Source organism: Rousettus aegyptiacus, unplaced genomic scaffold, assembly GCF_014176215.1.
Source record: "Rousettus aegyptiacus isolate mRouAeg1 unplaced genomic scaffold, mRouAeg1.p scaffold_m13_p_4, whole genome shotgun sequence".
Lineage (NCBI taxonomy): Eukaryota > Metazoa > Chordata > Mammalia > Chiroptera > Pteropodidae > Rousettus > Rousettus aegyptiacus.
Genome location: NW_023416307.1, coordinates 3,921,481 through 4,196,763, shown reverse-complemented (window position 1 = coordinate 4,196,763; position 275,283 = coordinate 3,921,481). Strand labels below are relative to the sequence as shown.

Here is a 275,283-nt window from a genome sequence, read left to right as displayed (position 1 = left end):
TACCCCCACGTCAGGGGGCACACCGACCCCGGGGGACAAGCCCACTCCACCCCGCGCTAGGTGTGTAATGTTTCTTCACCTCTTTATTGGGAAAGTAGGGTAACTGTGAGCCTTACATAAAACACTGCACATGACGGCCCAGTCCTGCTAATAGTCAGTAACTGTTATTGTCTGACGTTTCAATGGGGTCCCGTTGTATAACAAACATGTGCGCTTACGCGACATGATACACCTGCTGATACCCCCCACACACAGCTGTCCTGAATGTTAATTGACAGGCATGAAAACGCTGTGAAAAGTGTAACTCTGGAACCAAGATCTAAAGAGTACTAATTAGTGAACACTCCATATAAAAACCATACTGAGAGGGAAGCCGATAGCCTAAAATGTTTTTATAATTTTAAAACAAAGAAGAAAGGCAAAGACTCGTAATTCAAAATGGCCAACTGAACACAAAAATGTTTCTCCTAACCCTCCCAGAACCCCTACTAAAATGATAGAAAGGCAGCAAAATAAGAGTTCAACCCCCACCACAAAAATGGGCAGTAAGGGAACTGCCTGACAAGAGTCAAACACATTCTGGAAATGAACAAGGGAGGCCTGAGGAGGCAGCCCCCGCCACCCCCCCCAACCCCCCCCCCCCCCCCCCCCCCCCCCCCCCCCCCCCCCGCCTCCTGCACTGAAAGAAGACGAATTAACTTTCCATTCACAAAAAATCACAGTCAGTGCTGGGCGGCTCCACAGATTATCTAATTCCTTGGTTCGCCGAGGGGGAGGGATGCCATCACCTGGGGACCCTGCCCAGCACAGGCGCCAGCTGGGTTGGGGGACGGCGCAGGGCTGGAGCACAGGGGGAGGAACACAGGGGGACCACCATTCCATTAGATGGCAAATCAAGGATGGAAAACTGGAAGTGATTTGCTCCGGCTCCATGGCTGGGGTTGAGGCCTGGCTGGCACCCAGGATGGCTGAGCACTCTCCCAGTCTCCCCGTTCGCGTTCAAAAGCCACCCACCGCCACGGGGCCCCTGAGCACCCGTATCAGAGTGAAACAGAAGACTGCTTCTTGCCCTGGTCCAGCTACTGACTCAGAGAAAGTAGCTGGACTCCCAGAGAGAGACCACACACGGAGCCCGCACTAGCTCCTCGCCAGGGCTCAGTACTCTCCTCGGACTCTGCCTCAGGGCTGTAACTTATTTTGAGAGCATCAGAAGTGTCACGAGGACGGCACATCTGTCTTCACTTCAGCTCCGGGGCCCCAAGAACCTGCTCCGCCCCCAGCAGACCCCCTTCCAGCTCCTAGGAGCAGCCACCACTCCACCCCACAAACCAAAAGAAGAAAAAGGAATAGAGTTAAATATATAACTGTTTAATAGAAACCAGCCATTGACTGTAAACGATTCCATATAAAATCAACCTTAGTTTTAAAACGTTCAGGAAGTCACACCCGCCACAGGAGGTGATCGAATAGGCTTCGCGGAAGCTACGTGCAGGCCGTTTGCAAGCTGTTCAGGGTCTCGGCAGATGCCTGGAGAATCTTCAGCTCTTCTGTCCACAGTGTTTCAACCAAACTCAGCTGGCTGACCAGAGCCCCTTCTGTATCTTTCATATAAGAAACCTGCAAGTTATTTTGAAAAATTTTTGTATTGCACTAAAATACACATAAATTAAAATTTACCATTTTGACCGCTTTTAAATGTACAATTCTGTGGCATTAAGTACATGCCATGTAACCATAGTCACTATTCAACTCCAGAACTGTTTCATCATCCCAAACAGAAACTACCTATTAAACAATAACTACCCACTTCACCCCCCACTGAGCCCCTGGTAACCTCTCTGTCTCCATGAACTTGCCTAGATAGTTCATACATGTAGAATCACAATTTTTGTCTTTTTACATCCTGGTTTATTTAACTTAGCATAATGTCTTCGAGGTTCATTAAAAATTTTTAATCCCAGTAATGTTTTCATTCAAATGAGCTGATTTTTCATTTAATTAAAACATTTACTGAATAAAAATAAAGGGGAAAGAGTACCTAATCTATTAGCAAGGATTCACGCACTAATTTTACCTATTAAAAGACTCAGACACAAGGTTAACAGTAAAAAAGAGATAACACTGACATTCATTTATTTAAGGCAGTAATTAAAAAACAATGCCCTAAGAAGGTATAACATCCCCACCCAACATGTACAGAACAAGTAACTTCTTTAAGAGAAATATGCAAAATTCTAGAAACATACCTTTTGGAGCACAGCGTTAGTCTCCTCTATGAAATATTGACATATTTTCTGGGCTATGTCCAAACTTGTTTTTTCATTTGTATCTGAAATTATTTCCCCGAGAAGTACTTTTTTCCAGCATGTACTAGAATCAAAACGTTCATTAAAATCACTTAGGCAGGCTCTCAAAAATTAAAGAAGGGTATTACAGCTCAACGCAACACAAAAACTCCTATTTTTCCAGAAGCATAACAAAACTCACTCCGTAAGCAGATTCCCTACCCTCTCACCACATGCAGCTCCTGTATTAAAGCAGACAAGGTTTATAAGAAGGAACCACAGAGACTAAGTGAGGTGACAGACACTCTTATCATCACACAAGACTGTGTCTGGCACATAAGTAAGTAGAGTCACGTCCACCAGCCACAGGAATAGAGCAGGAGACAGGAACAGGAAGATGAGGCCACAGCCGAAAGGACTAAGGAGCAAAAGAGGACAAGTTTTCCTTCTGAGTGGAAGTCCTTCCTAAAAAAAAGGCAAACTGAATGGAACACATTCCACAAAGACGGAAGGAAGAACCTACAGTGAAGTCTTCTTCCGCATGCACGTCATTCCCGTCTGCACTGCAAAGACCAACAGGAAAATGAGGTTCAGCGGGCAGGTAGGGCCAACTCTTCAGGCTGACAGTGCAGGTGTTTCAGGGTGGACAAGGAGCCGCAGCAGGATGCTGAGCCGGAAGGTGGCAGAGCCACCGCTGTGCGCTAGGGAGAAGCGCTGACCAGGGAGGAGAGGGTGGAGGTGGCCGAGAAGGGGACAAGCAAAGTGACTGCAGCATCTGAGCGGAAGTACACAGAAGGCACCTAGAAATCTGGAACAGCTGACGAGCCATGCCGGAAACAACGTTTTAGACAAAGTTGACAGCTAAAACCTCAGGAAAGGAAGAAAGGAAATTACTCTGTGCCAGGCAGTGTTTCATACATGACCATTATCTGATTTAATCTTTACAATAACCCAACAAAGACAGCATCATCCCCACGTCAGACACTAAGAAACTGAGAATCGGGAACGGTAAAGAACTCACCCTAAGTGACAAAGCTACTGAGGCGGAAATAGCATGCAAACACACATCAGGCAGAACCCCACACACGGGCTTTACCTGCCGCACCCCTCCAGATGGTTAAAATAGCACAACGGGAAGAATCGAGGCCTCGGCATGGCCTCTGGAAAACATCCCGTTATTTAACTTGAGGCTGATATAACTGAAAAGAATGCCTACCTTTTCCCCAGAGGGTTTAAAGAACGTTACATGGGTACACATGAGATAAAATGTGCAGTAAATGGACAAGGAAAACAAGACGAAAGACAGATGAGAGGAGGGAAGTCAAGACACAGCCCGGATAAAGGCACGCCCTGAAATCCTGCACGTTCGCGAGGCCCACGTCTGCCTCCGAGTTCTTAGTGAACGATGAAAAGAGGGAAACATAACAAACACAGAATTCACAGTGTCTGTAAGAGAAAAATGCACTGTCTGCTGAGCACACACACCTATTCCTGGTGTGGAGACCAAGCAGTCATCTTTCTGCATCCCTACAGGGAAAAAAGAGGCAATACCATAACAGCGTAACATGCATCACCGAATGAGCACCAACTACTTCCAGACTCTGCTAAGGGCGATCTCTAGGCATTACCTCACTTAATCCTCCCAACTGCTCGAGAACGGGCTTCGCCATCTTCAGGAAGTCCTCCCTACACCTGCACAGTGGCCATTCGTCCCCGACTCCCCGACAAGAACCCTGGCTGCAAGCGCGTGGGGCTGGGCAGCACACAGCTGTGTGAGCGGACTGTCCTTTCCACGTGGGGGTCAGGGCCGAGAGACTCAAGGAGACATTCAGGAGCTTTGCCAGGGGCTCCTCGGGCGGCCTCCCCCGTGGAAAGACCCAGGCCTCTCCTTGATTGGAGGGCAGGATGGGGGGCGGGTAGTGAGGAGCTCTGCTGCTCCTCAGAAACACCTACCTACTCTGACTTCCCTGTGGACCGCACCAACGCTCACACTTTGGACGTGTTTACCCTGAACAATGAGCTGCCGGTCATCAGGGGGAAATATCAGAGTAGAGGCTACGACGTTCTTGGGACCATGGACTCTGATTTTGACGTTAAAACCAGAATTCCAGAAATGGGGAAAACTTGGAAGTGAGACACTCACCACATGGGCAAGTTACATAGAGAATAAGCAACGCTAATATACAGGCTAGCATTCCAGATTCTAACTACCGCTCGTGACCAGCACACGTGGAACTTACAATTCTTCAGCTTCCAGACATAACAGCTTAAGAGCTGTGAGCAGCCTCCAAGACGGTCCATCCCATCCAAATGTCAAATTTCTAAAATAAAAAAAACAAGGACAAATCCTTAATTTCAGTACTTCATGATACCAAGGCAAATGGCTAAGATGTCAAATGTTTGTTTAAAGGCGCCACTAAACATGTAACCTGAGATCCTGTCACAATAACAAAGAGAAAAATAAGTCAAATTACTTAAGCATAAAGCCTGAGTAAGAGAAAATGCTTTGTGTTTCAGCCACTAAACTTGGGCGAGAGGGCCCCAGCAGGAAGGCACATGCCCCAGGTCACACTGAGACAAACGATGAAGAATTTGGATTACCCTGGAGATCAAACAAATGGCAACCACCAGCTAGACTTCCCTCACACTGAGGCTGGATTACTTAAAACATAGTTTTAACTAAAGAAAAAACTTGAGAGGGAGAGAGCCCTGAACCCTGTTTATCCCATCTGGCACAGAATCACCTGGCCACCCTCACCCGCGCCCCCAGAGCCTACGCTATGCTGTTGGGTGGTTGAGGGTCATTCCACCTTACCACATGTTAGAGACAGACCTACACTGGGCCACCAATCAATACACACAAGGCTCTCTTCTGGTACAATAAGTTGATATTTCAAGCTGGTATCTCATGTCCCCAAAAAAACTTTCTTGGAAAGTATCTTGCACATCCTATGTACCCCACAACATCAACCAAAATTTCCTGTACATAGTAAGTGCTTGATAAATGCCCACCTGTCAACCAGTGCAGGCCAGGTGGTATCTCATGCCTACAGAAATGCTAACCCTCCATTTTTCCATCAGAATTTCCCAAAGAAACAATTTTGAAAGAGACACTTACTCTATAAAGTCATGATCCTTTAAAATGGAAATCTTTTTGTTCATCTGTTTATCTGTTGATGGAAGAAATTTAACAAGTATATCTATATAAAAAAAAAAAATCAGAGATTTAGGGTATAAATCAGACAAAAGCATAGACCCTTCCTTCTCAGCTTGCTTTCCTTCCCACTGGCAATCGAGACATATGTAAAGTTTTATCTAAGTCATACCAAAAAACCTATTCTTCAAGTCCATCTCAATGAGATAGATCGCTATTAATTCCAGGGGAGGAGACCAAACGTCCAGCACCTCAGCTCGTGCTGCCAACAAAATCAGGTCATTAAGATGTTAGCAGGACTGCTAGGAGTTACACGCACCAAAAGTGCACTCTCTGTACAAACAGGAGAAAATGTTTACAGTATCAAGTTTTCAAAAGCTGGAATTCAAAACTGTCTGGATACCAGTGATTACAATCATAAACAACTGAAAGTGAATACACAAAAATTAACAAAATTATTTGGGGTAGTAGAGAAATGAAGGATTTTCCTATTTCTAACTTTTTTTTGTATCTGTTTTTAGTTTTTAAATGTAAAATGACTGATACGTAAAGTTTGTTCACAGATCAGTATTTTGTGACCATCAATATTAAAGTTATTCTGGTAACATGAGGCTAACCTCAATGCTAGTTTTCTACACGATCCAGCAAGGCCCCGTTTTTGCTTTTCTATTTTATTTTGATAAACAACACTGTCATTCTGCCTAGAGGGTGGATTAGTACCACCTCGATGGAGTTTCCATTTCCACTGGAACTTGTGTTAAAAACACCTCAAATTACACACTTAGTAAATCTCTGGCCATTTCCTCACGGCCTAGAAAACTGTCTCTGGTCCTTTAGAAGAAGGAAAAGAAGTTGGCCTTCTATGTACCATTTTTCATACTATATTTGGAATTGTCACTGCACAAACTTAATAGCTCAAACACTGCTATTAAAATGACAATACCGATGACAGTGGCTGGTTAGGAGACCACAACAGAACACAAATCGGTATTTCATCCTGGCATTAAACCACCAAAACAAGGACTGCGGGGTACATGTAGCTCTGTGATTAGCACAGCGCCTTTCTGCTCTCTAATCCTATCCTATCTTCCATGACAATGACACAGTCTCACTACCAAAGGTCCCTTTCTTTCTATCCACTACTGTTACATTTCTTAGTAGTTCTCCTGTTCTTCCATTCTACTGTCTGACCGGATTCAACAAAACTTTTCAGTTCTTATCCTCGGTATCGCTCAAAGCTTTGTTTTCACCTCAGTATTGAGATTATATGGTGGATAAAAGTAAGACCATCCCTACCAGGGGAAAATGAATGACATACGTTTTAAGATCTGCCGTTTTTATTAAAACATAACCACATTCCTCGATGGGAAAACATATTTAGCTCATCCTCGTGATAAGAACCAAAAGCAATCCCAACCTTGCGAGACGTACACGCACGCGTGAGGGTTGCGGGCGGCCACGAAGCCATACTCCAGCAGCAGCCGCTGGTTGTCGTGGGGGCCGTAGCAGATGAAAACCTCTTCGTGCCGCCTGCAGCTCGAGCTCGTTCTAATTTCATAGCAGCGAGTTTCCTCATTAAATGCTGCTTTTACCTAGAAAGGAAAATCGTTAAAGATTTTTTAAAGCAAAGCATAAACTAAAAAGATTAAGTTACTGTATTAATTTAGTCCAGATGTAGCTTTCAAACACCCATCGCTGACTTTAACCACACGTGGAAAAAACGCCACATCTGCACTTGGGTCTCCTGTCCACCTGGGCGTCACCCCACTGGTGAGGGAGGGAGTCTAGCCCAGGGCTCTACCGATGGCCAAATCAGACCAGCAGCAGTTTATTCGTCACATATGCAGCCACGCAGGGCCACGCAGGGCCACGCAGGGCTGTGCTCAGCGCAGAGTGTCCTGCAAGGGCCACGGGGAAGGGAGAAGGGAGTGGGGGAGGGGCGGGCTGCCGGCCAAGACCGTCCAGGCAACAAAGCACGGGTCCGGTGGGCCTGGAGAGCAGTGGGAAAACAGGGCAAAGGAAAAGGATGCCCAGGGGGAAAATGGGGTCTGGAAGAAAGACAGGAGCAGACCTGACAGCAGGCAGGTTTACCTAAAGCCAACGACACCTTTACCTGTGGTTTCACTCATATTCAAAACCACAGGTTCTACACGTCGAAGTCCTTCCTGTGAAAACAGAACATGTGTCCCCGTCGACTTCTCACCTGGACCCCTGGGCTGTGGTTCAGCAGATCCAGGTACGGGGCGAGGGCGCAGGTGTCTGGCTCTGCGGAGAAGCACTGCCTCCGCCGGCGCGCCACATACACAGCCCTGGTGTTGACGGTGCACCACGCCCACAGGAGGGCGCTGTAGCTGAAGACGCGCTCGACGGCCTCGGAAAAAAGAGGCTGCAGCGAACAGCAGAAGTCTCTGGAGGAAGCAAAGAACTCCTGCACGCGGATTCTCTGCTCTCTGGCCTTTGCTCTCAAAGGTTTGGGAAGAAGACTCACCACTTCTGGCTCCAAACAAACGGGGCAGGTATAGGTCTTCGGTAAAATCTCCAGGTAAGGCTTCCAGGGAGACCGGTCCCCTGCATGCTTTTCTGCAACTAAAAAGGTGCACAGAGCCAGCAGCGGAGACAGAGGAGGCCGCCACCTTGTAAAATGAAAAGCCAGAATAAAGGAATTACTTTTATTCAAAATATGGAGTAAGTAAAAGATACAGGCATCCTGGTGGTTGCTGTACTCCTAGAGGACAGCACACACCCAGGACAGGGCCTGCCTTCCTCAAGGCTTCCCTCTCGGGGGCAGAACCCAGACACGTGTTCTGAACAAGTCACACTGATGCAAGAACTGCCTTACTAACCTAGCTTTGTCTGCAGGAGACTCTTTTTTTTTTTTTTTTTTTTTTTTTTGGCAAAACACCTCTTTGCTACGAACTTAGTTCTCCGGTGTTAAAGCTTTGAGAAGGCCCCCCGTTTCACCTGGGTAATAATACAAAACCTGGGGTGGGGGAAAAACTGGTGGCGAGAACCCAGACATGCCCCACCTGCTGAGTACATGGAGCTACTTCAATTTTTCAGGAATTATATAGTATCGAAAATTCAACTCCTCAGTCACACAAGCCACATTTGAAGTGTTCGAGAGCCATCTGTGGTTAATGCTGCCAAACTGGACAACGCAGAGTGAAGTGCCTGTCACTGCATGAAGTTCTACTGTACAATACTAACCTAGACGGAAAAGTGAACCTGATCGTTATATACCTGTTAGTTCTGAAGCTTTTGTTCCTAAACTTACCCAATCTACTGCAAATTATACACTGTAGTATTTTTATTTGTTGCCAATAAAAAGATCTCATGTCACATGAATGTATTTAGAAAAGTTTACATTAATCCTTCAAAGTCCAGATTCTTATGCCATACGTTCTACTCAAAATTTCAGAATGATACAGAAAATATTAACGGTAAGAGCATCCTTGCTTATACTCAGGCCAATGAAGATGTATCAGCCCTCTTACAAAAGCATGCCAAGGGAGAAAAGTCCAGAACTTACCCTGGGTTAAGAAATAATATAATCTTTTAATCATCATTATTTAGAAACCCCTTCTGCTGAGGCTCTCATTCACTGTCTTCAGAAAGCCCCCAAAACAAAGGCCCCCTACAACATGAGACAGAAAATAGTTCTTGATTCCCACCACCAGCCTCCTCTCTTCTATGCTAAATAGTACTAACACTTTCATGACATCAACAGCTCTTGATAGTTGAAAGAGAATTCAAGCAAGTACAATAAGAGTAAAAACAGGAGAGACTAACTGACATTTGTCAAGCTCTAGGTGATGGAGAAGAACAGGCTATTATGAATCAACGCACTCAGCTGCGATTTGCTTCTATCATCCCATTTAATCTTCATTTTCTAGGGATAGATCAGAATTAAAATCTACATCCCAGGCAGCCTATTAAAAACCTTTTGAAAAAAAAAGTTTACAATGAATTAGGAACAAACTTCAGGAGTCAAATACATGGTGACAAAAGAACTCTAAATTATGGGCCGTGAATGCACAATGCAACACAAGTATGAGTTACTGTTGAATTGTACACTTGAAACTTAATGGATTTTGCAAACCAATGTCACCATAATAAGAATTACTTAATTAAAAAAAAGAACAAACCGCATAGAACGTCGTTTCAGATATCCACTAGCTATGCACAGGGGCTGGGTGGGCCCTAACGAACTATGTCTTAGGTGACATATTTGCTAACATCAGACTTTAAAGGAGAAGCATCTGCATCAGATGAGCATGGTCACTTACTTGGCAACGTACGCCCCTAAGTAGCTCCTGATCACTGTGTCGGTGGTGAGCAGGCAACTTTCAGGCAACGAAATGATCACCTGTCCCTCCTTACCAAAAAAGAAAGTAAAGTTTAGTGCTTTGGGAAGGACCACGAGTATGCGTCCTTCAAAATCCTTGATTCCCCCATCATCTACTAAGAACCCGGGACAACCCAGCCACAGACCACCCAGGAGCCCACCAGCAGACTGACTCCCAAGCCCTTGAGTCAGCAGATGCAGGCAAGGCTGCTCCAGCCCAGGCTAGCCCCGCCCCCCCCCAACAAGAATTAGAGGCTAGTTATTAGACTGATGCCCACCGCCAGTCGACCTTTCACCACAACAAAGGAAGTGGTGACACTCTGACACCTCAAGCCATATTGTTCCTTCACCTTCTTACACCAGGAAATTGTGCCACCTATGAGACACAGGCAGAAACCACCCGAAAAACTCTGCCCAGTGCAGTCCACGAGTCCAGTGACTGCTCCGCCTGTGCCAGCTGGCTGAACAAAGGGCAGCCCGCCCAGCACAAGGGCCCCCTTTAACCACCTGCGAAGGTATAGTTCTCAGTTCCTCTCACTAAAATAGAAACATGGAAGAATGAAGAAGATGTCAAGTAATAGACACCAGAAATAAATAAGGCACAAATAGGCCAGATGTAAGATCCTGCTTTTACAGCTGCATCTGGGCTGCTTAGAAATCTCAGCCAAAATCATCTGGGTGCGACTTCCTGTGTCCACATCTAAAAACTGAAATTAAGCTAGGTGATCACTGCCACCCCTCCCTGCCCTGACATCCGTGACTTTTTCATTTTAAGAAAAGTCACCTGGTACAATGTTCTTCATCTTGGTTGGAGTAAGTAAAAACTCATCACACTGGAAACTTAAAATCTTTGCCTTCATATATAAAATGTGTCTCTATTTTCAAAGAATTTAACAAAAAAGTCATTTAAAAGTACGTGTATAAAGTGCACAGCTGAAAATTATTGGATTTCGTTAACCAAGGCACCATAAAATAAATTGTAAAAAGAATAAAAGTACACGTAAAGCAACTGCCAATCATCATTTCATGATCTAAACAAACACCTGTAATTGCTGCTGTATACATGAAAGCTTTCTCTCTCCTTCCCAAATTCTGCTATAGAATGAAGCCAGTTATACCTCTATTCAAAAAATAAAGACTGCACAACAATGTGAATAATTTAATACTACTCAAAATGGCTAAGATAGTAAATTTTATGTTTTTACCATAATGAAAATTTTAAAACAACATAAAAATAACATAACAGAATTACAATATTAAAAGCTACCATTTTTTAGGTTAAACATACGTACATAGCTGGGTTTTATAGGAATTAAATTAAAAAATTAAACACAAACTTAAATCATTTTTAAATAATTCAAAATCAATTAAGGAATCAGTTTGTAGCTTTACAGGAAAGTGTGTGCTAGGTGTCCTTTAAATAGCATAGAAAGAACTAAAACAGACCTTGGAGGTCTCCTATGCCATTCACCTCCTCATTTTCCAGGTGGGGAAACGCAAGTCGAGAGGGCTAGGGGCCTTGCTCCCTCCAGGCACCACGGCTAGCGAAGGCCACACCAGAACAGGCTCTGAGGCCACCCCAAGACAGGCTCCAACGCCACCCCGGGACAGGCTCCCAGGCCACCCCTCTGCTTGCTCGGGGTCACCAAATGCCTCACACAGCCTCTCAGCTGAGAGCTGCTCCCTCCCTGGCACGTGTAAAACGTGATCTGACTTAGAGAAGGTGCTGTGGCGGAGACTATAGGTGCCCACCCCGGCACGCCTCCGCCCCTCCTCCCTACCAGTCCCATCAGACGGGCACAGGGCCGGGGGAGGGCCGAACGTCTCCCCTTCCTCACAGCCGGCCGGGGTCGTGTCCCTGGAATTTCTTTGACGGGAGAAGTCTGCTTTCCTTGCCCCCTTGCTTGGTCCTGCTGCTCAAGCTCCAGGAGCTTCCCCCGGACCTGAGGGTGAAGGGCTCCCTCCAAGGACGTGGAGACAGGGCTGAAAGGGATCTGGGCCTCTGATGGCCATGCGACCACCACAGTGGCCCAGGTCTGCCGATCCACGCTGGGTTACGTGACGGTAAAATGAACTGCCCAGTTTAAGCATTTTACCTTGGGTTTGTCTCATATGCAGGAAACTTAATTCTGACAGAATTGAATTCAAACACACCCATTAGGTAAAAAAAAAAAAAAAAAAATGCTTATACATCTGAAATATCTTTAATTCACTTGATTTCAATCAGAAAAACAAAGCAGCAAAATCTATACTGGGTTCCAAGGAGAAGAAAGAGATTCTCACCCGCAGGGATGTTCTGCTCATCAGCCCTCTTCCTGTACCTGGAAAAGCAGACAAAAAGGTAAATCCTACCATACCTCCCAGGCCCCAGAGAAAAGACAGGAGTGAACTTCAGAATTACAAAGCTAAAGCTGGGTGGGTGTCTCACATCCTTTGCCTCCGAAGGGCAGGGGATCAAGAAGCTACTATGGAAAGTGTCCTAACCTCTGTTTGGCCTTGGAATGATTGAACAGCAGAACAAGCTTCAGAGTCACAACCTAAGGATCCTGGACTTCCACAGATCTGCGGCTAGGTCTCTTAGCGGGAAATTTACGCTGGGCTCTCTCCCCTGGGGCCTACCAGCAGGTGTGGACGGCCCACCCCAGAGACGTGCCCCTTAACGGGGCGAGGTCAGTGGGACAGACCCAGGGCAGCTGCCCCCTGCGAGCCAAGGCTGGGGCTAGAGCACAGCCATAATGACAGTACCTTTGCCAGCTGCCCTGCCAACCCCACTGAGATCCAGACGCCCGCCCCTCTGGGCCCGAGGTAATCCCTCGCAAATCAGACTCCAGCTTTCTGGCCGACACGGGTCCAACATAACCCGTGATTATTACATCCGCCTGCCTCTTCAAATCGTAGTTCTTGACCTTTTTCCTCTCAGCTAAGCAGGGGGCGGGAGGGCTTAATTCACCAAAGGTCGGTCAGTCACTGCAGGACTGGAAGCTCCTGGTTCACGCTGGGGATTCCTGCCTCGCACCCGGACTCGGGGACTCGGCGTCTGGCAAGTCTGCCTTGACGAGTCCTAACTCATCTCCCCACTGAGACGCACGCTGCCTGACCAGACACGACTTTGGTTTTAAGAGCTTACTTAATTTCTTCCATGTGTCCCACGGTACACTTTATCATCCCATGGGACAGAAGCCTTCTTGGAATCAATTGCTAACAAAAGGATTTTTTTTCTCTATAGGGCTAGCCTTTAAAAGCCTCCTGTGCTAATTTAATTGGAAATTTCTCTCCAAACACATATATGAACCTAACATGGAATATGGAATAAACCTAGAAAATATTTTACCTGTACTTCTACAAGAGAGTGTTCAACAGCAGGAAACAGACCACAGCAACCTGCACTAGCAAGGTAGGTAGTGGCCATTAGGATCTTATAAGAGCAAAGCTTATCACAGACCTCTCGCCGCCTTAAAATTTCTGCTATCATAAATCCAGATAGGCGGCTCAAGTATGGCCAGTGCTTTAATGGCAAGAGGAAATAGTTCCCAAAGTATAAATCAGGTTAACGTAGGGAGGAGGCAGGAGAATTAAAAATGTTAATCAAGCTACACTCAGAGACTGCAATGTGCTGATCAGCCCTGCGGCCAGGCCAGGAGAACAAAGGGAGATTTCTGCGGGGATGCTAACGGCCCGTTTCCCACACGGTGAAGGGGAAACAAGGAACAACAGAGTCCTTCAGTGGCACCGTACACAAAATAAAATCGGTCATTCCCTGTGGCTCACGCCACTGGGCACCAGCAGGCCTGTCACGCTACCTGTTCTTACCTTTTCAGCTACCTGCTCTTCCGCTTGTGGTATCAAAAGAAATGGTTAACAAAGTCTTTTCAACTATAACTCACAGGAACTAGAATGTAAGCTCAATTCCCTACACTCAGGGTCCCTCTCGTTGTCTTTGTCTCGATACTCTCTCTTGGTCCCCTCACTGTCCCCCTCACCCTGCCTCTGAGAGGGGACCACGCTCTCTCTGTGGAGTGCTAATCCCTTTTCTAACAAATTTTCCTTCTGCCTCTAACTTTGGCGTGTGTGTTGAAGCCTTCTTCTCTCGGTGCAGGGTGTGGTCTCCCTGACACCGCCCGCTCGGGCGACTCTGCCCTGTCCTGCGTCAAGGTGAGAGTCTCAAGACTGAATCCTGCTTGTGACTTAGGAGCTTGCCTTGCCCTCCCACAAACTAAGATTAAGTCCCCGGCATTCTGTACATTTTGACAGACACCCATCAACGCTCCCACCATAAGCTGGCTGTGAGATAAAGATGTAGGAAGGACTTGGGAAGGTGCCGTGGACCGAATGTTTGTGTTCCTCCATATTCACACGTGGAAGTCCTAACCCAGCAACGGGATGGCATCAGGAGGTGGGGCCTTTGGCAAGTGATTAGGTCGTAAGGGTGACGCCCTCGAGAATGGGGTTTAGTGCCCTCAGAAAAGGCACAAGAGCTTGTTCCAGCTCCCTACACCCCGCTGTGTGAGGATGCGAGAAGATGGCAATTAGCCAGCCAGGACTCAGACACTGAACCTGCCCGCACCATGACCTTGGACTTCCCAGCCTCCAGAACTGAGAAATAAAGGTTCAGCCACCACTCGGTGGCAGTCACAGCAGCCCGAGCTGACTAGGACGGAGGCTCCCGGCACCAGAGCTGCAGTAGCGGGCTCTGGTCACCGCCAAACCGTTGTGCTCCAGCTGCTGCATGGCCGCAACCCTGGAGGTGGGCCCAGAGAGCCGTCCTGCTTCTGAAACCAGTAACGCTTCACTGCTCCAAATTATGTACAGATGACTTATTTTCAGACATTCCCCTGAAACCACGTATGCCGATTCCTGCTTGATTTGAAGCCGATCCTTCTTAAGGCAAAGCGACACTGAGGGGCGGGCAGGCCCTAGGCGCAGTGAGTCCACCCGATCATCTCGTGAAGAAGTCTATCTATTGCAATCTAACGGTACGGCTTTTAGTGCCCATTTCTTGACACGCAGAAACAGGAAGTTACCCATTCTGTTAGAGGCTGACGAATATGGTTCACCACTGTTAAGTAGAGGCAGCCCTACTAGAAAATGGCTCAAATCAAATGTTCCAGCCCATAGTCATCATGTGTAACTGGGAACAACTTTATGCACATTGTCGCCTCACTGGACATGAGGCACGCGTGGTCAATCACTTATCTTGAGTGACGTATAAGGAAATGAACCTGCTCAAGGCTAAGTTCCCGAATGGACACTTGAACGACGACTGCTGGCCGGCAGGAGCGCCCACCGGCCCGTGGCCCAGCTTTCTATCAGGTGGACTGTCTGCACCTGCGCTGTGCTGCCGACCTGCGAGGCCCCGAGCCCACGCTGTCTCTGCTGCCGCAGACCCAAAACCCTTCCGAAGAGCACCCCGGTCCTCCCCATGGTTACCACGAGCCAACTTGTGGACAGAGCTGGCTGGCCTTGCATGGAGGCACATGCCCACAGCAAGCTGCCCCACTCCTGGAGGAAACAGTCCCAAAGGGGGCATGCTAGTGCAACCTCCACGCCGATCTCCTTGACTGCCAGAGAGAATGTGAATCCACTCTGCTCGGGGGCTGTCAAAGCTCCGGCCACACAGAGGGCTCCTCTTCCAACCCCTGTGGAGCCCAGCCACAGGCCCAGCCGCAGGCCAGCGGATGGAGCAACATTTGCTGGGGCCTCCCGGGGACTCCTCAAGCCACACACCAGAGGACACACTCATTCCTGGCTGTTTGGAAGCCTCCACCCCAAGAAAACTATTTCACACTTAGGGCCTAAAACTCAGGACCTGAGCTATGGGATAATCTTGCTGGCCTATAAGGTTTGAAAACTCCCATGAAACCACCCTAGTGTGCTGATGAGGTCACCAGCCACCACATCACACAGATGTCTTCCTGGTGAGCACCCAGTGAAGACATTTCCCTCAGGTCTAAGATCCAGGAATACCTGCACTTCCGCTGAGTAAACAACTTAGTCCTGCTTACAGTAACTAATTACATAAATTTCCTGGCCTGCTGGAAAGATGCTTCAGATTGTGGCTCAGCTCGAGAGGTGTACGAGGTTTTAGAATCATGGCTTTTAGGTACTGGCCTTATCCCTACCTTCACCTTACTCTTCTATTCTTATTTCCCTTTTTTAATTTTCTTTCATCATTTTGGAATTTCTCCCCACAAGCCCATTCAATTCATTTTTGGAACAAGGAAAAGTACGATAATCCGCTTTCACAAATATAGCTAGAGGGCAGGAAGCCTGCCACACAACACAAGGTGTGCCCCCCAAGAGAATACAGCCCCCCGGCAAGGATCACCCCTGCTTTCCTGTCACCTATACCCACGTCTCATCTGAGAAAGGTCATGAGAGTCAAATATCAGACCTTACCTGGAAAACTAGCAGGTATTAAGTTCGTATCTTCAAATTTCCTATCTTTAAGCCACTTCCTAAGCTCTATAAATTCAGGCTTGTAGCTCTCATTCACTAATAGAAAGAAAGAAAAATTACTAATTAAAATCACTATTTAATAACATTCCATTTAAAAGGAAAATCTCTGATGAACAGTCTCAGTCGGTGTTATGAAAAAGAATAAATTTTAAAATGCATAATGTGAACTAACAAAGAAATACCACATTATCATCTCAGAGGCAAGAAAACCAACTGATAAAATCTAACATTAATTCCTCGTAAATACTCTCAGCAAACGAGGATAGCAGCGAACTTCCTCTGCTAAAGAAAACAGAAAACCTGTAGCTGAGCGACTGAGTGCTTTCCCTCAAAGAGCGAGGATGAGGGTGGCTGTTCTCCCCGCTTCTATTCAGCGTCATACTGGCTGGCCTTAGCCAGTGCAATAAGGGAAGAAAAATAAATGAAAGAATCTTTTATGGGGTGAATTGTAAACCCCAAAATTCATATGAAGTCCTAACCCCCAGCACCTCAAAATATGACCTTATTTAAAGACAGGGTCTTATGATAAGAGAAAGAGCTATGCGGAGCTGCTGCCCAGGCATTTTTCAGTGTGACACTCTGCTCACACCCACGGTCTGCACTTTTAGATAAGGACCCGAGCTTAGGATTCCCACCACAGGCTCCCACTCTGCTTTTCCTGAGGCACCTTTTAAAATAACCACCTAGAGTTGAGTCCAAGAAAAGGCAGGGACTGCCCACTACCTTGTAAGTATAGTGGATGCCTGCTACCCTGATCCCTAACTCCTGCTCACTCCTGACAGGCGGCAGAGGACTGCCCTTCCCCTGGCTCACTGCATCCATTTCTGGGATCTGTAACAAACCCTGTGACTTTACATCTTGTGTGTAAATGTATTGAAACCGCACTTTCAATCAAAATCGGCCCAGGGTTTTCACTTCCCCGAAGTGGAAGCTCAGATGCTGAGGTGCCACCCGCCAACCCCGTGTGGGTGGCTAGAGCCTCCTCACTGAGCAGGTTATATAACCTGCACGTTCCTCCCACACTGCTCTGGTCCTCCAACACATCTTTACAGGAATAATCAAGTTAAAATGTGGTCATGGGGTGGGCCCTAACCCAATATGACTGGCATCCTTACAAAAATGACATTTTAGACCCAGATGTGCGTAGAGGGAAGATGACTGAAGAGACAGAGAGAGGACAGCCCTCTACAAGGCGAGCAGGAAGGCCTGGAACAGATCCTTCCCTCACAGGTTTCAGAAGGAACCAATCTTGCTGACACCTCGATTTTGAATGTCTAGCCTCCAGAACTGAGACAGGGAACTTTACAGCAGTAAATGCCTACACGAACAAAGAAGACCCAATTAAAAGGCAGGGAAAGGATTTGGATAGATATTTCTCCAAAGGCGACATAAAAATAGTGAATGAGCACATAAAAAAATGTTCAATATCACTAATCATTAGGGAAACACGAATCGAAACGACAGTGGATATCACCTCATACCCATCAGGATGGCTGCTATCAAAAAAAAATGAAAATAAAAAGTACTGGCGAGGGTGTAGAAACACCGAAACTCCTGTGCACCATGTGGGGGGTGCAAAATGGTACAGCTGCTGTGGAAAACTGCATGCCAGTTCCTCAAAACATTCAAAACAGAATTATCATGTGATCCGGCCATTCCAGATTAGAAAGCAGGGAATCAAAGAGATATTTGCCTCCCATGTTCATAACAGCATTATTCATAATAGCCAAAACGTAGAAGTAATTTAAATATCCATCAACGAATGAATGGATAAAGAAAATGGGGGAGGGTGTGTGTGTGTGTGTGTGTGTGTGTGTGTGTGTGTGTGTGTGTGTGTGTGTCTGTGTGCATGTGTATATATACACATGTATATGACACATGCTATGACATGGGTGAATCCTAAGGACATTATGCTGACTGAAATAAGGCAGTCACAAAAAGACAAGTACTGCATGATTCCACTTACAGGAGATATCTAGAATAGTCGGTTCCTGAAAACAGAAAGCGAATGGTGGTTACCACGGTCTCGGGGAAAAGTGGAGTAGGGAGTTGTTATTTAATGGGTGTAGAGTTCCAGTTTTACGAGATGAAAGGAGTTCTGAAAATTGATAAATTTTATGTTATATGCATTTTACAACAGTTAAAAATAAAAAAAAATTTTAAAGGTCTCAAATCAATAACCTAATAGAGAAATGTACCTTACTTATGGGTCAGAAGTTTCAATATCGTTAAGACATCAAATTCTCTCCAAACTAACCTATAGATTCAACACAATCCCAATGAAAATTTAAACAGGCTTTTCTGTAGAAATAGACAAGGTGATCTAAAATTCATATGGAAATGCAAAGGAACTAGAATAGCCAAAACCACTCTGAAATACTGATTTCAAACCTTATAAAGCTACAGTAACAGACTGTGTGATACTGTCAGGATCAGTAGAAAAGAGTAAGAAGTCCAAAAACAGACTCACGCACATAAGGACAACTTATTTTTTGCAAAGGTGCAAAGGCAATTCAACAGAGAAGATAGTTATGAGTTTGTTTGTTTGTTTTTTTCCCAATAAATCTTGTTGCAACAACTGGATCTCCATAAGCAAAAGAAATGAACTATCCACATTTGGACCCTATATAAAATTAACTCAAACTGAATCGTAGAGTTAAATATAAAAATTAAAGCTATAAAACTTCTAGAAAAGAGGAGAAATTTTTGCAACCTTGGATTAGGCAAATTTCTTCCATAAAGCAACAAACTGATAAATCGGACTTTATCAAATTTTTAATATCCACTCTGCAAAAGACACTGTCAAGAGAATCAAAAGAAAAGCCACAGAACAATTGACAATATTTAAAAATGACATATCTGATAAAGAGCTTGTATCCAGAATATCTTAAAGAACCCTCAATAATAAAAAAAAAAAAAAATTAATAAAAACATTGGCAAAACATGAGTTGACCCAAGACTGTCTATAAAAACAACAAATAGGCACACTAGTCATTAGGAAAATACAAATCAAAACCATGATAAGATAGCACTTCACACCTATTAGAATGGCTATAAACAAAAAGACAAGACGATAACAAGTGTCGACAAGAATGTAAAGTAAATGGAACTCTCATAAACTGCTGGTGGAAACAGGAAATTATACAACCACCTTGAAAAACAGTTTGATAGTTTCTTTAAAAGCTAAACATACGCCTACCATATGATCCAGTCATTCTACTGCTAGGTATTTGCCCAAAAGAAATCACGTGTCCATGCAAAGACTTGTACACAAATGTTCATAACAGCTTTACAATAAGCAAAAAATGAAAACAAGCCAAAAGTCCATCGACAGGATAAACAAATCATGGAATACAGTCAGCAATAAAAAATGAACTACATATACACAACAAAAAAATCTCGAAACAACTGTGCTGAGTAAAAGAAGCTGGTGATAAAGAATGCATTCTATAAGATCATATAAAACTATAAAATACAAATAAATCCAGAGTGACAGAAAGCACACCAGCAGCTCCTTGAGGATAGTGGAAGGGAGGGTACAAAGAAGGGCAAAATGAAAGGATGGCAAAGGGAAACAAGGAAACTTCCTGAGTGATGGATGCGTTCGTTATCTTGGTTGTGGTTATCATTTCCTGTGTGTATACATATGCCAAACTATCAAATTATCCACTTTATATATGTGACATTCATTGCATGTCAATTATACCTCGATAAAACTGGATTTTTTAAAATATGTGATCTAAGATATAAGGTTCCCAAAATATGTTATCACAATGTAGAGAACAGATTTTATCATAAGAGCATCTAATAAATGGGTATTTAATGAGCAAATACTACACACACGGCACAACACTGACCGCTGTGGGAAATGTTCAACGTGTTCTTCACCCTCAAAATGCTGATGTCTTAGTTGGGAAACAAGACTTCCATGAGAAACAACTGGAAAACCAGTAGGTCCTTAAGAATAATACTCAATAAGCACAATAACAAAGGGTGACGTTAGTGAGAATTGGAAATGGCATTACCAAAAATGAGATCTCAGCTCAGTCTTGAAGGTTAGAGAGAAAATGAACAAGCAAGGAGAAGGAAAACGAATGCCCTGGGATGCTGAAGAAGTATTTTGAGGAATGGCAGAGGTACAAGTGTGTAGAGTGTGCTCAGGGAACGATGAATAGAGAACATTTCAAATGCACAGAATGGCAGGGTGGAGCCACTTGTGCAGGGAGTTGATGTTAGTACAGGTATCATTAAAAAAGGAAAGAGCATCCCTGAAGGCTCCTGAACAAAAGAAATGACATGGAAACAGTCCCCTGGAAAAATTAGCCTGACAGCAACAAATGGAACAACCAGCTGGGAAGCAAAATAAGGTTGTAGGTAAATCAGCAAAGAGCCAGGTGAAATCACCTATGGGTAGGACAGACAGGGCGATGTCAACCTAAGAATGGCCAGGCAAGATTTAGTAGGATACTGGCTTCAGAGGGCAAAGAGGACAATAGTCACAAAGATTACCCCAGGTGGCGCTGACATGCATGGGGTCAACTACAAGAAGTGTTATTAATTTTTATCAAAAATAACAATTGTATTCATGTAGGCCTTTCCAGTTGGCCAAGCACTTTCACATACAGTATGTGGTTCAAACTGGGCTACACCAAACTTGAACTAATGAATTTCTAACCAACCGTTGTTATCTTACAGGTAATTAGAGGTCAGGAGAGAGGTCAGGACCAAAAACAGAAACCTGGGAGTCATCTCCAGAGAAGACATAATTAAAGCGTTGAGAAATACGTTCGCATATTCCCACAAGGATTAAAAAGAAAATAACGGCACTACTAAAAAAATGTATTAAGAAATATCCTCCTGAACACCGTCCATGTGCCTATGAGAAAAGCTATGTGCCTCTGTTAATACTAAGCAACGTAAGATTGCTTTTTTCATCACTGGCATCAGAAAAATCAAAACTGTACCTCCTCTAAATTGAAAACTTTTGGAGAGCTTTCGTCTTCTGATCCGGCTTGTTCTTCCTCTTCCCTTCTTCATACTAAAATTGCAGTTTCTGTTTAGCTGCCCAATCTACAACATAAGGCATTTCCTTCGCCTTTCTCCCCAGTCATATGATAATCACTGTTCTTTGTACCTGTCAGGCTTTAAATATATAAAAGTATATTGTTAGACAAACCATTTCTCTAAAGTGTTTTTGTATACAAAACGTTTACACTGTGAACTAAATCGTGATCCCCCTGCACAGTAATGAAATGCCTATTAGTCCCTCCAAATTTTATCTTGAGGTCCTACTAAATGATAATTAATCATGGAAATCCTCATAATCGACGTGATAATCATGTGCTTTGGTGACTTAAATCACCTCAATTGTAAATCATCATTTACTAAGTACCCACTTAATATTTTTGAATAATATTTTTGACTTTAATATTTTTGACTTTAGAAAGTCAGAGGGGGGGAAATCCTCTTTCAGCATGAAGTAAGTGTGTTCTTAGAACCAGGGGCCTGAAATAATTAAATGGGGTTTGCAACAAATTAGAGAGGATGATGGCCAAGGAAACAAAACAGAGAAATGATGATAGACTCTAAAATGACTACTAGAGTTTCTACATGTTACTTCCTTGGAAGCATAAAAATGAAATCCATTGAAAACGGCATGGTACAGATAATGGAGTATTATCACGCAGCCATTAACAAGAAGAAAATATGTGCTAAGATGGAAAAATGCCCAAGATATATTATGTGAAAAAATGAAGTTGCAGAACATTACCCAATGGTCCCTTTTAGGTTTGCTTTTGAGCACACTATATGTTTATAAAACAAGAGGATTTAAGGAAAGATATTCCAAAATGTACCAGGGGCAGGGGCTTTTACTATTACTTTGTTATCCTATTCTGTGATTTACATATGCATGAGTACACGAGGGGGCATACTATGACTATTACTCATGTGCATAACTGGGCATTTTAACCATACAACTGATTTTTAAATCTAGTACTAAAAAATACCGGACAGAAATGAATCAAGATGAGAGCTCCGGGAACTATTAACATCGCCCAAGGCCGCGGAAGGGTCCCCGCAGGGGCCGAGAGCTGCGCCCGCACTCGGGACGAGAGGCCCCACAACGCACCCGAGGCCCAGCGAGCGAGCCTCACACATGGAGCCGGGGTGACTGCACGGCTAGCCACACGGTGCCGCCACCAGCCTCCGGACGCGGCCCGCGCCCGCCGCCCTCGGACCGCATGGGCCTCACGCGCGCGGCTCACAAAGCCCCGGCCTCCGGCCCCTCCGCATCTCCCAGCGCCTCAACAGCGGCTTCTTGTTGACACTTGCTAAATGAACGTCCGCCTAATGCGACGTTACTGTCCGCGCAGTTTAACGCCGGGCCTGGCCGAGGTACGCGTACCGACCTCGTACCACTTTCAACACCGACTAAGACGTAAGCAGAGGCTCACAGCGCGCCGGCTCCCGTTACCTGCGCAACGGGAAGCGACCCCGCCTCACAACCCCTTCCGGCTCACAACTCCTTCCGGATCACAACTCCTTCCGGCTCACAACTCCTTCCGGCTCACCCCCGCGCCGGCAGAGCCGCCAAGATGGCGGCCCCCACGGAGCCCAGGGCACGTGGGGACCCGAGGCGGCACCCTAGGTGACCTCGATTCGAAGAACGGGCCACAGAGGAAGAGACGGAGCGTCGTCGGGCCCGCCTAAGTCTTCACTAACCCAAAGCAACTCTCCGGCCGCCAGGCGGAGCCCTCTCTCCGCAGCAGGCCCACGCCTCGCTCATGCGCAGTGTGTCCCGGGTGCGCTGAGGCTGGCTGAACAAGCTGTGGTCTAGGACCGCGGACCCCCAACCAGGCGCAAGAAAACCTGGTGTGCCGCAGGACTTAGGGGAACGTGCGCTCTGTATAAGGTGGAGCTCAGTTTCTGCCCCACCCTGATTATGGGCTTTGCTTAGTGACTTGATTCCAAAGTACAGTTCAGTGTAGAAAGGGGGGAAAGTAACTTTAAAGTGCAGAAATGTGACCAGCACTGCCTTGGCCGGGTGAAGAGGATTAATTTAACATCATCAGTGAAGAGTTATGTTGATGATATGGTGGCTAAAAAATGACTGCTAGAAATTTATTACTTGCAGGAAATTACTATCACCATAGGAACATAGGCTTTTAATTACAGGAACATAACATTCTAATAACAAGCTTTCTGCTTCTGTACTCCTGCTTGCAGACCCAACCTGTGGGTCGACAGGTAATGAATAGAAGAAAAATAGACCTTTGTGTTCAAACAAAATGAGGAATGGAATTTGGGGCTTAAAAACCCTATACCTCTACATTTCACTGCTGCTTATTTTGGGGTCTGCATACCCCTGGCAGACTCAGCTGGCTGAATAAAGAGTGTGTCTCCTATAACTCACTGAGTTCTGGTGGTCCCTGTGTCTTTCGGGGGCTGGTGGCTACAACAATAGCATGCCTGGGATGTAGGAAGGGTACTTCACCTATGTGGTAGTCCTCCCCAGAACCCCAGTTCTTTCTTGAGAGAAACATCAAACAAACCCCAAAACTCCTGATCAGTACTCCTAAAATCTGTCAAAGGTCATTAAAAACAAACTCAGAATCTCATAAATCAGAGGAAATTAACGAGACATGACAGTGAATGTAATGGGATACTCCGAAGGGAATCCTGGAATAGGAAAGGGATATTAGGGGAAAACTAGTAACATCCAAATCAAGGGTGGAGCTTAATTACTACTACTGTTCCAATGTTAGTTTCTTAATTGTGACAAATGTAGCATCACAGTAAGATGTAATAATCGGGAAGTTCGATGAGGGATATACCTGAATCTCTGAATGACATATGCAAATATCCTAAAATTCGTTCTAAAATTAAGCTGGGAGAGGAAAAGAGGCGCTGGAAATAGATGGTTTCAGATTTGGACCCATGATTCAGTCATGTCGTCAAAGCTCAAAATTAATTTTCCACAATACCATCATTAGGGAGTTGACTATTCAGCTTTATGTTTCTTCGTGGTCTCATGATTGTGGTAGTTCAGTCATCACGTTCTCACACAAATACATTCAAGACAGGAAGAAAAGGGGCAGATGAAACGAGTGTTTTCCTTTTATGAGGAAGAAAGGTAATGTACACTCCCATGTTCTAGATAGGAATTGACAAAGCTTCTCTCCTTGATCAAACTCTAGCCTGGCTCTTCTGAGCCTTTGCCTCAGTGAGGCCTCAACCCCCTACCTGTACAATCTACAGATTTAGCGTAAATGATTTCCTCCACTCCACACTGACACATTAAAAGAACTAAACATTAACATAGTTTCTAACAGCTCAAGGCCACATTCCTAGAGTGAACCTAGCCCTCCTTAAGGAGTTCAAAGCTACCAACAGAATTTACTGTTTGCCTTAGCCTGCATTTGATGGCAGGCCCTTTACTACCCTTTCTTAGAGCATTTACTAAAATGTAAATGTATTTAATTTTTACTAAAAAGTAAATTTGAGAATTGTATAATTCATATACAATTTGAGAATCCTTCCTCTTGTGCATTTGAGATATTATGTATCTCCTTTGAAATGTAATCATCAGAAAGGATAGGGCCTCTGTCCCTTAGTCTCTGTGTAGCCAGCAGAGCTGGCCTAATTAGCATTTACACTGACCAGCCCTTGGGAATTTTTCGCTGTCCTGACTCTATTCAAGCACCTCTGTTTCCCCTCCCTACTCTGTAAGATGCCTAGTCACCACTGTATAAATCCTTTTTGACTTCAGTTCATGTTGGACCTCCATCCCTATTGCAGTAATATATTATTGATTAAAATCTGTAATTACTACTTTAGCATTTGGCTTTATCTCTGACAGAATTAAGCAATTGTTTAAAGTGTGCTAACTGGAAAACTACTGTTTAGCTATCACCCATGGAAACATGACCTTCTCCGCTTGCACAATCGACCTGTGGGTTGACAGAAAATAAAAGAAAAATAGACTTTTGTGTTCAGAATGAAGAATGGGGTTTCGGGCTTTAAAACCCTGTACCTCTCTACATTTCGAGGCTGCTTAATTTGGGGTCTGGGTAACCCTGGCAGACCTAGCTGGCTGAATAGTGTGTTTCCTATAACTCTCTGATTTCTGGTGGTCCATGTGTCTATCGGGGACTGACGGCTACAGCAGAAGTTACCAAATACTAAGCAGCTCAGCCACAATTTGATTCTCTGACTCAAAGTCTGTGCTCTACCCCTAAAGGAAGACTTATTGAACACCCTAAGCAAGCATAAAGTGTAAGAAGAAAAGTCAGCTGTCAAGTAGATTTCTGTGAGAGTAAATAATCGTGGGCAAGGGAAGACCCTGAGAGCCTAATAACTTATAATTTAACAATATTTTTTCCAACATCTTTTATTTTAAAGACCGACCCCAGGAAACTATGCTTCAGACAAATAACTGCTTCAAACCAGTGGGTAGTAAAGATGTGAGTTTATTCCACAAGTTAATAGATGTGATAAAATTCTTTCTCCATACAGCAGCCAGGATGATCTCAGATTCGACTCTCCCAACTTAAGGAGGACCATCCAAGTCAGCCATTAGGAGTAATAACAGAGATCTGGGCCCTTCACCTTTGCTCTGTCCGCCCCCCCCCCCCCTGCAAATCACCCTTCAACCCCTTCAACCTCGTCTCACCAGGATCAACCCCAAAATTTGACAGAGGAAAAAAATACAGAATCATCCAAGTAGAATTTAATTCACCAGCTTTAAATTAGCATGCTTTTCAAAAAGGTCCCCATCGTCAAATCTGTCAGTCCTTCCCTTCGCGAGTCTTCCCTGTTCCTATGCTTACGACGTCATTTTGCCATACTAAAAAATATAAATTTTACTTATATTTTTTATACTCATCGTATGGTTCTACCTATAAAACCATACATTTAAAAGTGAGGAAGCACTTTTTTCTCTCTTTAGAAATTAACTGGCATGCATTATCTCTTTTTTCTTTCCAATCATTACTCCCTTTTCCCAGTACCGTTTTTGAATAATTCCTTCTTTCCCCCTTTTATTGTCAATGCCACTTATTTCATGTGCCAAATTCTTATTGCTACATGATCTTTTATATGCGTATATATTTTCTGGAACATCCTATCTCATTGACCTATCAATTCTTGTGTTGATACCAGTACCAAAATGAGAAATTAGATTGAAAATCATGATTCATGGCCATCTTAGAATTCGCCTTTTGAAACAGCAGGCCCTCCCTATGCCCAGAGTTCCCCCGACCCCTCGCACTATAACCCAGTGTCCCTGCTAGTGAATTTAATGTATCCTACTATCTCCTCACACGGGCTCTCCAGCTACAGAAGTAGGTAGCAGTGTGGAGAAAGGCTAGCAAGTGACAGATGAAGCATATATTGGATAAGAGAGAAAATCCAAAATAAGCCTCCAAAATTATTCGCAATGGAAAACAAAATTCTAAAAGGTTACATACTGTAAGACTACATCTATGTCATATTTTGAAACAGTAAAATTTTTAGAAATGAACAGATTAGTGGTTGCCAGGAGACAGGGTTCCAGGGAGGGGGAGGGCAAGAGAGACATGTTTGGTTACAAAAGAGCAGCAGGAAAGAAACTCATGCTGATGGACATGTTTTAGATCTCGACTATAGTGGTGGATATACAAATACACACAGGGTACGAGCAAAACTGAAGGAATCTGAATACGATTGGAGGATGGATTGTCAATATCCAGATTGTGGTATTGTACTACGGTTTTGCAAAATGTCACCATTAAGAAAAACTGGGTGAAGTATAAGGAATCTCTACTACTTCTTACTACCTAATGAATCTACAAGTATCTCAATAAAAGCTTTAGTCAAACAAAGCAAAGTTCTTCTCTGATTGTCAGTTCTGTTTTTTTTTTTTGCAACTGATCAGAAACTCACCTTGAAATTACAACATGATTGGGTACCACCTAAAACATGCTTTTCAATTGAGCTGTCTACCTTGATGGAAATATCGCATATCTGCACTGTCCAATACACGTGTGACTACTGAGCACTGAAAATGTGGCCAGTGCACCTAAAGAACTGAATTTTAAATCATATTATTCTCATTAAGTTGATATTTAAATGGCCACTCGTGGCCAGCATCTGCCATAAGAAACAGCACAGAAATGAAATGACCTTATAGTCCCCTGTTCCTCTGTTGTAAGTACTAAATAGTTTAAGGAAGAAAATTCATTTCTAGTCACTGAACTAATTGATGAACTTTCTGTGAATCCATTTCCTTGCTTTAAAATAGGGATAAGATACATCCTGAAAGCTTACTTTGAGTGTGAGAAAGGACTGCAAACCCCCTTGCACCTGTACTGTGGAGAACCTGGTTACAGGTAACTTCCTGACCTCGCAAGTATCCAGGGAGGTGGCCCTGTGAAGGACAAGCCACCAACTTTGCTTTCACATACTTAAGGGACAACTCAACACATACTTGATGCCTTGCCACGTTCTCCCAGCTTATTCCACAACGCCCGGTCCAAAGATTTCAATTCGAGCTATATTTTTTCAAAACACCAGGGTGGGGCAGGTAGTAGATCTGTACAAAGGCCTCATTTCTTCTAGCGCAACTGTGAACGCTTGATTAGGGGAATACGAGGAAAAACCCTTGGAGAACCAAGGACAGGGTTCAGATTAAGTATAGTCAAGGGGCTCGGCAGTCCTTTCTCACACAGAAATTCCCTTGTCAGGATGCATCTCTTCCCCATTTTAAAGTGAGGAAATGGATTCACAGGACCAATCAGAATGATTCTCCGCCGACCAGCGGACAGTCGCCAGGAGCCAAGAGCCTTAGTCTTTGGCTTGCCTGCTTCACAGCCCTGGGGCGGCGTCCACCTTTGCATTCTCCACGCCCCGGGAAGCCAAGCCCCAAAGAGCGGGGACTGCGCCTGCGCGCTCAGCAATAGGCCCCGGGCGGGGCTCGTTCCTGTGCTCAGACTGTGTGCGCTGCAGCCCCGCGCGCGGTGCAACTACCCGGCGCGTCTGCCACCCGGTCATGGCGTCCGGCCGCCGCGTAGCGCTGGTGACCGGCGCCAACAAGGGCATCGGCCTCTCCATTGTGCGCCACCTGTGCCGGCAGTTCTCGGGGGACGTGGTGCTCACGGCGCGCGACGCAGCGCGGGGCGAGGCGGCTGTGCAGCAGCTGCAGGGAGAGGGCCTGAGCCCGCGTTTCCACCAGCTGGACATCGTCGACCTGCAGAGCATCCGCGCGCTGCGCGACTTTCTGCTCACGGAGTACGGGGGCCTGGACGTGCTGGTCAACAACGCCGGCATCGCCTTCAAGAGTAAGGGGGTGGGTGGTCGCAGGGGAGGAGTAGTCTGGAACACTTCCAGCCAGGGTGGGCCGGTTCTGTCGGGGATTCACTGCAGTGGGGCTCCTCGCTTCTGGAATGCTGGATGCCTCCCTACGGAGGTAGGAGAGATCGAAGTATAAGAGAAATGGAGTTGCTTTTCACCCAAATGGACTTTTGTGTTTCCTTGGCTTGGACTTCTGGGGTTCTTTAACAGGTGGGCGCAGTTGCTCTCGGTTTGAACTTCAGGGCAGTTGGGTTAATTCTGTAAGGAAATTGCTCAGACTGGTTCATGGAGGTCGCATTGCACCTCCTTCACCCAGCCTCCCCCAGTGACACCATCTTACATATAGAGCATCATCAAAAGAGGAAATTGTTCTTGGCACAATACTGTTAACTAAAGCCGCTTTTACACAAAATTCACCGGATTTCACATGGGCTATTTTTTATATCATTCTATGGAATTTTACCACTAGTGACCACTATTTATTAACTCTTAACTCTCCTTCTCCCCTAAAAGATAAGGATCCCACACCGTTTCATATACAAGCAGAAGTGACGATGAAAACAAACTTTTTTGGTACCCTAGATGTCTCCAGGGAACTACTGCCTCTCGTGAAACCCCAAGGTGAGTCTGAGGAGCCCATGCTGTCGTGTTTCTGGCACGGTCTGTCCCTGCCTGCTTCTGGTCACCCCTTCAGACCCCTGCTACCTCTCCCTGCTCAGCTACACTGGCCTTATCGCATCAGGGCCAAGTGCCTGCCCTTCAGCCTAAGGACTCTGCACACTCCGTCATCGGTGCTCTTCGTCCTGCTGATCTTTGCACAACTGGCTCTCGTCCTTCCTTCACAAGTCTCCTCAGAACAGTAATTGCTCCTTTCCCTCACACGTTGGCCTTCCCGGAGGGTTCCATGCCCGACCCTCCCTCCTATCTCTCCCTCTCTGAATGATCGCACTCAGGCTAGTGGAGCCTTCGCTACCACCAAGTCACGAGGCACCCCTAAAATCTTTTTCTATTTCTGATCATGTGCTAGTGATACAGTGTATTACAATAATTGGTTTCTCGATGCTAAACCAACCAACCGTACGTATCTGGTCTTTACGAGTCTGGGAGGTCCTCAAAACCACCCTCAGGCTCAGTAATCACTAGAAGGACTCTGAACTCAGCAAAGCCATTCTACTCAAAGTTACAGTGTATTACAGGAAATGGAGACTGATTCAAATCAATAGTGGGGAATGTCTCCTAGGACAGGGTCCAGGAAAGACCAGGCATGGAGTCTCCTGTTGTCCTCTCCCAGTGGAGTCCTGCAGACAGCATGTATGTACGGCCAACCAGGGAAGCTCACCTAAGCCATGATGTTTGGTGTTTTTGTTGGGGGTTGGTTATACAGTCATGGTTCATTGTGCTCTTGGCTGACCTTGTTCTCCTGCCCCTCCAGAGATCCAGCTGATACCAGATAGCCTCATCATAATCACATTGCTAACTTAGATTATGTAGCCTGTCCCTACCCACTCCACCCCCAGTAAATAAGAATAGTCTTATTAGACAGCCCATTCCAAGAGTTTAAAGATTAACTCCTGGCATCCCTGGGTGGCAAAGGGCCAAACCTTCCTTTGGCCAAGCTTAATCCTCTGTTTTTTTACAGGACTTGGACCTTTGGCAAGGCTTTCTTCCAGAAAAAGGATCATTAGCATGTAAATTTAGTATAGAATTTATGTAGCAGGCATAGCTAAAGTACCAGAAATACGCCTAATAGTTGGGGGAGTCAGCATGGGGGTAAGGATAGATTTAAAGAAACAGGTAATTCATCCTATCAAGCTGCTACATAAATTTTCCTGTCTTGGTACTAATTTGACTCTCCTTTTGATCGACTACTGTTTATACTTTATTGAGCATAGAACTATTTGTGCAGAACGATTTAATATTCTTAAGAAATAAAATAAGGCATATCCAAAAATTATGAGTTTATTTGAGAAAAAAATCGATTTGAATCAGGATGTGCCAAGCTGGACGTGATTAGGAATGCTTCACCAGCAGGTGCTTGGGAAGAGACTATTAAAGAGAAAAGGCAAAAGCAAAGTAAGGAAATTATTGATTGGCTACAGCTTCAAGCCTCGTTGGCTGTTTAGGATTGGTGGTCCTTAGGTTTCAGTTTTGTAACCTTGAGACATTTACAGGCTTAGATTTCGTTTTGTTTACATAGACACCATGATATTAGAGCCACCACAGTCCAATGGCTTCCTTATTTCCTTAATTTAATAATACAGAAAATAGCCAATGGCTTGCTAAATCCAATTCTTCATCAGGCTGATCATTTTCCATCAGTATTACATCCTGAGGAGACTTTGACTCAATCTTCCAATACATTTGATTGTCAATGTCAGTAGCATCATGTAACTCATTTTACATCTGGTAATTGAACATTACCAACAAGGCTAGTGTTACGCCATATCACAGTACAGTTGTTCATGGAACCCAAATGATAAAAATCAAGATGGTGGCATATTCCTAGAGTGCCACTGAGTCATTAACAATGGTGCAGTTCATCACCATTTCATACGGCCAGATCTCCCAGAGCCATGCCACTTGGGTTCGAAGGCTCCACCCGATTTTATCAGGTCCCCAAAGGAGGCAGGAGTGCTGTTGGTGACACGTGGCTTTACCCTTTGAAGCACCCGGTATCGTCTAGCTCAGCGACGATGCCATCTCTTGCTCTAAGCCTTGGGAGGCAGCAATGGAATATTGGATTTCTCTTGTTGCATAACCCATTTATTCATTCCTTTACCTTCAGCGACCATTCCTACTTCTCCCCACACTTTTTCATCTTTTGGAGGGATGTCAAGTTCAGCCACTGTGCGGATCCTAATTGCCGGCAGGAACTCTAGTCTAACGAGTGCCTTCCCTTCAGTCCCCTCCCATCCCTACAGGACAGGGTTGCTTAGGTCCAGAACTGGTGGACGAGCTCAAGGCGGCAGCATGGCTGCATTCGCTGCCACTCCAGTCTGGCCAGATGGGGTGAAGGCACAAACTACTCCATAGGCCCTTAGGAATTCTGACTTAAAGGTGTAAAACTATAGTTACAGCTTCCTGCTTAGGGGTTATAGCTGCTTCCCATGTCCATGGCTGCAGCCCTGGTCCTGGGAACCACTGTATTGAGTATTAAAAAAGAAAATTGAGGTGACGTGGGAAAGAATCATATAGTCACCCAAGCATCTTCCCGAGCCCCTCTTTCCCTAATCCCCCAAGATGCAGAGGAATCTGCCCAGTGGAGAGTCTCCCTTGGACCCCTCATGTTGAGTGTGAGCACGTGCTCACGAACGTGTGGGAGCCAGCCCTTCATACCTTGATCTCATATTTGAGACGACCAGTGTTTTAATTGCCCGTTCTGTTCTCCATTGAACCGCTACTCTGAGGATGAAGGTGTGTGGACTCGTCAGTCCACATCGGTGTCTTCTTATGCAATCTCGCTGTACTACTTGAACAGTGGCACTGACCTCAGCGTGTGTGCCACCTGGTCCAGAGACTGTCTCATCTCCAGGGCTACTGCCTTCAACCCAGCTTGCCAGCCTTGCGCGGGGCCTCCCCGCCGGGGCGTCTCCCGTAGCCATCTGCAGTCTCTGTCTCTCGTCCTGGCAAACAGAAAGGGCCTTGGTATTTTGCGCCCCAGAGGGCACAAGGGTCATACGTCAGCAGTTGTCCTACCTCTGCATCTCTTCAGCTCTCAGGGACCCAGGTGGCTGCTTCAGACAAGCGCACGCCGGCGTACCCACTCACTGGTTCCAGTCCCCTGCGGTGGTTCTTCTGACGGGCTTTCACATGTCCTGCGATGACTCGCTCCCTAAACTGCCATGTGACGTCCGGAGGCCATGCCTCGTGTGGACATCCCTTTAACAGTCCATTTTCCACTGCTCCACTCCACAATCGTGTTGTCAGGTTGATCAAGTTGATAAAAACCCAAATACAGAGGAAACAGCAGGCAGTTCAGCCCACTGAACTGGGTGGTTTATATCTTCCTCAGTCAAACCAGTGCTCTGTATTTACCTTGGAACTGCCGTGCACCCTGACTGTAAGATCCTCAGGTGTAAAGGCCTTAGGGGCAAAGAAGCTGTCTACTCCTGAATGCGATGAGAACCTACTTTCATCTCCCTTACCGTGTTCCTGTATAAACCATTTTCATTTTCTTATGGAACTTCTGGGTCCCTTCCTCCCTATTCAGACATTTTTCTGACATTATCATTGAGGCACACTTACGGGTCTGACAGGTTTCAGGCTTGTTTCATGTCCTTCACCCAAGAGGCGATCTTCATTAATGCTCGCAACAAACTGGTAATTGTTTCTCAGATGGAAATTTCCTAATCCAGAATCCAGTAAATTTGGCTTTCGTCATTCTGGTGTGTGCCTTTCTGAGTAACCATTGCTGTTGTGTTTTAGGCAGAGTGGTGAATGTGTCTAGCTTTACAAGCCTCACTGCTCTCAAGAACTGCAGCCCAGAGCTGCAGCAGAAGTTTAGAAGCGAGACCATCAGCGAGGAGGAGCTGGTGGGCCTCATGAACAAGTTCGTGGAAGATACGAAGAACGGCATTCACCAGAAGGCGGGCTGGCCGAGTACCGCCTATGGAGTGACGAAAATCGGTGTCACGGTCCTGTCCAGAATCCATGCCAGGAACCTGAGCGCGCAGAGGAAAGGGGACAAGATCCTCCTGAATGCCTGCTGTCCAGGGTGGGTGAGAACTGACATGGCAGGACCCAACGCACCCAAAAGCGCGGAGGAAGGCGCAGAAACCCCCGTATACTTGGCCCTTTTGCCCTCGGATGCTACAGAGCCTCATGGGCAGTTTGTTTCGGAGAAACAAGTTAAACAGTGGTGAGCGCGACCCAGAGCTCCATCCGTAGGCCCCATGTTGTACCCGTCCTGATTAGCTCAAAAGTGTGTTTAACTCAGTCGAAACTATCCCTACCAAGGGTTCACTTTGAATTATCTACCAATTCTATGGAGGCTTTTCTAATATGTGATGTTTCTGTAGTTCTCTGTGTTATTCTGTACGGAGAACACACGTGTTAGTGCTGATGATAATGAATTAAAATCAATAGATGAATAAATAGTCCTTTTGTTTTCTGTAGATTGAAAATACGTGTAGGTATAGTTTTGGGCATCCTGCTTGGTGTCCTGTAGCTTCCAGGGTCTGTACTCTGGTGTCTGACATTCATTTGGGGAAATTTTCAGCCATCGTTGTTTCAAATATTTCTTTTCTTTTCCTTCTGATATTACCAGTATGTGTATTTTACATTAATGTTGCTCCACCGTTCTTGGATATTCTAGGGTGTTTTCATTTCAGTCTTTTTTTTCTCTTTGCCTTTCAGTTGTGTAGGTTTCTATTGAGATCATCTCAAGCTCAGCAACTCTTGATTTCCTCATCTGTGTCTAGTCTGCTAATGAACCCATCAAACGCAGTCTTCATTTCTGATTCAGCGTTTCATCTCTAGCATTTCTTTTCAGCTCTTAGAATTTCCGTCTCTCCGCTTACATTGACCATCTGTTCTTGCATGCTGTCTATGTTGTTCATTAAAGCCTTTAACATATTAATCATAGTCTTAAATTTCCAGTCTGGCAAATCTAACATTTATGCCATGTCTGAGTCTGGTTCTGATGTTTGCTCTGTCTCTTCCAACTTTGTTTTGTCTTGTAGAACATCTTTTAATTTTCTCTTGATAGCCAGGCATGATGTCCTGGGTAAAAGCAATGGTTGTAAATAATGTTAGTGATGTGGTGAGGTGCGGGAGATGGGCATGTTCTGTCGTGCTGTGGTCTCAGTCTGTGGACTATGCGTTTCACACGTGCTTCTCCGTCCTACCTCCCCACCAGATGGGACAGGATGGCTAGAGTGGGCTGGAGCTGCGTATCTCGCTTCCCTCTGGTTGGTTAGCCTCTGATAAAACCCCAACAGGTTAGGCTCTGGTTCATTTCTCCTGATTTCAGAACATATCGTTTTCTGTTCCATCTGCCAGAAGCACAAGGGAATTTTCCCACTGATATTCACTCTGAGAATCTGGTAGAGCTCAAGGAAGTAGAACCCACAAGGGGCATGAAAGGGCCCCCTGATGGCGGGGTCCCCCTGGAGTTGCTGTGTCTCAGACTTGTCCACACTGGGCCTCCGGCAATTCCTCACTTACAGTTCAGATATCTCCACCCTTGCACTGGTTCCCTTGGAGGTTTCAATTCGTAGAGCTCAGCTCCAGGAAGCTGATTCCTCTGTATTAGCTGGTCAGTCTCTCCAATTTGTGAAGCAGTTTTCACTGTGACTTCACTTCTGTTACAGATCTAAGAAGAATTTTTGATTTTATCCTTTTTTTTTTTTTATCAGCCTTTTTACTTGTTAAGATCATGTGTCCACTTTCACGCTTCTTACATGCCAGACCAGAAACCGGAAGTCCTTCAGCCAGGCTGTGTGAGAGACAGAATGTCTGTACAAATAAGGAATGGCCAGACCGTATGAATGTTTCTGACCATCTTTTTCTAGCGTATCATTCCCATTATGGGAGTGCTGCTCTGATTGACCACAAAAACGATGAGTAAAAATACTTCCCCCGGGTAGAATGCCCAAATAATCACATCTGAGTTGGAATTTCTATCCTCGGTGATTTACAGATTGGGGTCTCTGCAGACAAGCCTCAGAATACTGTTTCTAATGTGCATGGGGTGTTAGCCTGGGGCAAATAGGACAAGATATCCTGGCTACAAAGGAAGTAGTATCTGGTGGGGGAACACGGAGAAGCAGGGGAAAGGTGTTTACTACACAAGGTCAGAACCAGGCCCCTCATTAGCTGGGTTAATTGAATCTCTTTAATCCAAATACAGGGAGGGTGAAGAGATATCTACAATCTGTGGAGGTCATTGATCTCAAATTTGGACTTATCTAGGGTCTGGTCACTAAACCGTAATAATTGTCCCTTTTTCTGGGAGAGAGGGACGGTAGCAAGGTCACAGGTTCTTTAAAGTCTTTTGTCCATGTAGGCGTAAAGAGGAAAAAAAAACCACTGGTCGTAATTCAGTGTGGTCCCGTTTGCCGTGACTGGGGTTGCCCAGTGGTTTGCCGTGAATGCCATGCGCAGCAGTCGGTAAGAGCAAGGGTGGTGGCCATGTGGGGTGATCTAAGAACGGAATTACAATGACTACGTTCTGGGCTGACAATTAGAACAAGGAGGGAAGAAAAGAGAAAAAGAGCATTTCACATAGATGACGACCAAGGGCCTCTAGAAAGGGATAATGATTGTAGGTAAACAGATTTTTTTAAAAAATTAAAGACGACAGTCTCTCACTGAGGACTTTGGCAACCCATAAAGGAGTGTAATCTCAGAAAAATTTGGTGCCCATTGATGGAATATCAGCTCAACTGAGAAATCCACTCAATAGCCATTTTGTGAGGTGCTCAGGATAAATTTGGATAGTATTAATCAAAGGAGAGTATTTTTCTGTTTTTAGATAGCTCATATCATATATAATAAACTGTGTGGTAGCGAAATTATGACTTTCTTTGAAACTTTCTCCCTTTTCTGTTTAGTATAATGTCATATAGCATCAATATAAGAGATACAGCAATTGCATCAGTATAAAAATTAACATTTGGAGGAGACAGTGTGAGCTAAAAATACATTTGAAAATAAACAATCCATCCGTTATAGCCATTACACACATTTTTATATTTTTGTACTAATTTGACTACTCATTTTTTTCTCCCCAATTTATCAACCATTGTTTGTACCTTATGATAAACTTGTGCAGAATTATTTAGTATAGAACTCAGCTAATGGTTAGTACAATCTAGTTCTTCCTTAGGCCAGTCATTTTCCATTGGTATCAATCCTGAGAAGGCTTTAACCTACTTTCCCAATACATGTGATCGTCAATATCAGAATTATCATAACTTGTTTTCATAAGGCGATTGAATCTTCTCAACAATACCAATGTTAAAACACATCACAGTTCAATTCCATTATGGAACAAATAAGTAAGGATTCTAAAGGTACTTGTGATACCTTCCCAACAGAATCGATCTTGCCTATATACTAGAGATCTCTGCAGACAGGCATCATTTCAACTGGCCATGGTTTGGTTATTTCTGGGTTCCAAGTCAGTTAGGAACAAAGCTGATCACCCCGTCTCAGTTCACAGGCTTGTACTGAGACTGGTTTTCCTTGATATTGCTGGAGAGCAGGGCTCGCCCCCCTCCTAGAGGACATGGATGGTCTTCTGTACAGTTTCTATTGCTAACTGTACTGCAAGATGTGTCCTTTCATGATCTGTGCTCAGGGCAAGGGAAGTCATATTTCATTGATGTGCATTACAAGTGCCCCCATAGAACCAGAAATTTGTAAGTTCATAAGATTCCCAAAGGTATACTTTTTGAGCCTCCTTCAGCAGATAGGCAAAATCCATAGCCAATGGTCACTTTGGCCTCCGTCTGCATTAAGATAGTCAAGAGACCCTGTTGGGTCATGGTACAAGCCCATTCCCAATGCTGCATTCTCAAATTATCCAGTATTGTTTGGTCAGACTGACCCTCTTCACTAAAGGCTCATCAGCTTTCCAGGCTGACACCCATACCTTGCCTTCCTTCTGGAAGAGAACGCCTTCTAATTTACTTATCTCTGCAGAAGCCAGGAAACATCTATAGAAGACTGTCTTTTCCAATAGTGGAGCTTCCCATGACATATATGGGAGACACATTAGGTTTTTGACAATGTTATATCAGTATAAACGCTGTCAGATTGGACAGAAAAAAACAAAGACAGGACAAAGTTAAAAAGAAGGCTACCAGACTAGAGTCGTGAAACAGGCTAATAAAACTACTCAGCTGCAAACATATGCTGCTCTTTAGGGACGAGAAAGGATGACTCTGAGGGCAGAGCCTTGGGCCTAGAGGCTGAAACCACAGGCATGGAGGTGAGAGCTATCTACATGGTGTAAGAGCAGAGGACAGAGCGGTGTCACTAGAAGCAGTGGCCTAAGAAGGCAGAATCTCAAGCCGCAGGGGATTACTCTCATGGGCCTTAAAATTTAATGGAAGGTTTCCTGTTGGATTTCAGAATTGCTCGGGACCAGTGACTCCCCCCTATCTTCCATAGTCTCCCTTCTAGAATCGAAATGTTGGTAACCGTTATCCTTCGCTGTCCCACCGTCGCACGTTGGAAACAGATAACTTGCTTTCTACTTTCACGGGTCCACAAATGCAGAAAAGTTTTGTTGCAGAATGAATCCTACCCAGAGCTTTACTCATACCTGACTTAGATGATAAGTTTGGTGTTGCGGAGACAGCTAGGAGTTGGGAGTCTGGAAATGCACTAACTAGCATGGATAAGGGAGAGGGGAGGAAGGGCAATGCTAGCTTCCTCCACCCCGGTCTCCATGGCCTTTTATTCTCTCTCTCACAAAGCTGGCTTTGTTATTATTATTAGTTACAATCAGATTAGTAATCACAGATTACAGCCAACTCCCAAATTCAGCCTCGAGGCCACCGCTGTGTTATTAGCTACTCCCTCTTCTTATCCTTGTGCCCAGAGCAAGAAGTCCCAGAATATAGGTAAGGCGTGTGCGCCCTCCCTGTAGTGTGACCTTGATGCTCCAAGCACCAGGCATCCTGCCAGGACTGCAGGCGTCTCTCACAACATTTTGAAACTTTTGTGTTTTCTGTTGAAATGACCATTATAAAGATAGCAACATACTCAATAACAGAATCGTTATGCCCGACTCGTATCACCATGAACCACCAAGAAGCCGACACCGATGCAAGAGCAAGAGGGAGTTTATTTCAGACTCGAGTCCAGACCGCAGTCCGCACACCAACACAGCAGTGAGTAGGAGGCGGCCCCAAACATGGGACTTCAGGGGTATTTGAAGGGAAAAATCGTAAGCATGGGGAGCGATGTCTTGGCGTTACAGGATTAGTACAACGAGCTTGTTGCTTAGCAGGATTGGCTGGGTGATGGCGCCAAGGAACAAGGCGGGGAATTTGGAGAGTTACTCTCCATAGTTGCTCTGATTGGCTGAGTCTAGGGTGGGGTGATCATCTTGCTATCTGCAGCTTTTCCGGGAACTAGCCTGTGCTTAAGATGGAGTCTTATATCTAAGACGAAGTCACTTTGGTTGTTCAGAATGACTTTGAGATGAAAGAAATTCTCTGGCTTAAACATCATACCAAGTAGATGGCTCTTACTGAAATCGTGGTTCTTACGGTTTCTCAAAGCCAAATATCAGGAATGGCTCAACGAAGACAACAGAGCAAATGTCAGGAAGTGGCTCTGAAAAGGAGCCACTCAGGAAAGATCTGGATGAAGATAGCTAGAGAAAGACTTCCAGTGCCAGAAGACCTCACAATGAACCCCGGGAGACCTTTACCAGAACTTGGCTATTGTCCTTGATCAGAGTTGATGGGGAATCTTTACTAAATCTTTACTAAGGGATGTTTCTGGTGCATGCTCACCCTCAACTCTTACTGACAGAACACAGGACACGGACAAAAGCCCAGGCTTGAGCACCCCGTGGAGCATTCCCAAATTATGCCTTTGATAGACTGTGGATACATTCTGGTCACATTTTGTTTATTCTTGAGATTACTAGAGTGTTTTCCTGGCATAAGCTACAGCTCGTACGAGAGCTAAAAGACAGCTTCATGTCCTGTTTCCCACTTGGGGAATCCCAGCCCACCTCTGCACTAATAGGAAAATCCATATCGCTGGAACTGTCGTTAAAGAACTCTGCAAAGCCTTTGCCACTCGAAAATGTATGGTTTAGACCATCTTCAATCCCGAGGAAAAGTCAAGAGGATAAATTGTAGTTTACTGTTAAAGAGAGGAAAAATCTGAAAGACCCTTGAACTTCTATAACAAATGGTTGCCAATGACTGTAATTACCATGAGATCAACTGCTTCTTGGGTTCATCAACTCATTCTTCATGTGTCTGAGAATATCACCCAACATCCCAGACTACATCCTCTTACAGGCAATTACAGCTGAAAGAGAATAATGTGACGTATTTAGTCTTATCAACAAATACTGGCAGCCTTTCCCCAGGATTTTCCCAATCATTGCCAATGACCTCAAATCTGGAAACCTAGTCCTCTAGAAGGGACAACAGAGAAAGAGAGCTCCCAAACCTGATGCAAGGGACTCTTCTCAGGTTCTACTGACCACCTCACTGTGATCAGATCACAAAGGACTGACCTTCGATTCGCATTGCCCAGCCAAGAAGACACAAAGCTACTTTACACCAATGAAAAGCCATTTGTACCGAAGGTCTCAAACCAAGGATTCTTATAAATGCCTCAGAAACTGACAGCCTTAGGATGGGGACTGCTGATCTATGACTTCATGTCAATGAAAAGGAGACCACTTCCACCCAAGATGCTAGAACTAGATCCCAAGTGCCTGGAACACTGATTGACGTACGTGTCTTCACGTTTGGTTATTTCTTTGCCTAGCTCTTCTTTCTCTCTCTGCTGGTTTAAGGTTCCGGATAGGAAATAGCTGTTTTCTACCTCCTAATGATGGTACCCATTTGGACCCCTCTTCTCAGCACTGTTTTTTGCACCCCTGGTCACTCCATGGCTCAAATATACAATTCAGCCAACCATTGGGTTTGTCACCACATTCCTTTGAATGACACTCAGTCTCCTTTAGTGAATCCATTGATTTTGGGGTAAGAGAACTTAACTCCTGTGTGATTTTTAAATATGGTGATTGTTATAACAAGACAGATAGCCAAAAACCCAAGACCTTCCCTCAAGTCACACACAAAAACATGTGGATTTTCTCTCTCCATTAAAATGATACCCGGGTATCTTTCATACAAATTAGTACTTCAACGAGACTTGCAAGTAGGGCTTGGTACAAAAACCAGGTACTCTTAATGCTGTGACCAGTGTGACGTTCTCCATAGGGTATAATAGTCACTCAGTAGACCTAGGTTTTCCTGAGGAGCTATAATATTTAGCTAAAAACCAAAATCAAACACACAAAGAATAGAGCTTGGTAAGAGATTAAGTGGTGAGAGACTAATTTGCAAGCGGAGGATTCCTCTCTTACCAGATCCTACAAAAAAAGCCTCCCTGACTATGGAGCTACCTGCTGATCACTACTGCGGATTTCACTGTTTGGCGCTCTGCTACGCTTGTGTCAAAGCTGTAGGACACTAGACCTCATGGAGGTATTTTTGCCAACAATGGGTCATTGGTCCATAATGGTCAATATTGGGTTCGTTCTACAAAAACAAAAACAAACAAACAAAAAGCCTATTAGCTACAGCCTACAAACTGGACAAGCATTTACCATCCAAAGAAACTAATGCTACCTCTCAGGAAATCCCGCGACATGACTCTGAATTTATTTGGCCTGTTGATTTCTCTTCGAAGAAAAGCAGTCTTCTAGACCTCTTAATTCAAGAAGGAAAGGTAAGCCTCGATTTAAAACCCCAAATCTTAACCTTTGAAGAACAATTCTGGGCTACCTTGTCCCGTCCCCAGGCATACATATTTCACACTTTATGGAAGGTCCCAAAAAGGCTACATGCTTTGGTTCAGAGACCGACGGGAGAGCAGTGCCACAAGGGCGAAGATCTCCTTGCCAGAGAAATTCACAAGCTGCCCGAGCAGCAGGGGAAAGCAGCATCATCCGAGACGCGTCATTGCCTCAGGGCAGAGCACAGCCATCTGAGAAGACGGAGGTTGCACTTCATCCCTATGGTCTTTTCCGAGATCTTCAATGTTAATTAAAGAGAAAACAAAGACATAAGAAAATTTGGTAATCGGGATGACACCCCCATATCTGGTTGAACAGGCCCTTCACGTTGGGAGTGGGATCTGTTTCCTCGGCTTAAAGTAGACACACTTGGCTCCTGGCTTAGAAGTGCGCTTCCAGCTCCGCATCTGCCTGTGGGCAAGGAACAAGCGTGTGCCACGCAGCCACTGTTTTATCAGATGATCTTGTTAACAGAGGCAAGAAGATCTCACATCAACCAAAGCTCAGGCGACCTCTGTCAGGACCACATAGCTAACTCAGTGGTGTCACTCTAGGCTTGTTACCCATGTGGTCAAATATGTGGTCTGTCCCACAGACGTCCTTGAAGTATGATCCAAAAATTGTGACTAAGAAATGGAAAGGTGAAGCAATTACGGAAGCCATAAACATAAAATACAGAAAGACTTCAAGCTCAAACGTCTCGAGCAACGTTTTTCTTGGAGGGTTCATGTGTTTAAGAACGATAAGATTAGAGATAAACTGTTCAAATACAAACCATTTCTGCACCTCTCCTAGTTAACAAATGCTGACCAGCCCCAGTTGAGATCTCAATATCTGATTGCTGCCTTGTGACTTATAATTCAAACAAAACCTCGTGAAACCGAATAGCTCAAGACCCTATCGAATAAATTTCATTCAATGAGTAGCTCTTTTGTCTGGCAAGTTTCTGATATATTTAAGCTTTCATTATTTTTTTAATAACCACTAATGGTCTTAAATAACCCCTAATGGTCTCATTGGGTAATATTCAGGAAAAAGGAAATAAGCTTTTTATTCCCTTGAAATTGCTTTCCTCCGTTGTATTTATAGCCAATGCTTCTGAGGTGGGGCGTATAGAAATGAGGAAGTGGTTTTCTCGAGTTGCGTATTCCCTTACGTTACTTTGCCCAGGCTCTAACAGGGTCATGGCATGCAACTCAAAACCGAGACGCGCAGCTGCAGGACGCTGCTGCCAACGAGGGGGGCCACGCTCCATCTCCCCGCAGTGCGAGAGGAAAGCTAAGCATCGAAACCACCGCCTTGTAAATCACCAGTGCGAGGCCACGTGAGTAGGAGATACGACCATAAGTTAATATAACCAATTTTCTAAAACTGCGCCTTCTAGGAGTACCTCTCCGAGTCACCGATTCCATCTCTCTTTCCCATGTGATATTACCCGCTTCCTGGGTGTGTGAGAATTTGTGTGCGCACGCATGTGTGTGCGTGTGTGTGCGTGTTTGGGGGTCGGGGAGAGACGCAAGGGAAATGCATAGGAAAGAAGTCCCGGAGGGGCACTGGGGTGGGGCGAAGGCCACAGAGCAGTGTGGGGCCGGGAACCCCATCAGCGTGCACAGCACTGGTGCTGGTTCCCACCCCAACCCCACGACCACACTCAGTGCCCCCCAAAGCGCTGCTGCACTCCAAGCGCGTACACTCCTAGTGGAAAGCCTGGGCCCAACTCGGGGGTCGGCCAGCGGTCATGCCCTCTCGGTTAATTCCTCCAACGGAAAGCCGTGAGACTTCTTCACCGCTTGGAATCTGTACATTAACCTGCGTCTCCAAGACGAGAAGGATGACCAAGCACGGGGAAACCAACTTGGTGTTCACGTTTCCAACAGAAGACACAAAGCCAGGAGGCAACTGCAGGGACACCAATACCGTGGGATGCATGGTGCCAATTTGGGAGAACACGGTTCTGAACCAGCTCGTGGAGTCACCGAGGGACGTGGACCCGCATTGGCTACAAGGTGCAGAAAACCCGACAAGGGCAATTACAGAACTCTCGATGCTTTTGACCAGTATGAACTGAAGTTTCAAAACAATGCTCTAGGGTCCAAAGGAGTCCCGATCCAGCCTGTTGCCATTTTGGTCCCAAAAAAGTCGTGGTTCTGGCACTGCAGTTGGGAAAGAGTAACCGCATCCTCTGGATCAGAGGCCTCCGCCCACCGCTCTCGTCTTCTTTGCTCCCACCCAAGGTCTTCCGTGTGGGCAACTCAGCAGCAGAATCTGGGTGGTCGGTCTGAATCCCGAGAGTCACTTCACGTCGGTGCTGTCAAGACCAGCATCGGTCTCATCCTCTCAAGTGATCGTCCCTCCCCAGAAGCTCCACACCCAGCGACTTGCTAGGTGGAGCTCATCACCTGCCAGCCTTGGCTGGAGCAAGGAGTCTTAGATATCCCAGCGTGGGGCATCTCACCACAGGACGAAGTTTGCTGCTGCTTGGGGCCAGCTCCTCGTCTCCGTCAAGATTTGCAGGCTGACCTGAGCATGAACACGACTCTTCCGAGAGCTGCTTCGCCACTGACCAGAGGCACTGAGGGGTCTTTCTGCCCAGGCCCCCACGCCAACCAGCCTCACGTTTTCAAAACTCGCCGGAGATCAGGGTCTGCAGTGCCCAGGAGATTCTAGACATAAAATCCAGAAGTAAAATCTGGGTCCTAACTTGCCGGCCTTCGTGAAGGGTCCCTCGGGCCACCCCACTCACTCACGGGCACAGTCAGAATCTCCAAGCCCACGACCAGCAGCAGGGGCCTCTGCCCACCACACAGCTCCAGCCTCATTTGCACCAGACCGTCACCATCCCAGGCACGGTGGCCTTCGGCAGTCAGAGGCAGCCCCTTTCACCTCTCCTCGGATTCCTCCCACGTCACATTTCTTCAAGCTCTTTGTGCCGCTGGCTGGGACTCTGTGTTCTGACGGCCCAAGGACTTGGCCGCCCACCAGGGCTTTGCTCCCGCACCCCACTGGGAGCAGGACCAGAACCATTTTCACAGCTTCTCCAATATCGCTTTGTGTTCTGGCTCCCGGGAGCCCGGAAGCCCAGCCTCCCCTCCCCATGAGGGGGGCGGGTAAGCCGAGTCCTCCTGGGCACAGCCTCAGAGACTTGTGTGCCTCTAACAATAGTGACACCCTATGTCCGCACCAGAGCCAGCCCCAGAAGAGCCACGACCCTCTCTTGATGCAGATTGCGCTGACCCAGCTGTCAAGACAGACCTGTAGTTCAGTTTTGCTCCTTAGCTTATTTGTATATGGAGTAGCTTTAAGATTTTTTTTTTCTTTTTTGAGTCTCGCAAACTCTTTGCCTCAGATTTGATGCAAGAGAGTCTAAGACTTTTGTGCATATGCAAAAATTCTCCCTAGATCATGAAAATATCCATTTTTCGGAAGCTCTATTTAAAAGTTGTCAATAGAGACGATTGTGGTCAGCCTCAGGGAAAGGGCTGATTTTTGTTGTTGTTGTTGTTGTTGTTGTTGTTGGGAGTTCTGTTTTTCACCATTGAAATTTTTTTTTTCCCCTCTGGCTACTACTGTAGGGGATTATGGAAGAGAATACACATGAAGATGTGTCCAGAAGGAGCTCATGTCACCAGCTCAGGGAGCCTCAAAATGCATCGCGGGAATGAACAGCCTCCGTCCTCCGTTCAATGGGGAGATGCTGAAAGCCACATAAGATCCAAGAATCAGGCTTGTGGTTTTCCCTGTCTTTGGGGCCAATGTGAATAGAGAAGTTCAATCTTCTCGCTTCTTTTCTTTTTGGGGGGGGGGGGTGGGGGTTAGTGAGGTCGGGGGGCAGGGGAGGGTTGTTTAAGGCAATCTCAGGCTTGGCCTCAGCATCCCCCAGTGGCGCAGCATGTGCCCAGGGGCCTTGCCCCTTTTCTCCCCATCTCACGGACAGACATCTGGATTTTCCCCCAGGGACTGTCCTTGGCCTGGGGCAAGGCTCTGCATTTGCTGTGTTGAGAAGCCATCCCGGTCTGCCTGTGAACGCAGGTGTGTTGTTATTTGTCACTCTTTTTTGCACAATTCCAAATACCTCAGCGGACCCGAGCCTTCGCCCCACCATGGTGTAAGAAGGCCTCACTGGTGGTCAGCTCGCCAGGCTGCGAGACCCTTAGGCAGCTTGCCAACTGGCACCAGACCTCGGCTGGCCCAGCAGGAAAAGCCCATTCACTTTTTCTAAGTACGAAAGGGATTTATCAAGCCAGGGACGGGGGAAGGAGAAGAACTGGGAGTTTCCCTCTCCTCCGGGCTCTTCCTCACTCATAACCTCTGAAACATTCGAAGAGTGACCACCTCTGTTCTAAGATGCTCAGGAAACTGTGGGTGACTAGATAGTCTTCGGAGAGCTGGTGGCCATGGGCCTGCTGGGACCCAGAGGCTCTGAGACCCAGCCAACCACCAGAGATAGCAATGGGCAGATGCTGGTTTGGGAAGGTTGATTCTTGAAGACAAAGTAAAAACCTACCCTGATCTTTTGAGGCTAAGCTAGCTACTGGATTTATTTTCTAATGCTGGAGACAGAGGATGTGACTCCGAGAGCATTTCTGTTTGGTCTGGTTAGCAAGCCTGATAGGCTTTAAAATGTCCCTCCCCAGGTACATTTACTTCCTAAATCCCAGAATCCATATTTCCTTCTATGGCAAAAGAGTGACTATCACCTTATAGGACTAAAGAAGTGATTAAGCTAAGGATCTCGAAGGGAGGGACTTATCCTGGATTATCTGAGAGTCTCCAAATGCCATCACAGGCGTCCTAATGAAGAGAGGCAGAGTGAATCTTCGTAGGCACACAGAGGAGAAGGTGATATAAAGACAGACAGAGAACGGAGTGGCGCAGCCACGCCTAACTTCAAGGGCAGCTGAAAAAGGCGGTTTAGAGCTGGGCATCCATGTGCCCATCCATAAAGTCAGATGGTTCAAAAAAAAAAAATTTCAAATCAAATCAAATCACTCACCACTCCTCAAGGAAGACCAACAGAAGTCCCAGCCAATTACTGGACCCAATGTCAGGAAGTAGTGTTGTAGCCACCAGCCCCCAAAAGACACACGGACCACCAGGAATCAGTGAGTTATAGAAAACACTCTTTATTCAGCCAGCCGGGTCTGCCAGGGGTATGCAGAACCCAAATTAAGCAGCCCTGAAATGTAGAGGTACAGGGTTTTAAAGCCCAAAATCCCATTCTTCATTCTGTCTAAACACAAAGGTCTGTCTTTTTCTACTCACTTCCTGTCAACTCATAGGTCAGGTGCGTAAGCAGGGGCACAGAAGCAGAAAGCTCATTGTTAGAACGTTGTGTTCCTATGGGTGACAGCCTGTGTCCCCATGGACATAGCTAAGCAGTAATTTTCCATCCAGCACGGTAGCTCCTTGTGACTCAGATGCGTCAGCGAATAAACAAGTTATATCTCCCACTCCACGTACTCACCCAGTATACAATCACGGGATCTGAACAGGAAAGCCGTGATAAAAATGCCCAATCGGAAAGGGCAAGAAAGGGAAATTCGAGAAGCCAGCACGCAGTCCATAATGACAGGAAAAAAAAAAAAAATCTTCTGGGCAGAAATTGTGAGGCGTCCAGCCTTGGCGGGGAGGCAAACGTCTCGATTCAACTCTGATTCTGTGCTCCAACTTCTTGATTGTCCTCTCCCCTTCTTGGCTGCATCCGAAGTGACGAGGGCTTTCCCTTGTGGGTACTTTAGGAACAGACCACCACAGCCTTTCGTAAGCTGGGTTTCTGACGTTCTTCAGAAGACAGCTCCATCCAAACCGTAGTGGCTTCCAGAGCACAGGTGTGCCACCCACCAACATCCCGCACCTGTCCCTGAAGATCGCACAAGCAGCGCCAAAGCACGAACCAGACGCCTGCTTCCCACGCTGCCGATGCGGACACGAGGCCTCGCACATCGTATATCTGATTCTAACCCCAGTCGACTTCCCCGAATCCCACCCAAACACAACACAAAGCCTTCCTGTGAGTAAAAGCAGCCGCCTGAGGTTATGAGATGCTTAACGCGCCCTTCGGGACCGCGCGGCTCTTAGAGTCCCTTCCCCCGGAAGGCTCTCTCTCTCTCTCTCTCTCTCGCTCTGCTTCCTTATCCTCGGTTTTAGCCTCTTCTCAGCTTTTCGGAGACTTACCATAAAACACGAGGCAAAAACAGGGCTTTCTACGGAAAGTACTGCAGAGATGCTTTGAGGACAAGCGCTGGGTCGCAGAGAGTGGCTGACGGCGAGGAAGATGCTGCTATGATATATCCATGCTGACTAATTGTGCCTGTAATAAAGGAAACCAGAGACGACCAAGGGCAGAAGCCAGCTACCTCCGGACTGGAAAATTCTATAGGACCGATAGCACGTTTCTTTTTTGTCTTTTTTGAAATCGGGGCTATGTAACAGGACAACCACAGGTTAAAGAGACTCGAGACACATCTAGTGTAATATGATTATTATGACCTTGGATTAAATCCTGGTTTGAACAATACAACTCTAAAATGATTAACGCAATCAAGGAAACTCAAGCACTGACTGAATAATCAACACAGAAAAATTATTAACTTTGGGCGTGGTCACTATATTTTAAGAAGAGACCGATCTTGGAGGGGGTGTTAACATGGGAAAGGGATTAAGAAGTACAAATTGGTGGTTACAGTAGTCACGTGGATGTAAAGTACAGCATAGGGAATATAGTCAATGATATTCTAACAACTAATGGTGTAGCCACCGGCCCCCGAAAGACACACGGACCACCAGAACTCTGTGAGTTATAGGGAGCACACTCTTTATTCAGCCAGCTGGGTCTGCCAGGGGTACGCAGAACCCAAATTAAGCAGCCCTGAAATGTAGAGGTACAAGGTTTTAAAGCCCAAAATCCTATTCTTCATTCTATCTAAACACAAAGGTCTATTTTTCTTCTATTCATTACCTGTCGACCCTTAGGTCGGGTGTGCAAGCGGGCGTACAGAAGCAGAAAGCTTATTGTTAGAATGTTATGTTCCCATGGCGATAGCCAAGCAATAATTTCCCAGCCAGCACACTTATGTATGGTCTCAGGTGGGTACTAGATCTATCAGGGTAATTGCTTCGTAAGTTATGTAAATGTCCAACCACTATGTTGTACACCTGAAACTAATATAATATTGTATACCAACTGTACCTGAAAAATTGAAAAATTCTTTTAAAAAAGACCTTATCTTTTAGAGGTACGTATTGAATATGAAGAAAATAAGATGTCTTATTTGAAATTGAATCTGTGGGATGAAGGAGGAAGGGATGGAAAGAAATATTTATGAAACAAGATTGACAAATGTGTTGATAATTACTGAAGCCAGGATGATAGGGGGTGGGGTTCCTTATATAACAGGAAAAAGAATAAACTTAGTTTTCCATTTCCTTAGTAACATCGCCATAAAGGAATCATTAACTGGAGAACTTCGCACTAATTAGCCAATTAGGCTAGAGAAAATGCTTCTATTAAATTCATCTAAGTAAGATAAATAATAATTAGACTAGTTCTCAAATGATGGATCTTAAGTCAAGATAAGATAGGAGGGGAAAAGGTTTAATACATGGCCTTCCCTTTCCTACAGATAATGAGGGAGGTAGGATGGGAGGGTCCAACTGTGTCCACTGACTAGAAATTGCCTAGAGCCTTGATCGAAGACAGTTGCCTTCAAGCCTGCCTGTTGTGGAGTCACCTGACTTGCAAGAATTCAAGATCCCAGGTTAAAAAAAGAGAAGAGTAGAAAAATCTTCAGGTGTTGTGCTTCTAAAAATTTCAGGCAGACATTTAGAAAGACTATTGGCAAGTGACAAAAGGACATCTACCTAGCAGGACTGCGAAAACGGAAAGTGAGGCTAGGAACCTACAAAGCAAAAGATGTGTCCGGTGCACACACATGCCAGCAATCCCCAGGCACCGAGGAAGCCACTTGAACAATAGAGGATACAGACGGAATGCTTGGGGCAAACAGCGCTTCATGAGGAGTTAATATCCTAGACAATATAAAAAGCTTCCACAAATTAGTAGGGAAAGGGGGACAGTGGTGGACATGGCAGACGAGCGCTCAGAACTCATTGCCACCTGCTTCTGCGTGCTGAAGGGCAGCAGAGCTGGCCACCCCAAAATATGCCTCCTTGGGATATTGATTACTTTAAGCTGGTTATTTTTAAGACGTAAAAGACTCAGGAAGAGTCTCTGATCTTCCCCCTAACAGCCTAAAAGGATTCAGCTAGAGAGCCTGCTCCATCCAGGAAGCGATCACGAACGTCACAAACATCACAAACGTCACAAACAAACATGACTCTAGTGTAATACGAACCAGGTATGATAGACGCAGAGGAACCAAGCAAGGCCCCTTTGATCAAAGTCCTTTCTAGGACCCATTGTTAAAGATGGCCCAGCAAAGATTCCTTTACCAAACATCTTTTCCATCTATGCGTGGATTGTCCCTCTCCCCCTTTGAAGTCCCTAACCACACCCTGCCCCGCTTTCTCTTTCACCCAAGGTGGACTATAAACAAACCATAACGACCCCTTCTAGGGCCCCCAGTCTTATGAAACCCCTGTATGTACCTATGTCATTGAATCTGATGATTTTCTTCTGTTAATTTTTCTAATGTCATTTTAATTATTCAACCAGAAAGAATTTAGAGGGGAAAGGGAAAATTTTCACCTACCCCAAAATACTTTTCTGTAGCGACAGAGGCCGGAGAAGTAAAAGTCACTCTATAAGTCAGCGATCGTTATACAACAAACCGCCCTAAAGCCCAGTGGCTGAAACCAGCACCCATTCAGCATCTTTCCCCTTATGTAGCTGGGCTACAACTTGGCTAAGAGACTGTACTAATTTTGATAAACTTCCAAAAGCCCTGACTTGCCAAATAAGTTTGAAGAATAAAACGGATCGTGCTGTTATCTTGTTTAACCTTCACAATGCTGTATCACATAATAAAGTCTCCATGGACTTGGATTAAAATACTTCTGCAGATGTTAAAGAAAACTTCAGTTGTGGAAGTTTAATTTCTTTTTTTCTTAAAATATTTTATTTTTCAAATAAAATACTTTTTTTTTTAATGAGACAGTTGTAGGAATTTAAATACTGGCTAGATATTTGATTAGCAATTGTTAATTTTTTTTATGGTTACATCGTGGTATTGTGGTGATGCTTTACCCAGAGTTACCTTTTACAGAATAAAACACACACAACTCTCACTGAGACCTTCAGCAGACATTTTGTGATCACGCAAGGAGAAAGTGGGGATGTACCTACGAAGAAACGATAGAAGCTTTTCCCAGGAAAGAAGTTTCATATTTAGCTGGATTCTGTGCCAAGTAAGTTGGATGATCAAAAGGGTGATAGAATGTCCTTGAATAAGAATCAATGAGAAGTAAGGCCCAAACTGACAAAAGTCCCATAGAATAGGGTAGGGTAGCATTTTTTTGAGTACCTCTGTAAAGCACATAGTAGCCACATTTGAGAAAACATCTTTTTAATGTGGTACTAGCTTGAGTTTCATCAAAAATGAGTCAACTAATCCCCACTAATTGTGTCATGATGCTTATGGCATTCACTTTGAGGTCTGTTCACAAGAGCAATATATTTCTGCTATACCTGAACTTTATTTGCTCTTCAACTTGATTTTGTAGAGGCGGTCCTGTGTGGAGAAATTGAAGTGTAGGTCTAGATTTAAGTATTGCCTGTGAAACTTAGTGCCCAGGGTACAGTTCTTTCTTATCAGAAATAAATCTTTGAGGCCTCTGAAGACTGCTAAACTGAAACACAATTAGGAGAGTTAGTGAGGAAACTCACTAATGGAGGTGGGGGGTGCTATTATATCAATAGCCACCATTTATCCAGTGCATAGTTGGTATGCCTTTTTAAGGATGTTTAGGCAGATCCTTGTGTAGTTCTCAATACTTCCATGAGCTGGTACTATTATTATCCTCATTCGACAGAGGAGAAAACAGCCTTCAAAAGTAATGGGATTGTAAGGAAATGAGAGACTGAAAGCAACTTGAAGAATTTAAGGTGAATGAATGAATACACAGGCAAGGTGAGAACCCTATGACCAGGCCACACCTAGAGGAGAAGGACGCCATCTAGTGGCCATCCTGGTGGTTGGAAGCAGTTGAATTTTTTTTTTTTTTTTTATGGTGACATTGGTTAACGAAATCCAGTAAGTTTCGGGTCTACGATTAAACAGTAAGGCATATATAATATATATATATAATACATATATTATATATAAAATATATATTGCATTGTGTGTTCATCCTTCATAGTTATATTTCTTTCTGTCACCCCATTTTTTACCCCTTTTACCCCATCTACCCCCCTCTCCCTTCTCCCCCCTCCCCTCTGGTAACGACTAGTCTATTATCCATGTCCATGAGTCTCCATTTTTCTGTCCTGTTCATCTGTTGCTTTTGGATTTCTATCCCACATACATGTGGTTTTCAGGTCATTAATCCATTTTGAGTTAATTTGGGTGTGTGGTGATAGACAAGTCTAGTTTCATTCTTTTGCAGATGGCTTTCCAATTTTCCCAGCATCATTTATTAAAGAGGCTTTCCTTTCTCCACGGTATGTTTTTGGCTCTTTTGTCAAAAATTATTTGCCCTTATAAGCATGGGTTCACTTCTAAACCCTTGATTCTGTTCCACTGGTCTGTATGTCTGTTTTTCTGCCAATACCGTGTCATGTTGATTATTGACATTTTGTAGTATAAATTTAAGTCGGGCAGAGTGATGCCTAAAGCCTTGTTCTTTTTTCTCAGGATGGCTTTGGCGATTCGGGGTCTTTTGTGCTTCCATACAAATCTGATGAATTTTTGTTCTATTTCTTTAAAAAACACCCATAGGATTTTGATGGGGATTGCATTAAATCTGTATAATGCTTTAGGTAATATGTTATGCCCCGACTCGTATCTCCACGAACCACCAAGAAGCCGACACCGATGCAAGAGCAAGAGGGAGTTTATTTCAGACTCGAGTCCGGACCGCAGTCCGCGCACCGACACAGCAGTGAGTAGGAGGTCGTCCCGAACATGGGGCTTCAGGGGATTTGAAGGGAAAAATCGTAAGCATGGGGAGCGATGTCTTGGTGTTACAGGATCGGTACAACGAGCTTGTCACTTAGCAGGATTGGCTGGGTGATGGCGCCAAGGAACAAGGCGGGAATTTGGAGAGTTACTTTCCATAGTTGCTCTGATTGGCTGAGTCTAGGGTGGGGTGATCATCTTGCTATCTGCGGCTTTTCCGGGAACTGGCTTGTGCCTAAGATGGAGTCACTTTGGTTGTTCATTATGGTCTTTCTTTCTCCACCAGCCTGCTCATGCGGTTCTGACCCGCGGTAGCTCTTACGTGCAGATCCCATGCTCAGACGTGCGTGTGTGCAGGTTGGGTGTTTTTTGTTGAGTTTTAGATGCTCAGCTTAGTGTTGTTTCAAGAAGAGAGATCTGGGGATGTCTCTCACTCTGCCATGTTTCTGACATCACTCGGATTTTTTTTTGATTAGTATTATTGAAAAGACAAACAATGCAACACTGTTGAACCACCACAGAGCTTAAGGGTTTTAATGTTTTTCTTTACTTATGTTAAATAAATATATGCACACTGATTAAACATCAAAATGAACGAAGGCTATATACAGTGAAAAGTCAGCCTCCTGATCCCCAGCTACCCAGAAGCAGGTGTTGTTATCAGTTTCTTAAGCACCATCCAGAGACAGTCTGTTTAAATAATTTTGTACAAAAGGTAGCAAGGTACTAATAGGCAGAATAATGCCACTCCCTAAGAGATCCAGGCCCTAATCTCTGTGACACAGGACAGAGCACATTTCCCCAAGCGGGGAGAGACCAGGCCCTGCATCAAAAGAAGAGGGTCCTTTGGCAGAAAGTGTAGAAAGAATTCAACACACACACACCAAAGTCAGTCAAAAGGAAAGTTTATTAGAAAAGGGATAACACTCCACACACAGAGCGTGATCTCCTCTCAGAGGCAGAGTGAGAGGGACCCCGAGTGTTCAGGGATTTCAGTTTATATGTCATTCGTGAGTTCCCGTGAGTTACAGTTTAAAGATTTTGTTATCCCATTTCCTTTGACATGGACACACACTGAAGAAGGGGAAGAGCATGGAGCACGAAAAAGTAAGAACAGGTAGCTCGAAAGGCCCACCAGCAGCTCCCCGCCTGTAATCCATAGGTTCCCCCATGGTTTTAGCCACAGGGGATGAATGATTTTATTTTGCTTAGGGAGCCACTGAGAGGCTCTCTTGTTCCTGTTTCCCCTTCACCGTGTGGGAAATGCATTGTTAGCAGCCGCTGCAGAAATCTCCCTTTGTCCTCCTGGCCTGGCTGCAGGGCTGATCAGCACAGTGCAGTCTCTGAATGTGGCTTGATTAACATTTTAATTCTCCTGCCTCCTCCCTACATTACCTGGAGCCTGTATGTTACCTCACATGACAAAAGGGGTTTGGCAGATGGGGAGATTATCCTGGACTATCTTCAGGGACTGAAGATCATCCTACTAAATCCTTTAGCGCTCAGAACCTTTCTGAGCTGCAGTCATGAAACGTGCCTTGGGAAGGTCAGAGATGCAACCTTGCTGGCTTTGAAGATGGAAGAAGCCAAGGAATGCAGGTGGCCCCTAGAAGCTAGAAAGGGAAAAAAGAAAAACAAACAAGCAAAACAACTCACAATTCTTCTTAGAACCTCCAAAAAAGGAATGCAGCCTCAGCTTACACCTTGATTTTGGCCCAAGTGAGACCTGCATCAGACTTCTAGGTACTGTAAGAACTATAAGATAATAAATGTGTGTTGTGTTAAGCCACTATATTTGTGATAATTTGCTGCAGCAGCAATAGAAAACTAACATACGCACTATACAGTACTAGGTTTTTCTCATTTAAATTTTTTCAAAGCCTCCTCCCTTTCACTACGTTCAGAGCTGCCTCATTCCTTTTAGTGGCTACATAGCATGTTAAGGGTAGAAAATTTTCAAACGGCCAGCTTCTGCTGCTGTAATCTGCTTGTTTAATGTTAACCAGGGCGTGGTTCTAGGAGATGTCTTGTGCAAAGATATGCTAATGCTTCTGTAAACCTGCTTGCTTGTTTGATGTGGTTTTCGGCTTTAAGCCGCCTCCTCTAGGACTGATCTCCTCTAACCCTGCCTGGTAGAGAGTCGGTTGCTGGCCAGCTAATAAAGGCTCACAATTCATCTCAATTGGCTCCGTGGGTCTTAGACTTGAGCAAACCACAACAAGCATCCCATCATATGGGCATGTAACCATTTCGGTAAGGGTGATCATTAGACTGTTTGTCTTGTACAAATGATCATAAAGAAGTCTAATATAGTCCTTCCCAATTTTTCTCATCAGACAGTGCACACGGATATGTGAATCGTGCAGCTCACTGAAGCGAATTGGAGGCACTGAGGCCATGTACACTGTTTTGGCAAAAAAGGTTACTATACTTTCTATTACCTAATTGGAAGATAAATACAAAGCATTGGAGAAGAATTTGTATAAAACTTCTACTGTCTTTTCAATGTTTTAAGTGAGAAACAGGGTTTTTTGTTTTTCGGTTTTTTTTTTTTTCCTATTTTTAACAACAAACCGTGTGCTTGAAATAGAGTTGATTCTCATTATTCACAGTAGTTCTGTCCTGTCAAGTCAGTGCAAACACCGCCTTAGTGAACGCTGAACTACTGCTTCTTGGGGTGAGGTTCCTGCCAGCCTCTGGTCAGAACATTTTCAACTGAAATGCCGTTTCCATTATATAAGTTTTTTTTTTTTTTTTTAACAATGTCCTGAAACTGAGGGTCCTCATCATTATGATTTGGTTTAAAATGCAGTTAGAAAACAATCAGTTTTTCCTTTCTTTCTCTCAGCGAACTTCGCTGGCCTGGCCTTAGTCTCTCACCTTGACCCATGAGGCAGCAGGAGACAAAAGCCCAATTCTGACTAACGGTCCCCAGGGCTGAGCCCCTGCGAGGCTAAAGACAATGTCTTTATCTCTGTTACAGCTCCCGAGCCCTAAGGCTGGTCAATTCCCTCGACTACCTCTCCTTGACTAAGTGGCCACCCCAAAATACCACTGTAGGCGTTCAGGACGTGCCACCCCAAAATATGCCGCTTTGGCGTATTGATTATTTGGAGCCGAAGGCCCTCAGAAAATGGCAACTGCAGGGAGGTTTACACTGGACGCCCTCCGTCTGTCTAAAGACAGATTCTCAAAAAGGAACTCGATTGTCATAAATCCCTTCCCCCAGGAGTGTCATCAAGTGGGGGACATTGGATCTTATCATAGGAGAGGAAACCACACAGAGACAAACTTTGTCACAACTGTAGTACCTCCCATCTATTCTTCTAAGGGCCCTTTTATCTTTCCTAAAACTCATTTACTTGCCCCTAAATTGCCTTCACCCCCGCATGTCTGCTATACATGCATAAGGTCCTGGGTTGGCACCCCAGCAGAGCCATGGTCCATGGTCTACGGCCATGCCACCCTGAACATGCCCGATCCCGTCTGATCTTGGAAGCTAAGCAGGGCTGGGCCTGGTTAGTACTTGGATGGGAGACCACCTAGGAAGACCAGGTGCAGTAGGCATAAATAATAATTTTTTAAAAAAATAAAAAGATGGTATTTAACCTTGAATTCTAAGGCACCTCAGAGTTATTCATCTTCCCTTGGTATGTCTCATGTGCACATGAGATAGACATGTTAATAAACTTCCATTGTCTCTTGTTGATCTGTCTTTTATTACGGGGGTCTCTAAAGGGTAGAGGGAACATGATTTTTCCTCCCCTACAAACTCATGCCTGAAGGACGCTTATCTAACACACATATTTTCTCCACAAGGCACATCGCAGCCTTCTTAGGCTTAAGAAAACCAGACAGCATTTCGCCACTATGCTTGGGCCATTTCAAACAGCAAAATTACCAATGAAAAGCAGAAAAATGCAACAACAACAACAAAAACACTAAACCACGAAAAGGATGCTTGTTTACAATATAAGAGAAGAAACAAGAAGGCAAAATGTCACCTTTTGACTTCAACCGGGTACCTGCACATTCAAAATTTATTGCCACAAATGTAGTTGCTTAAGACATCACAAATTTATCATCTTATGTAGATCTGAAGGTCAGAAGTCCCAAAGTCAAGAAAGACACAGCAGAGCTGCATTCCTTCTGGAGGCTCTGGGGAGAACCCACTTGGTCACTTGTTCCAACTCCTAGAGGCTGCTTGCCTTCCTGGCCCCCCTTCCATCTTCAAACCGGGCAGTGTAGCGTCTTCAAAACCCTCTCTTTCCTCTGCTTTTGTCTTACATCTCCTCCTCTGACTCTGAACTTCCTGCTTCCCTCTAAACAGGAAACGTGTGATTACCCTGGGCCCACCAAGATTATGCAGGTTGACCTTCCCATCTCAAGATCCTCAATTTAATCACATCTGCGAAGCCCCTTTTGCCATGTAAAGTAACATTCACAGGTTCTGGAGATGAGGACAGGGACATCTGGGCAGGGGAGTCATTGTTCTACCACAATAACCTGTCGTTTCCAAACTCTTTCTCCTTTTTTCTCTTTTAACTACCCCGACTGTTTCGAAGATAGTGTTGCTTTTAACCAATTAACCCTCCTTATTACTATAACCCAACGGCTTTCAACCTTTGCTGCACAGGAATTACCAGGAGAGTTTTTAAAACTCCCAGTGCTCAGGTCACACCCCAGACACATTCTGCAACATCTGCAGGTGGAGCCAGGAATCAGGACTTTCTTTTAACATCCCTGGGGATTATAACATGAAAAACTTGGGCCGGGCAGGACTGCCGCTGTCAGTGACAGACTTTCCCCAAACTCGCCTACACGCTCCTTCAATGATGAGTGTGAGGACCTGCTGCATAATTTGTGGGGCCCAGTGCAAAATGCAGGTGGTTAAACAATCGAGAATTTCAGGAGGGTAACTGCAGAGGGCACACACCTTGAGGCCAGCATATGGCTCAATATCTTCTGCCCTCTGGGCCTGTCCTCAGCTCCGATGAGTTCAGTAGCCAGGTGCAGGGCCCATCCAGTATCTGGGCTCCCCAGTGCCTTGACCTTCGCATCAACAAGATTCACCTGTCCCCTTCACACGGTTCATCCGCACAGCCTCTGAGACCTCATTCTCTAAGCATCCTGTACTGACCCCCAGGACCCAGCTTCTTCCAGGGGTGCTCTGCCCTGCCCTGCAGGAACTCCAGTCCATCCACTCTCCTGTTTCTACCTTGTTATAAATCTCCAACGTCCCCGTATCCTTTCTTCCATCCTTACAGGCCACGGCCCCACACTACAATCCTCTCCTTACTGACACCCTTCGCTCTGACCTGTGAGCCTGGCAAAACACCAACCCTCCAACCGCCCCGGCCCCAGCCCGCACTAGCAGCTGGAGATGTTGGCAAGAAACTGCAGGAGGCTGACAGCTCTCTTGACATTTAGACCACAGATGGCAAATGCGCTCCCAGCTCTGCTAGTCTAGGCCTAGTTTGGTACACATTCTCTTTCCCACTCTGCGACTCGAGTATTCTTGCCTCAGATCTCTCAAACTGATCCCACGTGCTAATGACCTCAAATCGCCCATCTGTCCAAGAGAAAATAATGCCCTCAAGGAGAGCCACTCAACATGCCTGGAACTAGACCCACACACTCTGCCTCCCCTCCTGGCACAAGAGGTGCCTGCCGCCAAGGCCAAGCCTCCACCTGAGCCCCGCCTCCCATCTGCACTCACCTCCCCACATATTTTGTTCTTGACTTATCCCACCTCCCCTTCACCACCTTTACCTCTCCTTGAGATTATGACCATTGTGTAAAAGTATGCCTTTTAAAACTCTTCAAAAAGAATTCAAGTCATAGAAAGTATGTTCTCTGACTACAATGGAATTGGGAAATCAAGGACAGCAAGACAGCTGGAAAATCCCAAAACAGTTCAAAGATAATACATATAATTCTAAATACCCATGGTCAAAGCATATGACAAAAACGTAAATCAGAAAGTATTTTAAACAGATTGAAATGGAAAACAGAACATATCGATGTTCACGGAGTGGCACTAACTTAGCACTTAAAGAGAAATGAATAGCCCTTAATGCCTAGATTAGAAAAGAAAGATCTCAAGTCAATTACCTCATCTTTCGCAGTAAGAAACTAGAAAGAGTCCAAATAAAACTCAAAGTGAATTTTTTAAAAAAGGAAATACAGATTAGAACAGAAACATAACTTAACCAGAAAGAGAAAAATATCAATAAAACCAAAAAAAAAAAAAAAAAAAGCTGCTTCCTCGACAAAAATCAATAAAATTGATAAACCTCTAGTGAGACAGAGCCCGGGAAAAAATATGAAACACACTTACCGATATGAGGAACGAGAGAGGAGGCATCACTACCAATATCTAAGGGATTAACAAGGGCGTATTCTGAACGACTGCATAGCAACAGAGTCAACAACTTGGACGAAATATACTAATTTTCTGAAACTATGAATTAAGCTCACTCAAGACAAAACGGAAAACCTGAATAGTGCTATATATTCAAAATAGAGTTCCAAATAATGAAGGTGAGGAAAGAAATGTTGGTCGAGGCACTGGAGGGGGCCACACACAGGCAGATGCCCACCTTCCTGACTCACCTGTTGACAGAGAAGGTGGAGTCAAGGTAGCACAGCCGCGGAGCCAGTTCTGCTTCGGAAAAGCTGAGTCATGGAAAGATGGAAGCTCTCCGCAAATCTACAAATCACCAAACACCTTCAGGTCAACCACGCTCGGATTATACTCAGGAAGGTAGTAGGTGCGGGAGTTCCAATCTCCCACTCACGCCTTGGCGCACCTTTTGGAATTCGTTTTCAGCTGAACTTTGTGGGTGCACAGATTTCACTGGGAGAGAAAAAAAATAAATGTATTGCCTTGGACAAGGCTAGAATGCAGACACTTAGCATCCCCAGGAGTTACGCAAGGATCAAATAAAAACATTCGGGTAAGAGGCTGGGTACACGGTCAGAGCTTCAGAAACATTCCTTCCCGCTTGGGGGCGCACTGGGAATCACACAAACCGCGGTACCCTGCGCGCACCTGTAAATCTACCCATAGGACCGTTTTTGCTCTAATTCTCCCTCGAGTTTCTCTCTTAAGAGAGAAAGGGGATCTATGTCCTCAGCAGCAGTTACCGTGTCTAAATAATTTCATTTCATTTTAAGGAAAAAGCAAACATTCTCGTTCTACAGGGGATGATGGGCTCACGAAAATTACTCAGCCCTTGATTTTCTCCTTTGGGGTTCTCCTAAAATAGTTTCTTCAATCCAACTGCCATGAATCTCTAGACCAGATCGATCCATCACCGTCCAGTTTGGCTTTGGGAGAACGGCTGGCTACACACAGCGGACCCCGGCTTTTGGCTCAGAGAAGGATCTGAAGAGGATGCGGCGCCGGGATGGGGCGGACCCGGGAGTGGGGCGTTACTAAACCTTCGGGAGCTGAAGGCCCCTCCTTGGAGGGAGGGACCAAGGCCGGGAGCCTTTCTCTTAATTCGCAGTCCTGGACCCCAGGACGCTGGGCGGCTTCTCTGATCTTGGCCGGCTCTCTGAAGCGGGCGCCCCGCGTGGTCCCTCCGCTCTCCGCTCAAGTGCCCTGCGCGCCCCCCGCAGCCATGTCGTCCTGCAGCCGCGTGGCGCTGGTGACAGGAGCCAACAAGGGCCTCGGCTTTAGCATCGCGCGGGAGCTGTGCCGGCAGTTCTCGGGGGACGTGGTGCTCACGGCGCGCGACGCGGCGCGGGGCCAGGCGGCCGTGCAGCAGCTGCAGGCAGAGGGCCTGAGCCCGCGTTTCCACCAGCTGGACATCGCCGACCTGCAGAGCATCCGCGCGCTGCGCGACTTTCTGCGCAGGGAGTACGGGGGGCTCAACGTGCTGGTCAACAACGCCGGCATCGCCTTCAAGAGTAGGTGCGGGAGTGGGAGGTGGCTGGACGCTCCCCCCGGTGCGGGGCGGCGAGCGCGTTCGCCCCACCCCCGCATCCACTCGAGTGATCGGGAAGGGCAGCGCGCGCCCCTCCGGATGCCCTCGGCCCCCGCTTCCTGCGGCGGTCCCCGCGGAGTCACTGCAGCTGTTCGCTCAGCGCCAGGCGGTCCCGGGAGCCCCGCGCAGCGCGCCCCGCCCGCCTGCGCCCCCGCCTGCGCGCCAGCCTGCGCGGGCCTGTGTGCGGCCCCGCGCCCTCCCGGACGGGTCAGCCTCTGCGGTCGGCGAGTGAACCGGCCCCCTGGGAGGGGGCCGCGCCCTGCCCAGCTCATCAGCTTTCTGTCTAAGGCGAGAAACATTTTCTCTGCGAAGGGTCTCCAAGCTCACTTTGGGCTTTCGCTTTCCTTGAAAGGGCGCATTGAGAGATGCCAGGAGGCATCTGTCCTGGACAGGAAATGAATTGCTGAGACGCGATGAGCGCGCACTCGCACATCAGCGGACTCCAGACTCTGTTTAATGGAGAGCTTTGATAGGCTCCAGTAAAAAGGAAGAGAGCCTTTTCCCTCCCCCTGGGAACTTATGTTTATTATCGAACATAGAAGTGTGGTTTTAAGTGGCATCCCTGCTACTTGAGGGGCGAGGGCAGGACGGGAATCAAGATTATTTATTCTATTACTCAATTAGGAAAGTTATCAAGCTGCCATGTGCTGCTGGTAGAAAGAAAGAAACAGGCTAGCGTCACTTACGACGTAGTGGGGAAGAGAAACCCAGAGGCAGAACGGAGTCAAATGAACCACTGTGAAATAAATCTTCACGCCCTTGGCCTTGGGTACTCACCGTCGCGGTGCGCCCGCACCTGCAACTCAGTCTGCGGGCTTTTGGGGAAGGCAGGTGGGAGATGGCTGACATCCCCTAGGGCCAATGGCTGAGAAATTGGTGGGTGAATAGCCCGCTTTCTGGACTGCGGGTGGGGGAACCCTGCCGTGCGCTGGAAGCCTTGCGGCTCGGCGTGCGGGCTTTGGACCAGCGGCGCGCGCGCCCCGGGCCCTGGCGGGAATCACGGAACTTCAGGCCTCGCCCCACAGCTGCTCAATGAGAATCTACATTTAACGGAATCCCCAGGTGTCCCCTGTGTCCGTCCAAGTTTGAGAAGCAGTGATCAAAGCCAGGAGGTCTCCAAGTATGGCTCCCAGACTGGCAGACCAGGAGCTGTAGCCCCACCCCGAACCGGCTCTCGCCAAATTCTGTGGGTGCCACCCAGAAAGCCCTGTTTTAACAGGTCTCGCAGGTGATTCAGATACACGGGAACCACCAATCAGTGGTTTAAAAATTGTAAAGTTAGCTTGTTTTTTAAGATCCCATTGTCCTGAATTTCAAGGGGAAACGCCTGACTGTCTTTGTTTTCTTTTCTTTTTGAAAGTTGATGATCCAACGCCCTTTGACATTCAAGCTGAGATGACACTGAAGACAAACTTTTTTGGCACGAGAAATGTTTGCACCGAGTTACTGCCCATAATAAAACCTCATGGTGAGTTCAGTGTGTACTTCTGTCAACAAGGAGAGAGCGGTGGGACTGTCTCGCAGAGATCAGGGATGCTATTTCTCCATAAGGGGAAAAAATAGAAACTACATTATTTATTTTCTCATAGTATTATATCTGGCTCCTCGCCCGAACATTTTAGCTTTAAAAGATATGTGTGACGTATGGCAGGCAGTGTTCTTGGGCCCCGCGTCATGAACTCAATCCCAGAACAACAGGGTGTTGCAAATCACAAATGGCATCTTGCCTTTTGCCACCTCAGTGAGTCCCCCAGCTCTCCAAGGTGGTAGGGCCACACCCAGCTCACCTGGGGGTCTGGACATAGTGTCTGTTCTAAACTTTCCCTGTATTCCTTTCCTCGTGTACCAAACTTTGTAAAGCTGATTGAGAACACCCCAAAGAAAATTTTCTTTATTAGGAAATATTTTGCCCACACTCCCAAGGATTCAACAAATACCTTTAATTACTCTTTCATGCCTACCGTAACCTAGGTAATAGTCTGGGTGTACAATGGACAGGGTTCAGTAAACAGACACCGTCATCGACAAAGAATCCTAAGTAAATTACAACTATTCTGGGAAGGGGGAGAGCAGCCTTGCTTCCCTGAGGCTTCTCTTTCCTGAGAAGTCAACTGCGATTCTTAGGAAGAAAAGCTCTGTGGTTCTTATTGGCAACGTGCTTTTTTTTAACTTAACATTTCGAGTAAAGATGATCTCTAGAGCAAAAATCTCAAATATCTAAAAAGATGCGTGGTGAGATTCGTACCTGTACTCCTGCTACTCCCCACGCAACTTGCCCAGTTCCTACCTCCATCCTCCATAGGTGATTCTCAGTATTGGTTTCCTAGTGAAAAACTCAAAGGTAGAGTTTCAGGTACTGGGTCTAGGTTCATACAATTGGTGAGTGCCCAGAGCCAACAGACAGACCTGTAAACGCAAATTTAAGTAGAACTAAACGCATAGTTTTTACTCCTTTTTTTTTTTTCCTCCGCAAAAGGGGACATAAAGTATGATGTTTGCCACCTTGTTTTCTTCATTTACTCTATCTGGAACTCTTTCCAAATCAGGACAGAAAACTTTCTTATTCTTTTTAACAGCTGCATAGGATTTCATTGTAGGGTTGTCCCTTTACTAGGTGCCAGGAAGTCTTCTCCCTGTGGATTTTAGAATCATAGAATTTGAAAGCTGCAAGGTATTGAAGAAACCTTACATTTCTACACCTTCACTTTACAGAAAAGGACATTGAGGCCCAGAGAAGTGAACAAAGCCAGGTAGTAATGGAACTGGAAGCAGTAGCCAGATTTCCTGACTTCACCCCTTGACCAAGCATTTGGAAAGATAAAAGAAGGCTCTGGGGGGTGGGGCTCAGCATTCAACCCGAACAGCTGAATCACTGTCTTTAATTCATCCTGTAACCGTGTTTCCCAAAGCAGGAATCTCTGCTTTACAACACATCGAGAATATTTGCGACTTTTCCATAAACCTCGCATTTACCTGGAGGATGAAACACCGAGCATCATTGCACCTTGATTTGTAGGGAATCAGTTTTGCTCTAATTTAAAAGCCACTCTTTATTTAGGTTTACAATATCACTTTAAAGAAAGTTATTAAGCTTGTTTCTTTGATTCTGAGTAAATAGGTTAATCGGCTGTCTCACCACTAGGAGGTGCTGCTTGCCCACTCTTTCTAAGGGGTGGGGTTAGGGGCGGTCTTTCCGGACCAGTGAGGTCACACCACCTCAAAGAGGTCACTTCTTCCTTTCAGGAAGTCTTTTATTTCCATCGAAGATGTAGGGTAACTCCTGTAATTTTTATTTTTCTATATTCCTTCCCGTTTTAAATTCCTTATAGCAACCAAGAGATTGAAAACAAAACTGTTTAGAAAGTAACAAAGAACACAACGTTGTGGGTGTGGTATCCCCAAAATGTTTAAGTGGATCTAAATCATGAGAAAACCAGGCCGAACCAAGTTGGGGAAAAATACTTCAAAATAATGGCACACAGTCTTCAAAAAGGTCATCTACTCTAGCTTAGAACAGGCTAAAGAGATATGACTAAATGCAATCCCATGATCCCACATTCGACCTTGTATGAAAACAAACACAACCTATAAAAGATTTTTGAGACAACTGGGGACATTTGAACATGGATTATCCTTTAGGTAATAATGTTGTATATACCATGACAAATGTCTTTTGAGTATGATTACTGTGGTTAAATAAGGGAATGCTTACACACACGTACACACACACACACGCATGCACGCATTTAGGGTGAAGGCTTAGAGACAAAGAAAGCAAATGTGGCAAAAGGTTAAGAATTGGTGCACTTAGGTGAAAGATATAGGAATGCTTATTGACCTATTCTTGCAACTTCTCTGTAGGTTTCGAATAAAAGTTAAAATTGGGAAGGATATATGTATTATCAGAGAGAGAGAAGGAAGGAAGGAAAGAAGATACTGAAGAGTCTTGAGTACTTGGGGGTTCAGTGAGGTGTTCTTGTGCAGGGACAGTGAGGAGACCTCACACAGGGCCCATAGGATGTGCAGGAGAATGTGAAACCCCCTCCCCCAAATGTGTACCTGTGGTGAGTGCCACTCAGAAAAGGAAATAAAATCCAGTTATCCTATTGGATGCAAAGGGTGTGGATTCAAAATAATATGCAAGAAAAGAATCCTCCTAAATTGATGTTTTTCTGATGTTGAATGAAACGTGTAAATTCATGTGCTTACTGATTTTTGGATTTCCACCAACATTCAGATCGTTTTACGGTTTCGGCCTGCACGTTTGTGTTTATTAGTAGCTGACTCGTTAGTAGATGTGTGTCTCTTTAGTAGCCGTGAATTGTTGTTAGTATGACTACTAACTCATTAAATAATTAGTATTAATTAAATGAGTTTCTTGCTTAAAAAGTAAGAAAAATCAAAACTGGGGTGGAGAATCGACCCACTCCAGGTGTGAAAGTATCCGTCAACTTCCTGGTGATTCCATTACAGACCTCCTCACCTAAAATGTCAAACCCCACGGGTACCTTCTAGAGTCATGTTCTTCAATCAGTGATTAAATATGCACCATGACTCAATCATGTTGGTATAGTCAGTCGACAACTTTATTCGTGACATGCTTCCATAGTTTTTATTATTCTGTTTCAGGCAGAGTGGTGAACGTCAGCAGTCTACTAAGTTCAAAAGCTCTCGAAAACTGCAGTGAGGATCTGCAGGAGAAATTCCGAAATGAGACACTCACGGAGGAGGACCTGGTGGACCTCATGAAAAAGTTTGTGGAGGACACAAAAAATGAAGTGCACGAGAGGGAAGGCTGGCCCAGCTCGGCTTATGGGGTGTCCAAATTGGGGGTCACGGTCTTATCGAGAATTCTGGCCCGACGTCTGGATGAGAAGAGAAAAGCCGACAGGATTCTACTAAATGCATGCTGCCCAGGGTGGGTGAAGACGGACCTGGCTGGGGATTATGGCTCCAGGACTGTGGAGGAAGGGGCTGAGACCCCTGTCTACTTGGCTCTCCTGCCCCCAGATGCCACCGAGCCTCAGGGCCAGCTAGTCCGTGACAAAGTCGTTCAGAACTGGTGAAGGCTTTCTCTGGTGCTTAATGACAAATAAATGTTAGTGGAAGGAATGAACGAATTCTGGTGTTGTAGTCTGATCTGTTTCTTGCCCTTCGGGAGAAACAATTAGGATCTCCCAGTGAGAAGCTGTCTAGTTCTGGAACCGGGCTGAGTGGTTTTGCTATGCCCAGACTCTTCAGCCTGAGGGAGAACACAGTGCTGCCTTCAAAGGTTAGAGGGCATCAGCGCCACCTGGCGGGCATGTTAGGCCATTGCCCAGAGTTGGGGCCCAGGAATGTGCATTTCTAACAACTTCCCGGGTGCTGACGGGCGCAGCGAGAGGTCTCAGGGCTATGCAGTGGTCCCAGCCATTTTCCAGCTGTCCTTTGCTGTTTCTAGCTCGTCAACTCTGTAAGGATAATGATTTAGCCTCTGGTTCCTTAGCTTTGCAACCCTGCTTTGTATCTCACACTATTTTATTATGTTTGAGTACGTTTTAATTGGTTCTTATACCTATGACATAATATATGTGGCTCAAAGGGCCTGGGAGGAATGTCTCTTTGCTGGGATGTGACTTCTTCCATAATGGTTTTCCTTTTCGGTTTTGCATTCTGTATTCTTCCCGGATCGTTTGCAAGGTTGCCTTGCCACTTTTTTCATCTTGTTCACACCTGGGCAACTGTGTCTAGACTATCTTTTTGCTACGATATACGCAGATGTAGACAAAAGACTGGAGACTGAAGGATCTCGCGCAAGAGAAGAAATGTGCTTGTGAAGAAAGTTTGCAATGCAGTCCAGACCTCAGCCAGGACCACTAGTCAGATACACAACAGGTGCACAACAGACAACAGCCAGAGGAAAGAAAGCACACAATTACCAGGTTTATGATGGGCCGTTCACTCGATTACGACCCAAGGTCACATCTCCTGACAACGGCATTGCGTACATGAGGAATAATGCTTTTTCCCGTTTGGGAATCCGTATAGAAATGCTCCGGGTTTCATCTACTTGGGGGACGTGACTACACAGGTGACTGTCATTTCTGGTCTTTCACACGGTGCAAGGTATTTATTTTTCTTGTCTCTTCGATTCACAACGGCAGCGTGGGGGAAATGCCAGCTTAGCTCTCTCAAACCTCGCCTCGAGTTTCCATTCCCTTTGGGTGGAGGGAAGTCCGAATCCCAACCACCAGGCATTTATTTCACTTCCTTCCGCCATCTCTACGTTGCCTGAGTAAATCTGGCACACTCTTAGAGTCGTCTCTGACCATAGCTTCTAAGACATTTCAGTGACTTCCTGTCCGGCTTTAAAACCATTTTAATGGTTTTAGACAAATTTTCTGAATCCCTGTGCAGCCAGCCTTCAGAGTCCTGCCAGCAATGGGCGGTAACACGGGACCGTGGAGCAAGCACTTGCAGGCTCTGCCAGATGGATCACAGACAGGAAATGCGCAAGTAAACAGGCCAATCCCCTTTCTTCTCCCTCTTTTGTTTCTAGCGAAATCTTACTTGGCATTTCTGGATCAGCATGTAGCCTGCTTAGAAGACCCTTAATTATAAACTGCTCATCTGAATGGCATTTCTCATTTGTAAGGAAAGGCTCTAGGGGCCCTCATTGGATGGTCTGCCCATTCAATTCTCTTCTCAAGAATCATGTCCTGGCCCCTTCCCTCTCCCCACTGCTTCTTCCCCACATTCTCTGCTGCAGTAGCCACAAGGTGACTTTGCCCTGCTAGCCTCAGTTGACTGCTCCAGCTCTAGGCCTTTCCTCTAAAACCCAGGAGCAGCTGGACTGGAGCAGGGAAAGCTCAGAGCTGTTAGTGTGCGCGGCCCCGCCCCATCCTGTGTGGTCTAAGCAGCAAAGGGAGCCAGGCACAGCCAGAGAAGGAAGCCACGGAGTCTCAAAAGAAGCAGGTACAGAGCAGCCCAAAGAGACAACCCCCTTACCAGGGTGGCATCCCTTCCCTGGCCCCAGACCATTCCTGAGATCCCTGGTTCTAAAAGATGCTCTGAGGTACCTCTGTATCCTTAGAAGATTTTTCTTAAGCTAGTTTGAACTGGGTTGTTGTTTCTTGTAACCAAAAGAAGTCTAATAAAAGTGCACTAAAATGTTTTATGGCATGCGGTAGTGAGAGAGAAAAAAAATTAGTTTTGGAAGCAGAAGGAAAAAAGGAAAAAAAATATCATGAATTGAGAACCCATGGCATATCAGGCCAAATGTCACGCTTAATACTTTCTCAACCTTGTTTTACATAATTCTCACATCAGTCCTTTGAGATAGGTATCGATGACATTTTTCAAATGGCATTTGGAGAGGTGGATTGACTTGGGGGACAGGACTACACATCATACAGCTAAGAGCCAAGAGCCAGGGTTGTATCCAGGACTGCCTGACCACAGAGTTCCTTGGCTTTTCTTGGCACCGAGTGTTTGTCACATCCAGCTTCACTATTACAAGTCTAGACACCACGGGCAACCCCCTTGGAGTAAAAATTAAGGGAGATGATACTTTGAATCTAGGTGATTTGTAAGCCATGTGGTTATTAAATGCCCAAATTAGCCCGTATGAACTTTTTCATAAAGTAAATGAAATATGATTTAAAATTGGCATATTTAAATGGATTTTCTCACACGGCGTGTCTTTTAGGCAACAGATGGAGCCAGGGGCCCCGTCCACATCAGCTTCTCTGTGGTACACTTTTCTGGGTTGACAGATGAGGGGTAAACCCAAACACAGTACCATCTTTAGACCCGGCCTGGACTTCTCCCTCACCTACCGAACTGCAGTGGGGATTGGGACACACCAAGAAGCTGAAGAGTGACGAAGTGCGCAGATAAAACCGGTGATCAGGACGATCTTGTTTACCTGGCAGTAACTGGTACGTTTACCTGTCACTGTAAGTCAACTGCAAGTGGGCGCAGCACCGAATACAGAACTATGCAGGATATCGATCTGTGTGGGTGGAGCAGAATCCAGTTTACAGAAGAGACAGGCTTAGAAGGTCACCAATAGCTACATAGAGAAACTCAGAATGTGTTTACCTGGACAATCTCTCGAATAGGTGGGCCAGCGAAAGTAGTCACCTCTGATGTATAATGCCTTCTTTATGATCAGAAGAATTACAGTTCTGATTTACAGTAAATGCCCTGATGAGTTTGAGTATTATTATGCAAGAAACCTTTATTTACATGTCTTAAACAGATGAACATAGCTAAGAAGACTTTAAGTATAATGAGACATGACCCAAGAAAACAGATTTAAAACAGGAATAAACTTTAAGTATAATGAGACATGACCCAAGAAAACAGATTTAAAACAGGAATAAACTTTCAAATCTTAATGCTGTACATTCAGTGGCAATCTTGATTATAATGGAGTTGTTCTTTTAAGAGTTTACAAAACAGTTGACCCTTCAACAACATGGGGGTTGGAGCACAAACCTCCTGTAGTCAAAAATCCGAATATAACTATGACTTGAATTTGTGAGTTAAATTAACCTTCCGCATACCTGAAGTTCTTTAGAGATAGGTAACATAAATACAAAGCATGTATATTATTTTATATAAATGTCTCAAGGTAAAGTCGTACCTGGTGGTTTTGACAAAAATAGACTGGTTTTCTATGTTTTTCAGTGGTGAGTATAAGCAGTTCTTTCATCTCTCATTAGTTCATTGCCATGTGGAGTATAGCTAGGATTTGAGACACCTAAAAAAAAACTCATCATTTGTCAACTCTTTTTGTAAAAAGAGTTTATCATATCTTCATTAGGAAATCAATTTTTCATGAAATTAATCTTTTTTCTTGCTAAGTGCTCAATTTTTTAGTTTTCTTCTGCTTCTACTTTAGGACCATTCCCCAAACTGACCATTCGAGGATTTCTATCTGGGGCACATGGTATATACCAAATAGAAATGGATATGGCTGGGCCACAGATCCAGCATCCCAAACTATTAAAATATTCTCCGCGATCTGGGGAAGGTGACAGATCCCCTTGGGAATCGGACACGAGCTATATATCCTTTCTCCAGAAACATACACAAAATGTTCTGCACAGTTTTAAAGTGTTTATGGATCTGCCACACCTACCCCACCCCAAAACTCTTTCACGACCACCTTGACTCAGGAGCCTCAGACTAAACTTGATAATTCTTAAGAGACCTTCAGCGGTTAAATGGTTAGAGGCCACTACAGAAATTACCACATCAATCAACAGGTGGCACTGCTTTGGTTGGCTGGGAGCCTCAGCTGCTGCAGTCAGGATGCGCAGGTGAATTCCGCCTGACTCCCGTCATTCAAGGCGCCTCTCACCTCCGCAGCCATCGATCCAGCTTCGGTAGGACTGAATTGTCCAGGCCTGAAGGCTCATGAAGAGGAAGTAATTAGAGTTTTTCTGTAAATATGAATGCTTTTTATAATTGGAGTGAGGTCTCCTTTCTGAGCCAGAGTGTACTTAACGAAGTTCATTTCAGGCATTAATTCCCTCATTCCTTCTGATGCCGATGGTTTAAAAGGTGTGTCTGGTGGACGAGGCACCTTATCCCGGGTCCCCGAGCCTCTTGCGGCCCGCCTCCTCCCCGAGGGTTTGGATGTGGTCCGGATGCAAAGGACTGAGTGAGCCAGGTGCGCTGGGCCCCATCTTTCTTGAGCTCCACGGTTGTCCTGTTTGTAACTCCAAAGCCCCTCTTCAGGGAGATTGATTCACTGACCGATGTCCCCCTTCTTCGGGTGTGTCGTGGGGAGCTCCAGGAGAAGGACAGGCCACCACGCCCACCTGTGCGAGGCCTTCTGGGAGCAGTACCATGGCAAGGTAGGGAGCTAGTTGTCGCGCCTAAGAGCGACGCCCACCGAGGGCCCGGAAGATGTGGGAGACTTGGGGTGGGAGTCTAGCGCTCCACAGCTGGCGCGCAAGAACCGCCAGGTCACGCCGAGAACCCACCTTCTGGCCCCTTCCATAACCGGGGTAATGCCTTAGGCCCCGCCCCAAGCGTGAAGGATACGCCCTCGGTTCTGCCCCATGCACCGAGGACCCTCCCTTGCCTCCTACCCCCGCACACCGAGGACCCGCCTCCCGGCCCCGCTCCGCCCCGCCCGCCGAGAAGCAATTCCCTTTGCCGGGTCCCACGCACCGAGGACCTCTGCCTGTCCCCGCCCCCGCGCGCCAACGGCCCGCCTCCAGACCCCGCCCGCCGAAACTGGCTCCGCCCCTAAGCGCGGAGCCCCCGCCCCTGCCCCGCCCATCGAAAGCCGGCCTTTGGCCCCGCCCCACGCACCGAGGCCCCGCCTGGCTCCGCCCCCGAGCGCCGAGGCCCGCCTCCCGGCCCCGCCCCTCCTCCTGAAACCGCGGCCGCTGGGGCGCGGCGCTTCCTCCGCAGTCCGGCTCTCGGCTGCTCGCAGCAGACGCTCGCCCTCCCCGCCGCAGCCCGGCCGGCGCCGCACGTGGGCGCGCCCCCGAGAAAGGTCGCCGCCGCCGCGGGTAAGTCGGCCCCGCGCCCCTGGCTGCCGGGCTAGCCGGAGGGGCCGGGCCGTCGCCCGCGGGCCCGCGGGCTTCGCGGCGGCGCGGGTGTCCTCGCCCTGCGGCGCAGGGCTCCGGCGGCGCCGTGGGGGCGGTCCCGGGGTGGAGGCGGCTCCTCGGAGGGCGCCCCCGGCCCGCGCTGCTGCAGTGCGGGGGCGGCTTAGCGAGGCCGCGCGTGGGCTCCGGCCTGGGACCCCCGAGGGGCAGCCCAGGAGGCTGGGCGCGGTCGGTTCCCAGTTCCCCCAGTGCCGGGCGGCGGGGCAAGTGCGGCCACGCCCTCGCCGGCCGGGCGCGGCCTCCGGCCCGGCAGGTGGAGGTCAAGTGGGTCACGGCCCATCATCAGTCCCTCACCTCGGCAGGCTGACGGCGGTGAAGCTGTGCCTTTGTTTGCTTGTGCGGTCCTGGTCGGGGAGGAGGGCTAGGGACCGAGTCCCTTTACAAAATGAGGGGTTTTTTGTTGTTGTTAAGGGAAGACCCCCAAAGTCTCCCAGACTGTCCCCAGGAGAAAGGATCGAACCGTAGTGCGCGCGCTCTGCTGGCCTGGCCTTGGCGCCTTCAAGGAATGCCGGCTGCCGCCGGCGTGGATGGCCCCTTAACAGCTCCTGGTGTAGCTGCTTATGGACACTGTACCCTGCCCAGGTGTTTCCCTAACCCGGGACAGCAGCCCTACGCTGGGAAAACCTTCGTAGGGTTTTTTGTTGTTGTTGTTTTGGTTTGGTTGTTTTTGGTAAGGAGATGGAGGGCCCCCACTCCCCCGCCAAAGCCTGCTCCCATTAGTGTCTTTAAATTTTCCACAATTTCATTACTACTCTGAAAGACCAAATTGCAAAATAATACGACTTAGAGTTGACTAAACCAATTAACCAATTGCACGGGAGTGTTTCCCTTTTGTAGACTAAGGGTCATTATCATTGGTAAGTGTTCTTGCTCCTGGGAGGGTGGCTGTTTCATTTTTCACTCCTTTCATCTAACTCAGAAGTGTTTCTTCATCTAAACATCTTTACAATTAACTTCTTTCAGATCTGGCAGTTGATTTTTCACTTGAACTTGTTTTTCTAAGAAATTAAGAATGGATAAGGTGAGAGATTTCCTGCTGCCATTTTTGATGTGGGGGCACATACCTCTGGTCAGATACACTTGTTTAAGTGACTATCTAATTTTTAGTAGGCTATAGAACTTACCAGTTTTACTAAGCTATTGAGGCTCTCACAGAAAACGTATTCAGGATAGACTGCAAGATCATTGTCAAAAGAGCTATTTAAGGGCTGAACTATTTGTTTTGCTTGTAGCATAATGTAGCAAAGGCTCTGTGGCATTGTGCTGGCCTGAGCCGGAATCCTGATTCTGCCACTCGCTTGCTGCGTGACCCTGGCAGTTCTCTGGAGGACCTAGTTTACAGTGTCCTCCCCTGGAGGCCGGTGATACCCATCTCACAGGACTCGTGTTACATGAGATAAATGCATGCACAAATGATGGATTTACCAAGCCCACCCCAAAGACCTTTTTTCTTAGTAGGATAGTATCGAATGCTCCCTATTTTGAAAGATAAGCGCTTGTTCGAATGACTATTTCCAAACTTCTCACCTGTGCTGTTAGTTACACCAAGTAGTACTTTCTTCATATAGCCAAGCATGACACTGAACTCCAGTTACCAGCTCTCACATGGCATCAGCAGCCGTGGCCTCATCACCGCCCACCTCCTAAACAGACGTTGTCGCTGGCAAGGCTTTCCTCCTGCTGACAAGCCGACGCCACCTCTGGGCCACGAGGACGCCTCCGCCGGTGGTCGCGCTTCCTCTGTCCCTTCCTCTTGCCAGCGTCGCTGCCTTGCTCCAGCCCACCCTCCCTCGCGGTGTGCCGCATGAGGTTGACATCATGTGTTTAGGGGTTCCTCTTTCACTAGGCTGTGGCCTATGAGAATGTCATGTTTCTTTCTTCAGTCCCGAGACAATGTAGTGAGCACACTATGCATGGAGTAGCACAGTGGTTCGGAGATCCTGGATTTCAGACCTGGAACTTACCTGGGGAAAAAGAAGTTACAGACCATTTGGATTTACTAACTTCTTGGCAAAATAAACAAACCGCTACCTCTCGTTGCCATCCTTAATAGTTTCAGAAAGTGCGAAGGCTATTTCAGAAAAAGGATCAGGCCTTCCCGAGAACGAGTGGGCAATCTTGTGGCATGGGCGTACATATTCTTGCAGTGGCCCAGCACGTGCAAAGGCTGTGTGGTAGGATGAATCAGTTTTAGGACAAAAAGGAAAGTGGGTGGAGCCTTTTAGGCCCCAGAGCGAGTGGGAGAGGGACTTGGATTTATTGCAGGAGTAATGGGAAGAGTTTAAACATGGTGGGGATGTCTTTTAACGCATGTAAAGGGGATTCTGAGAGCCCTGTGTGGAAGGACATGGGAGCCAGGCGGGAGCGAAGGAGAACCATTAGGAAGGCTCCCGAAAGCTTGGGGCGGGGGGAGTGGTTGGCACAGCTGTGCAGTGAAGATGGAGAGCAGCTGAGGCCACAGGTGTTTTGGAAGAAGAGCCAGCACGACTTGAGTGTGGCAGGTAAAGAGAAAAAAGAGTCCAGAATGATGTCAGAGGCCCCGTGGATGCTGAGGCCACATTCCGAGGATGGGAAGACTGGATAAGGAGCATGTTGAGCCAACGGAATCATGAGGAAAGGGTTTTTTTTTAAACAGCCGTGTCGTTATAATTTACATACCATAACATCCATTCAAGTATATAATTCAGCGATTCTTAGTAAGTTTGCAGAGTTGTGCAGCCATCGTCATAATCCAATTTTAGCACATTTCCATTTCCCTAAAAAGATTCTTTGTGCTTATTTGCAGTTACTCCCTGTTTTTACTCCCCGCCCTGGGCAACAACCAATTTACTTGCCATCTCTATGGATTCACCTATCCGGGCCTTTAATGCAAATGGAATATACTATACGTGACCGTTTGTGTCTGGCTTTTTCCACTATTTATATTTTCCAGGTTCACCCTTACTATAATACATATCAGTACATTGTTCTTTCTCATTGCCTAATAAGAGATATGTTTCTTCACCATTGCCAATAAATGAATGTGGCTAGATTACATTTTGTTGATGGACACTCGAGAGTCTAGTTTGGGATATACTGAGTTTCAGGCACCTGTGCCGCATTCAGGTGGAGGGGTCAAATAGACATTTGCATGAATCTGGTCCTCAGGGAGTGGTTTGGGTGGGCATTAAAAATTCACAAGTCATTAGCATGAAATGGTATTTGTAAGTTATAGGAATGGGGAGATCGCTGAGGATAAAGAGAGAAAGAGGACTCAAAGCTTGGTGCCAGGGAATGCCATCATATCCATGCCTCCTAGAGTATTTTTTCAGAGTTGTAACTTGTTTGAATAGACTGATGGGTTGACTTTCAGATTTTTTTTTTAATGAAGGAATAAAAACAACTTGACATAAGCTAAGCATGGGTGTGTATTGTATACATTGTAATATAAACGATGGATGTTTTCACAAAGTCAGATCAGTGCAGCATTCCATATTCTTTGTTTCCTTTTGTCACATTGAGAATAAAAATAAAGCGAAATGGTTGCTCTTAAAGTTGGGATTAGACCATCTATGTCTCAGGCTTTGCAGTAGCTGCAGTGCTTCATGTATAATGAATACATCTAGCCACGAGGGGCGGGGGGAATAAAAGTATTCATCAAAGCATATACAAGGGCAGAAGGAGGCAGGGCAGCACCTGGCGGGCCCGGTGGGCGACGACCTTGGGAGTGAACAGGCGCACAGTGGATTTCTGACAGTGCTGCTGTCAGACGCTGCACTCCTACATCCTTAACGTTTTTCAACGTTTTTTTTTTTTTTCCCCCACCAGATTTTCTTCTAGAATATTTCCAATCCTCTATTCTAGTCTAGTAAAGGATTGGATTGCCGAATAGGTTAAGAGTTCTGGTTAAGAGTATCAATCCGCCCTCCCTTAGGTTTTATAAATACTCTATTAATGGGGGGCGGGGGGGAGGCGTGGGCATCTGCATTCAGAAGGACCAGTTGGCAAGGATATGTACTTAGCTGTTTTGTGAGTTTCACTCCTAGAATAAATTTTGCCAGTGAAGTGGAACACTAGCATTTTTGCTTCTTCCTGCTCTGTACATTTGTCTCGCTCAGAATCCAGGAGGGCCGGAACTGTTTATCTTTTATCTACCATAGTGCCTGGCCCAGGAGCCTTGCTAAATATTTGCATTGGATCGCCAAGTGACTTTGTGCACAGCAGTGTTTGCGGATGCGTGTCCTCTGTAGCTCTGGGCTCAGAACGATTTGTGTCCTTGAAGAGCTGCCCCATTTGTTTATTTCTGATTTACTTTTAGATACTTTGCTGCAAGAATGTAAGATGGATCCGGAAGAGCAGGAGCTATTAAGTGATTACAGATACAGAAATTACTCTTCAGTGATCGAAAAGGCTTTAAGAAATTTTGAGTCCTCGAGTGAATGGGCCGATCTCATATCTTCACTGGGCAAACTCAACAAGGTATGTGGAGCATAGAATATTTGGGGTGCGCAGAGGTACAAACATAGCTGTTTTTTTTATTATTATTTTAAAGGATTGTCTTATTATGACACTGATTTTAACAATTAGAAAATGCAGATAAGAAAACCACCCATAATTCAGTCATTCAGTTACCTACTTTTAACCTATCAGTGTGCATACCTCCTTCCAGCTTTTTTCTTTTTTTTTCTGAACATAGGATTATAGTGTGGATATAGTTGAACAGCCTTTTCCTCAATAATACTTAGATCTAAACAAGATCAACTTTAAAATTGTCCAATCAGTTATTCAAAGATGAATCATTCGTCATGTACTACTTAGAATTTTTATGGCTTTTTCTTCTTTGGTCTACTTTTTTGACCATTTTATTGCTAATTGGTAACTCCTAGAAGAATAAAGAATGAAAGAAATATTGACTTCTGTCCAGAAATTGTGTGTGTGTTCGGACGAGAAGGGGTCAGGTCCGGGAAGACCAAAACTGACCGGACGCAGGTGGGCTTGACCTTGTGTCCTGTAGATGAGACCATTGTATTTTCCCATCCTGCCCAGAAGGAGGATGACACAAGCGCTCAGATGACCACTGTGACCCGCAGGTAGAAGATATCTGGGCTCGAAGTGGTTGTGCCCAGCTCTGCTGCTGTCTGGCCAGGGCTCCTAGCCGGGACACTTGACTTCAGACCCCAAATACCATGGAGGAGTTGGGAAGGGCCCTGTCCTATCTGGTCCAGGTCACAGACACTGCAGGGCTCTAACAAACCTCAATGAAGAGAAAGAATATTTCCATTTACCTCTTCAGGGAACGGGGGGGTGGTGGTGGTGGTGAAGGCCAGCAGTCCGACCACGGGCGTGATGCCTGGGCAGCACTTCAGCGTTGGCTGCCAGGAAACAGCTGTCAGCGCCCGCAGATGGCGGTCAGGATCAGCAGAGACGGGCGGTTATTGCAGGTAGTGGCTGGGAAGCTGCACGGTGTCTTGCAAGGTGTATTTCAACATGTGAGCGTCATGGCCGGGAGCCAGCTGGGATGGGCAAGTGCAAAAAGAGAACGAACACGAGCTGGAGCGTTCTTTGGGTTGAGAACTCTAACTGAGGAACTCTCGAGCTGAAGACGGCACACCGTCTCGCCTGAAGGTGGGCTTCTGTTTTAGGGGCGAGGGAGAAGGAAGTGTCAGAATGGGATCTAGGCATATTCAACTTCTCGAAGTTTCACAATTTTAGTACTTGATTCTCCTGGAATCTAAAAATAGCATACTTATTTGGGGACGAGGTATGTTTTTTTTTTTTGTTGCTCAGGCAAAATTCACTTAACATGACATTTACCGTTTAACCATTTTAGAGTATGCAGTTAGGTGGCTTTCAGTACGTTCGCAATGTTGCAAGTCACCGCTGAGCCGGAACATTTGGGCCACCCCTGAAGGAGGCCCTTCTCACCCTTCCCCCTCTGCAGCCCCTGGCAGCCACTGATCTGTTTTCTGTGTCTGTGGACATTTCGTGTGAATGGAATCATACAATATGAGGCCTTTTGCATCTGGCTTCTTTCATTTAGCCTGTTTCACAGTTCATGTTGTAGTATGTGTCAGTACTTAACTCCTTTTTCATGGCTGAATAAATATTCCATTTTAAGGACTGACCGCATCTTGTTAATTCATCACTTGATGACTTGAGGTTCTACCTTTCGGCTATTATGAAAAATACTGTCATGAACATTTGTGTACAGGTTTTTGTTCGAACACTTCACTTCTTTTTTTGGGGGGTGTATGTATATATATGTATACACACACACACATACATACACCTAGGAGTGGATTTAAAATGCAGATTATTGAGTACAATTGTGACCCTTTAAGGAGCTTTTAGAGCATTGACCATTCATCCACTATCCATCTGAGTGCTGACAACCTGCCATTGTGTCCCAGGTACCAGGGTACAGCAGAGAACAGAACCAGCACGACCCCCACATTGTGGTGGGGATCAGGAGGAAGCTGGATGGTAAACAAAATATATGGCATTGTCGACACGGACAAGTGCTGTGGGGACAGTAAGGAAGGGGGGCGAAGGTGAGTGTTGAGGGATGGTGCGATGTTAAATGGGATCGTCAAGGAAGACCTTGCTGAGAAGGTGCCATATGACCAAGTACAGGGCCTCTGGTGTGTCGAGGCTGGTGAGGTCGTCACAAAGCAGACGAGGGGGCGGGAGAGCGTGGGAGACAGGGCTGCAGAGCCTAGGGCGGGGAAGGGCGTCCGATCTTGCAGTGTCTTTGAAGTGTGAGCGGCCACTGACTTAGCCAGGAGCCCTGCAGCGGGCAAGAGGGATTGAGCAGAGGCACGAGGCCTGGCTTCTCTGTTAGCTGCTGGGACACAGAACAGGCTGGGTCAGGGAGGCCGGGGTGGGAGACAGTTCTGGAGCTGTTGCTGGGCTGGCGGTGGGCCGGTGGGCGGGGTTTGGATTTTGAATGTGTGTGAAGGTGGAGCTAACACCACTTGCCCGTGGATCGGATGTGGGCTATAGGAGAAAAGGGGGGCGGTCAAGGACGACTCGCAGGTTTTCCCCAGCTTTTCAGCCGGAGACTCAGGACGGGATGGGGAGGCCGAAGGAGCGGGCGCTTTGGTTAGTGTGAGTGAGGCACCGGTCGGTGTCCATAGGCAGTTGGTTATGAGTCGTATCGGAGAAAAGTTTAAAAAGACAAGTCTTTGTTACAGTTGATAGCCAGTTAAAGGTGATCCCACCACAGTAACCCCTCCGCTTGAGCTTCCTGTCCTGCTGCTGTGATTAGGCAATGAGGGAGAACAGCCCCTTTGAAATTTTGCAAGATGGTGCTGGGATGAGTGTAACATTGTCCTTACCTAGCCCTGCCTATGACAGGTGACATTCATAGAGAGCACGCTGTGCGCTAAGGACCGGACATGCATTACTATAGAGTACTTACAAACTATCTTGAGATTGGTCTCAGCTGAAGCAAATTGAGCAAGACCACAGCCCCTGAGTGGCAGAGGGAGGGCTCACACCCCGGCTGCCCGGCTTCACAGTGCGGCTTTTGAGCTTTTTTCATGTCATTTTCTGTGTGACTCACATAAGGGGACAGGGTACACCTCTTTGCTCTGGGGCATTGTCTTCATTTTCCAAATGTGGTAGGTGCCACTATTACCCCATTTTACCGATGAAGGTTAACTAACTTGCCCGGCCTCATACGGCTGTGATTTTTAGGAGTTGAATTCTATCCTCTAAAGACGATATATCGAGCCCTGACCCCCCAGCCCCTCAGAATGTGACCTTATTTGGAGAGCGGGTCTTAAGGAGCGGACCAAGTTAAATGAAGTCATCCGGGGTGGCTCCTGATCCAGTAGGACTGGTGTCCTCATAAAAAGGGGAAATTTGGACACAGACGGACATGCACATGGGAAGATGCCATGTGAGGATGGCTACAGAGACCGGGGTGCAATTGTAGACCAAGGAATGCCAGAGATTGCCAGCAGAGCGCCAGAAGCTAGACAGCAGCCTGGAACAGATTCTCCCTCGTGGCCTCAGGCGGAGCCAGCCCTGCCAACACCTCGATCTTGGACTCCAGTCTCCAGACTGTGAGACAGTCCATTTCTGTGCATAAGCCGCCTGCTGTGTGGTGCTCTGTTACAGCAGGCCGAGAAAACTGATAGTGGTAGAACCAGGACATGTTGAACCCCTAGGTGCTGGGGACACAGCATTTAATGCCAGTTCCTGCTCTCAAGGAATGTAAGGCTTTGGTGGCAGGAGACAGACAACAAATAAATACGCGCCGTTGGGTCCTGACTGCTCAGGAGACGGATCAACCAGGGAAGTGGGGTGGCGAGGAAGGAGCACGGGTGCTACCTGAGACAGAGATGGCTCTCTGGTAACGTGACATTTGGGACATTAGCAGAAGCACCGATGCAGCGAGCAAGCTGGCAGGGAGGCCATCTGGGGCGTGGGCTTGTGTCCAAGGAACTGTAGCGGGAGGGTGTGGCTGGGGCGGAAGGGTGGCAGGAGATAAGGGGGAAGCAGCCAGGGCAGATGGCGGGGTGTTGTTCTGTGAGGCGGGGGAAGCGGGCAGCTTCCCAGAAGGCTTTGAGCAAGGTAACCGCTGCCTTACCTGTTAGGCGAGGGGAGTCAGCCCGTGCGTGGGAGCCTGCCAGGGTTGGCAGTGGGCAGCTTTAGCACCCAGGTCAGTGTTCCTGGCACTGGAGAGAGCAAGCCTCCATCATTAGCGATTGCTTCTGCATTCAGGAGTTGATGGAATAAAGAATTTTCTTAAGGCTTTAGTGAAGGTTAGATTTCTTGGATTCATGCATGTATACAAATTCAGTCGCTATGTTAGTGATGAATGAGTAAAACGTCTTTATAATGCAAAGAGAAGCAATACTGCAGTATACAAAGGTCAGGCCAGGATGCCTTCTACTTAACGTGGATGATTGCAGGTTCTAAAACAAACCACAGACAGAACAGAAGGCTCATCCAGCTCAACGCTTGACAGATGAGAAAACTAAGCCCCGAAAGGTCTCGATTTGTCAGACTATATACAAGGTCTAATTGTATCCTTTTTAAAATTTGTTAAACTTTCAGTATCATTAGAATTTTTCTGTATTAGAGAAAAGTTTATCTTTTATAGTTTTTAGGCAAATCAACATGAATTAAGGTAATTTTTACTTGTTTATCTGAGACTTCAAGCCATCATCTTGCACTGGTTAGTTTTAGATAAATTTTAGTCACCAAGCGTATTTTGAGCCCTATGAACCCAACCACTGTACCAAGCCTGGATTTTAAGTGTGGAAATGAAAGATAGTAGAAGTTAATAAACTGTACCTTTAGAAAGTTGTCACTAATGGTCCTGAATGAGCGTCTTTTTTTTTTTTTGCTGCTTTTATTCGGGACGCTGCTTTTTCACGAAATGGCCAGAACGCCAGTGATACGAGCAGCAAGGGACATAAGAGGGTGTGGTTACAGGTCTCCGCTTCCGAAATCTCATTGCTCGACTACGGACGCCCCCTTTATAAAGCACAGCCTGCTCGTTGTGGCGTTTCAGACGAGCACTGTGGCGTCGTGGGACGAACGTGGGCCGGAGCTCGGAGACCAGGCGAACGGTTCTGGCCCTCTACGGATCAGCTCCAAGGCCTCTTCCACCTGAGAACTCGATGGGTCTGAACTGGGTGCTGATGGATTAGGGCCCACCCCAAGGACCTCATCTTGATTACGTCTTTAAAAGCCCTGTCTTCACATACAGTCGCAGTCCGAGGTGATGGCGGTTAGGGTTTCAGCATGAATTTGGGGGGCCGTAGCAAGGTCTGGCAATAAAGTGCAGTTGTCTGTCTCTCCACGTACAAAGTATTTTAAAACCCAGTTCTGACGGGAGCCCGCATGGTTTTTCATCGCGCGCCTTACGGAAGAGTAGAATGTTCTTTATTTAATGTATCTTTCCTGCCTGGGAACACCGTGCAGAGCGTCGGTTTCCCTGTGCAGCGACACCACGTGTACCCGGAACGTGCTGGTCACTCCGGACAGGCGGTGCCATTGTCTCGGTCCGCTCAGGGCGCCGCACCTCACAAGCTCTGCACCAGCTTCTCTGTGGGTGTCTTTGCAGGGGTGGGGGGTTTATCCCTGCAAGGGCGGGCTTTCCCATGGGTCACCTTGCAAGGACCCTTTCCGTCCTCTTCCCCAACCTCTTCCTCTTCCCCCCGAGATGCCATTTAAATCATTGCTCCTGATCCCCACCTGACCAGACTGAGTAGCAAGTGACCTGGAGTAGGGCCGTGAGTGCCTCTCAGCCTCCATAATGCTTGGTCATCTTGTCACCTCACTTTTAGGACCCCATCTGTTAGAATATCATACTTCGCTTTGGGGCAATTATTTTAGTCATTTCCCAGCAACTTTTTGCCGCCATCTGGGACAGTGACCTTGAGGTAGAAGTTGTCAGATGAGTAGGGTGTTAGGGACATTGTGGAGAGACGTGGGCCTCAATGCCTCCTGCCTGAGTAGAGACGTTATGCCTTCTTAATGCCTCCGAAAGGATGTTGTTGGAAATTACTGACTCTCCACTTTTGAGTAAAGAAACCCAGGCGGTTGTCAGGAGAGAGCGCGGAGCGCGAGGCCCATTTGTTCCTGGCCGTGTTCTCATTTCTCGGCACTGGAATTTAGAAAATGCAGCCACTAGAGCGTCACCTAGAACTCCCATTCCTCTGCCACCGTCCTGTTGTTCTTCTCTCGCTCGGTGACGTGTTGTGGCTCAGATGGTGCCATCGCTTCGTGCCCGGCCCCAGGCTGTCCAGGAGCTGGAATCGCAAGGGCGCCGGTGGCTCGGGGCCATCAGAGCTGCCTTGCCGCGAGCTGCTCAGCAGGCGCTTTGGGAAAGGCCACTTCCCTTCGCTGAAGACAGTCTGGTCACTTGCTGTGGCATATAGCTGGGATAGCCCACTTTCTGTGTGGGCAGAGGATATTTTTGCCATTCTTCCTTTTGGATCTGTCGGAGGGATAGAAATAATCCGGATTTGGACAGATGGGTTATTTCCCCAGTAATCCGATGATAGAACTTGTCCAGCAGAACTGAGTTTATGGGTAAGGGAAAGGGCTTTGTGGTCTGCTGACATTTTATAAATGTTGTCAAGAAAGTTCTGAAGCGCCCCAGTCAGTGGTACCGTTACTGCAGCCCAAGCAGATTGGTACTAGTAAATTAAATTTGGCTGTTTTCAAAAAGGACAGCTGATTGAACATGAGTACCAATATTTAAGCTTGTATTTGAGCCAAATGTAGACATTTCCATTTATTTTTGAAATGAACGGCCTTTTTTTTTTTTTTTTTTAACAGCTCTGTTGACATACAGTAAATTCTACACCCATTTTAAGGGTATATAATTTGATGAGTTTTGACGGGGAAAGCCCTGTGAAGGCATCACCACATGAAAGTAGTGGACATGTATCTGTCAGCCCTGGAAATTTTCGTGTGCCTTTTTGTGGTCCCTCCTCCCTCCTCCCTCCTCCCCTCCGTCCCCACCCCCACGCAACTACTGATCAGCTTCCTATCACTATAGATTAGTTTGCATTTTCAAAAATTTTATACAAACAGAATCATACAGCGTGTACTATTTTTCCCCCCCCCTCTTATCTGCAAATTTGGCTTCTCAGCAAAACTCTGGGAGTTGGCCAAGTTGATGTATGTCTTGATAGTCCGTTCCTTTTTACTGCCGAGCAGGAGCCTGTGGACGTTCACCATTTATCTGTTTCTCTGTTAATGGACATTCAGGTTGCTTCCAGGAGATGTATACTTAACTTTTTAAAAAACTGCCAAACTTTTCCACCTCGCCAGCAGTATACAAGAACTGCGGTTCTCCCACACCCTCGCCGGCACGTGGGGTGGGCAGTCTTTTTATTTCAGCCAGTGGAAGCGAAGTAACAGCTCCAATGGCTTTTGTTTTTCCCAAAAGACTAAAGATTAGAGAGGTAGCATGTGATTACCGTAAATGTAAATCACTGTAAATTTTCATCCTCTAGAAATACAACACAAAGATAACTGTAAAGAGCTTCATCATTTTATGGTATGTAACAGCAAAAGCATCAGCAGCGACCCCCCTCCATAGGGAGGTGGCAGTGGAGCAGGTCTTACATACCTAATACAACAGTGCAGTGACGTACACAGTCATCCAAATGATGGTGCGAGCATGAAAATGCTCCTGACAGAAAGTGTGAACAGTGCATAGATAGCTCCCTCAGTCGTGTGTGTGGCCGGGGGATGAGGGGAGGGTGTAGAACTGGACAAGAGCTTGTAAACCTTTTGCCGTTTGACCGGTTTACGTCCAGCTTTTAGTAATTCTAAACGAAGCTCTCATGATGTCTCTCTGCACGTGGCTGTGTTGCCAGAGGTGGAGTTTCTGTGTCGTTCGGTCAGAAAGTTAAACCTTTGGACACGTGAGTCTGTGTGTGGACTTTACTTTGATCCACTCATCTGGCCGGGCCGGTGCCAGCGCCACGGCGTGTGAACTGCCGTGCTTCACAGCCTGTGTCTGCGCCGGCCCGGCCTGGCTGCTCTTTTTCAGAAATTCTGTGCCGTTCCCAGGTCGTGTTCTTCCAGGTGGCTGTTAGAATCACTCATAAAGTTAAAAGCTCTTTTGGAGGTCGATTGGCATTAGGTGACAAATATAGACTATTTTGGGAAGAAGTGGCATCTTTACACACGTAGAAATGTGGTAGTTTTCTTCATTGATTAAAAAGTATTTGCTTATGTCCCTAAGAATTTAATCGGCCTTTTCATGTAAGTTCTCCCTGTTTCTTAAATGTGTTAGATATTTTATATATACATGTATTCGTGCTATTTTTGAATGGGATTATTTTTCACTATGTGTTTTAACTGGTTGTTGGCATGTAGGAAACTATCAACTTCCAGAATTTGGAAACTGACCATCTTTATAAATTTATTTTTAAGTTTTTTCAGCTGATTTTTAAGTTAATGAACAGCTGATTGTTTTTTCTTCAGGTAGACAGGCATACCGTCAGCCGACACCGAGTTTGTGTTTTCTCCTAATATTTTTTTGGACTAGTGTTCAGTCACGGCGATGCCGTCAGTGTGTTGGTTGCAGTGGTGGTAGCGGCTGCGAGGAGCCCAGGCGTGCAGCGCCACCGGTAAGGTGGTCTGTTTCCCGCCCACGTGTCGGTCCCTCCCGCGTGGTGGCCCACAGACTCGGGCCGGGGACTCCGCCTGCCGTCTGCAGCACGCGGCTTTCCGGGCTGCTCCGTTCGCCGCCCTTCTGTCCCGGGGTGGGGGGGGGGGGCGTGTGTGCAGTTGAGCGGCGCACGGTACTTGCACTCGTATCTTCAGAGGACCGTCCCCCTGCCATCGGATTCGGGGACAGCGCCCGTCCCTGCCCCACCCACCCGCCGGGCACTGACTTCAGCGGGAGCGCCGCCAGTGTTTCCCCATCGGGTTGCTTGTCTCATCGGGAATCAGTTTATTCCTTACTCACTGACCTCGGTAACGTCTTACCCTCGTGTGGCACGAAGCGTGCGTCATTCAGTTCCTTGCCTGCCGGTCTGTAAAGTGCCGAGTCGCTTTTTCCTAAGCGGCGCAGATCTGCCTCGCGTTTAACTCCCGTGCTTTTGGTGATGACTGTACGTGAGCCAGATTCTCCCACTGCCCGGGGTGCGCCTCGGAAGTGGTAAGCACGGTTGCAGGCGGGCCGATTCGGGCATGGGCTGAAGGCACGCGGCACTTGGAAGCAGAGCGCCTGGGCTCACGCTCGGCCTCACCACTCAGTGTGGGGCAGACATGCTGGTTGCCCCGCCGACAGCCGCTCACCCTCTTCTTTCTTGTCAGAAGAACCCAGTTACGTCGAGGGGTCAGGTGACGATGTGCTGCGGGATGGGAGCCCCCATGTCCCTGCCCGAATGGCCGATGTTGTTGTTCAGGACTCAGTTCTTTTCATTCTGTTTTCCTGGGCAGGGATTAATTTAGACATGGGCACGTGACCTTCCCTAACCCATGCGGTGTGGCCGGCTGGCTTCTGGAAAAGATTCCCTCTAATCCAGAGAGACAGGAGAGGAACAAACGCTGGACTTTTTTTTTTTTTTTTTTTTTTTTTTTTTTTTTTTTTTTTTTTTTTTTTGCTTCTCTCTGTAGTTGGTGAGAATTTAATGCCTGAATGTGTGGCAGACATCAGAGGCCACGAGAGGAAAACCTAAGGATGAGTCAAATCACTGCTGGGAGCAAATAAGCTCGAGAAAGCTGGGTCCTTTCAGGATGCCGTTTGCTCTTGAACTGGGCAAACCTGTGCTCCCCCGTGGCGGGGTCCCTCCGAGGTGGGGTCCCTCGGCCTCTGCACGGCTGGCGTCCGCGATGCTGCTGTCCCGTGCACTGTGGGATGTCTGTCGCATCCTGGCCAATGTCCACTAACTGCTAGCAGAACCCCCTCCCCATTGTAACACCAGAAACGTCTCCACACGCAGCCAGGTGTCCCTGGGGGGCAAACTTTCCCCGGTTTGAGAACCACTGCTGTCGTTCCGGGTGTGGGGTGATGCGTCTCTTCGTCTAGCCTTGTATGGTGGCATAGCCTGTTCCGCCCATAACCCATCAGAGCCAGTCCTCCCAGGGCTGATGCATCCACGCTTGCTTCTTGACAGTAAAGTTGTCTGTAAAAGATGCAGAATGCCCTGTGCCGATCCGCACCCTTGCCATCTGCATTGGCGTGCTTCTGGCTGGTATCGGGTTTTCACAGAGAGACTGCGGAGGATTTTCTGCCTCCCCATCTGCACAGGTCTTATCCTAAGTTCAGGACCCCGTTGCATTTCTCCGGAGGTCACGTTCTGCCAGCCACGTGCTCTGCCTCTCGGTTCTCGGCGTCTCTGGGTGTTTTATAGCTGCTGAGTTTGGGAGACAAGAGCCAGCTTTCGGCTTGGACCAATCTGGGAGAGCCAGGCTTTCATGCCTTTGTCACAGTTCCCGTGTGCATTGTTAGCGGCCCCTTCCCTCCCCATCACCGATAGCTTATTCTTTACCTGTCACCTGCTTCTGTGCAGATAGCATGTCTTGGGGACAGGGGAGCAGAGGTAGAGCATAGAGGAGGACGACCACGGTCAGACCCTGAGCAGACTGAGCGGGCGGTGCCCTGCTGGGAGGTGTGTGCCCGCCTCCCGACAGAGACCGAAGTCCACTGCACTCTGAATTACTGGTGCCTCAAGTGGGTGCCGCACCCCCGTGCCCCAGGCGCTTGTGGGCCAGTGAACTGAGCGCTCTGGGAGGACATGTCCCACATCCTGAGCTCTGACCAGCCCCTCTCAACCTGTGCAAGTATGCTCAGGACCTCTCTAGAGAAGGCCGCTCGGTGCAGGAAGGGGCGACAGTCTCATTTGAGCAGGCCAATTCTGTTCTAGGTGTGAGTTTTGAGGAATATTGCGTTCTCCAGGAGGAATTTTTGGGACGGAAGCCTGTATGGGATTTGCGATGGGATTTTTGTCCCCAAGGTGCTCTTCTCTTCCTGCTCTGACTTCCTTCCATGTAATAGGCTTTTGGTTGGTCGGTTTGTTGTCTATATCATTTGTACGTAGGTTAAAATTTGTTTAAGCAAAGCAGAAAGAACATATTTCCATAGGCCACGTTTAAAGTATCTTCATGGTGTGATTGCTTTTGTTATGTGTTCTGGTTTGTGATCATAAATTCTTGAGTATTTCAGTATCTCTGCATCACGTGTGTTTCAGAGTTTGGAATATGTTCTGTAGGGTGTGTTTACCCCACACATTAGTTTCCATGTGTTTTACTGTAGAATTCAGTTGCTTTGACCACCCACCATTTTCCATCACTTCTGAGCCAGCTGGCCCCTCACCCACCCAAATGGACCGATTCCCTTCGGTGAGCCCGTTGCATGCTTGTCACCAATTTTTCAGATCTGTGATCCTCCAAAGTCTGTGCCGTTTAACCCCTTTTACTGATGAAGACACGCTCAGACTTACCGGACGCCTCCAGTACTTCGGTTCCGCCAGGGCCAGTGCCAAGCCCACGTGGGGCGCCAGAGTGCGGGGTGGGAATGTCGCAGTGCTGAGCTAGTGCACGGAGTGCTGAGCTAGTGCACCGCCGTTGGAGAAGAATAAAACGTAGGTCTGGAGACACATAGAGTTTCTATGTGGAAAGACAGGGAAAATAGGTGTCAGTGTTGAGAGTGGCTTTTGGAACCTAAATGTTATGATAAATCTGGAAGGGAAAAGGATAAAGAGTGGTACTTGAACATGTGTGCTGTAGCTTGTCCTCTGTGACCTCGAATGTCAGTTCCCGGGTCATCTTAACGAGGAGATCGAGGGGCCCTGGTGCTCTTGCCGCGCGTGTGCTCGCGCGTGTGTGCATGCGTGTGCGCGTGTGCGCGCTCATTCTTGACCCTGCCGCTGGGGAAGTGGAAATGGCATGAGACCCTGAATGAGTCAGCTCCTTGAGTCTAACCCACACGACCAGCCAGTGAGTAGGTGACGGCACATTTTCTGTGTGAGAAGACGGCGTGTCAGCCCGGTCAGGCAGCTCGTGACAAGACTGGGCAACCACGAAAGGTGGCACCCGCCTCAGACCCAGGTCCGGCGGGCGCAGGGCCTGCGCCCCCGTCGTGTTCCCCTGAGCTGCCTGCCTGTGCCTCCTCACAGCTGAGCCCAGCAGAGCCAGCCGGTGGCACTGCCGAAAATGAGTGCGTGAGAGGCCGGGCCCAGCGCTTGAGCAGGCTGCACTGCCCGCCGTCGCCGAGGCAGTCCCGCGGCGGGCCGGCCCTGCGCACCTGCGCCCTCGGCTCTGCGGCTGCGCGCGGCCAGCCCGGCAGGTGTGTGTGCGCGGCGTGGTGTTTGCCCAGAGAGTGTAGGTTAATATTTATTCACTGCAATAGTCAAAAGAAATAAAATAACTTAAATAAATGTATAGAAGAAGAAAACGTATTCCAAAACCTCCGTAACTGGTGCGGAAGGTTGCGGTAAGCCGCGCGCCCTGCTGGGAGCTTCCCTGCAGGCTGGAGTCGCGGGACGTGGATGCTGTCGCCGTGTCGGGCTGGCTGGTGGTGCAGGTTGCCGCTAGTGTTCAGCAGTCCTGTCTAAATGCAACGCAGAGATATTTCGGTCGGTGATCTTTTTGAGAAGGAAGTGCCTCGTTTACAGAGGCGTGGAGTGGGTGACAATCCTCCAGTTAAACAAAAGCTGACCTCCCTTGCTACCCGTGAAATCCCAACCTCCTGCAGTGGCTCTGGGGGCCTTGAAATTTGCCTGTTTCTTCAGCCGTCTCTTGCCATCTCTCCGCCCCCGCCTTCCCAAGCTGTCCAGGTGGCGAGGTTACTGCCTGTCAGGTAAGGGGTGACACTCGCCAGCAGTACTCGGCCTCCTTTAATGTGGGAAGTCCTGGCCAGTCTCGTTATTACTCAATGTCTGCTCCGTTTTCATCCTTTCCGGAAGGGCACTGTTGCTGTCCTTTAGCAGATACTTGATGAGTGTTCAGGCTTGTGCCACCTGGCCAGCCTTTCTACTATACAACTTGGTGTTTTGTGGCAGGAAATGAACATCCTTGTAAAGCTGACCGACTTCCAGAAGGAAGATATGCCGGTGTTTTACCACGTGCTTTTAAGTTGGCGAGCTTGTGTTTCTTTGGAGACGCATCTGGCATTCCTAAGTCAGCATTCTCCTGTGTAAGGGCAGGTGCGGGCTGTCTCTTCTAGGAACTTTTAAAAGAAACATTTAAAATTTTATTTTACAAGCTAAAACATTTTTAATCAACTATAACTCTCCCCACCCATATTGTGAGAGAATACACATAACATAAAATCTATCACCTTAACCACTTTATGTAATACGTACATAACAAAATTTATCAAATCAGCTTTTGAACCATTTTAGTTGTATAAAATTACTTTTAAGTCCGTGGTCTACCCTTTTTACATTTTTCATCGTGTTTCTTACATAGAACTATTCTAAACCATGCTGAGAGCCCTAGAGGATACCAGACTGTCAGATTGTATGATGTCAGAGTGAAACACAGACATTTTCTTGCGTGGAGCAAAGTGAGACACTTCCTGGTCTCTGTTAACGAAGCTCAGATGTGGTGCAGACCTTTTTTTTCAAACTTAATATTTTGTGTTTTATTGTTTTGTTTTAAGGTCAACCTGTTGGGCCCATAAATGCAACGAAGTTAAAAATACTGTAATTATGTCATAATTTTAGCTCAAGGATAGTATATTGTCTGAGTGAAATAAATAAGGAAGTTTACTTTCCTGTCTCATAAATTTTCCTTTCTGTTTAGCCCATTAAAAAGTGATTTTGAAAACATGGCCCATTTTCTCTTCCAATTCATCTGTTTTCCTGAGATAATTTATTCAATAGTTGTAGAAAAACATTTCTTATTTCTTTTTAGTGTACATTGTTTTTATTCATTGTCTAAACTATGTATATTATGATCACTGGCCAGTCATGTTGAGTTTCTGGTTTCCTGAAAAATACAACCCAAACAATGAAACGTCCCTGGAAATAGTCACTGAGTTTTTCTCGTGGGAGAAGCGTCTTCCCTGAGCCAAACGCTGGGTTAGAGGCTGGAAAGCGAAGGGCAGTGTCCAGGTGGTGCTCCCTGAGTCCCTTCAGAATCCGTTAAAAAGAGTCCCCTTTTCTCTGGTCAGGAAGGAGTTTGTAGTACAGTCCAGCTGCAGACATCACTCATGGTTCGTGTAGATTAGCTGACAGGAACAGTTGCATGTAACACAGTGTGTTCATTTCTTTTTTCTTTTTCTTTTTTGGCGGCAGTAAAATACTCATAAAATTTACCATTCTAACTATTTTTGAGCGGACAGTTCAGTGGCATCCGTAGTGTTCATGCCGTGCGGCCACCAACACCGCCCATCCCCAGAACTTTTGCGCATCTCAAACAGAAACTCTGTGCCATTCAGCAGCAACTCCCTCCCCGTCCCCAGCCCCTGGCACCACCATTCTGCTCTCTGTCTCGATGAATCTGACCACCGTAGGGACCCGATGGGAGCAGAATCATACAGCGTTTGTCCTTTTGTGGCCGGCTTGCCCCACCCGGAATACCGTCTTCAAGGTTCATCCGTGTTGTAGCACGCATTTGAGTTTTGAGGCTGGCTGATGTCCATTGTGTGTATGTACATACCACCTCTTGTGTAAACAGTCACCCAGCCATGGGCCCTCGGGTGGTTCCTGCCTTTTTGGCTGTTGTGAATAATGTGGTGAACATGGTTGTGCAAATAATCTGGGTGCCTCCCTGCTTTCAGTGCTTTGGGATGTGCACCCAGCAGTGGAGTTGCCGATCGTAGGGTAGTCTGGTAAATAAGTCAAATGTTTAAATTCCGAGGAGCCGACATGCTGTCTCTTTGCAGCCCACTGGCGGTGCGGTGCACTGCAGTGTTTTGAAACCTCTGAGCCAGGGCCGCTCTGAGTGGAGCAGGTTCTTTTTCGAAAGCAGCGGCAGTGTGGGTGTCAGGCTTGATCTCGCCTCTCGGGGGAAAGGCAGCAGGACCCCTCAAGTTTCCCACCAAGAAGTGTCATCGAGAGCCTCGCAGTGGGCCGGCCCGTGGGCCAGGTGCTTGGCTGCCGCCCAAGGCGCGCGAGTCGACAGCTCACGGGTAGAGGGGCCACGGGCTGAGCCACCACGCTGGGTGGGCTCTGAGGGAGGTGTGCACCTCGTGGCCGTGTGTTAGCCCTCAGTCGGGCTGAAGGAAACGTCTCACAAAAGTGGACTTTCAGGGAGCCAGAGTGGGGGACTTCGTGGTGCGCCTTACGCTGGCCAGAGGCGACCGGCTCTTCCTACCGTCCCCGCCCGCGAGCTGCTAAGAGCCCGTGGGCGATGGCGGAGAGCAGGCTTTCCTTAATGCAGCAGGAGGTGCTCAGGTGCTCAGGTGCTCAGGTGCCCCTTCAGGCAGCTTCCCCTTCAAGACGCTGCTTAGTACTACTCAAGCAAAAGGAGTTTTTAAATAGGGCCCACGACCCCGCTTCCTGCGTGCTCGTCACTCTGGGGGAAGGATCTTCACCTGGAGATTCTAATCTCGTCTTCCAGCTCACAAAACGTTCTAGGAAATTTTCGTGGAATAGCATTTAAGAAATAATACTTTCCCCCTTTAATCATAAATATCAATTACTATTTATCTTGTCCTCTGTCGACTTAAAAAGACATTTGAGGTTCTCCAACTCCACCTGTTATCATATGCAGATTTCCTCCGACTTCTGTGTCTCGGATTTCTCACCAGATTTGCGGTTTACAGTTGATTTACCTCCAGGTACTACAGTTTGAGCCTTTCCTTTCCAATACCATTTCTGTCTTTCTCCTTAGCACATCTAACTAGTGTCTTTGTTTGCTTTTCTGTCAGTGAAGAGCGTTATTAGTATAACGACTGGGTTTCAAAGAGTTCTTTAAAAAATGCAATGTATTTCTCTCCACTAAATCTTGTGCTTGGTTTTCAGTTCGTCCTTAGGACAAGACAATGTTTGTTGATGGCTAACTCCATTCCAGGCACTGTGCTAAATTCTTCATGTGTGGTCACTCGTTTTATTTTATTTTATTTATTTTTTATTTTCTTATTTTTTACTTTTGTAGCAGAGGAACTTTCGTATTCATCTAACGTCAGAGGAACTCTAAGTATCCCAGGCATGGAGGGACATGAGGAGGAAGCAGCTAGCAAAACCTCGTGTTACGAGTTTTGTTTTGTCTGGTTTCGCTTTGCTTTCCATTGATCATATGGGTATGAAAGCAGAACTTCTTTGTCACTTTGCTGTAAGATGTCTAGATAGTAACAGAGTGTATCATACATAAATCAATTCTTCCAGGAGCACCGCTCACAACCAAAGTCAATATCATGGTATAAAGCCTGGGGAGACATTGTCGGAGTGAGGGTTGAGGGGAGACTTGCTCTGGACAGAAACGCCTATGGTATCCATTGTTCCCTGTTGAGCCCTCGTGGTCACCCATTTTAGCTTGCAGTTGACAAACGGTAGAACCAAAATCAGCAGCTCTGGCCCTAAAACTTACACACTAAAACCAGGCATTCTGATAGCCTCAGGCTTGTTTAGCCTCAGTTTTGACACATATTAAGTGTCAGGCTCTGTGGGAAGTGTGTTAACACAATCACTATGACCTACGTCCTATTTTAGCCCCATTTTTAATGATAAAACGGTGCAGAGGGATTCAATGTCATAACCACCCCCACAGCAGGTTTACGAGTTCTGTCTGGCCAAATCCTGACTCTTGGTTTGATGAACTTGACCCATGATCTCTGGGTGGCTGTGCTCTGCACCTGAACCTGTGCGCTTTGATCTAACTTGCCAATCTGATGTGTGAAAAAAAAAAAGGCATTTCCTGGTAGTTTTAGTCTGCATTTTTCTTATCGGGAAGGGTGAGTATCTTTTCACTTTTCTAACTACTGTCTGTCTGTATTCTCTGCTCTTGCCGCGTTTTCAAATCAGACAGCTTCCTTCATCGCTGGGTGCCTTTTCCTCAGGAGGCAGAGTCCTTGTCTCAGACAGGCCGTGTCCTTGTCCATTCCCCTGGGCAGCATACAGAGCAGAAGTCATGCCGTGCTGCTGGTCACGGCCTCATTTCTTGGTGGTCGATTCTTTTTCTTTTTCAAATTAAACTAAGTGGCATAACAAATTTAAACGAGAAAGAAATAGCAGCCAGCTCATTCATTTGAAACAAATGGTTGTGGTTCATTGTAATCACATTTAAAGGGGAAGAGGTGTGCGTATCAGTCAGGATAGGAAGGGTTAAGTCCTGGTAACAAGTAGTCCCCAGTCTCTGATTTTTATGCCAGGGTTGAGTTCTACGTTACTGGGTCAGCAAGTATTGTTTGCTCTAATTTCTCAGGGAGCCAGGTTGGAACAGGCTCCATCTCAACCCACATCTGCATGAGCTGAGAGGTGGGGAAAGAGAACCCGACGAGGTCTGCACTGTCTTCTAAAGCCTGTGCCACAAGTGACATGTGTCATGCCACTCATTTCCCTGGCCTTTCCCTGGCCGGAGCGAGTCTACCTGCCACATCTAGGAGGGAGAGAAGCCAAGCACTTGTGAATCCCAGATGACTCACCGCAGGGGGTGCGTCACATAGTTTGCACCTCAAATAGCAGATGTCCTTAGAAGACACTGAGTAGTCTACGGCCATGCCACCCTGAACGTGCCCGGTCTTGTCTGATCTCAGAAGCTAAGCAGGGTCGGGCCTGGTTAGTACTTGGATGGGAGACCACCTAGGAAGACCAGGTGCTGTAGACGTTAAAAAAAAAAAAAGTACACTGAGCAAAAGTGAGAGTGGGTAGTGATTTCAAAAGCAAAAGCTCTTGCTTTTGTTGACAAAAATAACAGTTTCACTCTCCTACTCTGGAATCACGGAGAAAGCCCACGGCCACATTGGTGAAAACCGAGTCACAGACATGGTTTCTAAGAGCCATGTCTTCGGGACTGGCCAGGAGCTGGTGCTTGCTGAAGCTGTTGTGTTGCTATTGTAGGTGCTTTCGATGTGTTTGAAAATGTGCATGATAAATGTGCCGTCTCCTGTGCATCTCCCACATGCGTTTCCGTTCTGCTGCAGCCATCTGTCCGTCCGTTCTGGTCCTCCGTCACAGCATATGTTTTGGGTCACCTCCTCGGTTGTTTGTTTGTTTTTACATAACCACATTTAAATATTTTCTTGGCTTTCCTTTTGTTTAAAGATATCAGACTCATAATGTTTTAAGATATTTCTTGATGACCTTTGGTTGTATCTGTTTTGTTTTTTATTTTGTTTTTAAGGTGTAATTTTATCTAATTTGAGAGTTCTTTTAGACCACAGGCTTCTGGTAAAACAAAACATTCTTTTCCTTCTCTTCCCTTTATCTTCTCCATAACCTCAGTGTTTTTTTGGGGGGCGGGGTGGGTGTGGGAGTGGGATCATATTGTTTGTTTGTAAAAATAAAGCTCTCATGGCCCTAAGACCAGATGGTCCAGGGCCCAGCGGTCTGACGCGTGGACAGAGTGCAGTGGGCATTGCCCGTGTCTGTGCCATTCTCCAGATGGCTTGCTTTGTTGTAGGCACTGTGCAGAGTGCAAAGAAAAAAAAGCAGGGAGAAGGAGGCAGACCTACCCTCGAGTTCCCCACCGCCCAAGTCAGACCCTCAGGCAGGTAATCATGAGAGCAGCGCTGGAAGTCAGTGACAGGTGTGCACGTGGACCCCGGTGGAGGAGGGCTAAGTGTGAGGACCATCCTGCCTGCACGAGATGGGTGCCGAGCTGAGTCTCCTGGAGGGAAAACAGGCCACGCGGAGGAAGGACCAGGACGTTGGGGCGGATGGGTGGGGAAGGGCAGCCCGCGCAGGTGGAGCCGAAGCAATAGGAGACGGGAGGATGAGGACGGAGCAGGCAGGAGTCCCCTGTGGAGGCCTGGGAGTGGCTTTTAAGAGGCGTGGACTTTGCCCTGAAGGCTCTCAGTAAACACTGGTGTGGGTCATTATGTGCGTTGTTCACCATAATGACAGACACGTGGTGTAGCACGGTGGCGTCACCAGGACCCACCTCGCCGCAGTGCCTGATACCTTGAGGGATAGCACTGGCCGGCTCACGCTCCTGGTGCAGCAGACACCCAGGGATGCTTTGGCACAGACAGGGCCTGTGTCCTGCTTGAGGACGGGACTGTCGCTCCCTGCCAACAGGCTCCAGTGTCTCCTGCAGCATTGGCTGGTGAAGGTGCCAGGAATCACAGTCGAGAAGTGACTGTGACTGTCTCTTCTGGGGTGACTGTGTGCTCAGGTCCACGTAGCCGTGAAGCCGAGCTGAGAGAATGATGGGGAAATTCAAACCTCTTCCTCTCCCTGCGGAAACATCCCGGGGCTTCCGTGGCCCACAGAACAGGGTCTTCTCAGGATAGGTCACCTGCCCTGATGTGTTCTGTGCTCTGCCTTATCTGCGTAGGCTGTAGGCTTTCCCAGACAGAGACACATGGCCCTCACCTGCACACGGGTCCCCATGTGTGGCTGAGAAGCTGGCCTGATGGTGACAGTCACTTTGAGAAGGACAGTCTTCCTTGTTCTTCAGTCTGGGGCCCGCTTCACGCCCAGCATTGCGGGGAGCCTCCCAGCACCCGTGTCCCTGGAGCCTGGCTCATGGTCCCCAGGCCCTCCCTTGCAGTCCTGTCCTGTCCTGTCTCGTTTTTTACAGCCGCGCTGGGGCCTGCTGCTGTCTTCTGGCCCCGGCAGACTTACTCTCTCCATTGTCAATATCGCCGACCTTCCTCACGGGTTTTTCCTTGAATTTTCCAGGCTCTGCAGAGCAACCTGAAGTACTCCTTGTTGCCCAGACGGCTCATCATCAGCAAGAGGCTGGCCCAGTGCCTGCACCCTGCTCTGCCCAGCGGTGTGCACTTAAAAGCCCTGGAAACCTACGAGATCATCTTTAAAATCGTGGGGACCAAATGGCTGGCCAAGGATTTGTTCCTGTACAGGTACGATAGCTTCCCCATGGTGCGATTTGTTTTATTACCCAAGTAATCCATATTTCAGTTCACAAGATAAGCGAATGGTAAACAGGCAAAATTCAGGGGGGCGGGACAGTCCATCGTGAAGCCTTCCCGGGAGGTGACCGGCTCCGCCCTCGGGGGTCCCTCCTCCTAGGCCTCTCGTTAAGCAGCAGTGCAGTGTGTACACGCTGCTCTTCGCTAGCGGTGGCATCTCATGACAAGCAGGCGTCTGCATCTCCCGTTAGACGGCTGGCCGGTCTCCCGGGACTTCTGACTAGGCGTCTCATTTGTGCCCCCTGTTTTCTCCCCCGAAGCTGTGGGTTGTTTCCTCTCCTGGCGAACGCAGCCATGTCGGTGCGGCCCGTGCTGCTTGGCCTGTATGAGAAGTACTTCCTCCCGCTGCAGAAGCTGCTCCTGCCCAGCCTCCAGGCCTTCATCATCGGCCTGCTGCCCGGTCTCGAGGAGGGCTCGGAGATCTACGACAGGTGGGTCTCCGCCGGTGCTGCTGGCTCTGCCGCCCCCGCCGCCCCCGCCGCCCCCGGGCGGGTGGGCCCGGCTGCTTGTGTTTATGTCACTGCTTTATAAGAAACGGGAGAGGAACGCAGAGACACGCGGAGCAGGGGACGCCGTGAAGTGGGGCGATGGTCTGCATGTCTTGGTGGTCTCTGCTCAACAGCACTGAGACCCCTGTGCGTCCAGTGTCCTGTTCTGGAGGACTGTGACGTAGGCTCGCGTTCTGAGTGATGCCGCAGGGGTAACCTCCGTCCAGGGCACTGCGCCCGGAGCTCACGCACAGCCCGACTGGCAGGGCGAGAGCTTTGCAGACGTTCCCACTCGGCGACGCACACATCGCGTGGATTTTCCACATGCCGCGCCCCCAGCCGCACCACGTCCGCCTGTCGTGTTGGCTGGCCCTTCTGTAATCATTGTCAGTGTTCTTGGCACGTCGGAAGCATGTGAGAAATGGAACCGTTTCCGATTGTGAGTCAGATCACTCGTTAAGCGAAATCCCTTTGTGGGGATTTGCCTCTGCCGTTCTACTGACAGATGCTGTCACCTGGCCCCATAGTCTGTGCCTTCATTGTTGACAAGGAAGGTGCCCCAGTCAGCTGCAGGTACAGCACCGAGCAGAGAAAGGCCTGGCCGTGGTCAGCGTCAGCGGAAGGACAAGCCTTGATCCACTGACGACGCTGCTTCTGCTAAAGGACACACATGAAGTTGGCGACATGGTGTCGTAGGGGCAAGACCTAGATAAAGATAAGGGACGAATAAATGGCATTGGCAGGAGAACTTCCCGGACCGGGACCCCGTGTGTGGAGGTGCCGGGGGCAGCGACAAAAAACAGCTACCGCCCCAGGCTTTATGGCACTTGCACTGGAGTGGGAGGTCCAGGCGAATTTTGTCTCCAGCGTTTCTGAAGTCGAATGTCACATTATTTAAGTCTCCAGTCACATCTGCCTTTTTTTTTTTTTTTTTGACATGTTTATGGCTCCTTACGCTTCTGTATGAAGCGGCTGACCCGCTCATCCCTTTTGGCGGCAGCACCGCCCTCCTAAAAGTAGCAAGGCGTCCACGGCGAGGCCAGAGGCGGAGATGGACTCCGTGCCACGGCGGTGCGACCCGTTGTACGCCGCCTGGTGGCCAAGCAGCCGTACCTCCCAGTGACATGCGTTTTAGCAAACTTAGTGTCAAAGACACGAGGTGGCAGCAGCTAGATGGTGAGGACACTGGCGTTTTCACGGCCAGGGCAGAACGAGCCGCGGCGTGAAGCGCTCATAGACACGTGGGGAAGGAGCCCTGAGGTTCTGTCCTCTCTCGCCCACAGGACAGACGCTCTGCTCCTGAGACTGTCCCTGGTGGTCGGCAAAGAGGTGTTCTACGCTGCCCTTTGGGGCAGTGTCCTGGCGAGTCCGTCCGTCCGCCTGCCCGCCTCGCTCTTCGTGGTGACCCACATCAGCAGGGACTCGCCGGGCAAGGAGCAGAAGTACATGCTGGGGACGGATTACCAGCTCACGGTGGGTGCTGCGCTCCTCACTGGGGCGTGGGGGCTGCTGGGGCACACGGGCACCGGTCGTCACCGGGGCGTGGGGGCTGGCCGGGCACATGGGCACTGGTCGTCCCTGGGCGGCAAAGGGCCATCAGGGAACAGAGGGAAATGGAGTCAGAGTGTGTAATGGTGAGTTATCTAGCCAAACGAGGAGGCGGCGTCATCCTGCAGGAGGAAACCCACGGTGATGGCGATCGCTTTTAACATACGTTATGATTTGCATATTCAGACGCGCGCCCACGCCCACGGAGGGCACAGCTCCTCCGCTCTGTGCGGGGCCGTGAAGGGCCCGCAGACGCTCACAGCCTCGCACAGAGACGCTCACAGCCTCGCACAGACGCTCACAGCCCCGCACAGAGACTGCTGCTCTAGCTGCAGCCTTGTTCCCTCCCCTGCCCCGTGTCACACTGACCACCACCCGCGCGAGGCTCCCGCTCTGGCCACTGTCTCGGTCCCGCTCCAGCCGTCATCCTCCCCTCTGGCTGCTCACAGGCCTGGATTGTCTGGCTTCCTCAGGCGTCTGTCCCCAGGCCCTGAGGACAGCTCTCTTCCCGGGCAAACGACCTCCTTTCTCGTGACCTTGAAACAGTGGGAACCTCCCACATCCTCATCTCTCCCCAAACTTACCTGCGTGCCTAGTGGCCCGCCATCTGTCGCCACCTGGTGGTGTACCCACGCTTCGAACTTAAGATGTTGAAAATAGAATTCCTCGGTAAGAAAGTTGGGGACTCGGTGTGAATTACGCACCCCTCCGAGTCCATTCTTCGTTGCAAAGTGGGAATAGCGGATCTTTCCCATGGGTTCCCTGGGGACGAAGTGAAAAGGTCGATAAGAACCGCTTCCCCCAGTGTTCGGGAGACGGGAGCCCCTCGCAGCCGTGCCCGCCGGCTCCGCGTCCGTCCGCCTCTCCGCTTTCTCTGCCCTGCTTCGACGTCTCGTGTCTGGATCGCAGCGTGATTCCTGATTGGTTTCTCCACATCCTGTGCCTTCCTCATGTCGTTCTTGTTAATCGCTGGGTGATCTGCTTTGCTAAAGCATCGCTCTGCTCATATCTAAATGTGTTTGAGAAGTATCTGGCTTCCTGTGGCCCGCGGATAGAGTCCAAACTCGGGAGTGCTCTAACAGCCTGCTCCCCCGCCACCAGAGACCTTCCTCTCCGCTCCCGGGGCTGACCGCCCAGCCGGACCTCGTGCGTCTGCGGCGACGTCTTCGCTCCGGCTTCCGGTCCCTCCAGCTCAGCCATCTCACAAAGCATCACTGTTTGCCCTGCTTGAAAGAAGTCTCTCTCCCTTCTTCTGAATTCTCAGAACTTGTTATCAGCGTTGGTCTTACAGCTCTCATTATCTGTTCTGCGTCTATGTTACACCTTTCATTCTTAGGAAAGACACTAGAAAAAGGTGCTGAATTGGATTGGAAACCATTGGAATGAATGTCTTTGAGTTTGAGATTCGCCGAAGGTTGCTGTTGAAACTGAGAGACGTTCCCCTCTGGGGTCGTAGAATTGGAGGTCTTAGACCTGGCCATCTGCCCAGGCCCCTCCAGCTCTCAGATGGAGCAAGGGAGGGCTGCAGCTGACCGTCCTCCTCATGTCACAGCCCCCGGCATCTAGAACCAGAACCCGAGGTTCCCAGATTTATCGTCTCTTCCTCCTGATTGAGCACGGTGGTTTCACTAGTCCCAGGGGAAGTCGCTTTCATTTTCACTAGTGAAGAGTAGCCTGCAAATGGCGATGAACGTCTTGGGAATGAAATGTTTGTGCTGTTTCTCGTTTACAGGTAAAGGCTTTGTGCGCCTCACTGTTGGACTCAAATGTTCTGGTGCAGAGAAATAACCTGGAAATCGTGCTCTTCTTCTTCCCGTTTTACAGCTGTCTGGTGAGTCGTTTGCTGTTCCCCGGAGATGGGGGGTAGGTGGGACAGATTGCGGGTATTTGTCCCGGGAGCTGAGCAGCCACTCGGTAAGGGCCGTCTGTGTTTAGCCAATGAAGGGTCCTCGTTCATGTTTGTGCGGATGGCGTTTACGTAGCGGGGGTTGCGAAGCCGCTGTCCGTGGGCGACGTGAGCAGCCAGCCCCTTTGAGAACTGCCTTTTGAGGGCGAAGCTCCGTAGGCTGGTGGGGAAGGGCCGCCTGGCGAAGTCGGCGACTCAGGTTACGTCCACCTGCGGTCAAGAGTCCTCCGTCCTCCTCCTAGGATTCCAGTGAGAGAGCCATTCCCCTGCGCAGGCCCGACATCGTGCGGATTCTCTCGGCCGCCACCCAGACCCTGCTGAGGAGAGACATGTCTCTGAACAGAAGACTCTACGCGTGGCTGCTAGGTACTGCGTGTCCGCGGTAACTGGGAGGTGGTGTGAAACCTTTTAACGCTGACTCTGGGACGACTCTCGACCTCGCCCGTGCACGTCTGAGTCAGGAAGGGCGGAAACAACACGCCGAGCGTGGCCCTGGGCGGTTGAGTTCTGCCGCCTGCACCACAGCCCTGGTTATTTCGCAGCTATTACTTTAAAAACGGGGAAATGATCAATGAGATTTTTAAAAACGCTAACTGAATTCCATTTTAATAAGCCTGAAATACCACAGAACATTGTAGCAAAACCTCGTGCATGGTGCATGCAGAAGCCAGTCGCTATGGAGACGTTTCACGGGACGAGGGCACGTGAGAGGAAACCCACAAGTGCGGAATACGTGTGAAAGGAGGCTTTGTGTGGCGGGGCCCGTTTGTGGCGTGGAGGTGTTTGGGGGTGTCTGGGTAACTTGGGGAGAGCGTGAGAACCCGGGCTCGTGTTTCTGTGAGCATGTGTTTGGGATTTTACTGGCGGGGAAGGAGCCCTTGACTGTGGGTCGAAAGACTTCACGGGGACAGAGTCCAGGAAATCACAAGCCGAAAGGGTAGCACTTCCATGAATTTTATAAATTCCCACATTCACGCATCTGGGGTGGTATACAGAGCAATTGTGAAAGGACTCTACAGCTTTTTTTCTTTTTTTAAGATTTTATTTTTCTAGACCAGTTTTAGGCTTACAGCAAAATTACGAGGAGTTACAGATTTCCCATGTACCCCGACTACCCCGCAGGCATAGCCTGCCCGTCACCCACATCCCTGACGAACGCACACTGTCGCCTCAGCACGCGCAGTCCGCAGTCCACATTACGCTTCCCTCCCGGTGGGTTTGGACAAACGTATAATGACACGTATCCACCGTTGCAGTATCGGAGAGTGTTTTCGCTGCCCTAAAAACCCTCAGCCGCGTAGCCGTTTTAAAATCTCCAGCATACAGACCTTACCACACCAAAGTCGGAAAGTCCTCGACCCATTCAGCACTCTGAGAAATCACTGCATGGAAGCTTAGGAAGGGTTTCAAGAGGGGCAGCTGTAGGCTCTTTAGGCATGCTTCTCAGAAGGACGATTTTGCTAAATGCACGGCTCGCTCTTCGTGGGGCTTGACTGGCTGTAGGTAGAGAGGACCGGGGACCCAAGGGACCCGAGTTCGGCACCAGCTCTGACTCACTTAGCCACAGGTTCTTTGCTTGTACCATGAGGATGCTGTTCCTTGCCCTAAAGTCCTCAGAATTCCCCAGGGCTCAAAGTGAGGACGTGCAGATGAGGAAACCTTGATTTCACGTAGTGCCATACAAATAAACACTGGTTTTTAACAACGATCCTCATTCTGTCAGATCCTGGTAATCACACCTGTCAAAGACAGTTGTGTGGAATTCTTGAGACAGACTAACTTGGTGCCAGCTGAGTTGGAATTCTGCCTGTCTGATCCTTAACTAACAGCCACTGTCGGAAGAAGAACATGTGACCTGGTCACGCTGGATCTGGTTTGTTTTCTGTCGGGGGAATTATATTTTTAGAAACGTGGCATGAGACCCTTGCGTAATATGACGTACTTTATTTGTATAGATCTCTTTACAGCTCACGGTGCTTTTTCTTTTACAGGTTCGGATATCAAAGGAAAGACCATTGTGCCGGAGTCTGAACTCTCAAATTCTTATGAAGACCAGTCCTCATATTTTTTTGAAAAATATTCCAAGGATCTTTTAGTTGAGGTAAAGTTGCATTTCTGCAAAGTCGACCCCAATCCAGACGTTCCTGATCTTGTTCCAAAGTGTGTTTCTCTGCGGGACCTCAAAGTAGACGTCAGGCATGTACCTTGGTGCTCAGCTGGGACGTTTCTGTGTCCTCGGTGCTGTGCGACTGGTTTTCTCTGTGTCCCAGAGAACAACCAGTAACATCGTACTTTACTATGTCCAGTGTCCTGGTATTTGGCTTCTTTTTTTTTCAGACGAGGCAACCCTTGGTTGACCTCACAGATTGCAAGGACCTTGCCAGCTTACAGTCCCTTATTTTTTATTCGTTGCCGCCAACAGCACCTGGTCTTCCTGGGCGGTCTCCCCTCCAAGGCTCTTTCTGTTTTAACAGGGGCTGGCGGAGCTGCTGCACCAGGAGTTCTCGGATGCCGACGCGGAGGAACGCCACCACGCGTACCTGAGGCCTTTCCGCATCCTCGTCAGTCTGCTCGACAAGCCGGAAATCGGTACAGTTAGCAGGCCGGCCCCACGGCCTGTGCCTGTCACACATCACGCGCTGCCCCCTCTCAGAGCGTTAAAACACGGCGGGATACAGTCAGCACGTTGTTCTGAGTGTGCTTTAATCTTTGGAATTTCAGAACCTCCAAGTACTTGAGTCGTGTTCTGTGGCTCACCACTCAGAAGCGTTGGCAATCGCACGGACGTTTTCATTAGGGGACTGCCTCTGAGGTTCCACTGCGCACGGCCGCACACGCGCCCGCCCAGCACACGCGGTCCTAAGGACGTTTCTTCAATGGGATGCCATACTTCAAATGAGCTCTGACTTTATTTCCAAGAAAATAGGAGATCCTCCTCCATCTTTTTGCCTTGTGACCCTGGGCAAGCCGCTTCTGCCGTTTGGGCCTCAGTCTCTTTCTCTTGTCACATAGAAGGGGCGAACTAGCCTCTGGTTCCTAAGGGTCCCCCTTAAACACTGTGGCCCTGTGGGCATCAGCAGAGAACAGTGAGCTGCTCTCCTTTGCTTAAAAAAGATTGCTACAGTATCCATTCGCTATATGATCTTGACCTACAATCACTTCAGCATCATAATGGGGAAGAATATCCCCGTCTTTCCTGTGGGGCTTGAACCTCGATGGCGTCATCTGAGGCTCAGATGTGCCCACCACCTGGTTGCTGTTTCCTTGTCCCTCTGGCCTCAGGATGGAGACCCTTTGCTTATTCACTGAGATCCAGGCATAGAGCATCTTCGGTGTGGCAGGGATGGCCTAGGCTCTGGGGGTACCAGGGAGAAAACGCATCTGGTCAAGTTAGAAGGAAGGCAGACTCTGAGGTCCTGGTGTGTTTTTGCTGTTGTTAGTACTAACGGCTGACACCTTTTGAGCAAGTGTTTTGTGCTGAGCGATTTGCATCCTTCATTTAATACGTGTCTCCATACGTACCCCCAGGCCTCCAAGAACCCTGAGATGGGCATCTTACTCGACCCGTTTCACAGAGGGAGAGAGTAAGTGTGAACAGGGTGAGTCGTTTGCCTGAGGCCACCCAGGACCCGGGAGTGGAACTCGGTGTTCGACGTCGCTCTGACAAGACACCACTGCTCGCCTGGCCGCTCTCAGACTTGGCGTGTCCGAGACGTCGTGCCGCTCGGAGCACACGTGAACTCGTGTCGCGTGGCGTCAGCAGCTCTAGCCGCCCCTGTCCAAAGTCAGAGCAAGAAGCGTTCGTCCCTTCAGGCTCCGCCCTTAAGCGCTGGGTAGAGGAGCTTCTGCGCTGTGCAGACCCCCCCCCCCCGCCCGTTGCCCCCTCCCCGCGCCTTGGTCAGCCAGCGCCGGCGCCCGTGGCTTTCTCTCTTAGCGTGGAGTGACTGCAGCTCTGAGAAGCCATGGTTTAGTCTAAAAAACGAAGCGAGTTAAATAACCGCATTGGGAGCGCGCTGTGTGGCTTGGGGAGGTAGAGAAGGAAACGTAATTTAGCGTTTTGGCGGTGGGTGTTTTTGGTCAAGGCTGTAGGCCTCGGTGAGCCAGCCGAGGTGTTGCTGCTAGCCCGGGTTTCTGGTCGTGTTTTCTGGGAGGGCATTAACGGCAGGCTTCCGCCTGATTATAATGGTCGTTTAATTTGCTCTCTGGTTATTTATTGTCCGAGGGAAGACACACCTGAGAGGCAGAGGAGCGGGTGATACGGGACTAGGGCGCAGGATGACCCTCAGTCTTACCTGTGCTGTCGTTTCGAGGCCTCAGGCACTGCCTCATTTTCTCGCCCACCGATCAGGGCAGGCAGCTGGCCTTGCTTGTAAAAAGTGTTCGGTGTCCTTGTGCGGCAGATGGAAGATGGGGTTAACCTGCCGATTGCTTTCTACGCAGTTTGTTGACAGCACTTTCTTCTTCTTGGTCAATCCTGTTTTCGTCCCTCTGTGGGTGTGGGTGAGAGTCACTCCCTTCGCTGCCCCATGGTCGTCGTGGGTAGAGCAGACGTGCCCAGCTGCCTTCCCCCGCCTGGTCGGCCAGGTGCTCCCGGTGGTCGCCGTGGGTAGAGCGGACGTGCCCAGCTGCCTTCCCCCGCCTGGTCGGCCAGGTGCTCCCAGTGGTCACCGTGGGTAGAGCAGATGTGCCCAGCTGCCTTCCCCTGCCTGGTCGGCCAGGTGCTCCCGGTGGTCGCCGTGGGTAGAGCTGACGTGCCCAGCTGCCTTCCCCTGCCTGGTCGGCCAGGTGCTCCCAGTGGTCACCGTGGGTAGAGCAGATGTGCCCAGCTGCCTTCCCCTGCCTGGTCGGCCAGGTGCTCCCGGTGGTCGCCGTGGGTAGAGCTGACGTGCCCAGCTGCCTTCCCCTGCCTGGTCGGCCAGGTGCTCCCGGTGGTCGCCGTGGGTAGAGCGGACATGCCCAGCTGCCTTCCCCCGCCTGGTCGGCCCAGTTCTTTTGCGCTCCTTTAATTTGCTTCTCAACACTGGTGTTGCTTCTTCTCCTGTGTTCTGCTCGTGACGAAAAGAATTCCAGATAGACACGTCGCCCTGCTCCGTCCGTGTTTACAGTCTCAGGCTGAGCAGTTCATGCACGTGTAACACCCTGCACATGTGCCCTGGCTCCACCTAGCAGAATCTGGACCGGGCAGGCTGCTTCGCCTCCGTCCTGGTCCCCTTATCTGTAATCAGGACGGCAATGTAGCACCTGTTCGCGTCGCTACTGTGAAGATTAAGGAAGTTACTAGATAGAAAATGCTTAGACCAGTGTCCGGCTCTGCAAAGGTGTTGGCCATTTCCATGGATGTTTTTCCCCAGCTAAAGTCATTGTCACAACTAAAGTTCCTGTGCGTTTTAGACTGTATGAATTGTCTGTGTACGCAGAGTTAACTGCGTTTCCTACGTGTGTCATTTGTCGATTTAGAATTGGATCGTTGATCTTTCTCTGGCCATTTCCTTTTTTGCTGCAGGGCCTCAAGTGGTTGAGAATTTGTTTCTTGAAGTCATCCGGGCCTTTTATTCCTACTGCAGAGATGCTCTCGGCTCTGATCTTCAACTTAGCTACACTCAGAGTGGAAATTCGCTGATAAGGTATCGGTTTGACCTCCAACTTTACACGCTTCCTCCCTTCCTGATGCCATGATTTCTCTTCCCTTGTTGTTTATTATAAGCTGTGAAGTGCTAGAGAGAGGAGCGGAGATGCAGCTTAGGGTATCACTTAGGTCACCTCCATCCTCGAATCGGCCAGCACGAATTGGCTGTTGCCTCGTGAGTACTCCGAGGGGTTAGAAAGGAGTGTGTTCCAGTCTCTGCGCTAGCCTGGGACGTACGAACCATATTTATCGATCAAGTATGACAAATCCTTCAGCAGAGGTGACTGCATCTAGATTAGCCAAGTAGTGAGCTGTGGGCGGAGGGCAGCTGTGTGGGGGGGGGAGGTCAGGAGGTGGAGTCAGGGGCGGGGGTCGTCTGGTAGCTAGTGGAGGGGGGCACATGCTGCAGGACCCTGAGGGCAGACCGAGTGGGGTTTAGGAGAGACACGTTGACTTAAAGTACATGTTATCTATCAACCTGTATTGTGTTTTTCTTCTTTTTAAGACAGTATAATCTCTTTTTACTTTATTCTCGATATAATTTCCTGCTGCCTGAATTGGCATAGGGTGTACTGAAAATTTAAATTAATTGGAAGTTTTTTTGGTTTATTAATTGTAAATGTATTAAGATTTCTTAGCGTTTGGTTTCTTTCTCCCAGAATAGTTTATTGTTTTTCATTATAGAACATACTAATATTTGAAGGTATCAAGGAAAGAGCTATCGCCCATAATCCCACTGCCCTTCAGAGAAAAACCTAAAACATTTTCATTTCTTTTCAGGCTTTTAACTTTTAATGCCTATACATATAGGGGTGGGAGGGAGCAGAGAGACGGAGACAGTTGGAATTACACTCACTATTTAGTCGTCTGTTTTTTAAATGCAAGTTATGAGTAGCTGTATTCTCTTCTCTTGTGGAAAACAGTGGTTGCCTGAGACCCTTCTTAGTCACTTACTAAGAAATCCTGACTGGTGGGCCAGTCTCTTGCTGATTGACCTTTGGGTGGTTTCTGCCTCTTCAGTGTTCGTAATGGCCTTGCAGGGGCACCCTTATGCACACGTCCTCTGTGGCTGAGCAAGGGCCTCTGTAGGATAAAGCCCTAGAGTAGATTTCCTGAGTCACGGGAGATGCCCTTTTACGCGTTAGCCACGTTTCCCTCCCAAGTTCTTCCACCAGTGGAGTATCCAGTTACCTACAGTCGGACTAGAACTGGCTTTCTACGTCACATTCTTTTTCTGATAGCTCTTGAGCTTGTTGCCGAGAATGTGTCAGCTCAAATGCTGGTTAGGGTGACATTACGCATATTCTTTCCTATGTAAGGACAGTAATGTTTTTATCTTTAACCGAGTTTGTCGGTCCCTCTAGAAATAAATCGTAAATGGTAAAATGAATTAGTGAATTAGTTTTTCAGACATGGTGTTCTTGTAATGCAGGATGTCTCATAGATATATTTATTAATGTCCCTCTTTCTTTACAGTACAATAAAAGAAAACAGAAATGCCTCCGAGATTGTTAAAACAGTGAATTTGCTGATCACTTCCCTAAGCACAGACTTTCTCTGGGATTATATGATGAGGTGTTTCGAGGATTGCTTTAGGTAAGTATGCAGTTCAGGATAATGAATATTTCGGAAGGATTAGAGGGTTTCATGGTTTCATAGCTGCTTATTGTGGTCAGATTACACATCACCGGCTAAAGTGGGCTGGTCTGCTGAGTGCACGACTGGACAGAATTCACTTAAAGTTAGAATAGAAAACGTAATTCTGAAGCTTCTCCATTATTAAAGTCAAACTTTGGACAGTCCACTGCGCGTTTCTGGTTACGCTGACGCGATCCGCTTTCTTCACACGGTGTTTGCAGGCTCGAGCTACCAACGAAGCTTAGTTTCGTAGCCCCGTGACTGGAGAGAGTGTATTTGACATCACTCTTCTCTTATTAAAATTAGTGTCTCACTTGTCGAATAAAAGCTTTAATGTTTTTAAGCTGCTGTCATCAGTTTTACCCTCACCTTTAACCCGGTGACTCTTACCACCTCAGGACTGTGGGCGGGGCATACTCCTGCAGAGCCCCGCCCACGTCGTGTTCCCTCTAAAGGAGAAATAACGGGCTCTCTCAAACCCCATTTGTCCTGTGAGTCACGCTGTAAAACCTCATCTTGTCACTCCATTGGAATGTTCTGTGCTGTCGCACTGTCTCTGTGTATCAGCAGCCGTCACAGAAGCCTTACTTACTAACGTTCCTCGTGGGCCAGTGTCTGGCCCTCCGGCCTTACAGACATACTCATTAACACTTCCGGACACCCCAAAGGGAAGTAGGCGCCCCTGTCACATAAGAAAGCTGGAGCTCAGAGGCACAGAAGGACGTTGTGTGGCAGCACACAGCAGACTAGCCGCAGCCCGGCTTAGAGCCCAGGCACGCTCGATGCCTTCCCAGCCACCCCCTCTCCGCTGCTCTGCGACCTCGTGCCCCGGAGGTGTTCACACTGTCGCGATTAAACTCATCTTCACCGAGCCCGTAGACGGCAGCCAGGCCCCGCCATACCGAGGCCAGGGTACATTTCATCAGCTTAGTTCCATTTCAGCGTTACGAGGTGTGCTTGCTTTATAAAAATAACTGTGAAACATTTCAGAGGGAAGAAAGGGCAGAGAATAATGTCAGATACACACGCACCCGTTGCTAGGGTTACGGACACCACTTGGCTGTTGGTTTTCAGACTTTTATTAAAGGAATAATGTGTTACTACCTAGACAGCACTAGCTGCCCACCATCCCAACACATTTTCTCCTTTCCTCCCGCCGTTAACATCTTCCTGCCCGGGATCTTGTTTGTTCTTTTATGACAAGTGTGTGTTCAGAATGATAGAGTCTATTTCGTCTGTTGAAATTTCACATGAGTCGTGTTAAGCTGTATGTGACTCTTTGCAGCGCGCTGTTGCGGGGGTGAACAGTCCTTTGGGGATTTGCCCGCATCGTAACATACACATCTAGCCCATTCATCTCCAAGTGTAGTAGTGCATCCTATAACTAACCTGGTTTCAGCGTTTTGTTTGTTGCAAATGCTGCTGTGGTGACCACCTTTGTCCTATGTCTACACACATAAGCACGGGTTTCTTTAGAGTAGATGCCTAGAGGCAGAAGTGTGTGTACAGTTCCTCAGTCACTCTCTTGCTAAGATAAACTCCAGTATGACTAGTGAAGAAAATGAACTCGGCTACGGCCATGCCACCCTGCACACGCCCGGTCTCGTCTGATCTCGGAGGCTAAGCAGGGTCAGGCCTGGTTAGTACTCGGATGGGAGACTCCCTAGGAAGACCAGGTGCTGTAGGCATGAAAGAAAGGAAAGGGACAGGATTCGGGTTGAGTTGTACCCCTAGCTGGGTGACCCCAAAGTTACTCTGTTTGGAGAACCAACATATACTTTCTAACTTAGGTGTTTAACCCATTGCCTGCTTATTTAAAGAGGAGCGTTGAGTTTCGGAGCCATCTCGGCTTGCTCGAGGTGACAGGAGTTGGGCCTGGGTCTCTCTAGCCAGGTTCCTCCTCCGGAACGTGCCTTCCGTCCGGGGTTAGGGCCTGGAATTGCTGCTGTTGACAGCGCTGCAGATCTGCTGAGCTCACGCTTTTCGACACTTCTCCGTGTCGGGTTGTTTTAGGCACCAAAGCTTAACGATTAGAACTCTAGACTCCGTCTTTTATTATGCTCGAAATAGAATAAGTAGCTTTGTTGGAAATTAAAGAAATGCTTGGTATTCTTAGAGGAGAAAGAGTTGATCTGGTTTTCTTTGCTGTGGCTTCCACAGACCAGGGAAGCCGAGTCCCACGGCCGGAACGCACAGCAGCCCTCCCCCGACGGTCTCCGAGCTCTGCACCCTCCTGGTGCTCCTCCTGGACGTCATTCCCTTGGTGAGGTCCTCTGCTGTGACGGCAGCGCGGGGCTTGCTGTGACCTGTGTTCTGATTAGTGTTGTCACCACTTTAATACACCTGAACATACTGAAAAGTGGTTTTACGTAAATACACAGCACTGTTTTAATGTTCGTTTCAGCGTGGAAGGTGCAGCTGGACGTACTCTCTATCTTTTATGTCCCGTTTAAAGGGGGTTCCAACTCTTGAGCCAGCTGTAAGTGGGCTGAGCTGGGGTGACGTAAGCCAGGTGATGGGCTGGGTTTCTCCCTGTACTGCGGTTATGTGGGAGCAGGAGTCAGTGTATTTCATACTCGAAATTCTGCCGTTGACCACTTTTCTCAACGCAAACTAATTTCCTTGATATAGAAATAAATGTGGCGACGATTTTCTCTTAGAAAGGGCGAAGCCACTTGAAAGGAGAGGACAAATGTCCATCAACTTATCTAGGTCAAAAAGTATTTTGTTTTCCAATTTGGGAATTAGGGTAATTAATTCCTCATGCTCTAAAAAAAAATGGGATTTTCCAAGATGCTATTTTGAGGTGACTCTCTCCCCTGTGATTGTGAACTGGAAACCACGCCGGCTGACCCTGCGCTCACCCCACAGGAGCTGTACTCCGAGGTGCAGACGCAGTACCTCCCGCAGGTGCTTGGCTGCCTGGTGCAGCCGCTGGCGGAGGAAATGGAAGCTCTCAGTCTGCCTGAGCTCACGCATGCCTTGAAGACGTGTTTCAAAGTGCTCAGCAAGGTCCAGATGCCGCCGTCCTACCTAGACGCGGAGTCCACGTGCGGAAGCCCGGTAGGTGCCGAGAGCGGCTGGGCGGTTCTGTGCACGGAGAGGGAGCTCATACCTTCACGGGAGTGTGAAGTGTTCAGGGTTGGTTAGGGTGGGAGCAAGGACTAGAATATACGTAGGTAACAACTAAAGTGCGCTTCTTAGATCCTCAGGCACCTCCCGAAAGATTTTAGTAGGGAAGTTACCACCTTGGCTTCGCCCGTATTCCTGCTCCTTGCCTGCGGAAGCCCACACCGCAGCTGATGGCTAGATGCCGCTCACCGTCCAGACCTTTCTGTGTACTCATCTGTCTCTGTGTCTTTTTTTTTTTTCTCTCAAATATGAGTGAGAGATTAGTTTCCTTGGGCTGCAGTCACAAGGTACCACAGATGAGTGAATTGAGTAACAGAAAGTGCCTGTCTCACAGTTCCGGAGGCCAGGAACCCGAGGTCAGGGCAGCAGTGGGGCTGATTGCTGAGAGCGGAGGAAGAGGGTGGGTGTCCCATGCTTCCCCACCCTCTGGTGGTTCGTCGGCGATCTCTGGTGTTCCCTGGCGTGTAGACAAATCACCCCAGTTTCAGCCTTCATCTTCACAGGGCGTCTTCCTTGTGTGTATATCTGTCTGTTTGCATTTCCTCTTTTTATAAGGTCATATTTGATTAGGGACCACCCTAATCACCTCATCTTAACTCGATCATCTGCAAGGAGCTGATTTATAAGGTCACGTTCACAGGTACTGGAGGTTAGGACTTCATTATGTTTTTTTAGGGAGTGCAGTCCAACCCATAACATTAACACTCTTTTCTAATTTGCTAACATACTGAGATACAGAGGGATCTTTTATTCTTTTTAAACGTTTGCGTGGCAGTCTGCAGTGTGGCTTTCCAGTTTCTCCAGCCACCCTCCTGTTGACGTCATTCAGGTTACTTCTGATTTTCCACGGGTAGAAACAGTGCTGTAGTCAGCATCGCCACACAGCTCACTCATGGTTGCCAGCGTTTCTGAAGGATTACTTCCTGGAAATGGATAGTAATCAAACTCTTTTTTTTAAAACTAGGAGAGAAGCTGCCAAATTGTCCTCCAGAAAGACTAACAATTATAGTTCCACAAACAGTTTGAGGCCCATGGTCTTGGAATTATTTTTATTTTCTACCTTATTTAGAAATTTGAAAATTCTGCCTTTGAAATTTGTTGGGTGCAGTGGCAGACAGGAGTATGAACAGACTAAAAAGCGAGCCATTTTCCAGAAAGCCATGCCTGGTGGGACTTGAATCTCACCTTACAGACTATTCACAGGTTGCTACCTTAATTTTAAAGTCGTCTTTTTTTTTTCCCTAGCTTTTCTAGCTATTGAAAAAAAAATATCCTAAACAGGATTTAAGATACAAAGTTTAAGTATGTGTAGTATGTGTCCAAATTGAGAATATTTTAAAAATTTCATAATACTGTTTCATTTTTCCCTACAGTGGGTAAAATGAAGAATTTTAAATTTAATGTAATATTATCCAAATAACAGTATAAGAAAAGAGGTTGATTTATTGAAGGTCGAAGTGTCATTCTTTTGGAAAAGCCACAAAATATATATACACTAGGTCCCCGAATGATATTGTTTCATTCTAAAGTTGATGAGATACCGTAGGAACATAACTATTGTTTATGTTAATTAGCCTATGGTAAAATTGGCTTCCTTGTTTGTCATTTCTCTTAAAGTTGCAGAACTTATTGATGACACTAAGTGAGGACTTATTGCACACACATGTATCTATGTGTTTTTATACGTGTGTGTACGTGTGCATAAACATTTTGTTCTAGCTTTCTCATTTTATTCATGCCTATATATGTTACCCTCAGCCCAGTTCCCTCCTTCATATTTTAAATCGGTCAGAAACTGTTTTTAACTAACTTCTTTTTAACACCGACAGGTCTAAATGAGTGACGTAAAGTAAGGCGCACAGCCAGCCTACTGGCAGCGCGCGGCCGTGCGTCAGCCTCCCCGTGGGGCGGGAGGCCTCCTGCCGCTCCGCGCCGCCCTCATTTGATTATGTGCACAGGGATCCTCTTGGTGTAGAGAATTAGGATTTGGAAAACTAGGAAGTACACATTATGGTTTGCCTAATTGGGCTGATATTCGAATCCCTTGGTCTTACAAGATGTACATTACAAACATTTTTTTTTTTTTTTGCAGAGTCCAGTAAAAGGTGAAAAGAGTGAAATAATTTTAGACACAAAGGCCGTGATTCCAGGGGATGAAGACGCTTCGTTTCCTCCCCTGAAATCTGAAGACAGTGGGATCGGGCTCAGCGCGTCGTCGCCGGAGCTGTCTGAGCACTTGAGGGTCCCCAGAGTCTCTCCTGAAAAGGATGACGTTTGGAAGAAGGGCGGGAGTATGCAGAGGACGTTTGTTTGCATCCAAGAGCTGATCGCCAACTTCGCCCAGAAGAACATCTTTGGAGTCCAACAGACGGCATCTGGGGACGAGAACAAGGCTGAGGAGCCTGAAGGCCTGAGGGCCGAGGGCCGGACACCGGGCCCGGAGCTCAGCGACCCCAGCAGGAAGAACTCGTGGGAGGCCAAGCCCATCAGCGTGCCTCAGTTTAAGCAGATGCTGTCAGACTTGTTCACAGTTCGAGGGTCTCCATTTAAGACCAAAAATGCGGCGTTGCCATCGCCTCTGCCCAGCAGCCCTGGCCGAAGGAAGGAGGGCGACTGGGCCGTGGACCAGGTGGTCACTGCCCCAGGGAGCCCGAGGGAGGGCTGCAGGGAGGCCTTTGCCGCCGCCTGCCACCTGCTGCTGGACTGCGCCACCTTCCCCGTCTACCTGTCCGAGGAGGAGACGGAGCAGCTCTGCGAAACGCTCTTCCAGCTTCCTGGTGAGGGGGCGGCCCGCCGAGGCCTTTTGGGGGGCTCCCGGCACTTGGGCATTAATGCTCGCGGGGGAGCTGGCATCACGCCAGCCCTCAGGGACGAGGCCACGCTCTTTCTCTTCCTCAGTGTATAGTTAGCTGTGTGCACGCTTGACTTGTGTCTCTCCAGATGGCAAGTTGATGAGGCCGGGTCTGTGTTTTTAAATTTTGGGTGTTCAGCACAGCCCTTTAAAAGGTGTGGAAGATGCTTAATAGTAATTGATAAACAGTAATAGACTGTTTCACGAGATCTGTTACAGGTTTGTGTATTGGTTTGCCAGGGCTGCCACTAAAAAGGGCTACAAACTAAGTGGCTTAAACAGCAGATACTGATTCTCACACAGTCCTGGAGGCCAGATGTCGGCAGAGCCCTGCGTGCTCCCTCCAGATGTGCTAGGGAAGGGCGTGCCCCAGGCCGCTCCCCCAGCCTCTGGCGGGCAGTTCCTTGGCTCAGAGCATTGTGACTCCAGTCTTAACGTGGCATTATTCCTGCATGCGAGTCTGTACTCAGAGTCCCCTTTATGAGGACAGCAGCCATATTGGGTTAGGGACCCACTACTGTGACCCCGTCTTAACTAATTATATCTGCTTTGACTATTTCCAAACAAGGGCAGATTCTGAGGTCCAGGGGTGAGGATTTCAGCATAAAACCCTTTGGGGGTGGGGCACAGTTCAGCGCATAGCAGGCAGTGTCTCAGCTCAGGCCTCCATAACAGAATACTGCAGACGGGTGGCTCACAGCAGGACCTCACTTTCTCGCAGAGGTCAGGGTGTCGGCGTCGGCGTCGGTGTCTGGTGAGATGGTGAGAGCCCTCCCCTGGGTACAGATGGCAGAGTCCTCGCTGGGTGCTCTCTTGCTGAAAGTTTAGGGGGATGTCTGCTCATCCCGCCTGAAGGCCCCGCCCTCCCGGCCCATCTAAACCTAATCACCTCCCAAAGGCCCCGCCTCCCACCAGCCCATTAGGGGCGGGGCTTCACCTCGTGCATTCTGGGCAGATGTGATTCAGTCCATCGCAGGCAGTGAGCACCTTAAGGAGAGAAGAGAGTACAGGGGAAGGTGGAAGCCGAGGAAGGGCGGTCAGCACAGGCTTCACCCCTTGCAGTCACTACGTTACGGGCGCTTTGTCTCAGCTCTAGCCGCCACTGGCGGCGTGTGCTCATTAGAACCGTGCTGAGCACCGACACCTGTCACGGGCCCTACCACCTAGAGAGCCTTGAAAAAACGTTTCGAGTTCTATGCCCAAAAGCACGAATTTTACTATATCTAAACTTTTAAAATGAAAGCAAAGCAAACATATTGAATCACCTCAAAAGCCCTGAGATTCACGTTGGCAGACTTCGAATAATAATCTGACAAGTCTGTGAAACCAGACTCGGCCTCATCCGCTCTCTGGCCCTGAGTGATGACCGCATGTTGGCACCACTGGGCCATTCCACTGCCGTCGGGGTGACTCCCGGGTCTGAGGGTGTCTCGGAATCTGCAGACGGGGCGCCGTTCTCGCGCGCTGGCGCTCGCTGCATCCTCTCTGGTCGGCTTGCTTTCAGGAGCCAGCGAGGCCAGTTTTCCCGCGTGGTTGAAATCCCTGATGACCGTGTGCTGCTGTGTGACCGACTGCTACCTCCAGAACGTGGCCATCTCCACTCTGCTGGAAGTGATAAACCATTCGCAGTCCCTGGCACTTGTCATCGAAGACAAGATGAAGCGCTACAAAACCGCTGGCTACAACCCGTTTTCGGGCCGGCTGCAGATGGTCACGGCCCCGCCCGTGGCTCCAGGGGTTCTGAAGGTCGTAGCTGAGAGGACAGACTTCTACCAGGTATTTCCCACCGGGAGGAGGGCGAGTGGGGCGGGTGGGGCCCTGCGACCCTCTTCCCAGGCCAGTTACTGAAAATTGTCCCTAAGGCCACAGGCACCATGATAAGAAACGTGGCGGCTCTGGTGGCACCGGAGAGGCTTGCTCGAGACCGGTGCCCGCCTTGTGCCGTCCGCAGTGTCTGGCCCCGGAGTGAGTATCAGTGTCACAGAGTTAGCTGCAACTCGATCATTGGAAACCGCAGTCACTTAGATAAAAAATAAATGATGGTTAGGGGGGCTTGGACCAGTCAGTGGTTAATTTGATCTGCGCACAGTTTTGTCAGATAAAAACAAAGGGGCCAAAAAAAGAAGTTCTGGGCTGTAAGAGGTACCTAAAATATTATAACTTGAAACACATAATCGTTTTCTGTGACCTGGAAGAATGCCTTCAGAAATGCTCCTCCCACAAGTGGGGACTGTTCCTCCTTTTGAGTCACCCCGGGGGTTGAGCACCCCTGCGGTGCTCCCCGGGACTTAGAGAGGGGGCTGCAATCAGTTGGGGACCCTGTAAGTTCAAAGATGGAGAACTCGATTTAGGCAACGATTTGTTTCTTGAAAGTGAATCAGACATCTGCCACAGCGTTGTGCGCAGAAACGGGAACAGTTCTGGGGAAATAAAGCCGGAGGCCAGTTCGAGCCAACCCTAGGTGGTGGGGACAGTGACCATCGCCCGTCCACCACACTTTGCAGAGGACGCGCCTCTGGAGCCAGGGCTGGCCCAGGGCCGGGCTCGAGGCATGCTCGTCGGAGGGGCGTGTGAGCCAGCAGGCTCTCGCTCCCCGTTGATGCGCTCTCTGAAGCTGGTCAGGAAGCTCTTGCCTGGATGACTTCTGGGGGTGTCAGGGTTCGGTTTGGGTTTGTTTTGTTTTGTTAGTGGTGTTTCTTTGTGTATTAAGGATTCTCACAGAGCAAAGATAAGTAGAAGCCAGTACCTTGGGACAGGGACTGGACTGACATGAGGAGATGAGTAGGTACCGCCTGTGATCACACGGTGTCACCTGTGTCCCAGAGGGTGGCTCGTGTGCTTTGGAATCAGCTGAATAAGGAGACCCGGGAACATCACATCACCTGTGTAGAACTGTTCTACCGGCTACACTGTCTGGCCCCGACGGCCAACATCTGTGAGGACATCATCTGCCATGCCCTCCTGGACTCCGACAAGGTGAGTCTTTGCAGCCCGTAACCTCCGCCCTGCAACGGCTCCACCCACTGGGCCAGCCTGCCACTTTAAGTGCCCTGGGCAGGCTTGGGCATATCCAGTCAAACGGGGCTCAGTGGACATCCTGGTTAATGTGCAGAAGTGTTGCAAATGCCAGGACGGGAAGAACTCCAGACACAAGCCGTCCCCTTGGGAGTTCTAGAACTGGGGTCCATGTCCGCACTAAGGCTCTCCAGGGACACTCCCCAGGCTCCCATGATGTCTGCAGGACCCTTGTGGGTACCCCAGGGCTTCTGTGGCGCTGGGGAGGCCGGCAGACGTAGACTGTGTCGCCTCTCGAAGCCCTGGCTCTCCTTCGCAGTGACATCGTGTCCTCGTGCTCTAAGCCATGCGGCCCGTCACTTCCAAAGGGCACGAGAACCCCGTGCTCTCTCGTGTTCTTTGCACGCAGGCCTGCGTTTGACCCTGGGCACGGGCTAACGTGGAGTCTGGACCATGCGCTTTACTAAAAACGCGTTGTGCTGGAGTGAGCAGGGGAGGTGTCCTGTCCTGCGGGTCGGACACCAGGGACAAAGCGTCAGCCTCTGCCGCCGTCCCTCTCCCGAGCGCTCGTTCCTTCTTACCTCGGGTTTGCTGTGACTGAGAGCAGTTTGTTTCCTAATTAAGGGAACGAGACTGGAAGCGCTGTTCAGATTTTCCGTCATCTGGCACCTGACGCGGGAGATCCAGGGCAGCCGGGTGACATCTCACAATCGCTCCTTCGATAGGTGAGGCCGTCCTTGTTGTCACTGACCCTTGGTGCAGAGGGACACTTTGCAGAGATCCCTGAGCAGCACGTCGGGCCGGGGGGCTGGGAGGTGTGTGGCACTGGCACCGTGACCCCTGGGTCGTGGCGCGCGGCGAACGAGGCCCATGATGCCTACGCGAGCCTGGGCCGGACCCCGGCGAGTGGAGACGTGGTAGGAGCTTATCAATGTGAGCGGGGAGCCCAGCGTGCCTCCGAGTCGCCTGAGGAGCTGCTCATCGTGTCCCTTGGGGGACGTCGTGGGGAGGCGCAGGTGGGCTAGATCGCGCTTGGAGCAGGGGCCACACTGTGTGAAGATACCTGCCACGTCGTTAACTTCATGCCGGTCCCTTACAGCCCACACTGCTTTAAAAAATTCCTCTGCCTCATTTCCAAAATCCTAGGCGTGGGGCCAGACACGCAGCCTCTGATGCCAGCTCGTGATGCCCGAGGCCCGCCCTCACGGTCACGTTTTACCGACGTGGCCGAGGCTCGGGCGTTGGGGTTAAAAGCTCTCCTGCTGACTATAGCATGAAACGAGGTTGCACCCCGGGCGTCCTCGCCCGCCTGGGTCTGCGGGCCCAGCGCGGGCCCAGCGCCGAGGGTCGTGGGCACACGCCCTGGACACTGACCGGCGGCGCGGTTCCACACACAGGTCCCTGTTCGTCGTGCTGGACAGCCTGACCTGCACTGACGGCGCCATCAGCGCGGCGGCCCAGGGCTGGCTGGTGCGGGCGCTCTCGCTCGGCGACGTGGCCCGCATCCTCGAACCCGTGCTCCTGCTCCTGCTCCAGCCCAAAACCCAGAGGACCTCCATTCACTGCCTCAAGCAGGAGAACGCGGCGGGTGAGCGGGCTTTGCAGGGCCACCAGGCCGGTTCTGAGTCCCAGAGCCCCGGGCCCAGGAGGGCGGAGCGGGCATCCTGGGCCCTGGGGCCCCGTGCGACAGCTAAAGCGCGTAGACCCGCTCTGTGACATCACCAGGTTCAGATGGCGTAGAGGTAGCCCCTGTAGATTTCCCTATAGATTTGTGCGGACTTCTAAAATTTACACATCAGATGAACAAGCACTTAGAAATGCTACAGAGTGGGTTTCTCTTCACTAGATTTTTCTTTTTAATAAAACAGGAAAATTTTAGTAACCCATGTTCCAACGAAAATTGCTGATTCTTGATTCTTTTCCTAGAGAAGACAGTTCAGGAGCCTGTGAGGTAGGCGAGAATAAGAGGTCACCTCTTTACACGTCGCCAAAGCCGGCACCTGCTCTTGGGGACGGTCGCGGTGTGAGGCCCAGTGTGCAGTGGAGTCTGGTTGCCTCGGCCAGGCCGTCTCTCCGGGTCCCTGGGGATGGGGTGGTTTAGGGTCCCTTCGAAATTAAAAGACCGACAGTGTTGAAATTTGCATATGATCTGGTCAGTTGTCCTTTAGCTTATAAAAATAGCTTATTTGTGAACCTGCAATGACAGGTTAAGTGGTTTCCTTTGCTCTCTAAGGGTCTTTCCAGCTAGAAAATTCTCTTAACACACAGAAATGCAGAAGAAATAGCCTTTGGGTTCAGAGAACTCCCAGAGGCAAATTTAAAAAAATACAGGTAAGAGGAAGAGAAGGACTCACACCCGGGAGTTCATTACGGAGGGCACCGCCCCACCTGGGCGCGCTGACTGCCGGCCGCTCTCTGAGCCACGGCTTCACCAGCCGTGAGTTCATCTGCTTAGCTCGCTGGGTGGTAAATATTCTGTGTTTGTCACAGTCTTATCTTCCAGAGAAAGGCAGCCTAGCACCTAAATAAGCAAAGATTTCTGAGAAAGTGGCCTCTCTTGACAGGTTTTCTTGCCTAAAATTGTAACTTCTGGTTCCCCGTTAGGAAGAGCTGGCTGCCCTCTCGAAGAGCATGCATTTCATCATTCCACAAGACAGTAAAATTAACTAAGCACCTTCTTCAGAGTTTGACTGACTGTCGTTTATGGTGCTTAATTTTTAGTGTTCCTTTGTCTACGTGAAGAAGAAAGTTTAACTCCGTGGTTTGCCGGGTTTTAGAAGTCTCATGGCCCTTCCCGCTCCTTCCCCTAGCGAATGTTCTCTGCTGCTTCCTCACAGGAGGAGGTCTCTTCCCTCTGCCGCCTTCTTCCCTGGAAGCAACCAGAAGTGTGCGGCTGCGCCCCGCCTTCCCTCTGTGACCCGACAGCAACCTGTTTTTAAAATGCACCTGTGTGCGTGGGCAGCGCTTCTGTCCCTAATACCTCATTCTTCCTTCTTTCCTGGTCTTGGTTCATGTTCATGGGCTACATTGGTTGAGAGCTGCATGTTAAAAGTGTTGGACAGTACCAAGGACGTCCAGCTTTTGCCTTCTTTGAAAGAGATCTGAGTATTTTTAAATAGTGTATGTATATTACAGAAGTACTAACGTGCTCATTTTAAAAATTGGAACGATAAAGAAGTGAAACAAGTCAGAGTGCCTCGTCATGCCAGGTGACGGAGCTGGTTCCGTTAATGGTCTGGCATGTATTCTTCTAGACATTTGCATAGGTGCATGTTATAGATACTCTCCCCTGAATGGACTGTAACAAAATACGGTAGACTGAGTGGTTTAAACAGTAGACATTCGTCGCTCAGTTCTGGAGGCTGGGAAGTCCAAGGCTGAGGTTCCGGCGGGGTTCGGTTCCTGGTGAGAACTCTGTTCCTGGCTTGCAGACAGCTGCCTTCTGCCTTCACCAGCATCTTCTGCGCACATGAGGCGGGGGGCAGGATGGGGAGGGGAGAGGAGGAAGGAGAGAGACTTTTGAACGTTTCGGAAGACCTGTTCACTCATCTGCCTTTGTCCACCGTGTAATCTGGACACGACTGTTCGGTTTCATGGGGGGAATTCCGTTAATACTGGTCCTTATTGACCTTCAGACAACGATCACTCTAGAAGTAGCTTGCCATAGCTCACCCTTCTGTTCTGAAGTTGTGTACCATCTTGTAATTTTCAGAAGACTTGCATCGTTGGTTTAACAGGAAGAAAAGCTCTTGCAAAGAGTCCTGTGGCGCGTCGGAGCCTCCGGACGGCAGCCCGGAAGAAGGCACGCCCCTGAGCCAGTTCACCACCGTGGACCGGGAGGCCATCTGGGCCGAGGTGGAGAAGGAACCGGAGAAGGACCCGCCGGGAGGCGAGCTGACGGAGGAGGACCTTCCCGACTACGGCGACCTTCTCGACAGGACGGCCAGTGGCGCTCCTGACAGCAGCGAGCACACTGAGTCTGCAGACACGAGCTCCGCCCTCACGGACAGCGAGAACACGTCCTCCTTCTCCTCGCCGTCCCACGACCCGCAGGAGCCGAGCCACGAAGACAGCTGCTGCGCGCCCATCCCCGCCGCTGGCCGGGGCTACCCGAGGCGCTCCGCCTTGCTGGCGGCCTTCCAGGCGGACGCCTGCAAGTCCAGTGCCAGGTTGGGCCTGGCACGTGTGGACTCGGACAGGACCCAGGCTTCAGAGTCGCTCTCCAGTGACGAGGAGGCCGACCTGGAGCTCCAGGCCCTCGCCTCGTCCAGGCTGCTGAAGCAGCAGCGGGACAGGCAGGAGACGGCCGAGGCCTTGTTCAAGCACGTCCTGCTCTACCTGCAGCCCTACGACTCCCGGCGCGTCCTCTACGCCTTCTCGGTGCTGGAGGCCGTGCTCAAAGCCAACCCCAAGGAGTTCATCGAGGCCGTGTCCAGGACCAGCATGGACACGAGCTCCACCGCGCACCTCAACCTCATCTCCAACCTCCTTGCTCGGCACCAGGAGGCCCTCGTCGGCCAGAGTTTCTACGGAAAACTGCAGACCCAGCCCCCCAACGTGTGTCCCCACTCCCTGCTGATCGAGCTCCTCACCTACCTGTGCCTGAGCTTCCTGCGCAGCTATTACCCCTGCTACTTGAAGGTCTCCCACCGAGACGCGCTCGGCAACCGGGACGTCCAGGTCAAGAGTGTGGAGGTTTTGATTCGAATAATGACGCAGCTGGTCTCGGTGGCCAAGTCCGCCGAAGGGCAGAACGCGGAGTCCATCCACGGCTTGCTGCAGAGGTGCCAAGTCCAGGAGTTTGTCCTGCTGTCGCTGTCGGCCTCCATGTACACGAGCCAGAAGCGCTACGGCCCGGCCACGGCGGAGCGAGGCCGCGCTGTGCGGGAGGACAGCCTCTTCGAGGAGAGTCTCATCAACTTGGGCCAGGATCAGGTCTGGAGCGAGCACCCCCTGCAGATCGAGTTGCTGAAGCTCCTGCAGGTGCTGATCGTCCTGGAACATCACCTGGGCCAGGTGCTGGAGGAGGCGGACGCCCAGCCAGACCTGTCCCGGGAGTGGCGGAGGGCGCTCAGCTTCCAGCAGGCCATCAGCGCGGGGCAGTACGTGCGGCCCCACCCCCTCCCCTCCCAGGGGCTGCTGGTGTCCGCGGTGGTAAGAGGGCTGCAGCCGGCCTACGGCTACGGCATGCACCCGGCCTGGGTGAGCCTGGTCACACATTCCCTGCCGTACTTCGGAAAGTCCCTGGGCTGGACGGTGACACCTTTCGTTGTCCAGATTTGCAAAAACTTGGATGAGCTGGTCAAGCAGTACGAAAGCGAATCTGCGAAGCTTTCTATCAGGTACGGCGAGGCCTTGATGCGTTACGGTTCTTTTAGTGGTAGTTTTGGTGATGAGTGACCGGTATGCCAGCTGGAGGACAATTTCAGCCTGACTAGAAGCCTGTTTAGCATTGCCAAGAGGGGAACAAGGAACTAAATGTTCAGATTCTCGTCTTTAGTCCTACAGCTGCCCAGGCCAGCTCAGTGTTGCAGGACAAGCCAGTCACTCTCTGTTATTTTGTGAAATGGAAGTAAAAATGTGAATCACCTTCGCAGAAATTCTAAAACACCTGGAAACATTTTTCCAAAGTGGCCGGGTGTGTGTAAAACAGCACAAAAGATGCCTATCCATGTTACGACAATATTTCATTATGTTGCTATGAGAACCCCCGTTTGTTTAAGGTAGCGATTTCTCTCTACACTATGTTTGTAAGATTAAGAACCTTCATGGCCTCATTCTTAAAAATTCTCAAAACTACTCTCTCGTTTCTTCACCAAAGCATAACCTCCAAGAGGGAAAACATTTCCCCGGATTACCCACTCACTCTCTTGGAAGGTCTGACTACCATCAGTCATTTTTGTCTTTTGGAACAGCCCAACCAAAATAAAAAGGTAGGTCTTTGAGTTGGAGGCAATTTTCATAATATCGGTTATGACTTTCAAATAAGAAATGGGTGTACGTAAGTAATGCTCGTGTGTGCAGATACACGGGTATGAATGCAGCTGTCGTGCAGATGCATGCACCTAGGGCTGCAGGTGTGGATTTGTTCTCCCGGTGCTCCTTCAGCCCTTGCCCATTGTTTGTCAGTAACTGCGCGGAATAAAACATAAAGCCATTTGCTTATATGCATTTTTCCCCTCTATGGGCTTGAACTCTGTCGGGAGACGTTTGAGCTGTTAGGTGCTCTACTCTATCTGGGATGAAATTTGAGAATGCAGTTAAGGCTTGGTCGGATGATGATTGCGTGTGTTTGTAGCGCGGAGTCTCAGGCTCGCAGCTGCCCCTCTTTGAAAGAAGTCCACGGGTCAGATGCCCAGGGAAGCGTGCTGCTTCCGGACCGCCGCAGGCGGGCCTCGCTCGGAGGAGGCCACAGCCCAGGCCTCATCCCCCCAGCTCCGCTGTCCTCACGAGGTGGAGCCTCTGCCACCGATGCAGCCGGGTCGCGCGCATTGTCACTGTCATTTTCAGACCACTGCCGCGAGCGATCCCAGCAACCTGAAGAACGCCAAGAACGCCATCCTGGAAGAGCTGCCTCGCATCGTGAACACCATGGCCCTTCTCTGGAATGTCCTCAGGAGGGAGGAGGCGCAGAAGAGGCCCGTGGACCTCCTCGGGGCCACGAAGGGGTCCTCTTCCGTTTACTTTAAAACCACCAAGGTGAGAGTGTTCCCTGTGGTTTGGTGTTTTCCTTTGTCTCATATTTTCTCACCGAAAATAAACGCGTACGGGAACATACACGTAGATGAACTCAACGGGCTCGATGAAACTCAGCAGTCCAAGTCCGAAGTAGAAATCTCCAGTTTGTTGGTAACAAATACTTTTTCTATTCATGGGATAGAAGGCTTCATGAGTAGTTTTCAGCATCTATTATTTACCTATTGCCTTTTTAAATTTTAATTAGATTTTTTTTTATGGTGACGTTGATTGACAAAATCCAATAAGTTTCAGGTGTATAATTCAACAGTGTGCCTATTTTTTAAACTGAAAATAAAAAACACAGTCCCTGCGGGTTTGAGATGGGGTACCTGTTTCTCTCAAGCTCCTCTGCTAAAACAGCTCATCCCTGTGTTCCGCAGTCAGCGGTACCTGGTGCCCGTGGTGTCTTCGAATTTTTTCGTTAAACCAAAATCACACAACCTAGGACAACATGCCTGGTTCATTCTCCTCAGCTGTAAGAGTCTCTGCCTTGGGAGCATCTAGGCACGTGACGCAGCCTCTGCTCTAGGGTGCGTGGCAGCCATGTCTCATGTCAGCTGAGCACCGGGGTGGCAGGAGTGGCCTCGGGGCTTACACGGGTGCCCGACTGAGGGGAGGGGCTCAGAACACAGGGAGCCAGGCTCCCGGGGCTCAGCTCCCCGCCTAGCGGTTCCCGGGACCTCGGGCGAGTTCCTTGACCTCCCTGTGCTGCAGGGTCCTCAGCCGGAAGCTCCGTGAAAACCCTCTCCATTGGCTGGCACATTTAGTTCTCACCTACCAGGTCGTGCGGTCACTGCCAGGTTACAGATGAGGACGTTGGGGCAGAGAGAGCGAGTGCTTTCCCCGCAATCGCGCATCGGATGAGGGGCGGCAGTGGGACCAGACCCAGGCAGTCCGGTGCCCAGGTCGGAGTGCTTTTAGGTACTGTGGTGCACAGGCCTCCAGAATATCCCATCCATCCCATGGGTGCCCTTGAGGGGAAATCCGTATTTCAAGCTTCCACAGGCACTCGCTTGAAGCCCAAGTCTTCTCTAAAAAAGAATTAAGAAAACCCTTAGACACTTAATCTCCGAGCCTCAGTTTTCTCATTCGTGAAATGGGTCTGTCATCAGTATCCTACCTCACAGGCTGATGGAAGGACTCACTTTGATGATGACTAGCATTTGTTGAGCACTTAACTCTAAGCCCACACTGGGACGTCGATAGTCTCCCTGGAGCAGAGGCCGGGTGGCTTGGGAGGGACATCTCCATCCCACGCTCACCTGCATCTAACGCACTGAGCAGAGGCAGAGGGAACCCGCTCATAAGCGTCCAGTAAGCTCGTGCGTTTGGTGAACATCTTCGTGCCCGCTCTGTGTGCCAGGGCCTGATTCTGAGCCGGGAAGCCCCTGCCCTGGTGGCAGACACAGACAGTTTACACATAACGGTGACAGCGCCGCAGAGAGGTGCAGGGCGCTCTGATGGCGCCGCCCAGGGCTGGCAGGGCGGCCTGAGGCGGAGCGGCTGCGGAGACCCCCGAGGGCACCCGACTGGGGCAGTGGCGGCAGAGGCGTGGCCACCCACGGGGTTCGCAGAGGAGGGAGCACGGCAGTTCCCAGAACTGAGAAAAATCCACGTGCAGTGAGAGGGAGGGAGGGAGTGGGGTTGTGCGTTTATTTCGAATTGATTAAACAATAAAATTAGGTAACTAGTACTTATTTCGACTTATTTCGGGAAACTGGACAACATCTTTCCAGCGAATGTAAGCCTTTCCTGGCTGGTCGAGACAGAACAAGGCTGGGGACCTTGGGGTGGGCTAGGGCCAGCCCGCTGCTGGTCGCCCCTTACTCTGCGAAGCCCCAGCCCTGCTCATGGCTGCTCGAGCGTGGTGCTCCCCAGCTCCCAGTCTCCTCCCGCTGGCTCAGCCGGCGCCTGTCTGCCCCACACATCCAGGTCCCCCAGGAGGAGCCCCGACCCCTGCTCTTCCCACGGTGCGGGGGACGCTGACCGCATGGCCCTGTGCCCAGCGTTGGTAGGCGGTTTCAAGTACCAAGTAGACGGCAGCCTTGACACTGCTCCGCAATAACTCTTTTTTTTTTCCTCCGCATTTTTTAGACGATACGACAAAAAATTTTAGAGTTCTTGAACCCCTTGACAGCCCATCTGGGAGTTCAGTTAATAGCCGCCGTTGCAGCCGTATGGAGCAGAAAGAAAGTTCAACGTCACAGTAAGATGAAGGTAACGTTAAAAATTAAGACAGCCGCCGATCTTCCTCTACAGAAATGCTAGAAAGTTGTGCGTAATCACAGGTGACCTTGGAGGCTGATGTGGGAAACTGCTGAAGCCGTCTCGCCGCTGCGAAGGCAGGAGATGCTGCGCCTGTGTCTCAGGACAGCTAGCTCTGTGTGGGGGGCGGTGGGAGGAGAGCCCACCCGACTTCTGCGGCTCTGATCGCTCCGGAACGAGTATGCAGTACTTCTGTTCAGCTTTTTAAATCTAACACATATAGTGTGTGTACAAGAACGCGTGTAACATGTACAGTTCAGAGAATTAAACGCCACGAACCTACCTCCTAACTTAGGGAATTGTTCATTATCCTACCTGTGAAGGTCGTAGTATCATCTTATGGCTTTAATTTTTTTAAACCATCTTTTTTAAAGATTTCCTTTTTTTAGGTTCCCAACAAAATGAGAGGAAGGTACAGAGAGTTCCCATGCTCTCCTCACAGGCACAGCCTACCCCTCCTCATCAGCGCCCCACGGCCGCCACCCCCCCCCCCGCCCCACCACCAACACCCCGCACGACACATTATCATCCAAAGTTCATAGTTAAGGTTAGGCTTTTTTAATTTATAAAAATAGCACTTGTCTACGAGGATAAAGAAAGCTTAAATCATCACATTCCTGTGCTCAAACTTGTTTTCATTCCGTCCATTCCGCATCCACTGGCTGGTCCATCCAATGTTGTCTGGGGACTTGGTTGACCTATTTCTGCAAAACCAGCTCCTACTTCCGTCATTCCCTCTCTTGACCATCCAGGCTCCTACCTCGTACCGCCCTCGGAGGGTCTCTCCCACCCACCGGACATGATCTCGGGCACACTGGCCACCCCGCTCAGCACCCGCGGGGTCCTTCCCTGGCGATACACCTGACAGTTCAAGTGCACATGACCATGCCATGTGGACTTCTGTCCTCAAAATCTACATCCCGCACCAGGGCTTCCTGTCAGGGCGAGCTAATGCGAACCTGATTTATCTGCTTTTCTTACTGTCCTCGTGCCGTGGGGGCCACCTCTCGATGCCAGCCTGTTTCCTTCAGATTCAGTGTCTGTTTCTAAAATGGTTCGTAAGCCTGAGCATACTTAACGTTGTGCTGCCCGTCACCAGCTGCACCTCTCAGTCCTGATTGGCGTCAGACACTGACTGTCGTGATTAAATGCCTAGCTCACTCGGTCTCCACCAGTGAAGTCCTTTACCCAGTGTTCATCTCAGTACCTGCGTAAAAGCTTCCAACAAATCTTTTTCTACAACACGGGCGGACCTAGAATGGTATTGTGCTGAGTAGAGTAAGTAAAGGCAGAAAAAGACAAACGTAGCATGATTTCACTTATATGTGGAATCTAAAAAACGAAACAAATGAACAAACAAAACGAACTTACAGACACAGAGAACAAATCGGTGGCTGCCGGGTGGGGGGGGTTGGGGGGTGGGGCGAAGGGGACCGGACGAAGCACAGACCGGCGGTCACAAAGCGTTCGCGGGCGCGGAGTGCAGTAGGAGGGGCGCAGGCAATACTGCAGTAACCGTGGGGAGTCAGGTGGGTGCTGGGTTTGTCGGGGCGATCACGTCGTAAGGCGTGTAAATGTCTGAGCACCATGTTGTTCAGCTGAAACTAATGTCATGTGCCAGCTGTAATTGAAAATATTTTTAATTATTTTTTTTTAAAAAAATCTCTCCAGGGCAAGCATTACAGAATACTTTCTGTGCATCGTTCTCATTCATTGCCGTTATCTGTCTGTAAGCTTTTATTTTTATTTTTTGAAAATTAAAAAAAAAAAAATTTACGGTGACATTGGTTAACGAAATCCAGGAAGGTTCAGCTGTACGCCTTAGCACTGAGGCCTGTGTGTGTTCACACTGCGCGCTCACCTCCCATAGTCGGATTCCTCTGTCACCGCGTACCTGGCCCCGTTTGTCTGCAAGCTTTAAAGGAGTCCCTTTGTTCCCGGCAGATCGTCCCGGCGGCGAGCGCGTCGCAGCTGACCCTGGTCGACCTGGTCTGTGCGCTGAGCGCCCTGCAGGCGGACACGGTGCTGCTCCTGGTGAAGGAGGTGGTGAAGAGGCCGCCGCAGCTCCGGGGGGACGAGGTCAGGAGCCCGGGGAGCCTCCCGACGAAGGCGTGCCGTTCTCGTAGCTCAGGTCTCATCACCCGCGTTTGGGAGGCACACCGGTCACGAGAGCAGCTAGGGATTCGGGGGGTCAGAAACGGGGGTGTTTTTGCTGGGCTTTGGGGAGATGGCACGAAACGTGCCCCAGAGGCTTCGGTGCCTTTCGTCCTCGCGTCCCTGCTGCAGAGCGCGCTGCCCGGTGCCGGGTTCTAATCACGTACCTGCTGCGCGCCAAATCGGACATCTTCAGGAAGGGGAAGTGGCACTTCCATCAGGGAACGCACAGCCAAAAAGAAGTCAAAGATGAGCGAAGCCAGACACACGCCAGTCGTTCGGGCAGCCTCGCGCTTCCTCTCCGGCCGGCGTTCTCAGGGCCGGGTCATCACCCTGGGGACAGGGCCTGGAGCTGCTGGCGACCATGCTGGTGTTGGTTCAGGTCTCTCGGTGTTACAGGGCGGACGGAATGGTTCGTGCTAAAAGCTTCCGTCCTGATAGGCCGAGGCCGAGGCCTCATCAGGAGGAGAGCACGGAGGGGCCTGACTAGAGTCCGTCAGGGAGAGCTTCTTCATCAAAGGGCAAGTTAAAAGTGTGCATAAATTTTTCTAGAAGAAAATACAGGTCAGAGGATGTAACCCGTGCTAGACATTCTGAGAGAGGAGAGATTCGATCTGGCCACAGTGAACGTCGAAGGCTGTGGTGATTGAACCATGAAGCTTCCGTAGTTTTTCGGGTTAATTTCTGCATGGCGTCCAGCAGGTCTGCGGTGCATACAGACCCTTTTCAGTTATGCACGATAGTTTTGAAACAGAACAGACTTTGTGGTTTAACATCTTTATGCTCCTAGAGATTTTTGCTTTTATCAAAGCAGACCTCTTTAGCAAAAAGTGCAGGAGCTGTTTTATCCTCAATTAATTTGACAGAAACCAAAGATTTATTTCAGTCTTGAAATAATTGTCTTCTATCAAGTGATTTAAAATTATATATTTAAGAAAAATTTAAGAATAATTCTCTAAATAAAAATTCATGGAATGAACAAAGTGATTATTACATTTAAAACATATATATATAATACACACACACAGTTTTACCAAAACACATATTTGTACACCAGTTAGCCAAAGGTAGAAACAACCCAAGTGTCCATCAGCAGATGAATGCACACAATGTGGCACATCAAGGCAGTGAGGTGTTTCTCAGCCTCAGAAGGCAAGGAGATTCCGACACAGCCACATGGATGAGCCCGGAAGACCTCACGCTAGGTGAAATGAGCCAGGCCCAAAAGGACAAGCGTCGTGTGACTCCACTTCTGCGAGGTGCCGAGAGCGGTCAGATGCGTAGCGCAGAGGGCAGGATGCTGGCGCCGGGGGCTGGGGGCGAGGGGGAGGGAGTTAGTGTTTACTGGGGACAGAGTTTCAGTGCGGGACGATGAAGAAGTCCTGGAGGTGGACGGCGGTGATGGCGCCATGGCCGTGCTGACGTGCCGAGTGCCACTGAGCCGTGTGTGCACTTAGAGATGGTCTTCCTAGGCGGTCTCCCATCCAAGTGCCAACCAAGCCCGACCCTGCTTCGCTTCCGAGGTCAGACAGATTCGGGCGCGTTCAGGGCGGCATGGCCATAGACGACCACGATAATTTTTATAACCAACAAAAGGAATGCCGTTTTCAGGTGTTAAGGTCATCACACTCAGAATGGTGAACATGAGCCGAACTTCGCAGTCAAATGTTTTCAGCCATTGTTTACCCCCTAGTGAGAAAACTGACCGACAGTTTTGGCAGTTTTGATAGCTCTGCCTGCCGTGGTGTAGCATTCTCCATCTGGGGCCTCTCTGAAAGGGCCACCTGCACGTGGCCCAGGGACGCCCTGTGTAGAAATGTCCGTGCCGGAAGGCCTGGCGCCGCGTGGGCTTCGAACCCATCGGTGATGCTCGGAGCCCTGGCCCCCTTCATTCCACGTTTGTTGAAAATCAACTCAGAGCAGCAGATGTGGGGACCCCTAACTAGTGAGACTGTTCCTGCCCTGCGTCAGCCCGTGTCCTAGTTGGGAACCGGCGACAGCGCAGCCTAAAGGTTCGTGCTGGGAGGCCGGACCAGGGGACCACCTCAGTGTTTAAGGAGCCGACGTCGGATGCACACGGGCGGCCTCACAGCATTTGAATTTCTACAAAAATCTTCAACTTCTACTCCCAGGCTAAAAAAAAAAAACACCTAGATCTTATCTGCCCGACTGATTTTTGGCTGCACAAAAAGTAAAATTACTTTTCACTATTAGTTAATTAGCTCAACTTCTATTACGAGTACTTTGTGCAAGTGGCTTTTTACAAGCAAGGAAGAAACCAATTTCTAAGTAATTCTCACCACTTGAGATTGAGGGCCATTGCTTGGGCTGAGTTTGAGGGGATTCCTTGAGCTAAGAATTAGAATTTTTAATTGTCTCTTGTCAGTAGTTGGTCGAAGGCATTCATAAAGGTCCACATTAGGCCCCCAACTTTTGTTTTGGGAGGTTCAGTAGTGGCACATTTTCCCCGAATGTTCGTCAAAAGCCTGAATGGAAAGTAGGTAAACATTAATGGAACCACTCTAAAAGCCTACCAGCAGGGGCGCTAATGGTTAGGGACCTCACAGGATACATTTGCTTTGTGACTCTCCCGTTGATACTTTCATGGCTGTTATTATATTTGAAGACTCTTCTGCTAAAAGCCTTTGCTTTGTTAGGATGTAGAATCTGTGTCATTCTGTATTTGAAGTCTTTTTTTAACCTTATCTGCTACCAACCTGGAGTGATTGGTTTTGCTTTAATTTTCAGAAATCGCCCCTCGTGGATATCCCCGTATTACAGTTTTGCTCAGCTTTCATCCAAAGGTAATGCGACCCCCTCAAAAACATGTCACAGTTATAGATGTTACTTCGACGATTACAAATGCTAACTTTGACTACGTGTCTTGACTACTGACGAAAATATCTTAATGATATCCTGCTTTCCTCCCGAGTGCCCTGACCATCTTACTTTCCTTCTCCAGAGATCTGTCACTTTCAAATCCGTGTGCTGTAAATTGAACACTGTATATCAGCAAAGCTTTATGCGAGGTAAACTTTCAAAGAAACAATTTGTGTTAAATTGATACCAAAAAAAAAAAAAAAAACTGGGAAGTATTCAGACTTGTTTTAGAAAACGGAGGAGTGATTCTTTCTGGCCCTGTCCTCCGTGCTTACCCCGGTGTTCTGCTGGGTGTCTTCCGCTCGGGTTTACCGAGCTTCATCTCCGTGTTCAGCCGTCTCAGCCACAGGGAGGTTAGAAACAGATTCCCAGGCATTTTTCCGCAGACGGAAGGGACGTTTGACAGGGTCTCATTCAGGTCTGACACTGGCACATTCCAGGTGCAGCTCCCAGGCCCCCTATGTGTGGAACGTTCTTGGCTGCAGGAGGCAGGGTGAGGGGGGCGCGTACCCCACCTGAGGAAGCCCTGGCATCCTCACGTATCTGTCAGGAAGTGGATCTGACAGGGAGGCGCAGGCTTCTGGGTTAGCAGTTCACAGTCCACAGTCGTTTCTCCTCGCCTCGTCCTGTGGTCGCAGGAAGGTAAATCAAGGGTCGTAGTCCCAGGAGCCCCGGGTCTGGGGTTAAGTAGAGACCAGCCAGGGACCCTTCACCCACAAACACCACTGTTTTTATTTCCTCCTGGAGTTGGACGAGCGGTCACATCTCCTCGTGACAGCCAATGTGTACAGTAACGTGAGCGAGCTTCTGTTACAGTGGCCTGAGTGGCATCTGAGCTTTCAGAGCAGCTGCAGGTTAGATTTTCACCCTCCTCCTATTGCAGAGCAGGCTCTGGCGAGATCACTCAGGAGTAAGTCAGGGACCAGGGCTTGAACCTGGGGCCACCTGGCCGTGGCTGACCTGCAGCCACTGTGCCCTATGGCTTCACTTTGTGGCAGCGATCCTGAATCCTCTTCACTCCCCGCGAGGCTCCACCTGAGGGCCGCCGAAGGTCATCTTCCTGGCGGGTGACCGCTGACTTGTCACTTTGTGACCTTCAGGCGGGTGACTCCTTGTTACCAATGACATCGGAGTCAGGCCCAAGTGACCAAAGACGATGCTCTAGTTTAAGGCTTTTAGTTTTATAGAGGAGGAAACGGAACATCTGACCTGTCAGCGGCAGGATTTCAGGTCTCCAAACTCCAGATTCTTGCCAGAGTACCAAGGTTTAGCTCGTGTATGTTGTAACTGAAAAAAAGAATAAGCCACTCAGTCTCAGATAAGCCATCTTCCCTCTGCTTGCCAGTTGTCTGTCTAGATCTAAAATGTGCTTATAAACAATCGTTTTGTTTTTTGACTTGTTTATGGGTGGGTATTTTCCCCTTTTTTTATTGATCTTTTCTTTTTACCATAAGTACCAGCAGTCTTGGCCTGATCCTAGAGCCTAGTGCTTTTCAGTTATTTATTTATGAAATACCAACTGTGCATCAGGGCTCTGGGGCTACAGAGCGAGCCCTGCCCCCATGGAGGTCTCCTTCTGGAGCATCTGGGCTCTGTGCCCCCACTGGGAAGCTGAGGGAAGAGATCTCAGGAGGGGACAGTGGAAACGGGCTATGTGTGGGTGGGTGACTGTTAGGGTGTCCGGTGCACTTGACGTCCAGGAAATTCTGTGGGTGAGGGTCTAGCCTGCCCGTCCTGTTGGCGGTGACTCAGTCTGGAATTGGAACCCAGTTCTGTCTGGCTCTATAGCCCGTGGCATCTCACTGCCCCCTGACTAGACAGACGATCAGGAGATCTAAGCCACTGGTCTGGCACATGCTTTGAAAATGCCTCTTGCATTATTTGTAACCTTCTCTTGGGCAAATCTCAAATGAGGCAAAGCCCTGACCTTTGTCATACAAATACAGTGGGCGTTCAGATGCCAGTGGTTATTTTTACAGCCATCTTGCCTGTTCAGATCCCCACCGAGGAGCAGAGATCGAACCAGCAACCTCCACATGGAAATACAACTGAGAATCCAGAAGCCACGTCCCCAGCAGTGCTCAAAGCCACCTCTCTCTGTTTTTGGAAAGCAGGCTCCCGGCAGCGGCCTTGCAGGAGAACTTCCCTTCCTTGTTGGGCGTGCTGAAGGAGTCCGTGCAGCTGAACCTGGCTCCGCCCGGATACTTCCTGCTGCTCAGGTACGAGTCGCAGCATTCTCGTCGCGGTCGTCCGCTGCCGCGTGTTCCGTGCCGGCGGCATTCTCAGTCTGAACCGGCTTGTCTCTCAACAGCATGCTGAATGACTTCGTAACGAGAACGCCCAACCTGGAAAGCAAGAAGGATCAAAAGGACCTGCAGGTCTGTAGGTGCAGAACTCGAGCAGAGTGTCACTGTCCCGGGGCGGCGTCCGTCTGCAGAGGGTGTCGCTGCGGGTAACAGACGCCGGGAAGAGCTGGATCGTCAGTTCCCGTTGGTCCTCCGGTCCCACGTCCTCCGCGGCCGTCTGCAGAGGGCTCGATAGTCCCCCGGCGGAGGTTCTCGCGCTCGGCTCGGGCGTCCGCTGACGTCCACGAGCTGCCCTCTCCCTCCCACTGTGCGTGGGCGGCTGTGGCGCTGACCCTTACGCACAACTGGGATGATAACTTTATATGTGGGTGTCTTTCCTTAAACCCTCACTCCCTTATTAAAGCAATGCATACAGACTCATAGGAAATTTCAAAAGTCCTGAAAATTAAAAGTAAAACTTAACCCAGAGGAGAAGGAAAATCTCCTTCAAGTAGAATGCCAAGTATAAATAGAAGTAATGATGGAGTTAGAAGTCACTGTTTCGCAGCCAGCAGAATCATTGATCGCAGGGTTTTGAGATGGTGGCCCGGTTTAAGCAGGGTGCGTGTGTTACAGCCTTGACGCTGCTCCTGCTCCTGTTAGGCCCCCCAGCACTTGTGCAAGGCCCGTCCAGCTCCCAGTTCTGAACCACGGGGGTTCTGTATAAGGCATCATGAAGCGCAATTAGAGCATCTGGGGACTCTTTGGACCTCACCTTGTAGAGAAGAAAGCACCCGTAAAGGGTAGGCACCACAGCCAGCGTTTGGGTACCACTTTCCTAGACAAACCCCACTAGGCCTGTTCCCCATGGCTGGTCCCGTGTCCCCCTCCCCCCTCCCACCCCATAGCTTTGGCCTCAGACATTTCCTCAGCCGGTGCAGCCAGTGGACCTCACCTCTGCTCCATTTAGTGGGAGGTCTGAGTGTTCCCCACTTCTATTCCATGATGCCCCAGCCTCCCCGACATTAACTCCTTCCTGCTGTTTCGAGGTACCTTACACTTCCCCATCCACTCTGCACATGACATGGGGGCTCCTCTAGGCCCTCCACCCCTTTTCTGGATGTTTCCTGCCGTGTGCCCCTTGCCACTCGGCAGGCAGACATGCTCTCACTTCACGCCCACACACACGGTTGGCCTCATGGTGCAAGTCAGGATTGTCCAGTTCCCGTATTTCAGGGACACACAGCCCCTCTTAGCCGGTGACACATGGTGAAACTGGCTTGAGAAACCTACTCGGAGTTCCCATCCGTCCCAGCTACTTGAGCAGACTCTTCGCTGCTTGTAATCTTGATGTGAATGACTCTTCACTTCACCTCCAGCAAGTCAATTTAAGTTTGTTCCTTATTACGTTATCGAAAGGTGCATTTCTAGCAAGAACCCATGATCCTAAAGGTTAAAGCGGGAAGCTAATCTGCTAGATGCCACGTGCCGCGCCGACGTCCTGTTTCTGTGTTTCGCCCACGTTGGTCAATATAGTGTTCACTGGCCACCTGTGGCTCATCCGAGTTGAATGCGTCAGGTGTGAAATACACACCCATTTCAAAGACAGTACAAAAGAATGCAAAATTTCATAAATAATTTCTGTACTGATTCTACTTTATTCCATTTTGGATATATTGGGTTCAACATTACCAACTTTTCCTTTTCTGCTGCCTTTTAATGTGGCTTCTAGAAAATTTAACATTACCTGTGTGGCTCGCATTGCGTTTCTGTTGGGTGGTGCTGTTTTCGGCACAGGAGAGTCTTTTCTGTAATTAACTTCCTTTTGCTCCTGATTCCTCTCAGGAGGTCACTCAAAAAATCCTAGAAGCCGTGGGGAACATTGCCGGCTCTTCCTTGGAACAAACCAGCTGGCTCAGCCGAAACCTAGAAGTGAAGGCCCAGCCTCAGATCTCTCTGGAAGAATCCGATGCTGAGGAAGACTTGCACGGTAGGTGTAGAAAGGCCAGAAAATCATGCCTGCTGCCAGCTAGCGGGCCGAGTTTTCCCTTACAAGTAAACTGTTCTCACTTCTTCCAGTGTGTCGTATGTAAAGAAACAGGATTCCACTACGAGTGCCCCAAGCGACAGGCTGCCATGTTGACCCTCATGAGCTGAGATGAGGGCCCAAGAGAGTAACTCCCAAGATAATTTGCGTGGACCCAGCAATAAAAATCCGTAGGGGATGGAAAATAGGAAAATGTATGTGGACCCGTGGGAGGAAAGCCGAGTAAAGCGACAGGCGGCTGCCAGGCAGTCTGTGTTGTGTATTTCGTCTCCGGCCGATGCACCCTCGCCTCCCCCCGATCCCTGTGTGTCCTCATTGCCCTGGATGTGGAGCTTTTATAATAAGAGGTCGTGTAAACCAGGCACACCCCCGCCTCTCTAATGGTGATAACTTCCTAAAAGATGGCCGGGAGGCTTGCAGAGGAGAGTCATCCATCTACTCCGAGGACCCCGATCAGCCAGATACTCTTGAAGAGTCTCAGTTAAGTGCAAGTGTAGGTCGTCAATGGCCAGGGCCCTAAAGACCACCATGCAGGTCTGTCAGTCAAGCAGATGTTAGGCCGTGAGACCTGCTGCGGTGAGGGAGACACTCGGCAGGCACAGGAGTATCTCAGCAGGGGGAGTTTGGAGGGGATGTTTGGAGGGTTGTCAGGCCTTGGCTGAACCTTTCCTGGCAGGCCTTTCAAAGTGGAGAACTGGTTGGGATTCGCAGAGTTGGTGATTCGATGCCTTTGGATTGGCGGGCACAGCATGAGACAGTGGTCCAGGGTGGGTCTCAGTGGGCACGCTGCTCTTTGTGATACCTGACGATTCTAGTTGGTTTACCATCTTTCTTTCAGGATGAAGTACATCTTGGAGCAAGTAACTGTGTTTGCTCACTATCAGTTAACACAGGACAGGAAGACACACCCAGTACCTATATTGCTCATCACTGGATGAGGAAATCGAATTTAACAGAGGGCAAAAAAATACATTTAAGTTCTTGAAAGCACAATATCCTGCACAAGTGTTCAAAATGTCCAAACACTGCTCTGTCGTGTTTTATTACCCTTATCATCATCATTAGCAGTAGTTACGTCTGTAGAAACAAAGCCGAACTTGCGATTTTTAACACATGAGGGAAGACGTGTTGAGAAGTTAGGGTTTTTTCCTCTTGTGAGTAACAGAAATGCAGCTTAGACTGGCAGAAGCAACGCAGAACCCTTTTGGCTTTCGTTAGTGAAAAGCCCAGGCGTCAGCATCTGTTTTCGGCACGGCAGACACCAGGTGCTCAGATCATGGTCATCACGTCTCGTGCAGAGATTCTGGTTGGCTCCTCTTGGGCCACGTGGCTGACCTGGGGGTGCCCCGGAGCCGCAGGAAGTGGGCCCCCACCTGGAAGGATGGGGTGTATGCTGGACCAGCTGTGGTACGCACGTCCATTACTCGTTTGCTTGACAGCTGGTTTTGTGGTCTGCCCGAGAGAAATAATTATACTTCGTGGGGTGGATGCCAGAACTAGTCAACTATCATTGGCTAATAGAAACTAACAATTACGCTTTCGCAGGCTGCGGTTATGGTTTTAGTAATGGCTCTGGAAAAAGAGCTCCCGCCTCTCCCTGGCCGGCTCGCCCTCAGCTGTTCCTGCCCTGTGTGCGGAGAAACAGATCCATCTTCTCCGCCACCAGGGCGGCTGTCCCAGCCGCGTCGCCTGTCATCGGGCCTGGCTTCGGTGCCGTCGTTAAATTGAACCTCAAGGCGATAACTGCAGTTCCTTGACTTTTAAAAAGAAATCATAGCATTCTAAAGCTCGAGGTGATTTTTGAGCTTCTTAGACTTAATTCGTTAATTAGTGCCAAAAACCCGAGTGTTTAGATCACAACTGTTTTGTTCCAGCCTTGAACAAACGGTGGGCCGTGTGAAGCATGATGCAGAATGAGGCTTCAGGGTGGTGCGTTTTCCTCCACTTAGTTCTTAGTGCGAGCGGCGGGCGCGGAGGCTCCTGCGTGCCAGCGTGCCTGGAGCGTGCCGCACACCGCTGCCTACCGGCGCCACAGCGGCCGCCCAAATGGGCAGGGAAGAAGACCGCGGAAAACTAAGTTAACAAAGGTTCCTCTTCACACCGTCTGAAAATCCGAAAGTACTTCAAATAAAAGTTGTTGTAAGGGCCAACAAAAAAAGAAAAAGTAAATTGCCAGGAGAATGTCCACGTGGCTTTTCGTACTATGAGATGTCATGAGTAGTGACCGGGAGTGGGGCAGGGGCCACTTTAGATGTTAGAGGACGCATCCCGAAGAAAGATAAGGGGCAGCTGTGCAAAGACCCGGGAAGGCACTGCCCGGACGGCATGGCAGCTCCTCGGGGGTGGCAGTGGGCTCAGACCTGAAGACCGGTGTGGCGAGAGCTCGGTGACCAATCGAAGATGTCAGGGACGGCCGTGGGGGTTGGCGGTGGGCGGGTCCGATACAGAGCACGGCTGCGAGTGGATTTCACCCCGTTTGCTGCAGGAAGCCACGGAAGTGTGTGGCGCAGTGACGGCATCTCCTTCCATCTGTAGGAAACAGCACGCTGGCTGCCGTGAGCTGTGTGGGCTGGACGGAACGAGGACAGAAACTGGAAATTCAGTTAAAAGGATCTCACAGTGGCTCAGGCAAGAGAGGATGTTGGCTTGGAGGCCGGGGACAATAGGGAAAAGTGGACTGACTTAAATACAGAGTCAACGGAACTTGCTGATGGATTTGGATGTGGTGGTTAAGAAAAGGGCAATCAGGGATGACTTAGGGTTTCGGCTTAAGCAACTTATTAAAGCAGAGCAGGCCGAAGCCAGAACATTTTGCACAGTGCATTTGAGCTTGGTTTTGCATGATTAAGTCTGAGATGTCTGGAAAAGAACGGGAGCCAGAAAAAACAATTAAATGTTCACTGGGGGAGAAGAAAAGCCGAGAACACAGAGTCCTGCAAACTAAGAGACTAGAGGTTCAAGCAGGAGGGAGGAGGGACGCAGGGAAGTAGAGTAACATAGGACAGAGGCCCACTGTCCTCATCTGACAGCGTGGACGCCTTTGGGAGTGGGCGGGGGAGACGGGAGAGGGGGAGGAGGAGACGCTGAATGCAGATGACTCTTTGAAGCTCAGTGGTCAGTAGGGCAGTAACCAAGTGGGACCGAGGACCAAAGACTGTCTTTGACTGTTTCTGGACTTAATCTTTAATAATTGTGGTGTGTCAGAGCATGTCGCGTGGGGACGAAACTGCAGCAGAGCAGATGTTCGCACCAGAGAGAGAGAGGATAACGAGAAGGCGAAGCCCTTGGTGGCCGTGGGGCTAGGCTTACTATCACGAGTAGCATCACTGTTCTTTGCTAGGAGCTGGGGACACGTGTTCTGCGTAGGAGACAAGGCAAAGGACGCAGAGGTTAATAGCTCGTAGTGGCCAGGCCGAGGGGGTTCCCGAATGAGTGCATTAGTTTTGTCCATGAAAGACGAAGTGAGGGTGTTAGTTGAGAAGGGAGGGGCACTGAGAAAGCCGCGCCCCGCTGAGGAATGCGGGGTGCGGTTATCTGGCAGCGTCCGGTGTCTTCAGGGTCCCTGATCGTGAAATAAAGTGGGATCAGTTTCCCAGTGGTTTGGTTTTCTCCAGGGCATTTAGCTACACAGAGCTACGTAGGCGGGTCACAGGGTGTAGCCAGCGTTGCATTTCTCTAGGCGAGAACTTCGGAGGGAGAGAGAAGCAAGAGTTGAGGGAGTTTCGCAAGGTCGCCGATAGACCACGGGAAGCAGGGGTGGGGGGCGGGCAGCGAAGTGAGGGTAGTTAAGGTGGGGGGCGCCAGGGACTCGGGGCCCGCACAGGGATTCCGGAAATTGTCAGAGCGGGACTCCAGGAGTTGTGAGCAGGAAGGATGAGACGTGTCAGACCAGGATGCTGGAAATGGAGATTTTGGAAATTGCTAAGGCCGACTGTGCGATGGTGATGGCGGTGGCTGAGCTGGAGCCGAGTCAACGATTATAGGAAGAGAAAGGGTCAGGGGGCTCAGAGGCCGGGACGTTAGTTGGCTCATCCAAGGGGACAGTGAGGTTTCCTTCACTAGAATAGAAATGAGAGGAAAGCAGAGTCCCAGCTAGTTTATTTGATGAAAATTTCCAGATTGTTAGTTGCCGATTCTGCGCGTGTTAACAGAATACTGCCTAGGTTACATTCATATGCCGGCGGCACGTAAGGTGGGAGCTCCTGACGCCCGTCGGTGAGGGCAGTAAATGGCGCCCTGTCCGTCAGCAGTAAAACGCAGATGCTTTCTCGTCAGCAGATGCTGCCGCCACCGCCGCCTCGACGATGGTGTCCGCGTCTGCGCCCTCGGTGTACAGCGTGCAAGCCCTGTCTCTCCTGGCAGAGGTCAGCCACGCCCGGCTCCTCGTCCCGCGGGGGCGGGGGCCGGGCCGAGTGTGCGGGAGGGCTCCAGGGAGGGCTCCGGGGACGCCCCGGCCGCGGGCCGCACCTGCGATGGGTGACTTCAGGACCACGGTTCTCGCTGTCTGTCGCCTGCCTCAGAAGATCGCTGTTTCCTTCGGTCCCGCCCTTTCAGGTCCTGGCGTCTCTCCTGGACATGGTGTATCGCAGCGACGAGAAGGAGAAGGCCGTGCCGCTCATCTCCCGCTTGCTCTATTACGTTTTCCCGTACTTACGCAATCACAGGTAACGGCGCCCCTGCCGGACGCACGCACGCGTGGGAAAGCAGGTCACGGGGCTGCGTCCCGTGGTTTTCCTCGGGCGGGCAGCCTCTGACCTTGACCCTGTCCTCCTCCCACCCCCGCTCAGCGCCTACAACGCGCCCAGCTTCCGGGCGGGCGCGCAGCTGCTGAGCTCTCTGAGCGGCTACGCCTACACCAAGCGCGCCTGGAAGAAGGAAGCCCTGGAATTGTTCCTGGACCCCGCGTTCTTTCAGATGGACACTTCGTGTGCGCAGTAAGATCCGCCACCCCGGGAACACGTGCCCTGACCTCCAAGCGGAAAAAGCGTTTCATCTTAACTCAGCTAATCCCCAAACCCAAAATGGGAGCAGAGTTAGCGTCGACCCGAGTCATAGGACGTCACGGTCACAGGCCTGCATGTTAACTCTGTCTTCCTGGGAAAGAAAGTCAGTCTCGTAAAAATAGGAAAGTACTTTTTTATATCAAAAGAATTTCAGTTAACATTATTTCTAAAGAGCTCGGTACGGCCTTCCAGCGGCACTTGGTCTCGCGCCTCCTTGTCTCGTCATCACAGAGTATTTGACCGGCATTAAGATGCCAGAGCCCGCTGGTGACGCCGCATTGTCCTTAGCCCGCGTCTCAGCTCACACTCACGGCTTTTCGCTGAGACCTTGCAGCCAGCCGGGCACTGCGCTGGCAGCCGAGGCCCACTGAGATCCAGCTCAGAGCTGCGAGGCGAACTTCCAGCGCCTTTCGCGAAGGTCAAAGGACCTTCCCCTGGCCTGGCCGAGCACGTCCTTACTTATGGCAGGGGTGGAGGATGGAGACCGGTCAGCATTCTCGTGTGGCCTGAAACTCTGCCCTGCCACCGCGGAGCCCTGGGGCTCCCACCGTAAAATTCCGTTGCCCTTTTGGGGGAGCCCGTCCGAAAAGTCATGGTTTTCATCTTCACTGCTCCCCGCTTCCTTCCACCATCAAAATGCATGGTTATCATCCCGTAGAAGTGTATGTAAGGGCGACCCTCGGAAGCGCCAGAGCCCCCCGGCGGTCGATTTTCTCTCTGACCGTAAGCTAGGACTTACTCATTATTCTCGACGTCGCTCAATCCATTATTCATCCCCTGTGTTATGGTTATGAACGAAAAGCTTTTGACCAGCTTCCCCTTACGTAGAAACTGTTCGTTCTGCTAACTGCTTTTTCAGAAAGTCATTTTTAATAAATACTAAAGAGGAGTGTCATTGTCATCCTTTGCATACTTAATTCATTTTGCTTTTTTTATTATCCAGTTGGAAGTCCATTATTGACCATCTTCTGACGCATGAGAAAACAATGTTTAAAGATTTAATGAGTAAGTTCTGGTACTGGCTCGCGGGTCGCACTTTAAGGGACCGGCGCCGTCGTCATCACCTCTGGCCACGTTTATCGGAACCACGCTCAAACCCTTGTGGTGCCACCTGAGCCGCAGACTGTGACGCGGCGTGCGCGATGTGTCAGGGCTAAACGAATGAGCCCTTCCGGTTCCAACACAGCGACGAGAATGCTTACCCGCCTTCTCTAGCGCTCGACAATGGGGAAGTGCTTTTGAAGGTCACGATATGTTTACTATGATCTTAAGAGTGCATTTCCATGCCTCAGATCCTCTTCCAATACCCTGTTGTTAACCCTCATTAAAGGAATAAGTGTTTTTACCAGTAAATATGCAGATAATAACCCCGTGCCCTTACGTGATCAAGATCACGGCTTTTCCCCAGGAACACAGGCATTGCAGTGGTGTGACCGTCGAAGGGTAGTTTCCCCACTAACTGGAACGTGTTTTCTGCATTCGTTCTAGACATGCAGAGCAGCTCTTTAAAACTGTTCCCGAGCTGCGAGCAGAAAGCCATGCTGCTCAAGCGCCAGGCATTCGCCGTCTTCAGTGGCGAACTGGATCAGTACCACCTGTACCTCCCTCTGATACAAGGTAAGACCCCCCCACAACCCCCGCCCCGTGGGCCCCCAAGTGGCTGCGGCAGAATGGCCCAGCGTTACACATGAGTACGCAGCAGGGCCGATGGCAGACGAACTGAGGAAATGCAACGGCAAATCTGAAACTTTGATTTTAAAAATCAGTTATTGTAATGCTATTAATTTGTATTAAGTAATTTTTTAAACTCCGATGGTGCTTTCTCAGCCCTGCCTTCTGCTGGATTCCTCCTGCAGTCCTAACTCCCTGAGGCCACTGAAGGGCAAGGTTTTGGAGACGTACCTAATTTTTCCATAACAGTTTTTTCTCTTCTTCATACTCAACTATGTTGTCTGTCTCCCTCAAAAGAACTATTGTGGATATTATACGTGATTTTGAAGGTTTTTTTTCCTCCTTATAAAATGTTGGTTTGGCAAAGTGGACATTGTTTTAATTCACTCTCCTCCAAGATAAGAAACAATGCTCAAACAGGAATATTTTTTTCCTTAGGACTCATAGCCTACATGGAATCGAATAAAATTCATACAGTTCTTAAAGGATTTTTTGTTTACTATTATGAAGACTAGTGTAACAAACAGTTTTACAAATATTAGAATTACAGTGCAAATCCTTTTTTGGGAGAGCAGGTTTATTAAGGTGTAACTTACGTACAGTAAAAGTCACCCTTAGGTTACACAGTTTTATGAATTTTTGTAAACACACAGAGTCACGTAATTGTGGAGTCAGGACACAGAACATTTCCATCACCCCAGGAAGCTCCCTCGTGCCCTTAGAAGGCCCCTCCCCTCCCCCCAGCCCCTGGCAGCTGCAAAACTGCTTCCTGTTCAGGTGGTTTCGTCTCTTCCAGAATGCCGCGTAAATGTCATTAGATGGTGTATGGCCTCTTTGATTGGGCACAGCGTATGGGAGAGTCATTCATTCTATTGCATTCGTCAATAGCCAGTTCTTCTTATTTCTGAATAATATTCTATTCTGTGATTTACCAGTTTACCAGTGGAAGGGCACTCGGGTGTTTCCAGGTAGAATTATGGAATAAATCTCTTACTCTGCCCTTAATTATTTTTATTTTTTTTATTTTTTTTAATATCTGTCAGCTCACGAAGCCTGTGCTCTTCTTAAGGTCATAACAATGATTCTTGATGGTAGTGCTAACTGTCAGCCCACTTCCCCACTTGATTAACTCCTGACAGGCCTTAATTGTTTTATTTCAAAACACTAACAGCTTTCACAGTTATATAAAATGATACTTTACCTTTATACTTCAACTGACATAATTTCAACATGTAAAACACAGGTTTTCACATCATAATGTCCTGAGTACTTGGGACATATGAAAGCAAACATTCAAATAGTCACAAATCCTTTCTTGAATCCTGATAGGCTGATCCGATGAGCTGGTGACAGGGAATTTCATTCAGGAAGGGTGTTGGCAGCCCGCAAACACTCCTGCCGAGAGCAGAGTCGAAGCCGAACTTTGTTGCATTCCGGAAAGTCGCAGGAGAGAGAACAGGGCTGCGTTCGCTGTAGCTGGCATGCAGCGTCCGGGGTGGTTGCATTCCGGAAAGTCGCAGGAGAGAGAACAGGGCTGCGCTCGCTGTAGCTGGCACGCAGCGTCCGGGGTGGCGCTTTAAGCACCAGGGCCCTGGACAGCGACCCGAAGGTGCAGCGTCAAGTCCAAGCTCTCGGCAGCGGCGAGAAGAGGCGAGCGGAAAGGGAGCGCCCTGGGCGGCGGGCCCGGCCGTCCTTGCAGTGCCTCATCCCCCTGAGCAAATACCTGTTCCTTCTCTCCCCCGCCTCCCAGCGCACACTCCCCAGTTTACAACTTGGGGTGAGGCCCAGAATGCTAGAGAGACAATGTGAGGTGTATAGAACAAGAAAGAGCAAGCAAGAGCCCTTCTCAGACAGCGGTGTGGAGAAGTTGACCGTGGCAGGATTTAAACATCCAACAATTCTGAGAAATCCCGCCTGCGACAGGGAGAGAGGGGTGGGGGCAGCATAATATTGCATAGGTTATGCATTGTGTTTATACACATAACGTGTATTCGAACATCTGCGTGTGTGTGATGCCGACAGATAGGAGGTGGCATGGGCTCCGAGGGAGGAATTTCTCTAAGTGAGTGCCCTCCACCAAGCGTTGTATTTCTAAAAATACTACATGTCTAAAAAACTTGACTCCCTTTCGTATTTTATGAACTGACCATTTACAAAGCAGTTCTCTATATATTGTCATTGTCCCCAGGACTGTTGACAGGGCCAGCCTCTGTGAAGTCCTGGGGGATAGGATTCAGAGTGTCTTCTGACAGAGTCTTGGGGCGCCTGACTGGTCCCCGTGCAGCAGTGGTGCCCAAGTCAAGGGAGTAGATACACCCAGAAGCTTCACAGTTGTGACCATGGTAAATGGATTAGGCCTAATCGAAAGAGGCCAGAATAGGGAATTTCTGATGTTTCTCCCCTAGGAGCCATTCTGGGGTCCTTTCCCCCTGAGTCATAGCACCAGCCAGGAGCTCCGAATGGGGTGCTAGGCACAGGCTGGGGTACCAGTGGCTCCATACACCTTGGCTCAGAATGACATAAACTTCACAGTGATCGCAAAAGAAGCGGTAAGCAAGCCCAAAGCATTTTTAAGAAAGAAAAGGAGCAAAATGCCGTTTGCCTAAAAGGAGGAGGAGGACAGGCATCATGCCCCACCGAGGCCCCTGAGCAGGGCTCAGAAAGATCCAGAGGTGACACCGCTCCCTTTAAGCTGATGCGTCTGGCTGCCCCGACCACAGGGGAACTTCCTGTGGCTGAGCCGTTCTCACACCAGGGCACAGGCTCTCAGAGACTAGCAACCGCCTAAAGTTGCGTGGCCACTACCTGGCAAGACCTGGGGTGACACCTGGACCCTCCGGCTCCCAGCAGCAGGCCTGGCCTGCAGGAGGGGCCCTGTGCGGTGCGTGGTGTCGGGTCTGCTGCTCACGGATGGGAGACATCACAGCGGGGTCAGACGTGGTTACTCCACAGCCTGGAACGGTGTGCGAGGGTTCCAGGCTGGGCTTTCTCCAGGCCTCTGCTCACAAGGATTCCTTAAGTGTGCAAGGTTCATCACTCAGCGACGAAAGGAATATTAGAGATTGAAGAAAATTAGGGATTCTAAAATAGACCATCTCGGCTGAAGAAGAATCTCACGACTTTAGCACCAACATGCAACATGCCGTATGTGTACGAACCATTTTTTCAAAAATACTTTTTCATTTGAGATGCATTAACTCGCAAGGAGTTGTACAAATGGTACCGAGTGCTTTCATGTGCCATCTGTCCAGCTTCCCTGCGGTGATGTGACATCTCACATTGCCGGACCCGTTTTCAAAGCCGGGAGAGTGACGCGGGGCCACCACCAGGCTCGGCTGGAGACCCCCGATTTCACCAGCTTCTGCGCCCACTCTCGCGTGTGCCCGTGTGCGTGTGGTTGTACGACGACGGCGTCACACAGACAAAGTCCTGGAGTCAGCATCACAGCCGGGATGTGGAGCTCTCACCACCACGAAGCAGCCCCCCCTCCCCGTCTCCACCCGAGTGGTCACACCGTCCACCCAGCCCTAACCCCTGTCAGCCACTGAGCCGCTCTCTACTTTAATTTGAGAATGTTGTATAAATAGAATCATACAGTATATGACCTTCTGACATTCGCTTCGTTCACTGAATGTAACGCCTTTGAGTCCATCAAAGGCAAGTAAGGGGGTCATCCCTGGGTGTATCAAGAGTTTGGTCCTTTTTAATGGGTAATTAATATTCCTTTTTATGGATGTACCACAGTTTGTTTATCCATTTACCTGATGGACACTTGGGTTGTTTCCAGTTTTGGGTAATTACTAAGCCTCTATGACAAACATTTATGTTTAGGTTTTTGTGTGGACGTAGTTGTTATTTTTCTAGGATGAACACACAAGAGTGTGATTACTGGGTCCTTAAGTACATGTATGTTTAACTTTATAAGAAACTGCCAAACTATTTTCTAGACTGGGTGTACCATTTTGCATTCTACTTAAATAGTAATTCAAATGTCATTATCCTTTGTAAGTCTATAGGAGCTGTAGATAAACCCTTTCTTTCATTCGTTATTAATTTGTGCCTTCTCTCTGTTATAGCAATTCGTTACGTTCCTAAGAAACCTTAAATTATGGGGGAGAGGAATCACATTCTATGATTATTTCAATAGAGAAGTGGGGAAGACTTTGAGGCTACAGTGTTTAACACAAACCTTTTTTTTTTTTTTTTCTCCTGCAAGATTCAAGTTTTGGTCATGGCCGTCAAATCTAAACTTTACTGAATAAGTCTATTTTATTCACTCATTTTGCTTCCACTTCCCACCCCCCAAATACGGTGTCATCCGCCAACCCACCTCTGTGCGTGATCCTGTAGTTCTGTCACTCACCACGGACTGTCTTTGGTTTCCGTGTCTCATATTCCAAACTCTTAGAAAAAAATGTATTGATCATCCAATGGGTTCCTGGCTCGATCAGAAGTTCTTGCCTCTTTATGCAGCTGTGGCTGGGAAGTAAGAGCCCTTGATGCACTTCCGTTAGCAAAGGCCACACACAAATAGGAAGGGCCGGGGGTAGGCGAGGCGCAGAAACGGTCTCCCCACACCCATCTCTTATACGGGGTGGTGGTTCAAATGGCAAAGCAATTACAGGTTTTGTGTGTGTGTGTGTGTTTTTTTTTTTTTTTTTTTTGTCTAATGAGAAATCTCAAACTGCACATTTGTGTGACGTCTTTAAAATTTTCTTTCCTTAGAACGCCTGACAGACAATCTCAGAGTTGGACAGACATCCATAGTTGCTGCTCAGATGTTTCTTTTTTTCAGAGTTTTGCTGCTAAGAATATCTCCCCAACATTTGACTTCATTGTGGCCAATAATGGTCTCTGAATTAGTAAGTACAAATATTTTACCCCGGAAAGCAAAGTTGGAACTTTTAAAAATGCCTTTTGGGCAGTAATGTACTACTTCACATACAGTCACGCAGTGCTTAACGACGGGGAAATGCATCGCCGGCGTTTGTCGCCGGGCGGACATCATAGGGTGTCCCTCAGACGGCACAGCCAGGCTAGAGGGCGTATGGCCCATCGCTCCCAGGCAGCCCAGATACGACACAAAACATCGCGAGATTAAATCAAGTGCAAGAGAGAGTGGCATAATCAAGGGACTCTGTAACCCGGGGACTTTTTTTTTTTTTTAAAGTCCCCCACCCCCAGTTTTATTGAGATATAATTGGCATAACAGGTTTTTATACAAAAGAATGGTGGGGCCAGGAAGCTATTAGCAAAAGAAAGCATTCCAGGACCTGGAGTGGGAAGGGTTTTATCACGCAAATGGCCTCTTTTGGGAAATGTTCAGGGTCCTTGAGACAGATTACCTCATTGGTGTTGATCAGAAAATTCCAGACTGGAAATTCCAATCTAAGATCGTTTTTTGGTGACAGAAAGAAATCTAACTCTGAGAAGTGAACACACAGTGTAAATATGTAAATATGCAATGCCTGTTAAAGCGTACCGCTGAAACTTACTGGATTTCCTTAACCAGTGTCCCCATTAAATAAATAAATAAATTTAATTTAAAAATGATGTTTTTGGGAGAGGCTGAAACTGCAGTTAGTTCTGGTATTCAGTCTAGGTTTGGAGTCATGGACTTTCACACAAGTGATGCCATTTGGGCCTGTAGTTTTAACAGTAGGTTGTCCTTTTATTTCATTGATTGTGCCTTTTGCTTTGTTTGCTTTTTTAAAAAATTGTTTATGGGCATAGAAATTTAAACATTGAGCTAGGTTGAATCTTTCTCAAATAGTAACGTGAGGTCATACTTTCTTTTTAAGATTCAGACATTCATACAGCTTGAAGAAGATCTGAAAGAGGACGATGAGCCGCTGAGGTAGGCAGTGCGAGGAGCTGTCCACATAGACATGGGGGTCCGTGGACCTCGCTTTACGATGTGGGGTTACTGAACGCCAAATCCTGGTTTCTTGATGTTCTTGAAAAGGACCAGCTATTCTGATCATTTCTTAAAAGGAAAAACCTTCTTATGGGCATCGCATAGGCACGTAGACTCCAGCAGATGTGAATGAATTTGTAACGCGCGTTTCTTTGCAAATTTGTAGAAACAGCAACAAAATCAAGAAAGTTTCAGTCGCTGACGGAAATGGGCCCTTGGCAGGAGAGATTGCCCAGAGTGAACTCATCTTATATTTATCAGCCTGTAAATTTCTGGACACAGCGCTTTCTTTTCCACCCGACAAGATGCCATTATTTCAGATGTAAGTCAGCTGAGACCGTGTGTTCCCTCTGAAGTGGAGGCATTTCTCATAAGCACTTACACTTTTCTTTCCTGTGCAGCATCTGAGAAGCCAGTTTGGGCAGTAGTGGTCAGTGAGCCTGTTCAGGACACCGGGTTTCAGATTACTTGCAATATCTGTGGTTTCCTGAACTTGGCTCACCATAGTATTTATGGGGAGCTGGGGGTGTGTGTGTGTGTGGTTTTTGCTACTAAATGCTTATAAAACAGGAGTCACCCACTGATGGTCCTCACTGCATCTGTATAGATTTTTTTGTCTGTTTGTTTTTAATTAAATAAACAGAACACACCATCTCAATTCATTTTTCCCCTATCGGCTTATATTTCCTATAGGCTTAACACAGCTGCTCACATCTTTAATTTCATGCCTGGTCCCAGATACCACTTCTCCATCCCATTCCACTAAAGAGAGTAGTCATGCAAAAATATTTGCGGTTAGAAAGTAGGTTCTTCTTAAATGCATATGACCAAGTGAAAGAAGCCAGTCTGAAATGGCTACTTACTATGTGATTCCAACTCTGTTACATTCTGCGAAGAGCGGAGCTATGAAGACAGTGAAAAGATCAGTGGCTACCGGGGGGAGGGGAGGGGGAGGCAGAGCACAGACGACTTCTACGGCAGCGAAACGCCTCCTCCGTATGATGCCGTAACGGTGGTACGCGTCACTGTAAGCTACTGCAAACCCATAGAGTGTGCAAGACCAAGCACGAGTGAACCCGAAGGTAAACCGGTCTTTGGGTGATGATGACGCGTCCGTGTAGATTCACCAGTTATAACAAATGCACCGCTCTGGGGAGGGGGCGTGGATGCTTACAGTGGGAGAGGCTGTGCATAGAGGGGCCAGGAGGTGTACGGGGACTCTGTTCCTTCCGTTCAGCATTGCTGTGAAGCTAAAACGGTTCTAAGTGTGTCCTGGTGAGCACGAAGGTACACAGCGGCATTATTCACACTGGGCAGAAAGTGGAGACAGGTGTCCATTTGTTGATGAATGGATAAGTAACGTGGTATAGCCACACACTGAAATATTCGGCAGTCAGTAGAAAGTGCTGTGTGCCATGCCACAGCGTGGATGACTCTTGACATTACATCAAGTGAAAGAACCCAGTCACAGAGGGCCACGTACTGTATGATTCTGTCCGTGTGAAACGTCCAGAATGAGAAAATCCGTAGAGGCAGGAAATATGTTAGTGGTTACGTGGATTAAGAGGGCGTAGGGGGTGGAACAGGGAATAGGCGTGGTGATTCCTTTTAGGGTGATGAAAACATTCTAAAATTGACGGTGATGGATGTACAATTCTGTGAATGTACCAAAAGCCACTGAATGGTACACTCGAAATGGGAATCGTATGGTATATGAATTATATCTCAATGAAACTGTTTAAAATCTTTTTTAAGCGGGCTCCGGGCCAGCATGCTTGACCTTGGCTTTTCTCCCTCCAGTTACAGGTGGGCATTTGTTCCAGAAGTGGACACCGAGGGCCCTGCCTTCCTGTCAGATCTAGAGGAGAATCACCAAGAATGCAAACCTCACACTGTTAGGATTCTAGAACTTCTAAAATTAAAATACGGGGTAAATGTTTTCCTTTTCAAAATTTATATTCATGGGAGAAGGGAGAAGGGCCAAGCAGTAAGTGATGTATTTCAATGTGCCACTTGATTTTAATGACTGAATAATTTCAAAATTTCTCTTATCCGAGTGTTAAAACAGCTGTTTATAAATCCCATCTTTCTCCTTTATGTCACTTTCTCAGCCCAGTTGCTAGGAGTAAACACAGTCACAGATAACACAGTCATATAGAAGCAGCTTGTTACTTAGAGGAAGGGCCTGTTGGAGGAATGGCAGGGCTTCCGGTGGGGGTAGGCTTCGGGCGAAATCCTGGCGGAAAACGTCAGTTGAAGACTTAGCATTTGAGTTTATGCTGTCATTAGACCTGATAACACCTTTTCATAAAGAACCCATCTCTTAGGGCTTGTCACCTGTGTGCACCTCACTTGTATCTCTCTTAGTAAAGTCTTTTTATTTTTTTTCGCAGGACATTAGTGCCTCTGATGAGATCACCATGAAGAGTGAATTCCCTCTCCTGCGCCAACATTCTGTTTCTAGTATTAGGCAGCTGCTGCCGTTCTTCAAGACTCTAAACTGTGCTTTTAAAACCCAAAACAAACTCCCCACTGACACCCAAGGGCCTCCATTCTTGGAGTTTCCTGTCACAGACAGCCCACGGGTCTTGAAACGACTGGAAGAATATGTTGAATATGACTTTTTGGAACATCTGGAATGTTAACCTTGTAAGACAATTTGTTGAATGTATTTACTGATACGTCAGCAGAAACCAGGATGTATTCTAAGCAAGAAGGAATCCAGGATATAGTGCTTTTAAAAACAAGTCTATTTCAGTTTGTAGATTTCAGATAATTTTCTGTTGGGCAACAAAACACACCTCCCTAAATGCCTTGTAATATATTTGGATCTGATTATATGTTTCTTCCTCAATTTATGTAAAGAAAATAAAATTAATATATCACCTAACAGTAGCACCAAATTTATAACATGAAGTAAATGTGTGAAGAGTTGTCATCCTCTCTGTAGACACGATGCCTTGGAATTTGACTGATGTCATCCGTTGAGATTCATCTGACGTCCTGCTGCTCATTAGTCCGTGTGCAGTGCAGAAGCAGTTTGCATCATTAGCCCCAGTATCTGGGGAGCAAAGAACCACTTGGTTCCCTGAATAAGGGCTGAAAATAAGAATCGAAGGTATCGCTATATTTGTGTGGTTATTCATACAAATACGTATTAAAATTACATGGACATTGTTTTTGTGTGTAGGGGATATCCTTAACATTTGCAAGTTTGGTCACTAAAATTTTAAATGTTGAAGCCCAGAATGATAAATTCTATCTGCTTTATACTATGAGTTACCTATACTTCAGCCGTGAGGCGATAACATTGACAGTCAACATCAAGATGGGTATGTGTGCTCATCTGTCAAAATTTACAGCGAAACTAATGGCTTATTCATATCACCAGTAGCTATTACGCTGTGAAAGGTAGTTCTTAATATTGGTACTTAAACTTACAAATTTCGTTTTTTTATATTTTTTCTTATCAGGATCTAAAACAACTTAATGGTCTTTGACAATATATGTAATTTGATCCTTATTAAATAGAAACCTTTGAGGACAGAGATTCAACACATCACCATATTTATCATAGAATACAGAAGCCTTATGCGTGATGTACATTAAATCTTTTTTCAGTGTGTGCCACAGTAGTCAAGGATACAGGCTCTGAAATCACCTTGCCTGGGTTGGACACAACTTCCCACATAATTAGCCTGGGCAAATATGTTGTGCCTCATTTTCTCACCTGTCAAACAAGACTATCAGTGGTGACTACCTCTTAGGGTTGTAGCAACTAACCATCTCTGCCCGCTCTGTGATCTATAGAAACAGTTTTGATCACGCACTCGTCAGTAAAAATGAAGCGCGTGCCCATCCCCAATGTCCATGAGCCTATGTATTACGTCAATCTACCCGAGTACCAACATACATGGTGTTTTATAAAAGGCAATGGAGATTTTTAAAGGATAAGGAAAAAGAGAATTAGTGGTTCTGATAATTTTCTGCATAACAGGAGCCCTTCTGTGCCCCGCTTGGGAGACGGCTGCTTTGACTCAGCTCCTCCCAGAGGGAGTTAGCCATGTGACCAGCCCAGGGGCCAAAGGGCCACCGTGCTGAGGGCAAGCGGTATGTGAGGGGAGCTGGGGCTTGCCAAGGGCACCCACAGCAAACGACGGGAGCAGGCCGGTGTCCGGCAGCCGTTCCGAACGCGCGGAGCTGCAGGCGGCGGTGGTGGTGCGAGCACAGCCCCCGTGTGGTGCGGAGAGACCCCCAGCACTGGACTGCTCTTGGGGGGCCAGGCGTGGCGCTAACTGTGTCACGTGCATGGTTTTCTTACCACCCCTTTAGGAAGTCAGGGCTGTCGGCCTGTGCCACAAAGCCAGCAGAGCCAGGGGCCGACACCCAGGTCCCACAGGAAACCCTAGAGACTGCCGCTGCTGTTCGGTGATGCGTGGAAGGCAGCTTCTAAGACCGCCCCACCCACTCGACTGCGGGCAAAATCGGCCCATCCGGGGGCCACAGCACAGAGCAAGCAGGTGGCTCTGGGCTCTTGAGGGATGGCAAGTGTGTTTTAAAGGAAAACAAGCCCGATCTTCCAGTATTTGTATGTTATGCCCAGTTAAATTCGGAGTAGACAGATTTGTGGACATCGCTGGCGAAGCCTGTGCTTTTGAAAGTTTTGAACAACGACTGGAGACCAGACAATTCTGTGCCATGGAAATTAAATGCTCTGATGTAATACGATGCCTCCTACCAGGTGTCCCTTGCAATCTCGTGGGACACACAAACCAACAGACATGCAAAACCAACACCATCAAAGAAGAGAATGTGGACATGGACCACTAAGGAGTCCACCCATTCTACACGTGGGGGCAATTGGACCTTACGAGAATCACTATATTAGCATCTTACGTGTGTGATCACGCTTACACATTTTGTCAAATCATAATCATTCCATACCATGAATTCAATCATCTTCGATCAGACTTTGTGCTGTCTCTGAAGTTCAGAGTGAAGAGAGCCCCTTCAAGCATTTCTTCAGGACGGTTATGAGAACCCTGCGGTTAGAACTCGGTCAGTTGCAGTTCGATTCCAGCAAAACAATCACACGTAGCGGGGGTCCTCGTCCTTGGACGTGCACGAGAGTCACCGGAGAGCTTGCTAACTTGCAGAATCAGTAGACAAGGTGACATTCAGGAATGTGAATGTGTAGTGAGGTATTTTTTATGCCAGTGCCCTTTGGGCCACTTTCAAAGAAATACTAGTGTTCCGAGCGATGCGTTCACTAAGATGATGGTTCTTACAAAAACAGCAACGAAAACAGCAAGGCGGAAACTTACTTGGTTACTTCTCATTCTACACAGGAAGCTCTTCCCAATCTGTTCTCTGTCTAAATTGAATAAGCCCACCTTTAAACCAAGGATGAAGGAAATGGACTATAAAATACTGTGAGTTTAGGAAAAAAGTATTGCAGTTCCTCGAGGAGTTAAAAATAGAATTACCATATGATCTTGCAACGCCACTAACAAGAACTGAAAGCAGACTCTTGAAGAGAAATCTGCCCACCCATGCTCAGGGCAGCATTAGACACAATAAGCAAGAGGTCGTACCAACCCACATGGCCTTCAACAGATGAAGGTGTAAATGAAACACAATGCAGACATAAATGGAATATTATTCAGCACTAAAAAAGAATGGGATTTTGATACACACTACAACATGGATGAACCCTGAGGACATTACGCTAAGTGAAACAAGCTGGTCACAAAAGGACAGATATTTTATGATCCCACTTACATGAGGTCCTTGAATAGTCAAATTCATAGAAACAGAAAATAGAATGGTGATTGCCAGGGACTTGGGGTGGGGGAATGGGAGTTAATGTGTGTTTAATGGGTGCAGAGTTTCGGTTTGGGATGACGAAAAGTTCTGGAGATGGGCGGTGGTGATGGCTGCACAACAATGTGAATGTATTATCACTGAATTGTATACTCAAGAAACGGTGAAATAGTAAATGTTGTGTTCTGTATCCATGACCACACTAAATGAAGAAGCATCTGTTGCCTGCACAGTCCACCAGAAGCAGAGAAGAGGTGAAAAATTGGGGAACCTTCCCTTCAATGTTTTGGTTCTAGGAAACAAGTCACTTCACATTTATCCTAGTTCGAAATTGTAAAATCGACTCTTGGGACCGGATGGGGGTTTCTAGCTTCCTTCCTGAAAGGCTCTCATGTGTCCCTTGAGCCTTCTCAAACTACTCAATGTTTCTTACCTCTTGCCTTTCTTACATATGACGTCCCATCTGCTTGATACTATCCTCTCCTCTTTCACCTGCCAAAGTCCTACTCAAGTCATTTGTTGGTTTATTTGACAAACATATGGGAGCTGGTCTTTGAGATCCAAACTCCTCAGTCTTGCATCTTTCTGCACTTCCTCAGGCACAGAGAGGCACTTTGTCACACAGTGGCCCTCTCCAAGCATCTAATAAGGTGATAGCCCTTCCCTGGCTACGAGGCAAGCACTTGTGTAAGAGGCAAAGCCTGTATCTTCAGTTCCTTCGGTGTCTGGCAGATACAGGCAGCCAGTAAATAACTAAATGAAGAGCACAAAGGTTGATTTATCTGCCCAAGGGGATTCTGGAAGGAAAAAGAAAGGGTAATAAATCAAAATTTGAATGAATTACTTTGTAGAATTAGACAGGTAGAGGTTTAAGGAACAGTGGGTGTTCTGCCCCAAACTTGGACTTTCCATCCATCTAATAACCACCTTCCTGAGGCTCATGCTGTTTCACTGAAGCATCTGTGAGGACAGCCCACTGTGTCTTCATTGGGATAATCCTTAATTCTTACTGGACCTTTGACGACCAAACACTTTTGTGTGGAGAATGAATACTTGACTCTTTGCACCATGCTGCCTAGGGAGCTCTTTGCCTGATAATAAAGATACTATGTTAAATAATAAGCATTTAACTGTATATTGTTCCACGTTTTCCTTCCAATGATTTTCTGTTTGCTCTGAATCTAAGCCAGGTTAACAATCTAAATTCCTTCAGGAAACAGGCACGTCCTTTAATATGATTTGGAGGGATGGAGCTTGTAGCCAACTGATGAGTACAAAAAGCAATCAAATTCAATAAAAAGTTAATATGCAAACATTAATATAGTTTTTGACATCAATCTTTTTACATATATAAATGACCAATTAAGAGCTAGATAAATAACAATAATAAAATATGTACTAAAAAAAACTTTATACGAGCTCGTTGAAGAAAACACTACCAAAGGAGTAAAGACACAGAGCTCAAAGAAATGTTTCTTAGGTCTTAAAGAGTAAGATTCAACATCATAAGCTGTAAATTCTAAGTTAATCTACAAGTTTTATGCTATCCTCCAAAAACAACTTGGATTTTTTTTTTGAAACAGACAAACTCATTCTAACATTTACAAGGAAAAAAAAGGCAAAAGTCAGAAGTTTTTTGAAAAAGGGTAATGATGAGAACTAACCTGAGCAGAACTAACATATAAAGCTGAAATAATTGGTACCAGTATGGGAATGGACAGGAGGTCAATAAAACCAAGTCCATCAGTGGACACAAGGCACAAATTTATTATATGATAGAAGTGGGGGGAGGGGAAGTGGTTTATTCAGTAAATGCTGTTGGGATAATGGGGTTAACAAACAGGGGAAAAAATTGGGTTCACATGTCACATCTTTTACCAAAATAAATTCCAAACAGATCAAAGATTAAAACCACAAATAAGCCCTAAAAATACTAGAAGAAAATAAGAGAAGATATTTCTATAAGCCAAAAATAAAAATGATCTTACTTCGATGGGCAGAAATTCCAGAAGCCACAAGATAAAGTTCTGCAATTTTGACTATATGTTTTCTGTTATAATTTTTGCATGACAAAAATCATCATAAGCAAAGTAAAAGAAATGGCAAATTTCTACCCAAGTTGTGAATGGATATATTTTCTGACTCGACAATTCTACTTTCAGTAATTTACCTGACATAAATACATATGTGCAAAATGACATATACAAGTTATTGTAGTAGTATTGATAACAGCAAAAGCTGGAGACATCTTGTGTCCATCAGTATAATGGAACATTATGAAGCTGCAAAACAATGTGAAGAAGCTATAAAAGTATCTCCAAGATGTATTGTTCAATGTAAGGGAAGATGTATGACTGTATAGGTTTGTGAAAGCATTCAGATTTTGTTAGGAGAGTCTCAAGGTCTGGGCGGTTCTCACTCATCTTAATGCTATTCTTGTTAAATGTTCAAATGTAGTACACCATCCTGCAGATGCAGCTGTAACTGGATGAGCTTGACCTAAGCACAACCAGAGTTTAGTTTACTGAAAGAAGAAATCAACATGCAACTAACCAAGTAGAGTATATAAACAATGGCTAAGCTTCCCTTAGGGGAGACAAGAGCTCTGCCTGTGAACCTGCCTCCTTTAACTTGGAGCAAGTAAATAAAACTATCCACAACCACATCTTTTTTTCCAGGAAGAATCAGATAGAAGCAACCAGGGTATTCTAAGCCCTGATTATGCAGAAATCATAATCACGAATCATGTGAACTCCAGTCATCATGTTCTAATCTACCCTCCAAAAGAGGAACAGGTTAGGATTATCTCACCTGATGATAGTCTCATTCTTGAACAGAACACTCTAAGTGAACTCCCTGAGTTTGGTAATGATTTCACATTAATTTAGATCAGTTGGAGATCTTATTTTATCTGACCAATATTCTAACCCTTATAAGGAATTAAATAGTTTTCTCTCTTAGTCGGTTCAGGTTGCTATAATAAAAGTGCCATAGACTGGGTGGCTTAAATAACGAACATTGATTTCTCACAGTTCTGGACGCTGGGAAGTCCAAAACCAAAGCACTTTCCTGGGTCTTCCTGTTTCCTCACATGACAGAAGGGTTGAGGGACCTCAGTAGGGTTGCTTTTGCAAGGGCACTAATCCCATTCATGAGGGACACACTCTCCTGACCTAATCACCTCCCAAAAGCCCCACCACCTAGTATCACATTTCAGGTTAGCATTTCAACATTTTGGGGGAAACAAACATTCAGTCTACAGCACTCCGCAAAGAAGACAGTTTTTAATCATTAAAAGGACAACAACAACAACAACAACATAAAATTCAGCTTTGATGTTTTTAAAAATAAAGATTTCCGAGGAATCTTGAGTTTTTCTGATATAAGCACCGGAGGGGAGTGGTATAGCATTTTCTTTCCTGGAGAAGCACCTTTTATACCAACCTAGTGTAAGTTTAGCCTGTGTGTGTTTGCCTCCAATTTTATCCATATGAATAAGCCTTCAGAATATAGAAATCCAGTGTGCTCAATTCTGTTAAAAGGTCTGGGGGGGGGGCAATAATTTGTATGTATAAGTATTTGCCTGTACATGAATAGACTATTCCTTCTCAAATAAATGATCACAAACTTAGTGGCTTAAAACTAAAGAAATGTATTCTCCTTCAGCTCTGGAGGCCAGATGTCCAACTTGAGTTTCCCTAGGCTGAAGCCAAGGTTTCTGCACGGCCTTGCTCCCTTTGTAAGCTCTAGGGGCCCTAGAATGGAGTTTTCTTGCCTTTTCCAGCTTCTAGATCTGCATTCCTTGGCTCATGGCTCCTTCTCTATAATCAAAGCCAGCAGCACAATATCTTCAGGTCTCTTCCTCCTTCACTGGTCAAATAGTTTTCTGTAAGCAAATCTCCTGCTGCCTGTCTTACAAAGACACCCGTGATTGCATTTCGGGCCCAATTGGATGAGTCAAGCTACTCTCATCTCAAAAGCAAATTAACTTGCTGAACATCACATAGTTAATAATTGAAGAAGCTGGATTTAGGCCCAGACACCACATTATATGATTAAATTAAAATTCTATTATTATTTTTTTGTTACAAAGTGCTGGTTGGGATTTACCAAATTGATTTCACAACTCACTTACGTGCCACACCTTATTTAATAAACACAACCTTGAAATCAAATTCCACAAGGGCAGAGTTTCTCTATTTTGCTCACCACTGGATACTTAGCACCCTCACTATGCCAGGACGAAGAGGCACTCAAGAAATAGCTGATTAAAAAGCCTGGTATGTAACAATACAATCCCAAAGCTGTAGGAAACCTGCGAAATTACTGAGATCAGAGCATTTCAGATGGGATTAACTAGCATTTATGTGAGTTACATTATGTCATTTACCCAGCGGTGTGTATCAAGCGTGACAACTGTTTATTTTTTTAACATTTCCTCATTCATTTATTTATTCATTAATTCAAGAATGAGTACATAGAAGCCTCAAGTTGAAATAATTAGATAAAATGAAAACAAAAGTTGCACAAGAATCTGTAAGGTCTAGCACAATGCTGTAAATAATATTCGACATATAGTAAGTCTGCAGTAAGGTACACCAAATTGTTCACCTGTTATGGTGAAGGAATTGGAGGTAAATTTCATATTTTATATTTCTGTATTCTATGATTTTTCAAAAAAATATTACTTTTACAATCATAAAAGCGCAATGGATATTTTTTAAAACCCTTTCTATCTTTTCCTAACCTGCAATATATAACAGCCCTGGACTGACTTCTATAGCCTTTCCTTAGTGCAATTCACATCCAGCGCCTCGAGTGGATCTTTTCTGGGCCACCAGCGCGCGTCGTGCCAGGCTTCAAACTCGGAACCTTCACACCTCAAGATCCAGTTATGCAGCGACCCGCACGCGCAAGACGCGCCTCACGCATGCGCCCTACCCCGCCAGGGCCCCGCGCTCCGAGCCCAGCTCTGCGGCTCTGCGCGCCTTAATCCTTCGGGTAATATCCCTTTCCCACACTCCCAATTCGACGGAGCCTGGGGGGCGGAAGTGAGTGGGCGGGGCCGCCGCGCCGCCCGCCCCGGAAGTGGGCGGGGCACAGCGGGACCCAGCGATCTGCCCGCCGCCTCCCAGTCGGGTTGCAGCGGAGGCCGGTCCTGGCTTTGTAGCTCGCTCAAGATGGCGGCGCAGCCACCCAGCGGGATCCGCCTCAGCGCGGTGAGCAGCCGTGAGGGGTGGAGCGGGCCGTGTCCCAGGAGGGCGGGCAAGCGGGCTGGCGAGGGGGGGCCGGCAGTAGGCGGTGGCGACTCGTCGGCCGGCGCTGGGGCCGCGGTGGGGTCGGCGGAGGGGGCAGCCATCTCGCTCCCGTCGGTGGAGCGGCTCGGCGGCGGGCAGGGCCGGGCAGGGCAGCGCCGTTGCGGCTGCGTTCCGTTTCTTCCGCGATAGGTTTCTGTTTCGCCCCTGCGGCCTCGGGGTGGGCCGGGCCGCGGCCCCTCCTCCAGGCTCCCTCTTGGCGGTCTCGCAGCTGTCGTCCGAGGGCGAGGCCTCGGCGGCCGACTCACCAGCCTTTGGGACCGCAGGGCCGCTGACCCTTGCGGGCCCGCGGGGTGCTCCGGAGGGGGAGGGAGCGGCAGTCTGCGGCCAGAATTGCCGGCGGCCTTGACCTCCTGGCAGCGGGTCGGGGCGAAGCGAGCCCGGACGCATCTTCCTGATTCATTTAAATTCCTGCCTCTTCCCTCTACTTAAGCCCTTTGGCTTAAGTCACCGACTTCTGTTCGTTTCCCCTCTAGCCCCTTCGTCGTGTCTCTTGGGTTCTTGGAAATCCTTCAGCATTTCTTAAGTCGTAGGGAGCTGTCACACAGTATGAGTTAAAATTTCACATCTTAAAATGTGGGCGTGGCTTTCCTATCTGCTTATCTTTAAAAAGTTAGTGGAGTTAGCTATGAAAAAATGTACTTCCTCTCGAGGATGTAGATTCTTGCAAAAGACTGGCTACTTGCAGTATCTTTGAATTTAACATTCGAATAGTAATACCGTTACTTTCGAAAGGCATTGCCTTGCGACTTTCATTCATTTAGTCAGTTTCTTACTAACACCTGGTAGGTCATTTTTCCTGATCAGTGCGAAGTGGTCTCTGGGTTTACTTTGCATTTCCTTGACTGCGTGTGAAGTTGAAAGTTTTCACATTCACTCTCTGGTTTTTTGGTGTTGGTAAAAAAAAAAAAAAAAGCCTATTAATAGCCTTTGCCCATTTTTTCTGTTTTGGTGGGACTCTTCACTGGTTTTTAAGTGTTCTTTGCGTATTCTTTGGTTACACAACTGGTTTATTGAATGAGATAGCATTTAGTCATTTGAATGTAGAGAGCAACTTTGTTGCTTCTTACTACTGTCCTTAAACATTTGCTAGTTCTTCCCCTTACCTGAGTGAATCTGGGCAGCCTTTAATGCTTGCCAATTAGCCTTCGGTATTGTAAAATCTGACCTCATCCAGTTTAAAATCTTATTCAGTTATTTGTCCTGCCCCACTCCCAAATTCTGGCCCAGAAACCTGTGGTGGAGCAAGGAGTGAGCTGTTTTTTTCCTCTTGTCTGCACTTGGATTCTCTTCTCTTCCCCTCCCATGTTTCTGTTTCAGTTTCTGTTTCCTCAAGATTGAGGTGAGAAAGGGAGCAAAGATAGAGTTCAAAGCAGTTTTTAAGAGACTGGCATTGTTAGTTGGCCTTCTGGGTGAAGCAGCTGTCCATCTGCTGCATCTTTTGTGGGTGACCTGGCTGTTTGGAACCTAACTGACGAAAATCTCCCATCTGCAGCTTCTGGACTGTATCACCACCGATCTCTTTGGTTTAGGACAGGAATTGGCAAAATCAGCTCGTGGGCCAAATCCAGCCTGCCACCTGTTTTTGTGTGGCTCATGAGCTAAGAATGATGCATAAATGGTTAGAAGAAATTAAAGAATATGTAACATACAATAAAGAATATGTAACATACAAAAATTACGTGGAAATAGACATTTTAGTTTCCATACATAAGTTTCATTGGACTATAGCCGTGCTCAGTCAGTTGCATCTAGCTCTCAAATGCTTGCACTAAGAAAGGGTCTAGGAATTAATGAGCTCAGGGCATTTGTCAAAAGTCTAGAACCTAAGGCACAATGAGTGAGCCATAATGTATGCAAATTTTTAAAAATCACTTTGTTGGGAGATCTGGGAATGGAATGAGGAGTGACAAAAACTTATTTAAATATTTGCTTTTTGCCTCCATACTTCTAAGTAAAATGCTGGTGCCATTTTGTTGTTTTCCAGAAATCCTGTTGTGGATTTAGTTGACACGTTAACACTCTGTTCACCCTCTCCCATCCTTCTAATGCTTCTCTCTCTCTTTTTTTTGTTGTTGAATAACTATGATTTATTACTCAGCATTATTCACAAATGAGTCAGCCAGAGCTATGATTGTGTATATGTGTGTGTTTATTTTTATTTTTGCCATAAAGCTTTTTGCTTTCCTCGAGGTTAATTATTGTATTTTGTTTGCTTGTTTGCTTAGTTTTTCTCTGTACTGATTAATCACTATTTAATCCAAACTTTCAGAGAACTGGAAAATCTTTTCCAGATGTGTTCAAGCACACACACCCAATATTAGTCAGTTTTATTTAGTTGTGATTTGAGGACTTTACTTTATCATTTTTTCTGGAAATTTCCTTCCTCTTTTTGTTGTGTCTCCATCCCACATGTTCCTCTTTTGAGGTTTTCTCCCTTGGCAAACGCAGTAGCTTAGTGACTGAGAGCATGGGCTCAGGAACTCACCTTCCTGGGTTCAGATTCCTGATTGACCAGTAGATATGTGACCTTAGACAACTTACTTAATTTAACCTCTCTCTGCCGGAGAGCCCAGTCTGAGTATGGGGAAGATAATCTTACCCACTTCAAAGGATTGGTTGTTTTAAAAATTAAACAAGTAGTACACATATACAGTGGAATATTAGCCATAAGAAGAGATGAAAACTGCCATTTGCGGCAACATGGATAGACCTTGAGATAATCATGCTAAGCAAAATAAGCCAGACAGAAAAAGTTGAAAATCACATGCTATCACTTATATATGGAATATAAACCTAAAAACAACAAACAGACAGAGACTCATGGACAGGGACAATAGACTAGTGGTTACCAGAGGATGGTGAGAGGGGGGAGGTAGACAGCGTCACGCGGGTCAAATATGTGGTGACAGAAAGAAATCTAACTATGGGGGGTGAACACACAATGCTATATATATAAGGCATATGCCTTACCGATGAATTGTACACCTGAAACTTAGTGAATTTCGTTAACCAGTGTCACCATAATAAAAAAAAATTAAACCAGCAAATATATATAAAGAGCATGTGTATGCTGTAAGCACTCAGTAAGTAATTGCTATTTTTGTTTCTGATGGTGATGGAGCCCATCCATCCTTCTAAAAGCAGGCGTAACTTCCTAAGAACATGTACGTGGGAAGAAAATTTTGTCATGTCATTTATTGGAAATATGTTTTTGGTGCCATTGCTCACTCTTGATGTATAGTTTGGCTGGGTTTCTAGTTCTCGATTAGAAATGATTTCTCTCAGAATTCTAAAGATGTGTTTTATTGTTAACAGAGTCCTATGCATTGTGATGGGCACTTCGGCTAGAAACTTGAGTCCTTAATATCTGGGACATTTTCTCATCTGTTTAACACACTTCTTTTTTTGTCTCTCTATTCCTTCTCATTGTTTTCTCTTTCCTTTCTGGGAGACTTCTTCCAGTTGATCTCCTGCCTTTTTCTTACCACACATTTCATGTAAACACTGTCTTATTCTCTGATTGTCTTTAAAATCTCCCTGACAAAATATTTGTTCTTATCATTGGGCATATTAGTCATAGTTTTTCTTTTACTCTGCATTGCTTCTATTTTCTTTCTTTCTTTTTTTTAAATATGTGGTGTTTTTAATTTCTAATTTTACACATTCTCAACTGTCTGGAGATGATTAGCCTTCTGCTTGCATTTCCAAGTGAGACACTAAAAGCTGACTGGAAAATTTTATATCTTGTTAGAGCTAGTCTTTTGGTGGATCAGTCAGTGTTGGGTAATCAAATAGGAAGGAGCCCACTATTTCATTGGGGGGCACCCTATGTCAGTGTCCGTAGACACTAAAGAATAGAAGTATTAGACAATAAAATAAGTATGTTTAAAATAACAAAAAAAAATTTGTTAAAATAAAATTTGTTAAAATAAATAACAAAAAAAATTAAAAATTTTAATTTTCAAAAGTGAGAATAACAAAAATAAGATGCTATTCAGAAAGCACAATTGTAAAAGAACCAAGTAGAACTTTTAGAAATCATTCCATTTTCCAGAGAGGAACTTGCATCTGGTCTCCAGCTCCTGGCTGCTCGCTCTCCCGGAAGCTCAGCAGGAAAAGAGAGAAAGGAGCATCACACTATTCAGTGTGCTGACTGTCTGTTTACGGTAAAATACGCATAGCATAAAACTTACCATCTTAACTGTTTCTGAGTTTACCCTTCAGTAGTGTTAAGTATATTCACGCTGTTGTGCAACCAATCTTCAAAATTCTTCATCTTGCAAAACTAAAACTACCCATCAAAAAATAACTCTCTGTTCCATTTTCCCGATATAAATGGAATCACAGTATTTGTCTTTTTGTGACTGGCTTATTCCACTTAGCATAATGTCATCAGAGTTCATCCATGTTTTAGCATGTGTCAGAATTTCTTTTTTAAAGGCTGAATAGTATTCCGTTGTATAAATATATACCACATTTTGTTCTTTCATCGATGAATAGTTGGTTTCCTTACACCTTTCCACTATTGTGAGTAAAGCTGCTAGGAACATACAAATATCTCTTCAAGACTCTGCTTTCTGTACTTTTCATGATATATACTGAGAAGTGGAATTGCTGGATTATATATGGTAATTCTGTATGTAACTTTTTGAGGAACTCCCAGAAGCTGCACCAGTCTGCGTCCCTCAGAATGCACAGAAGTTCCTTTTCTCCACATTCTCCCCAACTTTGTTATTTTCTGGTACTGTTGTGTTTGCGAAGTGGATTTATTTATTTTTTTACTTTTTGATAATAGCCATTCTAATGAGTATGGGGCGATACCTCATTGTGGTTTAGATTTGCATTTCCCTAATGATTAATGATGTGAGCATCTTATCGTGTGCTTAGTGGTCATTGGAGAAGTAGCTGCTGCTCCTTTGTCCATTTATTTACATTGGGTTTTTAGTTTTTTTTTGTTGGTGAGTAGTAGTTCTTTATTCTGATTTAAACCTCTTATTAGATACTTGATTTGCAGATGTTTTCTCCTATTCTGTAGGTTGCTTTTCATTGTTGATTTTGTCCTTTGATGTACAGAAGTTTTTTATTTTGATAGTCCAATTTATTTTTTTCACTTGTTCCCTGTGCTTTTGGTGTTAATTATTGCCAAATCCAGTGTTATGAAACTTCCCCTCCATGCTTTCTTCTGAGTTTTGAGTTTCAGCTCTTAAGTTTAGGTCTTTCATCCATTCTGAGTTAATGTTTGTATATGGATGGTGTAAGGTAAAGGTGCAGCTTGATTCTTTTTGCATATGGTCATCAAGCTTTTTCAGCTATCTTTGTTGAAAAAGATTTGTCTTTTCCCCCATTGAATGGTCATTACTCCCTTTTGGAAAATAATTCAACCATATATGAGAGGGTTTATTTCTGGGCTGTTGCCGACTGGCTCTTTACCCACCTGTTCTCAGTTGCGGCTGAGCCTGCTGTCATCAGTTTCTCCAGAGGACACACCTCCAGTCTTACGGGATTGCCTAGGGTAGTCACAAGCAGGGTTGCTCAGGGTGATAGGAGGATCTCCTGGAATGTTAAGTACTTCTTTTAAAAACTTTCCGTCTGTCTCGTTTTCATACGGTCTCTAGTACCTTTCATTCCAAGGTACCAAAGTCTAATTCCTAAGCCCTTCTGGGTTTTGTTGAGGTTCCTGGGCAGCTTTTTGTTGGGTTTCCCATCTCCTGCAGGCTTCAGGTTGGGCTCTTTCCAGTCTCTTTAGTTCTCACTAGTCTGTTTCCCGCTTTCCAAACTACTGACTTCAGTCTACTATTATTCATCAATTCTTTTTGTTATTCTGGGTTTATGCGCCCCCCCCCCACACACACACACTGTAGAGTGAGTAGATTCAGGACAAAGCAGGCTTTCATGTTTAAAAAGTTTTATATTTAAAATTTGTGACTTGATTCTTAAATCTGTGTGATCTATGTAGGATCTCGGTTGTGTGTGTGGATTTTTTGGACATTATTTTTAAAATGTCTAGTTATTTAAAGGGATACCTATTTTACAGGGTGATATTTCTTTTACCTAATGTTATTTTGGGAATGGTGTGTCTAATACTGTTGCATCTTGTCTGCTAACATTTTATCCTGATGGATTGTTTCCTTAAATGTTATTTTAGATGGTTTACTCAGATATTCCCCAGATAATGACCCAGGGGAACCCTGTGCTGTCTGGTTGAGGCTGTCTCCACATTGGTTCTATAGGTTATGTAAATTGAAACTAATTCAAGTGAGGGCATGCCTCTTTTTACAGAATTTCACAATATACTTTTTTTTTTTTTTTTTTTTTTTTACGTAGAATCCAGATCAAAACAGACAAGGCAGACTTCCCTCCTTCCTGTCTCTTTATTGAAGGAATGAGGAGGCAGTTACTTCTCAGTGCATGCTTCTCTTCTGCCAAATCTGTTAAGGAGTCACACCCTTAAAGCTGAAATCTTTGCATTCTAGTTAAGCTCGCCACTCTAATCCCAAGTGCATCCTCACCTTCAGATCTTATTTTTGTTTTTAATTCCTTCTTTATTTGAGGTTCTTGAGGATTTTCCTTATTTTTATTTTCGTATGAGTTTAGTTGTACCTTTACAGGAACACTTTTTTTTTTTTTAATACGCATTTACAAAGTTTATGTTCCAGGTGTTCTAAGCGTTCACAAATATTGTCAGTTAATTCTCTTAACTTTGTAAGCTGATACTATTATCTTCATTTTTACAGATGACAAAATTTGAGGCACAGAGGCTGAATTTCTTGCCTAGGATCACACACTTGTTAAATATACTTCATAGACCATCATCTGTCTACGTGTGTGTGTGAGTGTGTGTATTACACTGCTGCTTTGGCTGCTCAAAAGTGTTTCTTTGTAGTTAATGACATGTTCTAGAGGTTGTTTTTAAGAAGACCTGGAAATAAGTGCTCATGTTTACATGAAAAGCCACTGTTGAGCATTCATCGTTTCTAACTGGTGGGCGCCTTCTTTGCTCTGCTCTTCTGGGACTCCTAAGAACAATTTATCTTGTTTCAATTTGGAGTCTGTGTACGCAATGAAAATTGACATTCCTACCACTGCGCTTTGCCATACATCTAAAATCAAAGTTTTGCAGTGTGGATCAAATTGCCCTGTTTCTAACCTGACATTTCACACTTGACGGAAATGCATAAAGAGACAGAAACATTGAGAGTTTATGGCAAGTGATCGATTGATTAATCATTGTCTCCTTTAGTGGCTAGGGGTTTTATACCCCAAGGCCATGCCCCATACTAAGATTTAGAAAGGGTGAAGAGTATGCCCTTTTACAAAATAAATGGTGGGATGTCAGCTGTGCCGGGGGGGAACTGGGACAGGAAGAGCTTCCTGCTGGTACATACTCAGGTAAGTTAGTTAGAAAATAGGCTTCTGTGCAAGATGAAAATCTGGAAATTGATTTTCATTAAAAAGTCTTTGTGATGTATGCTTTAGAAAGTCCGAATTACTTATATTCTACATTACACGAATCTGTACCATATTATATGATACATGCCATAGAAGAATCCAAATTGGAAGGTGGTTCAAGAGTACCATTTCTCAAGTGTGTACTTCATGCAACCTGATGTGAACCAGGTTCTGAAATCGAGTGTGGACAGAGGAAAGTAGAGCTCTCTCTCTCTGACACCTTGTGGTAGCAGCTGAGCAGTACAACTCCTGCTGTCAGTTTGTAATCTAATCACATTTCTAGGGCTCCCTTCACATGGAACACTTAAAGTGCCTCACTTTTCCTTATATATGAGAGAATCCGCCCTAAATTAAAGCAAAAAGTCTTCATTGCATGGAAATTTTCTGCATATTGAAATTTTCAAGCCTTGGCCTTTTACAGCATTTGTATGTTTATACCTTTAATGTTTACATTACTCAGAAAGTTGGCAGTTCCCTGTACCATGAGATTGATTGGCATATTCTTTCATACTATGTTACTGTGAATAGCATCAAACATAAAATCCTTGGAAATCAAGGTTTGTGGTATTTAAACTATTATTTGACATTGTTTAAAGGGTTTATAGATGTATACTACTTTACTGCTACAAGTTCAACTATAATGTACTTGGAGTAAATAATGTAATGGTGCCAAATATTGGCTTTCCAGAGACCACCAGAAATGCTTGTTGATTAATAAGCAAAGTTTATTAAATCTAATGCACTAAGGAGAAAACGCAAAGTATTAGTTGTGTCTCACAGTAGGGAGATTAGGAAATGATACAAGATTTTAGAGTCTTGGCTGGGTAATTTTGAAGTAGGTCTTGCAAAGTTGGTAATGGATTGGGCAATTTATGACATCATGACTTTGGTGTGTATAAGAGGCAGGGAGGGGTTTCAAAACTAGTCTTGATGAGGAAACCATTTAGTTGATTGATAGCTTTATCTTCCAGGAATCTTATCTTCTATGTTGTTGTATCTTCCAGATATATCCCGAAAGAAGCAGCTAAGTTATTTTTAGTTGGTCTCAGTGTTGTTTGACACAAGGACAGAAAATTATATTGGTTTTGTTAAACAAAAACAGAAGAAACTTTCATGCTGATAGCTTTTCTGAAAGAAAGGGTTTATTGAGGCAAATGCTAGCCAGAAAAGGACCAGATCTGGGGGCATGCAGTCTAAACCACCAGCTGCAGGGCTAGGTGGAAAAGACCGGCACGTCCACAGTCCTGGAGTTGACAGTCCTGGAGTTGACGGGCACTTTCAAACATCATGTTTTGGGGAAGACAGATGGAAATTGCTTTGAAAGAATTTACATTGGTTACAGGTAAAGGAGTGGTGGGGAAAGGTGAAGCAGGGGCTGTCTTAGGATAGGTGCACAGCCAGTAAGGAATAGGTTTACCACTTTTGATTGGTATGGGAAACGGTCCTGAAAGTTCCTGCATTGTCGGGATGCTATGGACCCTGGTGGTCTTTACAGTACTTCATTCAAAGCTCCAGGAAGCACTCAGGAATGTGAGCACTCTATTTTTAGTTGGTCCACAGCTATTAATTGGTTAACTTCTTTCACTCTCCTGCCCGCCATAATTTAATTTAGGAACCCCTAAGATTTTTTTTCTCTTCTCAGTTTCTGTTCTTAAAAGTAAGACCTGAATTAATTTACATAAATCATTGGTTTGTTTCAGCTTTGCCCGAAGTTTTTACATACAAATTCTACTAGTCACACTTGGCCATTCAGTGCTGTTGCTGAATTAATAGGTATGTAAAATTGACATTCATATGTGATCTGTTGCTTGCAATTGAAATTTTAAAACTTTTCATTGAAAAATAGTTTGTAAATGTGCTTTAAAAAAAATAAATGGTGGGGGAAGGGTGAAGTACACGGGGTAAAGGGGGTCAATATGTGGTGACAAATCTAACTATGGGAGGTAAACACAGTGTAAGTATGTATATGTGTGTCTTACTGTTAAAGTGTACAGTTGAAACTTATTGGATTTGGTTAAGCAATGTCACCATAAAAAAAAAATAAATGAATGAATAACTAAATGTTACCTTAAATGATGACATTATGGGTAAAGGTTACCTAGCATAACGACTATGGACATCAAATTAATCACTGTTCAACCCTCCCTATACTACTGACAAGTATTTTAATTTACTAAGTCCATAAAACGTTCGTTGAAAATATTTTTATGCTGATTATGTAAGAAACCAGTCTGTTGCAAAAAATGAGAATTATGTTTTTTAATAGTTGGGAAGTATATATGACATAGAGCGCATTTATTTTTCCGGTGTTAGTAGGATTAATGTTATGTTAGATTTGTGATAAATTCTTGCTTCCTCCAATGGAATGATCAGGGTACAGGATTTTAGTAATATTTTAATGAATGTGAGAAAAGAGACAAGGTTGTGATCAGATGTACATAGTGGGTCATGATTTTTGGGGGAAAATTCATGCTCGTGAATTTTAATTGAGGCATATATTTGAGAAACAGATAAAGGAAAATTATATTCTTAGGAATTCTTATATATAATTGAGATTATTTATCAAGGAAGGGTTCTATCTTAGATGAAAAAAAAGAAAGAACCTTCGAGCACCCTTCTTTTCCAAAGTTTCCCAGTTGATATTTGCTGTTCAGGTGGGGTTTTTTTAATGCCTACAGCACCTGGTCTTCCTAGATGGTCTCCCATCCAGGTACTAACCAGGCCTCACCCTGCTTAGCCTCCGAGATCAGATGGGGTCAGGCACGTTCAGCATGGCCTGGCTGTAGACTTGGGTGGTTTTCAAAACCCCGGAGTGGATATGCTGCTGCCCGGCGGCCATGGACAGTCGTTCTTGTTCACAGCCCCCGAGAGGAGCTGCCCAGCCAGGAGTGTGTTCGCTCACAGACGCTGGGTCTCTGGCTTTCGTTTTCGCTTAGAACAGCCGACAGTCATGGCACTCTTTGTGGTTATCAGATTTTAAGTTTTTAATGAAACACTGCCTTTCCTGAAGTGGTTGATTAGAACAAGATTATTTGATTTTAATTGTAGCCTGCCTTAGGGAAGGATAATTTGAGAACCAGTATTTCTGTTATAATAAACACTTAAAAATATACCTCAAAAAGTAGTTTTGGTTGGTTAGGGATATTCAAATGGATCTTAGATAGTTCACAGGTTTATTTTATTACTGCTACTTTGACATTTTTTCATTTTTCTTTGATGTATTCTTTCATACTTGGCTATTCTAAGAGGAACATGGATGCTAAACAAGGGTGTTATATGGGGAGGTATACAGAGATCATAGAAGTCTAAAAGCCGCCAGAAACTGGTTAGATTGTGTTAAATTCAGCCGAGTAAATTCGAAGATCTAATTCGGTTTAATTAAGCAACTCTTGAATAGGGCAGCATCCCATCTAGCAACTAGGAGGACATTCAGAAGAGTTGTACAAAATGGAAGGATGTTATAGGAAGAAGGTTGGGACAGGGGAGCTATTAGTGAAAGAAAAGAAAGGATTTTCTTGGGGACATCTTTTGCGGGGAGGAAAAGAAGGGGAAGAAAGGTTTTTATCTTAAAGATTGCCTTGCCTCTTTCTGTTCGGGGGATGGAGAGGGCCTGTGTGACACATTGATGACCTTGTTACAGGTGCTTGACCAGAAAATTCCAGACTGGTTAAGGTTAATTAAGATAACATTTGAGAGGTTAAAACTTCAGTTAGTTCAAAATCTGTATTAAAAGCTAGGCGTGGTGTCATGGACTTTTATTAGCACAAGTGACACCATTTGGTGCCTCTGGTCTTCTCTTTAACAGTTGAAAAGGGGCATACTTTGAAGAACTATGCGGATAGTAAACTTCCATCTATGTATGTAGCTTAGCAGCACATGACTGCTGTCTCATTTATTCAGTAACCGCATTGTGTTCCTTCCATGACACTCAGCTCTTAGTTTCCCTCATGGTAACCAGGCCAGTTCTTTGGGCAGAAGACCTTGTCTTGATTATATCTGTACTGCAGTGATCTTCCTGCTTTCACGCTGTTTCAGTGTAGTGGGTACCAGTCTTTGCTTGTTATGTAATAAATGGAGGGCTTTGGAAAGCGTTAATTCTGAATTGTCAGTGATATATAGCAGGATACAATTTGTTAGCTTCATGTTTTCAAATCTTAGAGGTTCTTAAACATTTCAACTTTTTAAATTTCCTTAAAATGTTATTGTGTTGTTTGTTAAAGGATTGTTCTGAACTAATTGCTTTCTTTAAAATGCAAACTGAAAATTTCTCAAAACTTTTGCTTCTTAGATAATGCATATGATCCTGATGTGAATGCTAAACAGCTTTGGATTGACAAAACAGTGATAAATAACGAGATATGCTTGACATTCACAGATAATGGGAATGGTATGGATTCAGATAAATTACATAAAATGCTAAGGTATGTAACAGGGTTTCATGTGTCATACTTATTGCCCATAGTTTTTATTTTTTAAACATGAAAGAAATGCCACACCTACAGTGTGTTCTGTTCTCTAAATCGTCCATTATGTTCTACCTAGTCGGCAGTCCCTGCCATTTTTCCCATCACTCCCTCCCCATGTCTGACTTATCTGAAATTCCATCATTTATGCTTTAGTGTAAATTAGTTTTAACCAGTATTTCCAATAAAATTTACTACTTTGGGGGAGGGGTGGTAATTTTTAAAAGATTCAGAGGATGAGGAAGCAGCATAAAATAGTCATAAGGCTTTGGGCTCTTAAGTCGCACAATAGGATGTCATTATGAAGCCAGATGTGCCTAATACGGAAACTAAGATACATAGGACAGGTATGAGATAGAAGATGAATTTTGCAGCAGAAGCCTTTCTGTTCTTCCTCAAATATTCCTTATGCTGCCCACAAGTCAGTGTGACCCCATCAGTGATCATACTACAGCAGGCTTGCTGAAAACAAGAGAATCATACATACTTAGAGGAAGAGATTTCATGGGGTCCAAGAAATCTCAAGGTCCTGGGCCCCAAATTACAACTCAGCGGCTTAGCCAGGAATGTGCCAGGCAATGAGCTCCTGTTTTAGCTTATGCAGTCCTTAAGCACCCCTACAGTTGAGACTTGGTTTCCTTCATTTCAGAGATGAGGAAACACATCAAGGCAGATTGAAAGGTAATTTACTCAAGATTATACATGTGGGAAGGATGAGGCCAACATACAAACAGGCTTTTTCCATAGTACAGTTTTTGAATTAAAAACATGAACATCATGCATACTTATTTTTTTTTAAATCTTTCTTTTCTTTTTAGCTTTGGCTTCAGTGACAAAGTCTCCGTGAATGGTCACTCCCCAGTTGGATTGTATGGGAATGGTTTCAAGTCAGGTTCTATGCGTTTGGGTAAAGATGCAATTGTTTTTACCAAAAATGGAGAAAGCATGAGCGTGGGCTTCTTGTCACAGAGCTACTTAAAAGCCATAGAGGCGGAACATGTTATTGTCCCGATAGTGACATTCAACAAACATCATATCCTTTTGATTTTGAAATAGAAAATGTGAAGAAGCTCTAAAGAAATAACGTGAACCATTCTAACCTTCAGCCCTCCTCCAGATTTTTTTTTAAAGTCACACTTTCCATTTTAGCACTCGTTCTTGTCCACTGTATCTGCTCAAATCTGGGTCTAAGCTTTTCTCTGTTGGAATTGTGCCATGCAAAGCCTTACCTTACCGTTTGTTAGGTGGTTGCATTTTATGTTGAGCTCCCTAGAGCTCTCCTCTTTACTTCAGTCTCGTGTAATAAGACTTGCGGTCTGGCCTTAAAATTTGACTAATTACCACGAAAAGCAAGAGATCTTTAGGAAAATACCTTCTGTGTACACACATTTCAAATATTGGAAACAGTTAGAGATAATGAACTTGCCCATGCTGCATCCTTCGGGGTATTCAATTGAAATCAAACTGCCATTTTAAAACTTGGAATATAATTTAGTAAATAGTTTTTCTCTTGTTTAAGTTTGAGTTGGTTTCCATATTGCAAGTGTAAAAAATATGTGGTTGGTCTGAGTCTTTAACTTAGGATATACGACAGATGATTAACTTAGTGGAATCACAAGCAAGCCTTGCTGCAATTCTGGAGCATTCTCTGTTTTCTACGGAACAGAAATTATTAGCAGAACTGGATGCTATTATGGGTAAGAAGGGGACAAGGATCATCATTTGGAATCTTAGAAGGTAAGTATAGACCTCTGCTAGTTGTTAATCATTTGGGAAGTAAGGTGCGTTTGCAGGAATGGTTTTAATGATTTTATTACATTCATCCATTGTTACACAGAGTAGAAGCACACTGGAAGGTGGCATAGTTAACGATTTGTCTTTTCCAAGGATGTTTTATTGAGGCCACTTTGGCTTCAATTTGCAGTAATTTTATATTACTAAAAATAGATTTCCTAGCCCTGCCATTTAGTCTTCATAGCACTCAGTTGCTCTTTGTTATTCCACCCAGTCTCCTCCTCAACAACAACAACAACAACAACAACAAGACACACACCCCCACACACACCAATGAGAAGGTAAAAACCCAGCCACGTTCCAACCTACAAGTTGAAAGAGAGATATTTGTTTGTTTGGTCCATTACTTAAAGCTAACATGATTTAGCACATGTTGAGAAAAGTAATATAGGTGAGACTTCTGTGTTGCTTAAATTTATAGTGAGGATAAGATCCTTTGCAAATAAAAATTTTTAAATTTTGGATGAATGTAATATTGAGAGACTTGAGATATATTAAACCGTGGGAACAAAGCACAAATGTGGGTAAACCTAAACTACTTTAAATCTATGCTTTTCTATTCTATTCTGTATTCCTTTTTTATTTTCTTTTTCTTTTGTTTCTGTCCCTCTCCCAGTTTTTTTTTTTTTTTTTTTTTTTTTTGCTTATTTAAACTTAGTTTTGAGACAATTGTAGATTCATGTGCAGTCGTAAGAATAATGGAGAAATCTCATGTACCATTTCCCGTTTCCCCCAATGGTGACAGCTTGCAGAGTTAGAGTACACTCGCTAGGATGTTGACACTGACATGGATACCAGTCCAGATAACAGGACGTTTTTATCACCACAGGAATTTTCAGATTGCCCTTCTCCGTCCATATCCACTCTCTCCTTAGTCCCTGGAAACCTCTAACATGTTCTCCATTTCTGTAATTTTGTCTAAAAGGAATCATACGGTGCGAATGTGTTTGGCGTTAGCCTCTTTCTTTTGGCATAATTCTCTGGAGATTCAGCCAGGTTCTTCCATGTCTCATAGTTTACTTTCTTTTTCTTGCCAAGTAGTATTGTATTGTGTGGCTGGAGCAGTGTGTTTAATCATTCACCTGTTAAAGGCTGGCTGGGTTGTTTATAATTTTTGGCTATTACAAATAAAACTCTAAATATTGGTGTACAGGTTTTTGTGGGAAGAATATAGTCTTCATTTTTCTACAGTAGGTGGCCCAAGAGTGTAATTGATGGGTCATTTGGTAGTCACATATTTAGTTTTTAAGAAACTACTAGAATGTTTTTCAGAGTAGCTCTACCATTTGATCCTTTCACCAGCCATGTGTGCGTGAATTCAGTTTGGGGCATTTTTCTAGATTCCTTTTTCTTTTTTTTCTTGCTTTTGTTTTCCCCCACTGCTACTACCACAGATAAGTGTTTTGTTTTGTTTTGTTTTGTTAACTAATAGTAATTCCTTGCTTATCTTGCTGTGAAGTTAAAATTTAGCTGCTTCAAAAAAATTATTTTTACAGCTACAAAAATGCAACAGAGTTTGATTTCGATAAGGATAAATATGACATCAGAATTCCAGAAGATTTAGATGAGACAACAGGGAAGAAAGGGTACAGGAAGCAAGAGAGAATGGATCAAATTGCCCCTGAAAGTGACTATTCCCTGAGGGTACGTATCCACCTCTCTTTGTGGACATGAGAAAATCAAATGGAAATTAGTGTTACTGACTTGTGTTATAAATGCTACCATTGATCTCTAAATGAAAGTATCTTGCACGGACCTACTTACTAAACTTTTCATGAGCCACACTGGTTGTTTATTAGAATCAGTTTTTTAATTGCGAAGTCATCAGGTCTAACAGCATTTCTACTTTCACTATGTAGTTATCTTATTAAATTGGGAATACTACAATCAGTGTATCCTGTGACAGCCATAATGATTAAGTCAGTCAAAAATATCACATTCAGTTATTTTTTTAAATTTAAAATGTTTTAGAATACACGCACCTTAAAATCCTACAGCTATAAATTATGTATAGACTAGATGTGATGTACATTATTATAATTTTGTGATAAATATCTCTGAGATTGAACCTTAGAAATGGGTGTTTTTTTGAGATTGAGGAAATTAATATTTTAGCATAACAGTGATGTTATAATAAGAATATTAAGTTTCTTAGTTACTATGATAAGACATATCATACTATCTTTTCCCTTTATTTTTGCGCTGAAAGATTCTATAACCCCAAGCCGAAGGTACATTTGACATTTACAAGTATTACTATCCTTTGATATACCCCAATGTATTAGTGAAGTATCTTATAATTGTTAAGAAAATCTTACTCAAATATCAGATGGGTGCAGAGGCAGCCAGAGCAGATGGTGGTGTTTTAGTGTGCCACGAAGTACAGTGTTTTAAAATATCATTAATGGGTTTTATAAATGACAGAACACTAATTTTAAAATCAGGAGTCAGGAAAAAAAATAAAAGTTCCGATCATATCATACGTGCTATTTTGTAATTTTTTTCATTTGTTAACATGGGTCAATAGATTGTTTTCTGTCAATTATTTTTACTGGCTACAATATATTGAATTTATTTTTAAGGAAAAGTAATCAAATATTAACATACAGCTTTATAATGTGATTTTACTGAAGAATTAATGGGTCCTTTATGAAAGCAAGGTGGTAGCTTTCTCTTTAAATACATGTGTAAGTAGTGTCGAACAAATATGTAGATAACTATTTTCTAAAGGACAGATGTTGTGTCTTTGCAGGCTTACTGCAGTATATTATATCTAAAGCCAAGAATGCAGATCATCTTACGTGGACAGAAAGTGAAGACACAGCTGGTTTCAAAGAGTCTTGCCTACATTGAACGTGATGTTTATCGACCCAAATTTTTAGTATCCTTTCTTTTCTTTTTTGTGATGTCGCATAGAGCTGTATCAATCAGGTGTATCTCCTTCCCCATTTCTTCTTTTATCCTAACAGATTCTGATTCTAACTTTGCCCTGTTTAATGCACTTTTGGACTCATAAATAATGAAATAGAATGATTGAAGGGAGTAAGGTGGTATGTTCAGAATTTTTCTTAACATTTAAGACTAAAACAGTGAGAATTACTTTTGGATTCAACTGCAGAAATAAAGATCATTACGGGATAATGATGTACCACACAAATAGACTAATCAAAGCTTACGAAAAAGTTGGATGTCAGTTAAGGGTAAGCTGAAAATGTCTGTATCTTTTATAAGAGAGTAACTTGTTATTGGGTCAAATGTGAAATAATAATGCTTTTTGCCTAATGACTTTTAAATGTCAGTTTTTAATAACCTCATTATGGTACTTGAACTTAAAATACTTTTGATACCAGTTTCTTATTTGGTCCCCCGAATAATCACATGAGGGGTACAGAACATTTTATCTCTGTTTCGCAGATGAGGAAACGGGCTAATAAGACCTAATAGAGCTAATGATGGGCGGAGATCTCGGACACGAATGCAGGTGTTTTGTCTGCATTCGGATGTGCACCCCTGATTATTTCGTGCCAGAATGAAATTGGTTGGCTTTAATTAGTGCTGACTTAATAGTTTGAGAAAACTATCTGATGCTGATTTACTTTTTTGGAGTTAGTTCCTAAATATATTAGAGCCTTCCTCCTACCACTTCCACTGTAGAATTTAGGGTGATGAACACTGTTTTATGTCAATCTGTTTATCCTTTACGTGTTTTCACAGAAAGGTTTTTTTTGGTGTGTGTGTGAAGAATTCAATGATAAATTCTGAAGGTCACCTTGTTTTTAAATTAAAATTATTTGGGTGACATTGATTAATAAAATCAAATAGATTTCAAGTGTCCAGTTCAGTTATACCTCATATCATATGTATATTGCATTGCATGTTCACCAACCAAAGTTAAATTTCCTTCTGCCACCATATATTTGATTCTTCTTACCCCAGCTACCTCTCCTCTCCCCACCTTCCCTCTGGTAACCACTGATAGACTGTGTCCATGAATCTGTTTGTCATATTTGTTACTTTTAGTTTTATATCCTACACGTAAGTGAAGTCATATGGTTCTCAACTTTGTCTGACTTATTTCGCTTAGCATGATAATGTCAGCATCCATCTATGTTGTCTCATTTGGCAGGATTTCATCTTATGGTTGAGTAATATTCCATTGCGTATATATGCCACATCTTCTCATCCTCAAAAAACTAAGAATAGCATTACCATATGACCCAGCAATCCCTATTCTGGGTATTTAACCAAAAAACTTAAACATTTATCTGCAAAGCTATATACACTCCAGTGTTCATAGCAGCATTCTCACAGTGGCCAAGACATGGAAACAACTGAAGGTCAACTTTTCAAAGGTTTTAAGTCTAGGTATATTTTTGTCTTCCAGTTCTATGACTTTCTATTCATCTTCTTTCATTCTAAATTCTTCATAGAATGATATGAGCTCTACATAGTATGATAGTGTGGGTTTATCTTGAATATTGTTCATTGGGTTTGTAACTCTTCCGTATTTTACATGGCATGAGCTCAGAATGTAGCAAAAGTAAATGAACTTTGTTGAGCTCTTTGTAATCACTAATTTTAGTCAACAGATAAATCCAAAAATCTGGCAGCCATGACATGAGCCATCAACAACTATTATTTAAAAGGTTAATTTTCATTTATAATAGGAATGGTAAATTTTTTTTATCAGAAATAGTCTATAATTTCCGAATTTCACTGTTAATTGGAAATGCATTTTTGGTAATAGGCCTTATTAAGTGCTTTGATTCCTCAAGTGCTTTGCGATTCAAAAGAAATATCGTATCTGCTACAGAATGTAAATTATTTTTTTTCTTTTTCCATTTATGAATCTGACTTAAGATATATTCCCTTTTTCCTAACTAGTAACATTTGCATTATGTATAATTTCTGATTAAGCTTGACCTTATGAAAAATAGGCTTTTACAACCAGCTTTTAACGTTTTTCTTTACCAGATGATGGATTAGGCCTAATATTTGCATTCAGTGGGTTCAATACACATTTAATAAGTAAATACCCAATACCTGGTATGATTTTCCATGCTAGATACTCAACATAAAAAGATAAGATGCAGAGCATGTCTTCAGCTCAGCTTGGTAAGGGGGATATGGCATATCCTCAGAGCATCAGAAAAGGCTCTTTGGAGAAAGTGGTGATTGAGATGAATCTCGGTTGACTACTTTGTTAGACAGTCTGGCAGGGGCTTTCCAGGCAGAGGGAAGAACATCTGCAAAGGAAGGGAAAGAAGCTCCTGAGGCTGTGACATCAGTAAGGAGTAATTTGCTGTGCCTGGACCAGAAGACAAGTGGGAAATAGAGTCATGGGAGAGACAGGATGAGGAGGCTGGAAAGAAGGTGAACAAAACTACAGTTGAAGGATTTACAAATGGTATGAGATGTAGAACCACTGGTGGTTTTTAATAGAGTAGGATTGTGATTAGATAAGTTACATATTCATTTTCTCTTTGTATATATACTCAAGTAAGTTGCAGTCATGAACAAAATATGCTTGATAGTCATGTAGATAATCAGAATATGACTCATATGCTTTGAGTTCAGTATTTTAGCTAGCAGAGTTTAAAAATAACTTTAATTCAACTGACCTGGGTTTTTATTTCATCGCTATTAACAACTCAATGTGTAAATCTGAATAAATGACTTTAATTTTTATCTAACAAACTTGTGGAACATTATATTCCAGAGCCTTTGCTAGTCACTGTGGATATAGAAAGGAGTTAGTTATAGTTTCTGCTCCCTAAGAAGTTAATCCCAGTAGAGGTGGTCTTTTTTCCCTTATATACAGTTGAGAGTGATAGAGAGTGATAAAACTTGTCCAAAGGGGTACCTGACAACAGGGAAAGTGGTTTTAGAGGAAAGCTCTAATATATAATATATTTAGTATTTACTTCCAGAAAAGTAAATTACCTACCAGCCACTGTTTTTCTGTCTATATTTCATAAGAATCTTATGAGATAAGACATAGGAAAATGTTTCATACAAATTATAAATTTTCGTGGATGGGTAATTATTAAGAGCATCATATCTATGTGTAAAATGCCATTTTCATTTTCAGGCAAACAACATGGGTGTTGGAGTAGTGGGAATTATAGAGTGTAATTTCCTAAAGCCAACTCATAATAAACAAGATTTTGACTATACTAATGAGTACAGGTATGTTAACTATTTAAATTACTAACTTTACTGTTTATTTTGGAAATACTTTCACAACTTTTTTTCTAAGCTGACTTTTTTTCTATCTTATGGATGTTTTTACATTATAGAACTTTAAGAAAATGGGTAGGTGAAAAGCGTGCACAGAAAACATTTACACATCATCTTCCATCCTAGGGATTCTCTGTCCTCACAAGTAGAAATTTATTCTCCCCTCTTTTTATTGTTAACATATTTCAGAGAGTCATAGAAAATAAAGTTCCTGCTTGCTTGGTATCCGCATTTTTTATGTAATCACAAAATCCTGAAACTTTGTACTTAGATGGGAATTTTAAGATAATTTTGTTCTATGTACCTTAGAAAGACTCATATCTTTTAAGAATGATTACAGGCCATAGAGTAAATATGACTGTTAATGTCACTTGTAAATTTAGGAAGCACAAGCAGTCCTGATGAACATATATTATGGAATAGAATGCAAATGTTATATAAATATTTGTGGTAAAGACAAATGTTATAGGCCTCCTCAAATAAAGAACAAATAAACAAATAAAACAGCGGGAGGAAGGACATAAAGATAAGAGCAAAATCAGTGAATTAGGAAACACATACAAGAAAAAAATATATCTTCATAGTTTGGAATAGTAGAAGGTGATTACTAAAAGGAGTAGGTGTCCAGAACAAGCAGGTACTAAAGGGCAGGTGTTCTCTCTAGATTGAAAAAGAATAGACAATAGAGGAACTAGGAGAAAGGCCTCTACCCTGAAGTCAGAGACTCAGATCTCTTAATAGAGGTCATGACAAACAGGACCAAGCTGCCTACCAGAGGCCTGGCCAGTGTAGGTCTGTACAGGTGGCCTGCTGTTGCCAGAGGTGGTGGGTGGGCTGGAGCTGGTGTGTAGAGATTCGTCTGCTTGAGATGCAGGTCTGCTAGAATTGATCTCTCGCTGGAGGGCAGAGCATGGCCTAAGCGCATAGCTGGAGCTCCTTCGGGAGGCCACTGGGTTCTAGTCAAGTAGTAACGGTAGGGTAGACAAATGTCCTGCTGCTGTTGCCTGGCAGGTTCATTGCCTGTTAACCCAGTTAAGCATTCCTCAGGCTGGCAAAGGGTAAATGTTTACGGGATCGAGCTCTAGTATCACAGAACTAATCAAGAAAGACTTGGATTAGAGCTGACACAATCAAAAAGCTCAAAGTTGTTCTTTGATAAGATTAATAAAGTCTGTAAGCATCCGGCAAGACTCAGGAACTGCAGGAGAAAACATTGTCAGTGTCAGAAATGAAGAGGACATTACCATAGATCCACAGACAAAACCTTGATCAGAGGGACAGCATGGATGAGTTCCCCATTATAGGTAATATGAACACATTCCTTTGACGTCAAATCAAGTTTTAGAAAACTTCCCACATATTAAATTGAAACATTTAAGGGAGAAGTGGCACAAGTCCTACACAGACTCTTCAAAGGTTTTCTGAGGCCACATAACTTTGGTAGTGAACTCATGAGTATATTATAAGAAAGGAAATTTACGTCAATCTCTCATGATCAAGATATAAAAATCTTAATTAAAATAATTGCTAAAACCATCCAGTGACATATAAAAAGGATAATACATTAAAACCAAATGGATTATAATCCAAGACGGCATGGGTGGTTTTTAATATTAAGAAATCAGTGTTATTCATCAATTGATGTTAGAAAATAAAACTCACATGATTATTTTCATAGGTACAGAAATTTCCTTTTTTGTATTCATGAGTTCACTACCAAAGATATGTGGCCTCATAAAACCTTTAAAGATCCGTGTAGGACTTGTACTACTTCTTTATATGTTTGAATTTAATATGTGGTAAGCTTTCTAAAAATTAATTTGATATCAAAGGAACATGTTATAGCACCTAAAATGGTGAAAATTATTTTTTTCTAAATCACACCCATTTGTGATTTAGGAAAAAGGAACATTTACAAAATCATTAGTAGAAAGCACCTAGTAACTATAGAGTATTTAAAAAAACAGGAAGCATCATTTCTAATGGTAAATTAGATAGCTGCCCCCGCCCAAGGGTGAGAATGAGAGAAGGATATTAGCAATTGACCATTGTTCTTGAGGAAATAGCCAGGACAATAAGAGGAAGAAATGAAAATTATGAGGATCGGAAAGGAAGAAAGCTTTTCTGTAGATGATAATATTTAAGTATATAGAAAGTCCAAAATAATCTGCAATTGGAATTCATGTAGGAACAAGTAACATGTATTCTAAGGTTGTTAGATAAGTATTCAAAAATCACTTATTTCCGTATGTCAGCAACAACAGAAAAACTACATGAAATTTTTAAAAATAATTTATCATAGCATCAAAAAAATAAATACAAAGTAAATAAAACATGCAAAGACCTGAACACACTGAAAACTACAAAACATTGTGGAGTGAAATTTAAGACCTGATAAGGTATATGCCAGTTTCCAGAATTGGAATAGTAGATATAAAATGTTGATTTTTCTCCAAAATAATTAAATGGAATTCCAATTCAAAACAAAACCAAACCCAGGAGGTGTGTGTGAATGGGTGTCAGTATATGAATAGGCTTATTCTAAACTTTACGGGGACAGTTAGAAGAGCAAAGGTAGTTAAGACAACCATTAAGGAATAAAAAGCAATAGATGGTATTTACACTACTGAATGTCAACACATATAAAGCTGTATTACCTGAGAAATGAGTGTTAATGAAAGGCAGTCTAGTGAAGTAGAGAAGCCAGAGCGAACCCCCACTGTTCATACATACAGTCACCTGGTTTATGACAGGTTATGTTATAGCATAGTGAGAGAATGATCATCTTTCCAAAAATGCTGGGTCAGTTGGCTATATAGATAAAATGAACTTTAACTTCTACCTCTCAAATGAAAAAAACAGTTCTGGATAGATTGTAGACCTAAATGAGAGGGGCAAAAACAAGATGGAAACAAGAATATTTTCATAACCTTTAGTTAGGCTTTTTTAACCTGACACAAAAAAATATTGATCATAATGGGCAAAAAGGGAAAAATGTCTACAATGAGTAAAACAACAAATGTTGGCAAGATATAGGGAGGTTAGAGCTCTTATAAATTACTGGTGGATGTGAAAATTGTTGATCATTTTTTAAAGATATTAGGTCTGACCAAGTCAGTGCCGCCCCGTGACACTGCAGTCCACGCCGAGGTGCGTTCTCCACAGATGTGGGGTGCACCTCCTGCATGGAGGAATCGGGGTGATGAGCAGGAGATGGAGCGTTGTGGCTGTAGTCTTAGGTCTCAGTAGGTCTAGTTAATTTGCTTTTTAACCTCTTGCTGTGGAAGAAGTGAAAGTCTGAATTGTGGGACAGAAGCTACATGAAGTACACTTGCTGGTAATGATCGTAGACTTTCATAAACCAAAAGAATGAGTTCCGATTTGAACCTCGTCAGGTTGGGGTTGAAATTCAGAGAGCCTGCAGTTCTCCCAGTAATTGGTTGACAACATACTTTAACAACAGGGCACACAAAGTACTGTTTTGTGTCTTACTTCCGAGATGGTCCTGGCTCGTCTTTGGGAACTTACCAAGGTGCTTATAGAAAACTGGTCGTTCGGCGTTCTTTGCAAGCCGGACCTTTTGGAGCTGTCCCTTCCCCCGCAGTGTCCGCATACTCGTTACTAGGTTATTTATGCTTCTCTGTGTTTGACAAAGATTTAATCTTTATCATTCTTTTTTCTTAAATGGATTTTATAATTTACCTTTTTAAGGCTTACAATAGCAGCACTAGGAGATAAACTGAATGATTATTGGAATGAAATGAAAGTGAAGAAAAATGCAGACTATCCTCTAAATTTGCCAGTTGAAGATATACAGTAAGTACATTAAAAAAAAAAAATCAACATTCTCATTCAGGGATGGTGTCTGCAGGGATTCAGAATGGTTCAGGGTTTGACATACCGTCGGAGGCTCGCCTGTAATACAGCCACTCACAAAACTAGGCTGTCCTGAACCCCTGGAAATAGAATTGTTTACTTTTCTACTAGGAAGGTTGGGAAAGCACCAAAATCCGCATGCGGCATGTGCCCAGACCAACTTTGCGGAGGTTATGCTCTGAGACCTACGTTCTAATGAGGTTAAAGTTCTAACACGAAAAAAGACGTCAGCAGGGCCTGCGGTGGACCCACGTGTGCTAAATGTGTTCGTGATAGGATCAGGCGTGCTTTCCTTATTGAGCAGAAAATCGTTGTGAAAGTGTTGAAGGCACAAGAACAGAGTCAGAAGGCTAAATAAAAAAAAATGAAGCTTTTTTGAGTAGTAAAACAATCAGAAGTCTTGTTCTGCTAAAAAATAAAATCACCATCTCTAATATCAATATGTGATATTAAGGAGTATAGTGATTGTATAGTGTTTGCAGTTGACTGTAACCTATAGTAAGAAATAAACTTACTAAAATCAGTAAAATGAATATATGCATTTATATTTATGTGTATATACAGAAAAGATTCACAAAACAGTATCGATCGTGTATTTTGCATTGCTTTCATTTTAAAAATGCAGATCTTGACCTCTTACATTCATTTCACAATCCACTAATGGATGGCATCTCATAGTTTGAAAAACTGTGGTCTTGTCGAATAGGATCGTGAATGTAAAGCCAGAATTGAGTTTAGATTCTAGTTCTGCTGCTTAAGTAACTACGTGACATTGAACATGTTACTTGGCCTCTTATAAGCTTCTGTGTCCTCATTTGTAAAATGGGAACATTAATAGCACTTACCTCCTAGACCTGTAAAAGATGTGAAGTTTGACAAGCACTCAGAAACACAGTAAGCACATAGTAACAGTCCTATGAATAATAACTGTGTACTAGTGGAAAGATACTCAAGTTACATGATGAAAAACAAAGTTACAACTCAGTGTATTAATAATAATTTCCCATTGTATTTCGTGTGTGTATCCCTAACACATATATAATATAACTTCCTAAAAGAAGGAGTTTATAGTTTCCTTTGTAAATTTCTGGATTGTTTCAAATTACATGTAGCTGTAAGTGCATTTTTAAAAACTAGATTTAAAAAATTATTGGCATTTAGGTGAAGTCTTCCTATGTTAAATGAGTCTACATCAATTCTTTATAAGATCATTGTAATTTTGTTTGTTTCATATCTCTGTTGGCCAACATTTCAGATTTATTCAAAAAACAAACAGCAACAAACGACATTCACATGTGACAAGCATAGGCCCTAACATCTGGATCAGAGGCCATGCTGGAGAGTATTCTCTTGGCCCTGCTCCGTCAGCATCTCTGTCCCTTCCTCCGCTACACCTCACACACACCCCTGAGATCAGTTAAAGCTGGAAGAAACAAAGTCACTCTAGAGGAGATTGGTTGCACAGATCATTGTAATTTTTAAATGATAAGAGTATGAAAGTATCTTATAAACTGAAAGAATAAACAGATTTTAGTTATTCAGAGATTTCCTATAGTCGAGGGTAAAAATGTAATACAGTTATTAAAAGTGCTCAAACTATAGTAATACAACTTGTCTCTTCTGTACTTGAGTGGTTTATTGTGCCAATCTACAAAAATAAACTAGACATTATAGACACTAACTGTAAATTTCAGAGCAAGGCATTTGAAATACTTTTAAGTTGTTTGAGTTTTTATTATCGAACAAATTTAATAGTAATGGTATTAAACAGTACATTTAAGTCACCGTTTAAATTGGCCCGCGATTTTTTAACCCTTTGAAAGTAACCAAAATTGCCGTTTGTAAAAATTTAACTTACTGTACACGGTAACGGTGTCACAGAATTTTCAGGGACAGAAATAAATAGTACGGACATTTTGTGATGGAAATTATGTAGACAGTCCAGTGGAAATGTTCTTAGCATCCATGTTTCCGGGCTCACATGTGGCGGCGGTTTTGTTACAGGAAACGTCCCGATCAGACATGGGTTCAGTGTGATTCCTGTCTGAAGTGGCGAAAATTACCGGATGGGATAGACCAACTTCCCGAAAAATGGTACTGCTCCAATAACCCCGACCCACAGTTCAGGTACCGTACAGCTGGTGGCACCCTTTCTGGGAAGGCAGACAGTGCTGTCCAGGGCATGTGAATAGGCGCTGGTGACCTGTTATTCCCATGTGATTTTTCTGACTAGAAATTGTGATGTTCCAGAAGAACCTGAAGACGAGGATCTGGTGCATCCCACTTATGAAAAAACCTACAAAAAGAAGTGAGTGTTGTGTCAGTGTGTGGCAGGAAAATAATCAGTAGCGCGTCTGCAGCTGACGCTTCTCTGAAACGAAGCCCGTGCGGTGGACCCTTGACCAACAGGGGTGTTAGGGGCGCGACCGCCCCACATACCACCCCACACCCACTGCAGTCAGAAATCCAAGTATGACCTCAGCCAGCCCTCTGCGTATGAGGTTGGCTGAATCTGCACGTGGGATACCTGGGCACACAGGTCGGCCTGTGTGTTCACTGAAAAAGAGTCCGTGTGTAAGTGGACCTGCGCAGTGCACGCCATGTTGTTCAGGGGTCAGCTGTGTGGCCAAAACAGGCTATGACCCAAAAAAGATTTCGATGCAGAGTGCACAATGTGTTGTGTTTTTTTAATTTCTGCTGTGCGCACTCGCTGTTTTTTGCCGTCCTTTATGCAAAGTAGTTTGCATACAGGATAGTTTTGTATTTTTGGGCCACACAGGCATCATGAGTGAATATTACCCTCTCTGAGCTTAGAGACTGCTGGGGAGGCTGAGACGTGTAGTAATCATTAGAAGTTGACGAGTGCCATAGAAGGTACCACCGAGTCCTGTCACCATCCAGTCCTGGTAGGAAGCCCATAAAGAGAGGGTACTTCTGGCTGGGGATGGACAGGGCAGAACGGACCAGGAAAATTCACAAAGGACATTTTTGTGATAGGCCTTGAAGGATGGGTAGGGTGAGAATGTACAGGGAACGGTGGTTTGTTTGGCTTAACTAGAGTAAATATGGGCTTGGGCATGGTGGAAAGTGGGCGTGACCTAGAGACCTGGGGGTGTGAGCGATCTCGCTAGGGTGAACTCACAGCTGATGTACTGCACGCAGAGGCCAAGTTCAACAAGAACTTCAGGTAGTTTTGAGTTACATTGCACTGTTTGGATGGTAAATCTAGGAGGATTGGAGTCAAGAAACCATTTGGAAGCCTGCGTGATGCTCCCGGTGAGAGGTCTGAAAACACCGTGGATGGAAAGCAAGAGGCAGATGTTAGGGTGTTACTGAGAAATGAGATAGAAGTAGAAAGTGTCCCCGTCCCAGGGCTTGCCGCCAACTACAGTAAGAGTAGAGCCAATCAGAGCCCGTTTCTGACTGACTCATAGTGAAATGGCAAGCGTGTCATTGGAACACAGAATTGAAAAATAATGAAGTAATTTTAAGTATATTTTTTTGTCTCTTTTTTTTTTTTAAAGGGACAAGGAAAGATTCAGGATCAGACAACTGCGCATGCCTGAGGTTCGGGTAACTAAGCCTTGCATTTTATAGCTGTGCCTTTTATTGCATAGTGGTTATTTTAACAGGTAATTTTAAAGCTTAGAAGTGATCTTGTTCATTCAGTTCACATAGTCCTCCTTTTTTATCTCCCTCCTTGCCCTCCTCCCAACCCTGACTTCTTAACCCAACAGCTTCGTTCAGACTGTTCACCTTTTTTTAGTTGGGAACCTTCTGAGAAAATGCAGACCTTCTCTTAAGAATCTCGTTAGCTAGGCAGTTAGGGGAGAGTCGCAGGGACACACAGGGCGCCACGTCCTAGCCCTAACCCGGACCGAAGCTACGGCGTTTTTCTCTTTGTTGACCACTGTCCCTGGCCCTTCCGTTTCCTAATGCTTGACAGTGTTAAGGAGCCTTTTCTGCGTCTATGAGTAGGTGTTTCTGTGTCGAAGTTTTGGCCTGCTGCATATATATGTGTGTTTGCTTATAATTACACTGAAATGTTTTCTTGCATAAAAGCAGAACAGAACTGGGGGGACGGGGCAGAGAATAGTGGGCTTAACTTTTGTTTTTAAAGGCAATATCTTTATGACTTTAATGCCTTAGGAAAATATTTTTATTATATCTCGATAAGTCCTTTGTATATAGTGCAGGGCCAGCAAATCTGTAAAAGGCCAGGTAGTAAATACTTTAGGCTTTGTGAGCCACACACAAGTCTCTATTACATATTCGTTGTTTTATTTTTTGTTCACTTCTTTAAAAACGTAAAAGCGCTTAGCTCACTTGCGGGATGGATTTCATTCATCAGACTGTCGTTCGTCACTCCCTGCTGCACAAGGAGTTACGGGGTTAGGGCAGTTCGCAACATCTTCTGGGATGAGGGGAAGGGGAAATAAAATAATGTGTTTGGGGCACGGCCCATTAAAAGAATTTCTTTAAGATCCTTTTTTTCCCCCTCCAACAGATTAATGCTAACGAACTGGTGGTTCGATCAATCCCTGTGTTAAGTCAGAGCTTTTCTCCCGGAAAGGAAAGTGTTCCCAGAGGACATCTTTCAGAAGCAGCAACTCCTTATGCAACCAGACTTATAAATAATCATCGGAGTTCACCCCAGTCTGAACCTGAGAGCAGCAGGTGAGTGGCTAAAATGTGTTTTTCCTTTTGGAGGATGAATATTAAGCAGAGCCTTTACTTGACATTTCTGTGGCAGAGAATGCACTTAAAAGAAATGGTAGTTTACATGCATGTAAAAAGTCTGAAGGACAGGTTACTTTGCTTTTATTGTCTAAACTTACCTCATTTACGTCACCTGTTTTTTGTGGGATTTTATCAAATCGTTATTTACCTCTTTGAGATTCTTTAAGAAAAGTCTTGCTTTTAAGAGTATCAGTAAGTAAAGAAAAACATGGATTATTAACAGTACAACATTATGTCAGGCGTGACCCACCAGTTCTCAGGCATAGCTCGTGGCGCACTATATTTTTTGGGTGATGAACGGATGGAGAAGGAAGAGAGAAACAAAGGTATGGGAGATACACGAATTGAAAAGTTAGCTCTCTTGACTGGAAAGTCAGGGAAGGCTTTGCGATGAGGTGCTCAGGTTGGTTCCTGATATTCTGAAGGTAGCGCTCTGAGCAGGTGGCCCAAAGGGAGGGGAATGAACACGGGTGAAGAGAGAGAGCATGATGCCCGTGAACCAGCAGATCAGACGGGCGACACCTGATGTTCGTTGTTGAAAGAGAAACACTGGAACAAGGTTCTCTGCGGCAGTGAGGCCAGAGAGGTTTCGTGGGCTTCCACAGATTCTCAAAGGGCTTTTCGACCCCAAGATAGAAGCAGCTGCCTTTACGTGTTTGTACATAAGGATGGACGTATTCAGAAACGGCTTGCCACATGTAGCCCACGTTCTGAGGATGACTCGTGTTGGTGCTGGATTGCTATTTAAGAACTTGTGTGAATGTTTTTTTTACCAGTCTCCTTAATTAATATTTTTGTTTTTTCTTCATAAAGGTAGTTCCAAAGTAAGAAAAAGTCAAGTCTGTAAAGTTTATAGACAAAAGATAATGGGATTTATTTTTAAAGGTGACTGCCATCAAAATGGAAAATGAGAATAGAAAATTTTTAATAATTTTTATATCCTGTATTCATTCTCAGATTCATAGAGCCAAAATCTATAGAAAGACCTAAACTAAGCCTTGAGAAAGACAAATGGAAATTAGGCTGGTGAGAAATATAATAAGGCAACTCCTAATTAACTGATGAACGCAGAGATCCCTTGATAAGCCTTAGAACTGGGAAGCATCAGGTACTTCTGAAGGTGGGAAACAGGGCTGAGAACAAAAGGCTTGTTTGAAAATTTAAGAGTAATTCCTAGTTCTTCAATTGCAAAGTCTGGCATCATTGCTTCTCTTCCTGTGTCAGAAAGTACAAAGTTTACTTTCTGGGGCAGTTTTTACTGTTGAAGATGTAGGTGAGCCTCTATTTTAAAAACAGAAGAAGTAAATAAAGTTTGAATACTGAATGAGAAATGTCCCTCTCTTTCTTCCCTCACTGGGCTCCCAAGAGAAAAGTCCTAGTCAATGATGACAGTTTTGAACCACAAGCCCAGCCCTTACTGCTTCGAGTCAGTTTCACTCTGAAATATAGACGGCCAAAGATCACCAGATGTACAGACTGAAACAAAGGGAGTAGAAGAAACCATGTGAAATTTATTAGAAGGTGGATAGAAGTCGAACAAATAAATCTCTTAGATTTAAGAGATTTATTTGTTGGAAAGTAGAAAAGAGAGAATAAGGTCAACATCTGAATAAGAATGTCGGAATGGGAGCTCAGAGAAAGCAAAGGGGAGGAAATAATGTAAGAAAGACTTAATTTCCACTAAATATACAGCATAATGTCTGGGAAAAGATCCATTCCAAGTAACATCATGAAATTCTAGAACACCAGGGAAAAGAGATTTTTTTAGAGGAGAAAAGTAGAGGTTACCTGCAAAAGATCAGGAATCAGAATGGCAAATACTGAACGGTGGATTGCAGCAGGATGATGCTTTTCAAGTTTGAGAAGGTCATTTCCAGTCTGGAGGTCCATAAAAAAACCAAGCCAGCAATAAACTGAGAGGCGAAAGGGTCTTCATCACGTGAAATTTTACATTTTTTATGTCCTGTGTACCCTTTCTCAAGATTAAATTGTAAATTGTGCCCCCTCGATAAGAGAAAGTAAGCCAGAGAAAGGAAAAACTTTCTTGAGGTGAAAGAAATATGAGGTCTAACGCATAAGGCTCAAATAGCAAACCAGTACAAATATCCCTCTGAGTGGGGCAAATAGTAATCAGTGGGCGATAAATTCACGGAAAACTAAGCAAATGAAGAAAAAAGGTAATTCTTAATGCAGGGGAACTTGTTTTCCGTGAAAGGATGGGGCATGCTGGCGTACTTGGTGGCTCACTTTCGATCACTGAATGTTGCTACAGATTATGACGGGGAAAGGAGAGTGGCAGTGCCAGTCACTGAGCTCTAGAACACACAGCGGATCTGGGGCGGGTGGTGGAATTCTGGGTTGGGCTTGTGTACACTGAAATTCCCAGAGGGCATCAGGTGAGGAGACGTTTGGCAATATATAGATTGATACTTTACAGATCTCAATAGTCTGATTGTCTTCTCATCTGTAAATGGAGAAAATACTCTCTACTTCATTAAATCATTGGGCAGTACTGTGTAATAGATCAGTTTTTAAAAATAAGCAATGGATATTTCTTAGAATTTCAGGGTAGGTTACTTCAAGGTCATCTATTTTGTCCATATCTATGTAATTTTACATTTTACATATAAATATTTTTCCAGTATGAAACGGAGACTTCCTATGCGTTCCTCGATTTTGAATGCAAAGAATCAGAGATTGAGTAATCAGACATTTGAAAATTTAGCTTATAAAAATGATGATGATGAAGATGTCATCATCTTAGAAGAAAACAGTACCCCCAAGCCCGCAGGAGATCACGATGTCGCAGTGAAGTTGGAGCAGAGTCACATGGAGCAGAGTGGTCTTCCCGTCGAGCTGGCGGGTGATAATGAACCTTGTGACCAGACCAGTTCAACAGGCACCTCATCATCCAGGTGTGATCAGGGAACTGCTGTGGCCACCCAGACGGAATTACTAGGTCCAGTTAAAAAGGAAGAACCTGTTGAAGATGGTATAGATGCAAGAAATGATAAGGCTGTCCTGCCATCACATGCAGAAGCTGAAGGAAAGATGCCTGAAACCCAGAAAACTTTGGATAAATCTGTGGGTGAGGCTGGCAGCCAGTTAAACGAACTGAAAAACGAGCTCCTTCTGGCCACTCAAGAAAAAGAAAATTATAAAAGACAATGTCACATGTTTACTGACCAAATCAGAGTGTTACAACAGAGGATACTGGAAATGAACAACAAATATGTAAAGAAGGAAACGTGCCATCAGTCCACTGAAACAGATGCAGTGTTTTTACTTGAGAGTATTAATGGCACATCCGAAAGTACGGACCTCATGGTATCTCAGTATCGGCAAGCTCTGGAAGAAATAGAGAGGCTGAAAACACAGTGTAGTGCTTTGCAGCATGTAAAGCCCGAATGTGGTCAGTGCGCCAGCAGCGAGAGCAAAAGCGAAGTGGACGAGATGGTCGTGCAGCTAGATGATGTGTTCAGACAGCTGGACAAATGCACTACCGAGAGGGATCAGTATAAAAGTGAGGTGAGTGTTATCATTCAGCGTCAGCGATAGTCATGGGAATCTGGGGACTGGCAGCAGCTAGATTATTAGAATAAACAGTATTTCCATTCACTGACTATTACTCCACTGATTTTCAGCTGGGGCGTGGTCCTGGGCACATGGAAATGTGTAGGGATAGTTTTGGTTCTTGAAATATCTTGAGATGGGCACGGCTGCATTTTAATGGGTGGTGACCAGGGTGATAAATGTCCTGTAGTACAAGAACATTGATGTACAGTGAAGCACTGTCCTACTAAAATACCGATGTCACTCCCTTTTTGAGACACTCAGTTGCTAAATATAGTGGAAACTTTACATCCATTATTCATAAGCCTCATAATAACCGTACAGGGTGGATGATGATATCTTCATTTTATAGATGCTCCCTGTGTCACTTATGAGTAGCTTCGTTTGCAGGTGACATAAAATCCAAATAACAGAGGCAGCTGGCCAGTCATCAGAGACACAGGCTCCTTTTCCGTTGTTGCTTTGCTTCACTTCCGGTAGTTGTGGTCTGAGGTGGCTTTTCAGGTCCAGCCGTCATCTCTCTACATTCCAAGCAGCAGGGAAGAGGAGTTTCGGTTCCGGAAATTTGCTTACGTTCTGTCTTTCAGAAGTTAGTCACCTGGCTAATGGGTGCCTCGGAAATGTAGTCTTTAATTGGGGGTTTTTCTACTGAGGAAGAAGGAGATTTAGATATCAGAAGACAAGTAGTAGCCTGCGCACACCCCTGAATTCAAATTCGAGTAGCTCCCTTAAAAAAATCCGTTTTATATATCATATTAACATGGTGTTAGAAAGGAGGGTTTCTCTGCTAAAAAGAGTTTGGAAAAAACAGCACTGCTCCTTCCTGGATACGCCACTGGTGAAGCTGTTCATCTGGGCATTCGTCTTGATGTGCTGGCCCAGGTGCTCGACGGCAAAAATAAAAATGTGGGCTTCCTGTCAGAGCTGGTGAGTGTGCACGATGAAAGCCACTGTGACATCAGCATGACGTAGGCGTTTTTATCTTGGTTTTTCAGTTTTTAGGTACCAGGTTTTTTTTAGTCAAGCGGTAATTGACATTTTCTGTTCTTTCAATGTAAAGAGATGTAGAGGTGTAACTAAAAATGAAGCTTTGTTTATAGAAAGTTATTGGGGGCTGTTTAGTGTTTTTTGATGGTAATTTTCGTCAAGCAGAGTTTTTACACTTTTTAGCTTACATTTGCACATGATGTTGCTGTTTTAAAATTTCACAGTTAAAAAGTTAATTTTTTCTTGTCAGGTTGAATTATTGGAAATGGAGAAATCACAAATTCGTTCACAGTGTGAAGAACTGAAAACTGAAATTGAACAATTAAAATCCAGAAGTCAACAGATAGGAACAGATGTTTCAACTTCAAGTAACATTGAGGAGTCTATAAATTATGCTGATGGGGAAAGGTAATGTTAAATGATTACTGCGCATTAAGAGACACAGGCTTCTTATTAATAATGAATGTCCACTAAAATGATGCAGCTCTTCCTGCTATGTGGTAGGATTTCGCACCCAAAAGGAGCTGTTGTTGAGAAATAATCTACCATCCTCACTTGACATCAGTTGTATTATTACTTTGATTTTTGGTTTAAGTTTTTGAAGGATTCCGTTAAATCTGTTCATGAAAATAGAAAGAGTTGAGTTTTACAAGTATGGAGGACAAGAAGTCAGAAAAAACTTCCAACCATTGTTTATAAAAATGGGAACCACAGCATCTGTGGTGCTCGTAGAAATGCAGATCCTTGGGCCTTCCTGCAGTTTGTTAAAATGGAAACTTTGAAACGATCTCCCAGACGACTCTTTTGCACACTCAGCTTTGAGTAACTGATGATCTTTTATACCTCTGCTTTCCAAAATGGTAAAGCCACATGTGGCTACTGACACTTGAATTCCAGCTAGTCTGAATTGAGATGTGCTTTAAGTATAATATCTGCTAAAGTTGGAGCTGTAGTGTAAAATAAAAAAAGGATGTAAAATACCTCATTAAAAATATTTTGATTATATGATGAAATCATAATATTTTTAGCTACGTGGGATTAACTAAACTATGTAACTAAAATTTATTGTTTCATTTTACTTTTTATTTGAACTATTTGAATATTTTAAAGTGCATACGGAGCTCACAATATTTCTCTTAGTGGTGTTTTATACACTAAAAATAGGAATCTGTGACATGTCTGGTCGATGGGAAGAATTAGCTAGGGACAGTCAAAAACTTCCAAGAAAGCATGGATAAGAGGGTTATAGGGTCACACTAGTCTTTTGTCTACTTTTCATGTAGATAAAAGGTACGTTATGACAAAGGGAATATTCTTGGTAGGACATAGGATGGTTAATTTCTGGAAAGCAAACCTGAAAAATATTTGAACCATAGGCGTCTGATGGAAGATGATTGGGAAAACTTGGATAAAAATGGCTGGCATGAGAATGATGTAAAATTTTATCAAAGGCCCAATAGAATCTTACCATGCAAGCCAACAAAATTTTTTTTTAGATGAGGCAACCCTTGGTTGACCTCACAGATTGTAAGGACCTTGTCGTCAGCTTACAATCCCTTATTTTTTTACTTTTTATGCCTACAGCACCTGGTCTTGCTAGGTGGTCTCCCATCCAAGTACTAACCAGGCCTGACCCTGCTTAGCTTCCGAGATCAGATGGGATCGGGCTTGTCCAGGGTGGCATGGCCGTAGACAACAAAACATTTTTAAAATCACATTTTTCTGCATTGTCAACCCAAGGATGAGCATCTTGCCCCCTCAGAGATGTCCACCCTAGAAGGATCAGTGTGCATAGACTGAACATGGACTTCTCATTTGAGAGGGGCACAGAACAGGGGCCACTGTAACGTTCTCTTGATCATGTGTCTCTCTCAGTCTTTGAAGCAAAGGCAGTGGTTGCAGTACAGTTGTAGGTATTTCAAAACTAGAATGTTCATATCCAGATACATGTGTATGAATTTGGAAGGGTTGATGATTTCATCCAGGATTTCCCAGTGTTTCCAGCAAAACACTTCCCTGTAAATGCATAGACAAATGGATAGTTAGTGAATTTTAGTATATGCAAGGTTCAGAGAAGTTTTGCTTTTTAAGTCTTATTGAACATTATTTGACTCAATGTTTTATAAGCTTATTTGACCACAGAACCATTTCTGTTTCCTCTTAATACAATGGGTATCTCATAGAACATGTTTTAGAGAACAGTTCAGTTTTTTTTCCTCACAAGGAAGCTGCAATTCAAAGATGAGGTATTTTTATTTTTAGACCAAGCATTTTCACTATTATAGCACTAGTTTTCCAGGTGATTACAATATTTTGAATTGTAAATAGCATCTGATAATTTATATTTTTTACCAGTTCATGTTTTCTTCAGTCTCAAATCAAAATTGTATTAGGTGGAACCAAACAGATACTAGTTCTGTGAAACACTACTTATCAGCAGACGAGTACTTATCACATTTAATTATGAATTATTAAGTCAAGTGGATTAACGTTTCACTTACATATTAAAGCCAACATGAATATTAAAATGTATTACAGTGTTCATCTAATGGTTGTGATATTTGCATTTGCAGCCTCAAACTCCGATCTCTTCGAGTTAACGTAGGACAGCTGCTGGCCATGATTGTACCTGACCTCGATCTTCAGCAAGTGAATTATGATGTCGATGTAGTCGATGAGATTTTAGGACAGGTTGTCGAACAAATGAGTGAAATCAGTAGTACTTAAAGTATATTTTATGTGAGATAATAAAAATATTTGCTTTTTTTGGTTGTACAGCTTTCAAAATGTAAACAATTTTGTTTAACAGGTATGATAGGTGACAGACTGAAGAAACATAATTTTTTCTGCATTCTATGCATTCAGGTGTGGCCACAAATGTGTGGACACATCACACCTTTTGAAACGCCCTTGAGTCATTGGTGTTGGGCAGCTGAATAGCTAACTCATGTTTCTGTTTGAAATGTAAATATTTACAAGTAAGTCTGCAGACATATTTTTTTATTACCTTAGAGGACTTGAGTGTTTTTCACAAAGAGGTGTTCAGGTTGCCCCTAACCTTTGTGCAATCTTTTCTGGTTCCTGAAAGTGTATTTTTATCTGAATTGAGAGCTGTGCCATAATACAAATGGAAATGTTACCTTTGATTTTCTTACAGAGAAGTTTGAACAGGATATTTTAAAAAATGGGTTAACACTCCTGATAAGTTGCGAGTGGATTCAGCATTAATGCTTCTTTTCTATAAATTAACTCCTGAAATATTTTATTCATGAAAGTAAGGCAAGCAGAAACTCTATCCATTCTGCCAGGATTTTCTTGTGCTGAGATTGCCAATCATGTTTAAAACAAAGTGATTTTATAGAACAAAGAAATGATCTTTGGTATAAGAAAGTATCCAAAATATTAAATGTCTCACCATGTTTACTTTGAAGCCCATTTTGGCTGCTTAGTCAGCATGGAGTGGGCACAATAATTGTTTAATATTTCTTTTTATGAAATCTCCTGTACAGCCTTTTGTAGGATTACTACAGGTTAATGTGAGTTGAGGAAGACAATCTTTCTCGAACAATACTGCATACCTTTTATTATATTACAAACCTAAGTGTTTTATATCCTGGAGTTAAGCAACAAATTGCCCTAGGATTATAGTATTACATGCTATAAAAGTTATGCTTTATTGATCCCATGTTTTGTGCAATTTTAAAGAGATGGCTTTCTATTAAGTATAACTGTATATATATATAATTAAGAATCATTATTTTCCACAACTAAAATGTGCATTATTTTTTTCAGAGTTTTATCATTGCTATTTATTTTTACTTTCATTTTTGAACATTCAGTACATGTTCCTTTTTGTATGTATGCTTAAGTACATGTCTGTCGTATATAAAAGTTTTACTGTACATTAAGTTCTAGAAAAAGCAAATAAATGAAGATTGTTTTATTTGCTTGGTAAAGTAATTGAAACTGTATTTTTGGTATGAAGCTGGTTTTCTGTTACAACCGTCTGGCCAAAATTTCAAATATCTTGTAATAAAATAAAAACATATGATGGCTAACTCTTCAGATATTACTTTTAAAGAATTCTATACTCAGATTATATTTTGAAAACTAAAATTGTGTCCATCAAGACCCTCAAGTTGAGCTCTTTTTACTATATTAATTGCAAAGTATATATAGAAGACTTAAGACTTTCTGTTAAGACTGCTTTTATCTTGAGAGGCAGTGTGTGCATTTATGCTTATATTTTATACTTGAGAAAATTTTCTGTGAATAAATCTTTAAAGCTAAAGAAAACTTGCCTCAACGATAGCAGCCATGTAGAGTATGTCTAAATTTGTGAATATTTATGCAGCACTTCTTTCTGGAATTTGCAATTCTTCCCTTCCTTTTGGTCAGATATATTCTTGCAAAGAAAAAAAATCTATTTTATATGGCTGTTACCTGGCTTAATAGGAAAGCTAATCATAGAGTTAGTAACAAAGCTTCTTTGCTAATTAGTTCTTTAGAAGTACTTACATATTTTTCACCCTTAAAGAAAAATATTGCCAAGGTACGATTCTTTGAAAATATGGCTAAAAATTTTCACAGAAGACCAACAAGGGCTTTCATGGTATATATGGTATTTGGGTAGAGATACCTTTTTGTTGTTAATTTAAATTTGTAAAAAGCTAGTATAAGGTGACAGTGTTGTTTAAAACTAATTCTTAAAAACAGCATGGCTATAAATGAGCATAGTCCCCAGTCCCTACAAATGGGACCTGCTTTAGTCAGCTAAGGCTATAAAAATCCCCAAAAGCTACATGTTGACGTCGCAGGAGGGGTCTGTCACGGCGATGTGCCCTTCATTTGGGCCTGAAATTCCTCATGTGTACTGGTACTGTTGGTGACTTTGCCCACGGTCTCAGACGCTTGATTCTTGCTCTCACATAGCCCATTCATTAGGTCATCATTTGTCATTGAGAAATCATTAAAGGGATATATACTGGTGGTTCTCACCAGCTGCATATCTGAATCACCTGGGGAGGTTTTTGGACTCGCAGTGTGAGGATGCACCTCTTACTAATTACGCCAGAGTCTTTGGAATCGGACCAGGTATCAGTGTTTTTTGAGGCCTCCCAGTACACCACCGGCAGAGCTGAGGGCCGTCCATCTGTGCCTTCCAGCCATGCGCATTTGCAGCATTGAACTCAAGTGGCTCCTGAAACCAACTCAAGATCAGCACTCAGTGGGCACTTTCCCACGGGGGTGAGAAAGGCAGGGGCGGAGGAGCAGAATCGGTGGCCACGTTAGAAATGTGACAGAATGGAATAAAGTGAAAAGACTGCCCCAGTGCCTACCTAAGGGTAACTACTATCGTCTTTCGTAAGCCCTTCCAGAACAGATTAGCTGCATACATACATACACATGCACATATATGCATTCAGTTTATATTAAAGTTTACGTATGATTACATATTTGTGTCAAGTTTACACGAAGGTGTAACACCATGTAGTCGGTAACTTAGCATTTCCATATTACTCTTTTGAACAGCTTTAATCACATTCTATGATAGGAATGTTCTTAATGGACATTTATTTCTCAGTCTTTTGCAAAAATAGTACAAAAAAGGCTACTATGAAAATCAACGCACATTACGCATACTTTTTCAGTTACATCCAAGTATAAATCCCTTGCAGTGAATATGGATAGGTCAAAGAGTGTATGCAGGAATTGATATTCATGAAAAAAATGTATGAGCATCTTTTCCTTTTATCTCCATCAACTTTTGATATGTGAAAAAATGGCAGCTTGTATTTCTTTGTCTCAGGTTGAACATGTTTTCAAATGTTTTATTGCCCATTTTATTCTCTTTTTCTGTGTATTACATCATATTCTTTGCCTACTCTTCAGGGTTCTTTCTCTTACTGCTTTAAAGAAGCAAAAAGCCCAAGTTCATGATGCCTAAACGCTGCCCGGACAGTGCCCGGCTTTCGGAAAATCCATAGCAGGCTAAGTTTTATTTTACATTGTTTCATAAACAGACTCATTGGAGTGGAGTGAGACCCACTAGATTCAGGTCTTTCCATACATTTGTCATTGGCTTTGGCTCACAAAAGGAATGCCATTAATACCTGCTTGGCATAGAGGAAAATATAGATGTGTTAGCCTTGTTAGCTTGTGTTAGCTTTTTAGAATTAAATGTCATGGTCACAAAGTTTACTTCTATAAACTTGCCTGTAGGGAGAAAGTCATGACCAAAGGGGAGTGTCTTGGTAAATTCAAGCCATTCAAATAAAGGTGATGTTATTAACTGCATCATAGTAAATTAACTTATAAAATGAGTGTAAATCACAAATTCCTACACAAGCATTCTCACAAGAATGAGTCGTGAGTAAATGCAATTTCCTATTTCAAATGTGCAAAACAAGTTCAACCTTGAGGTTCTGAGGTTCTGGGTGATTGCTTGCAAAGCAGATCTCAATATGGCAACAATATACAGACTCGGTTTAAATCTGACACAGCTGTATCTTTGGAACAAAATGTAAATGTGCTTTATAGTCACAAAGTACACGAGTTATCAACAGACTTGCTAATTCCCATGGGTTTCCTGTCAAATGCTGTTGGAAGTTGTGGCCTGTGTTTTGAAAGTTGGTACTGTGATCTGAACCAAAGCTGACTAAATTTTTTCTGTGGAAAAAATACCATTTAGTCATTTGTAAGTATGTGATTCAGTGGCATTCAGTATATTAACATTGTTGTGCAACCACCACTATCCATTTCCAGAATTTCATCCCAAACTATCCACCAAACTCCAATCCCCAAACCCCCAGCTTGTGGTGAGCTCTGTTCTGTCTCTGAATTTGCTTATCCTAGGTACTTCATGTAAGCGGAAGCATAACATATTTGTTCTTTTGTATCTGGCTTATTTCACTCTGCATAACGTTTCTGAGATTCATTCATGTTGTATATCCCACATTCCTTTTTAAGGCTGAATAATATTCCATTGTATGTACCACATTTTGTTTATTCATCTGTCCATGGACATCTGGGTTCCACCTTTTTGCTATTAAGAGCAATGCTAAGAACATTTTATCCGTGCTTTCAGTTCTTTTAGGTACATACCTAAGAGTGGAATTGCTGAATTATATGACAATTCTATGTTTAAGTGTTTGAGGAATTGCCAGACTGTTTTCCTCAGAGCCTACACCATTTATATACCTACCAGCAATGCAGGAGTGTTCCAGTCTTTCCTCATCCTCTCCAACATTGATATTTTCTTTTGTTTTATAATAGCTATCCTAATGGAAGGGGTATTTTCATGTACTTATTGGCCATTTGTGTATCTTGTTTGGAGAAATATCTATTCAAGTCCTTTGCCCATTTTTTAAATGGGTTCGTTGCAGGAGTTTTGTTTGTTTGTTTGTTTGTTAATGTATTCTGGATATTAATCCTTTATCAGATACGTGATGTGCGGATATTTTCTTCTGTCGGTGCTTTTTGCATTCTTGATAGTGTCCTTTAAGGCATGAGAGTTTTTTATTTTGGTGAAGTCCCATTTTTTTTTGTTTGTTTGTGCTTTTGGTATCATAGTCAACAAATCATTGACTAAGAGTCATGAAGATTTTCCCGTTTTCTTCTAAGTTTATCATTTTAGTTCTTAACATTTAGGTCTCTAATTCATTTTGAGTTAATTTTTGCACATGGTGCAAGGCTCCAAATTCATTCTTTGCATGTGGGTATCATTCCCATAGCACTATTTGTTGAAAAAGTCTGTCTTTTACCTATGGAATGGTCATCTTGTCCTTGTCAAAAATTGACCGTACATACGAGGTTTTCTGGGTTCTCCCATTGATCTGTATGTCCTTATGCCAGTGCCACTGTTTTGATGACTGTTTTCTAGTAAATTTTGAAGTCAGGAACTTTTTCAAGATCGTTTTGGTTATTCAGGGTCCCTTGAGATTCCATACAAATTTTAGGACAGAAAACTGTTTTCTGCAAAACACACTGTTGGGATTCTCATAGGAATTGCATTGAATCTGTAGATTCTTTGGGGGAAGTATTGTCGTCTTAACAATATTAAGCCTTACCACATAATGGGATATCTTCTTATGTCTTCTTTAATTTTAGCGATGTTTTGTAGTTTTTATTGTACAAGTCTTTCACCTCCTTGGTTGTTTATTCCTAAGTGTTTTATTCTTTTTGATGTTGTTGTAAATGGAATTGTCTTATCAAAGAATTTCCTTTCTGAATGTTCATTGTTAGTGTTTAGAAATGCAACTTATTTTTGTGTGATTTTGTAGCCCACAAGTCTGCTGAATTCATTTAATAGCTCTAACGGTTGTTTTTTTGGTGTGAAATCTTTAAGGTTTTGTACATAAAAGATGATGTCATCTGCAAAGAGATAATTTGATTTCTTCCTTTCCAGTTTAGATGTCTTTTATTTCTTTTTCTTGCTTAATTGCTCTAGCTAGAACTGTCAAGACTGTGGAATAGAAGCAGTGAAATTGGGTATCATCTTTGTTCCTGATCCTAGGGGAAAAGCTTTCAGTCATTCACTGCCCAGTATGATGTTAGCTATGGGTTTTTCATACACCACCTTTATCATATTAAGGCAGTTTCATGATTAAAACTATTGTTCTTTTTAATCATGTAAGCATTGAATTTTGTCAAGCGCCATTCTTGCATTCCAGGAATACATCTATCTTGGTCATGGTGTTTAATGCTTTTAATATGTTTCTGAATTTGGTTTGCTAGTATTTTGTTGAAGTTTTTGCATCGGTATTCATAATGTCGATATGCATTTTTGTTTTATTGCAGTTGTCTATCTGGCATTGGGCAATGATGGCCTCAGAATGAGTTAGGAAAGAGGAAAGAGGAGTCCTCTTTAATTTTTTGGAAAAGTTTGGGAAAGATTAATTATTAAAATGTTTGGTGAAATTCACCAGTGAATCCATCTAAGGTTTTTCTTTTGGGGAGGTTTCTGTAATCGAGCCCATTTTTTTTTTACTAGTTATAAGTCTATTTTTATTTGTTACTTCTTCAAGATTAACTTTTGGTATATTGCATATTTCTAGAAATTCGTTCATATGGTTATTCAGTTTACTGGCAAATACTTGGCCATAGTATATTCTCTTTTTTACTTCTGTAACGTCAGTAGTAATGTCCCTGCTTTCTTTTCTGATCTTAGTAATTTGAATATTTTTTTTCCTCAATCTAGCTAAAGGTTTGTCAGTTTTGTTGGTCTTTTCAAAGAACCAACTTTTGGTTTTGTTGATTTTTCTCTCTATTCTCTATTGCCCTTCCCACATTTGGAAGGAAATTCTAAACATGTAATATCTGTAAATAATTTAGTATTATCTCTAAAATATGAGATTAAAAATTTTCATTTTAGATTTTAAATGAGAATTTTAAAGCACAAAAACAATACAGTTATTATACCTTAAATATTAATAATTCTTTAGTCTCTAGGCAGGGCTCAAATTTCTTTTGTCCCTTCATACACATTTTTCCAGCTGCTTTGTTTAATTTGGCCAGATCCAAACAGAATCCACACAGTGCATTTGGTTGCTAGGTCTCACATTTCTTTAAATCTGTAGGTTTTCTTCCAGTGCTCTTTCTTTTTAGTCATGGAAGGAACCAGAACACTTTTCTTTTAGAGTTTCCCTCATTTTGGTATCATCGAATTTTTAAAAAATACCTCTCAAAAAAACCAAAATACCTCTCTTGTATTTCTTATAAACTGGTAGGTAGATCTACATCATTAAGCAGATTCAAATTCTTTCCTTTTGGAAGAATTCTTCATAGGTGTTATTTCTTCCTATTGCCTCACACTGAGGTACATAATATATATATATTTGTCTCCTTTTGTTATATTAAGATCAATTGGTGAGTTTAGGTGGTATGCTAATCCATCCTTCATAAAGTTCCCTCTCAGTCATTTACCTAATGATTTTAGCATTCATTAATAGTTACACCTAGATGCATTATTTTTTTAGGAGTTGTGAAATGGTGGTATACATTTTATAATTCCTTTCGAGTTGGTGGGAAATCTATAAAGAAAACCTAGTTTTCCTGAGGTATTGTTCATATAAAATAGGCAGGATAAATATTTGCTGCCTTATTTCCTAAATACTTTCTCCAAAGGTAACCAATTGTTGTTTGTTGTTGTTGTTGTTAATATCATTATGAACTTGTGGTTTTTAACATTTACTATGTTTCAGTTCATTGTGGCAATTTTCCGGTGTTAAATTGTCTCACCTTGGCTGGAGGTTTCTAAACTGACTCTTGTGTCTATTACATAAGCCCGAGTAGTCTTTGATGATTTTCTTGCTTTCTGGTACGATAGGGTGTTTGAGGCTCATCTAATACATTTTCTGTTTTAGACCAGGAAACAGCCATTCCTCCAAGGAGCTCTGGTTCTTATCATAGAGACCATAATCTAGGCACAGACATATTCATTGCTTCTTGTTTGGACATTTCTTCTAGGCCTTCTTAGTGAACTGAGCTAGGAAACCCTTTTTTTTTTTTTTTTCTTTAAGAGAAAATATATATTGAATATATACCAATATTTCCAATTTAGAAGTTTCATTTATTTTAAGATTTTATATTTCTAGCATTCTGGCATTTTCTCTTTCGCTGGAAATTTTGATTCTTAACCACATAATTATTTATTTGCTTTTCCCGTAGATAAGCACATGTATTCATATACATATATACCAATACCAATATCATTCTAGCCATAGGGTGACTGAACAAGCTGAAACTTTCTTTGAGAGAGTATCACATTTCTGTGCTTGCCAGTCACTGGAAATAATCCCTGTGCCCATCATAAGGCTTCTTCACCATACCATTCCATGTGTCCGTGATTCTTTTTGATTGCTGAATAGAGTTCCATTGTACGAATATGACACAGTTTGATTATCTTTTCTGCTGTTGATGGATATTTGGTGTCTTTCCCGTTTCGGCTATTATGAATAAAGCGTCTACAAACATTCTTGTGCAAGTCTGCTCTCATTTCCTATATATATATACACCAAGAAGTGGAATTGCTGGGTCATAGGGTAAACACATTTGACTTTAACTACTGAACAGTTTCCTACAGTTTTTGTGTCTTAGTTCAGGCTGGTACAATAAAAATACCATAGACCGGTGGCTTAAATAATAAACATTCATTTCTCACAGTTTGGGAGGCTAGGGAAGTCCCAGATCAAGGGGCCGGCAGATGCAGAACCTAAGGAGACTCCTGGTTCGTAGATGGCTGTCTTCTCACTGTGTCCTCGTATAGCTAAGGAAGTAGGGCAGGGGATAGAGAGAGTCCAGTCTCCTCCTCGCATTTTCAGGGCACCAACCCCATGATGGGGGCTCCACCCTCATGAACTCCACCTTAATTAGCTGCCAAAATTCCCACCTCTAAATACCATCGCACTGGGGGTTAAGGCTTGAACGTAGGAATTTTGGGGAGACACGAAACACTGTGTCCATAGACATCTATCATTTTACACTCCCACCGGCAGTGTGCCAGAGCTCCTGTGCTGATTTCTAACTTTCCCCCCTATTTCTCCTTGTCTTTTTATTCTGATAAAATTTGCTCAACATCTTTTCCCAACCCAGTATTGAATTTTCTTCTGTTAAATTTGTTGTGCACTTTTATTTCCCATTAATAATAATGTTTTATTAGTACTAATTCCAACTTCAGATATTTATTCTATCTAGAGTTTTCACACGTAGAAAACGAAATGATAGGAAAGTGGGCTCAGAGAAGTCTTTATTGCTTTTTAAAGCCAAGTTAAGATTTATTCTCTTTATATTCATTTTCACTATGAAAGACCAAATTACTTTGGTCCCCTTGGGGTGATACAATTCTGCTAGAATCAGTGCTTGGGGCCCAAAGTGAAGTTCAGTGGTTACTGAGGCATCCAGTCCGAGTGACTTGTGATGGAACTGAAGTCTAGCCTGGAGCCAAACTCAGGTCTCTACCAAATACTTCTGTCTCTGTCTCTGTCTCTCTCTTTCTCTCTCTCTTTTTGAGAAAAGATTTGTCAGTCTAGGGTCACCAGCTCCTGGCGATGGCTCACCAGGCAGGAATGGACATCAGGTCTCAAAAATTTTCACCAAGAAAGCCAATTCTTCCATGTATGTTTAAGCATGTGGCTTAATCTTTTTAATCCACAGTCTAGAATCCTGGCACCTCAGGAGATGGTCAGAGGATTCATTTGTGAATTGACAGCATTGGTCAGAAATTTGGAGAAACCTGATAGTTATGAGACATTGAATCCAGGGCTTTCCAAGTAGGAAAGATTATCAGACTCTCCTGGGAGCTTGTGAAAAGGCAGATAGCTGCCCCCCACCCTCCGCCACCCCCAGTTGGATAGTCTAAATCAGTGGGCTGGGCAGAGCCAGGAATCTGTACTTTTAAAACAGCTAGATTATCTACAGTACATATTTGTCATTCCAAGTTCAAGCTCTCTAAATCCTAGCCATAACTTAAGAGGGAACATGAAAAGGTTGCATATCTGTATTACATTATCCTAGTTTACTGTAGAAATGAGCCTTAAGAGCTTGATTCTTGTCAACATGAGACATCCAGTTGTAGACAATTTCTATACCTTTCATACAACTGGCTAAAAGCATCGACCAGCGTTTATGTAAGAAGCCGTATCAATTCTTTTTCCCCAAAATTCCAGAAATAGTTGGCTTCCTCAGATGAACCTGTATGTTTCTTTTTTCAAGTAAAAGCTATGTGCATCCCAAGGTATTTGTTTCCTGGCTTTCAAAGAAGCTCACGGGTTAACTGTCCCATTCTAAAAGGTAAGCTGCGTCTATTTTTGCCTTCTAACTTAAATCCTCCCTTTAAACCCTTAAATTTTGTTTTTAAAAAGTGTGTATAACCATGTCTGCTAATTGAGGTACAATGTAAGCAATCCAGTATTGCACAATCCCAGAGCTTTGACCTCTCCAAAATATTCTAGAAGCTGATATATTAAAAAAATCTCAATTTTTATTTACAAAAGGAAAAAGAGACATGTTGGTTTCAGTGTTATGATATCTAGAGAGAAAGAAGAGGGTAAAAGTGGGGAGTGGGAGAGTCACCCCAGGAAGGCTTTCTTCTGAAAGGTGGCACAGGGTAGCACGCATTTTTGCAAAGTCCCTTGGTCTTGGAGGCCCAGAAACCTGCTGTTAGCACAAGGAGGATGTCCATCTGTCATGGCCCTTCTCGTTTCCACCAAGCTCCCAGACTAATGTATGCAACAGGATACCGGTTAGTTTAGAATGAGAATTAAAGTTGCCTTTGAAACACACATGTCCATTTGACCTCTCATTCAGTCCAAAGGCTTCCATGTCATTCATTGCTCCTCGCATTCTTTCTCACCCCAGTCCCACCGTTCCCACCTTGTGCCTCTCCTCAACTCTGAGTTTATTTAGCTTGAATCCTAATTTTCCAAGCTGCTCTTCCCAAACTCTATCATCTGAAGCTCATTTTAAATGCCCCCTTTTCAAACTTCGAGACTTTGAATCCGAAATAATCTCGTCCTCAGAACTGTAACAGCACATTTGTCCTTTCACGCTGTTTTTCACTTTATCTTTTTATTGTAATTATTTGTGAACATAACCACAGGAGGCCCGAAGATAGCCTCTGCGTCTTATTATTGATATTTGAAACTCCAGAGACCAAGACAGGGCCTGAAGTAGGTTACAGCTCTACAATATTCGCTGCACCAGTGAAAGACAGACTCGGTAGTCCTGGCGGGTCAGAATTACAGTTCCCCCGCCGTCCTACGGGACTTCCCTTCCTTTTTACCCTTGCGGGTAAGTCTGAGTCGGCTTCCCTATCCACTGTGTATCCAGCGCCAGCACTGGGTCCAGCGTGCAGCAGATTTTCAGTACATGTTTGCTAAAACAATGAGTCAACAAGGGAGGAAATGATTGAGCGAATAAATCGGCGAGCTCACGCATTCTGCCACCCGTGCGTGGGTTCAGCCGGGAATGAATGAGGCGTTGGCGCGAGCCCTGATTGGACCACTCAGCCGCGTGGGACGGTCCTCGGGGGGCGGGGCAGGGGCGGGGCGTCCGTGGCCACGCCCACGCAGGGGCGGGGGCTGTGTGCGCGCGGGAAGCTTGGCGCGCCGCGGCGCCGCCGACTGACTGCTCTCCTGCAGGTACTGCTTCCGCGGCGCCGGCTCCCGCGTCCCCGTGTCCCCGCGTCCCCGTGTCCCCGCGTCCCCGCGTGTCTCCGGACCGGACCCGACCGGGCCGGGCCGGGTTGGAGCGAGAGGCTTTCGCTGAGGGCAGGCGGCGGGGCCTGAGACAGCTCCGGAGCAGCGCGCGCTCCGGCGGCCGGTTCCCGCCCAGCTCTCCGGCCCCGCGCGCTCTCTCCCCGCCCGCCTTGGTCTGGGCTTCCCGGGCCAAACGCCCTGCTTCGTGCGGCCTGGGAAGGAGAGGGGGACCCCTGCTCTGGGAGGCCGCCTGCCCTGGGCCGCCCGCCCCTGAGACGTGGGTTCCCCCGCAGCCCCAGCCCCCTCCTCTGGCCGCTCCGCCCGGCAGCCGGGTCCTCGGCGGCGCCCTCCCGCGGGCATCCGCCTCCTCGGGGCGGCCCGGCCGCATCCCTCTCCCCCGAGCAGCCCCTACTCCTGCGGCCCCCTCGCGCAGCACCCTCTCCCGGGCGTCCCGGCCTCCGGTTGTCGGGGTGCCCCGCAGTCCCCACGAAGCCGAGGGCAGCCTGCCTGGCCTCTTTATTTCCTCGCACTCCTGTTCCATTTTGCATTTCCGGACGCAGGAGAAGAACCATCTGTGTAGCAGCTGCGGCTCTGCAAAGCACGTAGGTGGAACTCTCAAGGCGCCGCGTCAGCGTCCCCCATTAACATCCTTTCCCAGCACAGCGTGTCTTTTTAATGGGTAGCAGGGTTCCTGCTTCATAATAATGGTTGAATTCATCTTTCCTGCTATAATACTCAATTCGTTACCAATGATTTTCAGCCGCCTTCTTTCTTTGGAGAACGAACGGTGCCGGAGGACTATTTTTGACCCTCCAAGACTCAGGAGGATGAAAGTCATCACTTGCGAAATAGCCTGGCACAACAAGGAGCCGGTGTACAGCCTGGACTTCCAGCACGGCGCGGCCGGGAGGATCCACAGACTGGCTTCCGCCGGGGTGGACACCGCCGTTAGGGTAAATCGGGTGGATTTAGAAAGGCACAGGGAAGCACCATTGACGGCGGCATCCTCCACTCTTTGATTTAAAACTAATGTCAACCAACTCAAAACACTTCCTCATCTAATCCAGAGGAATAAGTTCTCAGGGCCTTGAGTAAACAACGAGAGCACAAGAAGCAGCTTTCTTCCTTGGCTCATGTTTCCTATAGATTGATGTGCCTGGATGCCCCTCATTTTAGAATCCTGAGCCGGGTTCCCACTGGGGACCGATTTGCACTAGAAAGTGGTGGGAGAGAGGACAGCAGGCAATGGGAATATTGGTTTGTTTCAGAAAGAGCTTTCTTCATTTTATGTTTCAAAAGAGAAACTACGTTTTCGTCTTGAGAATAAGCATAGTATTACTTCAGTGCGCACAATATGGTAGGTGCTCATTGTATGTTTCTCCGAATGAGTGTTTTGGTATCAACAGATCTGGAAGGTAGAAAAAGGACCAGATGGAAAGGCCATTGTTGAATTTTTGTCCAATCTTCTTCGCCATACCAAAGCTGTCAATGTTGTGCGCTTTTCTCCGAATGGAGAGATTTTAGCATCAGGAGGAGATGGTGAGTATTGTCCTTCAGAATTCCTTAGAAGCCACATAACCACGTGTCTCATGTTAAATAGTGAGATTTGAGCTAGATATGCTTTTTTATTTTAGAGGTCGTTTGACCCTCTTGATCTATTATTTAGATAGTTTAGTAAAATAATGCCCTGGGGATCATGATAGGCTGGAGGACAGCAGCTTAAACTGAGAAGACCTATTAGAAAATGGCCCCTTTCCCACTTGCTCTTACGGGGCTGATTTGGAGACAAAAAGAAGGTGTATATCAGTCTGTCAGAGTCCCGAGCAACTGTTCTGGCCTGGCTTGATTGTTGGTTTAGTAATGGTAAGTGATCACATTCCATTCTATGTCTCTGTTTAATTAATAATTGGCTCAGGGGTTATTGTCCAAATGGCCCTAAAAATTATGTTTGTTAGGTGGGAATAGTCTGATTCATAGTTTCTGTTTGTGCTTAAAGGGTATAAAATTTGTTGAAATAACTCAAAAAGAGTTAAAAATAATGATGGAAATTTATTCAAGGGTCTTAGAGTTTGCATACTAGGAACACAGCTAGGGAAAAACCTGCAAGTGTTCCAAAGAAGAAGCAAAGTTAAGAGTTCTTATAGCCAAAAGCACATTCTTGAGAATGACCAGTTCTGCATTCTTAGCCCTAGGACTGGTCCAGGACGGTTATCGGTCAGGTGTCAGGCCGTCCAGGTGACGAGTGTCAAGTTGTCTAGAGCGGTGATCCTCAGCCTTTTTTGGCACCAGGGACTGGTGCTCCTATGAGAATCTAATGCCTGATCTGAAAAGGAGCCAAGGTGGTGACATTAGCGCTGGGGAGCAGCTGCAAATACAGATGAAGCTTTGCTTGCTTGCCCGCCACTCCCCTCCTGCTATTTGGCCTGGTTCCTAACAGGTCACAGACTGGCACTAGTCTGCGACCCAGGGGTTGGGGACCCTTGGTCTATAGGACGGGCACCATGAAGTTTGGTCATGTCTGGTAGTCTGGATAATGGATGTCAGGCGGCCTGGCCATGTGCGTTTTTTAGTGGGCAATCAGAGGGTTATCTGGAGGTATGGTGTATGTCCAGATGTAGAGCCAGGCATTGACACGCCGGACTGGAAAGTTTAAAGAGTTTGCGTTACCAGGCTAGTTAGAACAAGAATAGTCTTTCTTCATGCCTCAACCTTCATAATGCTAATAATCTTAGCAGAGTGGTTAAAGTGACTCCATTTTGTGTATATTCCCAAGGGGAAGCCAACTCGTGGTCAGGTTATGTGGTTGAGCGTGGGGTCGGAACCCAGGGAACTAGAGGACTCAGACAGTTGATGACGTCAGGCTAAGGTGTCTGATGCATGTGTGGTATTAATAGCTAACACACGTGGCTTACCGTGTGCCGCTCATTGCATCGTAAGTGCCTTATGCATATTAACGCAATCCTCGCAGCAGCCCTCCGAGGGAGGTATAACGTTATTATCCCTGTTTTATAGTGAGGACACTGAGACGTCAAGTGACTTAATGACGGTTACACACCTAGACACGATCTGCCAACCTTCGTGTTGGTGGCTCCTTGTTTTTCTCCTATTCAGTTATTCATAGGTTATGGCTTTAGATTTGTTAATGTCGTCGGTCACTTCGCAGTGGTGTTTTATTGGCCTGGGGACCCTTCTGTTTAAGGTGACTTTGTATAGCTCTGATCTGGTATGAGTTTGATTTAGGAGTTTAAAATTTTTATTTTTATTTATTTATTTTTAGGCAAGGCAGCTCTTGGTTGACCTCACAGATCACAAGGACCTTGCCAGCTTACAATCCCTTTTTAAAAATTTTTAAATTTATTTTATTTATTTATTTTTATGCCTACAGCACCCAATCTTCCTAGGCGGTCTCCCATCCAAGTACTAATCAGGCCTGATCTTGCTTAGCTTCCGAGATCAGACGGGATCTGGCTGATTTAAGAGTTTAGTTCCGAACACAAACCTGTTCTTCCTGGCTAGATGTTTAGAAGTAAATTAAATTGCTGTGGCTACGGTGTCTATTGAACAGCATAAATATTGTTTAGTAGCCAAAAACCCCCAAAGTGAAGCACGTGCAGTAAAGCAGGGCTCATCTTTAATTGGGTCATTCCACAGACGCCGTCATCCTGTTGTGGAAGGTGAATGACAACAAGGAGCCAGAGCAGATTGCTTTTCAGGATGAGGATGAGACTCAGCTGAATAAGGAGAATTGGACCGTGGTAAAAACCCTGAGGTAACTGGGGCGGGACCACGGGCGTGTTCCTCATTACCTTCTGAGTACGTTAAAATAAAATGACATGCATTTTGACTTTTATATCACACTTGAAACTTGTACTCATGCAAAACAAATAAGAGAATGGTTTTAAAAGATAAAAGCATGACTACAATGGATTTTCTTCGTTTCTGCTACAAATTTTTCCCTAGTAAAACGGAATCAATTTTAAAGATCAAATTATCCTTCAAGATAGCAGATTGTAGCTATAGCTAATATAGTTCCAGTGGAAATTTCTAAAATCCTATTCTAGTGTGTAGTCTCTGAATTTGCCTTTAGATTTTTGATACTTTTTCCCTCTCTTTTCTTCCCTCTTTTTCCTCTTTGGATTCTAGGGGCCACCTGGAAGATGTGTATGATATTTGCTGGGCAGCCGATGGGAATTTCATGGCTTCTGCGTCTGTGGATAACACGGCCATCATATGGGACGTCAGTAAAGGTAGCTGCTAAGTTTCTGTTGTTATCTCAAAAGCCTAACCCGTTTTATCGTTAAAGGCATAAGAAGAGTTTCTTCAGTGAGCTCTCTTAGGTGTTTGGTGCAACAGGTTAGGGATTAGCCATGTGCCTTGGATCCAACACAGTTTTAAGGTCCTGGGCAGAATGTCTGAGGCTTGACAGTGATGTCATGAGTTACTGGTGCCAGAACAAAGCGAACCCCACATTCCTGGGGATACAGCCATGATGGGGACAGGGCTGAGCCCTGCCTGGGTGAAGCTTAGGATTTTGGGAAGATTAGCAAGTCATAATTAATGGGGCATTGAATGCTCCATGTTGGGGGTACATAGGGTCAGGTTTCCATTTTAGGAGATCGAGGAAAGCCAAGGGCACCTCACCTGTTTAAAGAACCTGTTCCCTAACTGGGGAGAGTAACCAGGAGAGAAGTTACAGCTACTATAAAAAGAACAATGAAACGTCAAAGGCCAGTCGGCCCGTGCCTTGCCCTGCAGGCCGTTACTCAGGCTCCGTGTTTTCTCCCAGCTTCTCCCTCTGATTTCCTGTGTTGCGCAGGCCGCCCATTGTCTCACAGCCCGGGCGCCCTGGCGGGCTCGCTGCGCCACCGCGCTGGCTCAGGCCAGAGTCCGTCCACTCCGTCAGAGGGCTCCTTTGGTACCGCGCCATCCAGCTAGGCCATCCGTCTCGTCTCTGTCACTCTTTCCAATCAGTCCCCGACATTAGGCAAAATGGAGGACCAGTGTCACCGTCTTCCCATCCCCAAACCCGGCCGTTGTCACCCAGCACCCCCCTGAAGCCAGCTGCGGTGACCTTGGACATTGCCAGCATGCTGGGCGCTGTCGTGGGTGCTGGAAAAATACACCAAGTGGCCACGCTCTGGCGAGGTGTCAGACGAATATACTTCAGGTGGCGGAAGGTGCAGCGAAGGGGCGGGAGAGCGAATGTGGGATCCGGGGAGGCCCTCGGAGCACGTGGTGTTTGCACAGAGGCTTGAATGAAGTCGGGGAGCCAGCCACGTGCGTTATTTTGGGGAAGAGCGTTCCAGCCTGTGGGAGCAGCAAATGCAGAGGCCCTGCGTGGGAGGAGATGGATAATGGACAGGAGGGGGCGGAAGGGAGGAACCGAGGGTGCAGGCGCCAGGCCACCGGGGGTCGCAGACCATGGAAAGGCGTTTAGATTATATCCCAGGTATGACACATGCTGCCGAGGGGGTTTCGGCAGGAGAGTAACCGGATTCTATTTCTGTTTTAAAAAGATGTGTCTGGGTGGCAGGTGGCAAATTGATCCTAGGAGAACACGAGCGGCAGCAGGGGAACCCGTTAGTGGTATAGGAGTAATTCGGGAGAGCGGGGGCAGCGGCCTGGCCCGGGGCGCTAGTGACGGAGGGGCTGAGAAAGGGATCGGTTAGGATGTCATTTGAAGAAAGAGCTGACAGCATTTGATGCATTGGCCGTCACTCCGAGCTTTTTGACAACCAGGTGAATGCTGGTGCCATTTCCTGAGATGGGACACCGGGGGAAGAGCCGGGTCGGCGGGGAGTGTGGAAAGCAAGGTCGCGTCCTAGACCTCGCTCTTTTTCTTTCTGTTCCCTTTTTTTTTTTTTTTTTTGGTAAAGGGTTTTTCTTATGTGTGACATAGGCGAAACTATTTAAGGTCAAAAGGTTTTTTATTTAAGGAATTCCACGTGTGAGCCCTTTTATCGCCCATCACCTGGTGCCCCCGAAATCCGAGCCGCAGTCTTCCAAAGAGCACGTTTGCTTAATCCACAGTTGTCACGTCATGTCAGTCCACAGTTCCCTTCGCCGGGCTTCTCTGAGGGCGTCTGTCATTTTAACTGCTCTGTCAGCGACACCTTAAGCCGGGGGTCCCCCTCTCCCATCAGAACCGTCTCCTGCAGTTCTCTCAGCACCTTCGCGTGCTGCTCTTCCTCGTCCCAGAGGCGTCAGGTCCCCCGGGCCCTCCCGTCGTCTTTGTAGAGCTGCTCCCCACGGTGATCGTGTATGGACCCGGTCCACTCCCTCGGACCCTTCCCTTCCATCCGACCCACCGAGACAACCCCAGACGGGATCGGTGCTACAATCCCCCTTTGCTGTCCTAGTCCCAGGCTGAGCACGTGGTTAAAAACCTGCCACCCCGCAGACGGCGCCAGCCTCTGTTGGGGTCTCGGTATCCCCCACCCCCTCTCATTTGGGAGGTCGGACTTCCCTTCCTCTTCTCCTCAATAGCGCCCCCAAACCACCACAGGTTTCCTCAAGGCCTCTTCTTCACCCCAGGGCACCCTAATCTCAGCAGACTCCCTATAATGCATTTCAAGGAGCCGGGGCAGGAAAGCCCACCTGAAACATGCCCAGCGCATTCACATGTGTCCGTCACTGGCAACAGCTGGGCAGCACTTTTAGTAGTGCAGGCGGTGGCAGCTGTAGGGGGTGGCAGCCGTGGGCGGTGGCGGCGTGGGCGGTGGCGGCCGTGGGCGGTGGCGGCCGTGGGCGGTGGCGGCCGTGGGCGGTGGCGGCGTGGGCGGTGGCGGCGTGGGCGGTGGCGGCCGTGGGCGGTGGCGGCCGTGGGCGGTGGCGGCCGTGGGCGGTGGCGGCCGTGGGTGGCGGCCGTGGGCTGCAGGGGGCTGAGCGACGGGAAGGCGAGAAAGATGGCGGAGTGAGTGTAGACCTCTCTTCAGAGAAGAGGTGTTTGTTTTGTTTTAGTTTCTGTTTTTATTTTTTAAAAGAATGTCAGAGCGTCGTAACTCCCTCTTTGTATCCAGATAATCTCTGCGTGCTGGATTTTTCCTTCTAAACATTTCCCGCAGAGTCCGCGTCCGCCCGTGGGAGCACTGCTCCGGTCCAGGCCGCCGCCCGGCCTGCTCTCGCCTCCTGACTGGTAACACGCTGTGCCCTTTTCGAAGCCCGTTTCCGTCTTTACAGTCGGATCGCGTCCTCGTGGTGTTCCTTCTGGCCACGTCGCCACCACGCAGAGCCTCGCCCTTGCACACCGGGTTCCCGCCGCCTTTGTCTGGCCGTTTTGGCCCTTCCCCGTACCCGCCAGCAGTTTCAGGTGCTGTCACTGCTCGTAAGCGGGCGTTCACCCTGTGGGTTTGCGGAGGATACCTCGTCCCCGCTTCAGTGACCCCTTGGCCTGCCTGACCCGGGGTGCAGCTTGTCTCCTGCTGCTGTGTGTCGTAAGCACAGTCTTATGACGGCGCAGTGTGCTTGCCTGTCGGTGGGTCTGTCTCTGCCGTCAGGCTCTGAGTGCCTGCGAGTGGGGGCTGTGTGGAGTCATCTTTGTGTCCCCAGAGCCTGACACAGTTTGGTCGAGTCCCAGTGACCACCTGCTGAATGACAGAACGGTATAAAGGCGGTAATGTTTAAGCTATGTACACCATTTGTGCTTGAGGAGGTTCTGGTGATGCTGTCATGTGCTTTTTTTCATAGGACAGAAGATCTCAATTTTTAATGAACATAAAAGTTATGTACAAGGAGTAACCTGGGATCCTTTGGGTCAATATGTGGCTACCCTGAGCTGTGACAGGTACGTTGGTATTGGGCAAATTGTCTTTCCATCTGTTTACTTGAAATCTTTGCAGAGGTATTTTATCACAACTCAGCCAACATAAACTGTGCTCTAGCTTCGATTCTTTTGTTCTCGGTTTCATATAATGCGTTTTATTTTACCATTAATCTTACAACATGAGAAAAATTGGAAACTAATTAGTACAAGTGCCTTATATGAAGTTAGCACTTAGTACATCTTTATCAAATGAGTGAATGAATGCAGAAAAAGCTCTGAATTAAATTTGAATTCCGTGGGCAAAAATGTCTTGTATTAACATGCCTTAAGCAAGTAGAGGTACCTAGTGGTAGGGTTGGACTGTTTATTTTATGTGTGACTTTAATGACTCCATTTTCGTTAATATAAAATAAAATTTTTTGTCTCATTTGAAAGGAGGATGTACTGTTGTGTTTACTGGTATTATTGCATTTAATTGTGTTCTTAGAACAAAGATTTAAAAGAATCAGAGGTGCCAGGCATATTACTCATCAATCAAAATAGTGCTTTTGAATATTTCCCTACTACTTTTAATTATAGCAAATTTAATTTCAGATGGCCGTGGACTGAGAGCACTGTGGAAGAGTTAGAGTGTATTTTTCATAAACTCTTCTGTAGTATTTCAGATATCATTTATTTTCTGATGTATGTGTTTTTTTCAGGCAGTCAGGAGTGAAACAATCTGGTTAACTAGTGGGAATCATATGAGTTATGAGCAACCAAGTTTATCTGCTGGTGTTTTCCTTACTCTCGCAAATTCTAGAGCATGAGACTTCAACACAAAGTAAACTTCATCACAGTCATACTTATTGCCACCGGCCAAATGTCTGAGACCTGAAAAATAAAGCTAGACATAAAGTACATCTTGAGAAGTTGAAACATGCAATAGAAAAATGAAACGATGACTTGTTTTTCCACTTCATTAGTGCTGTCTTTTGGCTTGTTCATACTTCTGTCATAATTATTCAGTTAAATGGGAAAGTCATTGGTAAATGGTTTTGCAAGCCAAAACTTATTTAAGCGGCCTTCAGTTTTGTTTATAGATCGTTTCTATGTGAAACATAATTTACCAGAAGAGATGAATCACTTTTCTCCTTTACTTAGGATCCTGAGGGTGTATAGCATACAGAAGAAACGTGTGGCTTTTAATGTTTCAAAGATGCTGTCTGGAATAGGGGCTGAAGGAGAGGTATGGAATATTTGGACTTTCCACTGTCACAGGACTTTAGTTGAGACCTAGAAAGTCGTGAGCACCTCCATGTCTTGCAGCTAAGTGACTGTCTGAGGGACCTGACACCTGCCCCACAGGAAGCTTTCTTCTCAGTCCAGGCTCTGTGGGGTGGTCTCGTCTGCCTGGAGATGGGACATCTGGGGCTGGGACAGGGCTGATGGTGGAGGACAGGGGTTTTCTACCCTGGCTGCACCGCGGAGTCACCTGGGAAGCATGGTAAATATGGGTGCCTGGTCTCCCCCTACCGAAATATGACTCACTGGGCTTGAGGTAGGCAGGGCCTCTGGGATTCTGAGGTGTAGTGAGGGTCGAGCACTCGGAGGAGCCAGCACCGGACACCGGAAGGCAGGTGGGTCACACGCTAGATCGTCCGGCAGCGGGCAGTCCGCCACTTGGCAGGTAGATAGAGAACTCAGGTAGCAGACGGCAGAGACCCAGCCATTGAGCTGGTGTTCAGGAATAGGAGGGATTTCAATCTCGGCAAGAATGGCAAATGAAATAGGACCCTCATCCTGGAGGAGTCAAGACCACTGAGGCAGGCACTCAGGCCAAAGGGAGCGAGTCGGTTCCTGGCACAGAAAAGGGCTGGGCCGCAAATCCAGCCGTAGGGCGGCAGCTTGAGGCCGCTGGGCCGTGCGCTGGCTGCCGCAGAGGTCACGCACTTTGTAAGGTAAACGAGTGATGCCTCCTTGGAGTCCTGAGGATTAAAGTCTTGATTTTCTTGAAGGGTTGGTGAATGGCGGCAAAAACTTTCACACAGGCGTTCAAGAAATGTTTGAAAAGATGATGTGATTGCCCGTTTAATAATCAAGTAATCAACTGTATTCTCTTAAAAAAGTATTCAGCTGGAAATACTAAATGTACACACACAGATACCACGCGAAGAGCTCCTAGTCCCCCTCCTGCCTTCGCCGGGTCCCATCCCCACTGAGCCACTGTCGACAGTGTGCCGTGAGTTCTTCCAGGGGTTTTTTAAACCTAATTGTAGAAGCACACGAGCATGCAGGCACACACATACATTTAGCTTTCCTTAACCAGAAGGGGCAATCGATTCGTGAGGGATTACTCTCTCGCAGTCCTGCGTGATTATTGGATTTGTAACATAGTTTTGTTTCATTTGTTAGTATGTCAGTAATAAATGATAATATGTAAAGAAAAAAATCCAGGAATTGATAACCCTTTATCGTGAATGTAAAGATTTAGAATGATAATTAAACTTTGTGCCACAGGCAAGAAGTTACCGGATGTTTCACGATGACAGCATGAAGTCATTCTTCCGTAGACTTAGTTTCACTCCTGATGGATCTTTGCTCCTCACACCAGGTGCGTTGAACAAGCCGGGGCCTTGCCGCGACGCTGGTCTGGGGGTTCCAGAGTGAGTGCCGATGTCTAATGTGTAGATATAGAATAAAGGCAAAAAATAAGAATAAAAATAAAATATAAGAGGAGGAAAACTAGAGAGGCTAGGAGAGGGAAAAATAATGCATTAATGCGATGCAGGTTAACTCTCATGAGTAGTTGACTAAGAAAAGCAAAATAAGGAAAATTCTAAATAATACTTCATTTTGTAAAATAAACTGAAAAACACCCCACCATATGCTTACACAGGCAATTCAGTTATAACTGGCTGTAATGATTATGTGAGCATGGAGGAAATACAGAAATGACATCGTGGTATGTCAGCGCGACTACCTGGGCATAGAGGATGGGGTGTGATGGGGACGAGAGAGATGCTGGTGCTGTCGGTGGCTGTCCCCAGCTGATATGAAATGGTCACATGTAAGATGATGTATGTGTACATGGATCAGGACATAGCAGCATAACACAGGGAGACGTTTCCAAGAGCAACCAGTCTTGATGGTCCTTCTCTGCCAAGGTCTGACCTGGCTTTATGTACATCCCGGGGTGAGTGTAGAAGAGCTGTCGAGTGTGGAGCAGAGTCAGCTTCTGCAGGGGCAGGAGCTTTTGGCAGATGGAAGGCTAGCTTTCTTCCTGGCTCCGTCAGGCAGATGGGAAAAGGCCCAAGTCTCAGCCTTTGGATGGCAACTGAGGTCAGAAGCCAGGGGACTGAGGTTGGGCATGCGGTCACCGCGCCTCAGCACGCATGTGGCTGGATTCTCACGCGGAGTTCTGTAGCAAGGGTTCCCGCTTTATATTCTCCCTGCCCGGGCCCAGAAGTGGTTTGGGGGATGGCCGAGCCCCTCAGGTGAGGTGACAAGCGGGTAGAAACAGAGTAAGGGCCGAGCCCAGCCTGTGCTTATATTTCTTCTTGGGCACAAAAACCTTGTCCAGGGAATACACATCTTTTGGAAAAATTATTTTACAAAGCAGAATTGGATGCTCTTGAGTTTTCACTGGCGAAGAGTTTACTAAAACGTCGCCTTTCCTTCCTGCCCCCCCCCCCTTCCCTGCCTCCCCAGCCGGATGTGTGGAATCTGGTGAAAATGTAACGAACACAACTTATATTTTCCCCAGGAGGAATCTTAAAAGGTAAGCACTTGCAGACCGATTTGAAACATTTCCCTTCTCTTTTTCGCTTTCGTTGAGTAACGGTGCCCTTTTCTAAAACCGCGATGGATCTTTAGGCCGGTTGCTCATCTCCCCTGTCCCGGCAAAGCGACGCTCGCGGTCCGCTGCTGTCCCGTCTACTTTGAGCTGAGGCCGGCGGTGGAAACAGGTACATCAGAGGTGGTTTGAGGTTCTCTCCGAGGCAGGTCACCAGGGTGGGGTGGTGGCTTGGATCTTATCTTAGCGGGGAAGGGCGAGTGTGTGGACTTGGTTCAGGTGAGGTACTGCTAAGAGCTGGAGTGGAGACCGATGTTACCAAAATACGCGTCAGCTGTTTGCACTGACAAAAACACGCGTTCTTTGCTTAAAGCTGCTTTAAGGATCGAAGCAGGTGGAATGTTATTCATCGTCAGTTTTTTATGCATACTATTACATATGAATTGGATTTTTCTTTTCCCTAAGTTTGCGAGATTTGGGCCGTTATTTCTACAGATGTATTTTGTCATCTTATCTCTCTCTTCGGCGACTCTGACTACGCATGTTAGACTTTTTGAAGTTATCCCACGGCTTCCTGATGCTCTGTTTGCTTGATATTTTTCCCTGTGTTTTATTTTGGATAGCCCCTGCAGCTGTGTTTTGAGTTCACTAATCTTTTCTTCTGTGTAATCTGCCCTTGGTCCTGTCCAGTATATTTTCCGTCTGTGACACTAGTTTTCATCTCTAGAGTTCTCTTTTGGGTCTTTCTTTATATTCCATGTCTCTGCTTAACATTCTCCATCTTTCTATGGACTACAGTTTTTACAATAACTCTCAATGTCTTTGTGCACAAAGGTTAGTTTTGATTGTTTATTTTTTCCTCCTCATTGTGCATCATGTTTTCCGGCTTCTCTGCATGCCCCGTGATTCTTTATTTGATGCTAGACGTTGAATTTTACCCTATCGGATGCTGGGTATATTTTTATTCTTACGGATATTTTTGAGCTTGATTCTGGGATGCAGCGAAGTTACCTGGAAACGTTTTTCTTCTTGTGGGTCCTGCCGCGAAGCCTTGGTAGGTGGGATCAGAGCAGCATGGAATCCAGGGCGACTTTCCGCACTTCTGAGGGAAGCCTCTGAGGGCTTGAATCCGTGCCGGTGACGTAGGAGCTTTTGCACTCTGGCTGGTGGGGACACGCGCTGTTTCTGGCCTGTGTGAGCTTCGGGGATTGCTCTTTTTGTCCTGTCCTTGCATGGGCCTTGGGTCACTTCCTCACGTACGTGTACTGCACTGCTCGGTGGGTGCTCAACCGCAGACGAGGGGGCCCCTGTGGGTCCATGCAGCTCTCCCGTCTCTGCTCCTCCACCCCGTGAGCTCCGCCGCCCTGGCCAGCCCGGACTCCAGGCTCTGTCCTCTCAGCTCGGGGCGTCTGCTGGGTGCTACCTGAGTTCCCCTTCCCTTTGCTGGGCCTGGGGACTCCAGGAAGCAGGCCGAGGCAGTCGTAGGACTTAGTGACTTAGTGCGCTCGCTTCCCATCTCTCAGAGATCGCTGCCCTTCATTGCCTGGTGGCTGATGTCTTAAAAAAACCGGAGGGCGAATCAAGTCCCTTTTACTACATGGCTGGAAGCAGAAGCTGTTTTTAACTTTCTAATCCTCTATGTGAATGAATATAATTCACTCAAAAGGGCATTAAGACATCACTTGACCAAATGTTTCCACGTGACCCTTATTTTTCCTTATAAGAAAGTGACCCCTCAGGTGCACGCCTCATTCGCACATCCTCTGCCCTTTTCCTTTTGGACCTCTGGCGCCCGTGATTCTCGGGTCATGGCCCAGCGTCCTCACTGTTCATACACGGTTGTCCTTTATTCATACATTCATATGTAAAATAATACGAAGAACTAAATCTTTCTGTAAAGCATCTAGCAAACTAGTCTTTAGTCAAATTATGTTATGTATGTCCCCTGGGAGGGGACTTTTGGTGGTGGTGGGGGGGAATTGTTACTTGTTTCCTTTGGGAACTTGGTCCTTGCTCGTTTTACTGTCCTTCCTTTGTCCCCGTGCCCGCCTTCCCTGCAGCCGGACAGTCACAGGAGCAGGGACAGGAGCTGGTGCACCTGCCCTACCGCCTGGTGTTCGCAGTGGCTTCTGAAGACTCCGTGCTCTTTTACGACACGCAGCAGCAATTCCCTTTCGGCTACGTGTCTAACATACACTACCACACGCTGAGCGACATCTCCTGGTGAGTGGCGGGCGCCGAGGGAAGGGGGACGGAGCGGGTAGAGCGAACGTCACCCTGGAGCACACCCCCGGCTCGAGGAGCCTTTCACCACTACGGAGGACTTTTTGGCCCTTCCTCACCATTTTTAAAAGGAGTCGACGTGCACAGGAAAGCCGTTTCTGAGTCGCTATAATCCCGCTTCCTGTTGTAGCAGCCGGGGTTCTGGTGCCGTTCAGATTGCCCCGTGGGGATAATGTAATTCTCATAAATCAGGGGGCCTGGGGCTCCCTGGTGTGGGGGTCTCGCCAGGCTGTCGGGGCGGAAGCCCACGCTCGTGAGCCCCTGCTGCCCAGAACTGGGCCTGGCCCGAGGCGTCCCTCCCTGCTCTGCGTTCCCCGCGAGTCCTCAGGCCCTGGTGCCCTGACCCAGCCCCACCGTCTGCTCAGGCCCAGCTCGGGCTCCGGCCGAGGCCTGGCCACACAGCAGCCATTTCTTCTTACTCTTTAAACTCTTCTTTCCTTATTTTAATTTTCTTTTTGGGAAAAAGAAAAAAGGTATTTTTACCTTTACTCAGGTGCGTTGACGACAGAGCAGAGAGATCGTAGTGCCTTAGAGAGTCGTGACGGGGGTGGGAGAGGAGAGGGCGTGAGGAAGAAGTGACAGACGCTGCCCTGGTCGTGTTCTTCTCCGACCCACCTTCGGGCAGAGCTTGTGACGTCACTCAGACTTCGCGTTTCTAACTAGTAATGAGAGTGAAGAGTGGCCTGTAGACTTCGGTAAAGTTTCTGACTTTTTCTCCTGTTTTGGGAACAAAGGTCCAGCGATGGGGCCTTCCTGGCCATTTCTTCCACGGATGGTTATTGTTCATTCGTGACGTTCGAGAAGGATGAACTTGGAATACCTTTGAAAGAGAAGCCAGATTTGAGTGTGAGAACCGATACAGCAAAGAAAACTAAAAGTCAGACACACCAAGGGTCCTCGCCAGGACCCAGACCGGGGGAGGGAACGCCCACTGGCAGAATCCAAGACCCCAGCAGTCCGTGTGAGACGCCCCCTCAGGCGAAACAGGCCCCCACCCCAGCAGCGGCCAAGGACTCGCCCTCCACTGCCAAGGAGTCACCCTCCACGGCCAAGGACATGCCCTCCGCTGCCTCTGCCGCCAGAAGCTCGGCGCCTGGGCCTTCAGAGGAGAAGAAGGCCCTGCAGCCCAGCAGTCAAAACACGAAAGCCCAGCCATCCCGAAGGGTCACTCTGCACACCCTGCAGGCCTGGAGCAAGACGACACCCCGGTAAGAACTTTTGACGGAAGGAGACATCGACACCGCACTTGAAAGACCAAATTCGTGCTGAAAGCAGCCCAGCCTTTAGCAGGTGAAATGCCGCACTGCTGCCAGAGAGGCTTCTTAGCCCCAGTCTGGGAGTGCCACCTCCTCGCTCGAGGCCTCTATGGGCCCCCCGTTTCCTACCTGTAAGGTCAGGGCCAGACCCCTGTGCACGGCACTTAGACTGTCTGGGTGTCGTCAGCCCTCACGGTCCTTCGCCCGTGAACTCCGCCCTTGGAGGCCTCCGCCTTTACCTTGCTCTGGAAAGCTCTGGACATCTGCCCCTTGAGGCAGGAAGCGTGCTCCCTCTTTTCCCGTGCTTCCTTGCCCGGAGTTGTAACGGGCACGTCACCACAGGGAGGGAACCAGGGGGACACCTCGAGGCGGTTTTTGCTGCATCTCGCAGCCTGGCTCCTGGTGACCAGCACGTCTGGTCGAATAACAGAGAGTCCCCAGGCGATGGTGTGGATGTCCTCTCCCCGTTCACAGCAGCCGGGCGCGGAGTGCCCGAGTTGCCTGCCAGTGTGGCAGGCAGAGCCGTCTCCGCCGTCAGGTGTCTGCCATCCGGCAGCGGCAGCCCCCGTGACAGGGAGGGCGGTCGTCTGCTTGGTGTGCTGCCTTCTCCACCGGTCCCCTTCCTGCCTCCCAACCTGCTGGACGGATAGTACTGGGAGGTGGCCGGGGTTAGGGGTCCACCCGAGGGACGGGGTGGCGGTGACAGATGGCGGGAGCACTGTGGGTCTCTCTGCTCTGTTCACGTGACTTCATTGCAGATCATACTATGGCTTGGGAGTGTTTGGCTCTTTCTGAATCTGATTTTCTTCTGCAGACGAGCAGTTTTCTTTCCTATTTGTTTTTAAGTGGGGGAAGGGAATGAGAAGGTATTTTTGAAATATTTTTGGCATTAAAGTTTTTTCCCTCTTAATTTCCTGCAAGCTTCTCGCAGTTGTAATTAAAAAATAATAATAATAATGATTGTTGAAAATTAAGAATGTAGACTTCGAAAAGAATTGTCTATGTTTTGGAGCGTTCCGGAGTAGATGCCATGTCTCAGCTTTCTATTTGCAGCACCCACGGGGCATTCAGCATACCACTGGCAATGAACAGAACACAGGTTTTGAAAATTTTAGTTGGCTCGTTAAGGTTTAAGTTGACTGTTATAAATGTGATGGTTTAACTTGGTATGTGAACATGATCTTTAGTTATTAAGTGGGTGCATCAACGTTTTATTTAATTCTTGCATGATACGATCAGCTGCAGATGGTAAATCTTCCCTTTGGGCGGTTTTGAAATTTGATATCGTACACAAACAGCTCCTACGACACTAATTCACTGCGTCCCCTCTACTTTTGATCAAGGAGAATAAACTTAATACCCTTGAAGACAGATACTTCGCCGAATTCTGTACCAGCCAGTGTGAATTCTGCCCCTTCCCCAGAAGAAATCCAGTCAGGTAAGTGATGCTGTTACTGGTTTCATATAATTAAGGAGAACATCTTCGCTTTTGTTCTTTTGGAAATTACCACGCAGTAATTTTAAGTCAGTTCTGAGAAAGCAAGGATGCATCTTACTAGACCCATCACCCAGACTCACTGGCTGCCTGTCCATTCTCAGCAGGGAGCCACCTGCTGCTGAGAGCATGCACGGCGAGGTGGGTGGCTCGGTCAGGCTTCTCAGCTTTGGCACTGCCCACGTCCTGGGCAGCTCGTATCTGCTGTGTGGGCTGTCCTGTGATTGTAGGGTGCTTAGCTGTGCCCCTGGCTGTTGGTACCCATCCCCTGACTCATGACATTCTAAAATGTCACCAGACATTGCCCTCTGTCCCTCCACTTATGCACATACAGGACCTCGCCAGGCAGTTTAGTTCCTTGTCTGGGCACAAAATTTATTTCATAGACATCAGCTCTTAACTTACAGAAGCTTTTGCCTGCTTCCCAGCCTCACGATTGTTAATGTTTCAGAGACGCCTGGGGACCCTCAGGGCAGTCCCCTGGAGCTCAAGCGGCCCAGACTCGGCGACAACGAAGAAAGCACCCAAGGTCTGGACCCTTGATGAGCCTCGTCCTGCGCTCGAAGGCTGCCAGGTCTGGGGACCCACACGTGCACAGGGGCACGAGCCAGAGCCCGATGAACGCCAGGAAACTGCGTCTGAACTGAAGACACATGCGGACTGGTTTTTCTCCAGCAGTACGTTTGCTCTCGTGTTCGGTATACAGTTTTACCCTGGAGATGTGAACATTTCAGTACACTAAATCCTCTTTTTGATGAGTTTCTGAAACTGGAGCAGTTCACCATTATCTGCCGTGAAAATCAGTCCGTCCTCCCTTGACCTGCTTCTGTGAAAGCGCCAGCGCTTCGTGGGTGGACTCCTCAGTGCAGCTGGAATCGGCGATAATTTGCGAAGCTTTATTCTGTGGAATGTTAAGAGTGTTTGAATGGTTATTAGCTTTAGCTTCTAAATAGTCGATTAATTTTTGGAAGTTTGTTATGTTTGCTTTCTAATTTTACAGGTAATAATGCTCATTCTGGAAAGTTGGTAAACTAGAGTGAAGCAGAGAAAGCGGGGTGCAGGCGGGAATCCCCATCACCTCACCCCCGGCTGGAGCCCTTGCTACTGTTTGGGAATATTTCCTTCTTCGTGCTTTTGTTTCATTTCGTTTTGCTTTTCTTAGGGAGAGAGTTGAGATTTTCCTGTAGATACAGTTTGGTATCCAAATAGGTTAACTGTTTAGATTGAATTTTTAAAGCAAAACGTGACTTAGCAGTTTACGCCTCTGCCTTTGCTTTCTCCGCCCCTGGGACGATGACATGTTCTCTTTCTGTTGGGAAGAGACGATTTTTGCTGCGGGAAACAGTCAAGCGAGGAACCTTCTCTTAGCTCAGGAGCCACCGGGTGGGGTGACAGCGAGGTGGCTAGTGTGGCACCTGGGTGGAACCCCACTTTAGAAGCTGGTGCTGCTGCTTCACATCAAGAAGGGGTGTTACAGGTGAATGTCATAACGCTCGGTGTCTGTCACTTCAGCATAGTGAGCACAGAGCCATGCCACTGAGGGTGTTCCCTACCTGACACCAGCAGCAGCCGCGGGGCGCTCGGACCCGCCCACCAGGCCTCGGAAGGGAATCCTGACCCGGGGGAGAACGCGCTCTTTTTAACTCAAATCCTCAGCAACAAAGAAAATACCTGGAAAAATGCATCAGTCTGTTACTTAATCCGCGACCTAGTTAACCAGAAAAAGAACTGCCTCCTTTTTAGATGTGAAAGCAGCAGATGGGAATAACTTGCAGAGAACTGGACCGTGCGTGTGTGCAGAGCTGTAACGCACGTGGGGCCCACGTTCAGTGTGAAGCTGTTTTAAACCGCCAGGTAGTATCTGTCGTGACCAGCGGTTCTCAACCTTAGCTGCACATTGAAATCACTCCGGCTGGCAAAAATATGGACACCCGGGTCCCTGCGCCGGAGGGTCTGGCTGGATCGGCTGGGGCGTCATCTGAATATCGGGATTCTTTCAGGCTCCTCGAGTGATTCTGAGGTGTGGCCAAGACTAGGAAATCAAGAGAAAAAGCTTTCCCTGGACATGTCTCTTCTGGTAAATGCATTTCAACTGAAAGCTTTTTCTTCCTCATGCTCTGGTTCATCACTGATTGACAGAAAAGCTGCTTTGCCAGGGCTGCCAAACCTGAAGGGTGATGTGTGGGAGATACCATGGTCTCAGATTCCCGCGGCTGACCGAGGTGTGTCTTTAGTCGTTGATCCCTGTGCACACAGGAGTCATTGTGGATCCCGTGTTCTCGGTGACCGGGCCTCCTTCCCAGGGCACACCCGCAGAGGAGCCAGATTCGGGTCTGTCTCTTGTGCCCCAGTGATGGCAGGGCTTGGGGGTCTGCATGCAGGGCCACCTTTGGCCTGAAGTGTTTAGAGGCATCACTAATTGCCTGTTCGTCAACTGTCACCTTGAATATAAATTACAGAGTCGCAATAAAAGCCCAGCCGGTACCTGGGTGTCCTGATCCACAGGTGTGGCTTCCATCGGTAGTTTACTGGGTGACCCTCTGCAAAGGGACCGTTGCCTGCAGGTTGGGCAGGGCTCCCCTGATGGCGGACAGCACCGTATGAAGGACATCCTCCGAGTTCTAGATCTGCGGAGGGGGTTTGTTTGTTCGTTGTGCAGTTTGCCAGCTCCCTCCAGCGGCTCTGCCGTCGGGAGCCCCCGCCACTGGGTGGCCAGAGCAGGCGAGGCTCGGGCAGACAGCTGGGAGGACTTGACCTGCGTTCCCCAGAATCTGGGAGTGTGACAGTGGGGACCGGGGCCTGCCCCTCACCCGTGTGTCCAGGAGGAAGGCTGGCGGGGTTGCCCGGGCAGCAGTGAGGAGAGCGGGTGGCGAAGGGTGAAGCCACCGTCACATGCCGGGGCCCACGGTGGGTGACCACGCCCGGGCCATTGTGAGAGGGGTCTCTTGAGGGATGTCCGCCAGGGCAGGGCACCTCAGTGGGAAGTCAGGAAGCGTGCAGGAGCATAAGTCACACCCAGTCCTCCAGTGACTCAGTTGCGCCCCTTGTCCTTGCCGAAAGCACTCACATTTTAACGATGCTATAGACCTTTTTTACCGAAATAGTCGTCACCGTCCATTTAAACAACACAGGGCCCCAGCCCGTGGCTCTGGACTCTTAGGTGGGGAAGGCGTGGCGGTAGAGGGCGACCGGGCCGCGCCTCCCCCACCCGGAGTCTCCCAGTGCTCCTGCCGCTTCCCTTCCCTGCTGCCCGTTTCAGTCTCTGCTCCTCCCACCGTGTGTCTGTCTGTCTCTAACTTAGACCTTGGACAACTTGCTTCCTCTAAAGACGTTTGTGTACAGTTCTAAGAACTTGGACTCTGCCTCCGAGGTCATGGAGGGCGGGGGAGAACAGGTAGGGGACAGAGACGAGAAATGGGGTTAAGCGGCTGGGGGGTGAACCAGCCGTCACTTCCCTCGTCTTGAGTGTCAGAGTAACGGGCAGCTGTGTTCTCTCTCTCACACGCATGCACACACATGCACGTGTGCGCGCACACGAACACTCACCACCGGCGGTCACTGTCCCTACTGGATCTGTCCAGTAGGAGGGCCGCTCAGCCCCGCCGCCTCTGAGCGGTCCACGTCCCCGTCGGGCTCCTGGAGCAGGCGTGGCCAGAGTGGCCTTGGACACTGGCTTCAGCCCCTGGTGGCCAGACCTGGAGGGGAGCTTGTCCAGCACATCGCGATGGGCCTCTGCGCCTGGCGTCCGGCCTTCGTCAGCGCGAACGGGCAGCGCGGGGAGAAAAGCGCTAGCCGGGATTCCCTGTGGGAGTCCTGGTTTTTTCCCTCACGTTTTGGCTCTGAGAGACTGAGAAGCAACAAATACTGTCACGTCAAAGCTGCGGTGACATGCTTAGTTACGGTTATGGGGTCCGTGTGCCATCTTTTCTCAATACCCAAAACGGCGTGCTGTCTCTTTCTATCAAAGAACATTACCCAGGAAAGGCATGTCAAGTGTAGTAACACGTCTTTGAAACAACTCAGCACCCTCGGCAGGTCCTGCCTGCCTGCAGGGACGTCGCTGGGGTCAGCCCTCCAGGCCACACGTACCCACAGCTCCCTCTCCTCTCCCCACTCCCACCCACCGCATCCGCACCAGGGCCTCCCAGCTGGCCGTGCACCAGATCACCTGTGGGCCTTCACCAACAGAACGAAATAAAACCAGCGCAAGTCTGGGCTTTGTCCAGAATCAGGCGACGGACACACCTGGCCCGGCACGTGCATTTAGCAGGACGCCGAGAGAGTCGACAGGCAGTCAGCGCTGAGAACCAGTAGGCGAGATACGCAAGCTGGAGGATGCAGCAGTGAAGGGCAGTAAAAATACTCTGAGTTTACTGATTTTATGGAAAATACCTATCGGGTACCCGAGGGGAAGATGAATCTTGAAGGAAACTTTGCCGCTCAGCTCCAGTGTCGGTCCGCGTCTCCCCAGGGGCTATGGGAACAGGTCACTGCTGTGTCGCTGAAGCCAGTCCCAAAGCTGGTTCCGCACAGTGGGGACCAGTGTCGTGAGCTGCAGTGACAGGAAGGACGGATTTCAGGTCCTACTGAAATGAGCACTCAAGCCACTAGGGGGCGCCATCGCCAGCCCGTCACGCCACTGTCAAATTTATTACCCAATTTTATGTCATCTCGATGAAAGAATGTTTAATCCCATTGTTACGAAAGTTGTATATTATCTATTTGAAGTACATTTCCAGGTTTATTACTGTTTATGTAATTAAATACTTTTTTTTGGTTAATCCAACAAGTTGTATAAATCCAAGCCATCTACCGAGTCAGCACTCCATGGGAATTTCACATAGCTGGGTTTAAAAGGTGTGCATGTTAAATGTAGCCACAGGTTTAATGAGTTTGAAGAAGCTAAACCTCAAAAAGTTTTTTTATTAAGTTCTAAACCAAAACAAAAAAAGTCAATAACATTTTTCTACATTACCAACAAACATAACATCCGCCGTGCCTCCCAGATATACAAAAATACATCCCCAAAGATCTGTTGCAGTGTTTGGAGATGGAAAGCAAGGCTGGAAATCACCTGTCTGCCATTTGGAGAGTGGCTATTAATAATGCAACTACGTGGGGAGCTGGTGCAGCTGTTAGCCGGCCCTACGTGCCCTGCTGTGGAGAGATGGCCACAAAAACCAAGGAGCGGCCCAGCAGGTGAAGTCGGGTGTCATGTTCCCTGCGGCCGATGTGGCTGAAACGTGCGGCTCGGGGACCCGCAGGCCCTGTGCTGTGACAGGGGGGTCGTTCGGCTCGGGGGCCTCATCCTCGGAGGCAGAGCGGAAGTGGGGCCTGTGAGGTCATTCAAGGCCTTTTCGGTTATAGATACCAGGCCGGCACATGGTATTAACTTTAGGCCTTATACCACGTGGTGGTGCGTGAGGGAGTTGTCTTTGATGGCGACAAGAGAACTTGAGCCAGGAAACCAAGCGATTGCGGGGGGTCTCCCCGCAGACGTCGCTGCCCGGGGGTGTGGAATGGTGCGAAGGGGGCGGAGGACAGGAGAGGGACCCGCACAGCGGAAAGGGCTTCGACTGGGGAGCTAGCAAGGGCGGGGTTTTCCTTCTGCCCCAACGGCCGAACCCAAGTGTGACTCGGCACATTTTGCGTCACCTCCCTGGGCCTCAATTTCCCCATCTGTAAAATAGGATCTAGCATTTGCCTCACGCGGTGGTCGAAAGCAAGATGTGTGCCTTCCTCTTAAGCCGGGACGTCCGTTTGCTCACGGGAGAAATTGAGTGATTCCCGGGGAGAAATTTAATCCCTGCAATTGGGTTCTCCAGGGAAACAACTAAGAGAATGTGTAGATATATACAGAGAGATTCTTAGAAGGAACTGGTTCACGCATTTAGGGAGGCTGGCGAGTCCAGGATGCACGGGGTGGGCCGGCAGCCTGGAAACCCAGCACAGCTGACGCTGTAGCTCCGGTGCAAGGGCCGGCAGGTGGAGATCCAGGGCAGCCGAGGAGCAGTCGAAGTCCAAGGGCAGAGTGCTGCGGAATTCCCTTTAGCTTGGGAAGGCAGGACCTTCTGTTCTCTTCGGGCCTTCGACTGATTGTATGAGGCCCACCCACGTTCATGAAAGTCAATCTGTTTACTCATAGTTCACTGACTTAAATGCTAACCTCATCCAAAAACACCTTACAAACCGACATGTAAAATAAACCGCCAGCACCCACCAGCTTGGGCCAGCCTTGGGAACTGAGAACGCGCGTGGCCTGGCAAGCTGACCCACGGACCGGACTCTGAACGGCGAGTCTGCATCCCTCTTCCAAGGCTAATTTGGTCTCCTAGACATTTAGGAGATGCCCCCCCTTCACCTGAATGTCCTCATCTACAGAACGGGAAGCTGTGATACCCCGAGGGCCTCTGAGGACCCATTGCAGCGGCACCCAAGTGCTTTCCTGGAGCAGGAACCACCAAGGTCACCTGAACCCAGCAGGATGCGGGTGTCCAGCAGTCACGGGTGTGAAGGGGGCAGCTCTGAGGCCGGCCAGTCTGCTCGGGCTTTCGTCCTGGCTCTGCCCCTGGCTGTGTGACCAGGGGTGTGTTGCTTAACCTCTCCGAGCCTTACCTTCCTCACCTGTAAGAGGAGAGGACGGAGAGCCCCTGCCTCGTGGGCGGACTGAATGAGGAGCCGTGGGTGGGGCACATGCACAGTGCGGGGTGCCCCCAGGTGAGCCTCGAAACGCATCAGCCATTGTTCCTTTCCAGACCTCCGCCACCTTCCCCGCTGAACGTGACGTGACGCCTCCTCTGTGAGGGCACGTGCGATGGGAGTTTGGGTCTAAAGCCAACGCAGTGGGCCCTGGCTCACACCGATGCCCTAGCTGACCTTCGGAGACGCCGGGAGCCGTAAAATTAACATCCCAAGAGCCGGTTTTGACAGTCGGACACTCTGAGCAGCTGGTGTCACCGGAGCTCTTAGTAAAATGCTCTTTTTATGACGGCGGGATTCGCACTCATCACCCACAAAGGAGCACCTCCCCGAAGGGCGGGCCGGGTGCCGGGGAGGGAGAGATGAGCACTCCCTCCACTGGCCTTCCCGACTCCCACTTGCACCGAGGTTTTCTTTATTAATTTTCACAGCGGCCATGGGGCGTGAGTGCCCAGAGGGACTGCACTGGCTCACTGGATCCTCACCACGGGTCTGGGAGGGACGAGGAAACTGAGGCACGGAGAGGGCAGGAAACGTGCTCAGGTCTTAAAAGTAAAGCTAGAAACTGGCTAGTGGCCATCTGGCTCCAAAGTCTGTACTCTCGCCCACTGACGGCTTGCTAGGATTCCGTCCTTATGTAGAGAAAGTGGCCACAGAGCTGTCACCGGAGCCTGGGTTTTCCGGGCGAAGGAGAAACTCCAGGAGATCAAGTGGCATCCATCCGTCATCGAGCATTGGTTTTCCTGTCGCTGGTAAAGGACCCAAAAGACATTTCTGTCTGCGAACCCGGCCCCACGTGGCGGGCGCCCATCTCGGCTCACTGTTCTGAGCCTCAGCTCTAAGACGAGTTGACGGAGCCGTCTCTAACCTACGGGCAAGACGGAGGCGCAGCCCATGAGCGGGCCCCGAAGTAGAGGGGAGGAGGAAGCATGCGCAGCGGGGGCCCAAGGGAGAGAGAAAACAACTTCCCGTCTTGACTCTGGTCCCTACCACACGCAGTAGGTGGTCCCAGGGGGCCGCAATGAACGAGGACCGGCGGCGGGGTAAAGGAGGGAAGACCTGTTTTTCAAAGAGGGTTCACACATACTGACTTGAAGAATGACATTGGAGCCAAGGGTAGATAAAAGAGGGGTGAGATGGGCATTTCAGGCCAAGGAAACAGCCAGAAAGGCCCCGAGGTGGGAAGGCCTGGCCCGCCTTAGGAGTGGACAGACAGAGGGGTACCCGGATGCCCGTAGCTGTGTGAACCAGCGGGTAGACGGTACTGACAGAGGGAAGGCAGGGGCCGTGGAAGGGAGCCTGACCTATTCAGATGCAAAGGGGAGCGCTTTGCAGTGACCTGCCCTCCCCTGCACTGGAGAGGGAGCCCTCTGGACAGCGTGACAGATGGACTGTGGACAGACTGCAGGCAGGCAGCTACTGCACGGTCCAGGGCGGGGAGGGGCCGGGCCAGACGCTGGCACAGGGGATCAGAGGGCTGGACACGCTCGAGCATTTTGGAGATCAAGATAACATCAGCGGTAAGGAGCTGGAAAGGAGAAAACTTCCAGCTGTGAGATAAATGAGCCCCAGGGGGTGTGACGGGCAGCAGCCTGGCGACTGCGTGCTGTTGCGAGTACTGCTTTGTATATTTGAAAGTTGCTGAGAGAATAGACCTTAGAAGTTCTCATCGCAAGAAAAAACATCGTTAACTGTGGTGACGGTGTTAACTAAACTTTATTGTGATCATTTTGCAACACACACTTATGTATCAAATTAGGTTGTACCTGTGAAACTAACCCAATGCGATATGTCAATTAAATCTCAATAAAACTGGAGGATAAAAAACCATGACAACCGCAGTGACTCTGACCCTCATGTAGTTAGTTATTCGCTGAGGATGCGAAATGCGGGAACTCCGGTGTTGGCGTGGCCTTCGGGCCGTGAGTTCGGGGCGCGGAGCCGCCAGTCCGGCGGGGTGGCCCCCGTCTGCACCGTCTCCCCAGCCCGTCCTGCAGGGGAAGCGGGCACCGAGGCTGGGAAGGGCAGGCGCCCACGCTGCCTGTACGAGGGGCGGATACCGAATCTGCTTCCAGGAAAACGGAGCCCCAAGCCCGGGCTCCCTACCACCACCGATGGCTCTACTCCCGGTACCCACCCTGCTGCCGCATCTCACGCAGCCTCAGCTTGAACCCTCCCAGCGACGGGGCGCTCACCGCCTGGCAGCAGAGCTCGCCCACGTCCTCTCAGCCTAGGGAGCCAGCTCCCCCATCTGTGGCATCAACCTGGCCCTGGCCATGTCCTCCGGGCCACACCGAGTGACCTGCACCCCCTTCTGCCCCGGACTTCAGCTAACACTGCCTCCTGATTTGGGGTTTTCTTTTCCAGGCTCGACACACGTCAGGAAGAGGGGGGCGTCCCAAGCTGTCAGTTGCCAAACCACTGCCCCGCCCCGCGTGGTGGAGCCGCTTCATCGGTGGAGGGAATGACGGCTTCGTGGAGCGGCTTGGCCCCAGTGACAACACCCGGCCTGTCTGCTCTCGGCTCCGGTGAGTCACGGGCTATTTTTACGTCTAAGGCTGGAGCTTCGGCTTAATTGGGGCTCCTGTTTCCTTGCCGATGAAGCAGATGGAAGAAACGTAATCTGCCAGTTTGTGCGAAACGCAAGACGGGGCTGGGCACCGGGCGGCGGCGGGGGAGGGGAAGGCCAGGAGCTCCGTGGGGTGGCCGGGAAGCCGCCTCTCTGCTCTCGTGCCGCCCGCGGTGCCGCCCGGGCCCCGCGTGGCCTCGGCCTTGGCTTCTGGTTCGTTTCTTGCGCTCATCCGCCCGGCAGCGTGGGGAATCGCACACCGGAGTTCTATTTTCTGATGCAACGTGGGGCCGAACTAAATGAGAAGAGTGAAATGGAGCCTCGACCGAGATGCCCCTGGGCGCCCGCCGCCTTGGAGCGGGAGGCTGGTCTCTCTGGGCGTGCACCCTTCCGCCTGTCCTCGGGGCTCAGCTCTGCGACGCCGAGGAGTCAGGACTCGTCCCCCTTCACGGGTCTTTCTGTCCCTGGATGCGCCCCTTCAGGCCTTAGCGTTGGTAGACCGTGCAGTGGAGGTCCTGGGGTGAGCTCTGCAGAGCCCAGAATGTTCTGTGCAGCAGCTGGAACACAGCCAGCTGGCCAAGGGGGAGACTGAGCTCTCCACCCGCCAGAGAGACACCCCACCCCCACCGTCCCCGCCCCGCCCGCTGCCCTGATGGGTCTGCTGAGCTTCCACTGGCAGAAAGGGGCCCAAAGCCCCGGCTGGAGTCCCCGCCTACTGCTGAACTCCTGTGACCTTAGAAAGGCCCGCGGCCTCCCTGTGCTTTAGCTCCCCTTAGGAAAGACGAGGGGACCGGGAACCGCGACCCCCACCCGGTGAACGAGACCCAGTGGAGAGCTTTCTAAGTGGAAGGCCCTCGCTGAGCATCGGTGGCATCTCGGTCCCGTGGAGCTGGTGCTCGCTCGCCGCTGCCCAGGCCTGGGACTCCCGTCACTGCCTGTGACTCACGGAAGGCAGGGACTAGGCCTTTCCGTTAAAAAAAGTGGAGATCTTATATATATATATGTAATAATGTATGTAAATTAGACATATACATATAATTTACTGTTGTGACATTCTTAAATGTACGATTTGGCGGCATTAATTATGCTCACCGTGTTGGGCAGCCGTTCGCCCATCCTTCTCCATATCTTTGTCATCACCCCAAATGGAAACCCTGTACCATTAAGCATGATCTTCCTATGCGCCTCCCTCTGTTCCCGGTTACCTCCGTTCTGCCCTCTGTCTCTACGAATCTGTCTCTTTTAGATATTTCATGTACGTGGAGTCATCCAATGCCCGCCCTCTTGTGACTGAACTCTTTCACGTTGCGTAATGTTTTCGAGGTTCATCCCTGTGTATTAGAACATAATTCCTTTTTTTTTTTTTTTGTGGTTGAATAATACTTCATGTGTGGTAGACTATATCGTATGTATCCATCTATTTGTTGGTGGACACTTGGGTTGTTACCACTTTTTGGCTATTGGGAATAGTGCTTCTATGAACATTGGTGTCCAAGCATGCACTTGGGTCCCTGTTCTCCGCTCTAGAAGTGGGATTTGCTGGGTCACATGGTCTAACGAGTCGAATTGTGTTCCCCGAAAAAGATAACATTAAAGTCCCAACCCCTAGTCCCTCGGAATGTAATTTTACTTGGAAATAGGGCTTTTAGAGAGATAATCAAGTTGAAATGAGGTCCTTAGGGTGGACCCTAATCCAATATAATTGTGTCCTTAAAAATAGGGAACTGGGACACAGTGACAGACATGTGCACCGGGGAGACGCTGCGAAGACCCCGGGAGAGGACGGCCGTCTATAGATGACCCAGGAATCACCTCCGCTTGGAACCACCAGAAGCTGGGAGGGAGGCTTGGGATAGATTCTCCCTCACGGCCTTCCGAAGGTACCAGTCCTGCCAACGCCTTGATCTTGAACTTCTGGCCTCCTGTGAAACGATAATTTCCGTCATCTAAGCTGCACAGCGTGTAGTACTTTGTTGTGGCGCCTCAGCGAACCAATACATAGGATAATTCTACGTTTAGCTTTTTGGAACACCTGCCAGATTGTTTCCCTGCGAGGCTTGCTACTTCACGTTCTCACCTGCAGTGCATGAGGGCTCCGATTTTCCCACATTATCACCAACACTTGTTTCCCAGGTGGATGCGCTGCGATATCTCATTAGGGTCTTGACTGGCGTTTCCCCAATGAGTCATGGTGCTGAGCATCTTTTCATGTGCTTCTTGGCCGTACGTAGGTCCCCTCTCTCATTTTTAAATCCCCAGTGCTTAATGTAATGTCTGATATATTCAATAAGTGTATTGTGATGTACGAATGGATGGATGGGAATGTCTGGTCTTGATCTTCCCAGGTGCTGTTGTCAAGGGTAGACAGTACCCTGAGAACGTTACAGAAGCCCCACCTGGGGCTGGTCAGGAGCCCTCCCGCTGAGCAGTCAGCTCCCACCCGCCCCCTGACCTGCCTCTTAGGATTCCCTCTTATTATCAGGGTGACCTGGAAATAGATCGCAGAAACTGGGACACTTTTGAGAGATACTGGGATAACAGGCCTCACGTGAAGCTGCCCCAGCTCCCTAGGTTGTGAGGTCAGCCTGGTCATCACAATTCGACTACACTGGCCTCCTGTCTGCCCTTGAACCCCAGCTCTCTGCCCGCTCAGGGCCCTTGCCCAGGTCATTTCCTGTGCCCGGAGGCCCTTTCTGGCTGTTCTCTGGACTGGCTCTTTGCTGGCTGGACTTTGGGTCTTGGCTTCAATCTCCTTGACCTCTTTCTAGCTGAGATTTACCGTCATTCTCTCTCACTACTCCACACTCATTTTCTTGAGAGCCTTGATCAGTTTATGCTTATAAATTCATTAGTGTTTTTGCTTTTTGTCTGCTTACTCTAGACCGTATTTCCCTTTTATTTGAAAAAAAAAAAAAAAAAGAACCAACATGTTGCATGGTGCTTGGCAAAAGCTAGACAACCAATAAATAGCTGTTGAATGAACGAATTATCCACTGAGGTAAGAAAGGCGTGTAGTACTCTGTTGTGGCGCCTCAGCGAACCAATACATAGGATGATTCTACGTTCGGCTTTTTTGAACACCTGCCAGATGGCGTATAACTCTACACATGACAGCTGTGAAGAGTGGAGTCGCAAGCTGGAAAACTGTAAACCGGCAGGGTCGCTTGTCTCTCAAACCGCTCTTCAGCCAGAGGCTGTGTCGGCGTCATTGTGAATCTCTGTAAAGATTGGTCATTTCTCTCCGAAAGCTAGTATGAAGATGGCTTCTTTATCGTAGCCGCTCACCTGTCCACCTAGCACCACCCACCATCTGCCCGCCCACCTTTCCGACTAACACCTTGTCCACGCACCATAGACCACGACCCACCCGCCTATTCGTCTACCTCTCACCTTCCACCCCCTCATTCACTTACCACCGACCTACCCACCGACTCGTCATCTGCCCACCAGCCGCCCATCCCATCCCTGACCCCCTCCCCGCCCCACCCCCGCCGTGCGTGGGCATGGTCACGTGGCCCCTATGGGCCCTACATATTACCACTCTGGGCAGTAGTTTGCTTAAGGTAGATTCCCTACAAGATTGCAACAACAAAGAAAAAACATAAAAAATAAAAAATATCTTGTTTTTTTTTCTTTTTAGAAAGGCTTTCATTACCCCAAGATTATAAAAGTATTCATTCCTTTTCTTCCAGGTTTTATAGTTTTAAAAATTAATCTTTGCTCTATACGAAATTTATTTTGGTGTCAGAAGTGAGATTGAAATTCAAGCTTTATTTTCCAAATGGTTGGCCAGATGTTTCGACACCGTTTCTTGAGTCATTTATCTTTCCCCAGTTAATTTATGTTCAAGTTTTTATCCATTTTGAGTTAGCTTTTGTGTGTGGTGTAAGGTGGGGGTCCAACACTTTCAGAATAATGTTTAGTAACAGAGGTAGGTGTCTTTGTTTTATATGTAAAGTGTGTGTACATGCCTACACATGTACATGATATAAGTGATCATTTATAAGAAATATTAATCAAATCCTATTTTACTAAAGTGTTTTTCAAGTTTTAAAAACATTTTAATTTTTAAACTTAAATTTATTTTTTAGTTTTTGAATATTTAATACATTCTCATGCTTCAAAATGCAAAAGGTACAGAAGGCTATAATAAGAAGGTATAATAAAATATCTTTTTCACACCCTTGTCCTCTGCTCTTCTTCCCCAGAGGCAACTAAAGTTATTAGTGTCTTCCTAGAGACAGTTTATGCAAATACAAACATAAAGAGCTTTTTTCTAACTCCTTTGTTTTCCTCTTCCAATGAGAAAAGGCAGTGGAAGCTTATCAAATGTCTTAATGGCTCTTTTTGTAATCGTCATTTATTTTTTTCTTCTTTAACCTGTAGGACCTCTGAGATCTATTTAGAATGAACTCATCTTATTTACAGTGTATATTTAACTTTATGTGACCTCTTTGCTAATATTTTATTAAGCATTGGCATCAATATTTATAACTGAGGTACTGAGATTGGCTCGTGTGTGTGTGTGTGTGTGTGTGTGTGTGTGTGTGTGTGTATGCGTGTGTATGTGATATTTTTAACTGGCTTTGCTATCAGCGTTTGTATTAGTCAGGGTCTAGCTAGCAAAACAGAAACTATGCTAAATATGCCAAACGGAGGAATTTAATAAAGGAAGTTGCTACATAGATATTGAAGAAATCAAGACGACATCAAGGTAAACCTGGAGTTCAGGAAGCAGCCTCCACGCCTAGGGAGCAGGAGGGGCCCCTTGGAGCTAGTGCTCAGACCTCCGAGGAGGGACGCCACTTGGCCTTGGATGGGACTCTAAGGAGTGCAAGAGGCTGGTATAGAGTTTGCCAAAAGAACCTGGAGGTTGGAACCAGATGCAGCTGCTGATGCTCAGCTCTCTCTAGCGCCTCCTGCTGGAATCTGAATGGCAAAGGGTTCCTGTCCTCCTACCTAGCCTAGGACCACAGAAGTTTAGTTTTATTTCTGAGAACAGTAGGGAAATGATCAACATTTTCTTTCTCCATGTCCCTGAATAATCAAAATAGCTTCGAAAGCCCCCGCTCTTTCAAAGTCTGAAAGAATTCCCAACAAATCATCTGAGAATGAGGTTTTCGTGGGGGAATAAATTGACAGCTTGTACAATTTCGACCCAAATTACTGAGTTAGGCTTTCCATCTTTTCTTCAGTAAGCTGTGGTAAGAAATACTTTCCCAGAAGACCGATGACTGGCATCTGCCTAAAGTATTGTCTTACAATTATTTCCCTTGTTTAATCCTGATTCTATGCGTTTGTGCTCTCCCATCTCCCTTTTTTAAAGTAATCAGGCTGTTTTGTGTTTTTTTATTTTGTTTTTCAAAAAACCTAAATAGTAAATTTGTTATCAATTCATCTGTTTTTTTCCCCCTTACATTTTGTTTTTGATTAATTTTTTTCTCTTTTTTCTTTAGAATGCTTGATTTGTTTTTGCATGAAGTGTTTAAAGATATAATTATTACTTTGCCCTCAGCTTTGACCCTATCCTATGGGATTTGGTATATAATATCCTCATTATTGTAATTTTCTAGGTAGGCTGCTGTTCTAGTTTGATTTCCTCTTTGAAACAAGGAAAAACGGACTTTTTTTTTTCATTTCCGATAGGTAGGGTATTAATACATATTTTTTTTTTGCTTCAACTTTATTGTTTTTTGTTTTACTACAACTGTAGAATGTGGTTTCTAGTTCACTTCTTGGTTTATTGAGGTTTTTCTTTGTGATCTAATGTATTGCAAAATTCTGTTAAGTCTTCTTTGTTTTTGAAAACCCAGTGTACAGTATGTTCTCCTTTTTTTGAGACACAGAATTAAACACACACATATGAGATCAATCTTGTTCACCCTGTTATTCAAATCACCTATATCTGGTTTTTGTTTTTTGTTTTCTTGCCTTACTCAATGATAGAGGCTGAAAGAAGTGAGTTAAAATATCTTACTGTCAAATGTGTTTCTTTGATTTTTCTCCAGTTCCTGAGAGATATTTTATTTTATTTTGGATTATAAAATTCAACATGATAGTGACCCTCATGTATAACTTAATGAGTGCTTCATGACTTCAGATTTCTCTGATATTAATATTACATACTTTCTCTTGCTTTCTTTTCATTTACCATCATTTTATATCATTTTACATATTATTTACATGTAATTTTTGCTTGTAACTTTTACTTTTGGTTTTTCTGAGTCACTTTATTTTAATACATCAGCAAATAGATTTTTCAAATATCCATATGATAATTTTTACCTTTTCTTAAATTTATCTGATTATATTATAAATAATTACATTGATCTGAAAGCACTCTTTGATGTATTTTTAATATTTACTGTTTTTCTGTGTTGTACCTTCTGACTTTTTCTCCTTTGAATTTAGAAGGCATATAGTCTGGGTTCTAGTATTTACCTTCATAATTTTGAATAATACATTTAAGCCTATTTTTTCACAATGTATCAATTTCAGTAATACAACCATCTCTATTTTCTTCTGTAAAAGAGAAGAAAATTAGTACTGTTGGACCACCTGTTCCCCTCTTCCACGACTTTTTGCTTGTCCTGGAGTATTTATGTGACTTTATATCACTGTCAATTAAAACTAATTAAATAGTCCCCTCTTGCCTAAGAATTACAACAATGATATTGTAATTAGAATTTCTGCATTATTTGAACAGTGTTTATACTTAATAGGTTCAATACTCAGTGCTGCTTTTTCATCTTCTAACTTCTCCACTTCTGAGTTATTTTTAATTTTATCTCTCAAGCAGGTTATATTTTCAAGTAGGTTTTTTTTTTTTCAATTCTATTGAGGTATAATTGAAGTACATTAAAGTATGTATATGCTTTGATCAGTTTATGTACGCACACACGCATCTGTGAAAGCACCACAGAGTTCAAGATCATAAACACTTTCGTCTGAGGAAAAATGATGCTCAGTGCAGAGGACAGATGACCCAAATATCCAGTGCACACCGAATCTTGCAGACCTAAATAAAATCATGGAACAAATTGAAAGGAACAATAATTAACAGGCATAATAAAAATCAGAATTTTCTGAAGCAGAGGACATAAATTTGTACATCAAAAGAGTTTTTCATTTAGGAAAAAAGTAATAAAGAATTATAAACTCTGAGTGGAATTATTGAAAGGCAAGATTAAAGATAATATGGCAGAAATAATGTTACCTGCTAAAGAAAAATTAGTCTAACTTTGGATTTCTCCCTAGCAATTTTGCGTGAAAGAAGAAAACGGAACAATATATATTGAGGGCTTTGTTTGAGGGACACTATATGACCCACTTCTCCATAGCCAGCTAAGTAATCATTCACATGACAAGGCAACAGAAAGATGTTATAAAATTGTCAGGAATTCATGAACTGTATCATTCGTATAGTTTCTAAGATATACTTGACTATAGCTCACATCATAACAAATGTAGAAAAACTGAGTCGTTTCCCCTAAGATTGAGAACAAGGCTAGGATACTCACTTTCAACACTGGTATTCAACATCGTTCTGGAGGTTGAACAGACATTGCAATAAGGCAGGAAAAAGAAAGAAACTGCAGGGAGATAAGAACTGGCAAAATATAATGATCCCTGTTTATATTTTCTAGAGGTTCTTATACGTGGAAGCATACAGTAGCTACCTGGGGGTGGAGGTATGTATGGGCAGAGTACAAAGGGGCACGGCTAAACATTTGCAGGTGATGGAAATGTTTCTAATCTTGATTGCTTAAAAGGAATATGGGCGGTACTTCCCTTTTTCCTGTGTTCCTGGGCACTGTTTGAATCCTCCCCTTGGCATTTATTCTGGAAAGTGGGATGTTTATAATTTCCATTCACTATTTAGAGCTTCAGTTGCTTGAGGGTTTGGGAGGATGGCCGAGGCTATGGGCAGCTGCATTCTGGACACTGTGGTTTCTCTCTGAATTTGTTGACTCCACGGAAAACTGGCTGATGTCTTACCTTGTTCTGCGCACATGTGGTTACCTTTGGATTTCAGTTTGCTCCTCTGCATTGGTGTGAGGAAGCCGCTTGGTGTGAGAAGTCAAGTGGGATGATGACTTGCAGCCTGGCTTGTAAGGTTTTTGTTCTGTGTGTTAGCACGTGTTTGTATCTAATAATTGCCACTCGGCTGCCACTTCCAGATCTTTCCAGTTAGGAAAGAAGGGGCTCTCTGAGGAGTGGACATTGGAGCAGAAGCAACAAGACATTTGAAGATTTAGGGCGAGAGCATTTTAGGTAGAAGGACCCGCAGGTAAAGGAGCCCAGAGCTGGAGACGGTTCGATGTTGCGGAATTGAGAGCCATTCCTCTGAGCCCTGCTGAGCCTGCCCAACTGCACTGGGACTGTTCTAAGGGACAGATTTCCTGCCCTTCCCCAGTGCACCCTCGCCTTCAGCTTTTTCAAGCTGGGGGATGTCCTGGGGAGACGCATGTCCTTTCAGAGTTTCCTTCTCTTCCTCCGGCCACCCCCACTGTGCTTGCGAGCTGGGTGTTTGCATGCGCGCCCCTGGCCCGTCCTCCCTCCCTCGGACCCGGCCCATGGCCTTTGAAGTTTACAGTAAGAGATTGGGGCCGTCCTTTCATGATTGTAGCCTAAGTGGAGTTTTCTTTCTCGTGGAACCCAGACATGAGCACACGCTGCGCCCGCGCCCCGCTGGGCCAGCCCTGACGTAGACTGTTCCCAGCGTTGGCAATTGTACAGATTTTAGTGCGGGTTTCGTAGGGGCGCAAAGAACTGAGAAACCCCCCAGGCCCGCCCCTGTCAGCACCCTCACCCCGAGAGTGCTCTTCCCCGTGGGCAGCGCGGCCTTCTGCCCTGTCTGCCTTGCCGGCCGCAGGGCCGCAGCCTCGGGCTGAGAGCCCAAGGCTGAGCCCATTTCCTCCCCGCTAACAGCTGCGGCAAAGCGTCTCCTGTGATGTTTATTAAAAATCGAGGTGAAGTTCCCATAACCTAAAATTAACATAAATAGTATATAACATAAAATCGTGGTAAAATAAAATTAACCCAAGTGTACAATTCAGCGTCGCTTATTACATTCACGGTGTGGCTCAACCACCGCATCTAGTTAGTGCCGAGGTTATTTTAATCACCGTGGAAGAAAGCCCGCTCCCCACCCGGCAGCCGCCCCCCGAGATTCACGGCCCCCTCCCCCCGCCAGCGAAATGACCAGGCTGGTCCAGCACAGAACACGGCCAGCCCACACTGTCCTTCAGCCATGCAGGGACCGAAGTTCCCATACGCGCCGCAACACGGCTGAATCCTGAGGACGTCCTGCAAGGTCACGGGAATGTAGTCATACGGGGTGTGCATGACCTTTGGTGTCTGGTTTCTCTGCCTTAGCACGTTTTATTTGACGTTCATCCACATCGTAGTATGTACTCAGTGCCTCATGCCTCTTTGTGGCCCAGCTGTTGTATAGATAGACCACATTTCGCTTATCCACTCATCCTTTGATGGAAATTTGGATCGTTTCCACTTTTAGGCTGCTATAAACATTTATGTACATTTATTTGTTTGAGTATCTGTTTTCAATTATTTTGGATAGATACCTCAGAGCAGAATTCCTGGGTCGTGATTATACTTTACTGAGAAGAATTCTCTACTCTTAAAAATGTGTTGATGACATAATTTTCTGGGGCTTCCTATAGGATCCTCATCCATCATTCACACTCTCTCGAGTCCTCTCATAGAAATTATCCACGGACTCCAAGGTGCACGTTAAGGGTTCTGAACCCTGGAAGACCTTGGCCCTCGCCCACTCAGGGGTGGAAAAAAGAGGCGGCGGAAGAGGGAAGAGCGTATGGGAGAGGCGGCGTGCTCTGTCTCCGGCCCGGCCGGCGGCGTGGCCGGGCGGCCGACTCGGGGAAGCTGTCCTTCTCCAGCTTCTGCGGGAGCCTCGGCCGCCACCGAGCTGGAGTTCCTGACCCACGGCCAGAGGCCCAGCAGGGAGGGAGGACCAGTGCGAACACCCTTGGCCTCGGGGCCTGACCAAAGTGTCCGGCAATGACACTCTACGTCCTTCATCTTCCGGTCCCTGGTTCTGTTTTATTTGTATTTTAATCTCCATTATGCCCTCTACTTTTCATTCCAATCCTTCTATTTTAATGTTTTAAAATGTGCTTCTTTTATTTAAAACTTTTAACTCCCCTATTAAATATATATATATTTTTTAGTTTAAGAGCCTTTTCTACTTTCTGATCTCTTTCATAACCTTCGACAGAGTCCGGATGAAATACGATCTTGAATTCCTCTGAGGATATAAAACGGGGATGTTAAAACATGCTCTTCTCTTCCCCGCACTGTCCGCTTCCTCTGGTGTCGGTTTTTCCTTTCTCTGTCCTCTCTCGCCCAGACTGCAGACTCCCCTCAATTGTCCGATGCGTCTCCAAACCAGGAGGCAGCACAGAGCTGGCAGGGAGCGTTGCTCACGGTCGCAGGGCTCGCGGAGAGGAAGGCCTCCCTCAGCCAGCGGGAGTCGGAGGCCGGTTTCACCCCCAAGGACTTCTCAGACTCCTGAAGTAGCGGCTTCGCGGTCGGGGTGGACACCACCTGCCTCGCGGAGTGGCGGGGGTGGGGCGCGGAGGCTGCACTTTCCTCCCCGCCTCCTCTGGTCAGCTCGGTCAGCCTTCGTCTTGAATATCCTGGGGTCTGCCCTCGGTCAAGTTCATTCTCTTATTTGCAGACCCTCTGCTTGTACTCCTGGGGGAGCCTCCCTCCACTCTGATTCCAAAATGATATTTTTCATGTCAGCTTTCTGTCTTCAAGAAAAAATAACTAATGGCCCTTCTCCTATTTTCTTTATTGTTATATTTTACCCTTTTATCATTTACTATTACTTTAATGGGGTCCAAGAGGGATGGGCTTTTAAGCAGATGAACTTAGCCTGCCGTCTTGAATTAGAAGCTCCCAATTTAAAACGTTTATGTTGACCAACTTACAAAAAGGAAGTGAAAGGGTGAATAATATTCTAGAACCGTTCAGAACTGTTATGACCCCTTCGTCTTTATAAAATGACATTCTTTATCCCTGTTAATCTTCTCTGCTCTAAAATATACTTTGTCTGATATTAATATAGACACTCCATCTTTTTTTAAAAGTTAGTTTTAACATTGTATATTTTCCCATCCTTTTACTATGAACTAATGTTGTCTTTATTTTTAAAATAGGTTTCTATGTAGGTAGCATATAATTGAGTCTTATTTTTTTTATCCAGTTTGACAATCTTTCTTTCTTTCTTTCTTTTTCTTTCTTTCTTTCTTTCTTTCTTTCTTTCTTTCTTCTCTCTCTCTCTCTCTCTTTCCTTCCTTCCTTCCTTCCTTCCTTCCTTCCTTCCTTCCTTCCTTCTTTCTTTCTTTCTTTCTTTCTTTCTTTCTTTCTTTCTTTTCTTTCTTTGAATTAGTTTCAAGTATACAGTACTTTAGTTAGACATCTATATAGTTCATAAAATGATTCCCCCCAATTGCTCTCTTATTTCCCGGCCTTCCGACAATCTGTTTTTCTTAACTGAGGTGTTTAAATCATTTACATTTAATGTAATTATTGATATGGTTATGTTTTCATCGAGAGGACATCATTCTAGTTTAAGCACCTAATAGCGGAGGTCCGAAATGCATGAAGTGAAAACTTACAGAACTGTCAGGAGAAATAAATCTTCCATTTATAGTCAGAGATTTCAGCACTCCTCTCTCAACAATTAATAGAACAAAGAGAAAACCAGGAAGAATATAAAAGAATGGAACCACCCAGGGCAGGGAGACACAGTCAGGGAGGCGGTCCGGAGGGTCCGGGGCCCTAATGTGTGTGAAGAAGGCTTTTGAGAGGGAGAGAGGCAGAAGGGGAGCAGAAGAAAGGTGGGAACAGACACCAGCAAATCTGAGGATTTGAAGAGGGTGCGACGGGGGAAGCGTAGAGCCTTTTCCTTCCGCGTGGATCTGGAAAGGCTTCGCTTTCGCGAAAGTCCTTCCGTCCAGATGTGCGGAAGCTGCCGAGCGCCAGAACCGCACGTCAGAACTTCTCCCCAAAGGCCCCGCTTGGGCCGTAACCTTGACCACATTTGGGCCCAGTCGGAGGATGTGCTTCTCTCCCTGACACCTACTATCGACTCTCCTGGTGAAAGGAGGCTCGGCCTCGATCTCGGGGAAGAGCTGGGCTCTCGGGCACCACACGGAATGCATCTTCCTGCCATTCTCTCCCCTTCCATCTTTAGCCCAGGGCCTGGCCCTGTTTCCAGGGCTCCAGGGTCTTGTGTTTACCAACAACTGGTCCTAGGGAAGTTCTGTGTAATGGATTTTCATTTTAAAAAAAAGAAGTCGTGAGCGAAATACAGAAGAGGAGCGTCGCGTATCGAAAGGCGTTCGGTGGTGGCATTCCTTCATAAGGCACAAAGCCTTGCATTCGATCGCAAGTCGCTTGTCCCGGAACTACTGAGTGCAAGGCCATGGGAATAAAAAGGTGCCTCGAACGGAAGGTTCACGCTGCGGGCTGGGAGGGAAGAGACACAGTACAGAGCGAGTCGTGAAGAAGACGAAAACGAAACCGAAAAAGAACATCCCAATCATAAACGTCTACCAGGACAAATGATCACAGAATGAACACGGCTGCCTGCCTACCCCCAGGCCGGGAGAGGGAACAGGACCGGCACCCAGAAGCTCCCCAAGTACCACTCCCCCCCATTACCAAAGTAATGGCACCGATTGACACCCGCCTCCCTGGAAATGTAAGTTGCATTGTTTCATCTCCTCGTCAATACTTGTCACTGTCGACCTTTTAAATTTTAGCCGTTCTAATGCGTGTGTAGTGGTAGCTCACTGTGGTTTTCATCAGAACGAGATTTGACTTTAGAAAAACAAAGCACGTGATAGTCTCCTGCCTGGGCATTGCAGAGCAATTCATAATCATTACAAACGTGCATAATGAGTTTCACAGCAGAAGTGTCTCGTGGGAGCTATGGATGGAGAAACAGCCACTCCTCCCTCCGCGAGGAGGGGGCTGAGAGTCCCGTCCTGTCCAGACTCAAGGGCTCCCTGGTGTGGCACTGGGCTCCCCATTCCCGCCACCTCCTCACTGTCCTGGACCCCTGCTGCCTCCAGCCCTTGTTCAGCAAGGTCACAGGTGAGCTCCTACCTGCGGCAGGGACCAGCTTCTCCAGACACCTGTTGAAGCCACCAGACCAAAACTCTCCCGCGTTTTCTTGGCTGTTAAATCCTGTCGTCTTGCTATTTATTATGCGGGATGGCAAACCTATGCAAATGCTTTATTTTGGAAAAATGCCTGGGACGACTGGAAAAAAAAAACCTCCCAAAACCCAGACCTCCCTGGAGCTGGAGGCAGCTGATGCTCTGGGCAGGAGCTGGTAGGCTGCCCTTGTGGACAGAGGCTCCAGCCCCTGACCGTGTACCCAGCGGGGATGGCTCTTTGGTGGGCTGTACAGAGAAAGCCCCTCAGGAGACGGGAGTGAAAGTGTGTGTTGTGCTCGGCTTTCCTGGGGCGACACTGGCTGAGCCGGAGGTGTGAGGAGGACGCAGGTGATTCGCCCCAGGGGCTGGGCCCTCCTGGATTTATGGGGTGACCTCCACTGGCCTCGCCGGGCAGGAAACGGGCTGTTTGCTAATGCCTTGCCCCTGCCGCACACACCTGCACAAGCTGGTTGGTAGAATTTTAAAATAATTCACTAGAATGAAATTTCTGTGTTTTCCTTTGGATAGCTGCCCAGTAATTGGCTTTGTGCTTTTTGATTCGAGAAATGACTTTAAATATACGGAACCTCAGATTTCAACCTCACTCTCTCTCTCTCAAGACACCCTTGCCATCTCACTTGAGGCAGCTCGGACCATACACGTAAAACGATTTACCTTACCAGATCGGAACCTTTTCTTTCCAGAGTCGCCTTTATTTCAGAAACTGGTGACCCCATTCTTTCAGTTGATGTAACCCCAAATCTTGGCATCGGCCTTTAAGCCTCCCTTTTTCAGACCCCACAACGGAGCCCTCGGTAAATCCCACCGGCCCCGCTTTCGGGCGCATCCTGCTCCTCCCCCCCCCCTCCACTACCGCTGCCTGCTCTAGACCGTCTCTTGTCCCCACTGTCATGTCCACACTGTCCCCTCCGCCTGGCGGTGAGGAAGCAAAGAGGCACCAAGGCGGGAGAAGTGGGGTGGCACCGTGGCCAAGCAGGGGACTTTGGGGTCAGGCGTTGAGGGCGCACATTTTGGCTCCATCTTCGGTTTATTGCTATCGGGTACAGACTGTTACCGTGAAGGTTGCAAATGTGCTACGGTTTCCAGAACATCTCCACTTAGGGCAACCGGGGCGGACACCAAAGCAGGGTTCTCTGGGAGATTCCAGAGGCCTTCGGTTTCAAAAGGCTACACCCGGGAGAGCACCGAGAGCACGTTGCCCAAGGAGAGGGACATTCAGGTGCTTTGGGTAGAGGAGGGGCGTGGCCCCAACGCAGGATGCGGCTTCCCAGATTCTAGTGCCTACTCACATACAGGGAGGGGTGAGGGCAGGACGCGGGTGACTGTGGGGACAGGTGGGCGGTGGCCTTGAGGGGCATCAGGAGGCCCTGGGCTGTGAAGGCATTGGCGCCTGGCAGTCAGCAGGTAACCAGGGTGCCCCCGAGGATTAAATATTGGGCCTCACCCTTCCCCAGGTCCAGGGATCCCTGAGACCTCCCAAACGCAGGCAGAGCAGAAAAGAAAATATGGACGCCTTTAGACCTCTCTGGGTCAGAGCCCAATTTGATTTAAGAAAAGCAAAGAAATATAGCCCTTTTTATCCCATGAGGGTCACGTTGTAATTTATACCCGTAACAATGGTTTCCTGGGAAGCGTCGGAGTCTGACTCATGTTTGTTTTCTTTTTACTCTGAAATTTGGGGTTGTATGTTATATCTCCACACTTTTGTCAGACGACCTTGACTAAGACCGCCTAGTCCTGAAGATTTGGGCACCAACAGGCATCTGTTGAATGGCTCAATGGTAATGTGACAAAGGGGGACTCGAAAGCCCTGAGGTTCTTGTCTTAGGAGTGAATGAGAACTGCACAGCGGGAGGGAACTGGGAACTGCGTCCTTGCGCCCTGTCCCTCGAGGGAGGGGATCGGGGTCATATTCCTGTTTGGCTGGCCAGCTGTAGGATAGAGCTGTCTGTGTCTCACTTCTAGTAGGTCACTTCTTGCTTTCTATACGGATGCAAACTTAGACTCCAGGGTCTGCTATCACGGTTCGTCCAATCCAGCCAAAACCCAGTCAACAGCAGCTCCATGGCGTGATGGTTCTGGAAAGAACCAAGTATGGTCACAAATAATCTGTTTAATTATTTGGAAGTAGTCTGGACATAGAAATAATTAGACTATAGGTCACGTGTCTACTTGAGTTAACTTGTTTGCTCCCTGCTTACCTGTCTGGGTTCAAATTCTGGGTCATTTACTCACTAATTCCGTGACCCAGGGCAAGTAACTTAATCTCTATGTGCTTAAATTTTCTCCTTTGTTAAATGGGGTTAAGAATCATTTTTATCTCATTGTCTTCTCATGAATCTCATTGGACCAAATTAGTAAACAGAAAGTATGCACATAGTTAAGTGCTCAAGAAACTGTAATCACTGTTATTATTAGTCTTTCACCTGAGTAGGAGGGAGGGACATGTTCTATTTTAGTAGTGACAGAATTCAGAGAGTTTGAAAAAAAGCTATTTTATTTTTTCTTCAATCTGTAATGGGTCTATTAACTGGAATAACCTCACATTCTAGGTTGTGACCGTCAAGTCAAGGTGCGACTGACGGAATAGCATCCATTTGTAGATGATTTTATTTCTCCTTTTTATTGATTCAGGTTAATTTTTATACTTTAAAGACTACGTTGAAATTGCTTGTTTCATCGTGCATGAATGATGAACTTTCTGATCCCTAGCCTAAGTGGGATGGATGGCAGATCCCAGTCCTGCAGCTTCTCTGTGGTCAGACAGAGGCTCAAATGCCTGGTACCCCCTCCCAACAGAGGCGGCACCTGTTGCCTGGGGTCTAGAGGTCGGCAAGAATAGAGAAGAAATACGTGTAGGACTATTTCTTGAACTCCGCACTTTTTAATGTTGCTAGGTCTCATCGATGGTGCAGCTTAGGTGAGGACTAAAGGAATCACAGAGGGTTGCTTGGGGGTACCTCCAGGTCTGCCGCTGACCCTCTGTGGCGGCTGGAGTCCTGCTGGCCCTACTCCAAGACCCCTTGAGAACGGAGGGATTTTGTAACGGCCGCTCTGGCTGTATGTGTCAGACTCGGCCCTTCCACAGACCACAGTGTTTCCTTCCACGTTCGGAGTTTGAGTCCAGGGACAGAGACATGCACAGGCGCCATCGGGACACGTCATGGGCGTGGCTGTGGAATGAATGGACGCAGAGCAGGGCCAAGTTCCCTGGGCTACGGAGGGAGCAGTGTGTGTGCACGTGTGTGTGTGTGTGTGTGTGTGTGGCGACTTAAAGCTCTCCGACCACGTGACCACGTGATGTAGATCACAGCCCAAAGCATCATCGGGGTTCTTAAAGGAGCCAGACCTCACCCAGCCCCTCATCAGTCTTTCTAGCTAATGGAGCCGTCAACGGACTCTCGTACCTGCTCTAACGGCAGCTGCCATCATTCTTCTGTTTCCAGAAAAGAAGCTGGTGACGTCCTGCCAGGGCCCTTGGGAGTGCGCTGTGCTTCCGGCCTGGCTCCGTGTCAGCACCTGGGGAGCCACCCCACCAGGCACGTTTCCCTCTGTTTTTTTTTGTTCTTCTGACTTTTGCCTTCATACTAGTGGGTGGGGCCTGCTGCTCACCGGTGGAAAATGACTTTGTCTTTACTTTATGATTTATGGCAATTATCTTTATCCCAAGGAAGCCGGTACTTCCTGCCCTGCCTCTGGGTGTAAGCCAGGATATGGCGCACCTGTTTGGGATGGCTGTTGCTCAAGCGTCTTTTGGATGAGTTTTGGATGAGTGCCAGCTTGCCTGGCCCTCCTCTGATTTTCTCATCATGAGTGGGTCATGGGGGCACTTCCTGAGTGTCCCCATAGCTGTGCAACGTGGAGCCCCGACACTGTCTGAGTGTGTCACCGGCCCCTGAGCACACAGAACAGTCTGGAAACAGAAGTGAATGCTATCCATTTCATAAACAACCACATCCACGAGGTTTATTCCTGGACTGCGAACGACCCTTGCTCACTCAACTCCCGAGTCACTTTTAATTCATCCGTTATTAAATCACCCACATAAATACATATAATAAATACGAAAACAGAAGGTGTTTTCTTTTTAAGTGTTTGGTATACAGAGCTTTTCTCCTCCTGTTTCCCCCTCCCCTGTGTCCCAAGCCCACGCCTCAGGCTCGCATTGTCTCACTGGGCACACAGGCAGCCCAGAAGTCAGTTCTGTGCTGGGGTCCTGGGCCCCAGCGCAATTCGGGGCTCAGGGAGGGACAGGCCCTGGGGACTCACACGTAGTCGTTGAGCCTGTATCCGCTGTACGAGGCCGAGGTGACGGAGGGGGCCCGGTTGTCCTTGTAGGCAGCGGGCGGCCGGTAGGAGGGCGCAGTGGCTGCAGCGTTGGTGGCAGCCCTGGGGTGGGCCTGGTAAGGCCTGGAGGGCGCCTCGTCCTGGCAGGACAGGCAGAGCAGGGTGCCGCCGATGAGCGACAGGGACGAGGAGATGAAGCCGAGGTACAGGGCCTGCCCGATCTCGAACTTCATGCCGCTGGGCAGCAGCGGGTTGTAGAAGTTCTGCACCACGTCGTTGGTGGTCCAGGAGACGGCCACCAGGCAGAGCAGGCCGGCCAGGATGAAGAGCGCGCCGCCCAGCACGGCGAAGGCGGGCTTGGCCGGCGAGCCCTTGGCGCAGCGCGTGCACTTCATGCCCACCACGGCGCAGGCGCTCGCCGCGCCCGCCAGCAGGCAGGAGACCACCATGAGCGCGCGCGCCGCCTGCAGGTCGCGCGGCAGCGCCAGCAGCGAGCGGTAGATCTGGCACTGGTAGATGCCGGTGCTGTGCCACACGCACTCCATCCACAGCCCCTTCAGGTAGGACACGGCCGTCAGGATGTTGGTGCCCACGTGCGCCGTCCTGCGCCAGTGCGGCAGGATGGTGGTGATCAGCGTGCCCACCAGGCCCAGGAAGCTGAGCAGGAAGCCCAGCAGCTGCACGGCCGTGCTGGCCATGGCCGCACCGGGGGGCCGCCGCGCTCGCTCAGGCGCCCACAGGAGTCCTGATGAAGCCGGCGAGGCGGCGGGGAGGGAAAGGAAATGGGTTAAATATTATCTTGGTGTATTTATTTCTGCCCCTGAAACCGATTTTTCCATAGGCAGTTGGTATGATAATTAACATGCAAGAATAGTTTCCGAGACTTCACTGGGTGAAAAAAAAAAAACAAGCTGCTCCTCTGTGACACGCCTGGAAGGCATGACAGCCGGAGTCTGGCTGGCCTGGGACCCCGCGGAGGGCACGCCGGACCCCCACGTCTGATCTCTGAACGCTACGCAATCACGCGTGGGAAGTCCCATCTGCGTCTACCCTCAAACGCTTCTGCTGCATTCAAATCTCACTTCATCTGTCGGTAATCACTTCAATTAAATCAACAAATGGACTGACAGGTGTTCAGGTGTGTGCTGCTTATGACTTAGAAAATACTCTTACATCTATGACCATGCCACCCTGAGCAAGCCTGGTCCTGTTTGATCTTTGAAGCTAAGCAGGGTCGGGACTGGTTAGTACTTGGATGGGAGACCCCCTAGGACGATCAGGCGATGACGGCATAAAAAAACAAAATACGGGATTATAAATTGACAAAATCCTTGCAATCTGTGAGGTCAACCAAGGGTTGCTTTGCCTAAAAAAAAAAAAAGAAAATACCCTTAGACTGCCTGTCAAAATGAAACATTTTCTGAACCTGAGAGACTTCTCTCCTTGCTCAGATAGGATGGGTTTAGCATCCAGGGGCAAGCCTGATGCTGTCTTCCAGAATCCCAGAGCTGGATGTGACCTTGGAGCTTGTTCACCGTCGCCAGGGGACAGGAATTACCGAAGTCACCAGCCCCCCAGGTGCTGCAGCCGGGATCACACACCACTGAGTCTCCCCTCCCAGCTGGGTGCCTCCCCTCACACCAGCTCCTTACACCAAACAGCTGCCTTTCAGAGCCACTTCAGAGGTTCAAAAAAATTCTAACCGTGGTACCATCCAGGACACTTTCTGGGAGCAAGGACCCAGCGCCTTTGTCGTGCCAGGCACCTAGGGGACACTCAGGAAATCTTGGGAGGCAGGGAGGGATTGAGAGCAGAAATGCCCCAGTGGATGCCATTAGCTCCTCTCTCCTGCCCCCACCCACTGGGTGACTTGGGGCCGCTCTCTGGGGCTCAGCTTCCTCCTCTTCAAAATGAGGGAACAGGACTTCATGGCCCCAAAGCGTCTCCTGGTTCTGAAAGCAGATAAAGAAAACCTCTGTGCCGACGTGAGTCACTTCAGCATCCAGCACCGGTGAAGAGCTCAGAGGGCAAAACTCGCTTCCAGCTCTCAGAGCAGAGGACAGTTCTGCACTTCGGGCTGCAGAGCGTCTCCCGGGCAAGGCAGGCCTTGCGGGGAACTGTCCTGGGTCCCACAGGCCTCGTCTTTAATGCTGGGCCCCTTGTGAAGGACTCTGCCCCTAAATCGCGGTGAAGGATTTGGTTAATAACAGACAAGCGACACGTCCACTGGGAGCCTGCACCGTCGTCTTTTTTTTTTTTTTTTTTAAGAAGATGGATTTAAAAACACATACAAAAGGCTTAAATGTCCTGGCACGGCTCTGTCCTGGGAAGGAACGAAACCAGGCGACAACGAAGCCACGTGGAGCCACACGGGACACGCAGTGGTTCGGTGGGGGGTCGTGGGGTGGGGTCAGGGCTTTTTCTGCAGACGTTTGAAGTGATTCTTTGTTCAGCATCCCGTTTCTCACAAGCACTCCATGCGGATTGGCCACGTGCGCCCCGTGGTGATGCCGGCTTCCCTTAGGAAGTCTTCCCGCCGCTCAGCAAGTGTGCACTCTGCGCAGGCGCTGGGCGCGGGCTGGGGAGATGCGCCCCCCTCCCCAGGGTCTGCCCCCCAGGGAAGGGCGAGGCCAGCCGTCCAGCTCTCCCTGCGCGGGAGTTGCTGGTGCCCGCGGAGGAGGCCGCTCGGACGCGTGGGGCCAGAGCTCCGCCAGCCGAGCTCCCCGTGTGCCGGGTGCCTGAGCAGAGCTGACGCCGAAAGCGCCCATTGATCGGGCCTGAGCGATGCCAGGCGCTGCGCTATCGCCAGTGTAGGCCGCCGAGCTTGTTCCGCACGATGGCCCAGTGAAGCCACATCTGCGGCCGCCGCGTTTTACACTGGGAGAAGCGGGTGCAGGGGATGAAATTCTATGCCTGGCCTGCAGAGTCCTTTCCGCGGTTTATTTCCTCCTGCGAACTTCTCTTTCTCGATTCAGTACGTCTGGAGTTAATGCGGGGGTCAGGATAGTATCATCAGTGTTTTCTGGGAGGTGACTCCCCCCCCCCACCCCCGGAAGATACCCCAACACGCTGGCCTCTATCCCACTGCAATGGTTCAGCCGCCAGGGGGCCTGCTGTTCTACTGGGGACGGAGAGGTTGCCCAGGATAGGGGACTCTAAGCATCGAAATCGGGACTGTCTCAGGCGAAAAGCAAGACGGTTCGTTCCTCCAGGGAGCCAGAGGCTGCCGGCTTCTCCCAATGGCCCCTGAGAGCCTTCCAGCCCCGCCTGAAGTTGCCTCCTGGCAGATGGTCACACAGGCTGTCCCTGTCCAGGGCGTTCTGAGGCCTCTCCCAGCCTTTGCCTGTCAAGGTCAACTGTTAAGTACGTGGATCCTAAAGAATGCGGCATAAAAGCTAAGCCCGCTTGACCCTGTTAGTCTAGGAAAGTGGACCAGAAGTTTACTGGAGGTCTAAATATTTATGGAGAGCAATGACTGCTAATTTTAGAAACCATTAGGTTGCTATTTTTAAAAGTGTGCTAGGAGGATTTGCTAATTTAAGAACTGAGTGTTAATGAGCCCCTGACTCCCAGACACTAGCTACCCCCCTTCCCCCACCCCCACCCGAGAGTTACCAGCAGCTGCTACTGGCATTAGGTCATAATTCAACTTCCCAGCGACTACTTTTCACTTTGGGGCCATTCGATGGAAAAACAACTTTGATGAATGCATCCCCTTGGGAAGCACATAACACTCATCCCCGAGCGTGGTCCTCCAGGAGGAGTGGTACGTGTCGGGCTCCGCTGGCCGTGCTGGGGGCGTGGCTTCACCTGCAGGCAACCCCCTTCCTGCAGACGTGTGCGTGTGCTTGCGGAGGCGTTTGCTGGAGAGATGTCAGTCCAAGACAAATACGGTTCTAAGAATCCGGTTCCAAGAAGACCTCGCAGGCGAGGTGGGTGGGGCTGATGTAATGACACAGGAATAAGTGTCGGGTCTTGCATTTGGGTTCACAAAGCCCCCAGAGCACCATCTGGGTGGGCAGTGTGGGGCTTCCTGGTGTGCTCGAGCAGGGTTTAGGGCGGACCGTCCCAGCGACTGCTTCTTGGGATGCTGTGTTTGCCAGATGTCCTGTGCGGAGGGCGTAAAGCCAGGTAGGTTCGAGAAGGACTGGCAACTAGGACTTAAATGCAAACGTGCCATGTGACTCTCCCAGAAAAGTCTCTTGTATGGCGTTTCTAAACTTATTTGGCTGGAGTTGTCCTCCCCCCCACTGTTTTTGGGAACAACTCGAAGTCAAACCACTTTGGCAAATGGACTTAGAGGATGTAAGGTCTTTGAACATTTAACGTGGCAATGGTGACATAAGGTTTCCAAAAATTTAATTAAATTAAAAAAAAAAAAAAAAAGACAATTCGATTTCCGGGAGGGGGAGTGAGGTCTGATTAAGCACCGGCAGAGGCTCAGCAAGCCCGCGGGCTGTGAGGTACCGTGACATCCTGCAAAGGCCGGCTGCGAAAACCCGGGGGGCTGCTGTTGGCCCCCCTAAGCCAGATCGAGTTTTATGAGCACCAGACCTGAAAGGCAAGGGTTGTTTTCCATAGAAACTTCTATGTTATCTCCTCCTTTTGTCGTCTGTGAGCTACGATTTTTTAAAAACAAAAAGAATTTAAAAAAAAAAAAGCCCAAAACACCAAAAGGCAGGACCCTCCAGCGCGTGGTATAGCTCCCTCCATCATGCCCGCCTCCCAGCCCGCCTGGACCCCAGCTGTGTCAGCTCTAAATCAGGCATCGTTTCAACAGCAGTGGCCAATGGTGACAGCCTGGCCAGGACAAGGGACAGAGGCATTGTTTGCCCAGCCCCTGCTCCTGCTTTTCTACTGTCCAGTGTCCCTCGAACTTTCCTCCGGACACGCATGGCTTCTCGGCCCTTTCCCGCCCGCACCGCTGAGGGGAGTGCCAGACGTGGGACAGGAGCACAGTACATGTCACCCATGAAGTAGGCACAGGCCGGATGTGTTGGAAGTTGCTTTGCCCAGAACCCCCTGGGCCCTCTGGTCCGGGTGAAGAGTTGGATGATTTGGCCACGTGAGCCTCGCTTCAGCGTTTGACTGCCCGAAGTCGGAGTGGATTTAACGCCATTTGGGAACAGCTCACTACGCACGTCTGCCCCAAGGGCTCTGACGTGGTGTCGGAGCCATCGTGGTGACAGCTTAAAATTTCATTTCCTAGGGCTTCCCCGGAAGAACAAGGGCCGCAGTGAAAGGAGCGTGGCCCTCGGACCCGGCAGGAATGCGGAGTTGCCTCGGCCTTGGCGTTCAGCAGTTTAGGAAACTATCTGATTCATACAGCTCCGTGTCCTCTCTGTCACCCCGAACAGACTGCCTCTTCATTATTTTTTAGATATTTCGTACATGCTTGAAATTGAGAACTAAGAATAAACTCAAGGGAGATCTGGATGCATCTAAGTGAGATAAATTAGCAAAACTACCCAGCAAGAGAAACGAAAATGACTTTTTGTTACATCAGAATGAGCTGACTCCAGCTAGTAATTCGTACATGCATGATGGATACTGTGTTTCTTAACAAAGTAAACGGGTCTCTTTTCTAGAAGTTTCTCTGGAGGTACTATTATGTACATCTTCCCATACCAGTATATATGAATTATGAGAACGTGATCAAGTAACACCTCGGGAAAAAACATTTCATAATCATTTAGGATGGGTTGTACTGTGGGTCTTTTGGCTGTAAAAATGAAGTTTTCTTCATTAATATCCCAAGCTTTTTGTAACTTTCTTTGGTTTATTTTTCAGACTGACAGGAGTCTGTATTTTAAATGTATGAGGACTTCTATGCCATCTACATATGCAGAAGAACTGCAGTCTTTCTGCGACAGGCAGAGACAGGATAATTATATAACTAATTATTACTCACATGACAGGGCTTGCTGGTGTTATTCAGGAAAAACAAAATGTGAAATACCTGGCCCAAATCATATATATATATATATATATATATATATATATATATATATATATAAACGACAATTTATAGAGTAAAACTTTGCCCTCTTTTTTGGACAAGTGAAGAAAAATCTATTTTTTTTATAACAATAACTGATTCGGGGGGAAAGCCATGTTATTGCGAATGAAAATCATGGTGTGTGGTTCAATGCGTGCAGAAGCCATTTTCAATTCCGCGAGATGGAGCAAACTATTGATTTAGTGACAACTACAAGCTGAGTTACCACAACCATAAAAATTCTTGACCATTTCCCAGGAGACGTTACCTCTCTAATTTCAACCCACCAGATTTCATTAGGCTCCATTAAAAAGGCAGTAGATCAACATTTTAAAATGAAATGACTGGATTTCATTTAATAAAACACATTCATGCCTTTACATAGCCACCTCCCCTGACATGACAGTTGTGTAGATTCGCTGTGTTGTTAATTTTTCATTTTTCAAGGTACAGGTAATTAAAAACCTGCTATACAAGAGAAATATTTGAAAAGTAAAACAAATAAACAAACAAGCCCACAGGTTCTAAGGATATTTTCCAAAGTGTTAAATGATAATTACACGAGTAATAGTTAAAGTGTTCTTTGAGAAAGCTTTACGTGAGAGCTGTTACGAGTTGAATCGTGTCCTCTAAAGAAAACAGGTCGAAATCCTAGCTCTTAGTGTCTCGGAATGTGGCCATTTGGAAGCAGGGTCACTGCCAATGCCACTAGTTAAGATGGGGTCATACTGGAGTAGGGAGGGCCCTAATCCACCAAGACTGATGTTTTCTAAGAAGACAGCCACGTGAAGACACAGAGAAACGGCGAGGACGCCATCCGATCACAGAGGCAGAAACCGGAGTGATGCATCCACAAGCCAAGGCACACCAAAGATCGCCAGCGACATTGGGAGCTGGGAGAGAGGCCTGGGACAGAGCGTCCCTCGGAGACTCCAGAAGGAACCACCCCTGCCAACACCTTGATTTTTGGACTTCTGGCCTCCAGAACTGTGAGGCGATACATTTTTGTTGCCTTAAGCCCCCTGGTTCGTGGTACTTTGTTTCGGCAGCTCTATGAAAGCAATACCAGGGACCGGCTGAATGATAGCACACAGGGAGTTGTAGGGAAAAAAAGCCCTCAGGTCTGGTGCCCTCCAGAACGGACGTCGAGCACGGCCTGATGGCTTCACATCCGTCATGGAAAACGACAAGGCTGTGGCTCGCTTCATGTCCCCAAGTATGGAAGACGAAACTTAGAGAGAGGCTAGAGGACATGAAGAAGGAAGAATCTGGAAGGCCCTCTGTACCTGTGAGAACTCAAGAGCAAGTGCCAGCTACAACAAGCAACCCACGTGGTGATCGAATGACTCAGCTTCTCCAGATTGGAAATGCCTACAAATCCATTGATCCCCTGAAGAGTTTGGGGGCTCAGTTCACCAGTCTGTATGTGATTGGCTGGGCTGCACCCAGAGACATGGCTGACCTTTGCAGGCTGCATGTCTGGTTTTCCTAAATCAACAGGTCTTGGTTTCATAGACCATAAAAACCCAAATTTGGGGTGCAGGCCAGGCTTGGATAAAGTGACTCAGACAGCTGGCCAGGCTTTCCCTTGGAAATCCAGCAGAGCTCAGTGGAACCTCCCTGTGGGACTTAGATCAAAACAAACGAACACAAGCAACAGGACACTTGTCACAGCTGCACTGGAAACCTCCATGAATAAGACAACTATTCTGCAAATTTGGCGAGACTGTAGAAATCATTTACTTTGAGCATCAAACTGGGAGATTATTGCAGGGACTAAAAGTGTGTCAAATGAAAAACACAAAGACCGAGATTCACTAATGCTGAATAAAACACAGCTAAAAATGATGTCTATTGCTCGCTATCTGTAAAAGTAGCCTTTCGCGCCGAGGTGCATAGAAGCTGTTACTATGAATGATTAGAGTAAAAACAGGCGCAGCTAAATTTGCCGAGTGTTTACGAAATGCCAAACACGTGCTAAATGCTTCCATCGGCATTAATGTATTTAATCCTTCAGCAAATCTACAGCGTGAGTGGTGGTGTCCTCGTTTACAAGTGGGGAGACTGAGGCTTAGAGAGATTAAATAACTTGTCCAAGGTCACAGCTCGGCTGGCTCAGGCAGGCCAAATACACTCCCGAGATCGTCCGGGTAAGAGACGCGGGCTGTGACAGAGGTGGGCACTGAGCAGAGATCAGTGTCTAGAGACGTTTTGAAGTGGGGCTGGCAGTGATTGCCGATGGTTTAGCTGTGGGGTGTGAGAGACGGGCGTTGTTCACGCTCCAAGGTCGCTGTCTTGGGCAACTGGAAGAACCGAGTTGCCATTGATTGAGAGGGCGCAGACAGTGGGAAGTGGGAGGGTTTGGGTTTGGACGGCGAAGGGCAGAAAAGACTTCCGTTTTGGACGTGTTGAGTTTGCGTCGGCTCTCACCGCCCAGCTGGGGCCACCACGGGTGGGTGTCTAGGTGCAGAGTTCAGGTTGGACTGAAGGAGAGACGTCCGCTTAGGGCTCAGCAGTACAGAGATGGCATCGAAAGCCCTACGACTGGGTGAAAGCCCCTAGGAAATGCAGGGCAGGAGCCGGATGGCTGACCCCAGGCACCCTCCAGCCTCGGAGATGGGGCAAAGCGGAGGGGGAGAGAGGAAGCCCCCCAGAGAGCGAGCGGTGAGGACAGAGTTCCAAGTCAGAGAGAGAGTGAGATTCACCGTCAAGGCGTCAGGTAAGTCAGGTAACCTGGGCACTGAGGAATGAGCGTTGGGTTTAGCAACACGAGGGAAATTGGAGACCTTGATAAGCAGGGTTTCACTGGAATGATGGAATGGGTCCAAGAGAGAATCGGTGCAGAGGTACGGGAAATGAGCCCAGAGAATCCTTTCAAGGACGTAGACCATCAGGGGGAACCAGGAAGTGAGGCAACAGTTGTAGGATTGGAAGTCTTAATCTGGGGCCCAAGGCCCATAGAATTTAGGATATCTATCAACTAGATGGAAAAAAAAAAGTTGCATGTTTTATTTCATCAGCCTCTCACTGAAAATGAGCATTTCCTTGTCTCATGAACAGGAGCTGCCACCAACAGCAACATGACCTGTGCCCACGACTCTACTACCGATGGAAATCACTGACTGTTTGCACTACAGGTCTGCCAGATACCCGGAAAGACCACTCGCCATCGTCGCGATTTCAAGGTCACGGGAGGTATAAGAGCCCGGCTAGGTCATGTTAACGCGATGCATTAACAGAGAAGCACACAAATTGCCATGAGTAGGATGGTTTCACGATACTTCGATAGTTGCATTTCAACGCAATTGGCTTCCTTTCCAATCCCGTGTGTTATTTTTATATACTTAAAAGCATCGTTCGGAGAAGAGGCGCACAGGCTTCGCTCGGTTGCCGAAGGATCCAAGGCAGGACAACCGACCAGGCCAGGGAACAAGAGCAGCAACCGAAACCCAAAGCAGAACAGTCAAGAACCTCCACATGTGGGGTGCGTGGCCACGGGGAGATCTTTGTTTCGTTTTACTTTGTTTTGCTGTCGCTTTGACCGTGAGAGACACCGAAGCGCGTCTGTGCGCTTTCGGAGATGACCCAGTAAAGAGAGAAACATGGGTGGGGACGGAGAGAGGCCGAGGGCTTGGACTTGAATCCTGGGGTGCACCCGGAGAGGCCAGCTCGGACAGGGCACCGGAGCTTCGTTCTAGAACAGGATGGGCGCCAGTGCAGGAAGCCTGGGGATGTTCTCGGATTGACCCAGTTTTCTCAGGGACTAGGGAGCAAGACGCCACGTTGAGGAGGAAGATGGGGGATGTGATTGGAGCGAGAAGGGGCACCCTGGTCACCCAGGAGAATGACACCTGCGACCAGATGAAGACACAGCCAGCAGCACGTGACCATGCGGCAGAGCAGAGGGTTGGCCGCCGGTCAGCCTTCTGCGGCGCCGTCGCTGGGTGGACGAGGTCTGGGCTGAGCTCGGCGGGGATTCGTCCGAGAGAAAATGATGAAGGCAAGAGAGGCCGGGCAGGTGAGCGTGTCCACGGGGGAGGGAGCGGCAGGGCAGGCGGCGGGCCGGAAGCAGGAGGCGAGGACGCGGAGGAGCGAGCGGGGAGGACGAGGGACGGCGCCTGGAGCCGGGGACGAGTCCCGTGTGGCCGTGGTGGGCGACGGCCAGCGACGGAGAGAGACTAGGGGAAGGGGGGGGGCCGCCGAGCAGGGTGGGAGACGAGGCGGGGGAGGAGCGGCTGGAGGACCGCTGGGGAGGACCGCTGGGGAGGACGTCGCCTGTGGACCCGTGGAGCGGTTAACCGCCGGGTCGTTTCGCCCGCTCTCCGAGAGGCCGGTCTGCGGTCTGCTCGTCGTCGGCCTGATCTGCGCCTGCGAAGGCGAGAGGCGGGGAGGGGAAACGCGCCCGGGAAGAGGAGCGTGCGCGGCCCCGGCCAGCTCCTAGTCCTGCCCTCCGCGTCCGTTCTTCGCAGGACTGCCACGCGAAGGGCAAACAGGCTAGGGATTCGCTTCTTTGCTTTTCTCCTTCTCCCCCTTCACGCACAGTTGTGGGCGAGCGTCTGTGGGGAGGGGGTTCCCGCGTGTGCGTGGGGGGAGCCGTTCCGCCCTGGTTTCCACCGCCTGCCGCCCCAACTCTGCACATTGCAGCCACGTGGCCCGAATCCAGGGGCTCTCCACCCGCCCGAGGTGTTGGCATCCTTGGGGAGCTTTAAAAAGACCCCGCTGCCCCCAGGCACCTGGGAACCTCGCTCCCAGGTGATTTGAACGTGCGGCCAGGTGAGAACCACCGTCCTGATGGATGTGACTTGTAAAGGTCCTACCAGGACCTTCAAAAGCGTCACAGCACAAGGATCTGTGCCGCTTGCTGGCTCCGACTGTTGACTCTGGGGCCCTCAAGATGGGGACAGCTGTGCCCAGTCTGGTCTCCCCACTGTCCCTGAGTGTTATCTGATCTACCCAGAAGCCTCCGCTCTCAGCGGCCTCTGCTGCAGATCCTCCTCTTCACCCACAGGTCCTGTGCTGAGTCCCAGCCCTGTTCAGGCACCCTGGCCCTGCGCCCTCACCCACCCTCTCGCTTCTGCTTTGACGGCCAAGCGTCTAGACAGAGGCGTTTTCCCACTCACCGCCCTTCTGGGCCCATCCTTCTGGTGCGCCCCGCCCCACACGAGCCTGTTCTTACCACCCAAATCCTCTTCCCGGGAGCTCAGCCCCTCTTGGACGCTCGGCCTGCCTCATGTGTTCACCTTGGCCAAGAAGTCTTCCCTCAGGGCATTTGTGTTGCCCTTGAAAGCCGAACTCCTCGGCCCTGACAAGCGGTAAGAACACGATTGGCCGGTCCTGCGGGGCAGGCCAGGGGTGCTTCGATGTATGTGTTTCCAAAACATTTAAGAAGGTGAGAATCGTGCGAGGTATGAGATTAGAGACGAGACGGCAGAGGTCCCGGGGGACCATGCAGGTTGCCGGCCTATGAAGCCTGCCCCGCCTGTTATGGGCAGACCCGGGAACCCAATGTTAGGACATTTCCTCCCTTAAACTGGTGAGGACATCTGGTTTGAGTGCTGAAAGGAACAGGAGATGCTTTTGCAGTGTTTGCAGAATAAAAAATCTGGTTTCTTAGGTTTACTTTTTTCTCCATGTAAGGGTGGCCTAGATAGCTCTGTGAATTTCTGCAGAGGAGGAGCCTTTTGAAAACAGAGCCGTTGCTGGCGTCCTGTGGCCCAGAGTGGCCCCCAGTGGAAACGGACCCAGTGTTCCGCGTCTCAGTTTGCACCGCTGGCTGTCCTGTTCCAGCGAAGCCGAGGGCGCGTGGGTATGTGTTTGTGCACACATCCAAGTTCACGAGCGTGCAGCTGCCTCTGGGTGGCTTGCTTTTCTGCTTAGGGGACTCTGCTCACAGCCTGCCTACCCTCTGGCAGGGTCCCCAGCCCTAGGGAGTGACAGGGACGAGCTGAATGAGTTCCAGCTTCTTCCTTCTTTCCTTTCTCAGAGTCCCACCCACGGGCGGAGGCTCTCTTAGCACAAGCCCCGGGTGCCCTCCCAGCAAGTGGCCGCCCAGCGTGAAGCCTGAGGCAGCCGCCTGTCCTGCCAGCACGGTGAGCACTCCCGGCCGAGTGAGGACTATGATCATCAGCCGCAGGAGGCGTGCTTGAGTTGAAAAATGCCAAGAACCACTCCTCAGCTTGTAAGACTGACCATCTGCATTTTTAAAAAGACATTGGAAGAAGCCTTGAAAAAAATGGCCTTTTAGATTTCTTATTCTGTGTAATGGAAGACATTCTCACATATAAGCAGGCACTTTTTTTTTAAGCAACATTCCATTTTACCGATCTTATTAAAAAAAACTAACCGGAAAACAGGAAATATTTGTAGTAATATCTTTATGGTGCCCAAAGAAGGATCTGTTTGTTCCTTTTTACAGATGTCTCTGCAGATACCTAAGAAGCATGGATCCCATTGCAGAGATGGGTAAGTGAAACCCAGGAAGCTTAAGAGATTTTTGCAAAGCAGATGGGGCCTGAGAAGAACAAAGGCCAGCTTCAAGCCTGACTAATCTGGGGCAAACGGCTCAGCCTTATGTGACTCACCTGGCTATCCACATCCTAACAGCTGCTTCCCAGAGCCGTCTAGAAGATGCTGAGATAATAGGTGTAAAAACCTGTGAGTCCTGGAAGGAAGGGCACCGAGCAAATGCAAGGTGCGTGCTACTGACGTTTTATCATCGGTGCAGATAAACCAGTTCCTGGCTCCACCGAGGCCGACCCAGGCGCAGGGCTGGGCCCAGATGCAGAGCTGAGATGCCGGGAGAGCATGACAGTGAGGCTGTCCTCCGCTTTCCAAGACTTCAAAGCTAAACCTAGTGATTAAGAGATTTGGGGCCTTAAAAATTGCAGGAATGAAATCCGGCGGGAATGTGCCGCCCAGAGCACGGGTCCCCAGCGCTCCAGGGGGCTCCGAGGTCTGGGCACCGCTCAGGGTACTAATCCTTTCTCCTTTGCCCGCGGCCCTCCAGACAGACCTTGGTCCTCCCGCCCATCCTGGGACGACCATGGCAGCTGTTGGGGACATGGAACTCAAGGTAGCTGAAGGATTAACTTGCGTATCAGATGGCATGAAATTTCCCCAGTTTGGTGCCCTTTCTTGCTCTCATTAAGAGAGATCTATAACTCTGCCGCACTTCTGCCCTGCCAGAGTGTGTGTGCGCGCGTGTGTGTGTGTGCGCGCGCGCACATTGTAGGGGACAGGTGTGGGTTGAAAGGGAGGACAAGGCTCCCGAGGGTGGAAGCTATGACCGCTCAGGGCGCACAGAAAGGGCAGTGACCACTGCGATGAGCCCCCAGGCTGACCGGGTCTCACAGCACACAGCAGGTTCCGTCCCGGCTCCCAGACCCAGGCGCGGCCAGCGGGGACAGGGCCCTGCGCACACACTCAGAACACTCAGGAACCGGCTTCTCGTCCTTCCGGTCTCCTTAGGACCCCGGCCGTCTCCACTCTCCGCCGTTCGGGGTCCCCCCAGGACCCCTCAGGCCCAGCCGCCAGCTCCCTTTCTGCAGAGCAGGAGGCGATGGCCACACACAGACCTGACCGGTGAAATGCGGGGGCCTCACAGCCCTGGGACAAATGACCGACAAGTGCAAACCCTCCCGGCTCGTAGCCTCGCCCCAGACTCACTCTCAGAGGTGGCCGCGTTCCATCGGCCTCATGGGTCCCTCGCCAGCCAGCAGGGCTGCTCCGGAACCTGGCCGGGCCCGGCCGGCTCCGGGCCAGGGCTCTGCAGGAGAGCGGCCGCCCGCCCGTCTTCCCTCTCCCACTGACTGGGAGTGCCAGGGCCCGGGGCCCGAGTAGTTGAGAGAAGAGTCTCGACAATTACCGTGTGTGGCACACGTGTCATTTGGGGAGATGGTTAACTGCCCTGCGCTTGATACCAGGCAGCTGGGCCAAAGCAGACATGCGGGACCAACCGGAAATGTCGTTTCTGCACTTTGGAAAAATGCCCGAGACACCGCCTCAGAGTCATTTCCTCCCTAAGACACCCTCCGGCGACTGTCCGGGGCTGGCAGGAGAAAGCGGTGCCCGCCCAGCCGGGCCCTGTGGCTTGCCCCGCGTCCCCCCGGCCATGCCACTCACTTTTCTGGGTCCCGGTTCATGGCCTCCGCGCCAACCGCTCAATCCCTGCGACGCCGATGGGCCCCCGGCAGCACTGCTGCCGCCCTGACCACCGCGCTCCTCCGAGCCGGTCGCCGGGCGGGTGTCCCCACACTGCTCTGGACTTCGTCACGTTGACGACTTCACAGTTTTCATCCTGCAGCCGCCACGGGCCCTGGACCCAGGCCAGGGAGTGGCGATCAAGGTACAGCTGCTGTGTTTATTTCTTTGGCCACGGTGGTGCAGTCTGTCCGCAGTGCGGACTGGGTGGCCCGTGGGCACCTTGTGGAGCGAGGGACAATTTTCTCCGAGTTGGAGATGAGACGTGGTAGGGAAGGTGGCTTTCTCAAGACACGAGAGGTTTGCCCTGAGAGTCCAGCCGGGCTGGGGATGGTCCTTCTGAAAGTTAGGATGGCACCCAAGGGTGGCGGGGGAACGGGGCCTGGCCAGGAAGGCCTCCGGACCCTGCGGGAAGGCTACCCGCCTTTCCGGGGGCCAGAATTGCGACAGCCGGGATCTGACCCCAAGCGCGCGGTCTCCCGTCTCCGCGGTTCGGTGGAGGCGCCCAGAGGACAGAAACGCGCGCTTCTGGGCTCGGTCTGCGGCGCTCATCCGCCTGCGTGGCGCGCGTTGGTGCTTAGAAAAAGACCCGGGGAAGGAACCGCTGGGTGGGCGAACAGCCCCTGGTGGGGACCGGAGCGCGCCCCCGTGTCGCTGGCGGTGGGCGGCGATGGCAGGGAGGAGGAGTGTGGGGGGGGGCGGGGGGGGGTGGGGGGGGGGGGGGGGGGGCAGTGCCGGGCGCTTAGAGCAGGAGTTCAGAGTGTCTGTTAAATATTATTGACGATTGATCCACAACCCAAGTCTACACTGCATCATTTTTTTTTTTTTTTTTTGGTCTCTTCTCTGAAAGTAACCGTCATAAACAAGATCGCCTTTGGTTCAGGGTCATTCATAGGCCCAGATCAACCTCTTCTAGGTAGTAAATATCACGTGTGGTAAAATGCACCCACACTATCTATAATTTTATGCTGGGAATTCTTTTGGGATAATTTTTGTAATTTTGCCATTGGGGTAATTTGGCTATCAGTCATACATTTAATTAATAACTACCTTTGATTTCTTAGCACTCACTGTGTTTTCTTAAAAAAAAAAAACCCGCAAAGAGAGAAAATGCAAATCCTAAATTGTTTTTAAAAGATTACATTTTTAGGAATGCTTCATTTAACAGTGAGTGAAGTGGATGTAGTGTTGTTTCGCAGACTTCCCGTTAAACCTTTATTCGTCCTGATTTTATCTGGAAGGCCGCATGCCTGCACAGGGCTGGGGCGTGAACCGGGCCCGCGGCCCAGGCCTATGTCTCCCAAGGGACAAAAGGACATTTTCTGGGCCAGAGGGCAAAGTCACAGGGACGCGGTGTGACTCAATGGAAGTCAAAGGTATCAATTCATTCTTCATTCCTCAAGTATTTATTGGACTCCAGCAACAGGGTGCTTGGCGAGCAGGGTAGATACGAAGGCCGCCCTGAGGAGTGTGGGGTCTCAGGCACCCAGAGCCAGCCATACCAAGGTGGGAGGTTAAGCTTGGGGCCTTCGGTCCTTCTCTCTCGCCCCAGACCCTCGTCCTTGCTCTTCCCATCAAAGTCTCCCCGTGGATCTGCTTTTAAACTCTAAGGTGTAAATGACTCATAATGGCTTAACACTTTATCCCTCTCAGGAGTGTTTTTAAGTCTAAGGGATAAAGATTTAATAGTGAAATTTCCAACACCAGTTAGGGGGTAAAAGAGGATTTGGAAGAGAAGGGTCATGAGCATTTTCCTAACAGCCCTAAAATCATTTCATTGAGTTAGGGTGGCCTCTGTCCTTCTGGATATGACGGAAGCAGGTAGATATTTCAGATTAGATGATGGACGCAAGGATAGATGGACAGACGGATGGATGGATAGAGGGACGGATGGACGAATGGATGACGGGTGAACAGATCACCTTTAGTCTGATCTCAACTGGTCATTAGGGCTTCACTCATTTTCTGATTCCTCATGGAACCCAGCTAGGGTCTGACACATAAGGTGGTTGGTAAAAGTTTGTGGAATGAACAACCTAACTAAAGGGTGCTTACGTGTGCAGTGGGCCTGTGCTTCGGGTTCCTGCTTTGGGTTCCTTTTGATTTGAGCGACACACAAGCAGGGAGCTCGAGTCTGCAGCTGGTGGACTCTGAGCTCCCTGCAGCCTGCCCGAGGCCGTCTACAGCAAGTGCTAGCGCTAGAGGCAGGATTTGAATCTAGGCCGACCGGCCTCAGTGTCGCTATACCCGTCACGCCTCTGAAAGGAGCTGGTGGCTGCGAGCCCTCCCTGACGCCCTGCTCCGGCCCCACGGCTCGACATCAGCTGTCGCCTGGTCCGCACTGCCAGGTGGAACTGTTCCCGCCGCAGGCCTGCTCCGTCTCCGCGGCGTGCCGGGGACCATGCAGAGGGCCGATCGCTTTGCAGCTCCTGGCCCACCGGCTGCACCGTTCGTTAGCACAGATGCATCTCTCGCTTTCGAACCGTGGATCTGTCTTCGCAGGAATCGCCTGGCTGGGCCTCGGAGGGTTCCTGGACTTTTGGCTGGGGTGGCGGGGTCTGTGTCCAGTGAGGTCTAGTGGTCCAGAGGGCAAAGCTCCGGGCAGCTGCCCTGTCTGAGGCCTCTTTGGAGCCATGCAGTGAAGGGGACAGGGATTCTTCTCTGCCTCCTGGGGACACAGGTCAGCCTTGGGGAGGGAGCCCCCATCTCTAGTTAGAAGGACAGTGAGCTCAGGGTTTGGAAAGGATGTCATTCAATTAGTTGATGGGTGGCGCCCATCACAGAGGGAGAGCTTTTGTCACCCCATCGTGGAGAGGGCTGCCTTGGGTGCCAGGACACTAAGATGCTGGTGTGGGGGCTGGGGACCTTTTGGGGGCCAGGCATTGATGATGGCGTTATCCGAGGAAGGACCATCTTGGTGGAGGAGACCCCTTTTTCGGGCCTACTGTCAGCTTAGGTGGGATGAGAAGCCAGGAGCAGTCCACTTTTGACAAAGAAACAGCCAGACTCAAAGCCATCCTCAACCTGCACTGAGCTGAGGCGGGACAGGGCAGGGATGGGCAGTCTCGGCTCCCCGGGGAGCACTCAGGACCTGCTGACCCACCAGTGGAGGTGGGGGCAGGGAGTTGGGGGCGAGCCAGACCACCACCCAGGCTCTCCTGCGGTCTGGATTTAGAATGGGGGCCCTGGGGCTGCTTTGGAAAAAAGATACTTTCTTTAGGAGAATCTCCTGGCAGGGCCCCAAAGACAAGTGAGGCAGGTGGAGGTGAGACTCTGATCATTTACACATGAATGTCCGTTAGAGCCTGGATTCCAGAGCCTCATAGTTTGGGGTTCGGGATCACACTTTTTGACATAATGAATCTCAACGTCAGACTTAGAGGATTAGTGCCTTTTCACCAAGTGTAAGTAGCCTTAACACTTGGCTGGCGTGTCGGTTTCCTGGGGCTGCTGTAACCTTGTAGCACAAGCCTGTGGCTGCAGACAACAGAGAGTTGCTGTCTCACAGATCCGGAGGCCAGAAGTCTGAGACCGAGGTGCCAGCAGGCCCCCTCCTCCCTCTGAGACACCAAATAAAATTCTTTCTTGCCTCTTCCAGCTTCCGGCGGTGGCCGCCAGTCCCTGGCGTTCCTTGGCTTACCGCTGCGTCGCTCCAACCTCTGTCCTTGTCGTCATGTGGGGTTTTCCCTGTGTGTCTCTCTTCCCACGGCATTTTCCTCTTCTAAGGACACCAGTCGTATTGGATTAGGTACCCCACTAATGACTTCATCTTAACTTGACTACATCTGCCAAGACCCTATGTCCAAGGAAGGTCGCATCCATGGGTACCAGGGATCAGGACTTGAGCCTCTCTTTTTGGGGGACACAATTCAACCCCCAATAACAGCTAGTGATATCTGTGGCTCACCAGTCACTTGCTACTATTTCTCTTATGTGGAGGAAGACTGATTTTCATTAGGATCAGAAAAATCCTATCTGTCAACTTCTCATCTGTTAACCTGTATCCGGGGATACTTGAAGATAGATTAAATCAAGGGCGAACAATACTGTATCAGAAATTACAGCAGACAAGTTCACGTCCACACACAAAGCAAAAGCAAGATGCCTTCCGATTTTATGCTTCGTTTTGTTTTCTGAAGCCGCCCCTTTGGGTGCCATGGGACACCCTCTCACACAGAGACAAGTGACAACAAAGTGACAAGAAATACAAACCAAGGTACTGTCTGGAAACCACACAGCCTGTTGGTCTCCCCTGTGTCTCTTTCTGTTTCTTGAAATAATCCTTCATAAATGGCTAGGGTTGTGCTTCATGATAGAGAGTCAGATAGAATTTTCCTGAGTGAGAACATGTTCAAATAATGGATAGAAATGTCAGTTGATGGCAAAATGTGTTTAACAGGGAAGACCTGCGAGGAAATAAATTAAAGGCCAGGTATATCCTCGTTCAGACTGAGCCCTTTGGCACTGCCAGGACATAACTGTGTTGGCTAATGCCGGTCAGTCGGCATGGAACGGGAAGCTTGCGACATTCAAACAGCGTGTTTGTGAGATGTGACTTCATGCTTACTCTTCTGGTGCCCACCATTTAGCCGACAACAGTCTCAGCAGCAGGTATTTTGGCATGATCTTGTATTTGCTCATTGATTTTTTTTTTGTACTCTGGACACAGGAAGACAACCTTTTGGATGACAGATACCAGGAACTTCCCAACCAAAGTGCCCAGGGATCATTTGATAAGGGACAGCCAAAAATTTATGCCTTAAAATGAAAGAGATCAAAAGAATTGAAAGCGGGAACTCAGACAGATACACCATGTTCTTGGCAGCACTATTCACAAAAGCCAAAGGGTGGAAATAACCCAAATGTCCATTGATGGATGACTAGATAAGCAACATGTATCTACATACAATAGAATATTATTCAGCCTTCAAAAGGAATGAAGTTCTGACACACGCTAGAGCCTCGAAGACATTATGTGAAATAAGCCAATCTCAAGACTCGAGTATTATAGGATGCTACATATAAAAGATGCCCGGAGTCGTCAGATTCAGAGAGACGGGAGAGAGAATGGTGGTGCCGGGGGCTGAGGGAACGGGACTGGGGGTTGGCATTTAATGGGTGCGGAGTTTCAGTGTGGGACGACGCAAACGTTCCGGAGATGGATGGTGGCGATGGCGTCACCGCCGTGTGAACGTGCCGAATGCCATCGAACTGTGCGCTCGAAGATGGTTAAGATGGTAGGTCTTACATTACGTGTATTTTAACGCAATAGAACACGCATGCACACACACGTGCACGCACACACACGCGCGAGAGAGAACATGTTAGCCTTGCATTAGTCACTCTGAGCTGGGCCGCCCCACGCAGGATGGTCTTTAGCAGTCCATGAATTTTACTCATAAGGAGTAATTTCATTGGAATAAGTGTTCTCAGATAGCAATGACGCTTTCCTCTGATTTCTATTTTAGCTAATTCTGAGAGCCAAATGCCAAATCTACGTCCTAGCCTAGCAGGAGGTGATCTTCCTGCAATAAGCTCCTCTTTCCTTAAGGGCACACTGTGGTCAGGTCCCCCCCAGGTGTCACGTGAAGAGGCAGGACCTGGTGAGCAGGATAGGACGGCCAGGTCATCCACCTACCGTTCTGGGCCTCTGCTAATTGCTACCCCCTTAATGCACAGGAAGTCACACCTCCGGGTGCCTCCCGCCTTATAATGCACTAAGTGCTTTTATACAAGCTGTTATTTGACCAGATGCTCGGTGAGGCAACTGCTGTTATCTCTAGGCATCTTGTCCAGTCCTTGCAGCTCGTCATAGAAAGGTCTGGGCCTCACCCTAGGCCTCCAGCCCAAGCCCCGCATTCTCTCCTCCACAGGCCGCCAGCCCGGAGCTGCCAGCCTCCCCTCGAGCTGGTTCAGGGTAGAGCTTTGCAGGCAGGCACTGAGCACTCAGTCGAGATCCGCTAAAGGAACAAGCGTGGGTCTCAAGCACGATTTCCCTAAAGTCTTTTCTCCTCTTCCAGTCCGGGCTTATGTCCATTACAGCTGGGGGACCAGGATAACTTCGCTGGGTCCTAGACTGAAACACCTTCGGAATACCTTGGTTGCCACAGGGCAGGTGGTATGTGGATGAGTAAGTCAGAGGCTCCTGGGACACGCTCAGCTACCATCAAGCCTTTCACCGACAGGAGGAGACGTCTGTGGATACTCGGGTTGGTGAGTGTGGAGCATCGTTTGCGGCCTCCCCTCCCCCTCCGCTTCCTGTCCCTGTCCCCTTCACACACGCATGTTAACACGTGTGCACAGGCATGCGCAAGGATGCATGCACGCGCACACACACACACACACACACACACACACATACACATTCATTCTTGAAATGACTTTGGACAGCAGCAAAGCCAAATCTCTCCAATTCTCTGAAAATAAGGTAAAAGGAGAATAACTTGGAGCCAGAGGAAGATCTTTCTTTCCATCGCGTTAAGTTAGGAGGCTGCCTGGCCTTCAGCGTTCTCAGGATGAAATGCTGGTTAGTGGCTTCCCTGAGCCCTTACTCTAGCAAACCGATTCATGTCGTGTGGACTGCAGGGTACACTTCCGGTCCACAAACCAGAGGCCTCCGGATACCTTGATGGTTCATGCCCTAAAACCAGGCCCTTCGATCTCTACTGGCAGCTCTTAACGAGCCAGAGTCTCCCTTCTCAGCCAGAGGCCTCCTTCATAATGAGGTTAATGCGAAAATAAGACAGAGCACGCAGAGCCTGTGAGGGCAGAACCGCCAGGAAGGGGCCGCGTTTCGGTGAGTCGCCAAAAACAAGCAAGGAGCCCGATGTCAAACCTGACACCGCCCTCTGAATTTCCAAGCGCTTGGGGTTTTTTTTCATGTTGGTTTCCCAGACATTCATGTCTGTGGAGAAGACTGTCTGAGCTCCAGGACCTTGCTGTGTCCGCTGAGCCAGGTAATAAAAACCATCTGCCTGAAATCCTTTTTGGAACAAGAAGGGACATACACAAACAAGCAAAGAGTCATAGAAGATCAGGGGGACAGGGGTGGGGGGGCTGTTTCAGCACGGGGGCGTGTGGGCGAGTCCAGAGCAGGCGCTGCAGGCTTCTGGAAGGTGGTTGTGAAAACATGTAGGACTTATAAATAAATGTGGTGCGTTCTGGGCTGGGGGCCGAGGAGGCCTCATTCTCTTCCCCAGCACCCGCTCCGCGCGTGAGGTTTTACCTGGGAAGTAAACGCTATCGGGATTCGGAATTAACCCACGGGTTCCTGCGGTGTGGGCTGAATGGTGTCCCCCCAAAATCCATGCCCACCCAGAACCTCAGAATGTGCCCTCTGTTTGGAAACAGGCTCTTTGAGTTAAGATGATTAACTAGATCAGGGTGGGTCCTACCTCCTCTAATGGGTGGTGTCCTGATAAGAGGAGAAGGGACTCGTTGGAGAGAAGGTCCTGTAGAGAGGAAGGTGGAGGAGCGGGCAGCCACCAGAGGCCGGGGGAGGCAAGGGAGAGCCTTCTGAGGGAGTGGGGATGGCCCTATTGACACCTTGACTTTGAACTTCTGGCCTCCAGTGCTGCTCGCTGCTTGAGAATAAAGTCCTGCTGTTTTAGGGCTCCTCCTTTGTGGTGATTTACTGTGGCAGCCACAGGAAACACACAGCCCCTTGCTGGCCGGGAGCTGTGTAGGTGTGGAGATATGGCCATGTTAGGACCAAGAAGTTGGCCACATTCTTGGCGCTTAGCTTAGGAGTTGAGGTCCAAGCGTAGGACAGAACTGATCTTGAAAGAAGACTTGTTGAGCCAGTTTTTTTTTTTGTTCGTTTGGTTGGTTTGGTTTGGTTTGATTTTCTGCCACCTGAGTAGAGACTGAGATTCTCCTGGGCTCAAGGGAAAATGAGGGCGGCCTTAGAGCAAGCAGCCGGTAAGAGGGTCTGAGAAGGGGCCTGTGTCCCCATCCTCCTGGTCTCAGGGTCAGCCTGCAGATCAGCGAGGTCCCCCCAAATGCCCGGGCTGAGTTGGGGGTAAGGAAAGAGGGCTGCCCTTCTGGCTGCCCTGGGAGGTCGGGCATTGGGGAGAAATACCAGGAAAAATTAGGTTTTTGGCTTCTGGTAGCCAAGATAGGTTTTATGTTTTCAGCATAAAACCTCTATTGGATAAAGCCAGGTATTGGCAAGAGATGATTTTCATTCTTTTAGTTCCTATTACCGTGTAAAGATCCAGGCCTGGAGATTTGATCTCTGAGGTTCTTATAACCCAGGAAACTTGGGGACATTGCACACAAACTTCTGCCATGAGGAATGAGGCAAGCGTAGTTCTCCCTGCCCTGGTGGCGGAGGATGAGGGAGGCTGAGGGCGGCGGGGGTGGGTGGGGGAGCCAGTGGTCACATACGTTTCCCCCAGTCACCCCAAATTGAATGTCCTGGGAAGGACTCCAGGGAAAATGGAGTTTTATTCTGTTCCCTGTTTAGAATCCTTGGAGGAGATGATCCTATCTCAACATGGGGGCGTCTGGGTATTGGGGAGCGCAAATGGTTGCAGGAGGGTGGGATGGATGAGCTTAGTTAGGATTCCCACGTGTCTTCATGACTCTGCCGCATGAAGGGGATCTGGGGATCCGCGCATGTCCCCAGAGTGGGCACGGCACGCAGCCCAGAGTCCGACAGGGAGCCGATGGCTGCAAGGAGCCCACCTGGGCCAGGGATGGAGTGGGCATCTCACCGGACCTCGGATTGGGTGCTCCGTGGTGGCATGGTCACACGTGAAAGCCCCCAAGGCTAGGCCCGCTGTCCCTTGCCTTTAGCAGGGGCATTGCATGGATTCCCAAAAGGCAGACCTAACCCACACGTCCCTGAGTGGACCCCTGTCGGCACACTCACCAGGGCTAGCACAGAAGAGGCCAGTGCAGGGACTGGACAAGGTCAGGAGACTGTCCTCTCCCCGTGGGGACCCCGAGCCTCCCTGGGCATCAGCTGCCATCTTGGACATGAGGAGGGGAGGAGAGAAACGGCACCGATGAGCGTTGAACCTTACCAGGGACTATCTCCCTAATGGAGACTGTTTCAATCAAAGGTGATTGTTTCAACCAGAGAGGATGCAGATAATATTAACGACAAATTAAAGTCCCCTCTGCTACTGTGGGAGACGGACTCACGAGGAAGAGAACAGAAGAAGCTTGGTGGCCCCCGCACCCCTGAACGGTGGAAGTGAGTCTGGGGTCTCAGCGCCTTGGCGCGGAAGGCTGGCAGTTATGGGCTGAACTGTACTCCCCCGATTCCTAACCCCCAGCACCGTGGAATGTGACTGTCGGCGGACATGGGAGCTTTAAAGAGTGACTAAGGTAGAACGAGGCCAGATGGACAGGCCTTAATCCAACGTGACGGAGAGGAGGCAGAGGGGAGGCCGCGTGGAGGCAGAGACAGAGATGCTGCCGCAGCCCCTGGAGGCCAGGGCCCCCTGGCAGTGACCGGAAGCTGGAGGCGGCAAGGCGGGGCTCCCTCCCGGAGCTGCAGAGATCGCCGCCCTGCCGACAGCTCCATCGCCGACTTTCCGCCTCCAGTTCTGTGAGAAGATAAACGTCTCTTGTCTGAAATCACCCGCTTTGGGGTACACGGTAGGGCAGCCCCGGGAGGCCGAAATGCCCGCATCGCAGAAGTCGAGGCTTCCGGAGGAGGGAGCCCAGTCTGAGCGGGCTCGGGAGCCTTTCTCCTAGGGCAGATTCCTGCAGGTTTGGAGCCCGGTGGGAATGCAGGGCACAGTGTCCCCTGCTCCGCCTTCCGGAGCCCGAGGAGCGAATGCTCCCTTTTCGCCCAAGACTCCCTCCCGCCCAGGCGAGAAGGAAGGGAAATAGCAGCCGGAAACACAGGTTTTCTTTGCTCTTCAGCAGGAAGCAGCTCCATGTCTGTTTTATTTTCCCTTCCTGTCCATTGATCTTTCTATCTCCAATAACTCTTATCTTTCGGCAAACTCAAGCAGGCCCAGCACGGGCTGTGAAAATGCCGACCTTCAAAGGGTTCGCACAGATCGCCTCGAAGGCCTGACCTCAGCCCAGGAAAGCTGGAAGGAGCCAGAGAAATCACTCCTCATTTCAACGCTGCAGCAGCATAACTGAGACGTTGTTGCCCCTGGCCGGTCACATCTGTCACCTTATCTGCTGCCACCAGGGTCCCGACTGCCTTGAGACACCTGCGTTATCCACCCCCCCTCCCCCACTCCCCCACCCCCAGGGCTGAGTTATGAGCCGGGCTCCAGGTCTGCTGCCCGCCGCTTGGGCGTTATTCCAGGGGCGTGAGCGCTGGGTCGCCTCGCGAGGGCTGTGGTTTAATTTCCTTTGCTGCTTTCAGGGTCTTTTCGGAGGAAATGGGCGAAAGCGATGGTTCTCCGTGGCGGTCAGTCTTCAGCCTCAGCCGCCGGTCGTGACAGCACAGAGTGACGTTGGTGACAGGGAGAGGGCGATGCCTTTGCGAGCCAGGAGGAGTGTGAACGCAGAGAGAAGAAAAAAGTAAAGTAGTAATAATAATATGAATAATAATAATAAGACCGCCTTTTGCCTGGTCCCAGAGGGTTAGAGGTTGAGCTTTTCTTCCGCCTGGAATCTGATCTTGCTTCTCATGTCTGGATTTCGCTGTTGCAGACCAGGAGAACCCGCGTGAAACCAGAGGCGTCCGGTCTCGGTCTCGGGACGGAGACGTGCGTCTGGGCTGGTCCAGCCTGCCGTGAGTGTGCGCTGGGACCTGTCATCGTGGAAGCGGGTGAGGCGGGTAGCAAGGCTCTCTCCCCCTGCCCCACCCAGCATCGGGCAGCCCTGGCGCGGGGTCCTTCGGCTCCAGCAAAGAGAGGAGGCAAAGGAACCTCGGTTCTGGATTGGGCCCGGGCTTCTGTGTCCGTGTGCAGTGTCGGCCTGTGCAAACGAGGACCTGTGGGGCCGAAAGCCAGCCAGGGCTCGGCGGCCCAGCCTCATCCCCTCTATCCTTGAGGGGGAGGTGGGGAATCGGGTCCTTCTCTTCGAAGCGGCTCACACGGCAGGGACCCTGTTTGTAATTCAGCCACCCAGACAGGGATGACTCTTACAGCCCATCCACCGGGATGAGGCTCCTTTGTCCCGATTTGCACAGTCTCGGTGCCCACGCACGAGTGGCCTTGACGCGACCAGCCTTTGCGTGGTCGCTTTTAGGGCATTTCACTGAGGGAGGGGGCGACAGAGATGACCTAAGTTGCGGCAAGCCTTTAGAAGAAAATGAAGAGAAGTAAGCCACGTAACACACACTGGTGTGGGGAGTCCAGAGAACCCCGAAACTCAGGGAAACTAGCCTTTAGAGTTTTCATGGGAGTGGGGCCCTTCTGTCTTCAGCCTCTCCAATTCTGAATTTACAGAAGTCCAGGGCTATATAATTTAGTGGGGAGAATGTGGGCATGGCATTTTCTCCTTGAATCAACCCAATACCTGCATGGGAAAAGAAGGCCTGCTCTTAATGATCATTAATAACCGCAAAATTCTTTGACTTCCCGAGGAGGCCCAGAAGCCTTTGCGAGGCGCAGAGCCGCTGCGGGATCCGGGGAGCACGTCAGAGGCGACTCGGAGGATGCGCAGTGAGCGTCTGCTGCGTCCGCCACCTCCTCGCAGGAGGACTTCGTCCCTTGTCCTCTGTGGACACCGCTGGAGGGAGACACAGTGCGCGCGCGGCTCCCTGGGGCTCCAGCCCCGCCCCAGCGGACTCTGCCAGGCCCCCGCCACCCCTCGCTCCCAACACCTGTCCTCACCTTCTTCTCTTCCTCAAGCCCCCCGCTTTAGTTTCCTGGGGCTCCTGTTGTGCCATTCCCGCCACACACCCCGGGGCTTACGACCACAGAAGTTCATTCTCTCACGGTTCTGGGGTCTGAAGGTTGGAAATTAAGTTATCATCAGGTTCCCCCCTAAAAGTCCCAAACCAAGGTGTTGGTAGGGTTGGTCCCCCGTGGGGGCTCAGAGGAAGAAATCAGCCCGAGCTTCTCCCCCATCTTCGGGGGGTTGCCCGCTATCCTTCGCGTTCCTTGTGTGGCAGGCACACCACCCCGATCTCTGTTTCTGTCATCATCCTTCTGCGTCTGCGTGGCTGGCCTCCTCTTTCTGTAAGGACACCAGTCCAAGGGGGTTAAAAGTCGCCCTTGCTCCAGTGTGACCTCACCTGAGGTCTGCTAATCACATCTGCAATGGCCCTGTTTGCAAATAAGGCCGCATTCTGAGGTTCTAGGGAGGACACTGTTCCAACCAGCGCACCCGCCCTCCGCGACGACTTTCCCTTCTTTTCCAGAAGAAGCCGTTCTCTTAATATTCTGTTCCTAGGAAGAGATCCATTTAGCCCTTTACCTATTTCATCAAGACTCAACTCTACCAAAAAGTTCAACACCCCTTCCCGTTTTATATGGTGCACCATCCTGCTAGGGAAGCGGTTCCCGCCCTGGTTCGAGCGCCCTCCCTGCCCCCCCCCCCCCCCCCCCCCCCCCCGCCCTGCCCTCCCCAGCCCGCCCTCCCCTCTCCTCACAGTGCTGCTCTGTCCCCTTGGATCAGTGTGTCAGCACGCAGTGGGGCTCCGTCTGTGCTTGTTCCCCGAAACGGGGTTCCCTGCCGTCTTTCTGGTCCCAGCCCTGAGAGCGAGGCTGTGGTGGCAGGTCCTCCGTCCCTCACCGCTCGCCGCCTCTCCAATTCGCTGCCGTTTCCCCAACAAGCTCTTTTTCCCCAGCCAGGCTTTCAGCTTTTTGAAGGCCAAGACGACGACCTATCTGCTTCTGCTCCCACAGCACACCCCAGGGCCCGGGAAGACTCAGTACATTTTCACTTAAAACATGCACAAATGCAGCCATTTTGCTTTACCGGCCTGAGTTCCTGCAGAGAATTACTCATCAAGGTTTGAGTTGTTCAGGATATT

At 47.3% G+C, this 275,283-nt stretch overlaps 7 protein-coding genes, 1 long non-coding RNA gene, 4 other non-coding genes and 3 pseudogenes across 34 annotated transcripts; 10 read left to right on the top strand and 5 right to left on the bottom strand.

Moving 5' to 3' along the window:
• Positions 1-1,347: 1,347 nt before the first annotated feature.
• On the bottom strand, positions 1,348-22,842 carry SETD4 (SET domain containing 4). 10 transcript variants are annotated; one of them, XM_036219338.1, is made up of 12 exons: positions 22,651-22,758; positions 21,205-21,382; positions 16,181-16,276; positions 12,068-12,105; positions 9,726-9,814; positions 7,928-8,072; positions 7,643-7,825; positions 6,857-7,031; positions 5,404-5,485; positions 4,526-4,606; positions 2,247-2,370; positions 1,348-1,617 (listed from the first exon to the last, which is right to left on the bottom strand). In XM_036219338.1, exons 2-12 carry the CDS (start codon positions 21,275-21,277, stop codon positions 1,483-1,485), a joined length of 1,221 nt encoding a protein of 406 aa, XP_036075231.1. In that variant the 5' UTR covers positions 21,278-21,382; positions 22,651-22,758; the 3' UTR covers positions 1,348-1,482. The 10 variants fall into 10 exon arrangements, with proteins under 10 accessions (XP_036075231.1, XP_015978949.2, XP_015978948.2 ...); XM_016123463.2 differs by having other exon boundaries at positions 7,643-8,072; positions 22,716-22,842; XM_016123462.2 differs by having other exon boundaries at positions 7,643-8,072; positions 22,651-22,757.
• Positions 22,843-28,198: 5,356 nt separating this feature from the next.
• On the top strand, positions 28,199-33,665 carry LOC107499360 (carbonyl reductase [NADPH] 1). Its single transcript, XM_016123466.2, has 3 exons — positions 28,199-28,557; positions 29,084-29,191; positions 32,996-33,665. Exons 1-3 carry the CDS (start codon positions 28,269-28,271, stop codon positions 33,430-33,432), a joined length of 834 nt encoding a protein of 277 aa, XP_015978952.1. The 5' UTR covers positions 28,199-28,268; the 3' UTR covers positions 33,433-33,665.
• A 21,933-nt stretch (positions 33,666-55,598) lies between these two features.
• Positions 55,599-55,717, top strand: LOC118602074. Its single transcript, XR_004950634.1, has one exon. It is a non-coding gene; the product is annotated as a 5S ribosomal RNA (ribosomal RNA).
• A 3,845-nt stretch (positions 55,718-59,562) lies between these two features.
• Positions 59,563-65,264, top strand: LOC107499359 (carbonyl reductase [NADPH] 3). Its single transcript, XM_016123465.2, has 3 exons — positions 59,563-60,067; positions 61,505-61,612; positions 64,774-65,264. Exons 1-3 carry the CDS (start codon positions 59,563-59,565, stop codon positions 65,208-65,210), a joined length of 1,050 nt encoding a protein of 349 aa, XP_015978951.2. The 3' UTR covers positions 65,211-65,264.
• Positions 65,265-70,543: 5,279 nt separating this feature from the next.
• On the top strand, positions 70,544-149,543 carry DOP1B (DOP1 leucine zipper like protein B). Of its 9 annotated transcripts, XM_036219845.1 has the most exons (38): positions 70,544-70,658; positions 75,052-75,212; positions 94,952-95,133; positions 95,463-95,633; positions 96,974-97,163; positions 98,971-99,069; positions 99,387-99,510; positions 101,136-101,245; positions 101,619-101,733; positions 104,648-104,768; positions 106,247-106,366; positions 108,569-108,671; positions 109,280-109,471; positions 111,633-112,317; positions 113,896-114,167; positions 115,215-115,367; positions 116,031-116,131; positions 116,804-116,994; positions 119,119-120,748; positions 121,228-121,339; positions 121,917-122,105; positions 124,239-124,361; positions 126,354-126,488; positions 129,312-129,367; positions 131,555-131,662; positions 131,755-131,821; positions 133,574-133,718; positions 136,311-136,403; positions 138,054-138,139; positions 138,330-138,439; positions 138,563-138,709; positions 139,722-139,783; positions 140,267-140,395; positions 145,175-145,311; positions 146,251-146,306; positions 146,533-146,688; positions 148,167-148,296; positions 148,760-149,256. In XM_036219845.1, exons 2-38 carry the CDS (start codon positions 75,075-75,077, stop codon positions 149,009-149,011), a joined length of 6,990 nt encoding a protein of 2,329 aa, XP_036075738.1. In that variant the 5' UTR covers positions 70,544-70,658; positions 75,052-75,074; the 3' UTR covers positions 149,012-149,256. The 9 variants fall into 9 exon arrangements, with proteins under 9 accessions (XP_036075738.1, XP_036075739.1, XP_036075732.1 ...); XM_036219839.1 differs by lacking the exon at positions 70,544-70,658 and having other exon boundaries at positions 74,721-75,212; positions 148,760-149,543; XM_036219840.1 differs by lacking the exon at positions 70,544-70,658 and having other exon boundaries at positions 74,721-75,212; positions 131,558-131,662.
• Positions 92,815-92,933, top strand: LOC118602545. Its single transcript, XR_004950728.1, has one exon. It is a non-coding gene; the product is annotated as a 5S ribosomal RNA (ribosomal RNA).
• LOC118602277 lies at positions 107,978-108,096 on the top strand (annotated as a pseudogene).
• Positions 149,544-154,872: 5,329 nt separating the features above from the next.
• LOC118602341 lies at positions 154,873-155,007 on the bottom strand. Its single transcript, XR_004950683.1, has one exon. It is a non-coding gene; the product is annotated as a U8 small nucleolar RNA (small nucleolar RNA).
• A 2,298-nt stretch (positions 155,008-157,305) lies between these two features.
• MORC3 (MORC family CW-type zinc finger 3) lies at positions 157,306-194,694 on the top strand. Of its 3 annotated transcripts, none has more exons than XM_036219848.1 (17): positions 157,306-157,408; positions 166,657-166,729; positions 169,245-169,377; positions 170,238-170,452; positions 171,009-171,156; positions 172,710-172,857; positions 173,966-174,094; positions 174,294-174,413; positions 177,305-177,402; positions 181,165-181,269; positions 183,334-183,456; positions 183,563-183,637; positions 184,854-184,902; positions 185,837-186,006; positions 188,712-189,597; positions 190,880-191,037; positions 193,203-194,694. In XM_036219848.1, exons 1-17 carry the CDS (start codon positions 157,370-157,372, stop codon positions 193,354-193,356), a joined length of 2,823 nt encoding a protein of 940 aa, XP_036075741.1. In that variant the 5' UTR covers positions 157,306-157,369; the 3' UTR covers positions 193,357-194,694. The 3 variants fall into 3 exon arrangements, with proteins under 3 accessions (XP_036075741.1, XP_015978944.2, XP_036075742.1); XM_016123458.2 differs by having other exon boundaries at positions 184,854-184,896; positions 193,203-194,682; XM_036219849.1 differs by lacking the exon at positions 157,306-157,408 and adding an exon at positions 161,455-161,673 and having other exon boundaries at positions 193,203-194,682.
• On the bottom strand, positions 167,626-167,744 carry LOC118602594 (annotated as a pseudogene).
• Positions 181,276-183,327, top strand: LOC107499356 (annotated as a pseudogene).
• On the bottom strand, positions 192,205-192,323 carry LOC118602479. The gene has a single exon (XR_004950722.1). It is a non-coding gene; the product is annotated as a 5S ribosomal RNA (ribosomal RNA).
• A 9,994-nt stretch (positions 194,695-204,688) lies between the features above and the next one.
• Positions 204,689-226,176, top strand: CHAF1B (chromatin assembly factor 1 subunit B). 2 transcript variants are annotated; one of them, XM_036219153.1, is made up of 14 exons: positions 204,689-204,767; positions 205,585-205,777; positions 206,231-206,363; positions 208,476-208,593; positions 208,968-209,071; positions 212,511-212,607; positions 213,730-213,814; positions 215,086-215,179; positions 216,277-216,346; positions 216,442-216,533; positions 218,422-218,584; positions 219,379-219,852; positions 221,244-221,338; positions 221,847-226,176. In XM_036219153.1, exons 2-14 carry the CDS (start codon positions 205,652-205,654, stop codon positions 221,936-221,938), a joined length of 1,743 nt encoding a protein of 580 aa, XP_036075046.1. In that variant the 5' UTR covers positions 204,689-204,767; positions 205,585-205,651; the 3' UTR covers positions 221,939-226,176. The 2 variants fall into 2 exon arrangements, with proteins under 2 accessions (XP_036075046.1, XP_036075047.1); XM_036219154.1 differs by lacking the exon at positions 204,689-204,767 and adding an exon at positions 205,187-205,426.
• A 21,661-nt stretch (positions 226,177-247,837) lies between these two features.
• Positions 247,838-262,417, bottom strand: CLDN14 (claudin 14). Of its 2 annotated transcripts, none has more exons than XM_016123468.2 (2): positions 262,305-262,417; positions 247,838-248,930 (listed from the first exon to the last, which is right to left on the bottom strand). In XM_016123468.2, exon 2 carries the CDS (start codon positions 248,881-248,883, stop codon positions 248,164-248,166), a length of 720 nt encoding a protein of 239 aa, XP_015978954.1. In that variant the 5' UTR covers positions 248,884-248,930; positions 262,305-262,417; the 3' UTR covers positions 247,838-248,163. The 2 variants fall into 2 exon arrangements, with proteins under 2 accessions (XP_015978954.1, XP_036075537.1); XM_036219644.1 differs by lacking the exon at positions 262,305-262,417 and adding an exon at positions 261,849-262,217.
• Positions 262,418-262,455: 38 nt separating this feature from the next.
• On the top strand, positions 262,456-274,790 carry LOC107499364. 2 transcript variants are annotated; one of them, XR_001594239.2, is made up of 5 exons: positions 262,456-262,527; positions 268,403-268,595; positions 272,722-272,879; positions 273,012-273,129; positions 273,892-274,790. It is a non-coding gene; the product is annotated as an uncharacterized LOC107499364 (long non-coding RNA). The 2 variants fall into 2 exon arrangements; XR_004950552.1 differs by lacking the exon at positions 262,456-262,527 and having other exon boundaries at positions 267,346-268,595.
• The last annotated feature ends 493 nt before the right edge of the window (positions 274,791-275,283 follow it).

Bases quoted from the DNA above. Each gene is read 5' to 3' on its own strand.
- LOC107499359 (XM_016123465.2), top strand. From the start codon at position 59,563: ATGGGGCGGACCCGGGAGTGGGGCGTTACTAAACCTTCGGGAGCTGAA. The intron at 60,068-61,504 runs GTAGGTGCGGGA...TCTTTTTGAAAG, and splicing joins CGCCGGCATCGCCTTCAAGA to TTGATGATCCAACGCCCTTT. The intron at 61,613-64,773 runs GTGAGTTCAGTG...ATTCTGTTTCAG, and splicing joins GCCCATAATAAAACCTCATG to GCAGAGTGGTGAACGTCAGC.
- SETD4 (XM_016123463.2), bottom strand. From the start codon at position 21,277: ATGAAGAAGGGAAGAGGAAGAACAAGCCGGATCAGAAGACGAAAGCTC. The intron at 9,815-12,067 runs GTGAGAATCTCT...TTTTTTGGTAAG, and splicing joins TGAGCAGAACATCCCTGCGG to GAGGGACAGGTGATCATTTC. The intron at 7,032-7,642 runs GTGAGAAGTCGA...TTTCCTTTCTAG, and splicing joins ACCACAGCCCAGGGGTCCAG to GTAAAAGCAGCATTTAATGA.
- CHAF1B (XM_036219153.1), top strand. From the start codon at position 205,652: ATGAAAGTCATCACTTGCGAAATAGCCTGGCACAACAAGGAGCCGGTG. The intron at 213,815-215,085 runs GTATGGAATATT...TTTGTGCCACAG, and splicing joins GAATAGGGGCTGAAGGAGAG to GCAAGAAGTTACCGGATGTT. The intron at 219,853-221,243 runs GTAAGAACTTTT...CTTTTGATCAAG, and splicing joins TGGAGCAAGACGACACCCCG to GAGAATAAACTTAATACCCT.
- MORC3 (XM_036219848.1), top strand. From the start codon at position 157,370: ATGGCGGCGCAGCCACCCAGCGGGATCCGCCTCAGCGCG. The intron at 174,095-174,293 runs GTATCCTTTCTT...TTAACATTTAAG, and splicing joins TTTATCGACCCAAATTTTTA to ACTAAAACAGTGAGAATTAC. The intron at 184,903-185,836 runs GTAACTAAGCCT...CCCCTCCAACAG, and splicing joins TGCGCATGCCTGAGGTTCGG to ATTAATGCTAACGAACTGGT.
- DOP1B (XM_036219839.1), top strand. From the start codon at position 74,967: ATGCGTGTCCTCTGTAGCTCTGGGCTCAGAACGATTTGTGTCCTTGAA. The intron at 95,634-96,973 runs GTGGGTCTCCGC...TCTCGCCCACAG, and splicing joins GGCTCGGAGATCTACGACAG to GACAGACGCTCTGCTCCTGA. The intron at 108,672-109,279 runs GTGAGGTCCTCT...CTCACCCCACAG, and splicing joins TCCTGGACGTCATTCCCTTG to GAGCTGTACTCCGAGGTGCA.
- CLDN14 (XM_016123468.2), bottom strand. From the start codon at position 248,883: ATGGCCAGCACGGCCGTGCAGCTGCTGGGCTTCCTGCTCAGCTTCCTG.
- LOC107499360 (XM_016123466.2), top strand. From the start codon at position 28,269: ATGGCGTCCGGCCGCCGCGTAGCGCTGGTGACCGGCGCCAACAAGGGC. The intron at 28,558-29,083 runs GTAAGGGGGTGG...CTCCCCTAAAAG, and splicing joins CGCCGGCATCGCCTTCAAGA to ATAAGGATCCCACACCGTTT. The intron at 29,192-32,995 runs GTGAGTCTGAGG...GTTGTGTTTTAG, and splicing joins GCCTCTCGTGAAACCCCAAG to GCAGAGTGGTGAATGTGTCT.